The sequence below is a fragment of the Oncorhynchus keta genome, chromosome 20, assembly GCF_023373465.1.
Source record: "Oncorhynchus keta strain PuntledgeMale-10-30-2019 chromosome 20, Oket_V2, whole genome shotgun sequence".
NCBI classification, from domain to species: Eukaryota; Metazoa; Chordata; class Actinopteri; order Salmoniformes; family Salmonidae; genus Oncorhynchus; species Oncorhynchus keta.
The window spans coordinates 5224885-5513242 of NC_068440.1; the positions used below are offsets into that span (position 1 = coordinate 5224885).

Sequence of the window (288358 nt, forward strand, 5' to 3'; positions counted from 1 at the left end):
TGTTTTGACCATGGCAGGTCACAATCCAGGGTCACTCCAAGCAATTTAGTCACCTCAACTTTCTCAATTTCCACATGATTTATTACAAGATTTAGGGTTTAGTGAATGATTTGTCCCAAATACAATGCCTTTAGTTTGAAATATTTAGGACTAACTTATTCCTTGCCACCCATTCTGAAACAAACTGCAGCTCTTTGTTAAGTGTTGCAGTCATTACAGTCACTGTAGTAGCTGAGGTGTATAGTGTTGAGTCATCCGCATACATAGACACACTGGCTTTACAGGCTGATTTACTGGCTCAAATAGCCGACCAGGGGGGCTTTACTATTCTTAGGTAGCGGAATGACTTTTGCTTCCCTCCAGGCCCGAGGGCACACACTTTCTAGTAGGCTGAAATTAAAGATATGACAAATAGGAGTGGGCAATATCATCCGCAATTATCCTCAGTAATTTTCCATCCAAGCTGTCAGACCCCGGTAGCTTGTCATTGTTGATAGACAATGTGTAATGTCAGATTTTGTTTCTAATCTTGCCAATGAAAGTTTGCTAATCTTGCCAATGAAAAAAAAAAACATTAAAAGTAGTTGGCAATATCAGTTGCTTGTGATGAAAGAGCCATCCGATTCAATGAATGATAGAACGGAGTTTGCCTTCTCCCAAAATTTCATTAAAAAGGTGCTCCAAAGCTTTTTACTATCAATCCTTATGTAATTTATATTTGTTTCATAGTGTAGTTTTTTCTTTTTATTCAGTTAAGTCACATGTTTTCTCAATTTGCAGTACTTTTGCCAGGTTGTTCAGCTAGACTTATTTGCCATTCCTTTTGCCTCATCCCTCTCAACCATACAATTCTTAAATTCCTCATCAATCCATGAGGATTTAACCGTTTTTACAGTCAATTGGGTGCATGCTTGTTAGTAGCTGGGATAAGCAATTTCATAAGTGTCAAGTGCAGTGTCTGGTTGCTCCTCATTACACACCACGGACCAACAAATATTCTTTACATCAACATAGGAGTCACTACAAAACGTATTGTATGACCTCTTATATACTATATTAGGCCCAGCCTTTGGAACTTAGGTTTTCCTAGATATGGCTACTATATTGCAATCACTACATCCAATGGATACTGCTTTCAAGCACATTTCTGCAGCATTAGTAATCATTAGTGATCAATACATGTTCATGATTTCATTCCTATGCTGTTGATTTTGGACTACAGGAAATGGAGGCCCGAGCACGCCCTCATTCTCATCGACGGGGCTGTAGTGGAGCAGGTTGAGAGCTTCAAGTTCCTTGGTGTCTACATCACCCACAAGTTGTGAAGAGGGCACGACAAAGCCTATCCGCCCTCAGGAGACTGAAAAGATTTTGCATGGATCCTCAGATCCTCAAAAGGTTCTACAGCTGCACCATCGAGAGCATGGTTGCATCACTGCATCACTGCCTGGTACGGCAATGGCCCGGCCTCCGACCGCAAGGCACTAGAGGGTAGTGCGTACGGCCCAGTCCATCACCGGGGCCAAGCTTCCTGCCATCTAGGACCTCTATACTAGGCGGTGTTAGAGGAAGGCCCTAAAAATTGGCAAAGATACCAGCCACCCTAGTCATAGACTGTACTCTCTGCTACCGCACGGCAAGTGGTACCGGAGCACCAATTATAGGTCCAAGAGGCTTCTAAACCCCCAAGCCATAAGACTACTGAACAGCTAATCAAATGGCTAGCCAGACTATTTGCATTGTCCCCCCAACCTCTTTTACACGGCTGCTACTCTATTATTAGCTATGCATAACTCTACCCACATGCATATATTAACTCGACTCAATTACGCTACTGCTACTCTCTGTTCATCATATATGCATAGTCACTTTAACCATATCTACATGTACATACTACCTCAATCAGCACGACTTACCGATGCCTGTATGTAGCTTTTTTGCACGGTTGGTTAGAGCCTGTAAGTAAGCATTTCACTGTATTCGGCGCACGTGACAAAAAAACGTTGATTTGATTTAACCGGTGCCCCAGCACCAGTACGTACACCTTGTATATAGCCTTGATATTGTTATTTTACTGCTGCTCTTTAATTATTTGATACTTGTATTTCTTTTCGGCGGGGTATTTTTCTTAAAACCGCATTGTTGGTTAAGGGCTCGTAAAGTAAGCATTTCACTGTAAGATTGTATTCGGCTGTACCGGTTGTATGCAGCGCATGTGATATCTGTTGCGATCACATAAATTATCAAGCATTTCACACGTTATCCAGATACTGACTGTTAGCACTTAGTCTATAGCAGCTTCCCACAAGAATGGGCTTTAGGTGAGGCAGATGAACCGTAGTCATTTTACTTCAACAGTATTTAACATGAGATACTCTCTAATCTTTACAGGAATGTGGTTCTGAATATAAACAGCAACACCTCCACCACTGGCATTTCTGTAAAATGTTAAAACCTTGTATTGCTACCACTACATCAAAAGGTATTGAGTGAGTTTCAGCAAGTCAGAATATGAATGCCATCTATTACTAGAAAGTTATTTCATGAACCTTGTTTCTTAAGCTCTTACGTTAACGTGGGCTATTTTGAGCACTTTTCTGGGATTGATTGTTTTCATTGCTTTACTGGAAAGCTTAGCAGAAGTAGATATTCTCATATTATTTATGTTAGTGCAGGGTGAGCTGAACACAGAGGACTTCCTATTAGGTCACACCGCTTCAGTGCTAACAGCATAAATCTGGTTCATAGGGACATGATTGCCGCATACAATAACTGTAGGCTCAGCAGAGGTATTCAGGGCAGTTAGTGGGACATAAATTAGGTTACTTACATTGTGTCTACCAATGCCACTGGTATAATGTACATTTGCTAAACCATGATGACTCAACGCCAGAAATGGTAGGGATTAACTGAGCTGGGGTCATTGATAAATTATTGTCTCAACGCAGCCTTATAATCCAGTGAAAGGATCCAGAAACCAAAACGATTTGGGTGGATTACATCCTCTTTATAAAACATGTCGTTTCCAGGGCCTCCCGGGTGGCGCAGTGGTTAAGGGCGCTGTACTGCAGCGCCAGCTGTGCCATCAGAATCCCTGGGTTCGTGCCCAGGCTCTGTCGTAACCGACCGGGAGGTCCGTGGGGCGACGCACAATTGGCCTACCTTCGTCTCTCCCGAGCCCATATGGGAGTTGTAGCGATGAGACAAGATAGTAGCTACTACAACAATTGGATACCATGAAATTGGGGAGAAAAAGGGGTAAAATTCAGAAGAAAAAAAAAAAAAAAAAAAAACATGTCGTTTCCAAAAGGTATCAAAATTGTCAAAAGTTACACCCATTGAGCTGCAGTAATCATGTAGCCAGTTGTGAAGACAAAGAATCATGATAAAGTGTTCAATGCCATGATTAAGAGGACACTGGGCCAGATATGGTATTTTATTAGTGTCTAGCAGAGTCAATCAGCACTTTGAAATCCAGTTAACTGTTCAGAGCTGCCCGTAACGTCATTAAAGCCCACGTTGACTACGATAGAATCGATGTCCATGTCCTGGCATAGTACATTCGGGTGCAGCTAAGTAAGGTCATTTACTCAAGCTCCAGGATGGGCCATTGTTTTAGCACCAGGAACAGTCACATTTCTAACCATGGAACTGCCCAAAATCACAGCTGGCGAGAAGGACGAGGAAATCCGCCTACTCCCACGCTTCACAGGATGGTGCAGGCCTCCGACAGATGGAGAAGCCCCGCTCGATCCAGAGCAGGGACGGAAGGTTGCCGGCGTCGACTTCGAAAGCGAAGGGGAAGGAGTAGGCACAGCAGCTGCAGACACAGTTACCCCCGGAGAAGGTGCAGGAAGATCAGGCTCCAGGGCGGCAAAACTATTTGTTGTTTGTATCCTCTCTCTGCCTCTCACGGCTCACGACATGCGACAATCGTTGATTGCCATGCTACTGTTGCTGTGCTCCTTCGACTCCGCTATCAGAGGGGCCGGAGAAGGCTCCCCTGGCGAACAATCTCCGGGCGGTCGAATAATGGCAAACGACAAGACGGAGATGCATCCAATATGCGCGAACGCCGCCCAGCCATTGGCGTAGAAAAGGTAAACATTCCACTCTGCGTTTTCCCCCCATTAATTACGTAGACTGGCAACCTGCGTGATCAAGGAAGCCACCTCAAGTCTACAGTGTCTTGCAAAAGTATTCAACCCCCTTTGCATTTTTCCTATTTTGTTGCATTAAAACCTGTAATTTAAATTGATTTTTATTTGGATTTCATGTAATGGACATACAAAATGTGCGAAATTGGTGAAGTGCAAAAAAATTACTTGTTTCAAAAAAATTCTAAACGGAAAAGTGGTGTGTGAATATGTATTCACCCCTTTGGTGTGAAGCCCCTAAATCAAATCTGGTGCAAACAATTACCTTCAGAAGTCACATAATTAGTTAAATAAAGTATGCCCATGAGCAATCTAAGTGTCACATGATCTCAGTATATATATATATGCATGCGTGCACTTGTTTTGTCAGCCCTGCATCAAAGAACAAAAATCAGATTTTGTTCAAAAAATGTGCACAGATTCATTTACATCCATGTTAGTAAGCAATTCTTCTTTGCCAAGATAATCCATCCACCTGACAGGTGTGACATATCAAGAAGCTGATTAAACCACATGATCATTACAATCATTATTGTTGGGGACAATAAAAGGCCACTCTAAAATGTGCAATTTTGTCAGAACACAATCCCACAGATGTCTGAAGTAGAGTGAGAATGCAATTTGCACGCTGACCGCAGGAATGTCCACCAGAGCGGTTGCCAGATAATAAGCCGCCTTCAGCAACATTTTTGTGAATTTGGCAGTATGTCCAAATCGGCCTCATACCACAGACCACGTGTATGGCGTCGTGTGGGCGAGCGGTTTGCTGATGTCAACGTTGTGAACAGAGTGCCTCATGGTGGCGTTGGGGTTATGGTATGGGTAGGCATAAGCGACAAGACACAATTGCATTTTATCAATGGCAACTTGAATGCACGCAGATACTGTGACGAGATTCATTTATTTCATTTGACCGATTTCCTCATATGAACTGTAACTTAGTCAAATCTTTGAAATTGTTGCATTTATTTTATTTCAGTATGACAATAGAAAGGTTCATAATTTGTGCGAAATGTCACAGCACAGTGGAAAATAAGGCAAACAGGAATCAAAACTGGATGGTCTTCAAAGATGGGATGTACTGTGTCTGTAAAATGTATATTCTATGTATACTGGGCATTTACTCCAATTGGTGGAAGCTTTAGGGGGAAATAAGGAAAATATATAAGAATAAAAACAATATGCATATTCACCCAAAAATATATGGGGGATTGGAATTGATGGAAGCTACAATCTAACCCCCCCCCCCCAAAAAAAAATGTGAATATACACACACACTGGCCAACTCTTATACACGTACAGTGCAATCCCACATACACACAGACTCCCCATTCAACTGAGTGGAGGAGTCCCTGGAGTGACCTTGAGAAGTGGAGGCCTGAAGTGAAGAGGCTAAAGTACAAAGTCAATACTGGCCGACAGACCTGGTTAACTATTAAATGGGGTGGGGGGTCCCTGATCCAGCCGTCTGGGTAACTCGTGGAGGAGGAGCAAACAAGCAATACACAGACGTCGCCAAAACACACAGAGAGGAGACGGTTTGGAAAGTTGGGACAGATAAACTAGTTCATGATATAGAGTCCTCGGATATAGCCCATGGCATGCTATAACTAACAGCACATAAACACATGGGCAGCAGATAGGATTGTGATGAACCAAAGTATTGAATGGCTTGTAATTTGTCATTGAATAGCCCCCCTCCTGACTGTCCCAGACTCTATAGTCAGCAGCTCATAAAGCTCATTGGATAATGGATCAATGAATGGCATCTATTATTGATGCTTGCCCATGGATGGAAGTGGAACCAGTGATTCAGAATGGAAGTGATTGCAACTCTCAGAAAATTAATTGTGCGCGTGTGTGTGTGTGTGTGTCTGTGTGTCTAAGCTTTAGTGTCCAGGGCTACCAGGCACTGCCTGTGTTTAACAGCCTTCCAATATCCACTGCTCCTGCCACATTCCTTTTAGAGGCGGAAAGGTCATGATGGGAAAGGGGGGTGGGGGGCACCATGTGGAAACAGTTCCATGGACAGAATCGAGAATATATATAAATAAAAATGCCATTTACCAGGCGCTTTTATCTAGAGTGACTTAAATTATAATGAGTGCCTAGGCTACATTTTAGTATGCGTGACCCCATAGGGGAATCGAACCCACAACCCCGGCGTTGCTAGTACCACGCTCTTAGAAACTGAGCCCCACAGGACCAAGGAGAGGGTCACAGTTGATACGGTTTCCATCCCGAAGCCAAAGTGCAGTGAAATGCATCCAGGTATGCTGCAGTGTTTTCACCTTGGCACCGTTCACTCATTACCCCAAACAGCTGTTCCAACACGTGTGTGCATTCCAGCATTCTCACCATCGCTTCTAACTGTGAGAGACTCCCTGGCTGTGAACGCAGCGCACAGAGTACACACTGGCCCGGGCCAAGCCATGTCGGTGTTAACCGGGGCCAAGCCATGTCGGTGTTAACCGGGGCCAAGCCATGTCGGTGTTAACCGGGGCCAAGCCATGTCGGTGTTAACCGGGGCCAAGCCATGTCGGTGTTAACCGGGGCCAAGCCATGTCGGTGCTAACCGGGCCAAGCCATGTCGGTGCTAACCGGGCCAAGCCATGTCGGTGCTAACCGGGCCAAGCCATGTCGGTGCTAACCGGGCCAAGCCATGTCGGTGCTAACCGGGCCAAGCCATGTCGGTGCTAACCGGGCCAAGCCATGTCGGTGCTAACCGGGCCAAGCCATGTCGGTGCTAACCGGGCCAAGCCATGTCGGTGCTAACCGGGCCAAGCCATGTCGGTGCTAACCGGGCCAAGACATGGCGGTGCTAACCGGGCCAAGACATGGCGGTGCTAACCGGGCCAAGCCATGGCGGTGCTAACCGGGCCAAGCCATGTCGGTGCTAACCGGGCCAAGCCATGTCGGTGCTAACCGGGCCAAAGGAAAGGTGAGCAGTCGAGGGAGGGATGCCTGGAATCCAGATAACGGATGACACATTTCTCCAGGTGACATGAGCCAAAGACATCTCTCTGGGAGAAGAGCAGATGGCACGGGGAGATAGAGAGGAGAGGGATGACAAATGGACAAGCACTTACTTGTGAGGGTGGTGTTGCAGCATATTTGGAAATGGCGCTGTGTCATAGGGCAGTGTGTTCTGGTCTCATTGAGTTTCAGTCAGTCAATGAAAAGTTATGTTCAAGTTAGACTTCCCTTTGACCAAACTAAGCCCATAGAGCTTGTGTCCCCCAAATGGCACCCCATTCCCCATTTTGAGCATTACTTTTGGTCCGGGTCAAAACAAAGTAGTGCACTATATAGGGAATAGGGTGCCATTTGGGATGTAGTACAAGCCATGGTCCCTCTCCTGCTTTTACAAGTAACTGGAAATATTTAGTCTTCAATGGAGTACTGTGGGAGCCAATATGTCCCTTCACTAAACATTTGAACTAACATCGGGCCAGAAGTATAAGTTGAGTTCACATATCCCAAGTTTACCGAGGATTTAGAGAGATATTCAATCAGGAGGCAACTCGGCCTAAAATAAACCAGTCTCACTCTCGGCAACGCTCAGTGCAAACTTCAATGACAAAGTTTCCTACCATGGTTACAATGTGACTTGACTTACTCTGGCATCATTGCAACCAAAGACAGTTGTGGTATCCACAATCAGTGATAACACGCAAAGCACAAGCTTAGCCTACTATCAAACCTAATATGGACACTGAGGAAAATGATTGTGGATGTAGCCCTACTTGATAATAGGCTGGGCCTTATTGAATTAACAGCATTACACAAAATTATTCCAACTAAACATGATTTGGCGGTTAAGTAAGTGTTGTACTAATTCATTATAATGTGGAGTTTATAGCAGTGTGATAGCAAGGTCACACTCCCACACCACTCTTACAGTGCACATTGCTTTATGCCCTTAAAGTATAGAGCAAATAAAACGTGTCAGTGCATATCCTCGTTTGGCTGCAATATCAGTTAAATTGGTGGAGCGTGATTTATTCAAACCGGAAACGTAATTGACTGGCTGGCGAGGTTTTCGTTCACGCTAGAACAGTAAGAGAACCATATAAGCCATTTCAGTTCCCGAGAACGGCATTGTATGCCAATAAAATATGAGTTCACAATCTGCTCACAAAACACACCAGGCCGAACGCAACCGAGAACCTCAAGGAGGCGCGCGATGGTGCCTGTTTTGGAATGGTACAGAAGGACAAAGGTGACCACTTTTCTTTTACAGTGGTAATATGACCCACATAACACATTTATAACAGCTTTCATGTACAGTCCTTTTTAATCTGTCAACACGTCATAACTTACTTGTCATATTCTGCATTGTCCTTGTCGCAGCGTGCGTCCTTGTGTTTCTGCCAATCCTTGCCGTGTTTGCAGGTGGTGAGGAGCACCACGTCCTCCTGATTATGGACATGATATAAGGCATTCCTCGTGTCTGACCCTATACCTGTAAGGTATCGTTTCCCCTTAAACACGAGCATGTATTTTCTGAAAGGTGGGATGGAGTTGTACTTTAGGTACCCCCTGTCCCCTCCGGTCCTAGGGTGCTCCTTGGAGAACAGCGGGATGGACACGTCAAAGTTGGGCCTGAAATTCTCGGTACTGATGCTGGCCTTGGCCAACATGGCCTGGCCTATGTCGAAACCTAGGTCTTCCGTGTAGTCCGGCCATGTCCCAGAGTACAAGTTAAATATGAGATGGTTCCTGCCGTTGTTCCAGAGATGAAGGTTCTGGACCTTGGTTTTGAGATTGTGCACGTACTGCGGCGAGAGCGAGTCCCGGTCCAGGGTGTCCAAGCTCAGGATGAATAGACAAGCTTGTCCCGGGTCAGTGGTGTAGAACCTGGATCCCTCAACGGTCGATAAAATATTCTGGTAACTTTCTGAGATTTTCTCCCCCTTCTGCTGGGGGTAGACATACACTTTGAAATCGTTATTTTTACATGCAGAGAAATCAAAGCACGAATCCATGCGACATCTTTTGCCTTTGTACACGCTTGTATTAACGTCCCTCTTCTGCCTCGGTGATATGTGAATGTTGTACTCCTCAGTGTCCAGTTGATCCCAAGGTATGAACTGTTGTAATGGGTCAGAGAAGTGTGGCCACGGCTGGTCTGGGCGATATCCATTGTGGCTACGGTCATGCCGGTTTCTGCCCGACGCTGGAAGTTGTACCCCTCCAAAGTAGAACAGTAGAACTAGACATGCACCGGCGGAGAGCAGGAATAAATATCGTTTTTTGGCCTGCATGTGTCCTACGAATAGGGGCAAGTTTTTTTACAAATAAAATTGAAGTGTCCCGAAGTTAGGCTCTCACCACCTCCAACTACACCGCTCCGCCATCTTCCAGCCTGCAAAGATTTCAAACTCGCGTCTTCCCCCTTCTTCGTATTCCGTTCCCCAATCCAGAGATTGATCCAGCGCATGTGGGCGATTTTAAATGCGTTCTCTCTCTCTATCTAGTTTGTCCATTTCACAATATAGTGTCTCTGGGCAACAAAAATCCCCCTCGACCAAGTAAAAGCATTCATATACTCCCTTTGCCCCTCTCTCCCTCTCTCTCCTTCATTCAGCCAGTCTGTATTCAAATGTAAAACTGCGCCCGGTTAGAGATGCCCGAAGCGTTTTACCAACTCTTTCCCCTGTAGAGTAGCGGCAGGGGTTCATGTGGTTTCCTGCCTTGGCCAACACAGAAAATGTATCCCACGGTTAAGATTTGTTAACACGCTGTCTGTGGTTTAAAGCCTTCGGTGAGGTCGGCTTTTAGATCTAGATGCCTCGGGAGTATAATTCGGCGATATTTCACTCCATGGTTCAATGAACGAACGAGGAAACCGTCGTAGAACAAGAGCAGTTCATCCGTGCAACTGTAGCCTCACGAATCCCTGCATTTCTCTTATGTTTTAATCTCCCGACAGACCTCATACACGCAAAAATAATCTCATCGGAGATAGGCGTATGCCTAAACGAATAAATTGACGCAACGACCTCAAACAGTATTTCCAGTTACCATGTGACTTTGCAAATACATTGAAATTGTTATAAAAACGGGATTCCTTGATTCTAGTGTCCAATTACCAAATGCTCAAATGTTTCGATTGTTACTCTGTAACATTCCAATCCCGACACGATGGCAGCTGACGTAACGTCCCATCACTGTGCATACGCGTTTCTCATTGGTCTATTATTGGTCACCGGAAAAGGCGGTGCTTCAAATGCACCCATTCACAACCGGAGCCCTCTCAGCGAATAATTTAAAGCCCGAGTAAAATACCGAAAAATGTAGAATACCTCTGCGTAAGTATTTTATACAGATTGTATTGCACGTAATGATTATACACGGTCTTGAAATAACTCGCTTAAAGTAATTTCCTTTATTAGTAGAGGTGACACTGTGGCCAAAAACCAGAGTTGCTCTCTAAGTGTGCAAACAAAATCACAGCAACCAAAGTTGAATGCCCTACGGTAACATTTACACCGCACGAATTGATGGTTCATCAGGAGTGAGTGGAAGTTTAGGCCTATAGACTGTGTGTTACTGCATCTATTCAATTAAGATTTTCACAAATATAAAAAATAATTGATTTTAAACTATAAAGGTGGAGATCTGGAAAAGTTTGGTCTTTCACACAAACCAAAGTGAAGTGCACTGTATGACTAATGACAGAGATTAATAGCACCCACCATGCGAGAAGAAGTCCCACCATGCCTCATATAATCCACACAGCTGCCATTTTCTGCACAACGCTCAGGCTGGGTGAAGGGGCCATCCTTGTTTTTTATCGACCAATTAGTATAGGGAGGTGGGAGGGTAATTATAGATGTCCCCACTGAGAGGGACCGACTGGGAGCTGAGACAGAATGATGGGGGTTAGCCAGCCTCGCTATTACCGTTGTCACACTATCGTGCCCGAGTCTGACCTGAACCGTACCATGCTGGCTCTGATATGTTATTTGCCTGAGTCACACTATCGGGCCAACCTGAACCATACTGTGCTGGCTTGGATATTTCCTCATCTTCATTCCAGCTTGGTTCCAGCTTGGAAGTGTGGATCTGTACCTAGGCCAGGTGCGCCTGGTTCGGGTATTTGTCACATGTGCCGAATACAGGCGTAGTAGACCTTACATTGAAATGCTTACTTACAAGCCCTTAACCAACAATGCACTTTTAAGAAAATGTAGTTAAAAAAAATATTTACTAATTAAACTAAAGTGTAAAAAAAAACATTATAAAAAAGTAACAATAAAATAACAATAATGAGGCTATATACAGGGGGTACCGGTACTGAGTCAATATGTGTGGGGGTACAGGTTAGTAGAGGTCATTTGTACATGTAGGTAGGCGTAAAGTGAATACGCAAAGATAATAAACAGCGAGTAGCAGCAGTGTAAAAACAAGTGGGGAGGGGTGTCAATGCAAATAGTCCAGGTGGCCATTTGATTAATTGTCCAGCAGTCTTATGGCTTGTGGGTAGAAGCTGTTAAGGAGCCTTTTGGACCTAGACTTGGCGCTCCGGTACCACTGGCCATGCAGCAGCAGAGAGAACAGTTCATGACTTGGGGGACAGGAGTCTTTGGCAATTTTTTGGCCACTTTGTCTGACACCACACAGTATAGAGGTCCTGGATGGCAGGAAGTTTGGCACCAGTGATGTACTGGACCGTACGTACTACCCTCTGTAGCACCTTACGGTCGTATGCTGAGCAGTTGCCCTACCAGGCAGTGATGAAATCGGTCAGGATGCTCTTGATGGTGCAGCTGTAGGAACTTTTGAGGACGTGGGGACCCATGACAAATATAGTGTGAATAGGGTATTAGTGTGCTGTTGAGACAAAGCCTCCTTTAGGCCCCCAACACCAGCCACCTTTAGGTCCACAGGGACCCCGTCATTCACTTTTGAAACCAATTGTGCCCCTCATTCAGATATGTGCATAGGAGATACCTACACTGCTGTTCATGGCAATTGTTCGCTGGCAATGGCAGAGATATCCCATTTAATTTAATCACCAATTAATTGCGGTTATATTTTATACCCAATTAGACCCACTTTTCTTGCACAGTGTTACATGAGTTAAACGAACCAACTCCAAACAGGGCACCTTTGGTTGGTTGAGAATAGCTGGATTATCTGAAGGATTGCTATTGTTACCCTGTTATACAGATACACTGTGTGTGAAGCAGAACTTCCTCCCCGTGTCAGCAGGCAACCGTGATAAAGGCCACTGTAAATTCGGGCTGTGGTAAACAAATAGCCACGGCTGGGAAGGTAATCCCAGGGTTTAGAGGGTTCCTGGCAGACGGAAGACAAAACAGGCTTTGAAAGTCCTCTAGCCGCTGCAGATCGGGCACAGATAACTCCCCTTAGGATGATGTAATGATCTTGAGCGCTCCTGGAGGCTGGAGAAGCAGCTTGGCCTGGCTAAAAGATGTGTGTGTGTGTGGTGGGAGCACAGAGTGTGGGAGCACGGAGAGTCTGTGTGGGAGCACGGAGAGTCTGTGTGGGAGTACGGAGTGTGTGTGTGTGAGTACAGTGTGTGTGAGCACAGTGTGTGTGTGTGAGAACAGAGTGCGTGTGTGTGTGTGTGAGTACGGAGTGTGTGTGTGTGTGTGTGTGTGAGTACTGTGTGTGTGTGTGTGTGTGTGTGTGTGTGTGTGTGTGTGTGTGTGTGTGTGTGTGTGTGTGTGTGTGTGTGTGTGTGTGCACAGAGTATGTGTGTGTGAGCACAGAGTATGTGTGTGTGAGCACAGAGTGTGTGTGTGTGTGTGTGTGTGTGTGTGTGTGTGTGTGTGTGTGTGTGTGTGTGTGTGTGTGTGTGTGTGTGTGTGTGTGTGTGTGTGTGTGTGTGTGTGTGTGTGTGTGTGTGTGTGTGTGTGTGTGTGTGTGTGTAGGAGAAGCTCAGAGGAGAAGCCACACACACACACATAACAGGGTCGTGTAACCCAACCACAAAGCCCCAAGACACCCTCATGGGAAACCAAAACACAGCAGGCCAGCATTTGTTATGGGGTGACAATAAAGGGTTTGCAAACCTAATAGAGGTCACTTTGTACTCACAGGGAGACGGAGAGGCTCATAAAAACATGGAATTGAGTTAAATTGATGTAATCTCCTGTTCATGGTCTCCTTGGGAGTGTGTTCTACTGTACACACGTTTTATCTATGACATTGTGATGTATTTAGGATACATTACACCTGTTCAAATATTCACTCCATATCCATTGTCTTGTCACCGACGTGTTCTAATTCATTCTCAAGGATGATATCTGCAAACTCTGAGAGGTGAAACGTTTTTGGAGGATAAGTATAAAATGTATCTAATAGAATTCAAATCCTTGAGGGCTCAACATCCCAATGCAATAAACATTTGTGGTAGACTTTCCCAAAGACAAAATAAATCTGACAATGACTAAAAAGGCCATAGGTATTTACACAAGTACAGTAGTAATGTACAGGCACAAGTACAGCAGTATTGTACAGTACAGGCACAATGTGACTAATGTAGATATGGCTACTGAGTGGGAGTTAGTGTGGTCTTGGAAGTTCTGTTCTCCTACTCACACGCTCACGGAATACCCCCAGGCGAATGAATGTTAAGTTGGGGTTCCTAGCCTTTTCAAATGCTGCTCAGAGCTTGGTGTGTGGGATGCTATTGCAATCTTCCTTCCCTTATTTATTTATTTCAAATGACCTTTACACTGCAGGAGCAGGGATTGCTTTAGGCAAAGTGAGGGTTTAAATGTTCTGGGAAGTGGGAGGAGGACAGCCATTGTTTTGCAGGGCTCAAAGCGAGCTAGAGCCAAACCTCCGGATTTTCAACGAGAATTCTATTGGGATGCCAAGGCAGCAAATGAACTGGAGGTTAGATATGGTGATAGGTTTTTGTCCTCATTAAAAATCCCTGCCGCTGACTCCGGAACCACTCATTTGTATTCCACTGCAATTCATCTAAGGTGGATTTTGATTTGGTATTTGGATGATTGAAGCCGGGAGAATTTTAAAGAAAAATCAAATTCTCGCTGAGTTTCTCGTCAAAAAGCCTGCAGGAGGTACTTTACATATGGCATTGTTTTAAACTTCATGATTAAAGAAAGCATCTCTTCTGTTTGGTTGAGTGTTGTTTGGCAAAGAAGAAACAACCGACACTCAAAGAGTTTGGAGATACTTAGATGAAGAGTGTCAAATAACACCCTAAATTAGACTTACCACATGCGCAGACCAGCTGGCCGGTGTGTTTACGGACATATTCAATCAATCCCTATACCAGTCTGCTGTTCCCACATGCTTCAAGAGGGCCACCATTGTTCCTGTTCCCAAGAAAGCTAAGGTAACTGAGCTAAACGACTACCGCCCCGTAGCACTCATTTCCGTCATCATGAAGTGCTTTGAGAGACTAGTCAAGGACCATATCACCTCCACTCTACCTGACACCCTAGACATTACATTACATTTACATTTAAGTCATTTAGCAGACGCTCTTATCCAGAGCGACTAGACCCACTCCAATTTGCTTACCGCTCAAATAGGTCCACAGACATGCAATCTCAACCACACTGCACACTGCCCTAACCCATCTGGACAAGAGGAATACCTATGTGAATGCTGTTCATCGACTACAGCTCGGCATTCAACACCATAGTGCCCTCCAAGCTCGTCATCAAGCTCGAGACCCTGGGTCTCGAACCCGCCCTGTGCAACTGGGTACTGGACTTTCTGACGGGCCGCCCCCAGGTGGTGAGGGTAGGCAACAACATCTCCACCCCGCTGATCCTCAACACTGGGACCCCACATGGGTGCGTTCTGAGCCCTCTCCTGTACTCCCTGTTCACCCACGACTGGGTGGCCACGCACGCCTCCAACTCAATCATCAAGTTTGCGGACAACACAACAGTGGTAGGCTTGATTACCAACAATGACGAGACGGCCTACAGGGAGGAGGTGAGGGCCCTCGGAGTGTGGTGTCAGGAAAATAACCTCACACTCAACGTCAACAAAACTAAGGAGATGATTGTGGACTTCAGGAAACAGCAGAGGGAACACCCCCCTATCCACATCGATGGAACAGTAGTGGAGAGGGTAGCAAGTTTTAAGTTCCTCGGCATACACATCACAGACAAACTGAATCTCAGGAGGCTGAAGAAATTCGGCTTGTCACCAAAAGCACTCACAAACTTCTACAGATGCACAATCGAGAGCATCCTGGCGGGCTGTATCACCGCCTGGTACGGCAACTGCTCCGCCCACAACCGTAAGGCTCTCCAGAGGGTAGTGAGGTCTGCACAACGTATCACCGGGGGCAAACTACCTGCCCTCCAGGACACCTACACCACCCGATGTTACAGGAAGGCCATAAAGATTATCAAGGACATCAACCACCCGAGCCACTGCCTGTTCACCCCGCTATCATCCAGAAGGCGAGGTCAGTACAGGTGCATCAAAGCTGGGACCGAGAGACTGAAAAACAGCTTCTATCTCAAGGCCATCAGACTGTTAAACAGCCACCACTAACATTGAGTGGCTGCTGCCAACACACTGACACTGACTCAACTCCAGCCACTTTAATAATGGGAATTGATGGGAAATTATGTAAATATATCACTAGCCACTTTAAACAATGCCACCTTATATAATGTTACATACCCTACATTATTCATCTATAATAATAATAATAATATATGCCATTTAGCTGACGCTTTTATCAAAGCGACTTACAGTCATGTGTGCATACATTCTACGTATGGGTGGTCCTGGGGATCGAACCCACTACCCTGGCGTTACAAGCGCCATGCTCTACCAACTGAGCTAAAGAAGGACCAACAAGTGCGACCTGGCCAGGATAAAGCAAATCAGCGCAGCACAAACAACAACACATAGGTACATATGGAATAAACAAACATGCAGTCAATAATACAGTAGAAAAAATGTCTCTATACAGTGTGTGCAAATGAGGTAGTATACCGGAGGAAAGGCCATAGATTGGCCATAGTGGTAAAATAATTACAATATAGCAATTAAACACTGGAGTGATAACTGTACAGAAGATGAGTGTACAAGTAGAAATACTTTAAAGGATGCAAAAATAAATAAAATAGATAACAGTATGGGGATGAGGTAGTTGGATGGGCTATGCATACGTATATACTGTACTCTGTATCATCGACTGCATCCTTATGTAATACATGTATCACTAGCCACTTTAACTATGCCACTTTGTTTACATACTCATCTCATATGTATATACTGTACTCGATACCATCTACTGTATCTTGCCTATGCTGCTCTGTACCATCACTCATTCATATATCTTTATGTACATATTCTTTATCCCCTTACACTGTGTATAAGACAGTAGTTTTGGAATTGTTAGTTAGATTACTTGTTGGTTATTACTGCATTGTCGGAACTAGAAGTACAAGCATTTCGCTACACTCGCATTAACATCTGCTAACCACAAATAAACTTTGATTTGATTTGATTTTTAAATATGACTATCACACAAGTAACTGCAGAACTGAAACATAACAAGTGTCGGTATCATTAAAACTCTCTCTACTATTTATTAACGTGAACAACAGCATGGATTTCAGCACTTTAAAATAGGCTGATGTTGCAGAAGTGGATGGGTACTTCAGTGCATGATTATTTGATTTATGTGCATTCAAAGCAAAGTAGCTAATTCCCATTAGGGATTCCCACTGCATGCTAATCCACTTAATGTACAATTATCCACGCAAACCACACTCGTATAGAATAATAAATGGACCGTAGGAATCCTACTGATACTGGAAGGAAATCATATCGATCACAGATTATGCCTGCACACTATTCATAGTGAACGCAATGACACACACACACACACACACACACACACACACACACACACACACACACACACACACACACACACACACACACACACACACACACACACACACACACACACACACACACACACACACACACACACACACACACACACACACACACACACACACACACACACTGTATTTACCATCTACAGACACACAATCTCTACCTCTCTTTTTCTTTGAAGAGATGATGGGGCAAAGCCCTCCATTGCAGTGTGAATATTAATGCATTAACTCCACTGCCAAAGATCCGAGTGGCTTTCCTCGCCCCTTTGAACTCCCTCTTGCCCGATCCTCCATTTCCCTGTTCCAATCTGATTGGATGGGAGCAGAGAGCTGGATGCAGTCCTTACCATGATTCTTTGCTGGAGAGATGCTCCGAACATTGTGTGGGAAAAAGTCCCTCTTTCTCAGTCTCTCACCCTTTTCCTTGTTTACCCATTTGAATTGCTCCTCGTTCTAATTTTAGACTTAGCTTCAGAGAGAACAAGGTATAGTGTCAAAGAGAAGTGAGAAAGGTGGAGTCAGTGAGTAAGAGAGAATTTACATTGTGCTTTAATGCCATCAGCATATAGCAGATGCCTCAATCAACCCACAGTCAAACAGACATGGCTCAATTTCTCACCACGGTTGTAAAATTATTCAATTAATCAGAAATCCCCTTTAACAAAGCATACACAGTACATACATACATTTCCAAAACGGAGTAAGAGAACCATTTTCTCCCCAAGTCTTTGAGACTTTGTGAAACACTGCGAGGATAGATCAATGACCCACCCGTCATAGGGGAACGAGGGATGCAGGCAGCTGGCTTGATGGAGGAGAAAATGACACACACGAAAGGTCAAAATGACAAGTGAGGACATGTCAGGCCATTCACATGACTTGACAGCAGTGGGCTTAATTATGAACGTCCTATTGTGTTAGTCTTTTCGCTACACAAAGTAACAGGGACTACTGAGGACTGGGAGACGGTTATAGCACTGTGCAATATAGAGCAGTAATGCATTCTTATCCAGTGTTACTACCAGGCGTTTTACCGTGTAGGGATTTACAGTTATATGATGGTGTTGAAGTAGAAAACAGTGTTCAAAACAGTGTTCAAAATTAATTTTACTTTGTTCCACCAATCGCAACAAACCAATCTAACCACGGATAAGTTTTATATCGTGACTGAACTATAATGAATTGGTCAACAACATATCATCGAGCTACCTTGTATGGTAAAAACATAAATTGCTCTCCATATTCCATGGAGTAGAAAACACTTCAAATGACACTAGACACTCGATCCACTTTGACTGCTGTTCCCCCAAATATAATAGATTAGTCAACGAAATGACTTGTCTATCTACCTTGCATGGTAAAAACATCATCTTTTCTCAATATTCCATGTTTACCATTAATTTTGACTATTGACTGAAAGTCCCCGAGCAAACATTTACTATCTGCTGACAGCTTGTATTGTATTGACCTCTCATTCTTCAAGCTGTCTTTCTTTGCTGTCCTGGATTTACCACAGAACACTCTGTGCCTTGCTGCTCTCCTCGCATGTTGTTGCTGCTGCTGATTCATGTACATTTTTATTGTCTGGATGCTGTAATTAACTTGGTCAGGCAAACCATGCTGGAGGATGTCTTTGGAGGAACACTGTTTAGAGGTACGGACTAGAATGTAGACTGAAGACTGATGAAACAAAGCCGAAATCTCCCATCGATACAGACGTGACGTGTCGATCTATGAAGACCCGTCAATATGAATGTACATTGTTTGCCTGGTTATTTGGAACACCATGACATATGATTATGGCCAAGTGTATTTTCTGGTCATGTGGTCAGGGAAAAACTCCTGGCTTTTACCTACAGTAGGACGAAAAAAGGCCAACACATTCCGGTTCCATTTTCAGCCCTTGTTTTCTGAGACACATTTCTTGACCATTCATAGGCCTAATCTCTCTCCTACTCTTCTGCTTGTCACCTGCTGGCTCTCCCTATCCCTTCCCCTCCTCTTCCTCCCCTTCCCTCTGTTATGCCTCATCACCCATCTCTCCTCCCTCCTCATTTGCCTCCTAATTTGTGTAGTCCGGAGGAAAAAATATGGATGGAAATGAAAGTCAGCTATGCGTGGGTGCCGAGAAGGAAGTGTGGGTGGGGATGAGGCAGGCCGGGTATTTATTCTTGAAAATCAGGTTTGTTTTAAATGAGTTTGTCGGTTATGGGGAGTTTCTTTATTGGTTTTAATGTTGAAGCGGGTGTGGTGACTGAGGCAGGGACAGAATGCCGGAGGCAAACATGAAGATTATAGAACAACATTTGCTATTCTGTATGATTAGGCAAAGTCCCTTCAAAGATTTTCCAGAATGGCAAATTACTGAGTTCCCACAAGAGTTTCAGTAATTTCATACAGCTTGTTTGTTTCAGTTTGTTTTCGGATCAATACAAACCCAGTCTAAAGCAATATCTAAGTCATAAGGATATAGTGAGCTTGGATGACAGACTGAATGGACTTCAGTGTATCTGCTCTTAACATTATGACGGGTGATATGTACACCAAACGAAATATGTGTAAGCCATTAGGTTTATACGACTCTAGTGCTTCTGTCAAGGGGACCGCATTAAATCTGTTTGTTATTGTACCCCTCTAACATATATTTCTCCCCAAATGTACAGATGTACACACACACACACACACACACACACACACATACATACACTGCGTGTACAAAACAGGAACACATTTCTAATATTGCGCTGCACCCACTTTTGCCCTCAGAACAGCCTCAACTTGTCGGGACATGGACTCTACAAGGTGTCGATAGTGTTCCACAGGGATGCTGGCCCATGTTGACTCCAGTGCTTCCCACAGTTGTGTCAAGTTACCTGGATGTTCTTTGGGTGGTGGACCATTCTTGATACACACGGGAAACTGTTGGGCCTCAAAGGCACTTCAATATTTAGTCTTGTCCATTCACCCTCTGAATGGCACACATAAACAAGCCATGTCTCAAGGCTTAAAAATCCTTCTTTAACCTGTCTCCTCTCCTTCATCTACACCGATTGAAGTGGATTTAACAAGGGACATCAATAAGGGATCATAGCTTTCACCTGGATTCACCTGGTCAGTCTGTCATGGAAAGAGCAAGTGTTCCTAATGTTTTGTACACTCAGTGTACATGTGCATGCATAACCAAGCACACATATGCACGCACGCACGCACACACAAATACAAACCCTTTCATTGACAAAGACCAGTCAGGCTGGCCATCATTAGTAACACAACTGCAGATGTGTGTCATTATAGTAACACAGTATTTACACACAAAAAAGACCACAGGAGAGACCGGAACTCTCTCTCTCTCATGTCATTATGCTCTCATGAAAAGGCTCTAAAATCAGCAGTGTTGAAACGAGCATCGCCACCTCCAACTGCTTCTTCCACACCTCTACAAGAGGGGGGTCTTTGTCATAAATAACCTCTCCTAGTTATAAATCATCTCTCCTGTATCCACCCTAAACCCTGTGAAATTGGGGAATTTCTAAACCTGAACTTTTGGCTTCGCCTTGTGTCAACAACCCAGACGCTGGGAGGGAAATAGAGCAGAGGGAGAGCATCGCTCCAATGGCGCACACGGCACACCGAAGACGAAGATTCATATCCTGTAAGTCAGGCCTCACCCGGCACCGGACATGATGGGCTTGGGTGTAAACAAAGGAGGCTACCCAGGCAGAGAATGGAGAGACATGAGAGAACCAAGAGGGCCTTGGACATTGCGATAATATAGGGCCACAGTGAGTTCAGACAGGAGTTGGCAGGTTTGTACAGCCGCCGCTACACACTGAGTACACACTGAGTACACACTGACAGCTGGTTCAGAGCTTGAGAAGACACAGTTCAACGCTGACATTTCTGAGAAATACAGTCCAAGTGTCAAGACTGTGTCAGGGCCGGCTCTTGGAAAGGTGCTCTCTGTTTCTCTCTCTCTCTCTGTTTCTCTCTCTCTCTCTCTGTTTCTCTCTCTCTCTCTCTGTTTCTCTCTCTCGCTCTCTGTTTCTCTCTCTCTCTCTCTCTCTCTGTTTCTCTCTCTCTGTTTCTCTCTCTCTCTCTGTTTCTCTCTCTCTCTCTGTTTCTCTCTCTGTTTCTCTCTCTCTCTCTCTGTGTTTCTCTCTCTGTTTCTCTCTCTCTCTCTCTCTCTCTCTCTCTCTCTCTCTCTCTCTCTCTCTCTGTCTCTCTCTGTTTCTCTCTCTCTCTCTCTCTCTGTTTCTCTGGCGCTGCAACCTGTGTTTCTCTCCGTGTGTCTCTCTCTGCCGCTCATCTGTCTGTAAGATTATTTAATGGTTGTCTGCTGTATTTAAATGTGCCAATTCAGGCCAGATAAAATGTCTCTTTCTGTCTATTTCTCTCTCTCGTCTGGGATTGCCTGTACAGCTTGGAGTGTCACTATCAGACATTCCATTCACTGTACTATAGCTAAAAACCTAGAGGACTCATATAAGTATAAAATGTGGAACAAATTCTTTATCTCTGCAGAGAGAAACATCATACTGTAAAACTGCATAAGGTAAAATAGAGCCTCCAGGTGAACTGAGAGAAGTGAGGGTTAGTGTGTCCCAAGACAGTCTGGGCTGTAATCTGTATCTGCTAGTAAATAGACTATGCATAAACTTATACTATTTCACTAGGGGATGGATGGGGGAAGGTGGGTTTATCATGTGAATTGGAGGTGGTTCAGTGAACTGGACTTGCGTAATGACCCCCTAGGCACACATTTCAATGAAATTACGTTGAACCAACGTTGAATATATTGACGTCTGTGCCCAGTGGGGAGCAACCCTGGCTGAGACTTGAAGGCTTGTGCTGGGGACAAGAGAAAACATTTGCTTTGGCTTTAGCTCAGAGGGATAATGTGGGCTTGAGATGCATAGACAACCTTCACAGAATACTCCCTTCACAGAACAGCGCAAACTGGCTCTAACCAGAATAGAAAGAGGAGTGGGAGGCCCCGGTGCACAACATCAGCAGTGAAGAGGCGACTCCGGGATGCTGGCCTTCTAGGCAAAGTTGCAAAGAAAAAGCCATATCTCAGACTGGCCAATAAAAAGCAAAGATTAAGATGGGCAAAAGAACAGACACTGGACAGAGGAACTCTGCCTAGAAGGCCAGAATCCCGGAGTTGCCTCTTCACTGTTGACGTTGTCACAAATGCTGACGCTCCAGATACTCAACTAGTCTAAAGAAGGCCAGTTTTATTGCTTCTTTAATCAGGGCAACAGTTTTCAGCTGTGCTAACATAATTGCAAATGGTTTTTCTAATGATCAATTAGCCTTTTAAAATGATCAACTTGGATTAGCTAACACAATGTGCCATTGGAACACAGGAGTGATGGTTGCTGATAATGGGCCTCTGTATGCCTATGTAGATATTCCATAAAAAATCATCAGTTTCCAGCTACAATAGTCATTTACAACATTTAACAATGTCTACACTGTATTTCTGACCAATTTGATGTTATTTAAATGGACAAAAAAATGTGCTTTTCTTTCAAAAACAAGGACATTTCTAAGTGACCCCAAACTTTTGAACGATAATGTACATTTTTTTGCCAAAGTCTTTGCTTTAATTTTGGGCATATCAGGGTTCATTGTCAACACACAGTACAACCTGACCCACATGCAAGAAATAGACCACTCCAGCAACGTTACTCAGGCAATTAATCACGATGAGGCCTTACAAAGTGCTGCCATCCCACGTAGTTAGTGGGGGAAGGCATGGGCACAATTATGACAGGAGGCGGGGGGGGGGTATGGCTGCATCCCGCTCCCTTTTCAATGCATCAGCACACAGTGGGAAGATAAAGAGGCTTTGAGTGTCTGGGCCCCTCCTGTGGGCCAGATCATAAGCGCCGGGTCCGTCGGATTGAAAAGGCTTATTATGAGAGACCAGTAATTCATTCACAGACAGAGGTGTTTGTGTGTGTAGTGAATTCACAGACAGACGTGTGTGTTTGTGAATATTATTATGTGATTGCATGTGTGTGTGTGTGTGTGTGTGTGTTGTGTGTGTGTATATTTGAGTGTATGGGTGTTTCTCAATATGCATAATACCGTGCTCCTCACTCTCATGCCCCGAGTGCATTCTCCAACGGCGTTCTCTTGAGTACGAGTGTGGAGAATGCATAAAACAATACATTTGAGAAGCACTCACGCTCCCCGTACTGCATTAACTTACCTCCCCATTCACTGAACAGTCTTCCAGCCAGGACAATGGCAATAGAGACCAAACAAGATATACACAAAGCAACCATTTTACCTTATTTTATGTAGCTAACCAGATAGTTTAACAGGCACAATTACCTACAACTAATATTATGCAAGATAGATGTCCATTCCTTGTGGGTAGCTCGCCAGTTAGCCCTATTGGCTTATTATGGTCTTGCGATCTATGGTACGTAGGCAGGTAGACATGACAAAATGAACACAGCATTTATTTATTAACATATCAAGATAACATATTCAGGCAACATATGAGATGCGAATAGGCAACATTTCATTCCAAGGGACTCCCAAGTGGGGCAGTGGTCTAAGGCACATTCGCATTCAAGAATTGCCCACCGTGCTCCGTTTTGCATACTTTGATTTGGATATACTCCGACCCTTCCGTGCTCGGAGCACGGTAGTATGCATTCTGAGAAACACCCTATGTGTGCATGTATGTCTGCATGTATGTCTGTGGCAGGGCAATCACTAAAGCCATGTGATTGTGTATTTTATCTCTGCGCAAGTGGGAGTGAATGCCATGCCATATGTATGAATATCATTGCAGGTCTGTCTTTTCACCGCACACTTGGAGCACATACTTGGAGCACATACTTGGAGCTGACTGCGATCTGACCTAAGCGTTTCATTCCATACTCAAAGGGGTTTAATATTGAGGCAGTTGGAATTGTCAAAGCACATCAGAGTGATAATGCACATTTCAGTGAGGTTGGCTAGCTGGGTGGGATATTCAACCCACTTTATGAGACGCATATCTCAGTGACAGTGAAGATATCCACTTTCATGCATAGATTTGCCCATATCCGGGTATGGTCTATCAAATAAAGTGCATAATGAAACTGATCTCAGTGCGCTATGGGGCAAATCCTAACTCGACTTAAGTTGAATTTCATCTTAGTTTCCCATTGACATCAATGAATGACTAAGTGAAAAGTTGACTTTAGTGAAAATTAGGATTCACCCCTAACTTGTGACATTTTTCTAGGTGCACAGTTCAGTGAATTGCATGCAACACATTCAGTTGATCTTTATCTTTAGTCAATTCTATTTTTTGAAACCCTTTCTGCCGTAGTCTTTTGAGCTGAACAGGCAAACAGAGGGAAACCACAGTTTCTACTGTACCTGTACTTCTGCTCTTCTGCTATTGGCCCCCATGAACCCTTCCTTTCCCCTATTGGCTCTCATTGACCCCCAAATTCACTTATGCCGCCATACTATTGGCTCTCGTCAACTTTCAATGCCTCTCTTCCCCACTGACTCTTTGAGTTGGCACATGGGAGACCTGTGCCGCTGTCTTGGTTGGCACCATGGTCTCAGATGTCGCAATGCGTGGCTGTACCAAGCCGGATGCCCACGGAGCCCAGCCGAGCCAGAGGCTGCCCTCGTGCCAGCTGGCCTGCTAGGCTGAATCCCCCACCCCCAACTAACCCCCACCCTCCCCTCTCCTCCCACCACACAGATACACAGTCGATGGGCACGCGCCCCAGCCCTCACATGTTGGAGTGTCAACATCATCACACGGCCACGACATAATCCTTATCCCTCGGGTCTAGTTTGATCAATGAATCAATCCTCTTATTCAATGTAATGTCTTAAGCTGGTGAGGGGTCACGATTAATTGCACAGGGGGGAGGTGAAATAATCCTTAATTCGTGACTATTTAAATGCAGAGACAATTTAAGAACCAGGACAATTGGCTGATTTGATAGAGATACACAATTGCCCCAAACTATCCATCCCGAAGGGTGCAACAACAGATCATTGACATAACAAACATTGACAAACAAGTCATTTTTGAGAGGACTTGTTTGTCTGGGATATACAGTGAGGGAAAAAAGTATTTGATCCCCTGCTGATTTTGTATGTTTGCCGTCCACTGACAAAGAAATGATCAGTCTATAATTTTAATGGTAGGTTTATTTACATTTACATTTACATTTAAGTCATTTAGCAGACGCTCTTATCCAGAGCGACTTACAAATTGGTGCATTCACCTTATGACATCCAGTGGAACAGCCACTTTACAATAGTGCATCTAAATATTTTAGGGGGGGGGGGGTGAGAAGGATTACTTATCCTATCCTAGGTATTCCTTAAAGAGGTGGGGTTTCAGGTGTCTCCGGAAGGTGGTGATTGACTCCGCTGTCCTGGCGTCGTGAGGGAGTTTGTTCCACCATTGGGGGCCAGAGCAGCGAACAGTTTTGACTGGGCTGAGCGGGAACTGTACTTCCTCAGTGGTAGGGAGGCGAGCAGGCCAGAGGTGGATGAACGCAGTACCCTTGTTTGGGTGTAGGGCCTGATCAGAGCCTGGAGGTACTGAGGTGCCGTTCCCCTCACAGCTCCGTGGAAGCACCATGGTCTTGTAGCGGATGCGAGCTTCAACTGGAAGCCAGTGGAGAGAGCGGAGGAGCGGGGTGACGTTTGGGAAGGTTGAACACCAGACGGGCTGCTTCTGGATGAGTTGTAGGGGTTTAATGGCACAGGCAGGGAGCCCAGCCAACAGCGAGTGCAGTAATCCAGATGGGAGATGACAAGTGCCTGGATTAGGACCTGCGCCGCTTCCTGTGTGAGGCAGGGTCGTACTCTGCGGATGTTGTAGAGCATGAACCTACAGGAACGGGCCACCACCTTGATGTTAGTTGAGAACGACAGGGTGTTGTCCAGGATCACGCCAAGGTTCTTAGCGCTCTGGGAGGAGGACACAATGGAGTTGTCAACCGTGATGGTGAGATCATGGAACGGGCAGTCCTTCCCGGGAGGAAGAGCAGCTCCGTCTTGCCGAGGTTCAGCTTGAGGTGGTGATCCGTCATCCACACTGATATGTCTGCCAGACATGCAGAGATGCGATTCGCCACCTGGTCATCAGAAGGGGGAAAGGAGAAGATTAATTGTGTGTCGTCTGCATAGCAATGATAGGAGAGACCATGTGAGGTTATGACAGAGCCAAGTGACTTGGTGTATAGCGAGAATAGGAGAGGGCCTAGAACAGAGCCCTGGGGGACACCAGTGGTGAGAGCGCATGGTGAGGAGACAGATTCTCGCCACGCCACCTGGTAGGAGCGACCTGTCAGGTAGGACGCAATCCAAGCGTGGGCCGCGCCGGAGATGCCCAACTCGGAGAGGGTGGAGAGGAGGATCTGATGGTTCACAGTATCGAAGGCAGCCGATAGGTCTAGAAGGATGAGAGCAGAGGAGAGAGAGTTAGCCTTAGCAGTGCGGAGCGCCTCCGTGATGCAGAGAAGAGCAGTCTCAGTTGAATGACTAGTCTTGAAACCTGACTGATTTGGATCAAGAAGGTCATTCTGAGAGAGATAGCGGTAGAGCTGGCCAAGGACGGCACGTTCAAGAGTTTTGGAGAGAAAAGAAAGAAGGGATACTGGTCTGTAGTTGTTGACATCGGAGGGATCGAGTGTAGGTTTTTTCAGAAGGGGTGCAACTCTTGCTCTCTTGAGGACGGAAGGGACGTAGCCAGCGGTCAGGGATGAGTTGATGAGCGAGGTGAGGTAAGGGAGAAGGTCTCCGGAAATGGTCTGGAGAAGAGAGGAGGGGATAGGGTCAAGCGGGCAGGTTGTTGGGCGGCCGGCCGTCACAAGACGCGAGATTTCATCTGGAGAGAGAGGGGAGAAAGAGGTCAGAGCACAGGGTAGGGCAGTGTGAGCAGAACCAGCGGTGTCGTTTGACTTAGCAAACGAGGATCGGATGTCGTCGACCTTCTTTTCAAAATGGTTGACGAAGTCATCTGCAGAGAGGGAGGAGGGGGAGGGGGAGGAGGATTCAGGAGGGAGGAGAAGGTGGCAAAGAGCTTCCTAGGGTTAGAGGCAGATGCTTGGAATTTAGAGTGGTAGAAAGTGGCTTTAGCAGCAGAGACAGAGGAGGAAAATGTAGAGAGGAGGGAGTGAAAGGATGCCAGGTCCGCAGGGAGGCGAGTTTTCCTCCATTTCCGCTCGGCTGCCCGGAGCCCTGTTCTGTGAGCTCGCAATGAGTCGTCGAGCCACGGAGCGGGAGGGGAGGACCGAGCCGGCCTGGAGGATAGGGGACATAGAGAGTCAAAGGATGCAGAAAGGGAGGAGAGGAGGGTTGAGGAGGCAGAATCAGGAGATAGGTTGGAGAAGCTTTGAGCAGAGGGAAGAGATGATAGGATGGAAGAGGAGAGAGTAGCGGCGGAGAGAGAGCGAAGGTTGGGACGGCGCGATACCATCCGAGTAGGGGCAGTGTGGGAAGTGTTGGATGAGAGCGAGAGGGAAAAGGATACAAGGTAGTGGTCGGAGACTTGGAGGGGAGTTGCAATGGGGTTAGTGGAAGAACAGCATCTAGTAAAGATGAGGTCGAGCGTATTGCCTGCCTTGTGAGTAGGGGGGGAAGGTGAGAGGGTGAGGTCAAAAGAGGAGAGGAGTGGAAAGAAGGAGGCAGAGAGGAATGAGTCAAAGGTAGACGTGGGGAGGTTAAAGTCGCCCAGAACTGTGAGAGGTGAGCCGTCCTCAGGAAAGGAGCTTATCAAGGCATCAAGCTCATTGATGAACTCTCCGAGGAACCTGGAGGGCAATAAATGATAAGGATGTTAAGCTTGAAAGGGCTGGTAACTGTGACAGCATGGAATTCAAAGGAGGCGATAGACAGATGCGTAAGGGGAAAGAGAGAATGACCACTTGGGAGAGATGAGGATCCCGGTGCCACCACCCCACTGACCAGAAGCTCTCAGGGTGTGCGAGAACACGTGGGCGGACGAGGAGAGAGCAGTAGGAGTAGCAGTGTTATCTGTGGTGATCCATGTTTCCGTCAGTGCCAAGAAGTCGAGGGACTGGAGGGAGGCATAGGCTGAGATGAACTCTGCCTTGTTGGCCGCAGATCGGCAGTTCCAGAGGCTACCGGAGACCTGGAACTCCACGTGGGTCGTGCGCGCTGGGACCACCAGATTAGGGTGGCCGCGGCCACGCGGTGTGGAGCGTTTGTATGGTCTGTGCAGAGAGGAGAGAACAGGGATAGACAGACACATAGTTGACAGGCTACAGAAGAGGCTACGCTAATGCAAGGAGATTGGAATGACAAGTGGACTACACGTCTCGAATGTTCAGAGAGTTAAGCTTACGTAGCAAGAATCTTATTGACTAAAATGATTAAAATGATACAGTACTGCTGAAGTAGGCTAGCTGGCAGTGGCTGCGTTGTTGACACTACACTAATCAAGTCGTTCCGTTGAGTGTAATAGTTTCTACAGTGCTACTATTCGGGGGCTAGCTGGCTAGCTAGCAGTGTTGATTACGTTACGTTTGCGTTAAAATAACGACAATAGCTGGCTAGCTAACCTAGAAAATCGCTCTAGACTACACAATTATCTTTGATACAAGGACGGCTATGTAGCTAGCTATGTAGCTAGCTACGATCAAGCAAATCAAACCGTTGTGCTGTAATGAAATGAAATGAAAATGTGATACTACCTGTGGAGCGAAGCGGAATGCGACCGGGTTGTTGGCTGGCTGTTAGCTGTTAGCTGTTAGCTAGCTAGCAGTGTCTCCTACGTTAAAGACGACAAATAGCTGGCTAGCTAACCTCGGTAAATTAAGATAATCACTCTAAGACTACACACTCTAAACTACACAATTATCTTGGATACGAAGACAGCAAAGACAACTAAGTAGCTAGCTAACACTACACTAATCAAGTCGTTCAGTTGAGTGTAATAGTTTCTACGGTGCTGCTATACGGTGGACGTTAGCTATGTGGCTAGCTGCAGTAGACTACGTTAGGACGACGAAATACGATAATTACGCAATTATCTTTGATACAAAGACGGCTATGTAGATAGCTAAGAAGAAATTGCTAAGATTAGACAAATCAAACCGTTGTACTATAATGAAATGTAATGAAAAGTAATGAAAAGTAATACTACCTGCGGACCGAAGTGCGAATGCGACCGTGAGAGACAGAATAACAACAAAAAATCCAGAAAAATGCACGTCAAAAATGTTATAAATTGCAAAACATGACTTAGTACTTGGTGGCAAAACCCTTGTTGGCAATCACAGAGGTTAGACGTTTCTCGTAGTCGGCCACCAGGTTTGCACACATCTCAGGAGGGATTTTGTCCCACTCCTCTTTTGCAGTTCTTCTCCAAGTCATTAAGGTTTCGAGGCTGACGTTTGGCAACTCGAACCTTCAGCTCCCTCCACAGATTTTCCATGGGATTAAGGTCTGGAGACTGGCTAGGCCATTCCAGGACCTTAATGTGCTTCTTCTTGAGCCAGTCCTTTGTTGCCTTGGCCGTGTGATTTGGGTCATTGTCATGCTGGAATACACATCCGCGACCCATTTTCAATGCCCTGGCTGAGGGAAGGAGGTTCTCACCCAAGATTTGACGGTACATGACCCCGTCCATTGTCCCTTTGATGCGGTGAAGTTGTCCTGTCCTCTTAGCAGAAAAACACCCCCAAGGCATAATGTTTCCACCTCCATGTTTGATGGTGGGGATGGTGTTCTTGGGGTCATAGGCAGCATTCCTCCTCCTCCAAACACGGCGAGTTGAGTTGATGCCAAAGAGCTCCATTTTGGTCTCATCTGACCACAACACTTTCACCCAGTTGTCCTCTGAATCATTCAGATGTTCATAGGCAAACTTCAGACGGGCATGTATATGTGCTTTCTTGAGCAGGGGGACCTTGCGGGCGCTGCACGATTCAGTCCTTCACGGCGTAGTGTGTTACCAATTGTTTTCTTGGTGACTATGCTCCCAGCTGCCTTGCGATCATTGACAAGATCCTCCCGTGTAGTTCTGGGCTGATTCCTCACCGTTCCCATGATCATTGCAAACACACAAGGTGAGATCTTGCATGGAGCCCCAGGCCGAGGGAGATTGACAATTCTTTTGTGTTTCTTCCATTTGCAAATAATGGTGCCAACTGTTGTCACCTTCTCACCAAGCTGCTTGGCGATGGTCTTGTAGCCCATTCCAGCCTTGTGTAGGTCTACAATCTTGTCCCTGACATCCTTGGAGAGCTCATTGGTCTTGGCCATGGTGGAGAGTTTGGAATCTGATTGATTGATTGCTTCTGTGGACAGGTGTCTTTTATACAAGTAACAAACTGAGATTAGGAGAACTCCCAATAAGTGTGCTCCTAATCTCAGCTCGTTACCTGTATAAAAGACACCTTGGGGCCAGAAATCTTTCTGATTGAGAGGGGGTCAAATACTTATTTCCCTCATTAAAATGCAAATCAATTCATAACATTTCTGACATGCGTTTTTCTGGATTTTGTTTTTTGTTACGTACAAAATCAGCAGGGGATCAAATACTTTTTTCCCTCACTGTAGCATATCCTCTGAGTTTTCTGAGGTGTAGAAGAGAGGAGACAGTGAACTGTGCCCTCTCCATTGTTCAGAGGCTGTGAGAAAGGGGTAAGTGCCATTTACACGCACACACACACACACACACACACACACACACACACACACACACACACACACACACACACACACACACACACACACACACACACACACACACACACACACACACACACACACACACACACACACACACACACACGAACAAAAGATGTTAGTAACTCACCTGATCCTTGTGGTAGTACACACCTACACACCTACACTCCACACCCTTTCAAGTAAACTACAGCATAAGAAGAAGCCATGATTCACACCACTTCCTGTAAATGACATCATCACATCAGACCACTAATATGACTGTTGGTACAGGGGAAAAACCTGACTGCACAATGATCAATGGTACACTGGAAAGGTTGCACAGCAGTTAATGGAAAAGCAAGTTTGGAAAATTAAAGGCATAGAAACGTAAATGACTTCGTAACAGGAAATACATTCATTTCCATGACAGAATTAAAAAGCCATTTTGGACTGACCAATGTAGATAGTTTCAAATATATGCAACTTAAATGTTACATATCATGACATTTTGAATTGAAATCTTTCAGACATCAGAGCAACCTTGAGGGAACCTTATATTTATTGATGTATTTTATTTGATTTAACCTTTATTTAACTAGGCAAGTCAATTAAGAACAAATTCTTATTTACAATGACAGCCTACCCCGGCCAAACCCGGACGGCGCTGGGTCAATTGTGCGCCGCCCTATGGGACTCCTAATCATGGCCGGATGTGATACAGCCTGGATTTGAGTCAGAAAAGGATGTTTATGTGATAGGTAAGACAAAACAAAACCTTTCAGAGAGCATATCCAACTAACAATCTCTTAGAAAAATGTTTAACGATTGGAACCAAGATTGAAAAAGAACTGATGTTGGCACAAGATGCAGGGAAAGTTGGAGCATAAGTAACAAAATTACAGTTAACGAAAATGTACTCTTAATCAAATCAAATTATATTGGTCACACACATATTTAATAGATGTTATTGCGGGTGTAGCGAAATGCTTGTAAGAACTAGAAGCGAGGCAGCCATCTCTGTTGGCACCATCTCGCCAATCCAGTATAAACTAATGTATAGAATTTATTATACAAGAGACAAAATTCATAAATTCTACAGCACATTGGCAGTCATGTCTTAAGTGTAAAACTAATAATGATTCAATAATCCATGTTTTCTAGGAATGCAATAAAGTCCAAAAGTTTATGGACGGAGCTAGAAAGTTGGCTGTCAGTATTCCAACGTAAACTTAACTTTAATCCGTCTGTCTGCATATTTCAAGACATGGCATATGGGGATGTAGTGAGATACTCAATGGGCTGGACGATTCTCTTCTAATATCAACTCCTGTAGAAATGCCACTATCGTTATTGTGAGTAACCTAATTTATGTACCTTTAACTCTGCCTTCTAGCGAGTTTATACAAACTGTCAGCTCCTACCATTCTGATAGATTGGAGACTGTCGGAAAATGCGGTTGTAACATTAATAATTTGGTTGTTATTCCATTGGTGGAGATGTGGCCAGTGGCCTCGAGGCTGTGGCAGTGGCCCACACTCATTGAATATGGCACTTTTAAATGTTAGAGCAATCACAAGTAAAGCCTTTCTCGTGAATGACCTCATTACTGAGCAGAAAGTTGATTGCGTGTTTCTCAGTGAAACATGGCTGTCAGAGTGTAGTAATTTTGCACGCCCAATTTTTCAGTTTTTGATTTGTTAAAAAGGTTTGAAATATCCAATAAATGTTGTTCCACTTCATGATTGTGTCCCACTTGTTGTTGATTCTTCACAAAAAATACAGTTTTATATCTTTATGTTTGAAGCCTGAAATTTGGCAAAAGGTCGCAAAGTTCAAGGGGGCCGAATACTTTCGCAAGGCTCAGTTGGTAGAGCATGGCGCTTGTAACGCCAGGGTAGTGGGTTCGATTCCCGGGACCACCCATACGTAGAATGTATGCACACATGACTGTAAGTCGCTTTGGATAAAAGCGTCAGCTAAATGGCATATATTATTATTATTATTATTATGCAGACCCTTTACTCAGTACTTTGTTGAAGCATCTTCGGTAGCGATTACAGCCTCGAGTCTTCTTGGGTATGACGCTACAAGCTTGGCACACTGGTATTTGGGGAGTTTCTCCCATTCTTCTGTGCAGATCCTCTCAAGCTCAGTCAGGTTGGATGGGGAGTTTTCAGGTCTCTCCAGAGACGTTCAATCGGGTTCAAGTCCGGGCTCTGGCTGGGCCAATCAATGACATTTAAAGATTTGTCCCAAAGCCACTGCTGCGTTGTTTTGGCTGTGTGCTTAGGGTCAATGTCCTGTTGGAAAGTGAACCTTTTCCCCAGTCTGAAGTCCTGAGCAATCTGGAGCAGGTTTTCATCAATGATCTCTCTATACTTTGCTCTGTTCATCTTTGCCTCGATCCTGACTAGTCTCCCTGGGACAGCCCCTGAAAAACATCCCCACAGCATGATGTTGCCACCAACATGCTCCACCGTAGGGATAGTGCCAGGTTTCCTCCAGAAGTGATTCTTGGCATTCAGGCCAAAGAGTTCAATCTTGGTTTTATCAGACCAGAGAATCTTGTTTCTCATGGTCTGAGAGTCATTTAGGTGCCTTTTGGCAAACTTAAAGCGTGCTATGATGTGCCTTTTACTGTAGAGGCTTCCGTCTGGCCACTTTACCATAAAGGCCTGATTGGTGGAAAGGTAAAGGGAAAGGAGGATACCTAGTTATTTAACCCAACCCCTCTGAATCAGAGCGGTGCGCGGGGCTGCCTTAATCGACATCCACATCTTCGGCGCCCGGGGAACAATGGGTTAACTGCCTTGAGTGCTGCAGATCAATCAATCAAATTGATCTGCAAATTGATCCTTACATCAGCTGATGTCACAAAGTGCTGTACAGAAACCCAGCCTAAAACCCCAAACAGCAAGCAATGCAGGTGTACTTGCATGGTGGCAAGAAAGGCCAGAACCTAGGAAGAAACCTAGAGAAGAACCAGGCTTTGAGGGGTGGCCAGTCCTCTTCTGGCTGTACCGAGTGGAGATTATAACAGTACATGGTTCGTTGCTCCATTGCCTTTCCGTTCACCTTCACACTCCTGGGCCAGACTACACTCAATCATATGACCTACTGAAGAGATTAATCTTCAATAACGACTTAAAGGTTGAGACCGAGTCTGTGTCTCTCACATGGATAGGCAGACCATTCCATGAAAATGGAGCTCTATAGGAGAAAACCCTGCCTCCAGCTGTTTGCTTAGAAATTCTAGGGACAGTAAGGAGGCCTGCGTCTTGTGACCATAGTGTACGTGTAGGTATGTATGGCAGGACCACATCGGAAAGATAGGTAGGAGAAAGTCCCTGTAATATTTTGTAGGTTAGTAGTAAAACCTTGAAATCAGCCCTTGCCTTAACAGGAAGCCAGTGTAGAGAGACTAGTACTGGAGTAATATGATCACATTTTTTGGTTCTAGTCAAGATTCTAGCAGCCGTGTTTAGCACTAACTGAAGTTTATTTAATGCTTTATCCCGGTAGCTGGAAAGTAGAGCATTGCAGTAGTCTAACCTAGAAGTGACAAATGCATGGATTCATTTTTCTGCATCATTTTTGGACATAAAGTTTCTGATTTTTGAAAAGTTACATAGATGGAAAAAAGCTGTCCTTGAAAAAGTCTTGATATGTTCGTCAAAAGAGAGATCGGGGTCCAGGGTAATGCCGAGGTCTTTCACAGTTTTATTTGAGACGACTGTACAACCATCAAGATTAATTGTCAGATTCAACAGAAGATCTCTTTGTTTATTGGGACCTAAAACTAGCATCTCTGTTTTGTCCAAGTTTAAAAGTAGAAACATTTCCACCATCCACCTCCTTATGTCTGAAACACAGGCTTCCACTGGCTGTGCCGAGTGGAGATTATAACAGTTGTTCAAATGTTCATAGATGACCAGCAGGGTCAAATAATAATAGAGGGTGCATTTCCACCATCCACTTCCTTATGTCTGAAACACAGGCTTCCAGGGAGGGCAATTTTGGGGCTTCACCATGTTTCATCGAAATGTACAGCTGTGTGTCATCCGCATAGCAGTGAAAGTTAACCTTATGAGTCCGGCTGACATCACCAAGAGGTAAAATATATAGTGAAAACAATAGAGGTCCTAAAACGGAGCCTTGAGGAACACTGACATTTAAGAATGATGGATGCCACTGTGATCTTGGGGACCTTCAATGCTGCAGAAATGTTTTGCTATCCTTCCCCAGGTCTGTGCCGCAACACAATCCTGTCTCGGAGCTCTACGGACAATCCCTTCGACCTCATTGCTTGGTTTTTGCTCTGACATGCACTGTCAACTGTGGGACCTTATATAGACAGGTGTGCCCCTTTCCAAATCATGTCCAATCAATTGACTTTAGCATAGGGGACTCCAATGAAGTTGTCGAAACATCTCAAGTATGATCAATGGAAACAGGATGCACTTGAGCTCAATTTCAAGTCTTAAAGCAAAGTATCTGAATACTTATGTAAATAAGGTATTTGTTTTTTATTTGTAATACGTTTCTAAAAATCTGTTTTCGCTTTGTCATTATGGGGTATTGTGTGTAGATTGAGGAGGAACATTTTTCATTTAATCAATTTTAGAATAAGGTTGTAATGTAACATTAGGGGTCTGAATACTTTCCGAATGCACTGTATAATATATGTTACCCCTTGGCAGAGTTATCAGAAAGCACAGTATTGACTTTCACTGCTACGCAAACGATACACAACTTTGAATTCCTGTGTCACCAGAGGATTTTAGCTCCACGGATAAATGATTAAACTGTATACGTGATTTCAATACTTGGATGGCTCACAACTTCCTCCAGCTAAATCAAAACAAGATAGAGTTACTTATTGTTGGAGCCAAAACACAGAGAGAGAATGTAGCTGCACATTTGAATTAACAGGCAATGAAGACAGCACCTATTTTTTTTACCTGGTGTTTTATTTTAGATTCTGAACTCCATTTCGAATCACACATTAGGAATGTGACCAAAATAGCTTTTTTTTACCACCTGAGGATCATTGCCACGGTGTGGCCGTTCTTCTTTCAGTCTGATACAGAGAGACTCCTCCATGTAATGCTCATCCTGTAATGCTCTCCTGCTCTCCTGTTTGGTCTACCCAAGAAAGCCATTGGTCAACTGCAAAACATACAGAATGCTGCAGCGTGGGTATTGACCAAGACCAGACGAAGAGCACACATTACACCGGATTTAAAGCACTGTCTGCTTGTGAGTTTTAGAATACATTTTAAAGATTCTTCTATTGGTTTTGAAAGCAATCCATGATTGTGCACCCCAATACATGTCGGACATGCTTTTAAGTTATGTACCCAGTAGGTCCCTCAGGTTCTCTGGCACTGGCCTTTTAACTATCCCAAAGCCTAGGACCAAGAGTCATGGAGAAGCAGCCTTTAGTTATTATGCTCCCAGCCTCTGGAATAGCCTGCCAGAGAACCTGAAGGGTCCCAGGAACTGTGGACATATTTAAAATAGATATTTTTAGTTTTGATTTTCCTTGGGGTGCTTGTTAGTCATTCAGTTTGTGTCATTCTTTAGTTTAAAAAAAATGTTATGTCTGTTGTGTGGTAAATATTTCAGCTTTTATTTTCATAGTTTTTTTTGTTTGTTATTTTACCCCCGTAAAGCACATGCATTCCATGTCTGAAATGTGCTGTATCAATAAAGCTTTATTTGGTTTGATCACTTATCTTGAAAAAACCCATACTAAAAACGTGAAATCAATGAATCCACCGTCATTAACACAATGGAAAAATCAAATGATTTATTATTTATATATTGAAGTCGATACTGTGAACCATCAGATCCTCCTCTCCACCCTCTCCAAGTTGGGCATCTCCGGCGCGGCCCACGCTTGGATTGCGTCCTACCTGACAGGTCGCTCCTACCAGGTGGCGTGGCGAGAATCTGTCTCCTCAACACGCGCTCTCACCACTGTTGTCCCCTAGGGCTCTGTTCTAGGCCCTCTCCTATTCTCGCTATACACCAAGTCACTTGGCTCTGTCATAACCTCACATGGTCTCTCCTATCATTGCTATGCAGACGACACACAATTAATCTTCTCCTTTCCCCCTTCTGATGACCAGGTGGCGAATCTCATCTCTGCATGTCTGGCAGACATATCAGTGTGGATGACGGATCACCACCTCAAGCTGAACCTCGGCAAGACGGAGCTGCTCTTCCTCCCGGGGAAGGACTGCCCGTTCCATGATCTCGCCATCACGGTTGACAACTCCATTGTGTCCTCCTCCCAGAGCGCTAAGAACCTTGGCGTGATCCTGGACAACACCCTGTCGTTCTCAACTAACATCAAGGCGGTGGCCCGTTCCTGTAGGTTCATGCTCTACAACATCCGCAGAGTACGACCCTGCCTCACACAGGAAGCGGCGCAGGTCCTAATCCAGGCACTTGTCATCTCCCGTCTGGTTTACTGCAACTCGCTGTTGGCTGGGCTCCCTGCCTGTGCCATTAAACCCCTACAACTCATCCAGAACGCCGCAGCCCGTCTGGTGTTCAACCTTCCCAAGTTCTCTCACGTCACCCCGCTCCTCCGCTCTCTCCACTGGCTTCCAGTTGAAGCTCGCATCCGCTACAAGACCATGGTGCTTGCCTACGGAGCTGTGAGGGAACGGCACCTCAGTACCTCCAGGCTCTGATCAGGCTCTACACCTAAACAAGGGCACTGCGTTCATCCACCTCTGGCCTGCTCGCCTCCCTACCACTGAGGAAGTACAGTTCCCGCTCAGCCCAGTCAAAACTGTTCGCTGCTCTGGCTCCCCAATGGTGGAACACACTCCCTCACGACGCCAGGACAGCGGAGTCAATCACCACCTTCCGGAGACACCTGAAACCCCACCTCTTTAAGGAATACCTAGGATAGGATAAAGTAATCCTTCTCATCCCCCCCCCCCCCTTAAAAGATTTAGATGCACTATTGTAAAGTGGCTGTTCCACTGGATGTAATAAGGTGAATGCACCAATTTGTAAGTCGCTCTGGATAAGAGCGTCTGCTAAATGACTTAAATGTAAATGTAAATGTAAATGTTGAAATAGCATGGGTGACCGAGATAAATTGTGCCAATTTGTTTAGGGCCAAGTGGCAACCAATAATCCAGGCACTAGGGATGGGGGTGTGGTTATGTGGGTCTGGGCAAATGAGATATAGTCATTGTTTGTGTGTCTGTAAGTTGTTTTTCGTATGTGTATTTGGAGTAAAAAAAAAAAATTTAATTAAAAATAAAAAAATAAGGAAAAGCAAGCTTGTCCAATTGTACAAAATTACCAGGACCCAACATATTGCACAACAAGACGATTATGGTTTCATATTCCCCAGTTGCTTAGTGCCCAAGGGGAAGTTTTGTTGGGTGTCCTCTATTGGCCTTGGACCTGGAAGAACAAATAATGAACATGATTTTCCTGGACCAATGAAAAATTGGGGGAATTTTATCACCGGAAGAGGACTGCGAAGGTAAACGATTAATGTGGAAAAACACTGACATAAAATAACACTCATCCAGGTGGGAAATGGGACTCAAATGCAGTTTAAATTAATATTGACTCATACATAGTAGATGAAAGGGGCCATCAAAGCTCAATGTTTTGCCCCCTCAGGGTCCTGTACTTTCCAAGGGAAATGAAATGCGAGAAGATTGAGGATTACCCACCAAAGGCTACATGTTACATCATCTCACAACTCCGCCTTTACACATCATCAGGGAGTAAGTATGGCCAGTCCCCTAGTTCCCTGAACTCGACCCAGTAGTGGGAAGTGTGAGGGAAATTGAGAGCCCATTTTGTGCCAAGCTCTGTGCCTCATTAGGAGGTAGTGACAGAGACTCCAGGGTCCAGGACTCTTCACCGAGGGACGGGGGGAGAAAGTGCCGGCGGATATCATTAGGGCTGAGCATGCTCACGGCACCTCTTCATCCTCAGTGGCACCTGCAGGCTGGATGCCCCCAGGTTCCCGTTCCCCACTGTGCTGGATTTGGCCTGTTCCACTAGCTATTGAAGGTGGGGGGAGGAGAGAGGTGTTGTTGGTAGGGGGAATTATTGTTTCTGGCATACTAACAGTGGCGCGGGACACATTCACACACACACACACATACGCACACACACACACACACACATACGCGCTCACATGAACATACATGAACATACAAACACAGCCTCTGGGAAGAAAGAAAGCTTTTACCGTGCTGCTCTCTTTTTTTTCTCCCTCCTTGTCATAATTGACTCTCCCTGACACTCAAACGCAGCGGTAGGCTAATAACACTGACTCTCCCCTTGATGTCGAAAGGTGGCAGGCAGGACGCAGCTGCGAGAGACAATGGGAAAGTCGCCGGGCTTTACCGTTACACCCGTCAATCGTTCGGCTTTCAGAACGCCCCCTGAAACGGGAGGCTGACCAGAAAAACCTTTCCCGCTGCAGCGGGCGTTGAAAAAGGGCCACGCTCTGTCAGAATCCATCAGTGTGGAATCCATCAAGTCAGTCTAGGGTTTCCTATCAGAAAAGTTACTTGTAATTCCCCAGGCACAGGGAAGCCTGTCAGTGATAAAGAGAGAGCGAGAAGAGAGAGAGGCTCGACACAGTCAGTACTGATTCATTAGGAGCAATGTTGTGGTTCCTCTGAAGTGCTCACACAGGCCCTGAGCAGAGGAGATAAACACGAGAAGTGGTTTAAAGTGAGCTCAACCAGGTGAAGGGTGTGTGTGTGTGTGTGTGTGTGTGTGTGTGTGTGTGTGTGTGTGTGTGTGTGTGTGTGTGTGTGTGTGTGTGTGTGTGTGTGTGTGTGTGTGTGTGTGTGTGTGTGTGTGTGTGTGTGTGAGTGGATTGGTGCAAATTTGATCTAGATCCTGCTGTAATAACTGATGGTGGAAAGAGGCTTAACCCTTGGCTGCTGAAGTGGGTCATTTGACACACACCAACTGGAGTGATGATTGGACTGAAACTGAGACTAGCAGCCATGGATAGGATAGATATTTCTCTACCTACATGTACATATTACCTAAATTACCTCGACTAACCTCTGTACCGGTCCCCCCTGTATATAGCCAAGCTACTGTTATTTTATTGTTGCTCTTTAATTGTTATTTTTTATTTTTTTATTTAAATGTTGTATTTATGTTTTACTTCAGTTTATTTTAGTAAATACTTTTTTAAACTTATTTTTCTTAAAACTGTATTGTTGGTTAAAGGCTTGTTTCAACGGTAATACCTGTTGTATTCAGTGCATGTGACAAATTATATTTGATTTGAGATATTGTTCAACTCATTTCAATCAATTCCAATTGTATTTGTCACATGCGCTGAATAGAACAGGTGAAATGCTTACTTTACAAGCCCTCAACCAGCGCGTCCTGTAGTTCAAGAAATAGAGTTAAGGGAATATTCACTAAATAAACTGAAGTAAAAAATAAAATAACCCAAAAGCCTTATACTGGAGAGAGGGAGGCAGATGGAGAAGAGAAAGAGAGAGAGATTTTGTAAGTGTAATGTTTACTGTCCATTTTTGATTGTTTATTTCACTTGTTTAATGTCTATTTCACTTCCTTTGGCAATATAAACATATGTTTCCCCTACCGATGAAGCCTTTTGAATTGAATTGATATGGAGAGAGAAAGGGAGGGGAAAGAGAGAGAGCGGGAACATGAGAGAAAGTCCCCACATTTCAATACTAAAAAAAGAACAGTGATCTGGGAGAATTGACTGAGTACAACAAGAAAGAGAAAGTAAAAACACTTACTTGTGACATCATGAAAAACCCCCGGTTAAAACAAACATTGGGTACGGCAAAGTTCAACGCGATGAGTGACGACAGAGATAGAACAAGAGAGAACATTTCCACTGTGCTTATATACAGTGGGGCAAAAAAGTATTTAGTCAGCCACCAATTGTGCAAGTTCTCCCACTTAAAAAGATGAGAGAGGCCTGTAATTTCCATCATAGGTACACTTCAACTATGACAGACAAAATGAGAAAACAAATCCAGAAAATCACATTGTGGGATTTTTAATGAATTTATTTGCAAATTATGTTGGAAAATAAGTATTTGGTTACCTACAAACAAGCAAGATTTCTGGCTCTCACAGATCTGTAACTTCTTCTTTAAGAGGCTCCTCTGTCCTCCACTCGTTACCTGTATTAATGGTACCTGTTTGAACTTGCTATCAGTATAAAAGACACCTGTCCACAACCTCAAACAGTCACACTCCAAACTCCACTATGGCCAAGACCAAAGAGCTGTCAAAGGACACCAGAAACAAAATTGCAGACCTGCTCCAGGCTGGGAAGACTGAATCTGCAATAGGTAAGCAGCTTGGTTTGAAGAAATCAACTTTGGGAGCAATTATTAGGAAATGGAAGACATACAAGACCACTGATAATCTCCCTCGATCTGGGTCTCCACGCAAGATCTCACCCCGTGGGGTCAAAATGATCACAAGAACGGTGAGCAAAAATCCCAGAACCACACGGGGGGACCTAGTGAATGACCTGCAGAGAGCTGGGACCAAAGTAACAAAGCCTACCATCAGTAACACACTATGCCGCCAGGGACTCAAATCCTGCAGTGCCAGACTGGTTCCCCTGCTTAAGCCAGTACATGTCCAAGCCTGTCTGAAGTTTGCTATTTGGATGATCCAGAAGAAGATTGGGAGAATGTCATATGGTCAGATGAAACCAAAATAGAACTTTTTTGTAAAACCTCAACTGGTCGTGTTTGGAGGACAAGGAGTGCTGAGTTGCATCCAAAGAACACCATACCTACTGTGAAGCATGGGGGTGGAAACATCATGCTTTGGGGCTGTTTTTCTGCAAAGGGTCCAGGACGACTGATCCGTGTAAAGGAAAGAATGAATGGGGCCATGTATCGTGAGATTTTGAGTGAAAACCTCCTTCCATCAGCAAGGGCATTGAAGATTAAACGTGGCTGGGTCTTTCAGCATGACAATGATCCCAAACACACGCCCGGGCAACGAAGGAGTGGCTTCGTAAGAAGCATTTCAAGGTCCTGGAGTGGCCTAGCCAGTCTCCAGATCTCAACCCCATAGAAAATCTTTGGAAGGAGTTGAACGTCCGTGTTGCCCAGCAACAGCCCCAAAACATCACTGCTCTAGTGGAGATCTGCATGGAGGAATGGGCCAAAATACCAGCAACAGTGTGTGAAAACCTTGTGAAGACTTACAGAAAACGTTTGACCTCTGTCATTGCCAACAAAGGGTATATAACATATATAACTTTTGTTATTGACCAAATACTTATTTTCCACCATCATTTGCAAATAAATTAATTAAAAATCCTACAATGTGATTTTCTGAAATTTTTTCTCATTTTGTCTGTCATAGTTGAAGTGTACCTATGATGAAAATTACAGGCCTCTCTCATCTTTTTAAGTGGGAGAACTTGCACAATTGGTGGCTGACTAAATACTTTTTTGCCCCACTGTATATATATATATAAACTTTCACTCTCCACTGTGGCCAGAGCACCCCTGTGTTATAATGTTTAGTTTGACATGCCAAAGGGGATGAGCAGCTTAGTGTCCAACATGTTTAAATCATAGGACAGCCTGTGTGTTCAACACGCCTGAAAGAGGGGATGCAGAGAGGAGAGAGAGAGAGAGAGAGAGCAGAGATACAAAAGAGGTTGGAGGGGGAAAAGAGGTACGGTAACGAGAGAGCAAGGGTTCAATAGACCAAAGGGAAGAGATGGTAGGGGAGGGAGACAGATTAAAAAGATTGTGTCCATATTTCTATCTCGGCCCTGACTCAGAGATGTGTAGAGGGACAGCAGAAGCGATGGATATAATTGGATTGCTTGGAGAGAGAGAGAGAAAGAGAGACAGGAAAAGAGACAGAGAGAGATAGTGAGAGAGAGAAAACCGGGCAGATTTAATCTAAACAGCCTAACACGCTGAGTGTCTCCTGCATGTCTTGTGGGCCCTAGTGATTTACTGTCATCTCTCACTCCTCCCCCTTTCCGCTGCATGGCCCAGGGTAAGTGAGTTTTAGTATTGGCACCAGCGCGCTGCTCCACGGCGCTGCTTTCACCACCGGCATTTGTGTGTGAAGCTGCTCTCGTGTGTGTGTGTGTGTGTGTGTGTGTGTGTGTGTGTGTGTGTGTGTGTGTGTGTGTGTGTGTGTGTGTGTGTGTGTGTGCAGATTTGTTCTCAGTCATTTCCATTCATCCAGGACCCAGAGGAAGTACGGAGGCTGGAGCGTGATAACCAGGAGAGATTGTCTTCATGCTATAGTATTGTTTCACCACAGTACCACTGATACATCATCTATCTTCAGGATCTGTGTATTCACTCTTTATTCAGCACTGAAGAAAGGTATTCAGCCCCTGTCTGCTGTATTAGTCTACACATAACACAATACAGTGTGTAAAGAAAATGTGGTATATGTAAAAAAAAAAACAATATGCAGTGAGGTATACTCAGTAATGTACACTACAGTATACAGGTTAATAGATTTATTAAGATGTTTATAATATTTCATTGATATCCATGAAAAAAAACACCAGAAAGTAAAAAAAAAAAAAACATGCTGTCAAACTGGCCAAAAATCATACATTAGTTTTTCTCAATCGATTTCAAGCATTTTTTGGAACAATGTTGTCAATTTTCAAAACAGTGTTCACCAGACACAGAACTCCGTGGACTTTTGGAAAAGAGTCAAATGCCTTTTCAAAAATGTAGTTGCCTTCTCAAAACATAAAATACATTCATCAAAATGATATTATAGCCTACCATCAACATTGCTAATAGATTCATCAAAAGAACACCACGACCTACAGAAAGATGAACGCAACCAAACTTCTCTTTTGAGTCCGAGCAGACAAAACAGGAAGTTAGTCTGGCTTTTACAAATCCCAGTAGATCAATACTATTGATTTACAATCACAAAATCATGATGATCAAAAGTAGAAGTACAACTATCCAAAGGTGCAGAGTTATGGGCAATTCCTGTCCTTTTATGCATATTTCACCAAACAATTTCATACTCATCAAATAATCCTGATAAAAAAAAGCACTGTGTGCACACGATTCATTCATCAGTATCATCACAATCCAATTCCATGTACTCAATACAAAGGCTGGTTTGTTCATTGTTCTGTAGACTTTCCATTGGTTCACAGAAAAACCATACGCAATTAGAAATATGGTAAGGTGGAGGAACACAACTGATATGAATAGGCCGCATGATTACTTAATTATGTGCATCTCTGAATGTCTGCAATATTGTCAAAAATAATGTCATAACAACTAGACAGTCCCAACAGTCATCTAGACCTTTCCATATATTTTAGGGCTACATAATATGACACTGATGGGGTGATTTAGAATTGTGTGCAGTATACGGATTGCCGGAAACAGTGAACACAATCGCACAAAGTTCTCTCCTGATTTAAGCTTTTCGTTGCTTTGCCACCAGCGTTGCGTCACATAGCGCGTTGTTTTGAAAGCGTCTTAATTCTATTTTCCCCAAATGTACAGTTCCGTATTCATCAATTATGCCTAAGTACAATATCTTTTGTCCAGTTTTTCAGAAGTACTGATTAAGCTGTTCCTATTAGTTGTATTACGTTATTATCTGTTCTCTAATTACGGAAGTTGCTTTTGTTGACATTGTGAACGTAAAAGAACCCGTGGTGTAGTCAAAGCCATATGCAACCAAAAGCAACTTTATTTCTCATTATTTCAATTCACAAGATAGAATGAAGTCGCGCATCAGCCATCAACAATTTCACCATGGCGATTCTTGAGCTTGGGCGCTGCTGCCATTGGATGTGATGCAACACTGACAGTGAAGCAGCTTTCTTCGATTTCAAAGGAAGCCTTTTCTCAACAGACGCCCGATGGCTATAGTGTAGCAGGGCCGTAATTGTGTGATATTATGTGAACAGAACACGTAACAGTACATTTTGTAGTCACTGATGACATTTGAATGAAGCGTTTTGAAAATGGTGATCTAAGATATGACCAGAAGTTCTGTAAATGTATTTGAGCATTTCATCATTGCGGTTTTCTGCTATAGATGTTCCAACACTGACACAAAAACTGCTTGTACGTGATTGAGAAAAACTGTAAAGGGATAGGTTGTAGTCTTTGCCCTAAACTAGTTAGAGGTAGTTTCACGAGCCAATGCTAACTTCCTTTATAGTGGACTCGGAAACATAATCCCAAACTATCCCTTTAACAGTTGTATTAGTTTAAGTGTGTTAATGTGTCGGTGTCCTATGTGTGTTTGTGCGTGCATAATATAGGCATATGTATTTATATACACCTGTGAATGTAATGTCTGACTGTGTAGTCACATAATTCCTTGTAAGTCTGCTTCCATTTGCATGTATGTGTGGGTGATGTACTAAGGTTTGTCTTGTGCAATAAGAAAGTAAGGGTTTCTCTTGAGTAACAGTGCACTAGTAAAGTGCCAATGAATAAATTCCAAAAGCGTAAAAAATACATCAGGGGATTGTGGAAATAGCCAGTTCAGGCAAGTCCTCGGGCACCTTGGCAGAGCTGGCATGGTCATGTGCATTAGGCACCAAACGGGAGAAAATGGGTTCAAACATGGGACTACCTGGACTTGTCCAATAAGAAACGCTCGGTCTGGTTTTCCGTCGCAAAACTTTTGGTTCCGGTGTGCCCTAATGAACAGGACCCAGGTTCGAAATGCCCTGAAAGTCACATGGTGAGTTACCATATACAAAGTCATAATACTTCCTTTGCTAAATAACTCATTTACAGCCCAGTAATAGTTGGCAGGAAGGAGCAGCCCATGTTACAGTTCCAGGAGTTGTTTTTTTCTTTATCCAAACACCGCCGTGGGTTAATACTGTAGACTACTTCTCCCAGTTCGGCTATCGACATCCAGATGATGTGAAAAGAAGATGCCAGGTCCCCCAACTGGCAGCAGGCAGGGCAGGCAGCCCCCACTAGCCAAGAGAGATACTGACACCAGATCTCCACCGAAGCATGAAATAGCCACTTGTGTTTAGCTAAGAACGACTTCATCCCATGTGACTAAGTATCAGCATTCCTTACCTCTCCAATGTCAGGGATGGGCTATTCCAGGCCTGTAGGTCTACAGAGTCCTGAAGGTTTAATCAATACTATTAAATTTGCTACTAATGGGCCAACCACCAACTACACAGCATAAGCCAAGCTTCAATCCAAACAATGGACACTCGTAACACAAGACCCAATGTTGCAATTCAATTCAGCTAAACCAATGGCTTTCTCCAGGGTTGGAATTCCCCTACTTCCATTTATTGACAGTCATTTATTTTTGGGGGATCCCCATTTATTCCTATTCACAGAGAGGAAGTTGTTGTAATGGTGACAATAGGTCATGCTACAGTGGTAGTGATACATGGGTAATAGGAACCACGCCAGCATACTGGCTACAGGGTTTGAAAACACACATATAGTGGACGATGGCCCAAGCAATTGACGGGATTGTTGGCATGACAGTTCCAAGTGCTTCTAAGTACAGTAAAAGGCCTTTATATTAACAGTGAATGGCCATTTCACATTAACAGTTACAGCAAAGAGTTAGTTTGTCATAAAACAATGAGGGAGATAAATGCCATGTCTCTGATAGACTTGGCAGACATTGGATGGTTTGTTTTTTTGCACACGGCACATGTTTTTTTGCACACGGTACATGTTTTTTTGCACATGGTACATGCTTTTTTTTTTGCACATGGTACATGTTTTTTTGCACCTGGTACATGTTTTTTGCACATGGTACATGTTCTTTTGCACATGGTACATGTTTTTTTGCACATGGTACATGTTTTTTTGCACATGGTACATGTTTTTTTGCACATTTTCCTTTCTACACTATTTTCAATACAGCTCATATTTAAAATGGAGAGGGGGGGGGGTCTTCAGTGTGATCTTTTTCTTCTTTATGTTCTCTTCATCAGTAGAGAAGCATTTGCCTGGTTCTCTCTCAACCACATCTCTCAACCCACCAATTGTCCCATGTAGGTTATCAGTCGTTTACTTTTCACCTGGTTCTCTCTCTTCATGCCACACCTGGATGTATTCGCAGTGAAGTTCTCTCACATGGAAGGGTTCGATGAGGGAGCGACCCACAAAGTGAGGGAGGGAGAGAGTGGAGCAGGGCAGAGGACATAGATAGGACAACCCAAGACAATATTTTCACCAGGCAAAGCCCAGACACTGACAATGCACAGAATCAATGCAGACAATAGTCGGAAAAAGAGGGAGAGAGAGTGAAGGAGAAAGGGAACATATCGAAGTGCAAAATGTGTCACCCGCTCGCTGCGCCGACATAGTCAGTGATGACAGTGCGCTAGAGAAACCGAGAGAATCAAGACGGAGGGTAAGAGTGAAAGGCTGGTGTACCCAATATGTCTATAAAGTCACCATTAGAAGTCAACAGAATGTTACACACCGGCTCAGTGGTGTATCCTGGGGGTTGTATTCACATAGGACGGCCATGGAGGAATTATCATAGAAGTTTTTGTCAAGTTGATGCCATATTTGACATGTGTGTTTTATCGTTGTTCACCAGAGTCTTTGTGGTTGGATCGTCGGTTGAGGGTTGATAAGTGGTCCAGCTCTTGATGCTTGTTCTCAGAATGTCCTGGGCTACAGAAAGGGGTAGGATAGTTGGGGTGGCGTAGGGACAAATGTAGTGGGAATGCTTTGTTAAAGGCAAGAAAGTGATAGAATGTCTATGATAAGTCACCGGACAAGCCAATGAATTTACTTGTGTGAAGGTTTGAGGTTTTGGGACAAAACATGAGGTTAATCTCTGGATAAGAGCATCTGCTAAATGACTTAAATGTAAATGTAAATGTAATCGTGGAGTTAGGAAGGTTGGGGTCAGGACAGCTCTGATTGGTGGTGGGAGGGGGTCAGATGTAGGAGGTCCGAGGGAGACTAGGTCCTTTTGGCAGCTGGCGTCCTGGAACGCCCGGGCTACGGAGAACACTCCAGAGAGGCTGCAGACAAGGAGAGAGAGAGAGAGAGAGAGAGAGAGAGAGAGAGAGAGAGGGGAATAGAGAGAGAAGGAGAGAGAGAGAGGGGGAATAGAGAGAAAGGAGAGAGCGAAAGGAAGGAGAACAAAGGTGGAAGTGAGAAATGGATAAACAGAAAGAATGATGATTAGGATTTTTTTTAAAAATGAAATAAGGAGCAAAAAAGAAGGGGGAAGCCAAATGAACAGAGTTAAATGATGTACATGAGGAGGAGAGTGGAGATCAAACAGAAAAAGGAGTGTGATAAGCACAGGGCAACAGGGAGGCATAAAAATGGACCAGGGGAAAGGGAATTAACAAAAGAGGAGAGAGAAGGAGACGAGCGACAGAGAGGATAAAGGAGAAAGGGAAGAGTAAAAAGAGTGGAGACATAATTATAAAAAGGGCAGAAGCAGCAGGTGATCAATACTGTGGCGCAGCATTGCACTCCAAGGAACACAAATAGGTGGAGAGCTGGTCTGTGTCTATATGTGTGTGTGTGTGTGTGTGTGTGTGTGTGTGTGTGTGTGTGTGTGTGTGTGTGTGTGTGTGTGTGTGTGTGTGTGTGTGTGTGTGTGTGTGTGTGTGTGTGTGAGAGAAAAAGCACACGCACAAGAACGAGTCAGGCGGATCAGGGGAGACAATTGACATTTAAAGCTCGGCGACGACAGTGACACAGCACGGGTGACACATGCCAATGCCTCTTTGATGAGTCTGAACTCGTCTCTGAAAGAGTGTCACACTGTGAGTACACCATTTTCAGATTGAGACTAAAAGCAAGAGCCGACACTGTATTTACCATATAGGCTATGTGGCTGTGCATCAAACAACATAGCTCAACATAAAGTTGGGGGAGTTAATGTAAATAGTCCGGGTAAACATTTGATTAGTTTAGCTGTTCAGCGGCCTTATGGCTTGGGGGGTAGAAGCTGTTAAGGAGCCTTTTTGTTCCTGGACTTGGTACTCCGGTAATGCATCCATCCATATGAAAATCATCATTGACAAACACATCAGTCCATGTCTCCAGTAACTGTCTGTATACAAGCACGTGTCAGACCACACACACACACATACAAAAAGGAGGTTGAGGGCTGTGTGTGTGTGAGGAAGAGAGAGAGAGAGTGACAGTGGTAGTGATAGTCTGAAATTCATTACCGTCATGGATACCCTTGACGAGCAGACAGCCTGCCATAGTCTCTCTCCTAATACACGCCACACTTTATAGTGCAGACAATAGTCAAGGTTCCCCCCCCTCTTTCTCCGTTACGCATATACCACACACACACACACACGTCAAGGTGTTTTTCATACATGCACAACCACATACAGTACCTTGCGAAAGTATTCGGCCCCCTTGAACTTTGCGACCTTTTGCCACATTTCAGGCTTCAAACACAAAGATATAAAACTGTATTTTTTTGTGAAGAATCAACAACAAGTGGGACACAATCATGAAGTGGAACGACATTTATTGGATATTTCAAACTTTTTTAACAAATCAAAACTGAAAAATTGGGCGTGCAAAATTATTCAGCCCCTTTACTTTCAGTGCAGCAAACTCTCTCCAGAAGTTCTCAGAGGATCTCTGAATGATCCAATGTTGACCTAAATGACTAATGATGATAAACACAATCCACCTGTGTGTAATCAAGTCTCCGTATAAATGCACCTGCACTGTGATAGTCTCAGAGGTCCGTTAAAAGCGCAGAGAGCATCATGAAGAACAAGGAACACACCAGGCAGGTCCGAGATACTGTTGTGAAGACGTTTAAAGCCGGATTTGGATACAAAAAGATTTCCCAAGCTTTAAACATCCCAAGGAGCACTGTGCAAGCGATAATATTGAAATGGAAGGAGTATCAGACCACTGCAAATCTACCAAGACCTGGCCGTCCCTCTAAACTTTCAGCTCATACAAGGAGAAGACTGATCAGAGATGCAGTCAAGAGGCCCATGATCACTCTGGATGAACTGCAGAGATCTACAGCTGAGGTGGGAGACTCTGTCCATAGGACAACAATCAGTCATATATTGCAGAAATCTGGCCTTTATGGAAGAGTGGCAAGAAGAAAGCCATTTCTTAAAGATATCCATAAAAAGTGTCGTTTAAAGTTTGCCACAAGCCACCTGGGAGACACACCAAACATTTGGAAGAAGGTGCTCTGGTCAGATGAAACCAAAATTGAACTTTTTGGCAACAATGCAAAACGTTATGTTTGGCGTAAAAGCAACACAGCTCATAACCCTGAACACACCATACCCACTGTCAAACATGGTGGTGGCAGCATCATGGTTTGGGCCTGCTTTTCTTCAGCAGGGACAGGGAAGATGGTTAAAATTGATGGGAAGATGGATGGAGCCAAATACAGGATCATTGTGGAAGAAAACCTGATGGAGTCTGCAAAAGACCTGAGACTGGGACGGAGATTTGTCTTCCAACAAGACAATGATCCAAAACATAAAGCAAAATCTACAATGGAATGGTTCAAAAATAAACATATCCAGGTGTTAGAAAGGCCAAGTCAAAGTCCAGACCTGAATCCATTCAAGAATCTGTGGAAAGAACTGAAAACTGCTGTTCACAAATGCTCTCCATCCAACCTCACTGAGCTCGAGCTGTTTTGCAAGGAGGAATGGGAAAAAATGTCAGTCTCTCGATGTGCAAAACTGATAGAGACATACCCCACGTGACTTACAGCTGTAATCGCAGCAAAAGGTGGCGCTACAAAGTATTAACTTAAGGGGGCTGAATAATTTTGCACGCCCAATTTTTCAGTTTTTGATTTGTTAAAAAAGTTTGAAATATCCAATAAATGTCGTTCCACTTCATGATTGTGTCCCACTTGTTGTTGATTCTTCACAAAATAATACAGTTTTATATCTTTATGTTTGAAGCCTGAAATGTGGCAAAAGGTCGCAAAGTTCAAGGGGGCCGAATACTTTCACAAGACACTGTATATACACGCACAAACACAGACATTGAAAAACAGCTTCTATCTCAAGACCATCAGACTGTTAAATAGCCATCACTAGCATATAAGAGGCTGCTGCCTATATACATAGACTGGACACTTTAATAAATGGAACACTAGTCACTTTAACAATGTTACGTATCTTGCACTACTCATCTCATATGTATATACTGTATTCTATTATTCTACTGTATCTTAGTCTATGCCGCTCTGACATTGCTTGTCAATGTATTTATATATTCTTAATTCCATTCCTTTACTTAGAAGTGTTTGTATTGGGTAAATGTTGTGATATTGGTAGATATGACTGCACTGTCAGAGCTAGAAACACAAGCACTTCGCTACACCCACAATAACGCGTGTATGTGACCAATATGTATGTGATTTTATTTGACACAGCCCCCACCCCAACCCATCCCTCCACACACACATTCTTCTCTATAATATACGTACCCACGTTATAAAGCTGGTAGTAGAGAATCGAGGACAGGCCTCAAGGTTCAAGTCAATGACAAATATTGTATTTTCAATTGATGTCAATGTCAAGAATTCCCTTTTTCTTTGCCTGGAGCAGAAATCAACAGAACAAACGCACACTGCACACACAAATTGAATGCTACGACTGGTTGCCCTGTTCCCGTTGTTATATACACCTTTCGTATTATAAATCTATCAGCTATTATCTTGTTCTCAACTCTTGCCTTCTTGGCCAGGACTCACTTGAAAAAGAGCCGTCAATCTCAAAGTGACTTCCCCAGTAAAATTAATTAAGGATGATAATTAAATAAAAAAAAATCTATAAAATAAAACAAAATCCCTGATTCACAGGCAATATAAGACAGTTATTTTAACATTTTTTAGAGCCCTGCACATCATTGAAAAAATAACCTTCAAACTGCCTTAGTTAGGAGCTATAATATTAAATGGTGAATAAAAGCGAGTATAAGTCTACCGTGCCTTTTAAGAGCCCTCAGAACACCCAGTGAACTCAGATTGACTCAATTCTATTATTTTCTCGGATTACTACACTCTACCAACCAACATTAAACATTACAGGGTATGAACACAGCCATGTGAGCGTCTGTGTAGCCTAGTTTGTGTGTGCGCGAGTGATTTGTATTTGTGTACGAGTGTGTCAGTGTGCCAGTGCAGTGTGTGTGCGTATGGGTGAGTGTGTCGCCTATGTTTTGTGAGTGAATGTGTGTATGCGGCTATGCCTGTGTGCGATTAGTGTGTGCGTGTGTGTGACACAAAAAAAGAGCAATGCACCACGCCCAGTTATTAAACTAACCAATTACATGGCCCACTCCTGCCGTTCACCGCCCAAACAAAGGCTGAAGGTGTTGATTATTAATGCAGCGTTTTGCACTGTAATTTACACATACGGTAGAACCCAACGAAAGAGTGTATATTGGCCTTCTCTCCCTCTCGTCGCTTCAGTCACTCTTCTCTCAGTCCCTCTCTATCCGGTGGTGGCTCCCTTGCCACTGGGCTAAATTATTAATGTGATTCACCCAGTATTAAGATACGAGCAGCAGCCTCTGAAACAGGTACTCACAGGTCGGAATTCTCGAAAGCTCTGAATGAAGAGAGGAGGTGGGGGGGGGGCTTAATCTGTTTTCTCCGGCTCTCCATTTATCTATCTCTATGCATTAATAAATCAGGCCTCATCTCTCATTATTTAATCAGAGCACACCTCTGAGTGTCTGCATCTACCTTTGTATCTCTCTCTCTCGCGCTCCCTCTTTGTGTCTGTCGCTCTCTCCTCACCTCTGTTCTGCCTCTGTGGTACTCGGTGTGAGAAAGTGTACGCCTGGAGAGTCACACAGTACCCAGCTAATCGTCAAGCCAGCTTTGAAGTGCCTGATCTGGGCTATAGTCAAGCGTTTCTTGAGGGGTACTAAACGGGACGGGGGTTTGTGATTGGAGCATTTCGAGTTTTTGGGGGTGTGGTAGTCACAACATTTTGGTCAGCTGGTGTTTGTCAAGCAATACGGTAATTGACTGTAAACACATTTAGCATCTCCTGGCTTCCACAGTCTACAAGCCACTGATGCAGACCTTTGGAACATCTACATTTTAAATAGTCTAATAAATCCATGTAATATAGTCTACACCATTACAATAAATCCATGTAATATAGCCTACACCGTCACAATAAATCCATGTAATATAGCCTACACATTCACAATAAATCCATGTAATATAGCCTACACCATCACAATAAATCCATGTAATATAGCCTACACATTCACAATAAATCCATGTAATATAGCCTACACATTCACAATAAATCCATGTAATATAGCCTACACCATTACAAGAAATCCATTATTTTAGACAGGTCTAAAGAAACATTATATGAAGAAATGTAGTCCATTTAATTTCAGAATCACATACTCTGAGTTGTCCTTATCAGGGTTGTAACGTACTTAAGTAAACATACTTTAAAGTACTACTTAAGTTGTTTTTGGGGGTATCTGTACTTTACTATTTATATTTTGGGCAACTTTTACTTCCCTAGATTCCGAAAGAAAAATAATGTACTATTTTACTCCCAACATTTTCCATGACATCCAAACGTACATTTTAAATGCTTAACAGGACAGGAAAATTGTCCAATTCACACACTTATCAAGAGAACATCCCTGGTCATCCCTACTGCCTCTGATCTGGCGGACAAACTAGACACAAATCTTTTGTAAATTATGTCTGTGTTGGGGTGTGCCCCTGGCTATCCGTACATTTTAAAAACAAGAAAATGGTGCCGTCTGTTTTGCTTAATATAAGTAATTTGAAATTATTAATACTTTTACTTTGATACTTAAGTATATTTAGAACCAAAAACTTTTAGACTTTTACTTAAGTAGTATTTTACTGGGTGACTTCCACTTTTACTTGAGTAACTTTCTATTAAAAGGTATCTATACTTTTACTCAAGTATGACATTTGGGTACTTTTTCCACCACCGGTCCTGGCCATGCCAAATAGCTGTGGGCTACACTAGTTCATTCAGCAGAGAAGATTATCTTGGAATTCTGTGGCATTTTATATTTTATAGGATAAGAATTGAACAAGCGGAATAAAATAGAAAGTATATTTTCTTCAAACGATTTGAGGGAGTGCACACATGCAGCTATTCTGCGTTGAGCGGTGAACTAAGAAAATAGGTACTCCTGTATGCTTAATTTAGAGTTATTTATGTAACTTTCGTTTTTCTACAAATGTTGGGCTATGTTTTGATTTCGAATACATTGTAAGGCTGAATAATGTGACTATTGACTTGAAGAAAAAAAAATACAATATTCAATGATTACATTTCTCTTAAACAGGTTATAGGCTACATGTGCACCACCAAGTCAGAACAGTAGGTGAAATCAAGAGGGGAAAATGTTGGATGAACGTTCAAAACGTTTCCCCCAGAGTTCCCAGTTGTCTTGAACTCACTGAAGTCAGATTTCCCAGTTACGAGTTGAGTACAAATCATGCTTCATTGACAGCATGGCCAATGTTGAATGTGTATCCTTTTAAACTTGGAAAAGAGACCATTAAACCCAGACTTGGGACCACACAGTCACTCCACTGAATAACAGGCTAGTGATTGCTTTGCAATGCTTGCAGTTAGCCACTGTCACTGATTCCTTCCAAACCACTCATTGAATTTGCAATTTCAAACTTGTGTAATGTTTATGTCCATGAGCACCGATATGTTTTATCTATAATTTCTCAACAGATTTGCCAGTACATTGTCGACTTGATTAATGATGATGAATGCTAGCTAAGATTTTGAAAGGATGATGTTGACATGATCAGTCCAATCAAAGCTACTGTATATATAATGTGATTTGACATCATTTTATCTGTGGCCAAATACCTTGAGCCTTCTTGGACGGGCACTTCTAATGTAACTCTTTGGCAGCACCCAGGGGGCTTGAATTTTCCAGCTCTACCCTTAGACTTGGAGGTGTCCCCATGAGTGACAGAACACTGAGCCAGTCACGGCGCAACTAGAGAACATTACCAACCCTTACTCTCCATATTTTCCGCTGGCTGCCTCACCACCATAGAAAGCACTGAGCTAGGCTGAAACGCCTGCATTTTGGAGCTGCCTTACTCAAAGGAAGCAAAAATTAGACCATGTTTTGTTTGAGGCTTTATTAACTCAATGTTTTTTTTGCGTGTGTGTTTTTTTGTACATTTGGTGAAGGATCGGTGATGATCTAGGGGTGCTTCAGCAAGGCTGGAATCGGGCAGATTTGTCTCTATGAATTTATTTTCTTTACATTAGAGGTCTGACATGTTGCCCAACATGAGCTCATGGGCTCTCATGAAGTGTTTGATTAGATTTTCAATTACATTTGCATTGATGTCAGAGTGATTAGAGGTACAATAGAGTGCTGAGTACCAGACAGTTAGCAAGTTTGGTAGGCTACTAATGAACATCAGCAGTATCAGGGCTTGGAGAAGCCTAATTAACGTGACTAAACAGTCACATATAATTTGACTCTTGACCGCCGGTGTGGCGATAATATGCTCACCGCAACAGCCCTAGGTGTGGTCTCATTTGTGATTGGATGGTATCCATTTTTGTGTGTGTGTGAGATCTGGTGTTCGACTGGCTCTTTTCTCTCTGTTTCGGGTTTTATGCCATCTCAGAAGGGCTGTTGTTTTGGTGACGGACATTACGTTTACTTGGTCTATGAGACCTTCACACTTGAAGATAGTCTAACCAGGCCTGAAACGGAATGCCCTTCGTCTGATGTGCTTTAAGCAAGCAAATGATCAGTGAATGTATTTCTACTTTCTGGTTGGTCTACATACTCATTACTGCAGCAGCATTTGCTCACGCACGCACACGAAGGAGGATATTGTTTCGATACTTATAGCTCACAAATAGGGTTTTAGCAAAGCCTTGTTCCACAGTGTGCCTTCAAAATAGGTCATCCTGTTCTCGGGCTGTTCGTGAGTTCCCTTTTCCCCTGCCCCGATATCACAACATAAACAAAGACTGATGTTTTTCCCCTCTACGAAACAGAAAAACTCTTGCTCATCAGGATAACCAAGTGAGGTTAAGTAAATAAGTCTTATTTGATTTATGCGGAGGGAGTCGTTCGGTCTTTGTTATGACATGTCACACAGATTTTTTTTTGTCGCATTTCTTCCTGCAACTGCAAACCCCCACTAGTACTCAAACTGTCAATGTTTTATGCGGAGGGAGTCGTTTGGTCTTTGTTATGACATGTCACACAGGTTTTTGTTTGTCACAGTTCTTCCTGCAACTGCAAACCCCCACTAGTACTCAAACTGTCAATGTTTGTAATTAGGATTAGGAGAAAGATTTTGTTTTGGGGAATCTGGGACTGACTGGGCGTTTGGGGCGAGGGGAGGGTGTGTGCATGGCAGCAAAGTGGGATATAAACATACAGGTAACCGACAAAATAATGGAAACACGTGAGGCAAACAAGGTATATTTTTTTTATTGAATATTACCTACATATTAAACACATTTTGGCCAAGGGATCCGTGGACTAAGTTGATAGCCTGGGGTCCGCCAGAAATGATTGAATTGTGCACTGATCAAGCATCTCACAGGCAAAGCCCACACGCCTGTCTTGTATTGTGCTTGTGATTGGTTCATTAAAATAACTCATTTGACAAAGTCATGTCAATCAAATCAACGGATGCATTTCATTCATGCAAGGTCAATGTTATCTCGCTCCTTTTCATTTCTCCGGGCCTGGCTAGCAATCGTGGAAAAAGGTGCCGGGTCAAACAACAGGTGAGGAAATATTTGAAATGTTGGATAAATTCATGACCGAAGACGGATTAAGCTGGGAAATACGTGAGGCTGTATGCACCAATGATACAGCGGCGGCAATGACCAGTCGCAAGAGTCGGGTAGGCTGTCAACCCCAAGATAAAGGCTGTCAACCCCAAGATAAAGGCTGTCAACCCCAAGATAAAGGCTGTCAACCCCAAGATAAAGGCTGTCAACCCCAAGATAAAGGCTGTCAACCCCAAGATAAAGGCTGTCAACCCCAAGATAAAGGCTGTCAACCCCAAGATAAAGGCTGTCAACCCCAAGAATAAAGGCTGTCAACCCCAAGATAAAGGCTGTCAACCCCAAGATAAAGGCTGTCAACCCCAAGATAAAGGCTGTCAACCCCAAGATAAAGGCTGTCAACCCCAAGATAAAGGCTGTCAACCCCAAGATAAAGGCTGTCAACCCCAAGATAAAGGCTGTCAACCCCAAGATAAAGGCTGTCAACCCCAAGATAAAGGCTGTCAACCCCAAGATAAAGGCTGTCAACCCCAAGATAAAGGCTGTCAACCCCAAGATAAAGGCTGTCAACCCCAAGATAGTGGGCGCACACTGCATGTTACACACGACAAGCACTTGCATCCAAAGCCATGGAACAAGACTTCTGTGCTTAATAAGGTTGTGACGGGAGTTAACTTTGTGAAATCAAGGCCACCGTAGTCACATCATTGCAAAGAAATGGACGTGGAACATGACACTGGTTTCACTCCGAGCTGCGGTGGCTCTCCCGCAGAAAAGTGTTACAGCAGGTGTTTGACCTACGCACACAGATGTGCAAGTTTCTGAAAGAGGACAAACGTGCATTTTTTTCTCCAATTTAGAATGGATTGCTAAACATGCCTACCTCGCTGATTTTAACAGATTTAACTTATCCATGCAAGGGGATTATGCCTCTATTCTGGAGGTGCGAGGCAAGATCAATGCTTTCAGGAAGAACATTGAAATTTGGCCAACAAGGCTACAGAACGGGATTACTGACATATTTTTGGACACAAACATTCCATCAGTGAACATAGTGAGAGACAATCATCACGCTTCAAGGAGTGAGTATATCAATTCATACTTCACGGAGAAACACAAATGATTGGGACTGGGTCCGTGATCTGTTTGCCCTCGCCATGACATCTAAGAGCGGACATTGTGGAATGGCTGAAGAGGAGTTGGAGTTGTCCTGTAATAGGACACTGAAGATCAAATTCCAGCAAATGTCTCGTGGATTTCTGGCCTACTGTGAAAAAGAGTATCCTGAACTTACCACTTGAGGCCATGACGATTTTGCTGCCCTTTCCTGCATCTTTCTCTACATTGACAGCAATGAAGAAAGTACAGGGCTTTTGGTTGCAGGTGGAAAGTGACATTTGTCTGTCATCCATCCCACCAAGAATAAACAAGCCCTCAACTAGAGGCAGCCACACCCATCACATTTACATAGGACACTAATAGTTATTGAAGAATAAGATGCCAATACTGATATGCGGTTTGCATCTTTCCCTTTCAAGATGATTTGATACTCATCTAGATACATGTGCTCGAACACAATACAGGAACGATGCGTTTTGGTTGGAAACGATTCAGTGCGATTAGAGAACGAATCGATGAGATTCGGTTCGATACACTTACAGTTGTTGCATAAACACATTCATTTTCCATTCTAAATTCAAATCTGCTGCCGATGGAGCTCATGAGCTGGGCTTCTCTGAGATGGATTTGTCTGAGCTGACGCATGTGTTTGTGTGTGTAAATGATGTGCACTACATGACCAAAAGTATGTGGACACCTGCTTGTCGAACATCTCATTCCAAAATCATGGGCATTAATACAGACTTGGTCCCCCCTTTGCTGCTATAACAGCCTCCACTCTTCTGGGAAGAAGAGGATTTGCTGTGAGGATTTGCTTCCATTCAGCCATAAGAACATTAGTGAGGCCGGGCACGGATGCTGGGCGATTACGTCTGGTTCGCAGTCAGCGTTCCAATTCATCCCAAAGGTGTTCAATAGGGTTGAGAACGGCACTCTGTGCAGGCCAGTCAAGTTCTTCCACACCATTTTAGTATGGGGATCACTTTGTGTATGAGGGCATTGTCATGCTGAAACAGGAAAGGGCCTTCCCCAAACTGTTGACACGAAGTTGGAAGCACAGAATTGTAGCATTAAGATGTACCCTCACTGGAACTAAGGGGCCTAGCCCGAACCATGAAAAATAGCCCCAGAGCATTATTTCTCCTCCACCAAACTTTACAGTTGGCAATATGCATCGGGGCAGGTAGCGTTCTTCTGGCATCTGCCAAACCAACATTTGTCCTTCTGTTGTTGCTTGACCACGAGATACTTGCGTCCAGTCTGCATGGTTAATGGAGCACATGCAACAATGTTGACAATGATGTTTCCGCTTTGCTTCTTAATATAAATATAAAAGCGTTCTATATTTACACTATTAGCTTGTTTTTATTAAATCTGCAAACTAGTTTGTCGTGTTAGCTTCTAATACTAATCGCTAGTTAGCTGGCTAGCTAGCTAATAAATGTACTAAGTCAGAGCAAATGTAGCTAGCTATACATTGATAGTGTAGGTCTAAATCAGCATGTTTGTGCAACAGTATCTTGCAAATCAACGAGGAATAGGCAAAGCATGAATATGTAGGATACATGAGTAAACTTTTAATGGAGCCAAAGATGATAGGGTCCCCTAGGAAACACTGACCAACACTTTGGTTCCTACCCCTGTCACAATAACTCCTCCCTGGCATTTTCATTTGTTATCATGTCAAACAACACTGTATTCAAAGTGCCCACTATTATTTATATTCTGACTATTGAATTATAATAATTATCTTATTCCAACAGTTCACCTAAGTTCCCTGTAAATCATCATAGTATGATGCCATGATGCCTCCATTCTCAAATGTCTTTACTACATGTTATGGTACTCAGCAGGGGACCTAACTGAACTCACTACCAGCACTATGTTCTCTTTAGTAATGTAGAAATATTACTCTTTGCCACATAACTTCTCTAGGGCTTTCACTTAGTGATGCAACACAAAAAAAAACTAAGAACGTGTGAGTGCAGAAATGTTGAAAGTACTGTAAATGTGCCATGAGCATTACTGTAGGCGGTCCAGAAATGTTTAATGATGGTGGTGATGGCGTCACGATTCTCCACTTTCACGGAGGTTACAGTGTTATTGCGTTCATCTCAAGACCGTTTTCACATGGTTATTGTAGGTCCACCATGGGTGAATGCAAAGATATGTTGTACCTCCAAAATTGGTTCCAGGTAAGGTAGTCTATTGGTTGTAGCTAGTAGTGTATTCACCATATCTCTAGCATTGGTTCCAGCTATAATACCAGTTGTAGCTCAAGCATTAGCTGTATTCGCATTAGCTGACTGCTAAACAAGGCTGCTAAATAGTTACCCGGACTACCTAAATAGTATTGTAATCGAGTAGTTTGTAGAGATTTTCGGTTTTGGGTTACCGAGATTAGGTATACATGAGCTCTGGTAAACCTTGTTGCTATTGGTGTTTGCTGAATAATTAATTTACTTTGGGGCTCAGGTATTCTACTGCAGTTTTGGCACCACTCTTGGTTTCTTCTGCTAGTTAGGGGAGGAGAGAGTCGGGGGCTGCAGCCTTGCCCAGTCCCAGCACAGCTTTCACCTGACACTGATAAATACCTGAGGAATGGGACACACTCGAGAGCTCCGCAACGGCGTCATTAACCTTGTAAAACCGAACCCCGAGCCCATGATTAACGGCAGCCCATTATGTGCTATTAAACACCATCACGGGAGCGTCCCGTAGCCCATACCAAAACACACAACTACAGCTGACGTAGGGGCTTACTTCGTGTAGCTAACTTTTCTAAGTGTGGCTATGTAAACGAATCCCATAGGAGGAAAGCTGTTACATAAAGCCATAGGTCTCTAGTTCTTGCAGGAAGGCCAATATGCTTATGACATAATTGTATGGTAGTATATGGACCAACATGCTCTATACTCCTGCTCTGTGTCACGTTTGCAGTGTCTCTTACACGTTTCTCCTCCCCGTTTATTTAAAAGGCTGTTATTGTTTATTAAAATTGAATAGAACGCCGCGGAGTCCCCATAAGAGTCTGGGCGATAAAGCACAATACCCCAACACAGGAACAAAGTGTTTTTTTCTTTTCTTTTTTCTTTTACATATGAAAAGAAGGGTAAAGAAGAAAGAGTCGGAGAGAATGAAGCGGGGAATGAAACAGAAAGAGAGCGAAGGTGCAGGATGGGAGTCGAGAGAAAAGGAAGGCAGAGAGAGCGAGAGAGACGGGGGAGAGAAAAGGGAGGCAGAGAGTGCGAGAGACGGGGAGAGCGGGAAGGAACGAGAGAGAAGGGAGAAAGATGAAGAGTGCTATTCCCTGATGTGACTCTCGGTAGGCTATTCGCAGCTACTGTTCGGAGGATTAGTGCATTTACACTTCGGCTTAAAAATAGTCCCCGTGATAATTTATTGAGCTGGAGCGCGCCGTCCCGCATTGTGCTCCTAGAGCTCTTGCCCTGACTATGCACTGTTCCAGGCATGAGACCTTTTGCTCACTCCCTACAGAACCTCAATGTCATTTACAGTGGCAAGAAAAAAGTATGTGGACCCTTTGGAATTACCTGAACTTCTGCATAAATTGGTCATAACATTTGATCTGATCTTCATTTAAGTCACAACAATAGACATACAGTCTGCTTAAATGAATAACAATTATACGTTTTCATGTCTTTATTGAACACGTGTAAACATTCCCAGTGCAGCGTGGGGAAAGTATGTGAACCTTTGGATCTAATAACTGGTTGACAGCAATAACCTCAACCAACTGTTTTTTTCAGGAGGAATTTTGGACCATTCCTCTTTACAAAAACTGTTTCAGTTCAGAAATATTCTTGGGATGTCTGGTGTGAACCGCTCTCTTGAGGTCATTCTACAGCCTCTCAATTGGGTTGAGGTCTCTGACTGGGCCACTCCAGAAGGCGTATTTTCTTCTGTTGAAGCCATTCTGTTGTTGATGTACTTGTGTGTTTTGGGTCGTTGTCTTGTTGCACCACCCAACTTCTATTGACTGACAGATAGGCTTACATACTACTGCAAAATATGTCATGATAAACTTGAGAATTCATTTTTCCGTTGATAGCAAGCTGTCCAGGCCCCGAGGCAGCAAAGCAGCTCCAAACCATGATGCTCCCTTCACCATACTTTATAGTTGGGATGAGGTTTTGATGTTAGTGTGCTGTGCCTTTTTTTTTCTCCACACAGTGTTGCGTGTTCCTTCCTTCCAAACAACTCAACTTTAGTTTAATCTGTCCGCAGAATATTTTGGAACATCCAGATGCTATTTTGCAAACTTCAGATGTGCAGCAATGTTTTTTTTGTCTTACCGTGGACTGATGAACATCAAGGCTTTTAGATATACTTTTGTAACCCTTTCCAGCTAAATTCAAGTCAACAATTCTTAATCTTAGGTCTTCTGAGATCTCTTTTGTTCGAGGCATGGTTCACATCAGGCAATGCTTCTTGTGAATAGCAAACTCAAATGTTGTGAGTGTTTTTTTAACGGCAGGGCAGCTCTAACCACCATCTCCAATCTCATCTCAATGATTGTACTCCAGGTTAGCTGACTCCTGACTCCAATTAGCTTTTGGAGAAGTCATTAGCCTAGGGGTTCACATACCTTTTCCAAGCTACACTGTGAATGTTTAAATGATGTATTCAATATAGGCAAGAAAAATGTATTAATGTGTGTTTTTAGTTGAAAAACTTATTCGGGATCGATGTCCCTTCCACGGGACAGTTGAGCTAACGTAGGGTAATGCAATTAGCATGAGGTTGTAAGTAACAAGAACAGGACATAGACATATCTGATATTGTCAGAAAGCTTAAATTCTTGTTAATCTAACTGCACTGTCCAATGTACAGTAGCTATTACAGTGAAAGACTGCCATGCTATTGTTTGAGGACAGTGCACAGTTTTGGGCATGCAAAGTTCTTAATAAACAAATTAGGCATATTTGGGCAGTCTTGATACATAATTTTGAACAGAAATGCAATGGTTCATTTGATCAGTCTAAAACTTTGTACATACATTGCTGCCATCTAGTGGCCAGAATCCAAATTGCAGTTGGGCTGGAATAATACATGATGGACTTTCTCTTGCATTTCAAAGATGGTACAATTTTTTTTTTTTTTTAAGTGTTTTTCTTTCTTTGTATTATCTTTTACCAGATCTATTGTGTTATATTCTCCTACATTCATTTCACATTTCCACAAAGTGTTTCCTTTAAAATGGTACCAAGAATATGCATATACTTGCTTCAGGGCCTGAGCTACAGGCAGTTAGATTTGCGTATGTCATTTTAGATGAAAATTGAAAAAAAGGGGTGGATCCTTAAGAGGTTTTTAAGCAGACTGCGTTTGTCTGTTGTTGTGGTTTAGATTGAATTTTATGACCAATTTATGCAGGAATCCAGATAATTCCAAAGGTTTAGTTTGATCCAAGGAATGACAGAACAATGCAACGTGGTGAAATCAATCATGGCGTCTTGTGCTACATCAATTAGGTTTACCATGCACTGTAGCTTCAAATGCTACATTCATTGTCTTTTAAATCCAGGATATAGCTTTCACATGAAAAAAACAGTTATTTCTTTCCATTCACTGTCCTTTAAATGTCCATCAGACCGCCACGTATTCTTGGAGCATAGTCTTGAAAAGACTCCTTGAATCCTTTAGCATCCTCACCCAAACAAGGGCTCTTCGATGTCAACACAGAAGTCATTGGCAATTCAATTCAAAGTCAATATGATATGAGGGTCCTTCAAAACTCTACAGTATAAGACATGATCTTATATCGTCCAATTTTAGAAAGGGGGAAGTGTATCAATAGCTAAGGTTAAGGGGATCATCAGTCAGTGAGTCAGTCTTTCACAGCTGAAGCGAATTTCATTTTCTATAGAAATATGATGACTCGACAGAATGGACAGAAGTGATGGAGATCATTGAGAAAGACAAGGAAGTGAGTCCAGTAAGGAATCACAATGTTTGGGCCTCAGCAATTTTATGTCCAAAACAACCTTGAGCTGCGTGGTGTTTGTTTGAATAATGATGACCTCACACACTGCAGGGTTGAAAACTCCTCATATCCACGTGTTACTGTGGTAACGGGACCTTATTTCTCTCCTATTCTGCCAACTCAATGGCAGAATGTACTGAATGTTGTCTCTCGCTCGAGTGCAAAATTGGTTTCAACAAGGTCAAATGTCGAAGGAGAGAGAGAGTGAGGAAGGCAGCTGTGCAAGACAAGGCGGCAGTCTTGGCTCATGGGTTGTGTGAGGTATTGTGGAATGTTATTTTCTCTTTACACAGGTTATAACCTTTGTTTATATAGTTAGCTAGAATAAAAATAAATAAATAAAATGTATATATATATACAGTGGGGCAAAAAAGGATTTAGTCACCCACCAATTGTGTAAGTTCTCCCACTTAAAAAGATGAGAGAGGCCTGTAATTTTCATCATAGGTACATCATAGGAACTATGACAGACAAAATGAGAAAAAAAATCCAGAAAATCACATTGTAGGATTTTTTATGAATTTATTTGCAAATTATGGCGGAAAATAAGTACTTGTTCACCTACAAACAAGCAAGATTTCTGGCTCTTACAGACCTGCAACTTCTTCTTTAAGAGGCTCCTCTGTCCTGCACTCGTTACCTGTATTAATGGTACCTGTTTGAACTTGCTATCAGTATAAAAGACACCTGTCCACAACCTCAAACAGTCACACTCCAAACTCCACTATGGCCAAGACTAAAGAGCTGTCAAAGGACACCAGAAACAAAATTGTAGGCCTGCACCAGGCTGGGAAGACTGAATCTGCAATAGGTAAGCAGCTTGGTTTGAAGAAATCAACTGTGGGAGCAATTATTAGGAAATGGAAGACATACAAGACCACTGATAATCTCCCTCGATCTGGGGCTCCACGCAAGATCTCACCCCGTGGGGTCAAAATGATCACAAGAACGGTGAGCAAAAATCCCAGAACCACACGTGAGGACCTAGTGAATGACCTGCAGAGAGCTGGGACCAAAGTAACAAAGCCTACCATCAGTAACACACTACGCCGCCAGGGATTCAAATCCTGCAGTGCCAGACGTGTCCCCCTGCTGAAGCCAGTACATGTCCAGGCCCGTCTGAAGTTTGCTAGAGAGCATTTGGATGATCCAGAAGAAGATTGGGAGAATGTCATGTGGTCAGATGAAACCAAAATATTACTTTTTGGTAAAAACTCAACTCGTCGTGTTTGGAGGACAAAGAATGCTGAGTTGCATCCAAAGAATACCATACCTACTGTGAAGCATGGGGGTGGAAACATCATGCTTTGGGGCTGTTTTGCTGCAAAGGGGCCAGGAAGACTGATCCGTGTAAAGGAAAGAATGAATGGGGCCATGTATCGTGAGATTTTGAGTGAAAACCTCCTTCCATCAGTAAGGGCATTGAAGATGAAACGTGGCTGGGTCTTTCAGCATGACAATGATCCCAAACACACCGCCCGGGCAATGAAGGAGTGGCTTCGTAAGAAGCATTTCCAGGTCCTGGAGTGGCCTAGCCAGTCTCCAGATCTCAACCCCATAGAAAATCTTTGGAGGGAGTTGAAAGTCTGTGTTGCCCAGCAACAGCCCCAAAACATCACTGCTCTAGAGGAGATCTGCATGGAGAAATGGGCCAAAATACCAGCAACAGTGTGTGAAAACCTTGTGAAGACTTACAGAAAACATTTGACCTTTGTCATTGCCAACAAAGGGTATATAACAAAGTATTGAGAAACTTTTGTTATTGACCAAATACTTATTTTCCACCATAATTTGCAAATAAATTCATTAAAAATCCTACAATGTGATTTTCTGTTTTTTTTTCTCATTTTGTCTGTCATAGTTGAAGTGTACCTATGATGAAAATTACAGGCCTCTCTCATCTTTTAAGTGGGAGAACTTGCACAATTGGTGGCTGACTAAATACTTTTTTGCCCCACTGTATATATATATATATATATACATACACAGCCATATCGCTTAGCGACAGCAGTAGTTCATTTACTTTAAAACTAAATTAAACAGGATAATGCATTCATTATCCACCATGATATGTATAATATCATGTATAATATCATTAACTACTTTCTTCAAATTGCATATCTGTAGAAGTGGCAAAATCCAGTGGAATGCTTGCGTCGCCAGGCAAATCCCCCAAAATATAGATATTTCTATACATTTACTCTATGTGGAACAAGTAAACTCAACAAGTGACTTAACCCTCCCAAGTCTGGGCGGTAATTCGAGTGGTCAGGGAAGAACAGCCAGTCCTCCCACGCAATCATATCACCAATCAACAAAAATCTCATTTGGAGGCCTTCAGTCCTGAAAAACTTTGTGAAGCGATTTTATTTTGCATGAGTGGAGCAGCATTTCATGTGTAAACTAATTCTGCTGTCTCGTAAATAAATAAGAAATCACTTCAAACAATTAGTTCTGCCGGTGTGTGTGTGTGTTGGATTGACTCATTTCAGGTTGATTACTTAGAGTTATTGTTTCTTGCTTGTGTTAGGGATACGGGAAGACAGAAGAAAAAAGGGAGAAGTGGACAAGCCTGGACTTCATTACCAGATTATTGGGCAACATTTAGTCTTATGTTCCCTAAATGAAAACAGCTATCACCATTGAGACCGTGTCTGTGCCTCGACCTAGGTTGGGCAAAACTAAACATGGCGGTGTTCGCCTTAGCAATCTCACTAGGATAAAGACCACCTCCATTCCTGTCATTACTGAAAGAGATCATGATACCTCACATCTCAAAATAGGGCTACTTAATGTTAGATCCCTTACTTCAAAGGCAATTATAGTCAATGAACGAATCACTGATCATAATCTTGATGTGATTGGCCTGACTGAAACATGGCTTAAGCCTGATGAATTTACTGTTTTAAATGAGGCCTCACCTCCTGGCTACACTAGTGACCATATCCCCCGTGCATCCCGCAAAGGCGGAGGTGTTGCTAACATTTACGATAGCAAATTTCAATTTACAAAGACAAAAATGACGTTTTCGTCTTTTGAGCTTCTAGTCATGAAATCTATGCAGCCTACTCAATCACTTTTTATAGCTACTGTTTACAGGCCTCCTGGGCCATATACAGCGTTTCTCACTGAGTTCCCTGAATTCCTATCGGACCTTGTAGTCATAGCAGATAATATTCTAATCTTTGGTGACTTTAATATTCACATGGAAAAGTCCACAGACCCACTCCAAAAGGCTTTCGGAGCCATCATCGACTCAGTGGGTTTTGTCCAACATGTCTCTGGACCCACTCACTGTCACAGTCATACGCTGGACCTAGTTTTGTCCCATGGAATAAATGTTGTGGATCTTAATGTTTTTCCTCATAATCCTGGACTATCGGACCACCATTTTATTACGTTTGCAATTGCAACAAATAATCTGCTCAGACCCCAACCAAGGACCATCAAAGGTCGTGCTATAAATTCACAGACAACACAAAGATTCCTTGATGCCCTTCCAGACTCCCTCTGCCTACCCAAGGACGCCAGAGGACAAAAATCAGTTAACCACCTAACTGAGGATCTCAATTTAACCTTGCGCAATACCCTAGATGCAGTTGCACCCCTAAAAACTAAAAACATTTCTCATAAGAAACTAGCTCCCTGGTACACAGAAAATACCCGAGCTCTGAAGCAAGCTTCCAGAAAATTGGAACGGAAATGGCGCCACACCAAACTGGAAGTCTTCCGACTAGCTTGGAAAGACGGTACCGTGCAGTACCAAAGAGCCCTTCTGCTGCTCGATCATCCTATTTTTCTAACTTAATTGAGGAAAATAAGAACAATCCGAAATTCCTTTTTTGATACTGTCGCAAAGCTAACTAAAAAGCAGCATCCCCCAAGAGAGGATGACTTTCACTTTAGCAGTGATAAATTCATGAACTTCTTTGAGGAAAATATTATGATTATTAGAAAGCAAATTACGGACTCCTCTTTAAACCTGCATATTCCTCCAAACCTCAGTTGTCCTGAGTCTGCACAACTCTGCCAGGACCTAGGATCAAGAGAGACGCTCAAGTGTTTTAGTACTATATCACTTGACACAATGATGAAAATAATCATGGCCTCTAAACCTTCAAGCTGCATACTCGACCCTATTCCAACTAAACTACTGAAAGAGCTGCTTCCTGTGCTTGGCCCTCCTATGTTGAACATAATAAACGGCTCTCTATCCACTGGATGTGTACCAAACTCACTAAAAGTGGCAGTAATAAAGCCTCTCTTGAAAAAGCCAAACCTTGACCCAGAAAATATAAAAAACTATCGGCCTATATCGAATCTTCCATTCCTCTCAAAAATTGTAGAGAAGGCTGTTGCGCAGCAACTCACTGCCTTCCTGAAGAGAAACAATGTATACGAAATGCTTCAGTCTGGTTTTAGACCCCATCATAGCACTGAGACGGCACTTGTGAAGGTGGTAAATTACATTTTAATGGCATCGGACCGAGGCTCTGCATCTGTCCTCGTGCTCCTAGACCTTTGTGCTGCTTTTGATACCATTGATCACCACATTCTTTTGGAGAGATTGGAAACCCAAATTGGTCTACACGGACATGTTCTGGCCTGGTTTAGATCTTATCTGTCGGAAAGATATCAGTTTGTCTCTGTGAATGGTTTGTCCTCTGACAAATCAACTGTAAATTTCGGTGTTCCTCAAGGTTCCGTTTTAGGACCACTATTGTTTTCACTATACATTTTACCTCTTGGGGATGTTATTCGAAAACATAATGTTAACTTTCACTGCTATGCGGATGACACACAGCTGTACATTTCAATGAAACATGGTGAAGCCCCAAAATTGCCCTCGCTAGAAGCATGTGTTTCAGACATAAGGAAGTGGATGGCTGCAAACTTTCTACTATTAAACTCGGACAAAACAGAGATGCTTGTTCTAGGTCCCAAGAAACAAAGAGATCTTCTGTTGAATCTGACAATTAATCTTAATGGTTGTACAGTCGTCTCAAATAAAACTGTGAAGGACCTCGGCGTTACTCTGGACCCTGATCTCTCTTTTGAAGAACATATCAAGACCATTTCGAGGACAGCTTTTTTCCATCTACGTAATATTGCAAAAATCAGAAACTTTCTGTCCAAAAATTATGCAGAAAAATTAATCCATGCTTTTGTCACTTCTAGGTTAGACTACTGCAATGCTCTACTTTCCTGCTACCCGGATAAAGCACTAAATACATTTCAGTTAGTGCTAAATACGGCTGCTAGAATCCTGACTAGAACCCCAAAATTGTATCATATTAATCCAGTGCTAGCCTCTCTACACTGGCTTCCTGTCAAAGCAAGGGCTGATTTCAAGGTTTTACTGCTAACCTACAAAGCAGTACATGGGCTTGCTCCTACCTATCTCTCTGATTTGGTCCTGCCGTACATACCTACACGTACGCTACGGTCACAAGACGCAGGACTCCTAATTGTCCCTAGAATTTCTAAGCAAACAGCTGGAGGCAGGGCTTTCTCCTATAGAGCTCCATTTTTATGGAACGGTCTGCCTGCCCATGTCAGAGACGCAAACTTGGTCTCAAACTGAAGACTCATCTCTTCAGTGGGTCATATGATTGAGTGTAGTCTGGCCCAGGAGTGGGAAGGTGAACGGAAAGGCTCTGGAGCAACGAACCGCCCTTGCTGTCTCTGCCTGGCCGGTTCCCCTCTTCCACTGGGATTCTCTGCCTCTAACCCTATTACAGGGGCTGAGTCACTGGCTTACTGGGGCTCTCTCATGCCGTCCCTGCAGGGGGTGCGTCACCTGAATTCACTGTTGTGGTCATCCTGTCTGGGTTGGCGCCCCCCTTGGGTTGTGCCGTGGCGGAGATCTTTGTGGGCTATACTCAGCCTTGTCTCAGGATGGTAAGTTGGTGGTTGAAGATATCCCTCTAGTGGTGTGGGGGCTGTGCTTTGGCAAAGTGGGTGGGGTTATATCCTTCCTGTTTGGCCCTGTCCGGCCGGGGTGTCCTCGGATGGGGCCACATCTCAGCCTCCAGTATTTATGCTGCAGTAGTTTGTGATGAATTCTCTCCTTCTTTCTTTCTCTCTCGGAGGAGACTACCTGACATGATGACTCCTTGCTGTCCCCAGTCCACCTGGCCATGCTGCTGATCCAGTTTCAACTGACCTGAGCCCTAGGACCATGCCGTGGCAAAAACAGCTCATTGATGAGAAGTTGGAGGATGGCAAGAATCGTGTAAGCTAACAGGCGGGCCATAAACTGGCAAATAATAGCACAGTACAACAGTGGTGCTCAGAACGGCCTCCCGGTTCCTGTTGCGTCATGATGATGACAGAGTCAGGATTTGGTCTAAGCAGCATGAGTCCATGACCCCATCCTGTCTGGTGTCAACAGTACAGGATGTTGGCAGTGGTGTGGGGAATGTTTTCCTGGCACACGTTAGGTCCCTTGATACCAACTGAGCAAAGTTTCCATACTTGAAGAATTCAGGCCGTTCTGGTACCAGATGGGTACCTAATAAATGGGCCACTGAATGTATATCGACCTGTGGTAAAACGGGATATTATGTAAGTGTCAGCTATGTGTAGGTCCCGGTGGATATCGGCGGGGGCATCTGTCGGCTAACGTGGGATAAATATTCATATGTGGCGGGGAGGGGAGAGACCCCGGGGGAGTAAGTGTCACCTATCAAGGCCGTCATTGGCCATTCACCACTGCAGCATGTCCCAGCGTGCTCTCAAGTCAATGTGGCCTCGCTGCTGTAGAACACTATAGTGATGGTTCAGTGATGTGTGGTGCTACACTGTTACAGGACAGTAGCTCTGGTATAAAATATGATATACCTGTGGGTACATAATGTTGGTGGGTACATAATGGTGTTTGGTCAAGCCAAGTGACACTAAGGACACAGAGGGAGGCTGATGTCAGTATGGTATCTGCAAGCAAGTGGTATAACATGCACAGCTGGTAAATGAGACTACTGGAGGGGAAAATGGAACATGTTGACTGATACTACTACAGTACTCCTAAAAGATACTGCTATAAGTACTAAGGGATTGGATTTATATACAGTAGCACTCCAACTACACAAATACCTGTGGACAGTATGGGGTTGAACTCATCTCATCAACTGTTGGTCTATTGGATATGACAGGGAATCACTCGACAAATATCAACAATCACAGATTGAGTACTTCAACTGTATAAGCCTCAGCAGTGGAATCAGGAATGGTCTGATGGAGAAGTGAAAGAGAAAAAGGGAACAGTTTGTGCTCAAATGATGACTAATCAGCGTGGTGCTGTTCCTTCTCACGCGTTCCAGTCCAATGTGTCACCTGTTCTCACCGCCCACACGCCACTGACTAATCACAGCCCGAGACATCTAACCTGCTCCTCCCCCTACACCCCCCGCCCAATCAGGGCCCGGTATGAATGAGCAAAGCCTTTGTTTGACTACGGAGGGAGAGGATAGGCCGCACCCATCCAACCACCCGAGCAGCACGCATGCGCACACACGCACGCACGCACGCACGCACACACACACACACACACACACACCTTTGCTCCCCCTGCTAGGTGATGTTGAAATGTAAAAATTAGGCCGCATCAGCGATGGATGAGAGCATAAGATATGGGTAGAAATAAAGGACTGTAAGAGTGTGTGGACTGGTAAGTGTGTGTGGGGGGAGAGAGAGAGAGAAGACAGATGGACTACAGCAAGAAAGTAAAAGTGAGGGAGGGAGGGGAATAAACAGAGGTGGGTGAAAGAGCGGGAGAGAGAGAAGCCCGCAGGAGAGAGGGAGTAAAATTGAGCGAGAGATTAAAAAACTAGAGTGAGGGAAGAGGGTATGAGAACAGAGGACACAAGCGTGATCTGTGATCCTTGTGATCTGCAATTACACATCTTTCTCTTTATATCGCCCCCTCTGACTGTATGTTGAGAGCCTTGAATGAAGGCAGTGTAGCAGGGAGACAATTGTAAATCAATTTTCTACCTAAGCACCTATGATAATCACTCCTTCTACAGGAAATTGCTTCCCACACAATTCTATTAGGGGCAGAAAACAAAAGAGAGAATTACTGTAAGTCGCTGAATTCTTATTGTGCACAAAATGTTTAATCTAATTCAAAACCCAAAAACAAAGAAATAAACAAACCGACTCTGCATTGTGGAGAGTTCCCCCGATGAATCAGAGGTTTACCTACTAGTGCAGAATAAAGATGCAGTACCTAGCATCTAGCCTCTTTGTAAATACAGTACAATACAATGGGTTGACAATTAGTGTGTATCTAATGATTATGCATTTATAGCGGCAAATATGATCCTTAAGCCTATGCTTATTTCATGTACCCACATATTAGAAGAATGTATAGAACCGTAGGCTTTGTAGACATTTTAAGGAAGTCCCCGGAAAAACAACAACACACTTGCCTTTGTTGCATGAATACTTGCACTTGTCTCTTGTTTCTAGCGCTGAGTTTTCTGATAGCTTCTTTATTTAGGATATTTTTGCTTACTTTGACTGGTATGTGTGGTTGTCGCTCTGGATGAAAATGTCCGCTTAATTACTAATGTACATTTTTATTTGTTTTATTTAAATGAGAACAGGTTCTCATTTACAACTGCGACCTGGCCAAGGTAAAGCAAAGCAGTGTGACACAAAAAACAACACAGAGATAGATACACATTGAATGAACAAGCATACAGTCAAGAACACAATATAAAAATGTATATTCAGTGTGTGCAAATGAGGTAAGATAAGGGAGGTAAAGGCAATAAATAGGCCATAGTGGCGAAATAATTACAATTTAGCAATTAAACACTGGAGTGATAGATGTGCAGAAGATGAATGTGCAAGTAGAGTTACTGCGGTGCAAAGGAGCAAAAAAATAAATAACAGTATGGGGATGAGGTAGTTGGATGGGCTGTTTAAAGATGGGCTATGTACAGGTGCAGTGATCTGTGAGCTGCTCTGACAGCTGGTGCTTAAAGTTAGTGAGGGAGATATGAGTCTCTAGGTTCAGTGATTTTTGAAATTCGACCCAGTCATTGGCAGCAGAGAACTGGAAGGAAAGGAGGACAAAGTAGGAGTTGGCTTTGGGGGTGACCAGTGAAATATACCTGCTGGAGCATGTGCTATGGTGACCAGTGAGCTGAGATAAGGTGGGGCTTTACCTAGCAAAGACTTATAGATGACCTGGAGCCAGTGGGTTTGGCGAAGAATATGAAGCGAGGGTCAGCCAACAAGAGCATACAGGTCGCAGTAGTGGGTAGTATATGGGGCTTTGGTGACAAAACGGATGGCACTGTGATAGACTGCATCCAATTTGCTGAGTAGAGTGTTGGAGGCTATTTTGTAAATGACATCGCCGAAATGAAGGATCGGTAGGATAGTTAGTTTTACAAGGGTATGTTTGGCAGCATAGGTGAAGGATGCTTTGTTGCGAAATAGAACGCTGATTCTAGATGTAATTTAGGATTGGAGATGCTTAATGTGAGTCTGGAAGGAGAATTTACAATCTAACCAAACACCGAGGTATTTGTAGTTGTCCACATATTCTAGGTCAGAACCGTCCAAGGTAGTGATGCTGGACGGGCGGGCAGGTGCGGGCAGTGATCGGTTGAAGAGCATGCATTTAAGAGCAGTTGGAGGCCACAGAAGGAGAGTTGTATGGCATTGAAGCTCGTCTGGAGGTTAGTTAACAGTGTCCAAAGAAGGGCCAGAAGTACACAGAATGGTGTCGTCCGCGTAGAGGTGGATCAGAGAATCACCAACAACAAGAGCGACATCATTGATGTATACAGAGAAAAGAGTCGGCCCGAGAATTGAGCCCTGTGGCACCCCCATAGAGACTGCCAGAGTTCCATACAACATGCCCTCCGATTTGACACACTGAACTCTGTCTGAGAAGTAGTTGGTGAACCAGGCGAGGCAGTTATTTGAGAAACCAAGGCTGTTGAGTATGCCAATAAGAATGTGGTGATTGACAGAGTCGAATGCCTTGGCCAGGTCGATGAATACAGCTGCACAGTATTGTCTCTAATCAATGGTGGTTATAATATCGTTTAGGACCTTGAGCGTGGCTGAGGTGCACCCATGACCAGCTCAAAAACCAGATTGCATAGCGGAGAAGGTACGATGGGATTTGAAATGGTAGGTGATCTGTTTGTTAACTTGGCTTTCGAAGATCTTAGAAAGCCAGGGTAGGATAGATATAGGTCTGTAACAGTTTGGGTCTAGAGTGTCTCCCCCTTTGAAGAGCGGGATGACCGCGGCAGCTTGACAATCTCTGTGGATCTCAGACGATATGAAAGAGAGGTTGAACAGGCTAGTAATAGGGGTTGCAACATTTGCGGCGGATAATTTTAGAAAGAGAGGGTCCAGATTGTCTAGCCCAGCTGATTTGTAGGGGTCCAGATGTTGCAGCTCTTTCAGAACATCAGCTATCTGGATTTGGGTGAAGGAGAAATGGGGAGGCTTGGGCAAGTTGCTGAGGGGGGTGCAGGGCTGTTGACCGGGGTAGGGGTAGCCAGGTGGAAAATGCTTATTGAAATTCTCAATTATCATGGATTTATCGGTGGTGACAGTGTTTCCTAGTCTCAGTGCAGTGGGCAGGTGGGAGGAGGTGCTCTTATTCTCCATGGACTTTACATTGTCCCATAACTTTTTGGAGTTCGTTCTACAGGATGGACATTTCTGTTTGAAAAAGCTATCCTTTTGCTTTCCGAACTGCCTGTGTATATTGGTTCCTAACTTCCCTGAAAAGTTGCATATCGCGGGGACTATTCGATGCTAATGCAGTACGGCACAGGATGTGTTTTCTGCTGGTCAAGGGCAGTCAGGTCTGTAGTGAACCAAGGGCTATATCTGTTCCCGGGTCTACATTTTTTTTGAATGGGGCATGCTTATTTAAGATGGTGAGGACTTTCAAGAATAACCAGGCATCCTCTACTGACGGAATTAGGTCAATATCCTTCCACGATACCCGGGCCAGGTCGATTAGAAAGGCCTGCTTGCTGAGGTGTTTTAGGGAGCGTTTGACAGTGATGAGGGGTGGTCGTTTGACCGCAGACCCATTACGGACACAGGCAATGAGGCAGTGATCGCTGAGATCCTGGTTGAAGACAGCAGAGGTGTATTTGGAGGGCCGGTTGGTTAGGATGATATCTATGAGGGTGCCCGTGTTTACGGATTTGGGGTTGTACCTGGTAGGTTCATTGATAATTTGTGTGAGATTGAGGGCATCTAGTTTAGATTGTAGGATGGCCGGGGTGTTAAGCATGTCCAAGTTTAGGTCACCTAACAGTACGAGCTCTGACGATAGTTGGGGGGCAATCTGGTGTCCAGGGCACAACTGGGGGCAGAAGGTGGTCTATAGCAAGCGACAAAGGTGAGAGACTTGTTTCTGGAAAAAGTAGAATTTTTAAAAGTAGAAGCTCAAATTCTTTGGGCACAGACCTGGATAGTATGACAGAACTCTGCAGGTTATCTCTGCAGTAGATTGCAACTCCGCCCCCTTTGACAGTTCTATCTTGTCGGAAAATGTTATAGTTAGAGATGGAAATTTCAGGGTTTTTGGTGGCCTTCCTAAACCAGGTTTCAGACACGCCTAGGATATCTGAGTTGGCAGAGGGTGCTAAAGCAGTGTATAAAACAAACTTAGGGAGGAGGCTACTAGTGTTAACATGCATGAAACCAAGGCTTTTACGGTTACAGAAGTCAACAAATGAGAGCTTCTGGGAATGGGAGTGGAGCTAGGCACTGCAGGGCATGAATTAACCTCTACATCACCAGAGGAACAGAGGAGGAGTAGGATAAGGGTACGGCTAAATCCTATAAGAACTGGTTGTCTAGTGCGTTTGGAAAAGAGAGTAAAAGGAGCAGGTTTCTGGGCATGGAAGAATAGATTCAAGGCATACAGTGGAGGTAAACCTATTGTCTCTAGAGACACCATTTAAACCAGGTGAGGTCACCGAATGTGTGGGAGGTGGAACAAAAGGGTTAGCTATGGCATATTGAGCAGGGCTGGAGGCTCTACAGTGAAATAAGACAATAATCACTAATCAAAACAGCAATTGACAAGGCATATTGACATTAGGGAGAGGCATGCGTAACCAAGTGATCATGGAGTCTAGTGGGTAGCTAGGCAGGCTGGAGACACGGCAATTCAGATAGCTAGCGGGTCAGGGGTAGCAGAAGGGCCTTAGGGGGACATCGCGACGGAAGAGTCAGTTGTTGCCCCAGTCGTCAGCAGACCAGTCGTGATGGATCGGCAGGGCTCCGTGTAGTAAAATGGTACAGGCCAATTGGCAAAATAGGTATTGTAGCCCAAGAAAATGGGCTTTTGGGCCTCTTCAGCTAACAGTCCGAAGCTCTAGACAGCTAGCGGGCCGCGGATAGCAGATGGGCATTCAGGGGACGTCGTGACAGAGGAGCCTGTTGAATACACCCTTGGGTGTATTATGTCGGTAGACCAGTCGTGAAGGATTGGCGAGGCTCTGTATCGGCAGTAAAAGGGGTCCAGGTCAATTGGCAAAATAGGTATTGTAGCCAAGGAGTGGCTGATGGACCTCTTCAGCTAGCCGTGAGATGGGCCTAGCACAGGCTAGTTCCAGGCTAATTGGGGCTTGCTTCGGGAAAGAGACGTTAGCCAGGAGTAGCCACTTGGATAGCAGCTAGCTAGCTGCGATGATCCAGGTGAAAAGGTTCAGAGCTTGCGGTAGGAATCCGGAGATGTGGACAGGGTTGAATTGCGCTGTGCAGACTGGCATGAGTTGTCCGGGCTAAAGGTTAGCTGATGACCGCTAGCTGACTACTAGCTAGTAGCTAGTTAGCTGGCTAGCTTCTGTTGGAGGTTCCGGTTCTAAAGTAAAGAAAATAGCAGATCCATACATTGGGTGAGGCGGGTTGCAGGAGAGTATGTTGGAGTTGGAGGTTTAAAAAATATTTTTAAAAACATACGAAATATGTTAAAATGGTTCACTGAGAGAGACATAGAGAAATGCTTGAAGTACAACAGCACTTTCTTTGACAGTACCTTCAGTAGAGTAGATCATGTCCTGAAATCTGGCATTGAGTGAAAAATTCAAAAGTGTTAATTATTTATTTAAGTGTTAATTACTATGTATTTTTCCCCAAGAGTGCCTTGGTGCTAATTTGAAAATGCACCTAGATTTCTCAGGAACAACAATTAGTCATTAACTCAATATGAATCAGATTTTAAAGCTCCTGGGTGGAACTGACTGTACAGGATACCAACTAGGACTGGAAGACTAAAGCCATGCCCATCTCACATTGGCTCATTATCACCCTTCCTGACCAATTAGCAAGTCCACGTTTATCATTCAGTCTTGCACTAATGTCACTGACACCTAAAACCTATGTGGGAGAATATGGCTTGAAAACTTCTTAGATCCCGTTTGCGAGATTAAATTCGACAACATCCGGTGAAATGGCAGAGCTCTACATAAATAGTAATATTAAACATTCATGAAAATACAAGTGTCTCACATGGTTCAAAAGCCTAGCATCTTGGTAATCCACCTGCGTTGTCAGATTTCAAAAAAGCTTTACGACGAAAGCATACGATGCGATTATCTGAGGACAGAGCCCCATACCAAAATACTATTTCAACCAGCACAGGCGTAACAAAATCCCAAATTGCAATAAAATAAATCATTTACAGTTGAAGATCTTCCTCTGTTTGCAATCCCAAGGCTCACTGTTACACAATGAATGGTCTTTTGTTTGATAAAATCCATTTTTATAGCCTAACACAAAACATTTTGTGAACCGCTTGTGTCGTGAATTTCATCTCGTTCAACTTTCGATGAAACATTCGATGTAAATACAAACACTAAACGTGTGTTTACCCAGTCATGTTTGGTTTCATTGCAATCAACTGGAATGTGTGTAAAACAACCAAACATGAATGTTCTTTTCGCGGAACGTATTGCCCGAAAGAAACCAATTTAAAGACAACAAGTAATGACCTCATTGTGCACCAATTATATGACCGCTGTTTCGTGGATTGACTGTATTTTAACCCAATGACCACTGATCGTCTTTAAATCTAGCTGGGCAGATAGCCAATGAGCTGAGGTAAACGACAATATGTAATGTTTATGTGTTTGAAGACCAACCCATGTAGTAACCTCCGGCGTAAAGAGGTTCATTCGCCATTGACTATTCATACCGGAAGGAGCCACGCATGTTGCGCACAGCATTGTTTTGGTAAAGCGCATATTCAGCTGTTTATATATCAATCTGTATGGCGACTAAGTCAGGGAAAGCTAAATCTAAGTCTAGATATACAGATGTACACACAATTTTTGAAGAAATTGATCGAGGGCGATTCATTTCCCAAATGGAGGACTATTTTTTTAAATGAGAGGACATCGTTTTGGACTGATAAGTTCTTCTCATGCTAGTTGTTTGAAATTAATAATATAAAATATTATTTGGAGAAATGAAATAGCCTATTTGAGGCTGTTGAGGGGAGGGCAGGCCTACAACAATGGCCAAAGTGAAATGGAGACAGTAGATACAGCTGGTCTGTTGTAATATAATAAAGACAGTAGATCTAGCTGATCTGTCATAATATAATTGAGACAGTAGATCTAGCTGAAATATCATAATATAAATGAGACAGTAGATCTAGCAGGTCTATAATAATATATTCAACCTGTACTAGATATATATCTGTTTATTATACCTGTTGATACAGGGCTCATATGTGAAACTATTCTAACTGAACATTTTCTTTCACAGTGACACTGACTCCGAATGGGAGCCCCCAGTGCCAAGGTGTCCATCCCCCACTGAAGCTGGTTCATCCAGCTCCTGCCACAAGTGGTGTTCATCTGCCCAAATGTATTTCTGCAGGCATGGATGGGCCAAAAGGGCACAGCATGGAGGCGTCGCTGTGTTCTTTGCAAAATTAAGTCCCCCATCACCTGCACCACATGCTTGGTGACCCTCTGTTTTACAGCAGAAAGAGACTGCTATGGCACCTGGCATCTGCAGCACAATATTGTGTAGAGGACTGAGGGTCTTCCAAATATTGAAAGTGTGTAAATAGTTACCCTTGTTAATGTATATCTTTTTTTCATGTTTTTTCTCCATTTTTTTTTTTTTTTTGGGGGGGGTGTTAGAATACCATTTTGGTATTTTGTATACAGTTATTCCATTCAAAATTAATAACTTCACCAGTTTGGCCACTTGGGTACATTTGGGCTACTTGTGTGGGACACCTGGGTGACTTCATGATAAATGTCATGTAGCACACTCATTTTGGAAGTTATCATTCTGAAACTTTGCACAAGTACTGTTGAAATTGTCCGCATCATCCTATCTGAATGTTTGTTTTATCTTTTTCATTTTAAAGATGATACAACAAAAATAAAAAAACATATGTTTTTTTCATTGTATTATCTAAACCAGATCTATTGTGTTATATTCTCCTATGTTCAATTCACATTTACACAAACTTCAGAGTGTTTTCTTTCAAATGGTACCAAGAATATGCATATCCTTGGTTCTGTGCCTGAGCTACAGGCAGTTAGATTTGGGGATGTCTTCAGGTGGAAATTGAAAAAAGTAGGGGGTAGCTCTAAGAGGTTTTAAGGACAACAAAGTCAAGGTATTGGAGTGGCCATCACAAAGCCCTGACCTCAATCCCCTAGAACATTTGTGGGCAGAACTGAAAATGTGTGTGCGAGCAAGGAGGCCTACAAACCTGACTCGTCTGGACAACTGGTCCAAAATTCACCCAACTTATTGTGGGAAGCTTGTGGAAGGCTACCCGTAATGTTGGACCCAAAGATCAACAATTTAAAGGCAATGCTACCAAATACTAATTGAGTGTATGTAAACTTCTGACCCACTGGGAATGTGATGAAAGAAAAAAAAGCTGAAATAAAATATTCTCTCTACTATTATTCGGACATTTCACATTCGTAAAATAAACTAGTGATCCTAACTGACCTAAGACAGGGAATTTTTACCAGGATTAAATGTCAGGAATTGTGAGAAACTGAGTATAAATGTATTTGGCTAAGGTGCATGTAAACTTCTGACTTCAACTGTTTCTGGCCAAGTGCATCCAGGTATATGTCCTCACAAGAGCATGGGTATGTCAAACCAAGCACGCTAACTGACATTATTTGTTTCACTACATCTTTCAATGAATCATCACTCATTTGGAAAAAGGCACTCTAAATACCTTACATTCAAGTTCTATTGCTTTGTCCTTGTCGCCTCTATTATTTTGTGTATCCTGTTTAGTACTTTTCATTTCTCGCCTAATGTTTATTTTTATTTTTTATAGCTCTTTTATTAAAGCTTTTCTTTTAAATGGTTGCTCTCATTGTAAAGAGCTTTGAAATTAGCATCTGTAAATGAAAAGCGCTCTGCAAATGCATTGCATTATTAAAATGTACTCTGTCTACCCTTTTGATCGTAGGGAAACGAAGATAGACTGGACGAAAAACGAGGATAAACCCCGCCAGCGTAAAACAACAGGATTTCACTCTTCATTAAGTCTTGAGAGGGAGAAAATACATTTGCCGTCATGGATCAGTGGAGAGCAGGCGGGTAGTGCACCAACTGGTTCCGGAAATCACCCAAAATAACACACTCAGTAAATCAGTGAGGTGTGTGTGTGTATGAGAGTAGGACGGAACCCTAATGAGAATGACGGTGTATACCGCGCTCTCTCTCCCTCTATCTGCTTCCTAACGCCATTCTTCAGTCTACTGATTGATGGGTAAATGCAGGCGCTAATTTATAGGAAGTGGGGGAGGTAGGGCGGGTGACAATGGCAACAAAGCAAGAGGAGGGTAGAAAGGAGAGACAAGAGAGGAAGAGAGGATACACATGAAGATCCTTTGTCTGGGTTGTCTTTATCAGCGATGGCTGCCAGTTGACGGCAATGTGACGGCGGCACAATTCCTGGTTCTGACAGATACTCCACCCCGTTTTCTTTCTCTCTCCATCTCCTTGTCTTGCTTTGTTTCGCTCTCCAGCTTTCCATCTCTCCCCTCTCTCCACCCCCTCACGCTCTCCCTCCCCTGCAAGACACACCAACCTGGCTGATGGGTAATTGCTGCCTGGCTCCTGGAGATCTTACTCGAGGTGTGGGTGTGATGGAGGCGTCGGCCTAGACAAGTCACTTATGGAGAGTTTAAGACAGGAGAGTCTTTTTTGGCCCCCCCGAGGAGGAGCGACTTGACTCCATACGACTCTTTCCCTTTTTTGCCCCAACCTGCAATTACACCACGAGCCACTTCAGGGCAATTTGGGAGCTGCCATGTTAAAACAGAGCAGTTTACATCATCATCGTAACACCACCACACACACACACACACACACACACACACACACACACACACACACACACACACACACACACACACACACACACACACACACACACACACACACACACACACACACACACACACACACACACACACACACACACACACACACACACTGCTCCGAGGAAGCGAGAGAGAGAGAGACAGAGAGGGAAAGAGAGAGGGAGCGCGGGAGAGAGATGGGGAGAGCACGAGTGCACGAAAATCAGGGCTGTATGTCATCAAATCAAATGTATTTGTCACATACACATGGTTAGCAGATGTTAATGCGAGTGTAGCGAAATGCTTGTGCTTCTAGTTCCGACAATGCAGTAATAACCAACGAGTAATCTAACCTAACAATTCCAAAACTACTACCTTATACACACAAGTGTAAAGGGATAAAGAATATGTACATAAAGATATGAATGAGTGATGGTACAGAACGGCATAGGCAAGATGCAGTAGATGGTATCGAGTACAGTATATACATATGAGATGAGTAGTGTAGGGTATGTAAACAAAATGGCATAGTTTAAAGTGGCTAGTGATACACGTATTACATAAAGATGCAGTAGATGATACAGTACAGTATATACATATACATATGAGATGAATAATGTAGGGTATGTAAACATTATATTAAGTAGCATTGTTTAAAGTGGCTAGTGATATATTTTACATCAATTCCCATTATTAAAGTGGTTGGAGTTGAGTCAGTGTGTTGGCAGCAGCCACTCAATGTTAGTGGTGGCTGTTTAACAGTCTGATGGCCTTGAGATAGAAGCTGTTTTTCAGTCTCTCGGTCCCAGCTTTGATGCACCTGTACTGACCTCGCATTCTGGATGATAGCGGGGTGAACAGGCAGTGGCTCGGGTGGTTGTTGTCCTTGATGATCTTTATGGCCTTCCTGTGACATCGGGTGGTGTAGGTGTCCTGGAGGGCAGTTAGTCTGCCCCCGGTGATGCGTTGTGCAGACCTCACTACCCTCTGGAGAGCCTTACGGCAGTTGCCGTACCAGGCGGTGATACAGCCCGACAGGATGCTCTCGATTGTGCATCTGTAGAAGTTGGTTTTTGGTGACAAGCCAAATTTCTTCAGCCTCCTGAGGTTGAAGAGGCGCTGCTGCGCCTTTTTCACGATGCTGTCTGTGTGGGTGGACCAATTCAGTTTGTCTGTGATGTGTACGCCGAGGAACTTAAAACTTACTACCCTCTCCACTACTGTCCCATCGATGTGGATAGGGGGGTGCTCCCTCTGCTGTTTCCTGAAGTCCACAATCATCTCCTTAGTTTTGTTGACGTTGAGTGTGAGGTTATTTTCCTGACACCACACTCCGAGGGCCCTCACCTCCTCCCTGTAGGCCATCTCGTTGTTGTTGGTAATCAAGCCTACCACTGTAGTGTCGTCCGCAAAACTTGATGATTGAGTTGGAGGCGTGCATGGCCACACAGTCGTGGGTGAACAGGGAGTACAGGAGAGGGCTCAGAACGCACCCTTGTGGGGCCCCAGTGTTGAGGATCAGCGGGGTGGAGATGTTACCTACCCTCACCACCTGGGGGCGGCCCGTCAGGAAGTCCAGTACCCAGTTGCACAGGGCGGGGTCGAGACCCAGGGTGTTAAATGCTGAGCTGTAGTCGATGAACAGCATTCTCACATAGATATTCCTCTTGTCCAGATGGGTTAGGGCAGTGTGCAGTGTGGTTGAGATTGCATCGTCTGTGGACCTATTTGTGTGGTAAGCAAATTGGAGTGGGTCTAGGGTGTCAGGTAGGGTGGAGGTGATATGGTCTTTGACTAGTCTCTCAAAGCACTTCATGATGACGGAAGTGAGAGCTATGGGGCGGTAGTCACTCAGTTACCTTAGATTTCTTGGGAACAGGAACAATGGTGGCCCTCTTGAAGCAATGGGGAACAGCAGACTGGGATAAGGATTGATTGAATATGTCCGTAAACACACCAGCCAGCTGGTCTGCGCATGCTCTCAGGGCGCGGCTGGGGATGCTGTCTGGGCCTGCAGCCTTGCGAGGTTTAACACGTTTAAATGTTTTACTCACGTCGGCTGCAGTGAAGGAGAGTCCGCATGTTTTGGTTGCGGGCCGTGTCAGTGGCACATGTCAGTCAGAGAAATGCAGACAGGGTAAACAGAGGTTTTTATATGACCGGTTCGGGCCTTTTGATGACGCCGTAAACAATGAAAAGGATAGAGACAGGGTGTCGCTAAATTAAATCGAACCCGGTGCTAACTGTGGGTTTGGATTTACATGGCACGTCAGCAGTCGCCGGATGCAGAAAAGAAACAAACTATGATCTTCCTACGTTGTGCCTATACTATGGAAACAAGAGAACAACTCTAGTTTACTGTACATCACCTGTAAGCTATTACAGAGCACACACCCACACTCACACTAAATGATGTTTTTTACTTCACAGGCCACAGATGCCAGGATGTGTGTCGTAGTTCCAACAGTTCCAGCACAGATTGGCTGTTACTTTCCCTGTACACAGATCCTAACCCGTTCAACACTCAAACCCCTGAGACTGACTTGAATCCAGTCTGCGGTTTTTCTTCTTGTTTCGCTGTCAACAGATTTAGATTATGGTTCCCCTCTGGAGAGCGATACATGGTGCTGTGTGTGTGTGTGTGTGTGGGTGTGCGTGCGTGCGTGCGTGCATGCGCGTGTGTGTGTGTAGGGTTGCCACATATGAGTCATTGGGCTCTCACGGTAAAGTGCATTAATTAATCCAGTGACACGCCTCTCCCTCCAGACCCATGACATAGTATGTGGAATAAGTCAGTAAAAATGGCCAAGGTACCAGAGTGATTAGAATGACTGCAAACGTACACAGTACTGCACACCTACACACAGAGTACATTGGGAAGTTGCCAACAATAGGGGCGATGAAGAGCAAACGTCAAGTAAAGTTGAGCAATTTAGGCTGCCAGTGATATGCAGTCAGGAGTAACGTAGGCTAGCAAGCTTAAATACCTCTCCATTTGAACAGGGTAAACAGTTCCCTATAGGTTATTCAAAGAGGCCCCTGGGAATCTTAAAGCAGTTTTCTAACATAAACTAGTTAACTGCAGTCACTCTGGATCCAGAGAAGTCTGTGTGTGTATGTGTGTGTGTGTGTGTGCGCGCGTTTCTTTGCCAATAACTACATCAGCTCTGTGCTATAGCATGATATCCGATGATGGTAGGCTACTGGTTTCTTGTACGACTCTGTTCACATTCATTGCAGTTCCACAGATAGAAACAAGTCCGGCCACCCTAGAACATCTCTCTGTCTGAAATATAATCCTGCTGACATCTAGCTAGCAGTACTGCAGAGCAGAGCCCAGATAGAGTGGGTGTCTTCATAGTAAACATATTAACATAGTAAAGTACAGATACCCCCAAACTGCTTTAAAGTATTTTTTACACCACTGCTGTGTTTGTAAAGTATGTCTGAGTGTTAGTGTGCCCACAAGTCTGTGCCCTCTGTGTTACCTCCCTCTATGGCCTAACACAACCTAGCAACAGCAACTCTCACTCCCTACCTGTGGCTCTTCTATTGAAATGAAGACCGAGGCTTTCTGACTCACAATACCAACCACCAGTACTGCTTTCACACATTAATGACAGTGTAGAATTGGTGGTACTTGAACTAGAACTTGCCCATCTATAATGCATTAAAGTACATGTTGCCAGGCTTGACCATTGATAGAAGTCATGTTCCATTATAAATACATGGCATGGCACGTCAAACAGATCAAATATGTAAGAGTCCAAGACCTTATTTCTTCAAGGTCAAACACTCCCAACAGCCACCTCTCTATCAGCCACCGCACACCACAAAAATGCTCTCTAATAAACCTGCCAAATACCTTTCATGTATTCCTATCATTAATAGTGTGCATATAATATATTAAAGCAGAGGTGCTTAGCATTCTGTAAACACCTGCTTCCCCCCAAAATCATATTTCTCTGCAGGTCATTCGTCAGCAGTTCTGTGGAGAGGAAAAGGCTATTCAATAGAGACCTGAGAAAATGGCATTTGTATTCTGCTAATCTCTCTCTACTGGAGGAGGCTAATGAAGGTTAACAGGACTTCTACACACACTGTGCTGGGCGGCAGCTCCACACTCCTTCTGCAGAGTTTCTCTCTCTGAGGCCCAGCCCCACACCCCCTTACACACGCATGCATAAACGTATGCACGCACACTAGGGCTGCACGATAGGGAATAAAAAAAGAAGGCTTTTTCATTTTTTTAAACTAAATATTGTGATTGCAATTTGACTTGCGATATAGATCAAAACACCTGGGTGAAGTGTTGGAATTTTAGAAATAGAATGATATACAGTGCCTTCATACCCCTTGATTTATTCCACATTTTGATGTTCCAGCCTGAATTTAAAAATGGATTAAATAGATATTTTTTCCTCAACCCATCTACACACAATACTCCATAATGACAAAGTGAAGACGTTTAGAAATGTTTGCACATTTATTGAAAATAAAATACAGAAATATACCATTTGCATAAGCATTCTCACTGCGGCGTCAATACATGTCAGAATCTCTTTTGGCAGCGATTACAGCTGTGTGTCTTTCTGGGTCTAAGAGCTTTGCACATGATTCTTATTGAAAACAGGAATAAATGCTTTGCAATATTTTTTACATTTGTACAGGCTTCCTTCTCACTCTGTCATTTAGGTTAGTATTGTAGAGGAACTTCAATGTTGTTGATCCATCCTCCGTTTTCTCCCATCACAGCCATTACATTTTATTTTAAAGTCATAATTGGCCTCACGGTGAAATCCCTGAGCGGTTTCCTTCCTCTCCGTCAACTAAGTTAGGAAGGACGCCTGTATCGTTGTAGTGACTGGGTGATACCCCATCCACAGTGTAATTAATAACTTCACCATGCTCAAAAGGATATTCAATGACTGTTTTTTTCCCTCCTACCAACCGGTGCCCTTTGCGAGGAATTGGAAAACCTCCCTGGTCTTTGTGGTTGAATCTTGAAATTCACTGCAAATCCACTGCTCGACTGAGGGACCTTCCAGATAATTGTACGTGTGGGGTACAGAGATGAGGTAGTCATTCAAAAATCATGTTAAACAGCATTATTGCACACAGAATATGTCATGTCGTCGTTCAGAGAAAGTCAATGCAACTTAAGCACTTATTTAGGCTTGCCACAACAAAGGGGTTGAATACTTACTGACTTAAGACATTTAAGTTTTCCATTTTTTTTTATTTTGTAAACATTTCGAAAAACATAATTCCATTTTGACATAATGGGGTATTGTGTGCAAGCCAGTGACAAAACATCTCAGTTTAAACCATTTTAAAATCCAGTATAACGCAACAAGATTTGGGAAAAAGTCGAGGGGTGTGAATACTTTCTGAAGGCACTGTAAAAGGAGTCTTCGGGGGGTAGTGTCTTTCCTTGGAGTCTATAGTGAATAGAATGCATTTACTCTGGAGTAAGAGGCTGAACTGAGAGGCCTCGTTATCTGAGCTCTCGGCTCAGCAGGCTCCTGTCCTCTGTGGAGTCACTAGCCCCGAAAACGCCTCCGTCTCCCCCTCTTTCTCTCTCTCCCAAGACTGTAACACAACAAAATGAGGAAAAGGTCAAGGGGTGTGAACACTTTCTGAAGGCACTAAGAAACAAAGTGGAAAGCAGCATCGTTCTTGTTTGGAACAATGTGTTGACTTGCATGACCTAACAGAACAGCACGCAAACGTATAATAAATCTAACAGCGGGGACGAGGAACTGCGCTGCTCGAGTGACGGAGCGAGGCTTTTTGTGCGTGAGAAAGCCTTGAGAGGAGAGCGGGAGAGACGACAAAAACAGAGGCAACTATGGCGTTTTAAAATATTGCAAGATGGATATCGATGTGGATATTGCACGTAACTGTTAAGATTTCTATGTGAATTAGATTAATTGTGTATTCCTAATGCACGCGCGCACGCGCACACACACACACACACACACACACACACACACACACACACACACACACACACACACACACACACACACACACACACACACACACACACACACACACACACACACACACACCTGAGGTAGGGGGGCGCAGGGGGTACGTCCCCATCTACCCCCTCAGAGCAAAACATATTCATCATTTAAGCGATGTCAGAATGGTGTTAATAAGGTGATGTTCCTTCACACACACAATTTTAATTGTGTTTTTGTAGGGCAAAGGGAGCACTGTGGATCAAAGGGCTCCCTAATGTAGGCCTTATACAAAATCAGCAACACCCTCACACCACGTCCCATGATAATTCCCCTCCGTATCCAGCTGCTCTCTTTGTGTGTGTGTGAGAGAGATGGAAGGACCTATCAATTAATTCAGTACACTGTTACTATACGCATATAATCTAAAATAAGTGAACACACTGGATCTACTACGATGAAATATGTACTCTATTTGTCTCTCTCGCATCGATTCCATTTAACCTAATTGGACTTAAACCAATCATTTTGAACAGCATAAATATATCGCTCTCTTAAACATTGTGAATAAATACTATGTCGACACCCATCTATAATTCATTCTGCCTGTATAATATGTCTACACCTAGATCGTATCTTAGTATTGTGTAGTGTGCTAAAGCATTTACAGATGTAGGATCTTATTTGATCACCATGTTGTTGTGGGAATTTTCCTGCACAGCAAAAAAAATGCTAGTATAGTATATTCAAGGGTTAAAAAGGGTTAAACAGGCTTCTAAAGTTTGTCATTTCCACTTTAAAATTGCAGACTTGATTTGCCCTAACTAAAAATGTATCATCAATCCCTTCAAAAATGTCAAATAATTATAATCCAATAATTCACATTTCCTGTTGCTGCATGATTATTTTCCTGCTGGTCAAATTAAGACCCTACATCTGTATCATGTATTAGTTTGAGTTCTCGATGGTGGTAACTGTGCATATAGCGTTATAAGGCTCCGTTATACATGGAGGCTACATACTAGTTTCTGAAATCTAGGTCTATGTGGTCATCCGCACTGGTGGCAGTGGAGTCAGCGCTTTAGTCTCGCTCTCTCGTTCCTAAATTAAACATGGGAAACACTTAAAGATTCCATGTGATTTATGGACCCATTTCATTTTCATTTCCAGACTTCATAAAATAGTCGGACATCCTGCATTTTTTATTGTTATGACAGGTTTTGTCAAGTGCGGGAAGGGAGATCTGAGAAGGTTGAGGGCTGTGTGTGTGTATGTGTGTGTGTGTGAGAGAGAGAGAGATTGATCTCTCCCCTGGACTTGGTGATCCCCTTAACCCCAATAAGCACAAATAAGATTTAGATGTGGATATCCATCCCCATGAGGTCACCAATTGTAGTAGTAGTAGTAGTAGTAGTAGTAGTATACCATAGCAGTATTCTACATATACAGTATAATCTCTAGGAGTAGTGTACAACCTAACTTAAAAAACCAATCTGCAATTGGACAGATAATGACAGCAGCCCATGGTAAATTGATTAAATCCAGAGCAATGTCACGAGATAAAGGTAATTTATGGTTCAGAGTAAGGTTTGTTTTCAAAGCGTTGCGTTGACTTGAAAAGCAAGAGTATTTTAAAAAAATGTTTAAAAGGGCTAATGACACAGGGTGAAGGTGAGAATGGACAGACACAGGGTAAAGGTGAGAATGGACAGACACAGGGTGAAGGTGAGAATGGACTGACACAGGGTGAAGGTGAGAATGGACAGGCACAGGGTGAAGGTGAGAATGGACAGGCACAGGGTGAAGGTGAGAATGAACTGACACAGAGTGAAGGTGAGAATGGACAGACACAGGGTGAAGGTAAGAATGGACTGACACAGGGTGAAGGTGAGAATGGACTGACACAGGGTGAAGGTGAGAATGGACTGACACAGAGTGAAGGTGAGAATGGACAGACACAGGGTGAAGGTGAGAATGGACAGACACAGGGTGAAGGTGAGAATGGACAGACACAGGGTGAAGGTGAGAATGGACAGACACAGGGTGAAGGTGAGAATGGACAGACACAGGGTGAAGGTGAGAATGGACAGACACAGGGTGAAGGTGAGAATGGACAGACACAGGGTGAAGGTGAGAATGGACAGACACAGGGTGAAGGTGAGAATGGACAGACACAGGGTGAAGGTGAGAATGGACAGACACAGAGTGAAGGTGAGAATGGACAGACACAGAGTGAAGGTGAGAATGGACAGACACAGGGTGAAGGTGAGAATGGACAGACACAGGGTGAAGGTGAGAATGAACTGACACAGGGTGAAGATGAGAATGGACAGACACAGGGTGAAGATGAGAATGGACAGACACAGGGTGAAGGTGAGAATGGACAGACACAGGGTGAAGATGAGAATGGACAGACACAGGGTGAAGGTGAGAATGGACAGACACAGGGTGAAGGTGAGAATGGACAGACACAGGGTGAAGGTGAGAATGGACAGACACAGGGTGAAGGTGAGAATGGACAGACACAGGGTGAAGGTGAGAATGGACAGACACAGAGTGAAGGTGAGAATGGACAGACACAGGGTGAAGGTGAGAATGGACAGACAAATTCTTTGAAAATGGGTAAATGCAACATGTAATATACATAATTAAACAGGTTTGGTACACCTGCCTCTAACCACTAGGCTACCTGCCTCTAACCACTAGGCTACCTGCCTCTAACCACTAGGCTACCTGCCTCTAACCACTAGGCTACCTGCCTCTAAGCACTAGGCTACCTGCCTCTATCCACTAGGCTACCTGCCTCTAACCACTAGGCTACCTGTCTCTAACCACTAGGGTACCTGCCTCTAACCACTAGGGTACCTGCCTCTAACCACTAGGGTACCTGCCTCTAACCACTAGGGTACCTGCCTCTAACCACTAGGGTACCTGCCTCTAACCACTAGGGTACCCGCCTCTAACCACTAGGGTACCTGCAATCTAATAATCTAACAGTCTAACAGTCTACAATCCTGCATTCACTGATTCCATGTAGGGCTATATGGATAAGCCGACGCACACCTTGCCGCAATATCCTTTGCAAAAAGGTAGAAAATCACAAAATATACCTTTTTGGGACCAATACCTATGCTATAATGTCAAAAATATATCGGCGGAGTTAGAAAGTTGGCTGTCAGAAGTTTTGTAATGTAAGTTTACTTTGAATCCGTTTATCGGCATATTTCAAGACATGGCATGAGGGTGCAATGAGATACCCAATGGGTTGGAACATTATTTTCTCGATCAGTTTGAAAATGTTTACTTAAACTGGAAATCATATGGTCCTAGATCGTTAAGTGGATTAATCAAATGAATTATTATTGAAAATAAAAAAAAATAAAAAATGTGGGCTACAGATATAAATAGCGCCATTTGAAGCGATAATGGGATAAAGTATTACAAACCCTTGAAATATCCATAGGATGAAACATTTTTTATAAAAATCATATGAGAACAAACAAGATGGGTATTGATACTGTGGGAACATGTAGGTTTGGGAAAGTTTGAGGTCATTAAATGTTTGTTGAAATGTATGAATGAGCTAGTGTTTGTCTTTTTTCTTTATGTTTAAGGTTGGGCATCAAGTCCCAGCCAACGTCATGTCTAGTTTAGTGGATCCATGTCTGAAATGTTAAGTTGTCTTTTGTCTTTTGTCTAGGTCTATTGTCTAAAAAAAAACAATCTTACAAAATGTAAATAAAAATAGACCTTTCAAAAAAAGCTAGTGCAGAAACCTCTTAAAATTGATACATCCCTTGACCAGTCCCCTGCACCTCCCAAATTCTGACAGGCAGAATTTCACTGTCTTCAGTAAAAGGGGAAGGGGAAGATGCTGTCCCTCAGACAGAGCTGTACAGTAGTTGACTGCCTGGCCATAGTCTCCTGACTGTGCCTGACAGGTTGGTTGCCTTTGTATCCTGCCCTAAGCTTGTCTCTTCTAAAAATGGACAGCTCTACATTAGGTCTCAAAGTTCACCGAAGTGCTCGTCTAAGGTGGCGTGATGGGGGAAAATGGTCTTCCAAAACAGCACAGCCTGAGAGGATTAGAAGTGACTAGTGATCCAGTCAACCCCATGCTTTTCTTGCAGTATCCACAGATTTATTCTCTATTTATTCTATTCTACCTAATATCAAGGTAGCAGCCCCCAAGCAATCTCCATTTCTATTCTCGCACAATGAGTAATGAACCTAACTGAACAACATGGTCCGGCCAAACCTCCACCTGCTATCTGAGGAAGAGAGGACTCTGGAGACAGAAACTCACATTGTTATTTTCCCCGGCTGGCCCGGGCCTCCTCTTTTCAATAAGACTGTATTAATTCCATTTTTTTGGTAATTTTATATAAAACTCTTGCCTCTTGACGGCCGGTGCATCAACAGAAATGGCAAGGGATCCGCGCTCAATATCTCTGTCAGATATATTGTAATTGTGTGGGGCAGGGTGGCAGAGGCTGGTTGGTTGGGATATTGCTCGGGTATTTCCCCCGAGTCTCTGCCGCTTAAGCAGTCTGTCTCCCGCCCTCATCCTCTTTTCTCGTTCTCTGCCTCCTCTCTTTTGTCTCCCTCTCCACCTCTGTGTCTATTTCTCCATCTTTACTGTCCCTCTCCTTTCTCCTCCACTGCTCCCCCTCGTCTATCTGTCCGCCACCAGGAAAACAATAGTCATGCATTTCACTCTCAATGTCCGTGCACTAAGCTCAAGATATGATCTAGAATAGCACAACATATAAGGCGAATCTCTGCAATTCTGGGCTAGCAAAAATGAGGGATACCTTAATGCCAACTATAAAATGGCATTAAGCATGTCCAGAGAGAGGCTGGAGAGAGTGCTGGTACAGCCTGAAATCTTTTTCCTCCTCACTCTCTCCATTCCTCTTCCTCTGTTCAGTTCCACTTGGCTGGAGAGCAGTACTCTAATTCCCTCTTCCGCAGACACCAGAGTTTCTCCTGGACCGGCTGGGCTTCAGACGGCGCAGGCATATTTTTAGGCAATGGGATTAAGAGTAAAAAAGTTCAAAAGTACTGGAGTAGCCGAGAGAGAGAGACAGAGAGAGAACGAGAGAGAGATGGAGGGAGGGAGAAAAAGAAAACGCTGTTTCGCTGTGGAATGTGGAAGCGGGAGGGAAAAAAAACACACAAAAACAAAACAGACATTTCATGTTCTTTTCAGGAGGATGAAAAATGTTCTTGGGAGATGAGGAGGGAGTTGAAATACTTTCTTTCATGGCTCCCCTGCAAATCTGGAGGTGATGAATAAGTGAGGGTGCACACGTCCACTGCTACTCTGAGTAAAAGTATGCAGCTGGTGTGGATGAGCTGAAGGAATCCCCCCTCTCTTCAGGTCCAGAACATTTCAAAAAGGTCATTTGTCGACCTGCAAGTTAATACATCTCTGTCGGGGCCAGAATGTAATGCAGCTCAACTCAGGCATAAAATGTTGTCTATTACATAGATAGATTACACAGAGAGATAAGCTACCCACTATAGACTTTCTGTCTCGAATGGAGACAGTTAAAGTATGTGTTCTCTAAAAAAAAAAAACAGTTCACAATGAACTTAGAAGTAAATATCTGACGTTTCCATGAGTCTATTAACATCGTTGTGATTGCGAAAGAGGCCAATTTACTCTCTCTACTGCAGGTCTTAGACCAGGGTTTTATTCATTACTAGGGCATACTGTAGCAAAACGTTTTCCACCGGAAAGCTAGCATTTCCTATTGGACAGGTTCAGGTAGTCCCTAACTGTTTCAGTCCATTTGGTGCTTAATGACACCGATTTATAACGTTTGAATTACAATACACCGACTGTACCTGGTACCTTAAAAATAACCTTTTAAATGATCAAATAACTTAGTCCCCTACCCTCTCCCCGACTCGCATTCATTAATTACAGAAACACAGATCTATTGCAACAGGGAAACATGATCGCCGGGGACATAGTCCCTTTGCGAGAGCCCGTACAATACATAACAAACAAGACCAACTCTCTGATCTGAGCAGAACAGGGGCACGACTCACACCTAGGCGTTAGTTACCTTTGATACGGATCTAGCTATAGTAGCCGTGACTGAAGTTGGCTCTCTGAGCTTGGTAACAGTCTGGTTAGCTAACCTCAGCGCTATCTTGTGGGCCTCAACACAGAAGTGAGATGTCCATCTAGATGGGACAGACTGGCCTGGCACTACTACCGACCTTGTAAACAGATAGACTGAGTAGGACAGATATAAGAGTGGCAGAGGAAAACTGAGCGAAAACTGAGCGGGGTACAACTTGTTAACAGACAAACATGACTTGGAAAAAGAAACCGCAGGTTTCTGAGAATAGTTACAGTTGACTAATGGAAAATAATAATGCCCAGGACTGAAGCACACCGATGAGAAACATGAGCCCTCCTTACATTTCTCTATTACGATTTAATGTGTGCGCAATGAGAAATAATACCTCCCCCATTAATATCAGTGGGTAAGTTTGTGTCATATATGCCCCGAGTGTGCTCTGTAACCGGCTGTCGAGCCAAAGAAAACGGCTGGCACGACGGCCAACCTGACTCATTCCACCCCATTATGGGTTTCTCCGCGCCAGTTTTATAGTAGAGACACTAAAAAGTGTGTCATGTAATCATTCCTCATTTTCTACGAGCCAAACGCTACGGAGCCAATAGGATGGATGGATTGGGGTAGAGGACGAGAAGGGAGGAATAGGGAAAGAGAGATGAAGAGGGGTTCATTGCCAGGAGCGGAACAAATGACAATAAATTGAACTATTATAAAGAACAGAGGGCTAAAGAGGAATTCTAATTAAAGTGTAGCAACATACTTTAGTTCCCAACCCCCCCTCTGCATAGGGCTCCCGTGTGGTGCAGCGGTCTAAGGCACTGCATCTCAGTGCTTGAGGCATCACTACAGAATACTTTCCGAATGCCCTGTATAAACTGAAAAGCACCAGACCCAAAATCGAACCTTGTGGAACGCCACGTGGCATGTATTTTCTCTGCATTATATTCACCAAGGGTGACACACTGTTGACCGGTTAAATAGGTCCTAAACCAAATACAGCACTTAAATCCAAGATTACAAGGACAGAGAGCTGTTTGGCGTCTGTGTTGGCTCTTAAAAAATAATTTTGCTGTTTGAAAACCAATTTCTCAAGAATGTTGTTTAAGAGTGGAAGGTCGGAGATTGGACGAAAATTGCTAAGAGCTGAAGAAACTAGATTACTTTTCTTCAGAAAGGGGTTTCACCATAGCAGTTTTTAGTGCAGTGGGGAAAGTGCCTGTGAGCAGGGAGTGATCAACAGTAACTTGAACTTCTTCAGATATGCAATTAAAAACTGTTTTGAAGGAGGTGGTGGGGATAGGATCGAGTAGGCAGGTAGAAGGCACAAGTTGTGAAATCACTTTCCTGATCATGTCTGTGTCAACCAGGGAAAATAAATCCATAGGGCCTTTGCGTGGTAGGCTAGGGCACATATCAAACTTCTCATCGGGTCTTGCTTGACTGACACCCGGCTAATTGTCGGTTATTTTTTGTGGAAGTTCACATAGGTTTGCGGGGGTAGGATTCATCAGGCCGTCAATGGTCGAGAAGAGCACTCTCAAATGATTCTGATTAATAGTGATCGAGTTCGAAAAATGAGCCCATCTGGCATTTCTAATTGCCTTGTGACCAGTTGCTCCCTCAGAATATCATAATGGACCTGCAACTTTGACTTTCTCCACTACCGCTCTGCCTTTCTGCAATTGCTCTTTAATTGATTATGTATGATTACGTAAAAAGAGGGACCGTGTGTTCTGTTAGACTTGGGCCCCGACAGTGAATTTCAGTAACTAGGTTCCCATTCCATTGGCGCCAGATTTTCATGTGAATCTTCTCAAAATCGGCATAAAGAAAATAGGTATTTTCCCTCCAGTGGTGCGTTTCCACCAAATGGACTTGTTGTGGAGGTAAATCAGTGCGTGATGACATATTGCATTTTGTGGACACTGTTTTGCTTTTAGTGTTCAAGTACTGAATAAAAATCTAAAAGGTCAATGTGTTCCCATCGCATTTTTCAATTATACAGATAGTTTTGTCACAAAAACAGTTGTTTTGAATAGCAAATGTGCTTTACTCTGGTCTTGGCATCAGCACTCTAGCCAACAACTCACCGATACAGTGCGGGAAGGCTGTACAGGCAGGCTACACTGTACGTTTACATTTGAGTCATTTAGCAGATGCTCTTATTCAGAGTGACTTACAGTATTATAGTGAGTGCATACATTTTCATACTGGGCCCCCCCATGGGAATTGAACCCACAACCCTGCAAGCGTCATGCTCTACCAACTGTGTCTGGATATGTCTGGCAGACATATCAGTGTGGATGACGGATCACCACCTCAAGCTGAACATCGGCAAGACGGAGCTGCTCTTCCTCCCGGGGAAGGACTGCCCGTTCCATGATCTCGCCATCACGGTTGACAACTCCATTGTGTCCTCCTCCCAGAGCGCTAAGAACCTTGGCGTGATCCTGGACAACACCCTGTCGTTCTCAATTAACATCAAGGCGGTGGCCCGTTCCTGTAGGTTCATGCTCTACAACATCCGCAGAGTACGACCCTGCCTCACACAGGAAGCGGCGCAGGTCCTAATCCAGGCACTTGTCATCTCCCGTCTGGATTACTGCAACTCGCTGTTGGCTGGGCTCCCTGCCTGTGCCATTAAACCCTACAACTCATCCAGAACGCCGCAGCCCGTCTGGTGTTCAACCTTCCCAAGTTCTCTCACGTCACCCCGCTCCTCCGCTCTCTCCACTGGCTTCCAGTTGAAGCTCGCATCCGCTACAAGACCATGGTGCTTGCCTACGGAGCTGTGAGGGGAACGGCACCTCAGTACCTCCAGGCTCTGATCAGGCCCTACACCCAAACAAGGGCACTGCGTTCATCCACCTCTGGCCTGCTCGCCTCCCTACCACTGAGGAAGTACAGTTCCCACTCAGCCCAGTCAAAACTGTTCGCTGCTCTGGCTCCCCAATGGTGGAACACACTCCCTCACGACGCCAGGACAGCGGAGTCAATCACCACCTTCCGGAGACACCTGAAACCCCACCTCTTTAAGGAATACCTAGGATAGGATAAAGTAATCCTTCTCACCCCCTTAAAAGATATAGATGCACTATTGTAAAGTGGCTGTTCCACTGGATGTCATAAGGTGAATGCACCAATTTGTAAGTCAAATGACTTAAATGTAAATGTAAATGTAACTGAGGCACACGGGACTGAGTCTTACCTGAGATTATTATGAGCTAGAATATTTGTATTTGTCAAACAGCAGTCAAGCATCGATCATCATGTCACCGGAATAAGACCCTCAATATTTATTGGAAAGGAGGAGAATCAAGCTCATAACATGGACTTTCAAAAACCCTGTGAAGTTCATCATCTGTAGCCTAATAAACTGCATGGTTTCCCAAGTCGTAGTGGGAGGACCGCACACACACCATATAATCGGGTGACTCCAAGTTTGTATTTGATCTGCACATGTGCCAGCACCAGTAGAGCATTCCTCTCTCTATGCTTATGCATGAATGTAGTGAGTTCAGGGAAAAAAACGGAACGTTTGAATCTTAGAAATTATGTAAAAACTATCTGTATATGTCCGAACTCCGAATCAAATAGGCTTCCCAAAATTGACATGGTCACTGTGTTGGAACGTTTATTTTGTTTGGCAATTCTGTGCATTTATCAAAATCCTATCAGGTAGCCTGATTTCAGATGTGTAATGTAGACTAAACCAGATTAGGGAAATTGTTCTTCTTGCAACGCAATAATCATGTTCCTATTGGTCAAAACATTTGACACTGCCAGAACTTTGTCGGAGCCTACGACCGCATGTAGTGGTGCTTAAAAATCAGACCTAGTACCTGTCACACTGAACAAGCCAAGATGTCCGACAATCGTTTACGGCCTAAGAATGTGCCCACGATGTTAACATGTTGTCTGGGGAAGTCAAAATCGTGGCATAAAACAGTTCAAATCTGTGCGGGCTTTAAGAGTGACCCCATTACATGTGATTAAGACATTGGAAAACGTGGATTTCAAAATGGCTGCCATCCCATGGCAACAAATCACATCCACCATGACAGGCACTGCTGGTCGTAAAACAGAAGAAATTGTTGCACATGTTTACAGCTAGATTATATGTCTGGAAATGTCCAACCCATTAATGTCATGTTATGACTATGAATCTACACCATGTTAACATCTGTGTACTGATACCACTACAGCCAGGTGCTAGCTTAGGCTAGGCTAACCCCTCTCAGCTAACTCTGCAGCCCATCTTCAACCATCCCCCCCAATAAGACACTCGAAGACAAACATTTCTTCTTGTAAAATCCACATCTCAGCGTTGGCTGGACACACATCTCTTCTATACGGCGGTGGTGCTTGGCAGAGGCACTGAGGCAGCCCAGGTCTGTATCATCGGCAATATCTCTCTCTCTCTCCCAAGATGAGGAGTTCAGTTTGGAAGATAATCAAAGGATATAATTAAAATCAGGAGTGTCCCTCAAACATGGCGCCTGGCACGAGCAGGGCCAAAGGGGCGAGAGAAAGAGGGCCGACAGAAAGAAGGCCGACAGAGCGAGAGGTCCGAGCGAGTGTGAGAGAGTGAGAAGACTGGCATTCTTAGCTTGCATATCAAAGGGGCCAGAGTGAGATCAATCAACCGGAATGGCTAAAAGACCTTCCAATGAACCTCCTTTAAACTCAGTACAATGCTACAAACAGAGCGTCACAAAGTGGGGCCCTGGGGTTTAATAACTCCCTCTTTGAAGACCGTACATCTTTAATAGAGGGCAAGTTAAGCCTGCGGCGGCTCCGACAACGTGCACGGCGGTGCGCTTGTGCTGATCCGGATGCTTGACGACGCACAGACGACAAACATCTGACACACACAAACTGAAATATGAAGTAGCATTACAGGGGTACAGTCAGGGATGTCGTATCAAATGAGCAAGCAAACTAACGAACACAGGTGTGCGTGCACTCACGTACGTACACACGCACGTACACACGCACACGCACACACACACACACACACACACACACACACACACACACACACACACACACACACACACACACACACACACACACACACACACACACACACACACACACACACACACACACTCAAGATAGACGCAGAGAGGAAAAATGAATCAAGATAAATTTAACTTACAAATAAAAGCCTCATTTATATTTCACCCTCCTGGCAAGCCTTGCCTGTATATGTTTATAAAGTCATTCAAATGAAAGTTAGAAGTTCTCTGAAGCTCCAAGCCTTGTGAATTCATTTAGTCTCAGTTATAAAGACAAAAGGCAATTCTCTGCACTTTTCATTCAGTAAACCACGAGAGGCCAAATCTTATCAAACGGCGACACATGCTAGGGCGGCGATTCTCAACCCACATTTTTAAATATCGTTTTCCATATTGTACTTTGGCGATACTTGTTCGCAATGCGAATATTGGGTTGTGACTGAGACAACCTGGTCCAATTTGGGTCCAGAGGCAACACCAGTTGAGAACCATAGGAGGCTGGTATGTTGGTAGGATGTTGAAACTAAGTTGGGATCAACACATTTCTGACTGATACCCAGTACCTGGATATCTCTCGGAGGTAGCTGTAAAACTAAAAGAGCTTTGGCCACAACAAGATGCAAGTATCTTCCGAAATAAATGAAACACTTGAGTAAATGAGGAATAGAAAAGTATATTGAAAGCAGGTGCTTCCACACAGGGGTGGTTCCTGAGTTAATGAAGCAATTAACATCCCATCATACATAGGGTCATGTATACAAATGCTGGGCTGGACATTATTTTTGCTACAATGGCTTTGCCACGATAGGATGGCAATGCCCCCATCCACAGGTAACGTTATGGTTTGATGAGCTTGAAAACGATGTAAACTATATGCCATCTCGGTCACCAGATGAGGAAATTCTGTGACAGCGGTTTCCACCACCAACAAAACACCGAAATGTTATTTATTGTGGAAGAACGGGAGCTCTTTTGATGCCACCGTGCCTCCATCTTGGCTCTCCACCACCATTGTAAAATATATTTGGGAAGCTATAGAAATGCATTTATTAATGTCTACATTTGTTTTTTCCATGTTTATTCTATTACAGACACCCTAATTCATATTTCTAAATTATAGTATGTGAGATAAACATTTAAAAAAAAAATATATATATACTTTAAGGTTCTAACGCTACTGTCCCCACTACAACAACAAAAAAACACATGTAATTCCGTCCTTAACATTTAATAAAAACACTGCAGAATACCCTTCATTCCTATGGTAGGACTGCTTCTTCTGGGAAATGCCAATATGGCCGACCTGTGGCTTCAAAAAGCCTCTCATTGGAAATGACATACTGTAGCATCAGTAATCCAGGGTTTATATACGCAACATGCAACCATTTCAAAGATTTTACAGTTCATAAGGAAATCAGTCAATTGAAATCAATTCATTAAGCTCTAATCTATGGATTTCACATGACTGGGAATACAGATATGCGTTGGTTAGTCACTGATAGCTTTACAAAAAGTAGGGGTGTGGACCAGAAAGCCAGTCAGTATCTGGTGTGACAATAATTTGCCTCATGCAGCTTGACACATTTCCTTCACATAGAGTTGATCAGGCTGTTGATTGTGGCCTGTGGAATGTTGTCCCGCTCCTCTTCAATGGTGGTGTGAAGCTGCTGGATATTGATAGGAACTGGAACACGCTGCTGTACACGTTGATCCAGAGCATCCAAACATGCTCAATGGGTGACATGTCTGGTGTGTATGCAGGCCATGGAAAACTGGGACATACAGTTGAAGTCGGAAGTTTACATACACCTTAGCCAAATACATTTAAACTAAATTTTTCACAATTCCTGACATTTAATCTTAGTAAAAATTCCCTGTCTTATGTCAGTTTGGATCACCACTTTATTTTAAGAATGTTAAATGTCAGAATAATAGTAGAGATAAATATTTATTTAAGCTTTGATTTCTTTCACATTCTCAGTGGGTCGAAGTTTACATCCACTCAATTAGTATTTGGTAGCATTGCATTTAAATTGTTGAACTTGGGTCAAACGTTGCGGGTAGCCTTCCACAAGCTTCCCACAATAAGTTGGGTGAATTTTGGCCGTTCCTCCTGACAGTGCTGGTGTAAATGAGTCAGGTTAGTAGGCCTCCTTGCTCGCACATGCTTTTTCAGTTCTGCCCACAAATGTGCTATAGGATTGAGGTCAGGGCTTTGTGATGGCCACTCCAATGCCTTGACTTTGTCCTTAAGCCATTTTGCCACACCTTTGGAAGTATGCTTGGGATCATTGTCCATTTGCGACCAAGCTTTAACTTGAGATGAGATGTTGCTTCAATATATCCACAATTTTACTTCCTCATGATGCCATCTACTTTCTGAAGTGCACCAGTCCCTCCTGCAGCAAAGCACCCACACAACATGATGCTGCCAACCCCATGCTTCACGGTTGGGATGGTGTTCTTTGACTTGCAAGCCCCCCCCCCCTTTTCCTCCAAACATAACAATGGTAATTATGGCCAATCAGCTCTATTTTTGTTTCAGCAGACCAGAGGATATTTCACCAAAAAGTACAATCTTTGTCCCCATGTGCAGTTGCAAGCCGTAGTCTGGCTTTTTTAATGGAGGTTTTGGAGCAGTGGCTTCTTCCTTGCTGAGCGGCCTTTAAGGTTATGTCGATACGGACTCGTTTTAATGTGGATATAGATATTTTTGTACCTGTTTTCTCCAGCACCTTCACAAGGTCCTTTGCTGTTGTTCTGGGATTGATTTGCACGTTTCTCACCAAAGTACGTTATTTTCCACCATAATTTGCAAATAAATTCATTAAAAATCCTACAATGTGATTTTCTGGATTTTTTTTCTCATTTTGTCTGTCATAGTTGAAGTGCACCTATGATGAAAATTACAGGCCTCTCATCTTTTTAAGTGGGAGAACTTGCACAATTGGTGGCTGACTAAATACTTTTTTGCCCCACTGTATATGTCCCGCAGGTGTGATGTTCGGATGTACTGATCCTGTGCAGGTGTTGTTACAGGTGGTCTGCCACTGCGAGGATGATCAGCTGTCCATCCTGTCTCCTTGTAGCGCCGTCTTAGGCGTCTCACAGTACGGACATTGCAATTTATTGCCCTGGCCACATCTGCAGTCCTCAAGCCTCCTTGCAGCATGCCTAAGGCACATTCACACAGATGAGCAGGGACCCTGGACATCTTTCTTTTGGTGCTTTTCAGAGTCAGTAGAAAGGCCTCTTTAGTGTCCTAAGTTTTCATAACTGTGACCTTAATTGCCTACCGTCTGTAAGCTGTTAGTGTCTTAACGACCGTTCCACAGGTGCATGTTCATTCATTGTTTATGGTTCATAACAAGCATGGGAAACAGTGTTTTAAACCCTTTACAATGAAGATCTGTGAAGTCATTTGGATTTGACTAATTCTCTTTGAAAGAAAGTCCTGAAAAAGGGATGTTTTTTTGTTGTTGTTGCTGAGTTTAGTGTGTGTGTGTATTCTGTGTTATTATTTAGTTAGATAGTAAATAATGATGACCCAGGACTTGCATTATAGACATAAAAGTAAATTATGTACCCCCTTGATACACATAATTTCCCTCAAAATGCCCTTGCCCTCTCGCTCAGTCTTCCTCCTTTTTACGGCCATCCACATGCATCTATGGCAACATGATAATAATAATAATAATAATATGCCATTTAGCAGACGCTTTTATCCAAAGCGACTTACAGTCATGTGTGCATACATTCTACGTATGGGTGGTCCCGGGGCTAAGACGTGCCATCTGTTCCACGCCTATAAACGAACCTCTATCGATCTGAACTGAAACACCAAATACAGACAAACGCCTTGAGATTAAGATTGACCAGCTACTAACAAAGGTGCTGAGATAAAAGAGAGAGCAACTCACTCTAGCGAGAGAACTAGACATGGAGTCACAAGAACAAAATAAGCAAGACCAGTACAAGAAAAACAGGCTATGCTCCAAACTACATTAAATGATCAATGACACACAATCTACTACATTAAGGTCACCATGGCAACACATAAACCCACCAAAACCTCTAAAAATGTATAGTTGTGAGGAGGAGTGTACTGCGTCCAGAAGCTAATACACCTTTCATTTTCTGTATTCAGGCTTCACTCAAACATTGTTTTAAAGGTTTGTTTTACGATTGACAGTTACAGCTGATTTCGGGATTGTATATCGATTTGCTTTCCTTAAATATAAGTAATCTGATTTATTCGTTTCAGTCTGATTTAGTCTGTTTAATCAAACTTGTCGCACTCCGCTCTAGATAGAGAACAAATTCTACAATCGGTCTCCTGAATTAGCTTTCTATGCATGTGCCCCCAGCTGGCACACGTGCACTAGGCCTGAGCTAGTTTCCCCCGGCTAAGCTAGCGGAACTATGCTGGTTTTCGTCCTCATTGCCAAACCCTCAAATAGTGCACCCTCAACTTCAAAACTCATTTGCTAGTTATATAATCACGTAACTAAGACATTTGCTGGAAATGAACTTGAATGGCCATGACAGGTTCGAGATGACGGTGACAGCGGCGAAGGATATCATTGCTACTTAATCTCAGTTTTGAGATCCACCGGCGTCATTGGTGTAGGGTTAAGGTGGAAGTTTCTGAATGGTCTTGGAACTGTGACCATGGGCAGCCTCTCCCTGCTTGGCTCATTAGGATACGTTATGATTTTGCCAACAAAGCCAGATACTGTATGTAGACAGTCTTGTACCCGTTACCTTTTTTTTTCTCCAACTGACTATCATATGTTGTTTCAAATCTGACTTTATTAATATAATGAGTAATCCAGGAATGTCACAAGGTAATTGACATGAAAACTCTACAGATCGCAATGGCTACAACGAATGGCTAAATGGAGCTCCTACTCTTCCTCACCACTCTATAAGAGTCCTATAGCAACCCTCCATATAGGGTTGGAGCCAGCAGCCAAGGCCCAGGGATATATAATGGCTGGCCTCGGCTGGTGGTGCAACAGTAAGGCGTCCCTCTTAGGTATTGATCCAGGTTGGCTAGATCATGAGTGAATGCTGGGAAGCTGACTTCATGTGCCCGACTGCCTGGGCGGGCAGGCGTCTGGACTCCTGAGTGGCCTGTGTTGGTCGGGATGGCTGTCTACAGACTGAGTGGAACCAGCTAGGGCAGGGCGATGCCTTGTTAACACTCTTCGTTTCGCCGTAAACTGATGAATGTGGCTCAATGGGGTGAAACTTAAAACCACCATGACCAGATGATTTAAAAAAAACACAAAACAACGATCAAGCTTTTTTGCGGCTTTAAAATTGACCTTCCGGGTCATTATGTTTGCAAAGTTCAGTGCATAGATTTGCAGAGCAACAGTTTGAAAAGTTAACCTGTAATAATTATATTCTACTATGTTCACAACACTTGCCATTCCTGATGAACTCATTTTCGTATAAAGTCAATGTCCATGCTCTCTGCAAAGGTCCATTGTAGGATATGAAACTAATAAAGCCTTTGCCTCTAGAGTCTATAGCATCAGCTAACAGATCAGAATCCTAGCACTGCCTTGACAGGTAGTCTGTTTGAAATATCTCTGTGCTTCTACCAAGTTCAAAGGTCGAAGGTGATGCTGCAGAGAGCCTCACGTATGACTACAGTACCATCAGTGCCTCTGGTTATTCTACCTGTATGCCCTCTCGCTGCCCTGGGTATTGCATCTTTGAATTCTCTCCTTCAGCTTCATTAACAGATCTGCACGTGTTGTTCATGCTTCACTGCCCTACTGCTCTGACATCCTTGAGAGAGATAGAGCAGGTTAGAAGGTTTTTGTTGTATTCTTGTATTCCCTGCTTCTCCCTGGATAAAACCAAATGAAATGTGCTTTGGCAGCTAACCTTGACGTTCTTCAACTCCCTCTATGCGAGTAGGCAGGGAAACCAAAGGAGAAAGAAAATGGCCGCCACATACTCACAGTTCGGTCTGAGGCATTTGTGAGGGAGAACAGTGGCTCTAATTGGTAACCTAAGCAGGGAGTTTTTACTCCATATTGAGGGTAATTGTTGCAGGAGGTTATCAAAAGGTAGAACTATTCTTTTCAAATGCCACAGTGTTTTGTTCCAGGCTCGTTTTAAAACACCTGGGGTACATTTCCCAATCATTCCCAACCGTGGGGAGGCTGATATAGCTTCATTGCTGAGGCCCCTCTCAACACGGTGCAAATAAATGGAGTTAATGAAGTCTGGGCCTTCACAAAAGAGAGAAATAATTATTTCCTGTATTTCATAACATTTATTAGCATGTGGGCTGTGTAGCTACATTGTCTCTCACCGTGGGTAGCCGAGCTTTCAGACATTAGCGACTAATGAGCGAGGGCTCGAGGCAATTTCGCGAACAATGCGGCCACGTTACTTTGCTATATAATGACACCTAACCTTTCAAATATGAGCCACGATTGGTACCTAATATGTAGTGCCACCTAACGCAAACTTGTGTTTCAAGTTTAAAATGAGTAACCAAACTGAGGACTTCATCAAATAGTGATATTATGCCACTCAGCTTCTGTCTTATAGGTAAGAAAGGCATTTTCCTTTTTCTTCCCGTTAATCATAGCTTGCCGACGTTCCGGTGCAGATAGGGTCTCTTTGGGGGGGGGATCTCGCTGACAGGAAATAAAAAAAATAACACCTTCCAGGGAGAGCAAGTGAAAGAGGGGGAGAAAAGGGGGAGACTGAGGCATTGTCATGGCTAGTGACTCCACAGAAGACAGCAGCCTGCCAAGCAGAGCTCAGATAATGAGGCCTCTCAGTTCAGCCTCTTACTCCAGAGTAAAGACATTCTATTCACTAAAGACTCCAAGGAAAGACACTACCCACCGAAGACTCATTCCGAGTAAAGACAACTATATATTTCGCTAAAGACTCCAGAGTCAAGACTCTAAATCAGAGGTGCCAAACCTTAGAGATCCTATTAAATTAATATTATTAGCATTTTAATTTCTAATTCTGTGTCAAACATATATACCCATTCAATCCGGCCCGGAAGGTGGTTTGAGTAATATCTATATTTTATTTATCACTAAATATCACCAAGTGATGACATTCCTATGAGGCCATAGAGCAGGGAGAGATCATTCATTAAGGAGCCTGGAGCAAGAAAACTCTGCACTTTAGACTATGGTGCAAAGACTCTTCATTAGAGAAAACACTCTTGCTTAAGAATGAGAGCAGAGACTGTTTGAACCAATGACCTACAGCAAAGACAATAGGTGAAGTGGACTGAAGAATGGAGTTATTGTTGCTACTAAAGTTAAATGTTCTTCTAACATAGTAACTAAAGTGTTTCCTTGCTAGATCCATCTCCACCGATTAGTCCAATACACTTGCCGGATAACATACTCTTTGTGCTGTGTCATTCAAGTTCCTAAGACTAATGCAGTCACTTGTATCCAATGGCATGTCAATGAGGTTTGCCTCTAATAAAGAGTTACTATTGGAGTTATGCATCATTTATGGCCATGAAATTCAATACAGAGGGGACAATATTTCTTTTAACAACTAACCGCTAACTTTCCAGTCTATGGAGATTCAATACAGCCCAATGTGAACTACCCACAACTGTTTGAAAACAAATATTCAGTACAAAAGTCAAAAGTATGAACAGACCGACTCACTCAAGGGTTTTTCTTTATTTTTTACTATTTTCTACATTGCAGAATAATAGTGAAGAAATCAAAACATTGAAATAACACATGTAACAACAACAAAAAAAAGTGTTAAACAAATCAAAATATATTTTATATTTGAAATGGTTCAAAGTAGCCAAGCTTTGCACAGTCTTGGCATTCTCCCAACCAGCTTCACGATGTAGTCACCTGGAATGCATTTAAATTAAACAGGTGTGCCTTGTTAAAAGTTCATTTGTGGAATTTCTTTCATTGAGGCAATCCGTTGAGTTGTGACAAGGTAGGGGTGGTTTACAGAAGATAGCCCTATTTGGTAAAAGACCAAGTTCATATTATGGCATGAACAGCTAAACAAGCAAAGAGTAATGACAGTCCATCTTTACTTTAAGACATGAAGGTCAGTCAATACGGAAAACTTCAAAAGCTTTGAAAGTTTCTTCAAGTGCAGTCGCAAAAACAATCAATCGCTATGATGAAACTGGCTCTCATGAAGACCGCCACAGGAAAGGAAGAACCAGAGTTATCTCTGCTGCAGAAGATAAGGTCAGAGTTACCTGCCTCAGAAATTGCAGCACAAATAAATGCTTCAGAGTTCAAGTAACAAACATCAACATCAACTGTTCAGAGGAGACTGCGTGAATCAGGCCTTCATGGTCAAATTGCTGCAAAGAAACCGCTAATAATAAGAAGACTTGCTTGGGCCAAGAAACACAAGCAATGTCCATTTGATCGGTGTAAATCTGTCCTTTGGTCTGAGGAGTCCAAATTTGATATCTTTGGTTCCAACCACCGTGTTTTTGTGAGATGCAGAGTAGGTGAACAGATGATCTCCGCATATGTGGTTCCCACCGTGAAGTATGGAGGAGGAAATGGGATGGTGCTTCGCTGGTGACACGGTCTGTGATTTATTTAGAATTCAAGGCACACTTAACCAGCATGGCTACCACAGCATTCTGCAGCGATATGCCATCCCATGTTGTTTGCACTTGGTGGGACTATCATTTGTTTTTCAACAGGACAGTGACTCAACACACCTCCAGGCAGTGTAAAGGCTATTTGACCAACAAAGGGAGTAATGGAGTGCTGCATCAGATGACCTGGCCTCCACAATCACCCAACCTCAACCTAATTGAGATGGTTTGGGATGAGTTGAACCACAGAGTGGTCAGTATAAGTGGGAACTTTCAAGACTGTTGGAAAAGCATTCCAGGTGAAGCTGGTTGAGAGAATGTCAAGAGTGTGCAAAGCTGTCATCAAGGCAAAGGGTGGCTACTTTGAAGAATTTCAAATATATTTTTATTTGTTTAAAAGTTTTTTGGTCACTACATGATTCCAAGTGTTTTCATAGTTCATGTCTTCACTATTATTCTACAATGTAGAAAATATTAAAATAAACAAAAATCCAAACTTTTGACTGGTACTGTATGTATGCATATACATCTTGAATAAAAACATGAACATTGTATACTTTAGTACTATACTAAACAAAAATAAAAATGCAACACGTACAGGTATTGGTCCCAAGTGTTGGTCCCATGTTTTATGAGCTGAAATAAAAGATTACATTTGCACGAAGCAAATCGTTCAAATTTTGTGTAATTGGTTTTACCTCCCTGTTAGTGGGCATTTCTCTTATGCCAAGATAATCCTTCCACCTGACAGGTATGGCATATCAAGAAGCTGATTAAACAGCATGATCATTACACAGGTGGACCTTGTGCTGGGGACAAAATGCCACTAAAATGTGCAGTTGTCGTCACGCAACACAATGCCACAGATGTCAAGATGAGGGAGCGTGTAATTGGTCTGAGACCAGCCACCCAGACAGCTGATGAAACTGTGGGTTTGCACAACTGAAGAATTTCTGCAAAAAACTGTCAGAAACCGTCTCAGGGAAGCTCATGTGCGTGCTCGGCCTTGTCTCAGGATGGTAAGTTGGTGGTTGAAGATATCCCTCTAGTGGTGTGGGGGCTGTGCTTTGGCAAAGTGGGTGGGGTTATATACTTCCTGTTTGGCCCTGTCCGGGGGTATCATCGGATGGGGCCACAGTGTCTCCTGACCCCTCCTGTCTCAGCCTCCAGTATTTAAGCTGCAGTAGTTTATGTGTTGGGGGGCTAGGGTCAGTTTGTTATATCTGGAGTACTTCTCCTGTCTTATCCGGTGTCCTGTGTGAATTTAAGTATGCTCTCTCTAATTCTCTCTTTCTTTCTCTCTCTCGGAGGACCTGAGCCCTAGGACCATGCCTCAGGACTACCTGGCATGATGACTCCTTGCTGTCCCCAGTCCACCTGGCCATGCTGCTGCTCCAGTTTCAACCTACTGCCTGTGATTATTATTATTTGACCATGCTGGTCATTTATGAAAATTTGAACATCTTGGCCATGTTCTGTTATAATCTCCACCCGGCACAGCCAGAAGAGGACTGACCACCCCTCATAGCCTGGTTCCTCTCTAGGTTTCTTCCTAGGTTTTGCATTGCATTGCTTGCTGTTTGGGGTTTTAGGCTGGGTTTCTGTTACTCACATTGACATATCAGCTGATGTACGAAGGGCTATATAAATACAGCTGATGAAACTGTGGGTTTGTACAACTGAAGAATTTCTGCAAAAAACTGTCAGAAACCGTCTCAGGGAAACTCCATCTGCGTGCTCGTCCTCACCAGGGTCTTGACCGGACTCCAGTTTGGCGTCGTAACCGACTTCAGTGGGAAAATGCTCACCTTCGATGGCCACTGGCACGCTGGAGAAGTGCGCTCTTCACGGATTAATTCCAGTTTCAACTGTACCAGGCAGATGGCGTGTATGGCGTTGTGTGGACAAGCGGTTTGCTGATGTCAACATTGTGAACAGAGTGCCCCATGGTGACAGTGGGGTTATGGTATGGGCAGGCATAAATTACACTGCTCAAAAAAGGAAGGGAACACTAAAATAACACATCCTAGATCTGAATGAATGAAATATTCTTATGAAATACTTTTTTTTTACATAGTTGAATGTGCTGACAACAAAATCACACAAAAATGATCAATGGAAATCAAATGTATCAACCCATGGAGCTCTGAATTTGGAGTCACACTCAAAATTAAAGTGGAAAACCACACTTCAGGCTGATCCAACGTTGATGTAATGTCTTTAAAACAAGTCCAAATTTGGCTCAGTAGTGTGTGTGGCCTCCACGTGCCTGTATGACCTCCCTACAACGCCTGGGCATGCTCCTGATGAGGTGGTGGATGGTCTCCTGAGGGATCTCCTCCCAGACCTGGACTAAAGCATCCGCCAACTCCTGGACAGTCTGTGGTGCAACGTGGCGTTGGTGGATGGAGCGAGAAATGATGTCCCAGATGTGCTCAATTGGATTCAGGTCTGGGAACGGGCGGGCCAGTCCATAGCATCAATGCCTTCCTCTTGCAGGAACTGCTGACACACTCCAGCCATATGAGGTCTAGCATTGTCTTGCATTAGGAGGAACCCAGGAGGAACCCAGGGCCAACCGCACCAGCATATGGTCTCACAAGGGGTCTGAGGATCTCATCTCGGTACCTAATGGCAGTCAGGCTACCTCTGGCGAGCACATGGAGGGCTGTGCGGCACCCCAAAGAAATGCCACCCCACACCATGACTGACCCACCGCCAAACCAGTCATGTTGGAGGATGTTGCAGGCAGCAGAACGTTCTCCACGGTGTCTCCAGGCTGTCACGTCTGTCACATGTGCTCAGTGTGAACCTGCTTTCATCTGTGAAGAGCACAGGGCACCAGTGGCGAATTTGCCAATCTTGGTGTTCTCTGGCAAATGCTAAACGTCCTGCAGAGTGTTGGGCTGTAAGCACAAACCCCACCTATGGACGTCGGGCCCTCATACCACCCTCATGGAGTCTGTTTCTGACTGTTTGAGCAGACACATGCACATTTGTGGCCTGCTGGAGGTCATTTTGCAGGGCTCTGGCAGTGCTCCTCCTGCTCCTCCTTACACAAAGGCGGAGGTAGCGGTCCTGCTGCTGGGTTGTTGCCCTCCTACGGCCTCCTCCACGTCTCCTGATGTACTGGCCTGTCTCCTGGTAGCGCCTCCATGCTCTGGACACTACGCTGACAGACACAGCAAATCTTCTTGCCACAGCTCGCATTGATGTGCCATCCTAGATGAGCTGCACTACCTGAGCCACTTGTGTGGGTTGTAGACTCCGTCTCATGCTACCACTAAAGTGAAAGCACCGCCAGCATTCAAAAGTGGCCAAAACATCAGCCAGGAAGCATAGAAACTGAGAAGTGGTCTGTGGTCCCCACCTGCAGAACCACTCCTTTATTGGGGGTGTCTTGCTAAGTGCCTATAATTTCCACCGGTTGTCTATTCCATTTGCACAACAGCATGTGAAATGTATTGTCAATCAGTGGTGCTTCCTAAGTGGACAGTTTGATTTCACAGAAGTGTGATTGACTTGGAGTTACATTGTGTTGTTTAAGTGTTCCCTTTATTTCTTTGAGCAGAGTAGTTCATCCGCCACCATCTACTCATGTTTCAGCATGATAATGCACAGCCCCATCGCACAAGGATCTGTACACAATTCTTGGAAGCTGAAAATGTCATAGTTCTTCCATGGTCTGCATACTCACCAGACACCTCACCCATTGAGCATGTTTGGGATGCTCTGGTTTCATTTGACTTATTTAATTAAAAAGGAAATGTAAGTCTGTAAAATCTTTGAAATTGTTGCATGTTGTGTTTATATTTGTGTTCAGTTTAACTGTATTTTTCTTTATTGTTGCTTGTCAAGAAGGTTAACAAGCTATAATTCATTACCAAGCAACTGTCTAAGTATTTGACTTGTATCCATGGATACAGACAGACCTAGAAGAAAAGTAGAAAGTCAGTGGCGTACACTGACTTTCAGGCTAACGAATACACTCTAGCAATGCCAAAACAACAGAGTATCCAGTCACATAAGTGGAGCAGCGGTTGAAGCAACCCACCTTCCTCTTACAGTACAGTATCACTAATATGATTTGGCATTAACTGATGTAGTTGGAATTTGTGCACAACTTCCTTCATGAGATAGATGATAGTAAAGAGTTCAGGCTTGGATCCATTTTGAACATCCATGTGCCTGAAGGTGAACAAACTATGTTATGAAAGTATATGCAAATGGGACTGCCCGTTTAGGCAAACAATGACACTACCACGCTTTATTAACGTGCTCCGCAGTCTAAAAGCCGTCTTTCCCTAACTTGACTATTAGTGTTTAGCAAAAGGACAACTCTCCCTTTTTGTTGATAAAAAAAAGTAGAGAATCCTTCAGAATCATCCCTCTGGTATGGAAACGATGAAGGGAGTGAGAGATGGGAATCCATTTTCCTCCCATGGCCCACTGTGCCTTAAAGGTTAATCACTACACCAGCAATCTCCTCTCCTCATCTCTCCTTCGGTCTCTACTTTTCTCACACACAAAAAAAACATGTCACTTATCTCAACTTCCCTCACCATTAGGTCCTTTCCAGCTGTTAGCCTTCCCACACATGTATTCCAAAGGTGTCTGAAGTACACTAGCTCTCCTCTGTTTCAGGCTCTCTCCCTCTATCATCTTGTCATCCTCCTTCAGTGTTTGCTTCCCCCACAATTGACCCACCGAGCATTTTCCGCAGTATATGCACTAAAACTAGTTCTCCTCTGTCCATCTCCTTCCCTCAATCTCTTCTTTTTGCACTTCCTCCTTTCTTCACACCAATCACCATTTCTTTCTCCTTCTCTCACCTCCTCTCTTCCCTCACTGTTCTAATTCTCACTACTCCTCTCACAGCAGTATTTCTAGTAGCACAAACTTCAGCGTTCTAGAGACAGAGGAGGCCCCTCTCTACCCCTCTTGTTCGCCCTTATTTCAACTCTTTCCCAGCAGTAGCACCTACAGTGGATTTGCCCGGGGGCCCTAGTCTGTTCCAGCCTATCCACTGGTCTCTCTCTCCCCCCCTCGCTCTCTGCTCGTCAGCACTGCAAAGGGCAAAACAAGTGGCAAGAGAGAGAAGAGTGGCAATAAGAAAGGGCCATCAAAGCGAAAACACAACTCCAACTGTTTTCCTGGAATTCATGACGAGAACAGTTTCCCAGTATTTGGGTTTCGCCCCCGAGGCAAAAGCGGTCTGTGTTGACAGCAAGAGACAAGTTGATGGGGATGAGGCTGATTCCAGTTGCCAGTGGTGATGTGGGCGTGTCAGTGCGAGTGATTCTGAGGAGAGACGAATCGCTAAGAATGACTGGATGTGAGGGGGTCAGTTACTCAGTGTTGGGCTTGGACGATGATCTGATATGGGGAGACAGACTGTAGAGAGTAGGTCCCAGAAATACACACATAAATTGGCTGTAGTGCTGATTGGGGCAGGTGGCTGTCTGCCTAGAGAACAATTTAAACTGACTGAGTGTAAAGACACACGACCATGCAATCGGGTGAGTGAAATGGCCTATCATTTTTAAAGCTGGTCACTGGTCAAACAGGCTTTATCATGACCAATGACAGGGGTTTTATGAGGTGCATCCCAGATGGCACCCTTTTCATTATATTCCTACTGTTGGTCAAACGTAGTGCGCTATATAGGGAATAGGTGGCCATTTGAGACACTACCCCACACAAAATTGATTTTTTTAAATAAAATAAAAAGTCCTCAGCAATCTAAACACACACACAACTACTCCAAAATGACAAAGCTAAAACAGGAATACCGTATTTACCTAAATATTCAGGCCCTTTGCTATGACTCGAAATTGAGCTCAAATGCATCCTGTTTCCATTGATCATCCATGAGATGTTTCTAAACCTTGGAGTCCACCTGTGGTAAATTCAATTGATTGGACATGATTTGGAAAGGCACACACCTGTCTATATAAGGTTCTACAGTTGACAGTGCATGTCAGACCAAAAACCAAGCCATGCGGTCGAATGAATTGTTCATAGAGCTCCAAGCCATGATTGTGTCGAGGCACAGATCTGGGGAAGGGTACCAAAAAATGTCTGCAGCGTTGAAGGTCACCAAGAACACAATGGCCTCAATCATTCTTAAATGCAAGAAGTTTGGAACCATCGAGTCCCTTACTAGAGCTGCCCGCCCGGCCAAACTGAGCAATCAGGGGAGAAGGGCCTTGGTCAGGGAGGTGACCAAGAACCCGATGGTCACTCTGACCCGAGCTCCTCTGTGAAGATTGGAGAACCTTCCAGACGGACAACCATCTCTGCAGGACTCTACCAATCAGGCCTTTTGGTAGAGTGGCCAGACGGAAGCCACTCCTCAGTAAAAGGCACATGACAGCCTACTTGGAGTTTGCCAAAAGGAACCTAAAAGTCTCTCAGACCATGAGAAACCAAGATTGAATTCGATAGACAATGCAAAGTGTCACGTCTGGAGGAAACCTGGCACCATCCCTACGGTGAAACATGGTGGTGGCAGCATCACGTTGTGGAGATGTATTTCAGTGGCATGGACTGGGAGACTAGTCAGGATCGAGGCAAAGATGTATGGAGAAAAGTACAGAGATATCCTTGATACCTGCTCCAGAGCGCTCAGGACCTCAGACTGGGGCAAAGGTTGATCTTCCAACAGGACAACAACCCTAAGCAGTCTTTGAATGTCCTTGAGTGTCCCAGCCAGAGCCCAGATTTGAACCCGATCGAACATCTCTGGAGATACCTGAAAATAGCTGTGCAGCAATGCTCCCCATCCAACCTGACAGAGCTTGAGAGGATCTGCAGAGAGAAATGGGAGAAACACCCCAAATACAGGTGTGCCAAGCTTGTAGCGTCATACACAAGAAGACTCTAGGCTGTAATCCCTGCCAAAAGGTGTTTCAACAAAGTACTGAGTAATGGGTCTGAATACTTATGTTAAATGTGTTTTTTTTTTTTTTTTTTTACAACTTTGAAAATAAATAAATAACATGTTTTTGCTTTGTCATTATGGGGTATTGTGTGTAGATTGACGAGGGACAACATTTTTTGAACCCATTTTAGAATAAAGGCTGTAACCTAACAAAATGTGGGGAAAAACCTACGGGTCTGAATGCGATGTATACCTTGCGTGAGTAGTTGCAGGGTTCGGACTTCCTCTCTGACGCGGAGCTGCAGGACCTGCTGGAGGATGTACTGCCGTTGGCCCTCCTGCATGATGCCCATTCGCTCCAGCTTCCTGTCCGTCAATCTCATCAGAGCCCGTCCTGGATGGAAAGAGGGAGAGAGAGCGAAAGAAAAGGTTAAAACCAACCCCTCATGAGATAAGACTGATGCATCTCTCCCACCCAGAATAAACACCATAAGTAACAATGTATATTTAATGAAATTGATCAATTGTTTGGAATTGGATCACACTTCAGATCTCTGAAGCACCTCAAGGTGAACTAAAGCATAACTGACCAAAAAGGACTGTCTCTCTGAATGCTGCCTTCAACTGCATTCAACTTTGCTACATACAATAAGCAGCACAATATATACATCCATGAAATATCCCATTTACATTATGTGTAGATCTCACCAAGGGGACTAATCTCAAACCATGAATAGATCATTCTCTAGTCCAGGGTTCCCCAACTGGCAGCCAAATTTGTTTTCTGAGCAAAAAAAAAAACATATATTAATTGTTTCATGTTCAGTGCTTGACATGTACAAACACCAGGAAATCAGCTGCAAGTGATTGGAAATGTAAAATCAAAATGGAGAGACGTGATCATATACAAATGTAAGCAAGGTTTGAAATTATTGTTTTAGTCAAATATATCAGTTTGGGCTTCCTGCGGTCAATCTGCAGCCTACAAATGATTTGTAATTACGTTCCGGCCCCCCGACCATCCGCTCAAGAAAAAAAAAATGCATCTAGTTGATGATCCCTGCTCTAGTCTATCCATTCAATACATGTTATTCAATTTCTGCGCGGGTATGCTAGCAGGTAGCGTCGAGCAGCCAACGATGACCCACTGAAGAAATATCTTCATCTTGCGACATAACACACTTAACATAATTATTACTCTTCTTTCACCCATAGGCACCTCCTTCTGGGAGCTCTTGATTTTCATAATCCCTAATTTAATGTTCTTTAATATAATTTGTTTAAAAAGTGGCGGATTTGGTCCGGTAATTAAAACGCAGTGGAGAAAGTACAGTCTAATTAATTACGCTCGTTATGGAAGGCCTTTGTGGCAGTGTGCGGGATTGGGGAGCTAGATAGTAGATCATTCCCGGTGATTATCATGCATAAACCCGACCCCTGTAGAGCCACCCATCGCTCGTTGACCCTAATGACTCTGGGCTCCGGATCGCTCCTCCTGATTGGCTAGCAGCCGTGAACTTTCCCTGGTTTACGGTCTCACAGCGGGACTACGGTGGTGTGACTGTCACATGCTCTCTCTTTCACCCCCGAGCTCCTTCCTCCCATCCACTCCTTCAACAGCACTGTACTTACTGACTCTTTACGCACTGTAGATTTTCATAACGATTTGTTACTTAACGACTTTGTGCATATTTACTTTCTTTGACACGGCTCATTATTTGAGGTAACAAAAATAACAAAAAATGGTGTTTTGTGAAAGCATTGTAGGCTAGGTCATCTTCTGAAAGTCACTTTTGGTGATTTAATACAGTTTTAGGCTTTATGCAACCATGAATTACCACACAAAGCTGTGTGTTGGTGGTATAAAGCTGACAGCATTGTAGAGCTGGGACGATAAACCAAGAATTATCAACACAACACCGATCACTTATCGCAGGCCTTTTGCTGATATCGTTCATTACAATAAGTAGCCTATACTAGAGAAATGTGAAGTTGGAAATGAATAACTTTGCTAAATGGGTGTTTGTTAAAAGTGACAACTGATGGCTACCACCATCAAACTAGTAGTAGTTGTAGTTTAAAAATATAAACCCAGCAGATTAAGGTTATAAACTTATTGTTATCGCATCAGTTCAAGAAATGTATCACGATATTGGTTGCTGCCTAAATCGCCCAGCTCTACAGCATCGGAAAATCTACTCTGCCAAAACACTTTATTTGCAGATAACCATGGCAAGTGTGGCAAAAACGCTAAATGTGTATCCTGGTCTACGAGGGCCAGTAAAATGGGACGTGAGTGAGGGGGTGAGAACGAAAATATGAACGTTAAAGGATTACTTGAGGATTACTTGAGGAGTCTATAAATAACGACCAACCATCACTTGGCACCTCATCCGAAATCCGACACAAATCTGCCTTTCAACAGGGACACCTCTTTAGCTTTACCTCGTGGCTATCTGTTCTATAAACAAACAACCATACAGGATGTATGAGAGATAAAGCTTTCAGATCAATGACTAAACAACTGCTATAATAACGCATCTTTAGTCATCAACAGCTCAGAGTTAAAAGGCGATAGAACTGCACGATTGTGGACAGCTTAAGATGCGTCGAGATAAGAGCAATTCGGAGCCAAGCTGCCAGTTTTTTGGCGGCAGTGCCAACATAGCGCCTCTCCTCTCCATCCAGTAGCAGCCGGGCGAAACGCCTCTGAGGAGGTCCAGACTTCTCTCTCTCTCTCTCTCTCTCTCCACTGCGGTTCTGAGTCATTGACTCAACAATCCCACGAAGCCACAACAGGGAATGTATCAAACCACAATTAATACGTTGCTGGTTCGAGCCCAGGGAGGAGCGAGGAGAGGGACGGAAGCTATACTGTTACACTGGCAATACTAAAGTGCCTATAAGAACATCCAATAGTCAAAGGTCAATGAAATACAAATGGTGTAGAGGGTCCTAGAATTAGTCCTATTAGTCCTATACTAACTACAACCTAAACCTTCTTACCTGAGAATATTGAAGACTCGTGTTAAAAGGAACCACCAGCTTTCATATGTTCTCATGTTCTGAGCAAGGAACTGAAACGTTAGCTTCCTTACATGGCACATATTGCACTTTTACTTTCTTCTCCAACACTTTGTTTTTTCATTATTTAAACCAAATTGAACATGTTTCATTATTTACTTGAGGCTAAATAGATTTTATTGATGTATTATATTAAGTTAAAATAAGTGTTCATTCTGTATTGTTGTAATTGTCATTATTACAAATACATTTCAAAATTACATTTTTAAAAAAAATATATATATATATATTTTAAATCGGCCGATTAATTGGTATTGGCTTTTTTGGTCCTCCAATAATCGGTATCGGCATTGAAAAATCATTATCGGTCGACCTCTAGTTGAGCGGGACTGGGCGTGGATTTGAAAAAAAGAGAAGACAAAAAGTAAAAAAAGAGGAAGAGTGTAGAGAAAGAAGAGACTTGTACAGGATTGACTAGACAACTTGGGGATGAGTGGAGTGCTAAGACAAAGCACAGTGACCCCAAAATGCGGGACCACTGGGACAGTGGTGGAGTTAGAGTAGCTATTTCCTAATGGGTCACATCATGGCAGGTAACATTGTTTTATTTAGAGATTGGTTACGTTAGTATTCGAATAATATCATGTCAGTTTTTCGGATAGTAAAAATTCATATAGTAAGTAGTTTGCTCGACCGATCAGAATGACGCAAAGGTAAACAGGGGACAGGGTGCTTTTCTCAGGTAATTAGTCAGCAACAGCGACAGAGATTTTTGCCATGGCAGAAGAATTGCTATTTGAAGTGGGGGAAACAGCATACCGATGTCAGGGCAGCCTGGACAGCGAAATGCACAGCAGTAGCTCAACTCACCGTTTTATAAAAACGTTGCAAGGATTATTTCATTTAGAAGAATCGTTTTCATTGTTAAAATAGGTCTACTCCAAAAATGAACACTCACTTAAGTAATCAAATACTAACGTCCGTTCGGATATCTGGATATTCGATTAACCGTGCCCATCCCTAATGCACACGGACACACTCTGACTCAACCCCAGCTAAGGTAAGAGGGCTTCTGTTTCCATCTGAATAAGTGTAATACTTTCCTCTCCTCTAGCTCTGTCTGATGGGAACATTGCCAGACAACAAAGCTCCCTTTTTACTTCATCTCCTGTATCCACTTATCTTTGGCCAATTGACAGAGAAAATGATTTAAGCCACTTCTGTCTCTTCAGTTGCACAATATTGATTGGATTTAAATTTCACTCCCACTCTCCAGTAGCCTGTCCGCCCTTCTATATCATTACCTCTGTAGCCTGTTGGTTGGCGGTGTTAGCTCTGCCCTCTCTCACTGTCTGCCCCTCTATATCATTACCCCAAACCTGCCTGGGAATGAGGCACTGCCTCCTCCTCATCCAAATATGAGTTACTATTAAAAATGACTACTCCCCCCTATAAAGGTACAGATACTGTAATATACATTATTCAAGTCAGCATATTCATAAATCTACATATACAAACCTACAGTGCACACACACACAGAGCCCACAGACCAGGCGTTAGATTAATGGGCAGGGGGAGTGCAGACCTCCCTCAGTGTGGGGCTGCTGGCAGATTAATCTATGGCCTGGCACAGTCGACCACCGCGTTTGATGAATGGGGCTTAGAGCGCACACACACACACACACACACACACACACACACACACACACACACACACACACACACACACACACACACACACACACACACACACACACACACACACACACACACACACACACACACACACACACACACACACACACCCCTGCGGGATCTGTCCCTTTTCGAGTTTGAACCAAAAGCCATGCTAATTACTGCTCTGTGGAGCAGCAGAGGGTGAGGACAGGGGCACAAAAGCAGCAAATTAGCCTCACTTTCCCAACTCTCTCCAAATGGCTCCAGTCAGCAAACATACATGTGTTCATGTGTTTGACAGTACGAGCTGGGCTGGCTGGAGCTGGAGATAGAGGGGGAGAATGTAGATCTAGATAAAACCGTCAGACACAGCTGCATGTGTGGGTCTTCTGTGTAAGTGGGTATAGACTACTGAATGTCTCAGGAGTCTCTGGTTACCTTCCACATATGCAATAATTCCTTTCATGCAATGAGCAATGCATCCTTGTCAACGTAATATTCTATATTGGTCTAAAACTGGTGGTCTGTGAGCCAGATCCGGCCCACTAGCCGATTTAATGTGGCCCACTGTTGTCTAAGTAAATATGAGAGTCAAAATTCCCACACGCTGTGTATACCATCCTTTACTAGTACTTGGCTTACTGGCACACATTACAAATACACGGTGACCATGATGCAACTCTTAGTAACCTAGGCACGATATTGTAAAAAAAAAACTTGGCTCCCAAATGTCCATGAGATGGACTATGCTCTGAGATCGGTTCCAAATTAGATGCTACTGTTATTTCTGACTGGAGAAAAGAGGGGGCATCATTCTCAATGGGCTGCAGCCCTCTTCCTGAATGAAGCCAAGCACAGCAGCAGAGGGATAATCAGATGCACAGACTGCAACCTCAGCAGGATGCTAATGCAGAGTCACTGCCCATCTACAGTATCTGGTCGTTGTTTATTAACTAGCACAGAGGAACAATATAATACATTGTATTTGATTTGTGAGAGGAACCAAATGATCATACAATTAGGTGGCTCTCCAGATCACTCAGATCCAATCTGATCACTTACTATGCGTTCGTTCCATTGTATCACTCAATGTTTTTCTCACAATCATTGAGGATCAATTGCATCCTTCAGAATTCCACACTTAAGATCACTTGGGATCAATCTAACCTCATAATCAAGCAATCCACCCGCTTGGATCCAGACATCGTCAAGACATAATCAAGGCCCACTTAAAAATTAAAAAAATAACCTCATCAGTGGGATGACTAACTGACAATCCCCTCTGTCCCTCTACCCGACAGCTGTCCAGGTGGGTCATTTGCTAGGAGAATTAGAGGCCTTCACGGATCCATGTCTACCCAAATACCAGAGACCCGATCCAGGACCCGAGCAGGTCCAGAATTCTAAATAATGTCACAGCTTTGGGTCAGATCTCATTTAATAGTCACGGGTATGTGGCTATGTGTAATTCTAACAGACTTGTCCGAAAGGGCCCATACAGATCAGAAGGAGACTGCTGCAGTAGAGCGAGCGAGAGAAATGGTATCGTTAATAATGTGGCTCTTGCTTTTCGTGAGAGTGGAGCGTGTAGCTTGCGGTTGGCCAATCATAAGCCATCAAAGCAGCAATAGGCTACAGCCATAGAGCCTCACATCGTGAGGCAAAAATTAGAAGATATGGAATCAATGGAAGATGGAATTAAAATTACTTTTAAAGGCTAGCCTACAAACGACCAACAGCCAACAGACAGCCAGGTTGCTACTTAATATTCTGAACGGAGTTGTAGGATGAGAAAGCGCATGCACTGCAGCCTCAGTTAGCTTAGCTTAATTAGAGTCTCCCAGTTTGATGCAATGCAACACCGGTCCTGCGTAATCATATTTGATGATAAATAACCTAGCTATGGCAGCTATAGTGCGAGATGGCTTGGTTGGTTGGTTTCTGTCACTTGTCTCTCCCCTCCCATCCTCCCTGCTCCCCATGTCACTCGCTCACAGTACGACCCCTCCCCCCACCTGCTAGAGTGGCACCCCTCTCCCTCTAGTGCTTTATCAGCTCCGGTTAATAAAGTAGCTTTAAAAATTAAAAATAAACATTTTCTGCTGCTTCCCTCACTCGGATCGTACCGGGTCTGGATTCGACCAGGTCTCTATACGGAGGGGGTCTAGTTGTCCTTTGGTCCATTTGAAACGGGCCTCTATATTCATTTTTATTTATGCATATCGGTTCCGGGTGAAAGTTTTTGGACCTGTGAAGACCTCTAAGGAGAATATTCAGGTAGTATCATGTTTATTTTTCAACTTACTAAAATGGTCAACAGTGGCGTCAGTAATAAGCATGTAGCCTTTAGCCTGAATGCCTAGTCCTTGGAGAGACATTGGTGTAGTTTAGGATGGGCTAGTCCTCATTCCTCAAGTGCTGTTCAGGCCTATTGCCCAGTAGATGGGTATACATTTTCTACCCTGTGCGACACCTACCCAGGCACGTTCAAATCAGTCAGTGTAGATTATGATTTGAACGTGCTTGGGTAGGTGTCGCACAGGGTAGCAAATGTATATTTGATGAGCTGCGAGAAAGGTGAAAAACACCATTTAAATGATCCCTCTACTGGGTAACGGTCAAAGACTCCAGTCACCAAAGTCATAGACTGTTGTCTCTGCTAACACACGGCAAGCAGTACCGGAGTGCCAAGTATTGGTCCAAAAGGCTCCTTAATAGCTTCTATTAAGCCACAAGACTGCTGAACAATTCATCAAAATGGCCACCCGGACCATTTGCATTGCGTTGATTGGGTCCTAAACAGTACTCAAGGAATGAGCACCAGCCCACCATAACCTACACCGACTGTGATTTGAACATGTCTGGGTAGGTGTCTCACAGGTTGCCACTGTGTAATATGTGCCACTGTGATTTGTAAAGGGAGAGATGGACCGAGGAAAAACGAGGGGATGTTTACAGGATGGAACTTGGCTGTGTGACAAGCTTATACCTTTTACAACATTTATAAGCGGTGTGCAACATGTGCAACTGGGTTAAGCAGCAGTCAGGGTTTTTCCAATAGCACTTGGTGATACATCAAAACACTCAATATTACAATAAAAGACTACTATCCTTCTTACAGTATGCTCTTACGGAGGTGAACCACTGAATAGAACCAATGCTGTTAAAAACATCACAATTTCTCCACAGTCACTTTAGATTGTTTGATTCTTCCATTTTTGACTGCAAGTGTGTGTCCCAAATGGCACTCTATTCCCTACATTTTTTTTTAACCTTTATTTATCTAGGCAAGTCAGTTAAGAACAAATTCTTATTTACAATGACGGCCTAGTCACACTGGGTTAACACTGGGCAGAACGACAGATTTTTACCTTGTCAGCTTGGGGATTCGATCTAGCAACCTTTCGGTTACTGGCACAACGCACTAACCACTAGGCTACCTGCCACATAGTGCACGACTTCTGTCCAGTGCCATATGGGCCCCTATAGGTCAAAAGTAGCGCACTACATACGGAATAGGGTGCCATTTGGGATACACGGCCCAACTGTCTCATATCTAATCCAATTCCTTTCTTTATCTGTCTGGAGTGGGAGGCCATTGGATCACTATGTTCTAATTCATTCAATGCACCGCTCCGTGACAGGGGAGTGCGATTCAATCGACGCCAACCCCTTCACTTCCCTCTTCTGATTACATATGTTTGTGCACCTCTCCACTGATTACACTTACGGGTATCAGTAAATGTGTACTAAACTCATTTACCACACTATGCTGTTTGCTCGCTGCCACGACTCAGTCTCTGTAATTACACAAGATTAGGGGACTAATATCTAATTACACCTTAATATGCTTTAATGCATTTTAAAATGACAGCTCGGTGTTAATGTCAAACTCGGAGGTGGTCTTTCGGGAGCGTCGAGAGAGAGAGGGGGGATCTTGGCAATCGAGGTGCTCGGATGGGAAACATTGATTTTGACTTTGGCTCCACGTTGCTGGCAGGGGATGGCAACCGACAGCTGCATATTGAAGCCGTTCAAAGAAGTGAAAACGTAGTGCTGCTGCAAAGCCTTGAGATGTAAAATATCTTACACTGTCAGAGCTGGGACATAAATAAGGGACGTGTAAGAGTTATGATTTGGTTTCGGTGCCCTGTATTGATTTGCTACTTCTGAAAGGATGACCAGTGGGCCAAGACCAATGAAATTGGTAGTATTGACTTCCTACAAGAGCGTTGGGTTCTCTCTGACTGTTGAAATATTATCTTACTACTCTGTTACCATAGATACCATAGCAAAAATAAGTCCTATCAAACAAAGGGCCTTCTCCTAATCAGACCAGAAACGAACCACACACAGCATTATCATTTTGCAACTCAATTTCCTTGCCTTGGCCAGTGGGACTCAATAGGTCTTTCTAGTTGTGTTTTGTGTACACAGTACTTCTTCCTATTCTACTAGTTTGTTTACACAGTGTGGTACTCAAGCACAATACTACATTCCTCATGATTTGCTTGCTCTAGTTAAATCTAATCTAGTGAAAAAATTATGCATGATATTTCTGCATGTTTGGGATGCAAATTGCATTGTGAGCCCGATTGGTATGGCCTGCCCTGTTTTAATTGCAGTCTGTTAATTCATGCGGGTTTGGGATGACGAGGGGAATTACTAGCGTGTTTTGTGCATATCGTTATCACTAATTGGGCCGGTGGTTAACCCCTTATCCACTCCTCTGATCCCGAGACAAAAACATCTCACAACCGCAGGTCATTACACTAATTGTGCGACAACATCTTAGGTCATGTGCTTGTTTCATTATCGCCGGGCTAAATGAGGAAATGCAAACCCGTGGTGATGGTTCTCATGAGCAAAATGAGATGGATGAAACGGGCCCTTTTCTTTATTTATTACATAGTGCATCATTTGCTGTTTTATTTGTTTATGTACATGTTATTGACATGGGCTAAGTGGGATTCTTACTGTACGTCGCCAGCTCCTACTAATCTTAATGGAAAGCAGCATTTTTCAGCTAGCATTTTCTACCCCTTAATGGAACGCCGCTGCCGTGTGCTCCGGTTGAGCCCTTAACCCCAGCGACCTCGGTTTCCTCACGGCCTGAGTGCATTATGGGTGAAGTGCTCAATTTCGCCAGTCACGGCGAGCTGCAAATAAACATTCTTAATGTAATCAGTCGTGCTCCGAGAGGTTGAGTGCGTGGCAATTAGCCTTCGTCATTATGCGGCAGGCGGGTCGTTGGCGGGTGGGCGGGTGTGACCTTGGAGGGGCTCGTTAGGGGGATGATTGACATGGCGACGGTGGCAACAGTAACCGCGACGTGACAGACAGACTCAGGCTGTGGCGGGCGCACCTGTGATGTCATGCTGCTTGAAGGAGTCACTGTAGATCTGGTGCTGCTTGGGGCAGTGCTTCTTCAGCCACTTGCACACGTCCTGCTGGGTCCACAGGGCCACCGGCTTGGACAGCTTTACGTTCCCCGACTGCGTGGAGGGGAAAGACAACAGATGACTTATAGGTGCAAAATAGATGGCACATACAGTACTAACACAGACTGTACATATACAGTGCACACACAAACAAAACAATATCAACCAATGCAGATAAAAGGGCCATCTGTATAATCCGGATGGCACAGTTCCTAAGACTAGATTTGCAGGTCAGTAAAATCGACAGCAATTCACAAGAGTAGCTAGTTTATACACCATGCAGGCCTTAGGGTTAGAAATTACACAGTACATGCCAGTCTTCAGAGGATTAGAAATTACACAGTACATGCCAGTCTTCAGAGGATTAGAAATTACACAGTACATGCCAGTCTTCAGAGGGTTAGAAATTACACAGTACATGCCAGTCTTCAGAGGGTTAGAAATTACACAGTACATGCCAGTCTTCAGAGGGTTAGAAATTACACAGTACATGCCAGTCTTCAGAGGGTTAGAAATTACACAGTACATGCCAGTCTTCAGAGGGTTAGAAATTACACAGTACATGCCAGTCTTCAGAGGATTAGAAATTACACAGTACATGCCAGTCTTCAGAGGATTAGAAATTACACAGTACATGCCAGTCTTCAGAGGATTAGACATTACACAGTACATGCCAGTCTTCAGAGGATTAGAAATTACACAGTACATGCCAGTCTTCAGAGGGTTAGAAATTACACAGTACATGCCAGTCTTCAGAGGGTTAGAAATTACACAGTACATGCCAGTCTTCAGAGGGTTAGAAATTACACAGTACATGCCAGTCTTCAGAGGGTTAGAAATTACACAGTACATGCCAGTATTCGGATGGGGTTGTGTTAAATGCAGAAGACACATTTCAGTTGAATGCATTCAGTTGGACAACTGACTAGGTATCCCCCTTTCCCTTACCAATGATATAGCATTGTCTACAGATATGGTAATAAGCGGATATGCATGTTACACAAGAAGAACTAATGGGATCATTGTACAGCACTATTTACCAGACCAAATGGGACATACTATAAATCCTTTGACAGACAACACCATGCAGCCAGGTTGATAGTTCATATGTTGCCTAATCCCTCAGGCATTCAGTGTGCGTCCCGTTGAACAAGCCGCCACTGTAGCGAAAGTGCTGGCATCACTTCGTTTTGATTGAGGGGCGACTCAAATTACCCACCGAGAGAGATGGTTAAAATTTCATATCCACCCCCTTCCTCCCATTTCCCTCCCACTCCAGTCAGCAGCGGCTCGCTGTGTGGTGCAGCATAGCAATATAACATGCCTCCACCTCGGCTAGGCCAGCATAACAGTACCCACCACATTCCCCTTTATGTCACTGACTGACTGTGACTGACTGACTGACTGTGACTGACTGTGACTGACTGTGACTGACTGACTGATTGTGACTGACTGATTGTGACTGACTGACTGATTGTGACTGACTGACTGATTGTGACTGACTGACTGATTGTGACTGACTGACTGATTGTGACTGACTGACTGATTGTGACTGACTGACTGACTGTGACTGACAGAGAGAGAGAGAGAGAGAGACTGTCCTTCTCCCAGTGCCAAGTATAGTTAGAGTACAGACGACCGACGTGCCTGATTTGACAGGCCACAGAGACACCAAATCTGCAGAGACGGAAGAGACAGGAGACCTCCGCTGAGGAGAAGATGGCGTTGCAACAACAACCCACGTTAACCATTAAATACAGCTCAGCTCGCCACCAATTAACCCTGACCAGCAGCCTGGGGCATATGGTACAGTACAGTACGACGAATGAGCTAGTGTAGCTCTGGATGGCTTAGCCAGAAACACTACGATGAGCTAGTAGGGAGGAAAGGGGAGAGAAAGAAAGAAGGTGTGTGTGTGTGTTTGTGTGCGACTGATCAACAACTACAGGAAGCAGTGCAGTGAAAAAGTATTTTCCCTCATTCTAAATTCTCTACTTTCGCATATATATTTTTTTTATACTGAATGTCATATCTTCAACGCAAACCTAAAATTAGATAGAAGGGAACCGGAGTGAACAAATATCACATACGAATTTCATTTCATTTATTTCAGAAACGAAAGTTATGCAACACCAACAGTAATGCCCCAGTGTGAAAGTCATTTCCACTTTACACTCAATAACTGGTTGTGCCACCTTCAGGAAGCGTTTGGTTGGAGTCACTGCAACTGAAGGTGGCACAACCAGTTAGAGTGTAAAGTGGAAATGACTTTCACACGGGGGCATTACTGTTGGTGTGGCATAACTTTTGTTTCTGAAATTAAATGAGTATGTAATTGTTATTTGTTCACTCAGATTCCCTTTTATCTCAATTTTAGGTTTGCATTGAAGATCTGATTCAGTATATAAAAAATATATATGCAAAAGTAGAGAATTTAGAATGGGGGCAAATACTTTAAGGCAACTGACTCCAACCAAACGCTTCCTGTAGTTGTTGATCTCAAGTCGCTGTGGAGGAATTTTGACCCACTCTTTCCGTGCAGAACTGTTTTAAACGCAGCGACATTTGTGGGTTTTATCAGGCATGAACGGCTCGTTTCATGTCCTGCCACAACATCTCTATTGGGATTCGGTCTGGACTTTGACTAGGCCATTCCAAAACATCAAATGTAGACTTGATTGTCTGTTTTGGATCATTGTCTTGCTGCATGACCCCAGCTGCACTTCAGCTTCAGCTCACAGACGATTGGCCTGACATTCTCCTGTAGAATTCTCAGATAATAGAAGGAAGTCATCTCTAAGGCAAGTCATCCAGGTCCTGAGGCAGCAAAGCATCCCCAAACCATCACACTACCACACCATGCTTGACCATTGGTATAAGGTTCTTACTGTGGAACGCAATGTTTGGTTTTCGCAAAGCATAAATGGGACCTACAGTACCAGTCAAAACATTGGACACCTACTCATTCCAGGGTTTCTCTTTATTTGGACTATTTTCTACATTGTAGAATAATAGTGAAAACATCAAAACTATGAAATAACAGCTCTGGAATCATGTATTAACCTAAACCTTCTTTTTTGTAAATGACAGTTTAGCACACTCTTGGCATTCTCTCAACCAGCTTCATGAGGTAGTCACCTGGAATGCATTTCAATTAACAGGACTGCCTTGTTAAAAGTTAATTTGTGGAATTGCTTTCCTTCTTAATGCATTTGAGCCAATAAGTTGTGTTGTGACAAGGTAGAGGTGGTATACAGGTGATAGCCCTATTTGGTAAAAGACCAAGTCCATATAATGGCAAGAACAGCTCAAATAAGTAAAGAGAAATGACAGTCCATCATTACTTTAAGACAAAGGTCAGTCAATACGTAACATTTCAAGAACTTCCAAAATTTCTTCAAGTGCTGTCACAAAAACCATCAAGTGCTATGATGAAACTGGGGCTCATGAGGACTGCAACAGGAAAGGAAGACCCAGAGTTACCTCTGCTGCAGAGGATAAGTTCATTAGAGTTACCAGCCTCAGAAATTACAGTTTAAATAAATGCTTGTTCAAGTAACAGATACATCTCAACAGCAACTGAAGAAGAATTGAAGAAGAATTGAAGAAGAATTGCTGCAAAGAAACCCATACTAAAAAGGACACCAACAAGATGAAGAGACTTGCTTGGGCCAAGAAACACGAGAAATTGACATTAGAACGGTGGAAATATGTCCAAATTTGAGATTTCTGGTCCTAACCGCCGTGCCATTGTGAGACACAGAGTAGGTGACCACAGCATTCTGCAGCGATACGCCATCCCATCTGGTTTGCGCTTAGTGGGACTAGCTTTTGTCTTTCAACAGGACAATGACTCAAAATACACATCCAGGCAGTGTAAGGGCTATTTGACCAAGGAGAGAGATGGAGCGCTGCATCAGATGACATCTCCTCCACAATCACCCAACCTCAACCCAATTGAGATGGTTTGGGATGAGTTGGACTACAGAGTGAAGGGAAACAGCATATACCAAGTGCTCAGCATATGTGGGAACTCCTTCAAGACTGTTGGAAAAATCATTCCAGGTGCAGATGGTTGAGAGGATGCCAATTAGTGTGCAAAGCTGTCATCAATGCAAAAGGTGGCTACTTTGAAGGATCTAAAACATATTTTGATTTAAAAAAAACTTGTTGGGTTACTCCATGATTCCATGTGTTATTTTTCATACCTCTGATGTCTTCACTTTTATTCTACAATGTAGTAAAATAAAGAAAAACCCTTGAATGAGTAGGTGTCCAAACTTTAGACTGGTACTGTATGTCATCCAAGAGAGAGGATTTGGCTTTGCTCACTCTACTGCTCAGCAGTGAGTGTGTATAATGCTCACCGCACAGGGTGAGCTCGCTGGGGTTGGAGGGGGAACTGCAACAGTTCCTGAATCAATAGCCATCCATGTATTTCATAGTACTGTAATGCAACACAGAGCAGTGTTTCTGGGTGAGGCTGAGTGAGTGAGTGAGTGAGTGAGTGAGTGAGTGAGAGAAACAAAGGGAAATCATCCACAGAACTTCATGAGACTCTGGGCCAATTAGAGATTTGAGTGACAAGCGCCGGTGTGCAGAGCGAGAAAAAGACAGCTTTATTTCTAAGTGAGAAATTGAGAATATGTCTGCATGCACAAGCTCGAAAACACACACACACACACACACACACACACACACACACACACACACACACACACACACACACACACACACACACACACACACACACACACACACACACACACACACACACACACACACACACAAACAGTCAATCTGTCCTTGGCATAATTTAACACACTACGCAGTTCATGTATTTTACATGTTACCTTAGCAACAGAGCAAGGACAACTTCAAAACAGAAACACTTTAAGGATGTCAGTTGCCAAAGCCATGAAAATGAAACCTACAGCAATACAGACTACTACCAGGTGTAATTAATAGGATACTTAATATTGATACTGATAGCCTTACCGATCAATAGTGAATTAATTACTTACATTAATTCAAAGTAACACCATTATTACAAGAATCTAAAGGCATTCAAGGAGCTCTCGTACTGTAGTGTTAGCATAGCTCCACCACTGTGTAGCCTAGTTAGTACACTACACAGCTCTGGCATTCACAAACATACAGCGCCATCTAGCGAATACATGGCCACACTGCATCAATCCAATACCACGCTGCATCATTCCATCATTCCGATACATTTCCTCACTGTTGAGAGGGAATAGCCATTAGTGTCACACTGACTGAGTGGTCATTTGAGACGTCGAGCCCCAGTGTTGTTCTCGCCCCATCTCCGTTCGTAGCTCACTTAATTAACGAGTCCAGCGTTGCGTCAGGCGTTGCCTGGGCCTGCTGTTTCTCTCCCTTTATTCGTTCGCTCTCTCCCAAAGCTCAACGGAAAAGAAAATTAACTAATTATTCCATTACGTCGCGGGGATAAGGCAGGCTAGGCTGTCGCTATGTGGACGGCAGGCCGGGCTGGGAGGGAGAAATGACACGCTATTCTGAGTGAATTAATAACCGCTTTCTTTAAAAGACGCCTCCAGGTTGAGTAATTGGATTTACAAGCAGCGTGAAGACCGACTTCATTGGGCCACATCAAAAGAACGTGCATACACAACGCTGGCTTTTCATTCCCCTGACCTCGGAAGTCAATATGGGTCCATAACACAGCAGGGCAATAGGAGTTCATGTGTGTGTAAGACAAAGTAAGATACTGCTTTGGGAATGATATCTGTAGGGTCTCTTGATTTTCCATGATCATATATGCCGTTTAGAAGACGCTGTTATCCAATTTGACTTAGTCATGCGTGCATGTATGTTATGGGTGGGTGGTCCCAGGAATCGAACCCATTATCCTGGAGTTGAAGGCACCATGCTCTACAAAGGTCATGCTTTCAGTCGATGCCGTCGCTAAGCCACAGAGTTCCTCTATAGGCAGAACTGCGCCATACTGTGATGGCTCCGACGTTTTCTTTTCTTATTGTCCTTTCAAACATGTTCCAGCATCTAGGGGAATGTGTAGCCTGGCCAGAGCAGTACAGCCTGGCTCGAGTTGGTTTGGCTCAGTAGTGTGAAAAGGGTATCAAAGTCATGAACTCAAATGGCAGATACTGTACAATGCGCATGGTTGAAAATGCAGTTTGTGATCAAGACGTGTTGTACTTTATGCTACATGTGAAGAGTTGACTGATTCCCACCGATAAATCCATGATAATCTAAAAGTTCAACAAGCATTTCTCAACGGCTGACCATGCCTTCCTCCTGGCTACTCCAACCTCGGCCAACAGCCCCCCCATGGACCCATAAAAATCAGCTGGGCTTGACAATCTGGACCCTCTATTTCTGAAACTATCCGCCGCCATTGTCGCAACCCCTATTACCAGCCTGTTCAACCTCTCCTTCGTATCGTCTGAGATCCCCAAGGATTGGATAGCTGCCACAGTCATCCCCCTCTTCAAAGGGGGAGGCACCCTGTTACAGACCTATATCCATCCTGCCCTGCCTATCTAAGGTCTTCGAAAGCCAAGTCAACAAACAGACTATCGCGATTCCCACCGTACCTTCTCCGCTGTGCAAACTGGTTTCCGAGCCAGTCACGGGTGCACCTCAGCCACGCCATAAACGATAAAAGATCGATAAAAGACAGTACTGTGCAGCCGTCTTCATCGACCTTGCCAAGGCTTTCGACTCTGTCAATCACCATATTCTTATCGGCAGATTCAGTAGCCTCGGTTTTTCTAATGACTGCCTTGCCTGGTTCACCTACTATTTTGCAGACAGAGTTCAGTGTGTCAAATTGGAGGGCATGTTGTCCGGTCCTCTGGCAGTCTCTATGGGGGTGCCACAGGGTTCAATTCTCGGGCCAAGTCTTTTCTCTGAAAATATCAATGATGTTGCTGCGGGCGATTCCCTGATCCACCTCTACGCAGACGACACCATTCTGTATACCTCTGGCTCTTCCTTGGACACTGTGCTATCTAACCTCCAAACGAGCTTCAATGCCATACAACACTCCTTCCGTGGCCTCCAACTGCTCTTAAACGCTAGTAAAACCAAATGCATGCTTTTCAACCGTTCGCTGCCTGCACCCGCACGCCTGACTAGAATCACCACCCTGGATGGTTCCGACCTAGAATATGTGGACATCTATAAGTACCTAGGTGTCTGGCTAGACTGTAAACTCTCCTTCCAGACTCATATCAAACATATCCAATCTAAAATCAAATAGAGAGTCTGCTTTCTATTTCGCAACAAAGCCTCCTTCACTCACGCCGCCAAACTTACCCTAGTAAAACTGACTATCCTACCGATCCTCGACTTCGGCGATGTCATCTACAAAATAGCTTCCAATACTCTACTCAGCAAACTGGATGCAGTTTATCACAGTACCATCCGTTTTGTTACTAAAGCACCTTATACCACCCACCACTGCGACCTGTATGCTCTAGTCAGCTGGCCCTCGCTACATATTCGTCGCCAGACCCACTGGCTCCAGGTCATCTACAAGTCTATGGTAGGTAAGGCTCCGTCTTATCTCAGTTCACTGGTCACGATGGCAACACCCACGCGCTCCAGCATGTGTATCTCACTGATCATCCCTAAAGCCAACACCTCATTTGGCTGCCTTTCCTTCCAGTTCTCTGCTGCCTGTGACTGGAACGAATTGCAAAAATCGCTGAAGTTTTATCTCCCTCACCAACTTTAAACATCTGCTATCTGAGCAGCTAACCGATCGCTGCAGCTGTACATAGTCCATTGGTAAATAGCCCACCCAATTTACCTACCTCATTCCCATACCGTTTTTATTTATTTACTTTTCTGTTCTTTTGCACACCAGTATCTCTACCTGTACATGACCATCTGATCATTTATCACTCCAGTGTTAATCTGCTAAATTGTAATTATTCGCCAACCTCCTCATGCCTTTTGCACACAATGTATATAGACAATTTTTTTCTACTGTGTTATTGACTTGTTTATTGTTTACTCCATGTGTAACTCCATGTGTTGTTGTCTGTTCACACTGCTATGCTTTATCTTGGCCAGGTCGCAGTTGTAAATGAGAACTTGTTCTCAACTAGCCTACCTGGTTAAATAAAGGTGAAAAAAAATGGTAAGGTAAGGTAACGTCCACAGATTTTGTCTTAAAAAAAACGCTAAGGAGATGAATGTTGAGTCATGCTTATCCCGGAAGCCAGCCGCATGTGTGGAAACTCTGTTCATGTGACGACTGACATCAGCCTGCAGGCGCACGGCCCACCACAAGGAGTTGCTAGAGCGTGATGAGCCAAGTAAAGCGGAGAGTGGGTTCGTCATGTCACCTGTCACATTATGAAGCTTACCATAGTTCCCCAGAACGGTTGAGCCAGTCACGCGCTTGTTAGTAAATCGCACAACGGGAGTGTATAGATTTCTATATCTATAGTGAGTCTCTGTTGTGCGGCGCACATGAGGTGATGAAGTTACACATGTATGCAATTCACTACTAAACTGTTTGCCATCAGATATCTTATAATGGCTTTCTGCCAGAAGTCAGAGAGTTCTGGATGAGTTCTGCACAGCTGACATTTTTTCCCCTATGCTTCCTACTAGAGTTCTCTCCTCCGTGTGCACATGCTACTCTTCCATCAGTAAAGCATGCATCACAACTTTGTTCATTTGCACAATTTCTCTCGTTCACTCTTGCTCGTAAATGTCCACACTCATCGGAAATGACATTCGGTAGCTACTAGCTATGCTTGTATAACTTTATGAGCTGGATTTGCCTGTCTTTGCCATTTAGTTCATGTTCGTTTTCACTAAATCCCGGGATAAGAGAAGGATGACAATAATAAAATCTGCCCAAGCCTAGTTGTTCCTCTACATTTCAAAGGCGTAGCTACATAGGGCTTCTTGGAGGACATATTGTCTGGGTGAAAGCAGTTCCAGGCAGTCAGCTTGACAGATAATTATCTCTGTCGTTTTCTTTCTCATCTCCCTTCAGAGATAGAGGCAGAAAAAGGAGGAAATGTCAGATCTGTTGTCTCGACAGGATGCCATTTTTAGAGAGGAAATCAAATAAAATTCTCCACTGATGACAACCTTTAATCTAAACAAGTCATTCTCAGGAAACATTGATGAAGGGCTGTCAAGGGAGTTCATTTGAAAAGTTGTGTATTTACTTGACTGATCAAGCAATGGTTAGGTGCCAGAAAGTGTAGTAAGTAATTGCTGAATTCAAGATTGTCTGTTAGAATTACAGATCTGAAATTCCTTGAAAATTAGCAAGGGACGGCAAAAGATGGGACACGTTACTAATATCCCAAAATGCACCTACAAAACTATTACATACCAATGATTAATGTGAGTGGTCACCCCATCCTGACATTTGTTAGAGCAGCCTTTCTCAACCCAGTCCTCGGGTCACACCAGCCGTACCATACATTTAATGTGCTCCAACACCATGCACACCTGAAAACTAGTCAACTAATCAGTAAGCGTTTTTTTTTATATGAACCAGGTGTGCTGGATTTAGGATACGTCAAATATATGTAACGACTAGTGGATCCCGAGGACTGAGTTGATGAAGACGGCACTGAAGTCCCCGTTCTTACACGTGAGAGTTCTGACTCGGAGACGGAGCGCTGGGGCGGTGAGCGGCGCTGGTACCCGGGGCTCACGTCCTGATAGGTGGGGCTGTCGTCGTCCAGCATGGCACCCTGGTCCAGAGGCTCCTCCTCCAGGTGAGAGGTCACATCGTCCGGGCACATCTGGTGGTCCATCCCATTCTGGGTCAGGTTGCAGTGGACAGCTGCAGGGAGAGATAAGAGGGAGGGAGGGGACAAACACAAGGTTAAATAAACTATAGGACACCAATGTGTACAGTATAGATGTGTGTCTGTGAACCAACCATCATCTTGCTACTTAGTAAGTGTACAGTCGTGGCCAAACGTTTTGAGAATGACACAATTATTAATTTCCACAAAGTTTGCTGCTTCAGTGTCTTTAGATATTTTTTTGTCAGATGTCACTATGGAATACTGAAGTATAATTACAAGCATTTCACAAGTGTCAAAGGCTTTTATTGACAATTACATGAAGTTGATGCAAAGAGTCAATATTTGCAGTGTTGACCCTTCTTTTTCAAGACCTCTGCAATCCACCCTGGCATGCTGTCAATTAACTTCCTGACTGATGGCAGTCCATTCTTGCATAATCAATGCTTGGAGTTTGTCAGAATTTGCGTGTTTTTGTTTGTCCACCCGCCTCTTGAGGATTGACCACAAGTTCTCAATGGGATTATGTTCTGGGGAGTTTCCTGGCCATGTACCCAAATATCAATGTTTTGTTCCAAGGGCCACTTAGTTGTCACTTTTGCCTTACGGCAAGGTGCTCCATCATGCTGGAAAAGGCATTGTTCGTCACCAAACTGTTCCTGGATGGTTGGGAGAAGTTGCTCTCGGAGAATGTGTTGGCACCATTCTTTATTCATGGCTGTGTTCTTAGGCAAAATTGTGAGTGAGCCCACTCCCTTGGCTGGGAAGCACAACAGTAATTATCATGCAGTCACCTTGAGCGATTATCTAAGGCATAAAGTAATTCCACGAGGATTATGGATACAGAAAGCACCTTCTCTTGGTTTGAACAACCCCTTCTTCTGTGACCGATGGTGTGAGATTCTTAATAAATACTCCTTTGATTTAATGGCTCTGACCATACAAGAAGTCAGAACAATTGAGCATGATTAGAGATCAAATGATACAGCTAAATGTTGATCTAGAAAGCAAGATCACCAATAAAGGACAAAAAAAGAGAACATTGATCTACGTGAGAAAAAATGAATGACAAACTTGGAGACAAAGCCAAGCAAGCTAAATAAAATTTAAAAAAAATAAATAAACAAGCAGAAAGTGCATTTCTGGAGAGATGGCGGAGACACTCTCCCACGAGCAAGCTGGAAGGGTAAACGCCAACCCAGCCATAATCCTAGTGGCGATCAACCTCCCTTCACATCTGACTCCAGTGACCAATTAAGAGCCGGAGCGTCTTCTTTTTTGGAGAATCCCGATGGACGACATCATCGAATAGGCCGTCAATCACAACCACCGCCCACCCCGCTTTCCAAGCAAGAAATGCTGGAGAGGATAACGCAGGAAGACGGCAACACCCGAAGTCTCTCCTCCCCCCACACACACACGGAGCAAGACACAGTAATTAAATTGTCCAACAGGTCTATATCTGATACATGTTCATCATTTGTCCCAACATCACAGGCCAATGACTGATACAGTTATAGACTTTTGAGTGACTGAGCTTTTGAGTGACGCAGTTTGAGTGACTGAGTTTTGGGGTAATGGGGTTGCCCCCTATACACCTGCCAGTGTAAATCCATTGAATGAGACTAGTAACCAGACAGGAGCATGCTAATGCTCTTCCAATTGATAACCTGAATGACAATGAACTTGACTCTCGCTTTGAAGACATAAGGGAAAATGCATTTAGCAAATATTTACCACCCAAAATAAGTCCCCCTTGAAACCTATTGCTGCCTCGTTGAGACAGATACATATAACACATCTCCTGGCTAAGAAACAAGAATACAAGTTATTCCACAATATGTCCAAAGCAGGAAAATAATCCCTTATGGAACTCAATAATGATTCCTGTATGATGATAAAAACATGCTGGCAGAGGTGCAATAGTGATGTAAAAAGCTGCAAACTATGACAAGGACATTCTGAGAACGCAGTGCTGAAAATTACAAAGACAGAATATGAGTATATGACAGTTGACAACCCCCTGGTCATGTACACTCTCCCCAAATTCACAAGAGCATGATGCCACCTATACCAGGCATGCCCACTGTGAGTAGTAACGGATCTCTGAAAGAGAATATCTCTACCTTTGTAGACCATTTAGTGAAACCCCGGGTGATCGCACTCCCCACGTATACCAGAGACTTGATTTGATTAATCTCCTGAAATATGTGGGCCATATACCAGAACATTCTATTCTGTGTACTTTTGATGTTACCAGTCTATATACTAAACATCCCCCACCAGGGTGGCCCTAGAGGCCCTCAAGTTCTTCCTCAATGAATGTGCCAATTGTATTGTGGACTTGGTGGAACTGACTTTTTCTTCCAGACCAAAGGGACAGCGACGGGGGTCACTACGGCTCCTAATTATTTTAACCAATGTTTTGGGGGAAAAAAAGGTGGTGCTGAATCCAGACCTTAACCCCTTTATCCCAGCCCAGGCTCTGTCGCAGCCGGCCGCGACCGGGAGGTCCATGGGGCGACGCACAATTGGCCTAGCGTCGTCAGGGTTGGGGGGGGTTTGAGACAAGGGATATCCTTGTCTCACCGTGCACTAGCGACTCCTGTGGCGGGCCGGGCGCAGTGCAAGCTAACCAGGTCGTCCAGGCACACAGTGTTTCCTCCGACACATTGGTGCGGCTGGCTTCCGGGTTGGATGCGCGCTGTGTTAGGAAGCAGTGCGGCTTGGTTGGGTTGTGTTTCGGAGGATGCATGGCTTTCGACCTTCGTCTCTCCCGAGCCCGTACGGGAGTTGTAGCGATGAGACAAGATAGTAGCTACTAAAAATCAATTGGATACCACGAAATTGGGGAGAAAGGGGGGTAAATATTTTTTTTTTATATAAATAAATTAAACTATGAATGAGCACCATCGTTTCACCATTAACTAACGCCCTATCACAAAATCAGTTTTATGAAGGACAAAACCCTCCCTCTACAGATCTCTATAGGAAACCACCCTCAAGAGGTGACAGCTTCCAGCCACGTCCACTTATTTTAAAAGTCTCACTGTTAGTCAATTCAGCAGCATCAGAAGAATACACAGCTCTGAAGCTTCTTACCGGAAACCGAAGAGGGCTACCAACGACAAATTGGATAAAACATGCAAATGATTGTTTTGAAGGGCTAACACACTTGGAATGCCTTCAACCAATAGTAAAAGAAAAAGCAGAATACTCACCAGTGGGAAAGGCTTTTAAAAAGGACATTATCAGACAGCACTGGGACATTATGGATACTGACCCACAACTGAAACCCATCTTCACAATGGAATCTTTCTGGATCCACAGGCTCCTTTGGCCTCAACTTAAAACCGTTTTTATAGTTCCAAAATGGCCAAATGCTTTTTTTGCCCAAATTGAATAGTGTGAGAGATCACACACACACTCGCGCATACACACGACCAAAAGTATGTGGACACCTGCTCGTCAAACATCTCATTCCAGAATCATGGGCATTAATATGGAGTTGGTCTCCCATTTGCTGCTATAACAGCCTCTACTCTTCTGGGAAGGCTTTCCACTAGATGTTGAAACATTGCTGCAGGGACTTGCTTCCATTCAGCCACAAGAGCATTAGTGAGGTTGGGCACTGATGTTTGGTGATTTGGCCTGGCTCGCAGTCGGCGAGATCAGGACTCTATGCAGGTCAGTCAAGTTCTTCCACACTGATCGACAGACAATTTCTGTATGGACCTCGCTTTGTGCACGTGGGCATTGACATGCTGAAACAGGAAAGGGTCTCCTCCAAAGTTGGAAGCACAGAATTGTCTAGAATGTCATTGTATGCTGTACCATTGATATCCCTTCACTGGAACTAAGGGGCCTAGCCCGAACCATGAAAAACAGCCCCAGACCATTATTCCTCCTCCCCCAAACTTTACAGTTGGCACTAGCATTGGGGCAGTTAGCGTTCTCCTGGCATCCGCCAAACCCAGATTCATCCGTCGGAACCGCCAGATGGCGAAGTGTGTTTCATCACTCTAGAGGATGCGTTTCCATCTTTTACAGCCAACGCTTGGCAACGCTTGGCATTGTGCATGGTGAGCTTAGGCTTTTGTGCGGCTGCTCGCCCATGGAAACTCATTTCATGAAGATCCCAACAAACAGTTATTGTGCTTAAGTTGCTTCCAGAGGCAGTCTGAAACTCGGTACTGATTGCTGCAACTGAGGATAGATGATTTTTACACGCTACAGCCCTCATTGGTCCCGTTCTGTGAGCTAGTGTGGCCTACCACTTCGCGGTTGAGCCATTGTTGCTCCTAAACGCTTCTACTTTACAAAAACAGCACTTGCAGATTACCGGGGCAGCTCTAGCTGGGCAGAAAGTTGACGAACTGACTTGTTGGAAATTGCGGAATCCTATGGCCCTGGCCCACAGTGTTCTATTGTTCAGAGCCTACAGGGTGGCAGTGGAATGCTCCACACAAAACAGACAACGTTTTGGATGTCAATGAGTTCCCACCAATTCACTCCCCCTCAGTGTTTGTGTAAGTAACAGAACTGGATCACTGGGCACCTGACTAAAATCAGCCTTATATTCCTTCTGTGTATTTTTTATAGATTACATTAGGTCATGTCTATGGCCAGGAGTTTTCCATGAACACGTTACGTGACCATGACTATCTCCTAGAACTGGGGTCCAGACTGCAGTTTTGTTCCAAGATGGCGTAGCAGACAGACGTCTTTGTCCTCATCTTGTCCCGTGTATACATCTTTTATATATTTTTTCTTTGCATATTTTTTTATATTCTTCCTAAACCTCAACTTCAAAATACTCTCCTGCAACTTGCCTCATGCAATGTGGTATTGATCTGCTATTTTTTTTTAAGTATTTTTCTTTACTTTCGAACCAGAATCCCCCAACAGAAGCTAGCCCGCTAACTAGTTACTAGATAGTGGTCAGCTAACCACTGGTAGCGGTCATCAGCTAACCTCTAGCTCGGAAATCCCTCACTAGTTTGCACAACGCGATTCAAACCAGAGCATTCTGGAATTATTTTCTCTCCATATCTCCGGATTCCTACTGCAAGCTCTGAACCTTTTCACCTGGATCATTGCAGCTAGCTAGCTGCTCTCTGATTGGTTTCTCCTGGCTAATGTCTCTGTCCCGAAACAAGCACCAATTAGCCTGGAGCTAGCCCATGCTAGGCCCATCTCCCGGCTAGCTGAAGAGGTCCATCAGCCACTCCTTGGGCTACAATACCTATTTTGCCAATTAGCCGGGACCCCTTTTACTACACCAAGCCCTGCTAATCCATCACGACTGGACTACTGACGTAATCTGCCCGAGGGTTGTTTTTGCAACGAGGAGGCCCCGCACGAGGAGGCTACAACAGACTTCTTTCGTTGCGACGTACCTATAAGGCCCAGAGCCTCCAGCCCTGCTCAATATGCCTTAGCTAACCCTTCAGTTACACCTCCCACACATGCATTGACATCACCTGGTTAAAATGTTTCTAGAGACAATATCTCTCTCATCGTCACTCTATGCCTAAGTTTACCTCCACTGTATACCATAGCTTTGTCTGTAATCTATCGCGCCCAGAAACCAGCTCCCTTTACTCTCTGTTCCGAACGTACTAGACGACCAGTTCTTATAGCCTTTAGCCGTACCCTTATCCTACTCCTCCTCTGTTCCTCTGGTGATGTAGAGCTTAATCCAGGCCCAGCAGTGCCTAGCTCCACTCCCATTCCCCAGGAGCTCTCAGTTGTTGACTTCTGTTACCGTAAAAGCCTTGGTTTCATGCATGTAACATTAGAAGCCTCCCCAAGTTTGTTTTATTCACTGCCTTAGCACACTCTGGACAACCCGGATGTCCTAGCTGTGTCTGAATCCTGGCTTAGGAAGACCACCAAAAAGCCTGAAATTTCCATCCCTAACAATAACATTTTACGACAAGATAGAACCGCCGAAGGGGGCGGAGTGGCAGAGATAGCCTGCAGAGTTCTGTCATACTATCCAGGTCTGTGCCCAAACAATTCGAGCTTCTACTTTTAAAAATCCACCTTTCCAGAAACAAGTCTCTCACCATTGCCACTTGCTATAGACCACCTTCTGCCCCCAGCTGTGCCCTGGACACCATATGTGAATTTATTGCCACCCATCTATCTTCAGCGCTTGTGCTGCTAGGTGACCTAAACTGGGACATGCTTAACACCCCGGCCATCCTACAATCTAAACTTGATGCCCTCAATCTCACACAAATGATCAAATTAACCTATCAGGTACAACCCCAAATTCATAAACACGGGCACCCTCATAGATATCATCCTAACCAACTTGCCCTCCAAATACACCTCTGCTGTCTTCAACCAGGATCTCAGCGATCACTGCCTGGGACTGCGGTTAAACGACCACCCCTCATCACTGTCAAACGCTCCCTAAGCAAGCAAGCAAGCAGGCCTTTCTAACCGACCTGGCCCGGGTATCCTGGAAGGATATTGACCTCATCCCGTCAGTAGAGGATTCCTGGTTACTCTTTAAAAGGGCTTTCCTCACCATCTTAAATAAGCATGCCCCATTCAAAAAAAATGTAGACCCGGGAACAGATATAGCCCTTGGTTCACTCCAGACCTAACTGCCCTCGACCAGCAAAAAAACATTGTGGCGTACTGCATCAGCATCAAATAGCCCCCGTGATATGCAACTTTTCAGAGAAGTTAGGAACCAATATACACATCACCACATTCTTATCGGCAGACTCAACAGCCTTGGTTTCTCAAATGACTGCCTCGCCTGGTTCACCAACTACTTCTCTGATAGAGTTCAGTGTGTCAAATCAGAGGGCCTGTTGTCCAGACCTCTGGCACTCTCTATGGGGGTGCCGCAGGGTTCAATTCTCGGGCCGACTCTCTTCTCTGTATACATCAATGATGTCGCTCTTGATGCTGGTGATTCTCTGATCCACCTCTATGCAGATGACACCATTCTGTATACTTCTGGCCCTTCCTTGGACACTGTGTTAACTAAACTCCAGACAAGCTTCAATGCCATTACAACTCTCCTTCCGTGGCCTCCAACTGCTCTTAAATGCAAGTAAAACTAAAAGCATGCTCATCAACCGATCGTTGCCTGCACCCTCCAGCCCAGCATCACTACTCTGGACGGTTCTGACCTAGAATATGTGGACAACTACAAATACCTAAGTGTCTGGTTAGACTGTGTCTGATTAGACTGTAAACTCTCCTTCCAGACCCACATTAAGCATCTCCAATCAAAAATTAAATCTAGAATCGGCTATTTCAAAGCATCCTTCACAAACAAAGCATCCCTCACTCGTAAAACTGACTATCCTACCGATCCTCGACAATATCATTTACAAAATAGCCTCCGACACTCTACTCAACAAATTGGATGCAGTCTATCACAGTGCCATCCGTTTTGTCACCAAAGCCCCATATACTACCCACCACTGTGACCTGTACCCTCTCGTTGGCTGGCCCTCGCTTCATACTTGTTGCCAAACCCACTGGCTTCAGGTCATCTACAAGTCTTTGCTAGGTAAAGCCCACCTTATCTCAGCTCACTGGTCACCACAGTAGAACCCAGCCGCAGCACGCACTCCAGCACGTATATTTCACTGTTCCACCCCCAAAGCCAATTCCTCCTTTGGCCGCCTTTCCTTCCAGTTCTCTGCTGCCGATGACTGGAACGAACTGCAAAAATCGCTGACGCAGGAGACTCATATCTCCCACACTAAATTCAAGCACCAGCTGTCAGAGCAGCGCACAGATCATTGCACATGTACAGAGCCAATCTAACTACTGTATTTATTTAGCACCTTTGCACCGCAGTACATCTATCACGCCAGTGTTTAATTGCTATATCGTAATTACTTCGCCACTATGGCCTATTTTTTTATTGCCTTACCTCCCTTATATTACCTCATTTGCACACACTGTATATATATATATATACACTTTTTTTTCTCTACTGTATTATTGACTGTGTCGAACTGCTTTGCTTTATCTTGGCCAGGTCGCAGTTGTAAATGAAAACTTGTTCTCAACTAGCCTAGCTGGTTAAATAAAGGTGAAATAAAAATAAAAAATGACGGTGCCACATTGAATGCCACCAGGCTCTTCAGTAAGGCCATTCTACTGCCAATGTTTGTCTATGGGATTGCATGGCTGTGTGCCCAAATTTACACACTGGTCAGCAATGGGTGTGGCTGAAATAGCCAAATCCACCTACTTTTGTGTGATATATCTATTAAAAAAAACTGTAAATATTGATCACATTCCTTGTGTATGGTCATATACTTTTATACTGTGAACCTGTTATACATTTGTACCTCCTGTTTCAGGAAGTGATTGCACAGAGTACTGCCCATACATGCATACGACCTTCCACCCACACCTGGGAAAATGGATGCCTGATGAAGACCTGGGAGCATGAGCAGCAGTGTGCAGCGTTGTCCTTCTTCAACTCCAGCACCTGCAAAAAGGTACCTGGATGTGCGCATGTTCTTCAGCTTTTGGAAAGCAGACCACCAGGTTTTTGCCTGTGCTTAGCTCTATTTAGTTCAATTTTATCCCCACCAAAAAATACAACTCTAGTCCTTGCCGATGACAAGCATAACCATACTTGAAAATATGAAGAGTGGTACTCAGTGATGTGTTGGATTTGCCCCAAACATAGCGTTTTGTGTTAAGGACAAAGTTTTACTTTAGTGCTTTACTGCAAAAAGGATGCATGTTTCGGAATATTTTTATTCTGTACAGGCCTCCTTCTCACTCGATCATTTAGATTAGCATTGTGGAGTAACTACAATGTTTTTGAGTCATCCTCAGAGTTTAAAATAGGGAGAACTGTTTTAAAGTCACCAATGGCCGCATGGTGAAATCCCTGAGGGGTTTCCTTCCTCTCCGGCAACTGCGTTAGGAAGGACACCTGTATCTTTGTAGTGACTGTGTATTGATACACCATCCAAATTGTTATTAATAACTTCAGATAGTCAATGTCAACCTCCCTGGTCTTTGTGGTTGAATCTGTGTTTGAAACTCACTGCTCGACTGAGGGACTTAAAGATAATTGTGTGTGTGTGGGGTACAGAGATGAGATAGAGTTGTCATTCAAAAATCATGCTAAACACTTAGTGTAGTCCATGCGACTTATTACTTAACTTGCCTTAGTGCCTTGTGTGCATTGCTGCACTTATGTGATGAAATATTCCATTAACATTTTTAAGCTAAATGATCTGATCAGTTGCATCAGACTCATTGCTTTTTAATGTGTTTTTTTTTTTAGCCTAGGCCTACTGGTTGTATGAATTTGGGATCTATCGTCCCAGAGTTTGTTTGGGGAAAAGCCATTTCTTTCTCGACAGGCTGACCAATAGAATATGTCAACTCTTCCACTATGGGGGTAGTAGATTGACATGGGCCAGTGATTTTGCTATTCTTTACTCATCTTGTTGGCTGAGGCAAAGTAAACGTGTACAGTTATTCTAACACCTTCAAAGTGCGCATCAGAATTCGGTAAGGACAGCAGATCGTTGCATCCGCGACTTGCATGTTCTGTTGAATCGCCATAATCTAAATGTGATTTCTTGGTGCATGTTGTTCTATTAGAATATCACTAGAGGGCGGCAGATAACATCCTTTGGTAGAGTGGCTAACGTGATCTTACTTTGAGGACATTCAACATTGAGGTCCAAAGCTTTTTATAACACTGACATTCATTACATAAATCACACATATTGATCGAATGTAGATTGCGGGCCCTATTTGAAGTCTAATCAGAAAACAGACAGTACTCTTTCTGTCAGGCCTTACCATGGAATCGTTTTGAGAATCCAAACTTTCCATCACCTCAAAAGGCTTGCAAAATGATCCAAAATAAAAAAATGGAACACATAAATAAAATGCACTCTTATGCTCAAGGTCATAGATGAAACCTGTTTCCTTGGCTGTAATCTCTAAAAACACATTCACTCTAATCCAGTCTAACCCCATACTACACGAGCTGCATAATAATTAGATTATTTTCATACATTTCCACGACAGGCAAATTTGTGTCGTGGGGAGATATAAAATAAAAAAAGACACGTCCATAAATCTGATGTAAGTCATGTTGGAACGATGCCAGGTGGGGGAGAGCTGCCAAATCCTGTTCTGGGCCACTGTCATCGAGAGATTACAGCAAACCCAACAAGGAAACCCAACAATTTTTTGTTTTACAAAATAAGTGTTTCCTTATAACAGAGTAAGGAGGCAAGGCGCCCATCTGAACCTGATGCAGTAGCTCTACCACTTCAGTCCACGACTACGTAAAGCAGAGGACACCACAATGGGTTACTGGACAAAGTCCTGCCGGATTTGATTGTGACAATTATAGGCTACAAGACTATATATACTGAACAAAAATATAAAAACACAACATACAACAATGAAAGATTTGACTGTGTTACAGTTCATAAGGAAATTGGTCAATTTAAAATACATTCAGCAGGCCATTATCTATGGTTTTCACATGACTGGGAACACAGATATGCATAGGTTTGTCGTCACAGATACCATTTTTTTATTTTATTTTTATTTGAAATAAGAAGGGACGTGGATCAGAAAACCAGTCAGTATCTGGTATGACCATTTGCCTCATGTAGCTTGACACATCTCCTTCACATTGTCTTCAATGGCTGTGTGAAGTTACTGGATATTGGCGGGAACTGGAACACCCTATCGTACAAGTCGATCTAGAGCATTCCAAACATGGTTAATGTGTGACATTGTCAAGTGAGTGTGCAGGCCATGAAAAAAAAAAAACTGGGACATTTTCAGCTTCCAGGAATGGTGTACAGATCCTCGCGACACGGGGCTGTGCATCATCATGCTGAAACATGAGGGGATGGTGGCGGATGAATGGCACGACAATGGGCCTCAAGATCTCGTCACAGTATCTCTGCATTCAAATTGCAATTGTATTCGTTGTCCGCAGCCTGCCCATACCATAACCCCCACCGCAACCAATGGGGCACTCTGTTCACAACGTTGGCGTCAGCAAACCGCTTGCCCACACGACGCCATACAAGTGGTATGTGGCCGGTTGGACTTACTGCCAAATTCTCTGGCGGATATTCTTACAGTCAGCATGCCAATTGCATGCTCCCTCCAAACATCTGTCGCATTGTGATGTGTGACAAAACTGCACATTTGCCTTTTATTATCCCCAGCACAAGGTGCACCTGTGTAATGATCATGCCGTTTAATCAGCTTCTTGATATGCCACACCTGTCAGCTGGATGTATTATCTTGGCAAAGGAGAAATGCTCATCAACAGGGACGTAAACAAATGTATGCACAGAATTTGAGCGAAATCAGCTTTTTGGGTGTATGGAAAATGTCAGTGATCTTTTATTCCAGCTCATGAAACATGGGACCAACTCTTAACATGTTGCGTTTATGTTGTTTAGTGTATTATCAACAAATAAATAATTAAATGTGAGAGAAGTGTTTCAAATCTGAGCTGATAGAAACAAAATGTAAATTAGACAACGAGACATAAACCCCTGAGAGTTTCAAATCCAAGCAATAGTAAACACGCAATGGCAGCAAAACATGAACTCCACTGAACCCTTACAACGCCACCTCATTATCACCATTTTTTAATCAGCATACTGACTTGTTTGACAAGGCTAGGTGATTACCAGATACATCTGGTGCCGTTTCAGTTTCACGCTCTGAGTCGTCTCCCTCGGCAGACGAGTTGCATCCCACAATGTAAAACAATATTCCGGTATTCACCTTAGCTCTGGGACTTCCAAGATTGAGAGGAACTAGGCAGAAACCATGATGCATTCTCCTTCAAATAGAAAGGGCAATATACATGAGTGGGCCATGTTTTAAACAAAGGCAACTTAGGATACAGGGCACGGAGCCATCCTCCTGCTCTCCCCCTCTTTCTCCCTCTCCATATCGTTACTCATTGCATGACTGGTGTTCAACCATTCTGGAGCAGCAATTCATTATGCATTCTCTGTTAAGTGTGTCTGTACAACTACAGCAATGCTGAGATAGAAAGAGAGAGGGATAGAGGGCGAGGGATGGAAGGAGAGGTGAGGGACGGAGATGTGAAGAAAGGATGGAGGGAGAGTTGCCTGGTCTGTGTCCTGTTGGAGGGGGGCTTAGTGGAGTAGGTGAGGGTTGAGGAAAAAGGATGCTTTTTTTTCTCCCTGCAACAGTTACTATATATAGCCCAGAACATTCACCCCCCCTTCCCTTTCCTCTCTGACATGCGCTGTGCGTACATCGTGAGGCAGAGTCAATGAGGGGGAAAGAGAGAGAAAGAGCTGAATGGAAATACACAGAACCACCATCTTGGCAGTTGGCAGTACTGTATCAATGGTCTTTGGAAGGACAAAGGTTGGTCATGAATTCAAAGGTCGTACGAGTGTTACCACATACCAGCCCTGGAATAGCTCATCCCAATGTCCTTGTGTTTTATCACCTGTATAAAAGGACTCATATCACGCTGTCGTAATCGTATAGTTTCAGACAACAATCTTGTCAAATCAAATTTTATTTGTCACATGCGCCAAATACAACAAGTATTCAATAGACCTTAGTGAAATGTGTACTTACAAGCCCTTAACCAACAATGCAGCTGAACAAATAAATACAAATGAAAAAAAAATACAAATAATTAAAGAGCAACAATAAATAACAGTAACGAGGTGACGAGTTCATATTTCTAAACTTTTAATATGATTAATCATTAGTTATGCTAGAGACATGAGGGGTGCCATAGTCTAGGGTCTACACCAGCAGTTAATGTGTATCTGTAGGAGGAATGTATATGATCAGTGCAATTAAGCTTGGAATGTGCCAAGTGTAGGGAAGATGATCAGGTGGCAGCACTGATAAGGGGAGAGAGCCATGGATTAGTGACGAAGGGGGTCGAGGTCAGGTCACATTGAGGGAGAAGGAACAGTTTATTGCCCGTATCACTTAACTTCCTGCCTAGCAATAAAGATGCAATGTTTAGCGAGAAGGAGGAGACTCCACCCCAAATTGGGGTGAGTATATATACACACACACACACACACACACACACACACACACACACACCACTGGTAGCACCATGTCATCGTCTGTTCAGCTGTTCGATCCTTTGGGATGAATAAACTTGGTTTAAGCTGTCATAGTGTCCGTCGAGTTCTTACTCTGATATTTAGAACCTAACAGAGGCTATATACAAGGGGTACTGGTACAGAGTAAATGTGCAGGGAGTCCAGGGTGGCTGGAGGGTGGCTGGAGTCTGATCATTTTTTGGGCCTTCCTCTGACACTGCCTGGTATAGAGGTCCTGGATGGTAGGAAGCTTGGCTCCAGTCATGTACTCCGCCGTACACACTACCCTCTGTAGTGCCTTGTGGTCTGAGGCCGAGCAGTTGCCATACCAGACGGTTGCTCTCGATGGTGCAGCTGTAGTACTTTGAGGATCTGATGACTCGTGCCAAATCTTTTCAGTCTCCTGAGGGGGAATAGGCATTGTTGTGATCTCTTCACAACTGTCTCTGTGTGTTTGGACCTTGTCAGTTTGTTGGTGATGTGGACACCAAGTGACTTGAAGCTCTCAACCTGCTCCACTACAGCCCCGTCGATGAGAATGGGGCGTGCTCGGCCCTCCTTTTCCTGTAGTCCACGATCATCTCCTTTGTCTTGATCACGTTGAGGGAGAGGTTGTTATCATGGCACCACACTGCCAGGTCTCTGACCTCCCTCATTGTTGTCAGTGATCATGCCTACCACTGTTCGTCATGCCTACCACTGTTTTCTGACCACTGTGTCATCAGCAAACTTAATGATGGTGTTAAGTCGTGCTTGGCCATGCAGTCATGGGTGAACAGAGAGTAAAGGAGGGGACTGAGCACGTACCCCTGAGGGGCCCCGGTGTTGAGGATCAGCGTGGCAGATGTGATTGAATCGTGTATAGTACTAGAAGCGAGCTAAGGATAAGTATGAGATGAGCATAGACCCCGATTTTAAGTCATATACTTCGATCTCAATTTTGACTTAAGGCTATACAATGATGAGCACTACAGACTTTCCCCCCAGATATTTGTTAAGTCAGGCTGCATAAAGCCCCCATATCAGCATCAACAACATCAACGTTTGGATTGGAGATAGCAATATAGAAGGGTGAAACAAGGTGGTTAAGGTTGTGGAAGCACAAGTAGGCTATTTAAAGTCAATCTGTACTACAAATACAGGTGATATGTTCCCTACAGGTATCCGGAGTCATATTTGAACCCACAGATCTAAAGAGAAGCCAGTATAATCAGAAGTGAAGTTTGCTCAATGTGAGCTGGTCCCCGGGCGCTCTGGCTTCGCTGTCAAAGTAGAGCAGAGTGAATTGTTTGTGCACACACTGCATGACCCAGAAACCAGGCCTGGAGAAAGAGGCCAACTGACTGTAGCCCTGTACAGCACAGATGGGGCCTCAGCAGCCAACTCCCGGGACATTTTCCAAAGGTGAAGCTAATTAGTGATCCGCTAGAGGGCGTACAGGGGAAACGGGGGTGAGCGCTCTCTCTCTCCCCATTCGTACCAGGGGAGACCCTCAGGGGGGCTTGAAGAAGAGTCAGGGATTGACTGGGCTCCAGTGAAATGACAATTCATAGGCTCTGCTGCCAGCCCTGCAGCTGCTCTTTTAAATACTAACAGTAGCGTCGGGCACTAACTACAAATAAGCCTTTTCAGAAGCTGCAGAAAAATCATCTTTACTTCTCTATAGATGCTCTGAACGCAAACAACTTTTGTGATTTATGGACTGAGGAAGTCTGAATAATGTTTTTTTTTTCATGGAGTCTAACTTCTTCCATCTGCAGTTCACTCGGTCATCTCTCTTCATAGCCCATCCAAATACTAACAGTCCTAGGCCCACTGCCCAAATTTCATCGACAAAAATGACACAGGGCAACACTGATTCTCCCTTTCTACTGTAAGCAAAAGTCTCTGCAAGCACAGTCAGAGAAGCCTGCTAAATCTCTCCAAAAGGGTAAGAGTGTGTGTGTGTGTGTGTGTCTCCAACTGACTACCCTAAGGACTTTCAAGAGCACATTTTCTATCAGCAGGGGGAAGGCACAGTCAGATCCTCGTTACACGCTTGCTTAAAGTACTAATTAGAACTTCTTTGAAGAGGGAAAGAGGAGCTCATTGTCCCATATGGGGATCTTCACCTCGTGTGCCTCTTACTAAGCCAGTGAGTGGATGGGGTTGAGAGGAACTTTGTCATCTATCTATCTATAATGTCATGGCTAGCTCAGCTTTGAGATTGATAGGTCATCTCAGCCAATGGGGCATTGACATGCATGGGTCAACTTAGTCACAAGAGCATTGGGTGAGTAGGTGATCTCAGTTGAATCGGAGTTACTAAAAACATAACCCCACTAAACAGATGAGTCAATATTGTTACTACATGGGTCACATATTTGGTCACATATTTTCCTAACACATAAAGGGCCCGTACACAAAGCCTGTGGCAAAAAGTAGATACTACTATATACAACTATGCATGGTTAAATCCATTTGAATTCAATCACTTTCTGACAGCTTCCCTTTTGATTTACACAAAACTTCCCGCGCATGTTTGACCATGGAAGAATTGGACAGAAAGTGACTTTTTGGACATGAAAGCCAAAACATTCGAGATAGAAAAAGGAGCTCAAACTTGACCCATTTTCCACAGCCCACCATACCATGTTATTCAGGTCTTCATCGCTGAAAAAGATAAACAGTTGAGTTCGATATTTAAAATCTTATAAAACAGGGGTTTCAAACTGTTTGATAATTTGTGGGTGTCATTTCAATCATAGAACGGACTCATCCCTTCTGACCACTGCAATTTAGAGGTTACACCATTGACAGTTTAACTTCAGCTTATTACCACAAAGATGGCCGCCTGTCCACCCACCTTCAAACTTAAAATGCTCATGTATATTCTATTATCGCAATAGATTTCCTATGGAATATTGCCAGTATAATTTAAAACATATTCCCAAGACAATATTCTCTGACCTCTGACCTCCAACCATTTTGTGGTACCATTTGACACCTCAGATGTAAAAATACGAGCTAATCTATGCAAATATGAAGGAAGAAAGACAAAAAAGAGTTTACGCATTTTTAGGTAATGGACGTTTAAGGTCAAAATAATGATTTAAGAACATTATCAAATAGTTTGACAAACCTGTTTGTAAGCTTTGAAATGATATCAAATCTCAACTGTTCATCTTCTCCAGTGATGAAGACACAGATGGCGGGGTATGCAAAATAGGTCAAATTTGAGCACCTTGATTTTGGCATTCAGATCCAAATTTTATTTGTATTTATTTATTTATTTATTTTACTTTCTGAATTCTACAACGGGCAAAAATGGATGGAATGTTTCATTCAAACCACAAGCGGTGTTGTCAAAATGTGATTGAATTCAAATGGATTTACCCTCGTACCGATACCAGCTACTCTACTTTGGTCACCCCAGGATGCTCTGGCATAGTTCTTTGCCATAGGCTGTTTTGTACAAGGCCTCAAAATGTATAGGTCAACTATGCTACTTGAATTGAGATGCATTTTAGCCATCGCAGCTAACAGGGCCTTGGCATGCATGGGTCAGCTTTGTCACTACAGGATTGACAGGTCAAAGTTCATTACTGTTACTGCATGGGTTATTATCACATTAAGATTCACAGGTCAACTCTGTCTACATGGTTCATCTACAACCTTGGGATGCATGAGTAAACTCCAACATTAGAATATACAGTATTAGAGTACGCACAAACCTTTGATGCCACTAACCATGTGCCTGACAGTACCGCCAAAGACCTGATCTAGGCCTACAGGAAGTGTTTGGGCAGAGCAGGCTTGATGAGTTCATTTCCTGGCTATACATGGGAACTTTCAGACTGACTGAAGTTTGCCACACATCACAATTCTCTCCCTAATTCACCCTGAAATCATATAAAAATGTAAGTGTTCGAACCTTGCCCGGCTCCACCATGGCCCCCAGGCTGGCCTCTGATAGGCTGTCCGATGTGAGCCAGAAACTGATGCATTCTCCGAATACAACATTTAACTCTAGCTGAGGCAGTAAGCTACAGTATTTGAGCTGGGCATCAAACACAGAGTCAAATACAAAAATACGCTCGATTTGGAGCATAAGGAAAGTGTTTAATATTTCAGCAGAAGGCACAAAGGCAAAGAACAAAGAAAACTAAGTGCCTAGAATAATCATGACTGAAAAATAAGCTTTTTGAGGGTTTCTGTACTTTTTCGACTTCAGCAGCTGTGGATTTTAAATCTTGGTCCAACCCATGGGTATGAGGAGCCTCATGGGTATTTTATGCAACCCCTAAAACATTCATCCTTCTATATGGTGAGTACAGTAGGCAAGGCAGGTGCCCTCCTGTCACGATCGTTGAAATGAGCGGACCAAGGAGCAGTGTTTATTAAAATGAAACTCACCAACAAAAACAATAAACAGCAAACGAGACGTAACGACTGGAGTGCTCACAGGCACTACACAAAAACAAGATCCCACAAACTAAAGGTGGAAAAAAGGCTGCCTAAGTATGATCCCCAATCAGAGACAACTATTGACAGCTGCCTCTGATTGGGAACCACCAGCCAACAAAGAAATAGAAAAACTAGAATGCCCACCGAAATCACACTCCGACCTAACCAAATAGAGAAATAAAAAGGCTCTCCGAGGTCAGGGCGTGACACCTCCTGAATGACTGTGTTAGGGGAAGCCTCTACGGACTTCCTCTGACAGAGTCCCTCCTCTGTGCCCACATTTATATCAATGACTCTGAAATTGTCTCACTTCAGCCATTTCAAACCACGCAGCAGAATGGGGCTCGGCAAACTTCATGGTCATCCGAAGTTACAAAGCGGAGTACACAGCAGGGTGCACCATGACTCAATTCTGCGTCCCAAATGGCACCCTGCTCCTATTATAGTGTACTACCTTTGACCAGGGTGCAGATCAAAACTAGTGCACTGTAAAGGGAATAGGGTGCCATTTTGTCCGCACCCTTTATTCAAAAGGAGATGGGAATCATATTTCTAACTAAGAGAGGAGTTTCTAAAAAGGTAATTGGCATGTCCAAGACATTCCTACTTTAAGTTGTTTTTCCTCCCTAGTATTTTCTTAGGGCGTTTTCACGCACTTTTGAGCTCTAGTTCGAATCAGAGTTTGACTACATGTTACATTGTATTTATTTATTTTCTTTCATTTGGTCCGAGTGGTTTCACATTGACAAAATGTCAAACATACAAACACTCCTGAACACAACCATGTGTCCATGCAATCCATTTCAGATTATCATGAAGCATCACTTTTGTCCCCAATCTCCATATTACCTTTCAACAACATGCATGAGGAAACAGCACGATAGCCCCTCTAACTGCTGTGTGAATAGGCTATATTCAGTAGTCTATATCCCAGCATAGCCTCCCCATCTCCCCTAATCTGCATGGGATGCGCTCATAAATGCCCTGCTACTCACAGAATGTTTCAGCGATATCAAGATATGATACTGTATTTGTTTCATCAAATGTTCGCAGGCAAGCAACCAATAATATTGCGCGGCTCTGGTTCTTTTCCTGTGTTTGGTCCGGACTGGATTTTTCACCTGCAGCAACCCGCACAATGATACGAAATATACCGGACCGAGACCACCCTTTTACAGCGCCCCCCCCGCCCCCCCGAGTGCAAACAAACCAAACTAAGGGGTTAACATGTAGTGTTCGGGAAAAACTGCACCCAACCAATTTGGCGTGAAAGCCCCTTTTAAAAAGGTAATTCACGCCGTTGACTGAGTGAATTGATTCTTCTGACAGACTGTAAATCCACAGGAGTTGATGTTACAGTACACAGCGGGGAGACATCGGCAGGTACGTGCTCTCAGTGCCTTGCGTCAATTGCATATTCATCAGGTCTAAAATTAGGCTGTTTTACCTCATCCCTGTAGCTCTGCGTGCGACTCTGCCTCAGTATATAAATTCAGTGTGAGTCTGTGTAAAAAAAAAGTTAAAAAGGACGCCTTCCAATTGACATCTTATCCACTTCAGTAAATTGGCAGTTACACAAGCTCAGTGGGAAGAATGGGAGGCTATCTAATCAGTGACTGACAAAATATAGGCTGCTCTGTGAATATGAAGACAATTTGTGGGTATTTTGAAACCATAACGACTCTGGCACAATATATTTTCCATCCTAACCGCTTTTATTGACGAGAATATGGCCAAAAGATACTACTGAGGTTGTAATGTACTACATAAGGCTACTGAATGACTAGAACACAGAAGAAATAGCTGGAAAACATTCATATTCTTGTGTATCACCGACAACCACAGCTTTGAGGTTAATTAAGTATGATATATCACGTAGGTGCTGATAAAAGTGTTTTCTCCCTATACTGTGGGTGCTTCCGCAAAGCCCCGAGTAAACGAAGTGAAAGAGGCCAGTGTTGAGGTGCAACAATGAGCCTGTCAGGTTCCTTGGGAAGTGTAGCCAGCATCTTCCCCTGGGCTGAGAGGCCTCGCTGACGGCCAGGGCTCTGGGCCGGCGAAACTGAGGGATTCGATTTAGGCTTCTGAATGGACGCACAGGGAGGAGGTTGTCGGGGTAGGATGCATTAGAGAGGCTGAGCAGAGAGTTGCCAGACTGAAGGGAATGGACAGGCTCGGCCAAAAGGGTAAACACTGTTTTTAAATCAAGGGTTAAGCAACTGCAAGCAAGCTAGCGAATTTGCCATAAATGTTTAATGCTTTTCGACCTGGCCTCAAATCTATATAATTGGTTCAGAGTTTGTTTTGATATTTCAACCTGCTTGTCGTAATCGCGTTTGGTGTGGGGGGGGGACAAAATCAATTTGCGCACGATGGCGGACGGCCGGTTTGGGCATGGTGTTAAGCAATGTTCTGTAACAGTTCCCTGGATCCCTCAGCTACAAAGCCGCGTACAGTGTCCCAAGTAATATGCAACAGATGACATAGGCAGTCATAACAACTTATGTCAGTAGGTGCAAGATAAGCTTTCACTGTCATACAGCAGATCATGCAGTGGGACATTATGTCACGACTGTTCGTAATCACTTGTCATGACGCAACACCAGTTCTGACATCACGGACAACTTTATGAGCATTACGTCCTCTACATGTCGTTTTCACAGCAGTATTAAGTTAGGCTTCATCGCATAGAGTCACCGTCAAGTAGAACAGCACATTTGTAACAGCACTGGTCTTTAATCAAGGGTATGTGTGTGAAGATATGAGGGAGGCACGGTGTTTGCCCATAGGCAGTCTCACAATTTTGACATAATGGAAAAATATAAAACGCAACAATTTCAAAGATTTTACTTAGTTACAGTTCATAAGGACATCAGTCAATTAAAAATGAATTAATTAGGCAATAACCTGTGTATTTCACATGACTGGGCAGGGGGGAAGCCATGGGGTAGTCCCACCCACTTGCGAGCCCAGCCAATCAGAATGCGTTTTTCCCCCACAAAGGGCTTTATTACAGACAGAAATACACTGCCAAATTCTCTAAAACAACTTTGGAGGCAGCTTATGGTAGAGAAATTAACATTAAATTCTCTGGCAACAGCTCTTGTAAAGATTCCTGCAGTCAGCATGTCAACTGCAGGCTCCCGCAAAACTTGAGACAACTGTGGCGTTGTGTTGTGTGACAGAACTGCACATTTTAAAGTGGCATTTTATTGTCCCCAGCACACGGTACACCTGTGTAATGACCATGCTTGCTTAATGTGACACACCTGTCAGGTGGATGGAAAATCTTGGCAAATGAGAAATAATAACAGGGTTGTAAACAAATTTGTGCACAACATTTTAGAGAAATAAGCTTTTTGTGCACACTTAACATGTTGCACATATTTTTGTTCAGTATATTTTCTGTGAAGGAAATCTATAGATGCACGTCCCCGATCACTCTATTGAAGCAACAAAACAAAAAAAAAATCACTTGACTTTTAATATAAAACACAACCTGTCAATATGCCGCCTCATAAGACTACGACGGTATGAATATCATTTTACCGCCCCAACCATAATGGACATACACAAATAAATACATACCATATCATACTAAATGGAGTGTCCCGGATCTATGTTTACTATGTTGTCTAACCCTGAATCCAGGTTGTTGAAACCCAGCATAGAAAGGACTCAATCACAGAACAGCCTACACAGATTTCTATTCGTTACAGGACTTTCTTGCAGGTTAGATAGTAGGATCAAGGTAGATTTTGTCTCTCTGTGCGTAGGCCGTATGAGTTAAATATCTAGATATGGGGGCATCCTTATTAAACGTGTGGAAAAGCTGCATATTCTGCATAAGACAAAATAAATATCCAAATACAATCTCCAGTGCAGTACAAGGATGTTTGGGGAGCTTCAGCAGAATAAAACCTGACCTTGGGCGAGATTAGAAATCCCTCTGACGTGCCGTGCCGTTCACATATCTACACACAATCTCTGCAAAGCAAGAGATTATTGCGGCGTCAAAAAATCATTTCTGCAGATAAAGGCATACTTTATCTGCAAATATAGCCAAGTGTACCACAGTGGAGTTTGGTCGTTGAGAAAATGTTAAAATGGTATAACAAGATTTAGATCAAGGACATGTTGAATAGACCCGAGTCTGCAGTCTGGTCATGTGGGCTACATAGGAGTTTAAGACTTCTTTCCTCACCAGTCCTAAATCATAAAAAATCCCAGGAGATGCAGGGGTGACGCCGGGACAACACATGAATGATGCACACATGATGATCACACGGTTCAGCTTGAACAAATGTTGCATTTCAAATGAGTGGTGGTAGGTGTTGATTACACCAAAACACGTTACATTTTTTACTGGAGAAGTGAAACAGAGAGACCGTTTGGGATCGAAAAGTGATAGCATCAGTACATGGCAACACTTAAAGATCATAAGATAGGCAACCTGTCCACAATAATTCTCGTCACCACCTGACACAGAGAAAGAAGGGTTTCATTATAAGTATACTCCCATAGGTTATGAACCCACCAAACATACCTCTCATTGGATTCTGGATCCACAAGATACCTCCAATAAGGTGAGGTGACTGGCCGAGCATCGCGGAACTGCACACTATGGCGATCTATTCCTCTTGTCTTCTTCACAGATGGTCCACAAACGTCGCCTTACGAAACTAAAGGCTAATTATCACTGGTCTGAACAAAGCCGTTCGCTTGCCTTACATGGCATAATTGCTGAACTAGACCTTACTGTAAATACTCTGCAGAAATAACGCGCTCTCTAGTTAATGCAAATGAAAGGCTTTAAAATGTCAAAAAGTGATGATTCCTACGCAGATGGAGCACTCACCACGGGCTTTCAGCATGTTAGTGAACAGGTGCAGACCTCAAGCACCGCACGGTAACAGCGCGCGTCACACATTTAGACTAATTATTCAAACGGTTGCTCTAAATGTACCCACACCGGCATAGACTGTAAATCATTATTGAAGACAAAGACCTATTCTCTCGTATTTTCATCACAGCTCTTTCGAAGCAACGCTACACAGGGTTTCAAATACCGACTGACGCCTGCGTATTAATACTGATCTGTATATCATGTGAATGGCCTGCTTTCCCTCTTTGCAAACACCATTGTGGTACACATATCAACTGCACTGTAGGAATAGATGACCGATGACCAGGCCAAAAATTATATAGAGCGCGGCAACTGCAATATCGTCCAATCACAGGCTTTCACATTTTAGCGCAGGTAACCAATGATAGTCTATTATAGTGACAAGATATTCGAGTGACCGCTCCAACAATAGAAATGCATGTCCTCAAAGATGGAAGGCAGGAGGGAGGGACCATTCTAGCTAATGAGAGGGCAAGATGTGAACAACATGCCATAGAGATAGATAGAGGGCTAATCTTGGTATCAGAGCTATTATAACGTCTGTGACTGCATGGGCAGCGCTACTGATCTCCAGCGCTGCCCATCTCCATTTTAAAGAAGTACATTTTCTTCATTGGCTGATTACTCCCGACTCATAAGAATCCCCACCCAGTTGGCTACTTTAAAATGGTGATGAGTCCTCTATCTAGCTCTTTGATCACAGGAACCGCTCCAATATAAAGTCGTTTTGGGATAAATTGCCAAAATGTGTGTCCACTTATATCAGTGCATTTGTAACAACCGAACCATTACTTCTAATTTAATCAAATATACCTCATGTAGCAAATTAGTAATTGCAATTGTTTTTGACTAAATTCGACACTCATTGACCTCCATGCAGAAATGACTCACCTCATGGGCTTATTTTTGTGGACAGATATTGGGCAGAGTAAAACTTCTCCAGTTTTCAGCAAAAAAAAGGAAGCTAGGTTGAATTAGCTGTATCCCTTAAAACCGGATGCATCTGGTTGTTAGCAACTCCATTAAGCCTACCGTTCACGAAACAAATGTGCATGAAACCCATCACTGAGGGAATTCTATTAACCTTAGCCAAGGTGCACCGGTCAATGGCCCGTGACATGAACGCAGTGAGGGAGGAGAGCCCTTCTCAAATGAAACCGTAATCTGTGGCTCGGTCATGTTGTCAACAAGGCAGCATGGTGCATCGTCCAGAAACAGACATCTCTTTTCCATAAAATCTGTTTTGAAGGCATATCATTTTTAAAAAAATCAAAAGCATTAATTTTTGCATGTGAAAAGTAAACACAGGATCGTACTTAGCTGAGGATAATTCATGTTTGTTTTGAGCTGACCCTGGCTTTGAATAGGGCACCTGGCTCACACCCAGGAGTCAGCCCAGTTTCAAAACGAATGAAATCACTGAGGGTTCGATTAATCTCGCACAGGCGTCCGTGTAGGTGTGTTTTGCCCCGGCTGAAAGTTGATCGCATTCGAGCGAAGTTGGCTTAAAACAAAAGTGATGTATTTAAGCACATCTATTTATTAGTAGGATTTGGATAAAAATGCTTTACCTGCCTTCGCAATGAAAACTAGTTAGAAAATGTGAACTTTTATTTGACGGAAAAGAGATGTATGTTTCTGGATGATTACCCATGCTGCCTTGCTGACAAAATGACAGAGTGGTGCAGATTACTGTTCCATTTGAGAAGGGCGCTCGTCCCTTCCAGCTTTCGCCCAATGAGGTGATGGGCCTTTGCCCGGTTCAACCCGGGCCTGCTTCAAATAACTTCCTCACTTTTCACCCAGTACAAAATCCTCCCAACGAGGTAACCCGGGCCAGATAATTGAATCCCCTCACTGCCTATATCGGGTTGATTCATCCATAGACAGTGATATCATGCCTCGTCTCACTGCTGAAACAAAATAAACAACCAATTTTAATAAACAACATTGAGTTATCTTACCTTCGACAGCCATTCTGCTACTCTATACATTCGGGAATCATTCATACAGTAGTAGAATGTAGAACTCGATATGCTTTGATTGTACATCGGCGTTTTGGTTATCACTTGCTGCTGGAAAACTGGGGTGCACAGCAACTGCCCCTCAAAGAATTGTGGGGAGTGTAGGCAATTTCCCGATTTTAGGAAGTGTTTCATTTGGAACACCAATTAGCAAGTTATATTTAAGATTTCCTTAATTTCCTTTTCTGAAACTGTAAGTGCCAGGGGATTGAAGAAAAAAAATGGATAAACCTAACAAAAAGAGGAGATCAATGACCTGGCAGTGTGGTGCCAGGACAACAACCTCTCTTTCAACGTGGACAAGACAAAGAAGCTTATTGTGTACCACAGGAAACGGAGGGTCGAACACACCCACATTCACATCGACTGGGCTGTAGAGGAGCAGGTCGAGAGGTTCAAGTTCCTCTGTGTCCACGTCACTAAGGACCTATCATGGTCCAAACACACCAACACAGTCGTGAAGAGGGCACGACAACGCCTCTTTCCCCCTCAGGAGGCTGAAAAGATTTGGGATGGACCCTCAGATCCTCAAAAACTTCTACAACTGCACCATTGAGAGCATCTTGACTGGCTGCATCACTGCTTGGAATGGCAACTGCTCTGCATCTGACCGCAAGGTGCTACAGGGGGTAGTGCATATGGCCCAGTACATCACTGGGAACAAACTCCCTGCCACCTAGGTCCTCTATACCAGGCGGTGTCAAAGGAAGGCCCTAAAAGTTGGCAAAGACACCAGCTACCCAAGTCATAGACTCTTCTCTCTGCTACCGCATATTTATTTATCTGAATTGTTTTACACAGACTCCCTTGCACTTTCTCTATGCACACTCACTACACACATTCACAGATACTACACTGACATTCCAACACACACACACACACACACACACACACACACACACACACACACACACACACACACACACACACACACACACACACACACACACACACAGAGACACTTTCACACTTCACATACGCTGCTGCCACTCTGTTTATTATACTGTATATCCTGATTGCTTAGTTACTTTTACCCCTACCCACATGTAAATACAATATTACCTCAATTACCACAACTACCTCGTACCCCTGCACATTGACTCGTACTGGAGCACCTTCCTAATATTGAGTTGCACCCCCACTGTCACGCCCTGACCGTAGAGAGCTTTTTATGTCTCTATTTTGGGGTTGGTCAGGGTGTGATTTGGGTGGGCATTCTATGTTCTTTTTCTATGTGTTTCTATTTCTGTGTGTTTGGCCGGGTGTGGTTCTCAATCAGAGTTAGCTGTCTATCGTTGTCTCTGATTAAGAACCATACTTAAGTAGCTCTTGCCCACATGGGTTTTGTGGGTAGTTGTTTTCTGTTTTGTGTCTTTCTGTTTGTTTTGTTAATCCGTGTTCAGTTCAAATAAAAAAGATGAACACGTACCACACTGCACCTTGGTCCTCCACTCCTTCCAACAGCTGTTACACCCGCCCCCCCTTTTGCCATCAGAACAACCTCAATTCATCAGGGAATGGAATCTACAAGGTGTGGAAAGCGTTCCAAAGGGATGATGGACTCCAATACTTCCCACAGTTGTGTCAAGTTGGCTGGATATCCTTTGGTTGGTGGACCATTCTTGATACACACGGGAAATTGTTGAGTGTGTAAAACCCAGCAGCGTTGCAGTTCTTGACACAAATCAGTGCGCCTGGCACCTACTACCATACCCCGTTCAAAGGCACCTAAATGTTTTGTTTTGTCATTCACCCTCTGAATGGCACACGTACATAATCCATGTCTCAATAGTCTCAAGCCTTAAAAATCCTTCTTCAACCTGTCTCCTCCCCTTCATCTACACTGATTGAAGTGTATTTAAGTGATATCAAAAAGGGATCATGGCTTTCACCTGGTCAGTCTACGTCATGGAAAGAGCAGGTGTTCCTAATGTTTAGTATACTCAGTGAATAGCTTCGTTATTGTTTGTATTTACAGTCGAGAGGAGTGAAGAGCTTCAAGTTCCTCGCTATCCACATCACTAAGTATGGCAACTGCACCGCCCTCGACCGGAGGGCCCTACAGATGGCGGTGCTGACAGCCCAGAGCATCACTGGAGGTGAGAGCCCAGATCCCAGGACTACATGTCAGGCGGTGTCAGAGAAAGGCCTGAAAAATTGCCAAAGGCTCCAGTCACCCGAGACATGGACTGTTCTCCATGATCCTCTCTGGCAGGCGGTACTGGTGCATCAAGGCTAAGACCATTAGACTTCTAAACAGCTTTTATTCCTTGGCCATAATCAAGTTAAATGGCTAACAACTACTGCCACCCACACATCTATGCTGCTGCTAAAAGTATTATTGCTTAAATGTATTACTACCACTACGCTGCTGTTCATTGATTATTGATTGCCAATACCATTTAGTATCTATCTATTTATCCTGCTACTGGTCACTATTACGCCTATTTACATGTATATATTACCATTAGTATATTATCATAAGTATTTATGTATTCCTGCTACCAGTCACTTTTCAGCCCTGTTTACATGTATGTCCACCTATCACGCCTACACTGACACTCTTACACACACACACACACACACACACACACACACACACACACACACACACACACACACACACACACACACACACACACACACACACACACACACACACACACACACTTACATACACACACACACACTGCCGTGCACAGACTTACCCACCACTTATGCTGCTGCCATACTGTTTACTATTATTATTATTATTTACCCTGCTACCAGTCACTTTCTCCCAATCTCTGTACATACAGGGATTTAATAAAAGTGGCTCCCAAGTGGTGCAGTGGTGTAATACTCTACATCTCTGTGCTATAGGCGTCACTACAGACAACCTGGTTCGAATCCAGACTGTACCCCAACCGGCTGTGATTGGGAGTCCCATAGAGCGGTGCACAATTGGCCCAGCGTCGTCCAAGTTTTGCCGGTGTAGGCCGTCATTGTAAATAATAATTTGTTCTTAAAACTTATTATGGCTGGAGGCAGTATTGAGTAGCATGAATGAATAAGGTGCCCAGAGTAAACTGCCTGCTACTCAGTCCCAGTTGCTAATATATGCATATTACTAGTATATATGGATAGAAAACACTCTGAAGTTTCTAAAACTGTTTGAATGATGTCTGAGTATAACAGAACTCATATGGCAGGCAAAAACCTGAGCGAAAATCTAACCAGGAAGTGGGAAATCTGAGGTTGGTCGATTTTCAACTCATTCACTATTGAAGATACATTGGTCATGTTGCACTTCCAAAGGCTTCCACTAGATGTCAACCGTCTTTAGAAACTTGTTTGAAGCTTCTACTGTAAAGGAGGGGCTCATAAGGGCTCTTTGAGTCAGTGGTCTGGCAGAGTGCCACAAACTCGTGACGCTCGTTCACGTGAGAGGTAGCTCCCATTCCATTGCTTTTCCACAGACAAAGGAATTCTCTGGTTGGAACATTATTGAAGATTTATGTTAAAAACATCCTAAAGATTGATTCTATACATCGTTTGACATGTTTCTACGGACTGTAATGGAACTTACAGCTATTTGGACATAAATGACGGACATTATCGAACAAAACAAACATTTATTGTGGAACTGGGATTCCTGGGAGTGCATTCTGATGAAGATCATCAAAGGTAAGTGAATATTTCTAATGTTATTTCTGACTTCTGTAGACTGCACAATATGACGGATATCTTTTTGGCTTGTTGGGTCTCTGAGCGCCGTACTCAGATTATTTCATGGTTTGCTTTTTCCGTAAAGCTTTTTTGAAATGTGACACAGCGGTTGCATTAAGGAGAAGTTTATCTAAAGTTCCATGTATAACCCTTGTATTTTCATCAACATTTATAACGAGTATTTCTGTAAATTGATGTGGCTCTCTGCAAAATCACAGGATGTTTTTGGAACTACTGAACATAATGCGCCAATGTATACTGAGATTTTTTTAAATTTAAATATGAACTTTATCGAACAAAACATACATGTATTGTGTAACATGAAGTCCTATGAGTGTCATCTGATGAAGATCATCAAAGGTTAGTCATTCATTCTATCTCTATTTCTGATTTTTTTGACTCCACTCTTTGGCTGGAAAAAGGGCTGTGTTTTTCTGTGACTTGGCTCTGACCTAACATAATCGTTTGTGGTGCTTTCCTCGTAAAGCCTATTTGAAATCGGAAACTGTGGTGGGATTAACAACACGATTACCTTTAAAATGGTATGAGATACTTGTATGTTTGAGGAATTCTAATTGAGATTTCTGTTGTTTGAATTTGTCACCCTGCACTTTCACTGGCCGTTGTCATATCGATCCCATTAACGAGATCTCAGCCCTAAGAAGTTTTTAACTGACCATGCCTAGTTAAATAATAATAATACAAATCTAGTTAGAGCATTCTGGATTTCCTGCTTATTCCCCCTTGATTTTGATTATCTTCCAACCAGGAGTTCTAGAAAACCTGAGAAGTTTGGGAAAGTTACAGGAAAAAGTTACCACACTTTAGCAACCTTTTACCATTTTTTCCATTACTCAAGGGTAAAAACTTCGGGAGTTGTTGGAAATTGAGCATTATTGTTGTGTTTCCGCCATTTGTCCTTTGTTAGCGATTACAGATAGAGTGCCTTCGGAAAGTCTTCAGACCCCTTGACTTTTTCCACATTTTGTGACATTTACAGCCTTATTGTAAAATGTATTAAATTGTTATTTGTCCAACACTGCAAGACTAATACGTTTTGTCCCTCAGAGTACTACTATTCATTGTATTATCTTACCAGCCCTCTCTTATCAAATCTCTGTGAAGCAAGTGGTGCTGTTATCTTTATATCCAGTAGGTCTGCAATCTGATTGAAAGTTAACTCAACAGCTATTGGTTTTCAACACGGATTTTAAATTCAAACAGCCAGATGCTATAAAATGGTCTCGATTCAGTTTCACCGCTATGGATTCCAACTATAACCAATGCATTCTTACATTGTTCTTACAGTACAAAACATTATTTACTAGTATTCCCATTATGAATTACTATTATTAACTATATTCTTGCTATGTAACCACCGTGTCAAAAAATAAAGTGCCATGTATTTCAAATGTGTGTAGAATTTACAAAAATGAAAAAGCTGTAAAAACACAGTTATTTTTATCCTCCGAAGATGGGCGGTAGTGGATGGGCCAATATAAAATTCAATAATAATAAATACTATCCCCGCTTAATGATAAGAGCAATATTCAAATAATAAAAATAACTCTATACTCACAGATAAAGTGTGCATATAAAACCCGTTTAGAGGTAGGAGTCAGTGAAGGAGCCAGCAGCGGGTGTGAAAGAAGGCTGTCAGTGCATCAGTGTTTGATGTGAGAAGTACCGCGCTGTTCTGGCGTCTCTCCCAATGCTGTAGTCAAAGCCAAGGTGCTCCTATAATTATACCCACTGCAGCTGACATCTTTTAATGTCTATTCCTACCAGCATCAGCTTTGGCTTCCAGTCAAAGATGTGCCTGAGGAACAAGGAAGCCATAGGCTACTGTAGCTGTGGGCGGTGTTATGCTCCTTGCCACTGACATTTATATTTAACTGGGTGGGTTACATTTAGTGGTATTACCAGTCTGGCATGGTGAGGTAGGAAAAATCAGTTCCTCATAGATGGGTTTAATCGTCAGAACATGCCTCAGAGCACAAAGGACATTTGTTTGTGTGTGCACAACCTGTGTCTATCACATTTCAACTTTAAACTTCAGAGCGAAAAAAAAGGAAGATAAATAAAGACAAGTCAACCAAAGACTGGCAGGAAAAAAAAGAGAATTCATTGTTTGCCACAATATACATTATGTACTGAATACACTGGAACAAGGAACCCTTAGAAAAATGATGTTCCTGTTTTACGAATTAGCAAAGTCGGGTGTATTCCGCATTCATGAAGGGCAAATCTCTACGTTTAAATATTTTGTATTCCTTAAGTAAATATACATTTTTAAACACAATACAACCACACGAGGATACAGTATAATGCAATTCAAATCATAAAGGACGACATGAAAAAGTTACAATTATTTCCATTGTGGTCCTCTTGAAAATCTATGAAAACAAAATATACACACTCGGGCTTCCGAGTAGCACAGCGGTCTAAGCCACTGCATCTCAGTGTAAGAGGCATCACTACAGTCCCTGGTTCAAATCCAGGCTGTATCACATATGGCTGTGATTGGGAGTCCCATTGTCATTGTGAATAAAAATGTCTTCTTAACTGACTTGCCTAGTTAAATAAAGTTAAATGGTCAAATAAATGTCACCAAAAGGGAGAAACATTCAGTACATAGTGTAACTAATGTTACAGGTAGGCCATGCATTTTCAGTCAGCAGAACATTATTTCCAGTTAAAGACATGATCATGATTCCTTATCAACTCAATAGATATTAGATCATTTAATTAATTGTTCTTTCTCCCAAGAACACCAAAAGTTTAGCAAATTGCTTGATGTCTCGATTAGGTATGTTGTCCAACACAATACGACCATGTCACGGCCATCGAAAGAACTAGACCAAAGCGCAGCGTGGTGAGCGTACATATTCCTTTTATTTAGGATGACGCCGACAAAAACAATAAACAATTACAAAACAACTGTGACGCTTGAGGGCTATGTGCCACAAACAAAGTTAACTTCCCACACTGAAAGGAGGGAAAGGGCTACCTAAGTATGGTTCCCAATCAGAGACAACGATAGACAGCTGTCTCTGATTGAGAACCATACCCGGCCAAAACATAGAAATACAAAATCATACAAAAACAAAACATAGAATGCCCACCCCACATCACACCCTGACCTAACCAAATAGAGAAATAAAACGGTTCTCTAAGGTCAGGACGTGACAGACCAGTTCACATAGATTATGTCCTGTATTATTTGAGAGGAAAGCATGCAATGTTAGGTGAACTTTACTTGTCTAACACTGTTGTTAGGTTTGGGCTATGGTTATTAAGAGTTCACTAATCAACAAAGTCCCAGTAACTCCATAACAATGACATTCAAATTAGTAGATTGACAAAGAGAAAGTATGGTTATTCAAATAAAAGTGGACAATACATATCAGAGACTAAACTGAGACCAGGTTTAGCCAATAAATAAATAGTTGATTAATACAGTATCAAGGTTATTTTAAATGTAGGATGTCAAACATGGTCACAAGGGCTGCGTTCACACAGGCATCAAAATTCAGATATTTTTTCCACTAAGTGGTCTTTTGACCAATCCACATCAGATCTTTTTCAGATCTGATTAGAGGTTAATTTTTTTATTTTTTTTAAGATCAGATTTGGGCTGCCCGTCTATACGCAGCCAATGTGCCCACATCTGAGTTCAGTTGGGTTCATGTCCCCAATTCAAGCTTAATGGACAGATTTCCAGTTGATACAGACCTGAAAATGCTCCGGTCATCATGCTGTGTCTGGCACACAAAGACATGGAACTGTAGCCTTTGTGTATCTCCTGAACCTGTTAATCATGAAACTCAATCCCTGTTTAAATTACACATTGTTCCTCAAGTCAAAGATATTTATGTAATCCAATGGCAATCAATCAGGTTGAAGCATTACCTCTGGTGACCATAACAAACAAATGCACTACAGCGCGAAGCAACAAAATAACATACAATATTGAGTTAGTTAGTGATGTTAAGTCTTCTTTACACCATAGCAGCAAATTGTCTAAATTCCTATCCAGCAGTGCATAGCCATTCAATGTTGAAAAGGACTTACAGTGCATTCAGAAAGTATTCAGACCCCTTGACTTTTTCCACATTTTGTTACGTTACAGCCTTATCCTAAAATGGATTAAATCGTTTTTTTCCCTCATCAATCTACAAACAATACCCCATAATGACAAAGTAAAAACAGGTTTTTAGATTTGTTTGCAAATGTATAAAACAAAAAAAACTGAAATATCACATATACATAAGTATTCAGACCCTTTACTCAGTACTTTGTTGAAGCACCTTTGGCAGCAATTACAGCCTCGAGTCTTCTTGGGTATGACGCTACAAGCTTGGCACACCTGTATTTGGGGAATTTCTCTCATTCTTCTCTGCAGATCCTCTCGAGCGGGCTGCTATGTGCTTTTAGCTGAGGAGTGGCTTCCGTCTGGCCACTACCATAAAGGCCTGATTGGTGGAGTGCTGCAGAGATGGTTGTCCTTCTGGAAGATTCTCCCATCTCCACAGAGGAACTCTAGAACTCTGTCAACTCCCTGACCAAGTCCCTTCTCCCACGATTGCTCAGTTTGGCAGGGCGGCCAGCTCTAGGAAGAGTCTTGGTGGTTCCAAACTTCTTCCATTTTTTGGGTACCCTTCCCGAGAATTGTGTCTTGACACAATCCTGTCTGGGAGCTCTACGGGCAATTCCTTCGACCTCAAGGCTTGGTTTTTGCTCTGACATGCACTATCATCTGTGGAACCTTAAATAGACAGGTGTGTGCTTTTTCAAATGATGTCCAATCGATTCAATTTACCACAGGTAAATTTGCAAAAATTTCTTAAAACCTTTTTTTTGCTTTGTGATTATGGGATATTGTGTATAGATTGATGAGGGAAAAAATTATTTCATCCATTTTAGAATAAGGTAATAGCTGTAATGTAACAAAATGTGGAAAAAGGGAATGGGTCTGAATACTTTCCGAATACACTTGGTTCCACAAGAGAAGAAGTCACACCGACAGGGTGATGATAACACCATCATCCTGCCCTTGCCACAGCATCTCCCCCTCGAACGCCACCTTCCCATGCCTCTTGACTCTCAGAAGAATCCCCACCACCTTGTCAGAGACACGTACGTATCTATCAAACAGTTCTCTGAATGTGACGTGGGTCTTGCCGTCCGGATCTGGGTCGTTCATGGTCCTGATCACATAGCACATGTCGGCTATCTCACCATGGCACGTTCGGCTGTTTGTTTTGGTGTCCTCCTTGGGGCGTCCGTAACCCTCCTCGCCTTTGTGGAGGCGTAGGGACATGGAGTATTCATAGTCAAAGTCCTCACTGAAGGGGTTGAGCTTCTGGTTGACGGTGTTCGTCGAGGACCAGTTCTGCCAGCGGCTTTTCAGATTGCCCACGGCACTGTACTTCTTTGAGAGAGCGTTGATCCTGTTGGCGTCATCCAACTCCTTTGTGCTCCTGTGAAGAACAATCACCCAAATATTTAACAAAAAAATGAGACAATCATCAATCATTGCAACGTTCATTTCCATTGTAAAGTTCTGAACAAGTGTAGCATTAAACTGTTTTATTTGAGCAACAAATGTGCTATATCAAGTTATTTAGGTGTATTTACAGTATCCCTTACATACTTAGGGGAACGTTTAATGAGGGACCGTCATGCACCATCGCTTGTACATGAATGTTAATACAGTCACCATACTGATGCAAAGAACATTGAACTCACACTGAGCTGGTCTTTTGACCCTCACCCATGACTCAACTTCCCCTTTAGGTGAGATGCCGTCACTATCCCTCTGCATGGCCTCCCCGGATGACCCAGTGCTGTCTGTCTGTCCAGGTTTAGAGATGTCTGTCCAGGTTTAGAGATGACTGTCCAGGTTTAGAGATGACTGTCCAGGTTTAGAGATGACTGTCTGTCCAGGTTTAGAGATGTCTGTCCAGGTTTAGAGATGACTGTCCAGGTTTAGAGATGACTGTCCAGGTTTAGAGATGTCTATCCAGGTTTAGAGATGACTGTCCAGGTTTAGAGATGACTGTCTGTCCAGGTTTAGAGATGTCTGTCCAGGTTTAGAGATGACTGTCCAGGTTCAGAGATGACTGTCTGTCCAGGTTTAGAGATGTCTGTCTGTCCAGGTTTAGAGATGACTGTCCAGGTTTAGAGATGACTGTCTGTCCAGGTTTAGAGATGTCTGTCTGTCCAGGTTTAGAGATGTCTGTCTGTCCAGGTTTAGAGTTGTCTGTCTGTCCAGGTTTATCTTGGCTGCCCTCCGCCTCAAGGGTCCTTTTCTCCACCTCAGAGTACCCACTTTCCTCTGTGTCCACGTGTGCCCATCTCCAAATTCTCGTTACATTCCGCTCCTTCTCCTGCTTCCAGCTGCGGGTCAGTTTCGATACTTTGGAGCACTTTCTGTGGAGTGCGAGCGACCCCCTCTTACTCAGTCCTGTCTATCTCCTCCCCTGGCGGTGGAGTCTCCATACAAATTAGCTCGGTCAGAAATGTAGTTCCCACATTCCTCTCCTGAACGCCGCTTGTCACAGTCTTCACCACCTACTTGGTCTTGATCCGGGACTCCCATATAGAGGCACTAGAGGGGTCTTAATTTTACCCTCCAATTGGGAAGGAGGAGAATTGCCTTGAGACTCCTGCTTGGTAGCTGAAGTGTTGTTCTGAGCAGCAGGTGTGTGGTGGCCAGCAGTGGGATCCTGACAGGGACAAACCTTCTTCTGACAGGTTCCTAATTTAGTGGTGCTTGGTGTCTTTGGTGGTTCGCCCCAAAGCTCTCTTAGGGGGTCAGGAGCCCAGCTGATAGGCTCCTTGGCCAGCTTGTCTTTGATCTCGGACACCCACTTCTGCCAGCTCTGGGTAAGGTTGGACACCATACAGATGGGCCTCCATACAGTCGTGGCCAAAAGTTTTGAGAATGACACAAATATACATTTTCACAAAGTTTGCTGCTTCAGTGTCTTTAGATATTTTTTTCAGATGTTACTATGGAATACTGAAGTATAATTACAAGCATTTCATAAGTGTCAAAGGCTTTTATTGACAATTACATGAAGTTGATGCAAAGAGTCAATATTTGCAGTGTTGACCCTTCTTTTTCAAGACCTTTGCAATCCGCCCTGGCATGCTGTCAATTAACTTCTGGGCCACATCCTGACTGATGGCAGCCCATTCTTGCATAATCAATGCATGGAGTTTGTCAGAATTTGCGTGTTTCTGTTTGTCCCTCCGCCTCTTGAGGATTGACCACAAGTTCTCAATGGGATTAAGGTCTGGGGAGTTTCCTGACCATGGACCCAAAATATTGATGTTTTGTTCCCCGAGCCACTTAGTTATCACTTTTGCCTTATGGCAAGGTGCTCCATCATGCTGGAAAAGGCATTGTTCGTTACCAAACTGTTCCTGGACGGTTGGGAGAAGTTGCTCTCGGAGGATGTGTTGGTACCATTCTTTATTCATGGCTGTGTTCTTAGGTAAAATAGTGAGCCCACTCCCACACATGAATGGTCTCAGGATGCTTTACTGTTGGCATGACACAGGACTGATGGTAGAGCTCACCTTGTCTTCTCCAGACAAGCTTTTTTCCTGATGCCCCAAACAATCGCAAAGGGGATTCATCAGAGAAAATTACTTTACCCCAGTCCTCAGCATCCAATCCCTGTACCTTTTGCAGAATATCAGTCTTTCCCTGATGTTTTTCCTGGAGAGAAGTGGCTTCTTTGCTGCCCTTCTTGACACCAGGCCATCCTCCAAACAAAAGTCTTTGCCTGACTGTGCGTGCAGATGCACTCACACCTGCCTGCTACCATTCCTGAGCAAGCTCTATACTGGTGGTGCCCTGATCCCGCAGCTGAATCAACGTTTGGAGACAGTCTTGGCGCTTCCTGGACTTTCTTGGGTGCCCTGAAGCCTTCTTCACAACAATTGAACCGCTCTCCTTGAAGTTCTTGATGATCCGATAAATGGTTGATTTAGGTGCAATCTTACTGGCAGCAATATCCTTACCTGTGAAGCCATTTTTGTGCAAAGCAATGATGACGGCACGTGTTTCCTTGCAGGTAACCATGATTGACAGAGGAAGAACAATGATTCCAAGCACCACCCTACTTTTGAAGCTTCCAGTCTGTTATTCGAACTCAATCAGCATGACAGAGTGATCTCCAGCCTTGTCCTCGTCAACACTCACAACTGTGTTAACGAGAGAATCACTGACATGATGTCAGCTGGTCCTTTTGTGGCAGGGCTGAAATGCAGTGGAAATGTTTTTTGGGATTCTGTTAATTTGCATGGCAAATAGGGACTTTGCAATTCATTGCAATTCATCTGATCACTCTTCATGACATTCTGGAGTATTTGCAAATTGCCATCAAACAAACTGAGGTAGCAGACTTGATGAAAATTCATATTTGTGTCATTCTCAAAACTTTTGGCCACGACTGTACAAACAGGTTGAATCAACGTGGTTTCCACGTCATAAAAAAAAAACTGATTGGATTGACAAAAAGTCCTCAATATAAAGAAATTTGGTCATTTTTTCACCCAACTTTTAAGCTAAATTCAATGACGTGACATTTTGTTTTGATTTCACGTTGAATTCATGTTACTTGATAACTCAATCAAATGTAAATCAAAACGTGATGTTGAAATTATGTCTGTGCCCAGTGGGCAATCAATCAAGTCAAGCTCAGCCTCAAAACAGGAGGACAGTGACAGACAGAAAGACAGTGAGGGTTGGTGCAATACAGTAGGGCGTAATTTGATTCAAAAGCATCTGTTAAAGAGATCATCTGGTCAACCGGTCTCTGCCTGGCCGGTTCCCCTCTCTCCACTGGGATTAACTGCCTCTAACCATATTACAGAGTCCCTGGCTTACTGCTGCTCTTCCATGCCGTCCCTTGGATGGGTGTGTCACTTGAGTGGGTTGAGTCACTGATGTGATCTTCCTGTCTGGGTTGGCGCCCCCCCTTGGGTTGTGCCGTGGGGGAGATCTTTGTGGGCTATACTCGGCCTTGTCTCAGGATGGTAAATTGGTGGTTGAAGATATCCCTCTAGTAGTGTGGGGGTTGTGCTTTGGCAAAGTGGATGGGGTCATATACTGCCTGTGTGGCCCTGTCCGGGGGTATCATCGGATGGGGCCACAGTGTCTCCTGACTCCTCCTGTCTCAGCCTCCAGTATTTATGCTGCAGTAGTTTGTGTCAGGGGCTAGGGTCAGTCTGTTATGTCTGGAGTACTTCTCCTGTCTTATCTGGTGTCCTGTGTGAATTTAAGTCTGCTCTCTCTAATTCTCTCTTTCTTTCTTTCTTTCTTTCTCTCTCTCAGAGGACCTGAGCCCTAGGACCATGCCCCAGGACTACCTGGCATGATGACTCCTTGCTGTCCCCAGTCCACCTGGCCGTGCTGCTGCTCCAGTTTCAACTGTTCTGCCAGCGGCTATGGAACCCTGACCTGTTCAACGGACGTGCTACCTGTCCCAGACCTGCTGTTTTCAACTCTCTATAGACAGCAGGAGCGGTAGAGATACTCTTAATGATTGGCTATGAAAAGCCAACTGACATTTACTCCTGAGGTGCTGAGTTGTTGCACCCTCGACAACTACTGTGATTATTATTATTTGACCATGCTGGTCATTTATAAACATTTGAACATCTTGGCCATGTTCATGTTCCACCCCTCATGTTCCACCCCTCATAACCTGGTTGCTCTCTAGGTTTCTTCCTAGGTTTTGGCCTTTCTAGGGAGCTTTTCCTAGCCACCATGGTTCTACACCTGCATTGCTTGCTGCACTTTGAGATATCAGCTGATGTAAGAAGGGCTATATAAATACATTGAATTTGATTTTTTTTATTTAACCTTTATTTAACCAGGCAAGTCAGTTAAGAACACATTCTTATTTTCAATGACAGCCTGGGAACAGTGCCTGTCCAGGGGCAGAACAACAGATTTGTACCTTGTCAGCTCGGGGATTTGAACTCGCAACCTTCCGGTTTCTAGTCCAACGCTCTAACCACTAGGCTACGCTGCCGCCCCAAATTTGATGATCACCTATAGCACAAACACACACAAGAAAAATATTAGCTTACAGCACATGTCAAATTCTGCTCTAACTTGCATGTTTGCTGCAAGGTTCTATTTTCATAAACACAAAGACTTACTGCATTGCCACTTGTACAGATACATGACATCCACACTGTGCATGCAAATATACTATGTGGAGTGTGCTGAGGCAAGAAGCTTGGAGCAGCTACAGCTGCACAGGAGTTATTTTGTGGTTCACAGGAACCAGAGGGCTTGTCAAAGACAGAAAAAGACATTTGATCCGGGGACCGAAGGCACACGGACTTTAACCAGGAAATAATGTGATACCTGGGGAAAACAAGGAGCTCCTGCTTACACATGTAGGGTTTAGTCTTGCAATGGACCTGGTAGAGAGATCAGAGTTTACAAACAGGAAGCACTGGCTCTTTTATTGCACCCAGTGCTACAAGACTTTTTATGAGTTTTAGATGCATACATGTGTATGTATTCAGCTCTCTAGGCATAGCCTAATATGATAGTGTACGTGTGTGTGGATGTTTATGTGAATCTCTCTCTCTGTGTGTGTGTGTGTGTGTGTGTGTGTGTGTGTGTGTGTGTGTGTGTGTGTGTGTGTGTGTGTGTTAGTCTTGTTGTTTGTATGGGTTCAATTAGAGGGGAGGGATATTTTAATAGAATCTGACCCAAGCATACACAGGCCAGCAGACTGGTGAAAGGCAGCTGTTGGCAATCAGTCACACGGTGTGGATGCGTGAAAGTGAACATTAACAGAGGACTCCTGTATAACTCTCAGGTCATTCCGGATACCAGATAACCTCATAGGCAGGTTAGAGCTCTACCTTATGGACAAATATGTTAATTACCTCTGACTCACATTTATGGGGTATAGTCGATTTATGGGTACGACAGGCCTAAAATAAATGACATAATTCATTTTTGTATTATTTTGGACTTCTAAATAGGTGTCATATTTCAATCACAGGGGGAATAATCCTTATATTTTATTTTGTAAATAAAAAATATTCTGCTCAATTGGATAGAAAGTTTTTACACTTTTTGGGGAGGTTTTTGGCACTTTAGGGCTGGGACTTGTTTTAGGGAAAACTTCTATAGAAAATATACTGTATATTGGTCGTCAGATTAGGTTGTAGATGAACTTCCACAGACATCTAACAAATGTTTATGTAAAGCTGACACCTTCAAGAAGCCTTATCAAGACAGTTTAGAGTTAACTAAATTATATTTTTGCGAAAATTGTCTAAAAACATACATTTCAATAAATGAGAACACACCATCCAACAGTATTACTACTGACATCTAGTGACAAAAGTAGGAATGTTTTTTTTGCAAATACTTGACAAAATCCCCAACTATCACCAACTGTATAAAATGCAACAAGCAACAATTTCAAAGATTTTACTGAGCTACTGATCTAAGGAAATCAGTCAATTTAAATAAATGTTTTAGGCCATACTTTATGGATTTCACATGATGGGAATACAGATCTGTTGGTCATAGATATCTTTTTTTTTAAAGTAGGGGTGAGAATCAGAAAACCTGTCAGTAATCTCAAATAAAATGTTATTGGTCGCATACACATATTTAGCAGATATATTGAGGATGTAGAAAAATGCTTGTTGTCCTAGCTCAAACAATGCAGTAATAAACAGAAAATCTAAAACGCAAAATAATATAAGAAATATATGAAGAAATATCTAAATATTAGTATGAGCAATGTCGGAGTCCAGAGTATAAATATATACACTACCGTTCAGGGGTTTGGGGTCACTTAGAAATGTCCTTGTTTTTGAAAGAAAAGCACATTTTTTGTCTATAAAAACAACATCAAATTGATCAGTGTAGACATGGTTAATGTTATAAATGACTATTGTAGCGGCTGGAATATCTACATAGACGTATGGAGGGCTATTATCAGCAACCATCGCTCCTGTGTTCCAATGGCATGTTGTGTTAGCTAAACCAAGTTTATCATTTTAAAAGGCTAATTGATCGTTAGAAACCCTTTTTGCAATTATGTTAGCACAGCTGAAAACTATTGTTCTAATTGAAGAAGCAATAAAATTGGCCTTCTTTAGACTAGTTGAGTCTCTGGAGCATCATCATTTGTGCGTTCGATTACAGGCTCAAAATGGCCAGAAACAAAGCACTTCCTTCTGAAACTCAGCAGTCTATTCTTGTTCTGAGAAATGAAAACTATCCCATGCGAGAAATTGCCAAGAAACTGAAGGCCAGTTTTAACAGTTTTCAGCTGTGCTAACATAATTGCAAAAGGGGTTTCTAACAATCAATTAGCCTTTTAAAATTATAAACTTGGTTTAGCTAACACAACATGCCATTGGAACACAGGAGCGATGGTTGCTGATAATGGGCCTCTGTACACCTATGTAGATATTCCATAAAAAATCATCAGTTTCCAGCTACAATAGTCATTTACAACATTAACAATGTCTACACTTTATTTCTGATCAATTTGATGTTATTTTAATGGACAAAAAGTGATTTTCTTTCAAAAACAAGGACATTTCTAAGTGACCTCAAACTTTTGAAAGGTAGAGTATATCTATATCTATATATATCTATCATGAAGCTGGTTGAGATAATGCCAAGAGTGTGCAAAGTGTGACTATTTTGAAGAATCTCAAATATAACATATTTTGATTTGTTTAACACTTGTATGGTTACTACATGATTCCATATGTGTTATTTCATAGTTTTGATGTCTTCACAATTATTCTACAATGTAGAAAATAGTACAAATAAAGGAAAACCCTTGAATGAGTAGGTGTGTCTAAACTTTTGACTGGTACTGCATGTATGTATGTATGTATGTATGTATGTATGTATGTATGTATGGATGGATGTATGGATGTATGTATGATGGGATGTATGTTTGGATGTATAGACGATATGGATAGAATATGTAGTATAACTGATGAATATTATATGTACAGCAATAGTTAAATAGGATAGGCTTTGACTAGAATACAGTAAATACATATGAAGTGTGTAAAATAATATGTAAACATTATTAAAGTGACCAGTGTTCCATGACTATGTACATAGGGCATCAGCCTCTAAGGTGCATGGTAGCGTAACCGGGAGGTAGCCGGCTAGTGACAATGACTAAAGTTCAGGGCATGGTACTAGGGCGGGGCCCGGTTAGTGGTGAGTATTTACCAGTACAATGACCTTGAAATGTAAGCTGTTTTTCAGTATCTCAGTCCCAGCTTTGATGCACCTGTACTGACCTCACCTTCTAGATGGTAGCGGGGTGAACAGGCCGTGGCTTGGGTGGTTGAGGTCCTTGATGATCATTTTGGCCTTCCTGTTACACTGGGTGCTGTAGATGTCCTGGAGGGCAGGCAGTGTGCCCCCGGTGATGCGATGAGCAGACCACACCACCCTCTGGTGAGCCCTGCGGTGACAGCCCGACAGGATGTTGTCAATGGTGCATCAGTAAAAGTTTGTGAGGGTGGAGCCTTCTGCAGGTAGCCGAGTGGTTAGAATGTTGGGCCAGTAACCGAAAGGTTGCTGGAGAATCCCCGAGCTGACAAGGTAAAATTCTGCCCCTGAGCAAGGCTGAAGACATGGATGTCGATTATGGCAGCAATCTCTGATTCATAGGGGTTTGGTTAAGTGCGGAAGACACATTTCAGTTGAAGGCATTCAGTTGTACAACTGACTATTGCCCTTTTCACCACACTGTCTTTGTGGTTGGTCCATTTCAGATTGTCCGTGATGTTTACGCTGAGGAACTTGAATCATTTCACCTTCTCCAATGCGGCCTGTCGCTGTGGATGGGGGCATGCTTCCTCTGCTGTCTCCTGAAGATGGGGGCATGCTCCTTTATTTAGCTGACATTGAGAGAGATGTTGTTTTCCTGGCACCACTCCACCAGGCCCCTCATATCCTCCCTGTAGTCTGTCTCGTCGTCCACACAGTCATGGGTGAACAGGGATTACGGAAGGGGGCTGAGCATGCACCCTTGTGGGGCCCCCGTGTTGAGGATAAGCGTAATGGAGGTGTTGTTGCCTACAGTACCTTCAGAACCTGGGGGCGGCCCATCAGGAAGTCCAGGACCCAGTTGCACAGGGCGGGGTTCAGACCCAGGGCTCGAAGCTTAATGATGAGCTTGGAGGGTACTATGGTGTTGAAGGCTGAGCTGTAGTCAATGAACAACATTATTACATAGGTATTCCTCTTGTCCAGGGGATAGGGCAGTGTGGGGTGCGACAGCTGTGGATCTATTGGGGCGGTGGAGGTGACATGATCCTTAACTAGCCTCTCAAAGCACTTTGTGATGACAGAAGTGAGTGCTATGGGTCGATAGTCATTTATTTAAGTTATTTTCGCTTTCTGGGGTACAGGAACAATCGTGAACATCTTAAAGCAAGTGGGTACAACTGACTAGGATAGAGAGAGATTGAATATGTCTGTTAACACTCCAGCCAGCTGGTCTGCGCATGCTCTGAGGATGCGGCTATGGATGCCGGCAGCCTTGCGAGGGTTAACGCGCTTAAATGTCTTGCTCACGCAGGCCGAGGTGGCTGCTTCGGCGGCACTGTATTTCCCTCGAAGTGTGGTGTGACCACCACTTGCCTCCACACATCTCCTTAACATAGAGTTGATCAGGCTGTTGATTGTGAAATCTTGTCCCACTCCTCTTCATTGGCGTTGCGAAGTTGCTAGATATTGGCTGGAACTAGGGTTGGGCGATATGGCGAACATATCAAGGTATTTTTCAAATTTTGGCAGTATATATATTAATATATTTTATATTTTTGAGTAATACAAATTCAAAATTTTCTTTGAGTAGTGTGTGAACCTAGGGGGCAACACATTCATTCCAAGTGATTTCAATGGGTCTTTCTCCATTCAGATTGTTTATTCTATTCAATTAAACTTCAACCCAAAATAATTTGCTGCATTTTAATCCATTTCTGCATTTCCTGCACTTATTTGAGATCATTTTCACACTGCCATGTAGAGCTGCACGATATTTGCGAACAATCATGATAAAAAATGTTTACCCCCTTTTCTCCCCAATTTCATGGTATCCAATTGTTAGTAGTTACTATCATGTCTCATCGCTGCAACTCCCGTACGGGCTCGGGAGAGACGAAGATCCAAAGCCATGCGTCCCCCGAAACACAACCCAACCAAGCTGCATTGCTTCTTAACACAGCGCGCATCCAACCCGGAAGCCAGCCGCACCAATGTGTCGGAGGAAACACCGTGCACCTGACGACCTGGTTAGCGTGCATTGCACCCAGCCCACCACAGGGGTCACTTGTGCGCGATGAGACAAGGATATCCCTACCGGCCAAGCCCTCCCTAACCCGGATGACGCTAGGCCAATTGTGCGTCGCCCCATGGGGCCTCCCGGTCGCGGCCGGCTGGGATAGAGCCTGGGCTCGAACCCAGAGTCTCTGGTGGCACAGCTAGCACTGAATAGAATGATTATTATAATTCTGTATTTAGAATATAATAGTGGGCACTATGATTACAGTATTGTTTGACATGACAACAAATGAAATTGCCAGGGAGGAGTTATTGTGACAGGGTAGGAACCAAAGTGTTGGTGAGTGTTTCCTAGGGGACCCTATAATCTTTGGCCACATTAATGTAGTTAACATATTCATGATTTGGTTTAGAAGTTACTGTTGCAGATACAACATGCTAATTTAGGCCTACACCATTACTGGTATCAGGCTGTATAGCTAGCTACATTTGTTCTGACTCATTACATTTATTAGCTAGCTAGACAGCTAACTAGCATTAGCAGCTAACATGATTTAGTGACTTGCTAAGAAAAGACAAGCTAACTTTTTTCAGATATAAGAAACACAAACTAATAGTGGAATTATAGAGTGCTTGTGGATATATATGCAAAGTGGAAACAGCATCGTTGTCATCAACATGGCTGCCTGTGCTGCATTGACCATGCAGACCGAACGCAAGTGTCCCCAGGTTGACCATCAACAAATGCACTCCTTTAGTGACAGAGGGATCTGTTTAACAAACCAAACATTCAAATACCATTATAGAAGGTAAAAACCCAAACCAGTCCATGCATCATTACCAATATATAGTAAAACAAGGTATACCGCCCAGTCCTAGTGGGAACTCGGAACACGCTGTTGTACGTGTCGATCTAGAGAATCCCAAACATGCTCAATGGGTGACATGTCTGGTGAGTACGCAGGCCATGGAAGAATTGGGACATTTTCAGCTTCCCGGAATTGTTTACAGATCCTTGTGGCATGGGACTGTGCTTTATCATGCTGAAACATGGGAACGACAATGGCACGACAATGGGCATCAGGATTTCGTTACGGTATGTATGTGCATTCAAATTGCCACCCATAAAATGCCATTTTATTTGTTGTCCGTATGCCTGCCCATACCATAACCCCACTGCTCTGTTCACAACGGGGACATCAGCAAACCGCCTGCCCATATTACGCCATACACACTGTCTGCCATCTGTCTGGTACAGCTGAAACCGGGATTTATCTGTGAAGAGCACACTTCTCCAGCATGCCAGTGGTCATCAAATGTGAGCATTTGCCCACTGAAGTCGGGTACGACCCACAATTGCAGTAAGGGCAAGACCCTGGTGAGGACGACCAGCATGCAGATGAGCTTCCGTTAGACAGTTTCTGACAGTTTGTGCAGAAATTCTTCAGTTGTGCAAACACACAATTTTGTCAGCTCTCCGGGGAGTTGGTCTCAGACGACCCCCCCAGGTGAAGAAGCCAGATGTTGAGGTCCTGGGCTGGCGTGGTTGCACGTCTGCTGTTGTGAGGCCGGTTGGACGTAGTGCCAAAAACAACATTGGAGGCGGCATGCGGTAGAGAAATTCTCTGGCAACATTCCTGCAGTCAACTTGCCAATTGCATGCTCTGTGGCATTGTGTTCTGTGACAAACTGCACATTTTAGAGTTGCATTTTATTGTCCCCCATCACAAGGTGCACCTGTGTAATGATCATGCTGTTTAATCAGGTTCTTGATTTGCCACACCTGGATTATCTTGGCAAAGGATAAATGCTCACTAACAGGGATGTAAACACATTTGTACCAACATTTTAGAGAAACACGCTTCTTGTGCTTACAGAACATTTCTGGGATTTTTTTATTTTAGCTCATTAAACATAGGATCAACACTTTACAATTTGTGTTTATATTTTTGTTCAGTATATATTCATCACACCAAGCAGCAGTTGTTAAGTACTGTAAGTTCAGTAAAACACCTCCAGAGGTCCCCACAAGGTCAGTGTTGAGTCTATACAGCTCTGTGGCGCCAGTGGTCAAATAGCCTACAGGAGATTGAATGGGTGAGTGAGGCATGTTGAACTAGAGCTGTAGTTACCTAGCCTGGTCCACCATCGTCTTCTCGCAAGCTTACATTGTTTCAGAAAGGTGGATCAGGTTAGTGGTTGCCATGTATGTACTCAGACCGGACGCAACCCATCATGCTGCCTGTGCTGTATTATCGCAGACTAATACATTTCACCTCACCACTAGTGCCCCAGCTTCCCATCCATCAGAGTGTGGTAGCCCATAACCAGTGTGGACGAGGGAAACGAGATGGTTTTCATTCTGGCTTCACTCCATAAACTGGAGTTCCAGGTGTAAGTACTATACATTTCTTATTGAAAGTCCATTCCGGTCTGGTCTTTTAAGCCACCTGGACTGGTGGTCCAGACACTGCATCCAGGAAAGCGGAAAGGGGCAGAACAGAGTGAGTGCACCTGCGTTTCCTGGTGCGTATCAAAACTAGAGCTGTTAGTCCTCTGTCTTATTTGCCTTTTATTCCTTAGCGTCGGCAGCTATTCGGTGGGGTTGTTTTGGTTGGCAATCGAGATTAATTGTGCGGTATGAGGATCAAAGTTGGTGGTGAAGCGACCTCTCAGGCACTCTGTGACCCCTGCCGGTGATGCAGATTTTTTGGGGTGCTTCTAGTGGGCTGCGTATGGATAATACAATGTTCTGTTGTTCTAATCTGCCTCTGAATAACATGACCGTTAACTCAGAGCACTGATAAAACATAACATGGCTAAAAGCATCTATTTTGATCGCCTTGGAATCTTGTGTGCTGTCCTAGATCAAAGTGAGGTGGGCTGTTTTGGGGAATACAGTATAACTAGATGAGCATACAGGATCTGCCTAAGCCAGAATCAGAGGATATTATCAGTCTTTCTTCTCTTGGATGGTACTTTTTTCCTACTCAGGATTTATTTGACGAATGAGGTGTCATTTCCAATGCAGACTGCAACACTCACAACATTCAAACATTTTCTGTTGACAAAGTGTCTTTGTAAGTAAGCTTGAGTAGTAAACTTGGCATTCATTTCTCCTCATGTTTTTTTTGATACAACCACACAGCATCCTCTCCTATCTCAACAGTGACCCCAAAGACACAGCCAGACAGCTCCACAAATCTGCCTTGGCCCAGGGACATAAATGATGTCGGCAAGTCTCTTAAAAAAAACCACTCTGTAATCCACTAATACTTCCCAAAGACAGAGGCAAAGTGCATTATTCATTGTGTTTGGCCGTCTCGAACGGCCCTCATAAATAAACAGACAGGACATTAAGTTAGCTGTAGTACAGGCCTGGGGTCAGCGTGGGCCGTCCAGGAAGAGGAGGATATCACATATTCCCCTGCACGGAGACTCACAGGATGAATGAGTGCGCTCGTGTAGCCAGATCGCATTAAGGGGCTGGAGCAGAGCTAAGGCTCCCTAATTTGAATTTATTGGACATGTCCGTGATAGATTCCCAATTTTAGGGAGGGTGAATAAAGAAAAGGAGCAAGAAGAAAGACATAGAGTTTAAAGAAACATGAGGGTTCAGTGTTTTGAAGAGGCAAAATGATGTTAGATGTTAGGAGGGCCTTCTCAGTAAGGAGTAGCTATAAAAACAAGATAACATTTTGTAATCATTTTTCTTCACACCACGGGGAGGTTTCCAGGACAGAGTTTCATTTAAATCAGGACTAGTCTAATTCTGCTTAAATGAATCCAGATTTAAAAAATAGCTTTCTGAGCTTTTCTGTTGCTTAATTTCAGATGAATTAGTTCTAGACTAGGGTGTCCCAGACTAAGGTAAATAAGGACTAACCAGTTAATCTTTGTGATGCCTAATTAGATTAAAGATGTGCACTTGGTGCTGACCTGAGGATACTTCAAAAACCAGGGATGGGACACATTTGGAGCGAGGCACCTACACCAAATAATGGATGGAGGTAAAATACAATTTTCAAAGAATTTCAGTAGCTAGGTTTTCATCTAATTGCTGACAGATTTTCAGATTTTCATGCGAATATATTCTGCTACCGTCCGGCAAACGGTACAAAGCATCGGTTCTTGGACCAACAGGCTCAGAGAAAGCTTCTACCCCAAACCATAAGACTGCTAAAATAACATTTGTACATTTGTACATTTAATCAGCCTGGTCTCATAGACTAAACATAACATAGTAAATGTAAATCTTGGACACTCAAATTATCTCCATTCTTGTGTATTTTATTTGAATCCTTGTGTTAGTATTTTATTTATATTTTTTAAACTCTGCATTGTTGGGAAGGGCTCGTAAGCAAGCATTTCACGGTAAAGTCTACACCTGTTGTATTGGGCGCATGTGACAAATACTGTACGATTTTATTTATATTATGGGCTACCTGCTGCAGCAATGTCCGACTGTCTCTCTCTCCTTGAGCAATGGCCCCCTTGTCTTGTACACATTCAGGTGATGCGCGCAAACACAGACGTGCTAAAGTGTCATTTTGATCCTGGCTGATATGTTGATTTCTATTTGATTGATAAAATATTTAAACTCACCAAAGGCAGCTTGAAAGTAGATCAATTTGTCTCTAGCCTCTTTTAACCAATAACATTTGTCGGAGGGGTCTGAAAACTCTCAAAATATAGCGACAAAGTTGGCAGCAGATTTTCATCCTGCATCGGAAAAATATGCAAATTCTACCACCCAACGTAACCCAAAGCCCGGCAGATGGTGATATCGAGTCGTTTAATCTTGCCATCCAAAGGGAATGTATGCAGCAGACTATACACATGTATCCTCCATGGACGGTTCATACATAAAACATTCTCGAGAAAGTCCTTCTGTAGCTCAGTTGGTAGAGCATGGCGCTTGTAACGCCAGGGTAATGGGTTCGATTCCCGGGACCACCCATACGTGGAATGTATGCACACATGACTGTAAGTCGCTTTGGATAAAAGCGTCTGCTAAATGGCATATATTATATTATTATAAAGTGGGAAAGAAATGGGGAAAAAAGGCTTACTTTCTTAATGAACATTTTTTCACCATAATGCTACAGTGGCTAATAGTGCTGAGCGATTAGTGCTTTTTGAGGTCTCATGATGGGAGTGCCCATTACTGTTTATCCCTTATTCACATTACTTTATTTTAATAAAACATTTCCGTTGCAAGGTATATTACTTTTGTTTTATTTGATGACTTTATTATTTCATTCCAAGTCATCATCTAATCTAGACAGCTGCCTATGCTGTCAGACAAAATCACAATTTGAGTAGTTCTTCAAAGTAAATAAGACATACTTTTATGACTGCTGAATACCAAATGTCAATCACTGAGATCATGTATTTTTCGGTAAAGATGCCTCGCAAAGTAACTGCTCTCTATCCCTGCTCTCTTCTCTCCCTCTCCTTGTCTGCCCCACACCAGACAAGTAGGTGTGCAATGGAATGTGGTCAGTGTAGTTATTTACCTGCATGAAACTATGTAGAATATTGGCCTGTTGGAAACTATAAATCCCTACTACGTTGCACAGTTCAGGATTGATCTGATTTGTCGCTAGAGAAACTGCACATTGAGCTCACAGATAACAAACCGAACTAAATGGAATTCAAAGACTGCAACCAATGTTGGTCAATTAGTTGTAATCACTCAACACTAGTGACTAATGCTAATCCCAGATGCTGCATATAGCATTCAGCATTGTGGTGGAAAATGGTGTTTCATAAAGAAAGTAAGCATATTTTCCCTGTTTTACATTTACATTACATTTAAGTCATTTAGCAGACGCTCTTATCCAGAGCGACTTACAAATTGGTGCATTCACCTTATGACATCCAGTGGAACAGCCACTTTACAATAGTGCATCTAAATCTTTTAAGGGGGCGGGGGGTGAGAAGGATTACTTTATCCTATCCTAGGTATTCCTTAAAGAGGTGGGGTTTCAGGTGTCTCCGGAAGGTGGTGATTGACTCCGCTGTCCCGGCGTCGTGAGGGAGTTTGTTCCACCATTGGGGGGCCAGAGCAGCGAACAGTTTTGACTGGGCTGAGCGGGAACTGTACTTCCTCAATGGTAGGGAGGCGAGCAGGCCAGAGGTGGATGAACGCAGTGCCCTTGTTTGGGTGTAGGGCCTGATCAGAGCACCATGGTCTTGTAGCGGATGCGAGCTTCAACTGGAAGCCAGTGGAGAGAGCGGAGGAGCGGGGTGACGTGAGAGAACTTGGGAAGGTTGAACACCAGACGGGCTGCGGCGTTCTGGATGAGTTGTAGGGGTTTAATGGCACAGGCAGGGAGCCCAGCCAACAGCGAGTTGCAGTAATCCAGACGGGAGATGACAAGTGCCTGGATTAGGACCTGCGCCGCTTCCTGTGTGAGGCAGGGTCGTACTCTGCGGATGTTGTAGAGCATGAACCTACAGGAACGGGCCACCGCCTTGATGTTAGTTGAGAACGACAGGGTGTTGTCCAGGATCACGCCAAGGTTCTTAGCGCTCTGGGAGGAGGACACAATGGAGTTGTCAACCGTGATGGCGAGATCATGGAACGGGCAGTCCTTCCCCGGGAGGAAGAGCAGCTCCGTCTTGCCGAGGTTCAGCTTGAGGTGGTGATCCGTCATCCACACTGATATGTCTGCCAGACATGCAGAGATGCGATTCGCCACCTGGTCATCAGAAGGGGGAAAGGAGAAGATTAATTGTTTAATAACAACAATAATAGTTTTAATAACATAACGTAGCAGGCATAGAAATAAAATGTCTGAGCGGAGTTCGTACTTTCGTTTTTTTAATGGAAACGGAAGTTAAGTTGACAATAGAAACACGTCATCGGTTCTAACAGTCATCTCGCACCGAACTAGGCCTGTGCAGGCTGTCAAAGGCACTCCATTTGATTAAAAAAACAATTTGCTGACAAAAATGAAACTACTTAAGACATTGGCTTGAATTCTTTTTTTATTGTTGAATTTTACCTCTTTTTCGTGGTATCCAATTGTTAGTAGCTACTATCTTGTCTCATCGCTACAACTCCCATACGGGCTTGGGAGAGATGAAGGTTGAAAGCCATGCGTCCTCCGATACACAACCCAACCAAGCTGCACTGCTTCTTAACACAGCGCGCATCCAACCCGGAAGCCAGCAGCACCAATGTGTCGAAGGAAACACACCTGGAAACCTTGGTTAGCGCGCACTGCCCCTGGCCCGCCACAGGAGTCGCTGGTGCGCGATGAGACAAGGATATCCCTACAGGCCAAACCCTCCCTAACCCGGACAACGCTAGGCCAATTGTGCATCGCCCCACAGACCTCCCGGTCACCGCAGGTTATGACAGAGCCTGGGCGCAAATCCAGAGTCTCTGGTGGCACAGCTGGCGCTGCAGTACAGCACCCTTAACCACTGCGCCACCCATGAGGCCCTGGCTTGAATTCTTGTTAGGTTGTTATGCATTTAGATTTCAAGAAAATGAACAACTAAGGAATAATTGTTTACTTCTCTCATTGACTTCTTAAACCTCGGCCTGATCTGTTTGGTGTGTCTTGCAAGCGTTCCCGGAAATCTCGCGATGTTGTGCCTCTGGGTTTAGAAACTTTGTGCTAGGGAGATACTCAGATCTAGACTCATTCCGGAGAAGAAACTAACATCCATGGTCCATGGGCATGGCGTAGCGCTTGGCCGGCGCAATAAATGTGGGTATCATTCAAATGATAGCCCACCCTCTATTTATTTGAAATTTGCATGAAGCTCATCACTGTGCACATAACCACAATAAGTTATTAAATAAATTATGAAGTTCATCCTAACTCATTGTGGTTGTGGATGTATTGGTTGTATTAGGCTACAACATTATTGTCTGACTCCAACTTTACTGCGACATGATGGTTTTTCTATGAATATTTGCGCATAAAAGCATGTCTATTGCAATTGTCACAATCAATTTTACAGACAAAAAATATATCCCACCTTATCTAGCATATTTTGTTTTGTCGACAAAAGCTAGATTTCCAACCAAATGGATGACAGATTTACATATTCTAAAATCCGCATAACTACAATATATGCACATTTTACATATTGTTTGCGTATTGTTGCAGATAAAAGTCACTGCGTAATGACAGTGCACATAAAATAAATACTTCTGCAGTTCAATTCACATTGAATAACAAATACAAGTTAAAGATGCACATCAATTTCCTGGTTGCAAAAATGTCAGTTTATGTGACAAAACAAGCAAGCAAGAAAATAATTGTACCATCTTAACCGTGAAATATCTTTTCCATAACCACAAATATTGTATTTTCAGCTGTTTGAATATGGTGTACAAAACCAAAAGTAAAAGAAGCAAAAAATGACACACGTTGTCACACCCTGGCCTTCGTATTCTGTGTCTTCTTTATTATGTTGGTTAGGCCAGGGTGTGACAGTTGAGTGTTCTAGGTAAATCTATGGTTGCCTGGAGTGGTTCTCAATCAGAGGCAGGTGTTTATCGTTGTCTCTGATTGGGAACCATATTTAGGCAGCCATATTCTTTAGGTATTTTGTGGGTGATTGTTCCTATCTCTGTGTTTTGCATCAATGTTTTCTTATTTTGTATAGTGTTCACATTTTCATCTTTCATTAATGATGTTTATAAATAACCACGCTGCATTTTGGTCCTCCTCTCCTTCCCATGGAAGAAAACCGTTACAGAATCACCCAATCCCCTATGGAGATTGCATGGTTGTGAGCTCAATTTTATACACCTGTCAGCAACGGGTGTGGCTAAAAAAACAATTCCATTAATTTGAAGGGGTGTCCACATACATTTGTGTATATAGTATATAAGAAAGTTCAGGAAGTATTGGTTAATTATACTGTATATATTTTTACATGTATTTAACCTCTTATTTTTTTGCACTCAACAGTTTCTATATACACAGTACCAGTCCAAAGTTTGGACACACCTACTCAATCAAGGGTTTTTCTTTATTTTTACTATTTTCTACATTGTAGAATAAAAGTGAATGCATCAAAACTATTAAATAACACATATGGAATCATGTAGTAACCAAAAAAGAGTTAAACAAATCTAAATATATTTTATAGTTGAGATTCTTCAAAGTAGTCACCCTTTGCCTTGACAGCTTTGCACACTCTTGGCATTCTCTCAGCCAGTTTCACCTGGAAGGCTTTTCCAGCAGTCTTGAAAGAGTTCCCACATATGCTGAGCATTCTGCGGTTCAACTCATCCCAAACCATCTCATTTGGGTTGAGGTCGGGTGTTGTGGAGGCTAGGTCATCTGATGGAGCATTCCATCACTCTTCTTCTTGGTCAAATAGCCCTTACACAGCCTGGGGGTGTGTTCGGTCATTGTGCTGTTGAAAAACAAATGATAGTCCCACTAAGCGCAAACCAGATGGAATGGCGTATAGCTGAAGAATGCTGTGGTAGCTATCCTGGTTAAGTGTGCTTTGAATTCTAAATAAATCACTGACAGTGTCACCAGCAAAGCACCCCCACACCATCACACCTCCTCCTCCATGCTTCACGGTGGCAACCACACTTGAAGAGATCATCCGTTCCCCTACTCTGTGTCTCACAAAGACACAGCGGTTGGAACCAAATTTCTCAAATTTGTACATCAGACCAAAGTACAGATTTGAAACCAGTCAAATGTCCATTGCTTGTGTTTCTTGGCCCAAGCAAGTCTCTTCTTATTATTGGTGTCCTTTAGTAGTGGTTTCTTTGCAGCAATTTGACCACGAATTCCTGATTCACATTGTCTCCTCTGAACAGTTGATGTTGAGATGTGTCTGTTACTTGAGCATTTATTTGGGCTGCAATCTGAGGCTGGTAACGCCAATGAACTTACCCTCTGCAGCAGTGGTAACTCTGGGTCTTCCTTTCCTGTGGTGGTCCTCATGATAGCCAGTTTCATCATAGTGCTTGATGGTTTTTGCGACTGCACTTGAAGAAACTGTGTAAATATTTGTATGGACATAACAAGATTCAACAATTGAGAGATAAACTGAACAAGTTTCACAGACATGTGACTAACACATATTGAATAATGTGTCCCTGAACAAAGGGGGGTCAAAATCAAAAGTAACAGTCAGTATCTGGTGTGGCCACCAGCTGCATTAAGTACTGCAGTGTATCTCCTCCTCGTGGACTGCACCAGATTGGCCAGTTCTTGCTGTGAGATGTTACCCCAGTATGGGTTTGTGCCCATACTCAACATGGTTGCCGGTGATGTCTGGTGAGGACCTGCCTTACAACAGGACTATAAGCCCTCAGTCCAGCCTCTCTCAGCCTGTCGCGGACAGTCTGTGCACTGATGGAGGGATTGTGCGTTCCTGGTGTAACTCGGGCAGTTGTTGTTGCCATCCTGTACAGTGTTTAAACCCTTTACAATTAAGTTCTGTGAAGTTATTTGGATTTTTACTAATTATCTTTGAAAGACAGGGTCTGAAACATTTACATTTTTTTTCTGAGTTTCCGTCCTGGATGGCAGGAAGCTTGGCCCCAGTGGGGGCCATACGTACAACTCTCTGTAGTGCCTTATGTTCAGATGGTCAGATGCCAAGCAGTTGCCATACCAGTCGGTGATGCAACCGGTCAGGATGCTCTCGATGGTGCAGCTGTAAAACTTTTTGAGGATCTGGTGACCCATGCCAAATCATTGTTCCTTGGCTGAGATGGGAGAATAGTATCTACAGCACTTCACCAATCTGGGCTTTATGGGAGAGTGGACAGGGAGAGAGCTAGACAGAAGCCACTCCTGAAATAAAGGCAGATGAAAGCATGCCTGGAATTAGCAAAAGGTCACGGGAAATACTCTGAGATCATAAGGCAAAAGATTGTCTGATGAGACAAAAACTGAACATTGTGTCCTGAATGCAAAGTGCTATGTTTGCAGAAAACCAGGAAAAGCTCATTGCCCGTTTAACACCATCTCTACTGTGAAGGGTGGTGGTGGCAGCATCACGCAATGGGTATGCTTTTCAGCAGGACTGGGAGACTGTTAAGGATAGAGAGAACAATGAATGGAGCCAAATACAGGCAAATCCTTGATTAGAACCTGATTCAAAGTGCCAACAACCTTAGACTGGGGCAAAGATTTACGTTCCAACAGGAGAATGAATTCCATTTCTATGTTTGTCTATGGCTACTTCCGGCGCCGACAGAGATGGCCGCCTCTCTTCGCGTTCCTAGGAAACTATGCAGTATTTCGTTTTTTTTACGTGTTATTTCTTACATTGGTAGCCCAGGTAATCGTAGGTTTCATTACATACAGTCGGGAGGAACTACTCAATATAAGAGCAACGTCAACTCACCATCATTAAGACCAGGAATATGACTTTCGCGAAGCGGATCCTGTGTTCTGCCTTCCACCCAGAACAACGGATCGGATCCCAGCCAGCGACCCAAAACAACGACGTCGTAAAAGAGGCAAACGAAGCGGTCTTCTGGTCAGGCTCTGGAGACGGGCACATCGCGCGCCACTCCCTAGTATACTACTCGCCAATGTCCAGTCTCTTGACAACAAGGTTGATGAAAAACGAGCAAGGGTAGCATTCCAGAGAGACATCAGAGACTGTAACGTTCTTTGCTTCAACATGGCTCACTCGAGAGATGCTAATGGATTTGGTGCAGCCAGCTGGTTTCTTCACGCATCGCGCAGACAGAAACAACCATCTTTCTGGTAAGAAGAGGGGCGGGGGGGTATGCCTTATGATTAACGAGACATGGTGTGATCATAACAACATACAGGAACTCAAGGTCTTCTGTTCACCTGACTTAGAATTCCTCACAATCAAATGTCGAGGGAAGGGAATTCTCTTCAATTATAATCACAGCCGTATATATTCCCCCCCCAAGCAAACACATCGATGGCCCTGAACGAACTTTATTTGACTCTATGCAAAGTGGAACCACATATCCTGAGGCTGCATTCATTGTAGCTGGGGATTTTAATGAGGCTAATCTGAAAACAAGACTCCCTAAATTGTATCAGCATATCGATTGTGCAACCAGACCTGGTAAAACCATGGATCAATGTTCTTCTAACTTCCGCGACACATATAAGGCCCTCCCCCGCCCTCCTTTTGTAAAAGCTGACCACGACTCCATTTTGTTGCTCCCTGCCTAAAGACCGAAACTAAAACAAGAAGCTCCTGCGCTCAGGTCTGTTCAACGCTGGTCCAACCAATCTGATTCCAGACTTCAAGACTGCTTCGATCACGTGGCTTGGGATATGTTCCAAATTGCTTCCAACAACAACATTGACGAATACGCTGATTCGGTGAGCGAGTTCATTAGAAAGTTCATTGACGATGTCGTACCCATACAATTCCAGAAACCGTGGATTGATGGGAGCATTCGTGTGAAACTGAAAGCGCGAACCACTGCTTTTAACCAGGGCAAGGTGACCGGAAACACGACCTAATACAAACAGTGTAGCTATTCCCTCCGCAAGGCAATCAAACAAGCTAAGCGTCAGTATAGAGACAAAGTAGAGTCACAATTCAACGGCTCAGCACGAGGTATGTGGCAGGGTCTACAGTCAATCACAGATTACAAAAAGAAAACCAGCCCCGTCGGGGACCAGGATGTCTTGCTCCCAGACAGATTAATAACTTTTTTTTGCCCGCTTTGAGGACAATACAGTGCTACTGACACGGCCCGCAACCAAAACCTGCGGACTCTCCTTCACTGCAGCCAATGTGAGTAAAACATTTAAACGTGTTAACCCTCGCAAGGCTGCAGGCCCAGACGGCATCCCGAGCCTCCTGGTGTGTTTACGGACATATTCAATCAATCCTTATCCCAGTCTGCTGTTCCCACATGCTTCAAGAGGGCCACCATTGTCCCTGTTCCCAAGAAAGCTAAGGTAACTGAGCTAAACAACTACTGCCCCGTAGTTCCGTCATCATGAAGTGCTTTGAGAGACTAGTCAAGGACCATATCACCTCCACTCTACCTGACACCCTAGACCCACTCCAATTTGCTTACCGCCCTAATAGGTCCACAGACGACGCAATCGCAACCACACTGCCCTAACCCATCTGGACAAGAGCAATACCTATGTGAGAATGCTGTTCATCGACTACAGCTCAGCATTTAACACCCTGGGTCTCGACCCCGCCCTGTGCAACTGGGTACTGGACATCCTGACGGGCCGGCCCCAGGTGGTGAGGGTAGGTAACACCATCTCCACCCCGCTGATCCTCTACACTGGGGCCCCACAAGGGTGCGTTATGAGCCCTCTCCTGTACTCCCTGTTCACCCACGACTGCGTGGCCATGCACGCCTCCAACTCAGACTAAGTTTGAGTTTGAGACGGCCTACAGGGAGGAGCTGAGGGCCCTCGGAGTGTGGTGTCAGGAAAATAACCTCACACTCAACGTCAACAAAACAAAGAAGATGATTGTGGACTTCAGGAAACAGCAGAGGGAGCACCCCCCTATCCATATTGACGGGACATGTTACTGACCGAACCCTGACTCTACGTACCAATCTCTCGTGACCCCATTTTCAAATCAGGCAACCCCACATGGTTTCGTGATCCCAAGTTTGGGAAACCGTGTCCTAAAGTATCTAAAATCGATTGTGAAGCTCAACAAAGTCACAGATGATTTGGACATGATACGGCGTAAAATGCTAATATAGGTACCATGACTTGAATGGGATTTGTGCCACAAATGCCTAGGAAAACAAATGCCTAGGTGAACTATCCCCTTTAAGCCTTGGTTTTGTTCAAATCAAATCAAATCAAATATTTTACACCTGCATTGTTTGCTGTTTGGGGTTTTAGGCTGGGTTTCTGTACAGCACTTTGAGATATCAGCTGATGTACGAAGGGCTATATAAATAAATTTGATTTGATTTGGTTTTGTTCAATCAGCATTGGTTGAAAACTAATATTATTCCATGTTCTGAAGAGTAAATTATACATCGAGAGACCCTTGCACTTGCAATCCACCATTTGCAAAGCATTGCATCTCTGCCAAGAGCAACCAGCCAGAGTCGCAAAGCAGAGATAATGGTGGAATCTTCTATACCGTAACATTTCCTATTGCTTTCTATACCATCTCTGACATGGTGTCTTTCATTTTGGTGACATTCACAATAAAGTAGGGATGCTTTTCTCAATTTCTCAACTCAATTTACACCTACTACACGACTATTGTCTCTATCCTCTTTACTGTACACAGTAGACTGTCATTTACTGGGTGAATTTTGGATTGTGCTATTTTTGTTCTATCCTAATGTCACATCTGAGATTTTTTTAAATTAAAAATCTATGAGAAAATGTGGGCTTTTATGAAAACTACAAATCTCTAGATAACTGATTTAAAATATGGCCAATACAATCAGAAATCATTGTGTTTGATTTATATGCTGAAAATGGTTTTTCTATGTACAATTTGCTCAAGTGAACTTGAACTTTTCCAATGTAATACTTCAATCAATAAAATGTATTTATTAAGCCCTTTTGTATTTATTAATCCCTAGAAAGGCAGGAACCTAGGAAGAAACCTAGAGAGGAACCAGGTCTGAGGGGTGGCCAGTCCTCTTCTGACTGAGATTATAACATGGCCAAGATGTTCAAATGTTCATAGATGACCAGCAGGGTCAGATAATAATAATAATAATAATCACAGTGGTTGTAGAGGGTGTAACAGGTCAGCACCCCAGGACTAAATGTCAGTTGGATTTTCATAGTTGATCAGTTAGACTTAGAGAGAGAGAGAGAGAGCTTAAATTCACACAGGACACCAGTGTATGGGTACTGTATGACACCTGATAAAGGGCCCTGGGCCCCTGTCTGCTACGTTATTAAGCCTTATGTGCCTCAAGGTACGAAGAGGATGAAGTAATTAAGCCTTGCTGTACTGGTTCTCATCACTACGGATACACTCAAGCAGTTGTCGTCCCCCAAGTTCTAAGGATAGATATAATTGGAAAGTAATGGTCAACTGAAAAAGGCTCTGTTTCAGTCATTTGTTTGTCCGGAGGTGGGAAAGGAATGGTTTGCATGTGGTTGTAAGGCTTTGGCAGCCTCGCTCCTTTAGTGCGTCAGTCCCGGGTCTTGTTGGTTGTCCTCTGTGAGTTTATTCCCGTGGTAGTGTTCTGTGCTCGACAGCCTAATCCGTTTTTAATTGGGGCATGAGGTTGTCTTTGGATGAGGGGCTTCTCCTTTGTAATATGGGGTCTTGTAAAGAGGTGTTGCTCTGGGCATGTGATTCTTTGTCAACCATCACACCTCGTTATCTGCGGCCACGCCAGGGTCTCTGTCAGGTCCAGAGCATTTCATAATCAGCCTGCTTGCTTTTCATCCTTCATGTCCACACGTGCAGCACATATATTATTTTTTATTGAGTTGGAGAGAGCCATATGATTCAAAACACAATCCAATAGTTTTATATCTACATCGATGTGTAATAGATTTTGAAACGTACAGAGTCACTTGAAAGTTTTCACCTAGCAACACTTACATTTTCATTGTTTCACGTTTCACCCATCACATTCAGTGAACCCCCCCCCAAAAAACAGTCATAACATCCCCCCCATACCAGTTTGGTGTTTGGTATTTTATTAGGATCCCCATTAGCTGTTGCAAAAGCAGGAGCTACTCTTCCTGGGGTCCACACAAAACATGGAACGTGACATAATCATTAATAGACAAGAACAGCTCAAAGACAGAACTACACCAACATTTTTTTTTTAAAGGCACACGTAGCCTATGTAGTTTTCATAACTGTGACCTTATTTGCCTACTGTCTGTAAGCTGTTAGTGTCTTAACGACCGTTCCACAGGTGCATGTTCATTAATTGTTCATTGAGCAAGGATGGGAAACAGTGTTTAAACCCTTTACAATTAAGTTCTGTGAAGTTTTTTGGATTTTTACAAATTATCTTTGAAAGACAGGGTCTGAAAAATGAACATTTTTTTCTGAGTTTCCGTCCTGGATGGCAGGAAGCTTGGCCCCAGTGAAGTACTGGGCCATACGTACTACTCTCTGTAGTGCCTTATGTTCAGATGGTCAGATGCCAAGCAGTTGCCATACCAGTCGGTGATATCAATACACACACACAAACGACCTAGGTCAAATAAGGGAGAGGCATTGTGAGGCGTTGCTTTGTCTTCAGGTTTCAAACCAGTTCATTTATGCTTTGCAATGTAAAGAATGTCTTGGACATAAAAACAAATAAAAAAAGTAGAAATGTTATCATGTAATTAAGCAAATAAAGGAACAGGCCATTCCCAAATAAAACCCAGCAATGTGTCACAGCGGAGCCCTAAAACATGACTCAGGGTCAGTATAGAGGGGCTACCCAGGGTCTGATTTAGCCTTCTCTGACATTGGAAAGAGCAGCCCTCGCCTTGCCTCACCTCGCTCTAGCGCCATTCTAAACCAACTGTCGTTTCCACTACCACAAACCATCTGTCATGATGAACACCTATTGAGTTCTTCAAGACGGAGAGGGGCTTCCGTAACCTCACCTCGTGTTTATACTCTTGTTCCTTTCTATTTATTTTGCTTAAACCAAACAGGAGTTTCTACTCAAAGCCGACGCAACCCAACGTTGCTCTAGCACAACATTCTTGTGGGTTTTCTCCCCATAGCCGGACAGGAATATCTATTACTCTAAAAACCAATAGGGTGTGCCAATAGCGACCACTTTATTAGCAAAAGTCAAGAATGTTAGATTGAGGATCGGTGGTGACCTTTTGATGTTATCAGAGCAGTTTACAGGCAGACATTGGAGTCGCAATAGGATCTTGGATTTTTTTTAAGGACATTGTTTATTTCATGAGAGGTGCAGATTTATCTTACACATGGTACAGGTCCAGCACAAGTGTAACAAATCTCTGAAGTACATCAACTTGATATGGTTCGTGTTTCTGATCAAATGAAAAAAGAAAAATGTCTTTGCACATTTCGAGGAAAACAATGATTCTTTCATTTTCTAAGAGCCATTAACCAAAAATGCATGACCTAACACCTAATCTTTACAATTCTACAGAGACCACTGAGAAGGTTTTGGATTTCAGAGTCTGCTGCAATGAACAAGGGAATGACTTTTTGTGTGTGTTGATGTCAATACTTGATGTAACGGTTTTCAGTAGACTTGCATGTTATGAATTTTATGAGACAGACTTTGTTTCAAGTGCTCGGTTAACCCTTGTCAAACCTGCAACTGATTCATTCTGGGATATCTGTTTTGATAGTCCCGTCGAAGAACCTCGGAGAAGGAGATGAAGGACTGTGGCTTTGCCATGGAAAGCTGTCCTCAAAAAGACTGAAGAACGGAAGCAGTGGCGCTCTCTTGTCTAAGCCTTGTGTCCCACATAGGGACGAAGAGGATTAAATACGTTTTGATAGTCGGTTAAACTATATCGGCTGTATAGTTTGCGTCCAACCATCTTACACTGTATCTGTGCTAGAGGACGATCAGAAGCTTCTTCATTGACTCTGTTGTGTTTTGTATTGTAATATGTTACTGTACCTCAGTGCAGCTACAGACATCAAGTCAGTCATTCAGGAGTTAGAGTGTAGGATCAGCATCATGCGCATCTTGTGGCACAGACTCCAAGCATTGGAATGCCTTACAGACAGATGCCACAATCTCAAACAAATCTAGTAATGCTATTTGTTAAAAGTTTCCCTTATTTAAGGACCCCAGGGGAGGATCCTAGACATTGTTATGCAGTAGTTGTTATTGAATCTGAATTTCTGGACAGACGTTGGACGCACACAGTGCTGAACAAGCTGCTTTTCATTGTCTACAAATAAGGTGGACTAATATTTGACAGATGACCATTTCCCTCTGTGGTAAACAGCTGCCATTGGTTAAGTAAATGTAATCTATTGATGTAACTAAATTAGCCGCCTTCGGTAAATCAGATAACGCTGCAGCGATGCAACTGCCTCTGCGCGTAAGCATGGATAGACGAGGCCCCCATTCATTGTTTAAAGCTAAATTACACTGAACAAACATTTAAACGCAACATGTAAAGTGTTGGTCCCATGTTTCATGAGCTGAAATAAAATATTGCAGAAATGTTCCATACGCACAAAAAAATCTGGTGCACAGATTTGCTTACATCCCTGTTAGTGAGCATTTTATGTGTCAAGATTATACATCTACCTGACATACGTTTCATAACAACAGTGCACCTTGTGCTGGGGACAATAAAAGGCCTCTCTAAAATGTTCAGTTTTGTCACACAACACAATGCCACAGATGTATCAAGATTTGATGGCTTTGAGAAGTCAATGTTCATTTCTCTACCAAAAGCCACCTCCAACGCCAGCCCAGGACCTCCACATCCGTCTCACTCTGATTGGCTGAGCCTGGCTCCCCAGAAGGTGGACCTATGCCCTTCAAGGCCTGCCCATGTCTGAGCCCCGGCCAAGCCATTCGAAATCCATAGATTAGGACCTAATACATTTATTTCAATTGACTGATTTCCTTATATGAACTGTAACTCAGCAACATTTTTGTAATTGTTAAGTGTTGCGTTTAGTTTTTTGTTCAGTATAGATTTCCCCCAAGAAAGTAAATACATCATTTTTATTCACACCTTTCAAACACGAAGGCACACAACTGTTGTATCCAACTGGCTGGAACCCTTAAAGTACCTGAAACCAAAAAGGGTTTTCACCTTGAACCAAAAAGGTTCTTCTCCAGGTAAAATCGTATAAAGAAACTGGCGAACACATCATATAGGCTATTCATAAGCATGTAACAGCAAAGTCCTCTAAACTTCTGTAGCTATCAAAAATAAATTCATTTTTTTCCCCAAAACCCAGTCATTCTGAGTTTTAATACCAGTGGTTCTTAGTATTCTGAACATCAGAACTTTTCAGTTTTTTTCCTTCAATGACATACCCATTCTAATAATGTTTGAAATCTAAGTCGGAAGTTAGCAGGAATTTTGACTTCTAAAAAGTTAATGAGGGGGCCAACGGACACATTTTGTTTTCATCAGGGGTGAAAGTAGATTTAATTTATTCCCAGTATTGGACCTCCTGTATTTTAATCATTAGAATTCCATACAGAACCTCTATTAATTCAATGGGATTTGTCCGTTAACTTTAAAAATGTATGATCTTTTTGTGGCGTAAACACAAACAGTCATGATGTTTTTCTGTGATTGTCAAACAGTCACTTCAAAGGGCTCCTTTGTGCACATTCATCCACTCGCAAATTATTTCCAGCCTCCAAACAGTGGTCAATGGGAAAGAGACATTTTTTTTTACACAGAAAAGGGTAATGACATTTGGCGATCGTCATTAGGCCAAAATTTATGCGTCCACTGCTGTCCACGTGTGTCTCGGTGTCGGCCACTCATCTCTGCCTTGGCAAAATGTCAGTGTTCTCATCTAACCACATCACATTGTGGAGCGTAGGCTAGACAATCCGTTTTCAAGTCCATTTGCACATGTTTTCATTCGTCTGACATGCGGTTATAGCCCACAGTTTTCTTGACATTTTGTTTTAATTATTGGGATAGGCTCATACCCACACTATTTATTTTGTCGGAACGCCGTACCAGACCACCTTACTTTCACCCCTGGTTTTCATACAGACGTCTCAATTTCCGTTTTCCCTTAATTTTTCATATTCTTCATGTGAGTAGGTGGTCTCATGGGGTTGAGATGCCTCTCTGTGTTCACACTGCAGGTACTGTCTTCCCTCTTATCTAATCTGGTCTGGGCCCAGCACTGTCTGCAGCCCAGGCACAGCAACCTCCCCATCGGCGCCAAACTCCCTCGGCCGCCCTTAGAAAACAGGAAATGATCCGTCTTCAGCACAGCTAACAGCCTGTGGAGGCAGGAGGTGGGGACCGTTAAGAAGGGGGGCCAAGGGTCAGACTACACTTCACCTAACATCCTGAAGATGTGAGCCCCTAGTTGGAATTCTTTCTACTTCTGTCTACTTCTGAAGGCATCAAAATCCTCTTTTTGAAGAAAACGTCCATGCCTCCTGCACAGTGGAATGATTCCCCATCCTTCATCGTCCATCCTGTATCCTGCACTTCTATAGGGGAGGGAGCCGACCTCATCGCTCCTGTTCATTGTGTGTCTGGACCCTTCCTCACCCCCACCCTAGCCCCTGTATGGATTCCACTAAGGGTGTCAGGTCAGCCCAGGAGCTAAGGGATAAGCAGCTGTTTGCAGGCAGACGTAATTTGTTCAACCTCTGATTAGGCCCCAGAAATGTCAACTACGAAGAGACACCAACGGTCTCGGCAGCATCATTTGACACCTCTGCAATCTGTCACGGCAGAGAGCAGCAGTGTATTAAGGGGCCGAGTTGAGGTGGAGACAAAGGCAGCTGACCCGTGTGCACACGGGTCCTCATAATCTCAGCACCATTTGCCTAATAGGAGGACTCACTCGTGTGTCATCCCTCTGTGTTTCTCCTCTATTTGACTTGGTGTGAAAGACAAGGTATTGTCATAAGAGAGAGTGGCGAATTGCCTCTGTTTGGTAGAAATGTAGAACCCCACTGGGCACACACTGGTTGAATCAACGTTGTTTCAAAGTAACTTGTCAGTGTATTGTGACGTGGAATTAACATGGAAAATACATTGGATTTAAAAAAAAATAAAGTTGTCATGTTTTCATCTCATTTCAACCAGCGTTGTAAACATTGAAATTAGGGCAAAACTTTAATTGAAATACATTGACTTAACCTGACTAACAGGTTGTTACATCAATCTAATTTCCACATAATCATAAGAACTATGTATACATTGAATTTGTGTGGAAAATTCCACGTAAAAAAAAAATCTATATTTTAAATTGTGTTGAATTTCATGTTTAATTAGACATGTTTTATTTGACCATGTTTCAATGTTGATAATAAAATGGTATGTTTGAATCAATGTCATTGTTTCCACGTAATGCTATCAACCTAAATAAAGAGGTATATTGAGATAAAATTCCATGTCACAGTACGCTGACAAATTATGTTGAAACAACGTTGATTCAACCAGGGTGTGCCCATTGGGACCTGAGTGTGTATGTGTCAAAGGATGTTGTGGTGAGAGAGACTTGTGAGCGAATACATTGTAATGTGACACCAAAATCGGTCTGTTTCAAAATCAGCACATCTTACATTTTTAAAAAAACGCCCAATGTATACCCAGATTGAAAACATTAGTGCATCACATGCTTTTTATTTAGTTTAACAACTTGACATTTCGACCACTTGTTACAAAAAAAAAGAGTCAAATCTATAGTTTAACGAGGTAAAAGCAGAGTCATTTAAGGCACGTTTCTCAGCTCTTGTTAATATTACTTCTAAGGTTTAAGCTCAACTTCAGAACACCACTGTGGTTCTGGAGGAATAAAAACAAAATGGAGTGGCTTTCCTCAGGAAAGTTATTTTACATATACACTTAAATTATACACTTTTAGTATGTTAATAAACATGTAATTTCATAGTTTCACAAGTTCCATGTGTCTTTCCTCAACATGTAGCCCACCTTCAGTAACATTGTATATTAAACCGTGCATTCGTTCTTGTTGTTTCATGCTGGTAGTAATGCAATACAAGTACACACAGTACACTTAAAGGACTCCTCCATTTTATGCCTCAGCCAAAACAACAGTTTCTAAGCTGCAATGATGAAAGAGAAAAACCTGTCTGGATCTGGGGTTCAGTGCGGTTGTATGTCTAAGCAAAGACACATTCGAGGGACGTTGTGGGGTGTTTCCAATAAAATGGGACTTATCTTTTGGTCAGTGGTTAGAGTTTCAAAATATGGACAGACCACATTTCTGTCAAGACCCTGTAGCCACCTCCGGTCATAAAAAAGGTGATTATTCATAACATAACCTCATAACATAACCTCTTTTTTTGTAAAACACCATTGCAAAAGCAAAGCAAACTGAGGAGTACCATTTGAAAGGAACATTTATGAAGCTATGATCCAAGCGGACACAATGGTTAGGTAGTTTTTTTTTTTTAAATGTGGTTCGGAATTGTTCAAATCATCTACACTTTGCTGTACCCAAATACTATATACTGTACAGTGTTTTCAAATGAAAAATCACCATCTGATGTTCAAAGGGTTCCAAAACTCTCAGAAAATGTATAATAACACCATCCATTTCTTTAACGCTTTCGGGGGGTAGATGTATAGCAATACTTGAGATGGAAAACTTACCATATTCGTACAACATCTAGAGATAAATAGTGCATAATGTGCACTACCTTCAATTGGTTTGGTGTCACAAATAATGTTGTCCTTCTTATACACAGTTTTACTAGTTACGGTATGGCAATGCTTTAATATTATATATATATATATATATATATATATATATATATATATATATATATATATATATATATATATCTGTATTCGTTACAGTATATTATTTTTAATATTTAAATGAGGAAAGAAGATCACCACATTTTTAGCCTTGGCAGCCATTGGTTGTCAGCCAATACCAACTGCAGATAAATCTCTGTCAGTTGCCAAATCCAATAATAACGTGGCATTTTGAACTTTGAAAATAATCAGCGCACTCTGGCAGGACAACAACTGTATAAGTGGCAGCAAAACCATTGACTGAGCCAGGCTTGTTCTCAGAACTGCCTTTGGAGTCTGCAGTACATATAAGACCAAAACATTTTATACTGATGGTGACCTTGTGACTTTTCCTCTCCAGAAACGATCCAGAGTGACTTATGTAAAAACAACATCACGTCATGCCAAATTTATTAGGCTATATAGGAATAAAAAGCATGAAATATAAAACATTGTTCAATGTCCCAATGTCTTGGTGCAACACCTCTATAAAAATGCCTTTTTCTCCCATATGGTTGTGAGAACATTCCAGATGCGCATAGGGAGTCGTGTAGTCTGAAGGCAGCCTGTCATGTAGTCTATGGGTAGTCGTGTGGTCTGTCATATAGTCTTCATATGCAGACGAAGTTGCAATGTTGCAGTCAGTTCCCAAAAAGGAGAGAAGTCTACCCCAATAGTCCACAGGCCTGGGGTGAGAGTCCACAAGCCTGGGGTGAGAGTCCACAGGCCTGGGGTGAGAGTCCACAGGCCTGGGGTGAGAGCTGAACTCTACTTGAGTTCATGCGTCAAATATTTAAAAAAGAGCGAAGCAGTTTGTCCTCCGACTTCGCAAGGAGTTCATCACTCACAGTGTAGCTCTATGATAAGACGAGACCCCTCTCTCGTTCCACAAGCCCTCTTCCCTCCAACCACACTTCCAGGCTGACTCTGAAGTAACATTAACCAAGCAAGAGCCAGGTGGTGTAGAGTTCCCATCCGGACAAACTCCAAAGTCGTTATGGTGAGACGATAGTAACAGGGTGAAGCAGGAAGCGTTCCTCCTAATATAGTTGTCCCATTGGCCTTACAGAGAGTGTAGGGGAGAAACTCTAACGTCGCGTCTGAAATGGCATCCTATTCCCTATTAAAGTATTGCACAATATGGGGAATAGGGTGCCATTCTGGACGCACTCGGTGTCTATGAGAAGTCCAGCGGACGAATCATCATGGTTGTTGCTCGTAGCGAGTAGCTGGGACCCTTAAAGTAGTGCCACTTGATGCCATTTAGCTTCCCGACGTGTTGCCCTTTGGTGAAGTACATTCCGTTGAGGTTGGACGGGCCGCAGGCGTCGAACCACCAACCTGGGCAGAGCAAAGAACAGACGGAGAGAATTAGATCATTTTATAAGCCCCTATGACAAAAAGTTGATAACAACCAAAGACAGACCTTAGTGTGTATGAAACGCCATTGCTTAAAGCTACATTGTAAACTTTGAGTTTCTCTATTCTGGTTCTGCAATGTTGAACCTTGACAGAATGCCACAGTGAACTCCCAACAGCAGCAATGGAGCAGTTGTTTAGACATAATTGCAAAGGTATTTAAGCATGTTAACTCTCGCAAGGCTGACGGCATCCTAGCCGCGTCCTCAGAGCTTCCGCAGACCGGCTGGCTGGAGCGTTTGGAAACATATTCAATCTCTCCCTATCTCAGTCTGCCGTCCCCACTTGCTTCAAGATGTCCACCGTTGTTCCTGTACCCCAGAAAGGAAAGGTAACTGAACTAAATGACTATCGCCCTGTAGCACTCACTTCTGTCATCATGAATTGCTTTGAGAGGTTAGTTTTAAGGACCTGTTAACTCTCAGTGGTATTTAGAGAAAGAGTAGATGTGCATGGGCTCAAATAAGTATCTGTTGGGATTGGCATTCAGAAGACATAAATTCCCTGCATATAATGCTGTTGTATGCACTTTTTTATCCTCTTGCTAATTTCTCCCTCAAAGGTAATGTATTGCTGTACCCCTAGCACCAAAGACCACATGAAAATGAGCAAGACAAATATTTATATTTTCAGGTTGGCACACTGTGGCTGGTGTGGCATGTGTCAATCGATGGGTGATATCTGGTGGGGCACAGCCTTTCCCCTCAGGTCTAAATACCAGTGCCAGTGTGAGCTGTGACATTTCACAGAAGACCTAATACTGAGTCCCACAGTTCGTACTGTTCGTTCTTGTCTTGGCATGGGGTAAGGGTGGCAAAGATTTTCCCATTGGTTCTTTGTGACTAAATCCATGATGATTTATTTCCGATTTGATCAGTATCCTCTGTGTTTTCCAGTGCTGGGCGTTTACTCTCTTGTAAAAACAGTTGACCCTGCTAGAAACACTTGGTGATCTGTTTCCAGACCGGATAGTCTTTTGACATTGTCACCTCAGTACACTAGTGAACATACAGTAGGACTGGGTTAGGTCTGTTCAGTATGACTGAGCTTGTGTGTTACAGCGGCCTTCAGAAAGTATTCACACCTCCTGACTTTTCCCACATGTTGTTGTTTTAAATGAATTGAAAAAGATTACTTTTGGATCAAATTTCAATTTGGTGCCACTGATTTATGCACAATACCCCTTGTGTCAAAGTGGAATTATTTGCAAATTCGTTAAAAAAAATCGGAGCTGAAATGTCTTGAGTCGATAACTATTCAACCGTTTTTGTCAGGAGTAAAAATGTGCTTAACAATGTCACATAATAAGTGGCATGGACTAACTCTGTGTACAATAATGGTGTTAAACGTGATTTCTAAATGACTACCCCATCTCTGTACCCCAAACACAATTATCTCTAAGGTCATTTGTAATTCCAGTGAATTTCATGCACAGATTAAACCACAGACCAGGGAAGTTTTCCAATGGTTCGCAAAAGGCACCTATAATATATATATATATATATTAAAATACATTAAATATCCCTTTGAGCGTGGTGCAGTTATTAATTACACTAAGTCACTAGTATGATACAGGTACCCTTCTTAACTCCGTTGCAGGAAGTGTCACTCCTGCTCTCCCTCTCTGGCTAAACACACTGCTGGATTGTGAGACTGGCTTGTTGAATTAGGGGAAATACGCAGTCCTTAGATTTGGTTGGACAGAATTCCCCGATCCCCGATATTGTCTTCTCTTGCCATTGACCATAAACGGTTTACAAGCCCAGTCCTCCACTGGGGAACTGTCATACAGTGAGTAGGGTCACCTTGCTCCACTTACACAGCCAGAGAATTAGAGTCATGTTGAATCTCCCTGACACTTGGTACCCGGGCCATGGACATTTTATGGTGCTAATTTGAAACCCCAAATGTGCTGTAGTGGGAGTGCAGAAGTTAGGAGATGCAGTAAGCTCCACACACGCCTCATTACTCTGTACTGTGGTACAATGCCACATGCACAGGTCCATGTTAAAATGACACAACCCAGTCTCAAGGTTTGAGCTAGGAGGAGTCAGGCTAGTCTTGTAGTGGAACCAAGTTCTCTAGACAATTGACCAGGATGCAGCCTTTTGCACACAATGTATATAGACTCCACTTTTTTTCTTCTTCCTATTGTGTTATTGACTTGTTAATTGTTTACTCCATGTGTAACTCTGTGTTGTCTGCTCACACTGCTATGCTTTATCTTGGCCAGGTCGCAGTTGCAAATGAGAACTTGTTCTCAACTAGCCTACCTGGTTAAATAAAGGTGAAATATTTTTTTTTTTTTAAATTACAAAGATACATCTTCCTTTCTGCCATGATGTAGTGGTTTGTGGGGACTCTTCCCTTTGTGGGGACTCTTCTCCCCTACCACACCAAATGTTTCATGAGCTGAAATAAAAGATCCTAGAGCTTGTTTCTCTCAAGTGTTGTGCACAAATGTGTTTACTTCCCTTTTAGTGAGCATTTCTCCTTTGCCAAGATAATCCAAACACCTGACAGGTGTGGCATATCAAGAAGTTGATTAAACACCATGATCATAACACATGGTGTAATACACTCTTCAAATGTACAGTTTTGTCACACAACACAATGCCACAGATGTCTCATGTTTTGAGGGAGTGCACAACTGGCATGCCGACTGCAGGAATGTCCACCATTTCTCTACCATAAGCTGCCTCCAACATCGTTTAAGAGAATTTGGCAGTATATCCAACTGGCCTCACAACCGCAGACCATGTGTAACCACGTCAGCCCAGCACCTCCACATCTGGCTTCTTCACCTGTGGGATTAACTGAGACCAGCCACCTGGACAGCTGATGAAACTGAGGAGTATTTCTGTCTGTTTTAAAGCCCAGTGGGTGGGCCTGGCTCCCAAGTAGATGGGCCTATGTCCCCCCAGGCCCACCCATGGCTGCACACCTGCCCTGTCATGTGAAATACATAGATTAGGGCCTAATTAATTAATTTCCTTATATGAACTCTATTTCAGTAAAATATTTAAAATAGTTGCAAGTTGCATTTAGATCTTTGTTCAGTATAGTTCAACTAGTAATTTAACTACATTTAACTACATGCAGTAGCTTGGTGGTAGTTGAACTCAATTCAAATCTTGGTAGTGTTTTCAGTAATTAAAAATGTTTTGCCATGTAGCAGTGTAGCTAACTACTGGAACTATACACACTTATCATTTTGCCAAAAATAAAATAAAATATGCAAGAATATTTTTTTATTTCAGCATCAGACCTGCCTAAATGACACATTCTGTTAACATATGACCTCCGAGTGATACGGTCTTGCAATTTGAGGTCTGACATTCAGATATAGATATGATAATATATCACTAAGTATTTTGTAGTTAAATTTTCAATGTAACTTTACGGTTAGCTTAACTTCTTCCATTGTGAAGTCATTGGTAGCTTGGTAAACTATATATCTCAACTATGCAGTGTGGTGCATTATGGGGACACCCTGGTACTTACCCCCTGTGAGCATGAGGGCACACTTGCAGATGCAGTTGTCGTTGTCCATGTCTTTGGTGCTGAAGTCTGCCCCGTGGATCACCAGACTGCTCTGCCTGCCTGCTGTCCCACTGTGACTCTTCAGGAACAGTCTGAGAGGAGGAGGTAGAGGACGACAAGAAAAAGTGGACAAAATAGATGAGGGCGATTATAGAGAGAAGAAGACATAACACACTGTAAGAGACCTCCCGGGAAAGTTACATTTTCAGCAGTGATTGCCTGTGCAAATCTGTTCTGCAAACAGTCTCTCCGCCTGGGTCAACATGAATGAAATAAAGAGAGAGAAGTGTAGACAAAGTTGTCTGGGAAGCACCTGCAAGCCTCAGAGCAGCGATCTACAGTATAGGAGCAGAGAGACCCACCACCAGGTCGTTAAGGGCTGACCCAGGTACAGCCCAATGAGGCACCGTCATGTAGGCTACATAACCCCTCCAACTGGTCCTAGTCCTCAGATACACAGTGTCCCTCCTTGTGTGTATGCAATGCACTATGCCCACTGTCTTCCCTCCTGTGGTCATACAGTATGGTGTGATACACTCTTCTCTGTCGGAATAATCAGAGGCCTGTTGCGCTCACTATGGCAGGCCTTTTGGTGGAGATAAAGCATATTAACCCAAAGACGTTGTACGTTACAGTATTGCAGGCTTGCTGCCTGCAGGGCTGCTCAGTCTAACCTACACATGTGGTACCTGTAAATCAACCAAGGCCCCAGCTGTACTGGTGAAAGACATAGTGAACCAGCGGGCACATACAGGAAGGGCAGGGTGGACCAGTATCATGGAACCCCTGTCTAGGGGCACTGTGGCTGGGGTGGGTTGAGATGGATGTCTCTGGAAGGTTGGTTGGGTGGACGGGTAACGTAATGTTGATTTCTCACGCCGTGTCGCTAGAATAGTGTGTTTTGTGGATTTCTATTTTTAGGTTGAGTGACTGGTATTGCAAGGTCACAAGACATTGTCTATTGACGAGGTGATTTGGCAAGTGTAATCTCACTTCTCAATGTCATTAGGAGGCTTGACATCAACTAATGTTGGAAGCTGGTTGAATATTTATTCCATGATCAAAAAGAGTCAATGACTCCAAACCATACGCCTTGGTGTCTTCCTCATCGATCCGCCCACTCCATGACTACCTTTCTCAGATCCAATCATCACTATCTTTCTCACCACTCAACCCCTAACAATTCTCCCGAACTGGGATTTGAATAGGGTCTAAGAGAGTCAAAGGGTGGGTACTTTGAAGAACCTCAAATATAAAATACATTTTGATTTGTTTAACACTTTTTTGTTTACTACATGATTCCGTATGTGTTATTTCATAGTTTTGATGTCTTCACTATTATTCTACAATGTAGAAAATAGTTTTAAAAAATGCGTAGGTGTGCCTAAACACACTTGAGTGTGTCATTGTGAATTGTGAAATCACTCTTGGTAAGAGAGCAGAAATGCTGTAGTGTCAATCCTCTCTTTCCTGCTGTGACCTGCATCATTAGGAGCTCATTCTGTGGCCTGCCTTTCTCTAACCCACATTATCACACGCCTAAGAGTTTTCTCTCACCAAAGATGGACTCTCAGAGCCAAGAAACTCTGTCAGAAACTCTGTCAGACCATGCCAATGTGTCTGCTCTGCGCTCTGAAACATGTTCTGTTAAGCAAAATCATTTCCTGAAACACATTACCGTCAATCAGAATGGACAGGGGAGTAGGCGGTTAACGAGTCTTAGTCAAGTTGTGTTTTTTCCTATGAGAAAGGTTGGAAAGGCTTTTAAAAATAGATATTTATATAAAGTACCAGTCAAAACACCTACTCATTTAATGTTTTTTTCTTTATTTGTACTATTTTCTACATGGTAGAATAATAGTGAAGACATCAAAACTATGAAATAACACATATGGAATCATGTAGTAACCAAAAAAGTGTTAAACAAATCAAAATATATTTTATATTTGATTTTATATTTGCATTGAGGACAGCGTTGCAAACCCTTGGCATTCTCTCAACCAGCTTCATGAGGTAGCCACCTGGAATGAATTTCCCATTGCCCATTGAAAGTGAGGGGGGTGAAGTGTAGCCTACAAAACATGTGTACAATTAATTAATGCAAAGATATTACATTCTGATGTCCCTCAAACTGTAATTGACTGACACATCTGCTTGTTGCTGTGTGGTTTCAGGTTAGATTCATGAAGTGGAGACACTGGTCAGTGGTGTGTATTCATGGAGCAAGTCTTTTAACATGAACATGACTCCTGTATTTAGACAGCTGTGTAAATGGATGATTTGTACGGAGCGAAAGAGGAAAGAAGTGACTATATCACTGTTGGGAATTCAACTAAGCCACTAAACCAATACTGTATTATGTAGTGGAGAGTCATAGCTCTAATCATAATGGTTTTATCTGAATCAAAGGTGGGTTGGATGAATAGAACATGCTGAAATTAGACATGGTAGTGGGGTGATGAAATACTGTAGGGAGTTGCGTGTGTGTGTGTGTGTGTGTGTGTGTGTGTGTGTGTGTGTGTGTGTGTGTGTGTGTGTGTGCGTGCACTTGTTTTCCTACATTATCTGGACCCCAATATCGTAACATTTCACCTTCATGTCCTGAAAAGTGATGGAAAACAATAAAAACATTTTTTTACATTTCAGGTCCTGAATTTGTTCAAATGTATTTTAAGCTTAAGGGTTAGGGTTTTGGGGTTAAGGTTTAGGGTTAGGTTTAGGGTTTTTAGGGTTAGGGAAAATATGATTAAAAAAAAATGTACACTCCAAAAAGTCCTGAAATTTCACGAAAACACAGCTGTGTGTGTGTGTGTGTGTGTGTGTGTGTGTGTGTGTGTGTGTGTGTGTGTGTGTGTGTGTGTGTGGGTGTGTGGGTAGTGGAAGGGTGGGGGTAGTGAGTCTTCATCTGTGACACGTGCTGAAGAACGACTCTGACCCTTTAAGACTACAGAAGTTCTTGCAGATACTCTATTGTAAGTCCCACACCTCTCATATCACAAAACACAGCTTGAGTTCCTGGCAGTTTAACTTCTGTTAATTCCTGACCCACACAGTCCAGGATGTAGCCTGCTACTGCTCCGATAAAGAACAGACACAGGCTGTGTATTTAGAAGACATTTACACAGCCTTTCGAACGCACAGAGAAACATCGCCAAGACACGTCATAAAGAGGGATTCTCCGCATGACACTCATCCGACCTTAAAATAGTTTTTGTCTGTATTTACTGGGTGTGTTGTGTATTTACCAGACAATTTACCTCAGATAATCCACCTCAATTGACATCTGCATCCTGTCATGTCAAGTCCATTATGTGCTTAACTGATAAGTAGGGTGATCCGAGGCAGCAGTCTTCAAGAGGAAAAGACGTTTTTTTCTCCCTGCGTGAGTACAGTTGTTCTGCTGTCTCTGTTTCTCGGCAGAAACGTTTAGCGTGTCATGTAACGGGCTGTATTTCATCTCCAGGGTCAAACATCTGCGCAACCGATGCGGGCCCTTACAGACTTTGAAGGCCAACTGTGCCGATCTGATTGGCTCTTGTTGGAATAACTCGAGCAAATTAGATTGGCCAAGGCTCATTAATAAACACAATGTTGGATTGTGGGGGATTGTTTTGAGCTTTCTCAATGACAGCCTGAAGGAAGAAGTGTTGGTGTCCTGCCATGTCATTCTGCTAATATCCAAAGGGGATGCTGGTTTGTTATAGTGCTCTTTCTTTGCCGGATGATGGATATATAAAACATTTATACAAATGCTAATAGTATTAATACTACGCATCATTATTACTGCTTTGTTGTAGATTTGATTTCAATCGCAATAAGGACAGGACTCTGGAGTATTGCAGAGTACAAGAGGGAAATGACCAAAATTGGGATCAGTCGAGTATCATTGTTTTATGATAATACATGATCATTTGAAACTTGAACAATTGTCAAGCTTTCCCAAAATATATCCTTGGCAAACGAATTAAATGACATCTATTTTCAAATAGAGGATTCTATTGGGCTAAACTACACGGTATGTGTCGACTAGTCCACTGCAGTCTTTAACAGCCCACTCCAATATGCATGAGGGAATGCATGAGGGCATCACTATCATTAGCGCAAAGCCTGCAAACTTACAACACCACTTACAACACAGTGACGGTCGGCGCTGTTTAAGATTAGGGAAGACATCTTTTTTTTTTTGGCCCTTGACCTTATTTATATTAATCAATCAAATGTATTTATAAAGCCCTTTTTACATCGGCCGATGTCACAAAGTGCTTATTCAGAAACCCAGCCAAAAACCCCAAACAGCCAACAATGCAGATGTAGAAGCACAGGGGCTATGACAACTCTGTAGAAAGAAAGGAACCTAGGAAGATACCTAGAGAGGAACCAGGCTCTGATGAGTGGGCAGTCCTCTTCTGGCTGTGCCAGGTGGGGATTATATGGGTACATGGCCATTAAGGTCAGATTGTTCCTCAAGAGGTTCAAACGATCATAGATGATCAGCAGGGTCAAATAATGGTCACAGTGGTTGTAGAGGGTGCAACAGGTCAGTACCTCAGGAGTAAATGTCAGTTGGCACATAGCCAAGCATTCAGAGGTCGAGGCAGCAGATGTGTGTGTGTGTGTGTGTGTGGGGGGGGTTGAGTCAAAAACAGCAGGTACGGTACAAGTTAGCACGTCCAGTGAACATCAGGTTTCCATAGCCGCAGGCAGAACAATTGAAACTGGAGGTGGACTGGGAACAGTAGGCAAAATTAAGAGGGGAAAATAGACCAAACTATTAGGGTGAGGCACATGGGCTACTAACAGCTTATTACACAACATACACTTAGTATTACTTTCTTAGCTACAGTATAATACCTCCTTGGCATATTACATAATTTATGCAGCAGCATACAAGACATTTTTGGACTCACCTTGCTGTGCTGTGCTCACTTGAACAGGAAGGTGGTGCGGCTGGCCTTTGTGGGCAAATTTTGTCATCAAAGTCTGGCATTCTCTGGATTTATGGTGCTTTCTAAACAACTGGGTACTCGAAAAAAAAGGTCAAATCCTGACGACGTCATTGATCTTCAGGTCGGAGCTCTAGAAAGAGGCCAGATTTACAATTCTGAGTTGGATGACGGTTCAAAACGTGTTTTCCCAGTCGGAGCTTGTTTATTCCCAACTTCCCAGTTGTCTTGAACTCACTGAAGTCAAGTTCTCTCATTTCTGAGTTAACAGTTGTTTTGAGCATGGCCCAAATCATGATTCATTGACAGCATGGCCAATGTTGAATGTTTATCATTTTAAACTTGGAAGAGAGCTTAATCCCATATTTGGGACCACACAGCCACTCCACTGACTAGCAGGCTAGTGATTGCTTTGCAATGCTTGCAGTTAGTCACTGATTCCAAACCACTTATTGTTGAATTTGTGATTTCCAACTTGTTGTGTAATGTTTATGTCCAATGGCCAATGAGCACCAATTCGTTTTCTCTACAATTTCTCTTCATTATTTCTCTTCATATGACAAGGATTAAAAAGGATTTGCCAGTAGATTGTCGACTTTATTTATTAAACCGTTATTTAACTAGGCAAGTCGGTTAAGAACAAATTCTTATTTGTGTCACGGTTTTCATAAGGTGAAGGAGAGTCGGACCAAACTGCAGCGTGTATATTGCGATCCATGTTTAATCACACAACGTAACACGAATCCAAAAAACAAACTCTACAAAACAATAAACGTAGTGAAAACCGAAACAGCCTTAACTGGTGCAAACTAACACAGACTAAGGACATAAAGACACTCAGGACAATCACCCACAATACAACCAAAGAATATGGCTGCCTAAATATGGTTCCCAATCAGAGACAACGATAAGCACCTGCCTCTGATTGAGAACCACTCCAGACAGCCATAGACTTTGCTAGATAACCCCACTAGCTACAATCCCAAATACATACACACCAAAACCCCAAGACAAAACACACCACAATACAAAAACTCCATGCCACACCCTGGCCTGACCCAATACATGAAGAAAAACACAAAATCAGGGCGTGACAATTTGCAATGACGGCCTACCAAAAGGCAAAAGGCCTCCTGCAGGGGACGGGGGCCTGGGATTAAAAATGAAAAATGAAAAACAAAAATATAGGACAACACACACATCACGACAAGAGAGACAACACTACATAAAGAGAGACCTAAGACAACAACATGGCAAGGCAGCAACACATGACAACACACCATGGTAGCTACACAACATACAGTGGTTTGCTGCTTTACAACCTGGAACTAATGTGGGGGTTTGTATCATTTGATTTATACAACATGCCTACCACTTTGAAGATGCAAAATATTTTTTTATTGTGAAACAAACAAGAAATAAGACAAAAAAACTGAAAACTTGAGCTTGCATTCACCCCCCAAAACAATACTTTGTAGAGCTACCTTTCTCAGCAATTACAGCTGCATGTTTCTTGGGGTATGCCTCAATAAGCTTGGCACATGTAGCCACTGGGATTGTTGCCCATTCTTCAAGACAAAACTGCTCCAGCTCCTTCGGGTTGGATAGGTTCTGCAGGTATACAGCAATCTTTAAGTTATATCACATATTCTCAATTGGATTGAGGTCTGGGCTTTGACTAGGCAATTCCAAGACATTTAAATGTTTCGCCTTAAACCACTCGACTTTTGCTTTAGCAGTATGCTTAGGGTCATTGTCCTGCTGGAAGGTGAACCTCCGTCCCAGTCTCAAATCTCTGGAAGACTGAAACAGGTTTCCCTCAAGGATTTCCCTGTATTTAGCGCCATCCATAATTTATTCATTTCTGACCAGTTTCAGAGTCTCTGCCGATGAAAAACATTACATTTACATTTACATTTAAGTCATTTAGCAGACGCTCTTATCCAGAGCGACTTACAAATTGGTGCATTCACCTTATGACATCCAGTGGAACAGCCACTTTACAATAGTGCATCTAAATATTTTAAGGGGGGTGAGAAGGATTACTTTATCCTATCCTAGGTATTCCTTAAAGAGGTGGGGTTTCAGGTGTCTCCGGAAGGTGGTGATTGACTCCGCTGTCCTGGCGTCGTGGGGAGTTTGTTCCACCATTGGGGGCCAGAGCAGCGAACAGTTTTGACTGGGCTGAGCGGGAACTGTACTTCCTCAGTGGTAGGGAGGCGAGCAGGCCAGAGGTGGATGAACGCAGTGCCCTTGTTTGGGTGTAGGGCCTGATCAGAGCCTGGAGGTACTGAGGTGCCGTTCCCCTCACAGCTCCGTAGGCAAGCACCATGGTCTTGTAGCGGATGCGAGCTTCAACTGGAAGCCAGTGGAGAGAGCGGAGGAGCGGGGTGACGTGAGAGAACTTGGGAAGGTTGAACATCAGACAGGCTGCGGCGTTCTGGATGAGTTGTAGGGGTTTAATGGCACAGGCAGGGAGCCCAGCCAACAGCGAGTTGCAGTAATCCAGACGGGAGATGACAAGTGCCTGGATTAGGACCTGCGCCGCTTCCTGTGTGAGGCAGGGTCGTACTCTGCGGATGTTGTAGAGCATGAACCTACAGGAACGGGCCACCGCCTTGCTTCACTGTGGGGATGGTTTCTTGGGGTGATGAGAGGTGTTGGCCTTGATGGCCAAAAAGCTCAATTTTACTCTCATCTGACAAGAGTACCTTCTTCCATATGTTTGGGGAGTCTCCCACATGTCTTTTGGCAAACACCAAACGGGTTTGCTTATTCTTTTCTTTAAGCAATGACTTTTTTTCTGGCCACTCTTCCGCAAAGCTCAGCTCTGTGTACGGCTTAAAGTGGTCCTATGGACAGATATTCCAATCTCCGCTGTGGAGCTTTGCAGCTCCCTAAGGGTTATCTTTGGCCTCTTTGTTGCCTCGCTGATTAATGCCCTCCTTGCCTGGTTCATGAGTTTTGTTGGGTGGCCCTCTCATGGCAGGTTTGTTGTGGTGCCATATTCTTTCATTTTTTTTATAATGGATTTAATGGTGCTCCGTGGGATGTTCAAAGTTTCTGATATTTTTTTATAACCCAAACCTGATCTGTACTTCTCCACAACTTTGTCCCTGACCTGTTTGGAGAGCTCCTTGGTCTTCATGGTGCCACTTGCTTAAGGGTGTTGCAGACTCTTGGGGCCTTTCAGAACAGGTATATATATACTGAGATCATGCGAGATTTAGATTGCACAGAGGTGGACTTTATTTAAGTAATTATGTGACTTCTGAAGGTAATTGGTTGCACCAGATCTTATTTAGGTGCTTCATAGCAAAGGGGGCGAATACATACGCACGCACCACTTTTCCGTTGATTTATTATTATTATTATTAAGTCATTTTTTTCATTTCACTTCACCAATTTGAACTATTTTGTGTATGTCCATTACATGACATCCAAATCAAAATCAATTTAAATTACAGGTTGTAATGCAACAAAATAGGAAAAATGCGAAGGGGGATGAATACCTTTGCAAGGCACTGTAACAACCTCATGGTAGCAACACAACATGGTAGCAGCACAAAACATGATACAAACATTATTGGACACAGACAACAGCGCAAAGTGCAAGAAGGTTAGAGACAACAATACATCACACAAAGCAGCCACAATTGTCAGCAAGAGTGTCCATGATTGAGTCTTTGAATGAAGAGATTGAGATACAACTGTCCAGTTTGAGTGTTTGTTGGAGCTCATTCCAGTCGCTAGCAGCAGCGAACTGAAAAAAGGAGCGACCCAAGGATATGTGCGCTTTGGGGACCTTTTAACAGAATGTGACTGGAAGAATGGGTGTTGTATGTGGAGGATGAGGGCTGCAGTAGATATCTCAGATAGGGGGGAGTGAGGCCTAAGAGGGTTTTATAAATAAGCATCAACCAGTGGGTCTTGCGATGGGTATACAGAGATGACCAGAGTATAGAGTGCACTGGTGTCTCCTATAAGGAGCATTGGTGGCAAATCTGATGGCAGAATGGTAAAAACATCTAGCCGCTCGAGAGCACCCTTACCTGCTGCTCTAGAAATGATGTATCCATAATCTAACATGGGTAGGATGGTCATCTAAATCAGTGTTAGTTTGGCAGCTGGAGTGAAAGAGGACCGATTACGATAGAAGAAACCAAGTGTAGATTGATCTTTAGCCTGCAGTTTTGATATGTGCTGAGAGAAGAACAGTGCACCATCTAGCCATACTCCCAAGTACTTGTATGAGGTGACTACCTCAAGCTCAAAACCCCTAGAGGTAGAAATAACACATGTGGGAGGAGGGGCATTCTTCGTACCAAACCACATGACCTTTGTTTTGGAGCTGTTCAAAACAAGGTTAAGGGAAAGCTTGTTGGACACTAAGAATGCTTTGTTGCATTCAACACAAAATCCGGGGAGGGGCCAGCTGAGTATAAGACTGTATCAACTGCATATAAATGGATGAGAGAGCTTCCTACTGCCTGAGCTATGTTGTTGATGTAAATTGAGAGGAGCGTGGGGCCTAGGTTCGAGCCTTGGGGTACTCCCTTGGTGACAGGCAGTGGCTGAGACAGCAGAGTTTCTGACTTTATGCACTGCACTCTTTGAGAGAGGTAGTTAGCAAACCAGCCCAAAGTCCCCTTAGAGACACCAATACTCCTTAGCCGGTCCACAAGAAGGAATGGTCTACCGTATCAAAAGCTTTGACCAAGTCAATAAAAATAATCAGCACAATATTGCTTAGAATCAAGGGCAATGGTGACATAATGAGGACCTTTAAGGTTTCGGTGACACATCCATAACCTGAGCGGAAACCAGATTGCATACCCGAGAGAATACTATAGACACCAATAAAGCCAGTCAGTTGATTATTGACAAGTTGTTCCAACACTTTTGATAAACAGGGTAAAATAGAAATAGGCCTTTAACAGTTAGGATCAGCTTGTTCTCCCCCTTTAAATAAAGGATGAACCGTGGCTACTTTCCAAGCAATGGGAACCTCCCCATAAGGGAGAGGCAGGTTAAAACGGTTGGATATTGGCTTGGCAATTATAGGGGCAGCAACCTTAATGAAGAAAGGGTCTAAACCATCTGACCAAGATGGGTTTTTTTTGTCAAGTTTAATAAGGAGCTCCTTTAGCCCCTCGGACTCAGTGACTGTCTGCAGGGAGAAACTTTGCAGCGGGGCAGGGGAAAAGAGGGAGAGGCATCGGGGATAGTCGCATTAGAAGGGGTGGGAGATGAGGAAATGTTGGACGGACAAGGAGGCATGGCTGAGTCAAGTAGGAATCCTGACTTAAATGAAGTGGTGATTAAAGAGCTCAGCCATGTGCTTCTTGTCAGTAACAACCACATTATCAACATTAAGGGAAATTAGCAGCTGTGAGGAGAAGGGTTTATTCTCCAGGTCTTTAACCAGTAAATGTCATGATGATGACTGCTAGCTAAGATTTTGAAAGTATGATATTGACATGAATACAATCAGTCCAATCAAAGTTACTATACATGTAACGTGATTTGACGTCATTTTATCTGTGGCCAATGACCTTGAGCCTTCTTGGACGGGCACTTCTAATGTAATTCTATGGCAGCACCCAAGGGGCTAGAATTTTCTAGCTCTACCCTTAGACTTGGTGGTGACATAGTGTCCCTATGAGTGACAGAACACTGAGCCAGTCACGGCGTAACACTCTGTATTCTCTGCTGGCTTGCCCCACCACAGAAAGCACTGAGCTAGGCTGAAACACCTGCATTTTGGAGCTGCCTTACTCAACGAAACAAAAAAGAGACCATGTTTGTATGCGGCTTTATTAACTCAATGATATATATTTTGTTTTACATTGTTTGCAAACTGATATGTGACACGTATTAACTTCTTGGTGACAGGGGGCAGTATTTTCACGTCCGGATGAAATGCATGCCCAAATTCAACTGCCTGCCACTCATCCCCAAAAGATAAGATATGCATATAATTAGTAGATGTGGATAGAAAACACTCTGAAGTTTCTGAAACTGTTTGAATCATGTCTGTGAGTATAACAGGACTTATGTAGCAGGCGAAACCCAGAGGAAAAACCATTCAGATCTTTTTTTTTGAGGTCACTCGCTTTTCAATGGGTTTTCATTGGGAAAAGGGACCTTCTTGCAGTTCCTACCGCTTCCACTGGATGTCACCAGTCTTTACAAATTGGTTGAGGTTATTCCTTTGTGTAATGAAGAAGTAGCCCTGTTAAAAAAGAGGGTCACTTCATGTGTACTGTTAGAGGCGCATGACCAGAAAGGTACCGTCAGTTTGTTTTCTTCCTGTATTGAACACAGATCATTCCGTTTTGAATTTCATCGATTATTTACTTTAAAAAATACATAAAGTTGTATTACAAAAGTAGTTTGAAATGTTTTGGCAAAGTTTACAGGTAACTTTTGAGATATTTCGTAGTGACGTTGAGCAAGTTGGAACCAGTGTTTTCTGGATCAAACGAGCCAAATAAATTGACATTTTGGATATGTATCGACGGAATTAATCGAACAAAAGGACCATTTGTGATGTTTATGGGACATATTGGAGTGCCAACAGAAGAAGCTCGTCAAAGGTAAGGCATGATTTATATTTTTATTTCTACGTTTTGTGTCGCGCCTGCAGGGTTGAAATATGTTTTCTCTCTTTTGTTTACGGAGGTGCTATCCTCAGATAATAGCATTGTTTGCTTTCGCCGAAAAGCCTTTTTGAAATCTGACATGTTGGCTGTATTCACAACACGTGAAGCTTTAATTTGGTATCTTACATGTGTGATTTCATGAAAGTTTAATTTTTATAGTAATTTATTTGAATTTGGCGCTCTGCATTTTCTCTGGCTTTTGGCCAGGTGGGACGCTTATCCCAGATTAATGCCAAAATAACATGCAAAACAGGCAAGCCCCCAAAAAATGTTGGGCTCAAAATATGAGCCTTTTGCCTTCATAGTCAACATAGCTACTAGAAGTAACACATTAGTAAACCCGCTACAATCACGTAGTACAGTGGTACAGTGTACAGTAAGTAATTTAGCAGTTACAACGGCAGGCCCCGGTGACAATAAATTAATTTAAAAAAAGCTTACATTGACTTGGAAGAGTTCCAGTGCTGGATAGCCTCTGTTTGAGCCGGGTGTTTGATTAGGCTACATTAGCTAGCCGCATTAGCTGGCTAAGTAAGTAAAAGTGATTTCTCTTTCTCTTTCTTTCTGCTACTTCTCCTACATGTTTTAATACATGAATTTGATCAGAACTAATATCTTTCTCTCTCTTGGAGTCAATTACTCACCACATTTTATGCACTGCAGTGCTAGCTATCTTTAGCTTATGCTTTCAGTACTAGATTAATTCTCTGATCCTTTGATTGGGTGGACAAGATGTCAGTTCATGCTGCAAAAGCTCTGATAGGTTGGAGGACGTCCTCCGGAAGTAGTAATAATTACAATGTATGTCTATGGAAGGGGGTGAGAACCATAAGCCTTTTGTAGTTAAGTCAATGTACCCGGAGGAGGATGGAAATGTAGACCTTCATTGCAAAACAGTGTGTTTTAATCAGCTATATGGTGACGTGAATATATTTACTATAGTTTTATCTAAAAAGGACAACTTTTTTTAATATAAAATCAAATTTATCGAGTAGGATGAGGAGCCTCCACTGTCAATAACACTTTACAGCTAGGCTGCGGGGCTATATTGGTCATACACACTATGTAGAGGTTGCTCATTCCAGGCTGAATTACATCATGATGTAGTATCAAGATAGAATTCCATCAATCTCACTTCTCTTTTGTTTAAACCACTTGAGTTAGGCCTACCTAATACCTGCATGTATGCAACATCAAACAACATAGTAATTGAGTTCCTGTATCTGTAAGGCTGTATCAAACCACCCAGGCTCAGCCAGCGACAGTTAAAGTTAACAGAGACCTCCACTCCCCAAAGTACTATAAGTCCTGTGTGCTATAGGGGTCCATACATCAGGGGTTCTCAGTGAAGGTGGCATTCATCCCTAAACACTGCAAAATAAAGAAAATCATAAATATGTCTCTCTCCTCCGCACCAGTGAGATGTATCAGACTGTGGCTAAACACACTGTGGAATGGCCCCCACTGACCCTTCCACAGCCCGTCTGTTATCTGCTTGCCATGTCCCATTTCAAAAGGCCCCGTGTTATCCCAAATGGGGGATATTGCTGTTTTACTTCATTGTATGTACTGACATTCTGAAGGGATTCCCCCAGAGTTGTTTTAAGCACATTGTAACATGTAACCTACAGGTGTACGTTTGTTATATACAGTATGTCTGCCTGTACAAACGTTTATTTTCTATGTGTGTGGCATAGAAAGAATTGTGTCAGTCTTTCAAATGGACTTCTTTTCTCTCTTGACTGACACAGTTCAACCTAGCATGCTGGCTTCATTCCTTTTATCCCAGTCTGAGACGACCAAACCTGCTGAGGTCCAGGCAGCACATGCTGTCGCACACCTGGCAGTCATTAGCCTGCTGAACTGCAGCCTAATTGGCTCAAAGCAGAGGTTAATTACCATGCCCAATGGACCACGTCCTACCCAGAGGTGTCTGGCTGTAGCCCATTCGCTCGCCTGCCGCTGGGTGTCATCACAGAGACAGACGAACATATGGACACACACACACACACACACACACACACACACACACACACACACACACACACACACACACACACACACACACACACACACACACACACACACACACACACACACACACACACACACACACACACACACACACACACACACGTATGTGCACACACACTCACCATTTTTTACTTTACAAGTTGCCAATGATTATCATCACTGAGGTAGATCATACTGTATGCATCCCTGTTAATTTCTTTAAACTAAAACCTTAAACCGCAACCCAACAAAAGGTGAATAAAATCTCAGAATAATACTACCGGCTCTCACCTAAATCATCTTTAGATGTTAGATTCACAACATAACGTTGTACTCAGATACCTTATTTACAGACAGACATTCAGCGTTGCTGCCTCCCCACTGTACTGTGGTTATCAGTCAGAATGCAGTGCGGATGAGTGTTGGATGAGTAAACCGAGCTTCACGAGTTAGGGGTATCAGGGATCCCATCTCAGTGTAAGGCTAGGACAGAGGGGTTACAGCCAAGCTAGAGAATCCCTCCTTTGCCAAGTCTTTCTCCAAATCCCCACGTCAAATACATCTGAGGGTACTGTCTGATTCCACCAGGGAGATTTCCATTACCATATGGAGAAATCCCATGATTTAGGGAACTTGGCTTGACGAGGAAGGATATTTAATAAAGATTTAACAGTCAGTTGAAGAGTAAACATAATCCTCTCCGTTGGAGAAAGGCCCTATTTCGGCATACATGCGGAGGAGAGCGTTGAGCTGTAAACCTCACTCGTGTCCGTGCATATGTTCAGTAACTCCCACACTGCTTTTTAACATAGTTCCATTTCAAAATGGAGATGATGGTTTTATTCAATTCTTAAATCCTCACATGCAACGTTAAAGCACAACTGCAATAAAATACACACATTTACAGACCCAAAAACAGCTTGGTGCATGCAAGCAGAGACTAACATGAAATTTGAATCCTTGCAAAGATTCTATTCATAATGTAGTAAAGCAAATAATCATAACTTATACTGAAGTTAGTACACCTAAGGGCATTTGAAAGTTAAGAAAACTCTAAATAGCTTATAAAGGATTAGCAAGTAGACTTGTTACATAATTCAACACTTCAATATGAATTGTTAATATGTCAAATGATCCCCCTGGACCACTGTGGTACAGGGCCACTACTCAGATCCGTGTTGAAAAGGATGTAAGCCATTGGTCAAAGCCCTTCTGTAGTCTGTGTCATATAATCAACTCTGACCCCTGACTGATGGCTCTGACCCCTGAGAAATAACATGTATCTGGCACTATCTCATGCCTGGCCGACCCCCGGAAACACTCTCCCTGACCACCCAGGCCACCACGCACGCACACACACACACACACACACGCACGCACGCACACACACACACACACACACACACACACACACACACACACACACACACACACACACACACACACACACACACGCACACGCACACGCACACGCACACGCACACGCACACACACACACAGAGTTCTGGAAACAAAAGTCCCCATCCGTTTGTAAGTTAAACTTTGCAACAACACTGATGTTTTGCTTCACAGCAAACCTTCGAAGCAACTTACAACCATAACTATCGTTTTCCTCGCCCTCTTCGATCCTTCAAAAGTGATCTTATTAAATAAGATTAGACACAAATCTATTATGAATAAGATCTGTCCACAGATTGGCAGTGTGAATGGTTGTTCCATTCCCCCTCCCTCCCCCCTCTGCAGTAGGAATGTATTTATTCCCATATTTCTGATTCACTCTCCCTCTTTTGCTCTTTCTTTCAGTCTGTATGTTTTTCCCCTGCTCGTTCCTCCCGCCATCTTTCTCTAATAAGACTCCTAACAGGGTCGAAGGCCTCATTTTGAGGCCCATACTGTAAGTGTTGATAAATTAGTGTTATCGATCGAATGTGTTGATGGACATCGTTATCAATTCGCAGGTCATGCCATTCGCAGGTCATGACTAAATCACTGTACAGCCCATTATTTCAGTTGCAACCCACTATTTCAGCAAGCTAACAATTTCAGTCCATTTTATAGACTGTTCCTTTGTATTTGTTTACAGAGAGACATAGGTTATAGCAATTGCAGAAACGTGATTCACAATGGAGCGAACCCCCCCCCCCAAAAAAAATAATTTTACAAGCTTGTTCAAGCATGGTTCAGTGGGAGCTGTGTAGTTATGAGTTACAAGGTCAGCCCGTAAATACTCTTTCAGCAATTTCAACGGTATTTGTAAAGTATAAGTTGAGTAGCATTGTTGATGCCAGTTTAAAGTATATTGTAATATGGGCATGGTGGGCATTGTCCTTTTGGGGTAAAATAAGGTATTACATAATGGGAAAATACAGGGGGAGAAAAAGCTTAGGGAACAAGAAAGTTAGCTGCACACACAGACTCATATTTAAAAGACAGAACAAGTGAAGATATTTCCACAAACACTGTATTCCCTTGCTGTAAAATTGATACTAAGATGCTTTTTTCATGTTTATATGGATGCAGGCTATTGCCAGTACAAACATCCTTAAGCACGGCTTCAACACAAAAAAAAGGGAAGAGTAGCACAGACTCTCCAAGACTTCTGCGTCAATCCCATAATACCGTGTCATCTGGAAATGACTATTGCCGCATTCAGATGCTAGTCGGAACTAGGAAACTCTCAACTTTCTGACTTGCTGATTCGTTGAAAGCTGCATGTGTATAACTATAACCAGTTTGCAGTTCGGAAATTTCAGAGTTTCCTTGTTCTGACTAGCACTTGAACGCGGCATTAGTCACACCATGAGAGGAGAACCAGGCCAATTTACTTACTTCTCCAACTACTTACTCACAAATATGTTTTGAATAACCCAAGATCTACATTGCGATGGATTGATTTAATAGCTTTATTATATTGTATTTATTATGCTGTCTGGATACTAAATAAAATAGTGTTGGTGAGTATTACTCAGCCTCTGTGCTTTGGAAATCATTCAAATAGGGATGGGACAGTAATAAATGTGACAATTAGTCCATGCTGTATATGATTTAGATCAAGGATTAGAATCCTATATTTCTCTGGGCAATAATTTCCGTCTGGCTTTATATTTAGACGCAACCAAGGAGCTGGCAGTAAAGCAAACATTTCCTAGCAAAGCTCGACATTGTTTATAATAAATGGGCACACTTGTGCATCGGTGGACTATAGCTTTAAATTACCATCTGCGGTATCCAATGGGTGCGTGTGGGCATGTGTGTGTGTGTGTGTGTGTAAGTGAAGTTGCATGACCGTGCTACTTTCGTTTACGTGTCATAACAAACGTGTCTGTCTGCGTCAGTGGAGATTGTACTATTCCAGTAAGGCCCCCACCACCGATGCCCAAAATAATCCAAAACCAAACCAAAACGTCATGCTATCTTTTGCTACAATCTGTTGCTTCTCAGTACAATAAATACAAGTTGAAGAACATGTCGCAGATTGTTTGGGATTCTGAAGTGGAGGTGCCAGAGCAGAGGAGAACAGAACATAGATGGCAGCTTTGTTTGTGGCCTGGTTGGTTTTGGCCAATGTTCTTGAGAAGCAATCACACAACTATTTGAGAGAACAAATATATTTATAGTGAACAGCAGGCCGATTAGATTTCTCCACTCCGAGCGCCAACGAGCCTTCCTTCCCTTAACTAAAGCCCACTGTAGGCTCAAAGATGCCTCTTCCTGCCCTGAAGAAACGAACAACCACTGTTTCCCCCATCGAAATAGCAAGAGGTTACAGTATGTGTGCGTGAGGGAGAGAGAGAGAGAGGAAGAGAGGGAAACAGTGAAAGAGAGAGAGGGAGGGAGAATCTTTTGAGTGCAAATAAATCACTATCCCTGTTCAAGTGTCCTTTTACATACAGTGTAGATAAACATACCTGCATTATCCCCCCTTGAACCGTATCCTACATGGTCCTTCTCTGCACTTAACAAATCTTTCCTTGTCAAATACTGCCTATAGGGAGAAGGAAGTCAGTGCCTGTGCGGTCAGTATTAAACTCTGAGAGATAAAAAGGGATGGAGTTATCCAATCTTCACAATGGGACATATAAACCCGGATTTAGTCTCAGCACATAACAAAAGAAATCGGTTGACCTCTCCCTATAGCTTTACCGTAAAATCAATTTCTGTAGCCTACAGAGAAAACCTGGAGAGTGTGCACCTGACACTTTAAGAGGCAGACTTCTTAAAGTAAATCCTGTCGTCACATAATCCAAGATGTTTCCACAAATTAGATATGACAATCGCCTCACTCTCAACCCGACCACACCAGTTTGTCCAAACATCTGAACGCTGCGAAACACCCTTCCCGGCAGCATAAATGGCTGCAACGTCTTGGGAAAACAAACAGAAATCCATCTGAAGTTGACAAAAATAACATTTAGAAACTGAAGTAGCTTCTTATCAGAAGGGGCTACAAATCTGACGAATCACCTCAATTGGAATTGTCAGACCATCTCCTCTCAGAGACCTTTGATTGCACGAAACTTTCTGGAATGTTCCAGTAGTTTTCCAAATCTAACGAATCCAAACGTCTGCATATTTAGTGCTCTTGAAGAAGCAAAACGTTTAACCCCTTATTCAAGGACCAAGTATCAGTTGCGGGAACACTTTACTGTATGTGAATATCTGTTATGACATGATACAGTTAAATGAGAATGAATTTCCAAATCTAACGAATCCAAGCATCTGCCACAGTTTGAAACACATTTAGCGCTCTGGAAGAAGCAAAAAGTTAAACTCCTTATTCAAGGACCAAGTATCAGTTGTGGGAACATTTTACTGTATGTAAAATATCTGTTATGACATGATACCATCAAAAGAGAAGGAATTTGGACTGCATAATGTCAGCAATGTCTCCATTTTAGATATCAGTCAGTAGTGGCAACATGAATTCGAGGCTTATCAAGACACATACATACAGCTCTTTAATAGTACCTGTAGTTGCGTTTCTCACTATCGATGTGAAAGCGGTCGTACAGGGAGAAGGCCTGGTGTCCGTCCCAGTCGGTGAGCTCCACACGGAGGGCATACTGCCTCTGGCTGGTCAGCAGGTATACAAACTCATTCCCCAGCCAGTGCTCTGCAGAAACTGTCCCAAAGCCCTGCAACAGAAGAAGAAGAGCAAGAGGAGGCCAGAGTCATCACTGAGGCCCATAGGGAATCTTACTGTCAATTCCGGGATACAGGATAGAAGGCATTCCCGATCCCTTCCAAGGTCTTCCTGGAAAAGATGCAATCTCTCCACCATGGAATTTTTTTTAATAACATTTTTGTGATGTCATCATCAATGACTGCTTCAGGATTGACGCCTACACAAAGCATGAAACCGCACAGGAATAGCCCTCCCTGTTTATGAGAGCATAAATTGGGACCAGCTGAAAAAAGGCACACAAAGCACCTTTTCCACCCCTTCCTCTTCCCACCCAAACCAAACACGTAATAAACCCTCTTTATTACACAGTCCATGAGAATGACAACAGATGCACACAACGCCACGTACGCCTTCTCAACAATTACAACGTTTAGGTAGGAGCACAATGACTCCCATTGTAGATAAAGTGCTTTTGACGGCAGCAGTAGTAACAAACCTGCAATGGGGAGAATTAGAAACTAGGATGACATGATGGCTCATAGAGACTGGTCTGGAGCTCTGGACTGTTCCATTAATGATTTGCGGAAGGGGTGGGTTGAAGGGGGAGATGTGCCGAGAGCCTTTCGATGATTAGGAGAATGGAAGGAGGAAAGTAAACACGGGGCATTCCTCCAGCCTGAGACATGTCCTGCTGTGTGGGTGGAAGGAGAAAGTGGCTGGGCCACGTCCCTGACTCAATCTGACTTCCGACTGATCTGCCTTTTAGCGCTGTCCAAGGCCTCCCCTTGTGATTCCGTTTCACCTCTGCAAACCTGGCTTGTGGTTGGGATGGTTGGACTCAAACAGTAGTGGTTCCCCCTTAATGTTCCACCTCAGAGGGTTCATTCACACGCAAACTTGGATGAATGCGTCTACCAGGAATTTCAGAGAGGTTTGAAGTATTGCTGGGTAGAGAAGTAAACGTTTTCTTAAAACGATAAAGATTGATAGAAAGTGTTCTTTCATAAAGTTTGCCATACATGCTGACAAATACTAACTTAGACATTAATATTTACTTAATACGGTATTGCAAATTGTCAAATTGATTTGTGTCTCATACCGGTTAAAGAACACATTCGTTATCCTGCTACATATACTCTATCTAGTACTGCTAATGTATTTATAAACATTACGGTGATAAGATCACATACTTGACGACTAATTGTAGGGGTCACTGCCAGAGTGCTCTCCATCCTCCCACAAAATAGGAATAGCCCAATAAAGTTCGCCCAAAAGATTTATGAATCCTTCAAGTGTTTTGAATTTACGTGCAAAAGCCCACAGAGACCAACAGCAGTGAATTGAATCACACAATAAAACAATATCAATCACTTAACAGACTCTTCAAGGAAGGGCCTCTGAGGGAGCCAAAGGACCACACCGATGGTGTGCCAGTATTCGGTGGCGGTGCTAGGGTCCGTGCTGATTCCATTGCCACTTGTATTCCACGCTCTCCATGCTTGGCTAGGGGTGCCATGGCTCCCTCACTGCTTCTAACCAGCTGGACTTTCTGTCCGTACCTCTTTGACCTTTCCCTTTTCACCCTTGTCAAATCTATATTTACCCTCTGCAGATCACCTGTTACCATGTGCTCAGATTGGTCATTAAAACACCCTCCATATTGAATCTGGTCTCCAGCTGCTGTTGTGCCTACGTTATGTTAGTATACGCTACAGCTAATTGGAATGGCAATGGGGTAGCTCATCGCTCCTAAAAGCAAAACAGAGCTTAGCCTCTTAGTGCACCAGTCGATATCTATTCCCGTATCGAATGGACGATGATGATCACAACACCTTGCGCTGTTACGTGAGACTAAACAAATGTATCGTTTTCCGACAACTGCTGTCCTGTTTTCAAATGAATAACAACAGTGTGTCAGGCCCAGGGTTGGGTTGGATTTCGTGCCAGCCTCCGACACCCAAGCTAGAGTCTCTAATACGAGGGCTGAGGAATCCCTCCCTGTGTACAGATGTACCAGAGATACAGCTGGTGTTGCTGGGTAGGACAGATTTTGTAGGAGTGTTCCACACGGGCCTGGCCACTCTTGAGAATACAAGGGAATCCTACCTCACTCTTTATCAACATGTTAAATCCAAGAGAGAGAGGCGAGAGTACGCCCATTTGTTATAATTTACTGTAGCAGAGGTGTTGGAAACAGACCCCTCATTCATGCATGGCTTTATCTTGTGCGTGTGGTGCTTTCGAGTTGGGCTGTTTGTTATTCTTCTCGTCTCACCGTCTTGTACTCCTTCCACGTTTTCTGGAAGTCCAGGCCGCCGTCCTCTCTTCGCTGGATGGTCGTCCATCCGCCGCCAGCGGTCTCCATGTTACAATGCACCTGTAAACACACATTCCCCGTTGGTCATTAAGTTCTCAGGCTGCCTACAGACACAATCCACATGCTCTTATCTTACAATTTAGAGCACAAGTATAGACATGATAGGTTAAATTGGCCTAACTAGTGATTCCTTTCTATGAATCATCGGTTCCAGGACACAGTCCTTCTCATGTATCATCAGGGCGATGTATTGTGAGTCCTACTCAAATGTAATCAATGTGTCCTGATCCTCCAACAACTCCCAGGAGGTGACCCCAATCACAGGCCTGGTGCAGACATAAGCGGACGGGGCCAGTGGAGCAGGACACATACCACTGGACACCTGGATGGAACATGACCCTTAACCCTTGGCCGCTGTGTAAGCTGATAACAGGGGTATCTATCTGCTGTGGTGCTATTTGTTTGAGTAGTGGAGAAGGTCTGGAGGAGGTCTATCACCTCGGACAAGACCCCAGCTGAATACACAGTGCCCGGTCTGGGTATAATTAAGTAGGTATAGCCCCTGACAGAATTATTCTCAGAAACCAGACACGAGGCTTTCTACTTTCTCCTTTCTCTCCCCCTCATCCCTCACTCCTCCGCCAACCTCCCCCCTCGTACCTCCCTGCCATCCGTCTGAGGCCTGGCAGCACCCTGTGGAGGTGGTGAACACCTGTTTCACCCCCTCCCCCGCCACCCTCTTGTAAACCCTGGCCCTCATCAGGCTGCCAAGGGTATATTTTGAGCCTTCGATTATTCCTGAAGCACTGAAGCAGCCAATAACTACCATAGCCCCACTTCACTTGCTGCTCTCAAGTGGGTCAATGTCTTTGGCTTTCTTGGACAGAGTTGAAGCTCACTCTAGTAACAAAAAACACCCTAAACACTTATCAAAGAGCTGCTTAAAGTGATGAAATGGTAGATATTTTCTCTATATGAAGTTCTGACTGGCTGCCCACCTTTTTGGTCTCCTGGGCATTAATATGTATGGTGTAGACCCCATTCTTGTAGAAACCAGCCTGGTACAGATCGGCACAGTCCCGAAACTTCTTCTCTTCGTCCACCCGCTTCGTGCTGTTTGGGACTACTGAGGAAACACGAGGTACATATTTGGCATCACAACTTCATGCTGTGGAAATTCAGGTTCTAGAAAGACTTCAGAAAATAGTACTTTTAAGCTAAAAAGCTTAAAAGAGGTGGTGTTTGAATGTTAAACTGCCACAGTTGTATTGCCTTCAGAGTGTCAAACAATCTACCAACAAGTGTCAACAAGCAACTTCCATATGTCTTTATTTTCAAATTATATATTTGACTGACAGGTGTCAATGAGGTTATTAAAATCCCTGTGCTCTGCACTTGGGCGCTATCCATTACCAAAATACACAGAGTATTCCAAACATTAGGAACACCTTTCTAATATTGAGTTTCACCCCCCCTCCCCCGGCCTCAGAACAGCCTCAATTCGTCAGGTGTCGAAACCGTTCCACAGGGATGCTGGCCCACTCCAATGCTTCTTATCGTTGTGTCAAGTTGGCTGCATTTACAGTACATCCCTGTTAGTGAGCATTTCTCCTTTACCAAGACAATGCATCCACCTGACAGGTGTGGCATATCAAGAAGCAGATTAAACAGCATGATCAGACACAGGTGTACCTTGTGCTGGGGACAAACAAAAAGGCCACTCTAAAATATGCAGTTTTGTCACACAACAAAATACGACAGATGTCTTTTACTTCAGCTCATGAAACATGGCACAGCACTTTACAGTTGACATATTTTTTGTTCAGTGTATATACAAATATGTACATCTTGATCCCGCTATTTAAATAAATAATTGACTACCTTAGGTTTCATGTCACATATGAGCCATCAAGCAGTGGGGTTTTTGTAATATCAAAACCGGCAGTGTACATTCATCATGATTACCATCTTTACATTCCAGAAAATGAATATGTAAGTAAAGTGACACAGAAGCCGAACTACAAGTTCTCTGTGTGGATATCATTATAGCTCATGATAAAATTAGAGGGTGACTGGATGGCTTATTAGCAAGATAAAAGCAGTTTATCAAGTGGATGATCTCCCGCCCAGAGAGAGGGCATCTGACTTTGACAGGCCTGTTCGAACAGGCAGCTGGGTCTATTTCCATCTGTATATAATTATGGCGGCAATATTTTTGAACCCAAGCAAGGGGCCTAGGACAAAATACTACAAGCTATACATTTCAAGTTCCTGTTATAACAAGTGGTTTATATTTACCCTCCAAGTCCTTGTTATATCGATGGAAATTACAATTCCAAAACGAGGGGGCGAATCTCAGTTTTCACACCATTGTTTTTACCATTGGGATTGTTTACGCAAAGGGGATGTCACTGGAAAGCGAAACGTGTCAGTGATCCTTAGACTCCACTTTGATCCCCCTTCCTCAGCTGAACAGTCAGTCGAGACACAGGCTGTAGGTTAGGCATATTATTTAGGCCATTTTGATGAAGTATTGAGTGTCAGCGACAAGAATATCCCACCGTGACAGGTTGATAGAGTAGGACCTTGCTCTGCGGAGTCTAACACAACTAAAGGCCGGCCCTGTCGTGACGCCATTTACTTCATACGGGGAGATGGCAGGACGCATTAGAGAGGTGGGAGAGATCGGTGTCAAAGGGGAACCTTCTGACTCACAGTATGTCACAGTGAGGACAAATTTCCCAATAAACGGTGCAGTCAAAGTCAACCAGAGACGGGTGACTCCCTGCTATAGGAGAGGCACACTTGAAGAGCTTGCAGCCTGGCTCTGAAAATATGAGGTATTTCCCAATATTTATTTACAGACAAATATTTTGTGATTCAGTGGGGACTTGTATTCAGCAGGGGGTTCATGTGAAAAGGATAGCAGGGCTGGGTGTTTGCATAAATCAGTACCCTTGCCAAATGAGCCCAAATGGACCCCGAGAGGCTGTGACGCAGATCTAAAAAGACTCTCATGAACCTACATGGACCCAAGCAGCCCCGAGAGGCCCCTCAAAGACCCCTGGGGATTGAAAAGGTCCCTTTATACATCTCACTGTGGACCCAGAAGGCACCCCATGGAGTCAAATGGACACACGTGGAAACAAAGGAACCAAAATGGACTGCGACAGATCTAGCAGACTCAATTAAATCTGAAAGGATGCTAAAAAACAAATAAAATTGACTCAAAACCACAAAGAAATATCTGAGGGAAAGACAAGCAAACCAAAATAGGGTCAATAGAAGTCTGGAATAAGTCCATGATAGATGGTGCCAATACACACCTCATGGATAATCTCTCTACTTGCTCCAGAGTATCTTTGCAGCGTCAGGTGTCACTTCAAGACAAATGAGTATGCTTAAACATGAGCATAGTTAAATCATAAAAGGCCTTAGTAGAAAACATCTAATGATTTACTGTGCACTATGTACAATCAACGCGGTAAATGCCATTTTGAAGCATTTCATAGAACTCTGAGCTAAATGCGGATAATTAAAATAAGATCATATTCCCTCCAGACATGGCTTTCCCGGCTGTAAAAATGATTGATGGCATTCATTAGGTGGGATGATAGAATACTGTAAAAAGAAAATCATATTTAGCGCCCAGAGATTCTGAAGAGCGTTCCAACACTTGAGGTCAATTACCACTACTAACGGTATTTGGCTCAATGCTCTCTTCGAAAGATTTAGGTAATAATGACGACCCAAACGTGAGCTCAGTGGCATCTGGCTGCACCAGAGATGGTTGGATTAGAGTTCAGAGCATAATACAGTGGAAAAGGTACTGAAGAGTATTTCTGTCTGTAATAAAACATTCTCATTCTGACTGACTGGGACTGGCTCCCCAGTGGGTGGGTTGCATCACTGCCCAGTCATGTGAGATCCATAGATTAGGGCCTAATGAATTTATTTCAATTGACTGAACTGAAACTCAGTCAAATCATTGAAATTGTTGCGTGTTGCATTTATAAGCCTAAATATTGAGAAGTATGTTTCTTGACCAACTTCTCTAACAATGTTTATGGGCATATGTTTAGCATCTAAACTCCCTTTTTAAAATGTTCCCCATAGTAACTGTCAGTGATGATTTGAATCTGAGCATTAAAGGAAATGCTAGGGGTCAGTTTTCAAAACAGAGCCTAACTCGAATAGACGCCATCCAATGGCACAAAAAGCTGACCCTCCCCGAACAAAAACACAAATCTGTTTGGTAAACAAACAAATCCTCCCCCTGAAAATCCTCCCCTGTAACGGAGCATCATCACATCTAGATTTAGACACTGTGGGGAACGGAAGTGTTGCAACCTCCCCTAGGAGCCATTATAGGTTGAATTATTCGGCAGGGGTGAAGAGGTGACCCCAGCGCCCGGTTAGCCCTCAGTGCCACCGTGGAGGAGGATGGGACCAACCACAGAGCCAGGGTGTCCATTGTTTAATTTCACCTCTCCTCTTGTTAAAGAAACCACCAATCAAATTGGGAGGCTTGGATGCCCCAGTGACCCAAAGAAACACCCCGAGCTGACAGGGAGATTACATGGCTGACTAGGTGACAAAGTTGCAGAGGTGTTTACTAAATGGATTACTGGCAACTAATGGAACATGGCAAACGTGGACGTCTTTCCATGTCAGTTAATTACTTGTTTTTCATTTGGCAAACAGTTTTAGAGACTTAAGAAACCCTAATAACATATTTGGGTCACAATATGGCACGGCACAGGGATTAGTTAATACACAGGGATTAGTTAATATGACCCATTCAGTAGACAGCTTAAACCACACTCAAAGGACCATCTGCCATAAAGTGTTCCTACTGTCAGAGCTATGAAATTAAGCCGCTAGGGAGTCTTTTTGCATAGAACAATAAAGCTATGAAGTAGCACGAGATAATCATGTCATGCACATATCCACTCTCCGTGTCTTAGATATCTATTCATGCCTGCTCATTTCCTGTTCATACGGGCGAACAGCCACAGGAAGCAGTGTGGGGTCTTGGGCCGTCACAGCAGGAAGTAGGGAACATGAACATAGTGCAAGGTTTCTCGCTAGACACTCCACCAATCCCAGCACACACATTTACTTGAAATCTCCTGTGACTGAATGTGATCGAGGGAAGCGTGGGATCAAGTGGGTTTGGGATTGTGCTGTTGTGTTGAGTTGGAGGGGGTGCAATGAGTTCACTGCATTGACTAAACATGAGGCTCATGTTGCTGTCAGGGTCAAGAGGTGGACCGAAGGGTCCCTTATTATCGCCACGGGGAGACACGAACGAAGAAAAAGAGTTGATTACTCAAAATGGTGGCTGTTTGACATTTCACTCAAGCGGTAACCACAGCCTAGGCTGTCACGGTGAAGCGTGATAAACCATTACCGTAACGAGAGCACCACACAGAGCAACTAGAGTGATGAGTGACCACTTTGGCTTCCCCCTTGAGCAGAGGTTAAGGGCATCACTGTGCCTCTCTGTATGGAACCATGTTTATCGTATTAGCATCATGGCAGCTCCTTCCTCTCTCTCATCTTTGGGAGCCCAAACAGTTTCCATGCACCTTCTTTTAAATAACATATCAATTTTTTAAATATCTTGCACCTGTAATAACACACATGCACATGTTTTGACTTTTCTCTTCGGGGTGTAGCTCCCAACTAGGCATCTTCTTGGAGGACAATACAGTGTGAAGTCTGTCAACACGAGACCCTTAGCTACTATACCTCCGTCCTTGTTGCAGAGGCTGATGAGGTTGTGCACTGTGTCCATCATTTCCTGCTGCTGCCTCTGCATGGCGGTGCTGTTGCCCGTGGCCCTGGTGAGCTGGGTCTCCAGCTCACGGATCACCCCACTCTGTTTCCCCACCAGAGCCTGCAGGCTTCCCTTCTCCTCCCGCAGCGTCCCCAGCTCCTCCCGGTGACGAGACTCCATCTCCTGCATCTTCTGCTCCATGAACCTTGGGAGACGGAAGGAAGGTTTGTTAGACCTATAGCTTTAGTTTATAGATGACTGTAAACTGAAGCTATAACCAACTTTCGGATTAGTCCTCTGTTCGTGATTTGCTGCTTACATAGTTGTATGGTAGTTACATAACAGTTACCAAATAATTACAGGTATTTCTTTGTGCTTGTCAAAAACAGTAGAATTCCATCACTTTCTAAGTTATTTTCTACCTGCCTTCTTTTGATGGATCAAGCAAGTGAATTATCAGACCAAATCCGCTTCCGGCATATCCCCTTCTCCCGACCCTAAAACATGTGCTGAACTGTAGCCGTGGCAACATGTGTTATGGAAACCCAACTATATACATTACGCCCAGACATAATAGCAATGCAATTCTTTATGTCAGCGCATTCAGTCACCATGAGTTGCACACAGACAATGAACACATATACAAACATTTCATCAGAAACTTTGCAGACTAATTTAAGCTCTAACCGTATCCTATGGTCTTCCATTAGATAAATAATGTCTGAAAAATGATATAGTCTGAAAGATTATATCGTCTGAAAGATGATACAGGCTGACGTCATATTGATGAACAAATTCAGAACTACTCCGCTTGCATTACATTGATGAATAAAATAAAATGTTTAAATGGGAGGTGATTTCATAATTGCGCAATCTTTGAAAATTGCTCCCAGTAAAGGAATCCTCTGTGGAGGCTACTCTTGGAGGACGGCTCATAATAATGGCTGGAACGGAGGCAATTACCAGCCATTACCACGAGCCCATCCTCCCCAATTAAGGCGCCACCAACCTCATGTGGAACCCACATCTATAAACCTTGAGCGCAGCTCTCAAATATAGGAATCAGTATATATATATTTTTATGAATGGAAGAATTCAGTACAGCTGTGTTACTGTATTTACAGTAAACACTGGGGATGGGAGGGAGCTTTTAAGCAGACGATGAGAGACAAACTGGACAAACTGGACTCTGAAAAGCCATCCAAAAGCCACATTCGATTACTCCCATTGCAACATCATTAAAGTGCAGATTTCAAAGACCATCTAGGAAAATATGGACTCATAGACTCATGGACTTCATACTGTTATACTTCACGGGATTGGGTGTCTTGTTGCACATTGAGTTGATCTGTCTATACATGCGTTTGTGTCTGGAGTCATGAAGGGCATGATGTCTTTAAATGATGTTTCACATTGTGTTAGTGGCCTGTGAGTTTACCCGTTCTTGTCGTGGAGCTTTCTGATCTCGTTGGTCTGCACCATGAGCTGCTTCTCCAGCTTGTTGGTGGACAGGGAGTTCTCAAGCAGTTGAATCTCTAGTCTGGAGGTTTGGTTCAGAACCTGCCCCAAGGCAGAAATAGGTTAGCGGTACCCTGCCTTCTAGAGATGTTCAAGCAAAACAAAATGTAGGTAAGATGTAAATCATCAGCTCCTCTTTAGGAAGAGGTAATAAAGTATAGGTTTTGCATGAAGAGAGGTTGTTCTGACACATGGTAATACTCAGTGATTTTGCTTATCAAAACCTACCCCCACAAGTACCACTTTTGTCCCCTTCCTTCTTAAGCTCCCCAAGTATCACGAGAAGTTGAAACCTAAACATAGGCGCCAGTGGCGGTCAGTGCCGTTTAAGATGAGGGAGGATGATTCTTTTTTTCATGAGCATGGCCTTATTTATATTACAACATGTCGGATAACTGTCATTCATATTCCATTCTCCCAGTTCAATGTATCTGCGTCGGGTTTAGGCTACTACATGATACTCAAATTTTTCCTTCTACCCATCATGAGGTTTGCTACAACGGACACAGGTTGAGAGACACATTTGAGGTGACAGACAGTGACACAAACAATAGTTTCTATTCTATTTTTCAACAGAAACGGGAAAATGCATAAACCCTTTGATCACGCGTAAACACACAGCCACGTCGTGTTTCTCTCTTGCTTCTCGTTCATTTTGGAAGAAATGCATTTGTTCAAAACTGTTCAACTATTGTCTTTCTCTCTCTTTGAGTCAACTACTCACCACATTGTATGCACTGCAGTGCTAGCTAGCTGTAGCTTATGCTTATTCAGTACTGTAATAATAATTTGATAACTTTGGGTGGAAGTCAATGTACCCAGAGGAGGACAGAAGCTAGCTGTCCTCCGGCTACAGTACACCATGGCGCTACCCTACAAAGGGCTGTTGAGGCTACTGCAAAATAGTGTGTTTTAATCAATTATTTGGTGACGTGATTATATTTAGTATAGTTTTATCTAAAATTGATAACTTTTTAAATGTTTTACCATTTTTATGAAGAGAGCATAGGTATTTACATGTCATCCATATTTTCTTTGGCCAGTTCCCCCTTTTGCTTTTTTTGGGGGTGGTTTAATGTGGAATAGCTGAGTCTATGGTGCGTGAGATTGTTCCCGGCAGGAGTGCGAGGAGCTTAGGGGATATAGTACCTGCGTCTCTACATCCGTTAGCTTGCGGGTCTGCTCGGCCGTCTGGGACAAGAGGTTGGTGCCCATCTCCAACATGGCGGCCGTGTGGTTGTGAACGGCACTCTGCTGCAACTGGGCCATCTCTGTCTTCATGCTCTCCTTTATGTCGTTTTCAATCTGAAGATAGATTATGAGAGGATGGATGAGACACAGAGCATGAAACAGACTACAACAGACGGCCCATAATGCAGACTCAACAAAACTGGGGTATGTTGAAAAAGGAAAGTGGTAGAGGATAAACAGACGCTGTAAATCATGCAGACACAACAAAATAGGAGATACGTTTGAAAACAGTGACAGTTGAGAGACGACATTCAATCACTTTACAGTTGAAAGAGAGAACATGCCTGACAAATGGCTCCTATCCACATTGATCAAGCTTCAAATCTCATACATTCTCTAATCATTGTAACATTCCCCTCACTCACATGGACATTTCTAAGGCCTTCTCATCAGTATCTCCGTGTCATAGATCAACTGAGTTGATTCTGTCGTTCCACCACATTATTCTAACACAAAACCTCTTCTTTGGGGAATCACAAAGTGAAGAATGAGCTTCAGGATATAGGTGGATCCAGATGTAGGTCATTAGCCAGGGAAGGAAGAGACAGAGATGGCCAGATACTCACTGGTGCTTATCTTGAGAGCACGCTTTCATCCCCCATAAGTGAACGGGCGGGGACAGGGTTTCAATCAACGTCAGTTCATGCACCTGCGGTGATGTTCGGCCTGTTACGTTTCACCATCTGCACTGACACTTTTGAAAACATTCATGAATAATCTAGATGGCCTGTTTGATTTGGTCAATCTGACAGTGGCCTTTCGGAGCTCACTATCTAGTAGGGTATTTTCAGAAACGCACCAGCCAGTTTTACAAACATTGCAGTGTCGCATGCACTGATGTCCTTACTCGGCAACTGTTCCGGGGACACATACACTTCGTTGAACGAGAAGAACAGCACACACGGAGGCGTCACCGGCCAAACTCCACTACTCACTCGAGTGTGAAGGATTTATGTTGTTGCTGTGAGACTCTTAAAGAAAGCATTTGGGACATCAAAGTCTCTCGCTTCATTTTTCCATCACTCGGAAAACACAGATTGTTTCTTTTTTCAGATTAGCCGTGATGTCCGATGATACCCTATGACGACATGGTTAAAGGAACCTTAAATGTGTGGCCTCCAGGGGCCTGAATGACTCACGTTAAAAGGCCCTTAGTCCTATTCTAGAAAACACGGGCACTGGGATAGTCTAGACTTTCATGCTCAGACCTTATGTTGGCTTCCATGCCCATTACAGCTAGTGCGTGAGTGAGAGTTTAAACTTTGAAGACCGTAGAAGTTTCGTCATTAACCCTTTACCCGTTGTGGGAATGAACATCTATGGATACATTTCAATGCTTCGTGAAGAAGAAACATGAAATGCATATGTACACGCATGGTAGCAATTTGAAAGGGAACCATTTGGAGATTGTGGAAACAGTTCACCTCGGCACGAGACTGAATCCAAACGTTACACTGTTGATTTTATGTTCATTCGACATCTACTGTACGCTTCGCTTGCGTTTGTTGATAGCGCAACCTGAAAACACTCTCGATACCGTCCGTAACATGATGCGAACATTCCTGGAACGTGTGAGGTGAGGTGCTACACAACACGTGAAAGGACTATCTGGTGTCTCCAAGCGGCCACATGACACACCTCTCCAAAGTGGGCACAAAGTCATTTCAATGCGCTTTTATGACTCAAAGAAGAATCTTAAATCATACGTTTTTTTTTTTTTTTTTTTATAGCTCTCCTAGCTGTGGCATTGAGAAACTAGAGCAAGCACACTTGTAGTAGTTTTTTTCTCTCTCGGAACACAACCCCGTATCTCCGCCATCACACAATAACTGTTGTTTTCACGCGATCTAAAAACGGCCGATTATAAATCGCAATCTGGGTCAGGTGGGCATCATCTGAGGGATTTGTTCTATTGCCAAAATGACTAGCTAAGTTATAAAATATCATCGTACAGTAGTAGGCATTCACAGGGCAATTCAGAGAAACGCATCGTCATGTTTGGTACGCATAGAAAAAGGAGTCATGCGTGCATCCAGGTGAGTGTTCCTGCGGCACATTTTTACAATAGACAAAACATGGGCTCGTTCTGTTCAGAACAACCCGTGTCGTCTCGTAACTGTACATCAAAAATAGTGATCATAAACATGGACACTGTATATGACATGAGTTTTATGATATGGAAATGTGAACATTTGCACATTTGGACTTCCTTGTATGACATCAAAGTGGTATTTATTATAATCGTCAACGTCTCGTCTTTCAAAATACATCGAGTTCTCTTCATTTACAGCATTTCCCTCACTGAGACAACGCAACATGTGCAAAGGTTGTGCAATTAGAGGGGGCAATTCTTGTCCCATGCGGTGCTCAAATTCAGAATGGCTTTCAGTCAAAGACCATAAAGCCCTGTAAAGCTCAGAGCCTGAGCGCTGACATAATTTATAGAGTATTACTGTACAGGCTCTTATCAGTGCCCAAATCTGCCATTTTCAACCCATATACAGGTACAGTATGTTTGTGAAGGGCTATAAACTGTAGAAGTTTCAACTTTAAAGACTGTAAGGTATAAAAGAGTATTATGTGTGTCTCAATTATGGTTTGTAATGTGCACAAAACGAACATATTTGAATTCCCACAGTTAAATTCCCACAGAATTCCCACAGAATTCCCACAGTTAAATTACTATAGCGGCGCCAATGGCCTTGTTTTTCCAACAGTAATATCTGTGTCAATAGTGCAAAATGTACTTGCTAACAATCTGTTGCTAGCAAGTACATGGGTTGTCATGGGTTGTCATGTTGTCTAGGTGCAGATATTTATAGGCTATACATTGCCTTGTTTTCCTATTATTTGACAGCTTAGCTGTCGTGTTAGGGTAGTAAATGCCTCTTCAGCGGAGCTCATATGATGAGTTGGATATTTAAGCAATAAGGCACGAGTGGGGGGGTGTTATATGGCCAATGTACGACGGCTAAGGGCTGTTCTCAGTGCCTGGACACAGCCCTTAGCCGTGATATATTGGCCATATGCCACAAACCCCCTTGGTGCCTTATTGCTATTATAAACTGGTTACCAATGTAATTAGAGCAGTAAAAATACATGTTTTGTCATACCCGTATACGGTCTGATATATCACGGCTGTCAGCCGATCAGCATTCAGGGCTCGAACCACCCAGTTTCTAATTGTTTACATAACCAGCTAACAAGTTGCTTGTTCTATCCTGTTTCTACCAATGCAATTCATTTGGAATCTGTCCCAGCTTCGTAACTAATCAGCTAACATTGGCGAACTCTGTAGTTAGTCTGTCGGGCAAGAAAGCAAGAGTTGATTGGAGAGAGAGAGAGAGAGAGAGAGAGAGAGAGAGAGAGAGAGAGAGAGAGAGAGAGGGAGAGAGAGAGGAGAGAGAGAGAGAGAGAGAGAGAGAGAGAGAGAGAGAGAGAGAGAGAGAGAGAGAGAGAGAGAGAGAGAAGTGAATTTATTATGGAAACTCCTTATTAGGAAGAGAGTATGTGTATAGTTGAAAAACAGAAAGAGAGGGAGGAAGAGAGAGGCAGTGTGAGGGGAAAGAGAAAGTTTATGTTCCTGACCACAATTGTATCCTATTTGTTGCTCCTCTCCTCTCCCTCTGTTCCTCTGTTCCTCAAGGTCAGTGAAAGCGAAGGAAGTGATGTGGAGAGTCAGGGCTCTGGAGCAAAAGGCAGGGACGAATAGGAGTTAGAGAAGAGTGGAGGGAGAGAGATGTGGAGCAAGGAGGGGAGTGAGAGAAGAGTGGAGGGAGAGAGATGTGGAGCAAGGAGGGGAGTGAGAGAAGAGTGGAGGGAGAGAGATGTGGAGCAAGGAGGGGAGTGAGAGAAGAGTGGAGGGAGAGAGATGTGGAGCAAAGAGGGGAGTGAGAGAAGAGTGGAGGGAGAGAGATGTGGAGCAAGGAGGGAATGAGAGAAGAGTGGAGGGAGAGAGATGTGGAGCAAGGAGGGGAATGAGAGAAGAGTGGAGGGAGAGAGATGTGGAGCAAGGAGGGGAATGAGAGAAGAGTGGAGGGAGAGAGATGTGGAGCAAGGAGGGGAGTGAGAGAAGAGTGGAGGGAGAGAGATGTGGAGCAAGGAGGGGAGTGAGAGAAGAGTGGAGGGAGAGAGATGTGGAGCAAGGAGGGGAGTGAGAGAAGAGTGGAGGGAGAGAGATGTGGAGCAAGGAGGGGAATGAGAGAAGAATGGAGAGAGAGAGCGAGAGGTGGGAGAGAGATGTGGAGCAAGGAGGGGAGTGAGAGAAGAGTGGAGGGAGAGAGATGTGGAGCAAGGAGGGGAGTGAGAGAAGAGTGGAGGGAGAGAGATGTGGAGCAAGGAGGGGTGAGAGAAGAGTGGAGGGAGAGAGCGAGAGGAGGGAGAGAGGAAGGGAGAGTGAAGGAGAGGAGAGTGGAGGGAGAGAGATGTGGAGCAAGGAGGGGAATGAGAGAAGAGTGGAGGGAGAGAGCGAGAGGAGGGAGAGGAAGGGAGAGTGAAGGAGAGGAGAGTGGAGGGAGAGAGATGTGGAGCAAGGAGGGGAGTGAGAGAAGAGTGGAGGGAGAGAGCGAGAGGAGGGAGAGAGGAAGGGAGAGTGAAGGAGAGGAGAGTGGAGGGAGAGAGATGTGGAGCAAGGAGGGGAGTGAGAGAAGAGTGGAGGGAGAGAGATGTGGAGCAAGGAGGGGAGTGAGAGAAGAGTGGAGGGAGAGAGATGTGGAGCAAGGAGGGGAGTGAGAGAAGAGTGGAGGGAGAGAGCGAGAGGAGGGAGAGTGAAGGAGAGAAGATTGGAGGGAGAGTGGAATAGGAGAGTGAAGAAGAGGGAGAAATGAGTGGAGTGGGAGGGAGAGGAGGAGGAAAAATAGGAGGGAGAGGACAAAGCCGAGCGAGAGGAGGAAGAAGAGGGAGGGGAAGAGGGAGAACACATCCGAGAGGGAAGCCTTCCATGGCGTGTGTCTGCCCCACCATTCACCATAGTACCACACAGCCTGGGCCTAAAGTAAAAGTGGTAAGGGTTTTGGAGGTGTGAGGAACAGAGCTTGTAATGGATTACAACAAGAAAATAGGTGGGGTTGACAATGTTGACCAATTTAGGAGCTATTACAATGTTGGACGCACCAGGCAGAAAATAGTGGAAGTATGTGTTTCGGGGGATGCTCAACATTGTCACCGTAAATGCATATATTGTGTGGGGGAACCTGCAAAGGCCCCTTCCCAGAAACCGCAGGCACTGGTCCCTGAAGGCATTCAAAATGCAGTTTGTCCATTCACTTTGTGATATGGCTACAGTGGCAGGAAGAGGGGAGCCAAGACTGTGGCACCAGGGCGTGTGGACTGAGTTGTAACTCATTTGAAAGCAGGTGAAGTTTGAAGGGCGCCTGGGGGGGTGTTTGGTGTGCATCCGGAGTGGACGCAGGGCAAAGAGTGGGAGATGTGTAGAAACCTCCTTTGGGTGCTCTACGTGTTCTGTGCCGCTTTGCAGGATGGGGCAGTACTTCCAGAAGTTCCATGACATGTTGTAGGCTAAATGCAACCACTAAAGTGACAGTGTGAAATATGAATTTGTCCTACAAATCTCGGAACAGTTGTTGTGTTTTGTAGTGTCTCTCTTTGTCTGTCTCTATCTAATACTGCATTCACTGAATTGTTGTCAAAGTAGGCTACTATTTCTACATTTTGTGTCAGGCCTGGTCTGTACTAAATCTTATTGAGAGAGGTTACATATATTTTTGAAATGGTCTCTGAATAGTTGTTTGAATTTTTACATTGTTGCAGAAGTAAGAAATGTTGTCATTCCACTAGCCTACTTTGTGTGGGTTTTGAAATACTTTCTGAATATCGTCCTCTGGTCGTAGTTTAGATATGTAAATAATATTTATAAGTATTATATATTATACTTGGTACATTTTAAGTGAGTAATTTAGTCAAATTTACTACAATTTTAAATACTTTTTGTTGTTGTGTTCAGTGTTAATGTTTTTTTGATAGTGAGTGTCTTTGTCACCAACTGGCCATAGAGGCTTTTATTCTCTATTTTGGTTAGGCCAGGGTGTGACTAGGGTGGGCATTCTAGTTTCTTTATTGCTATGTTTTCTATTTCTTTGTTTTTGGCCGAGTGTGGTTCCCACTCAGAGGCAGCTGTCTATCGTTGTCTCTGATTGGGAATCATACTTAGGTAGCCTTTTTCCCACCTGTGTTTTGTGGGTCGTTGTTTTCTGTATAGTTTATTTGCCTTAGAGAACTGTTTCGTTTTTTCACTTTGTTTTTTTGTTCGAGTGTTTTGATCAATAAATATCATGAACACTTACCACGCTGCGCTTTGGTCCATGCCTTCCGACGAGAGACGTAACAGTCTTTACACAATGGAAGACAAAATTACTGTTATTGCTATTGACACTAATGTGGTGTCATATTAAAGAAGAGGCTGTGCTCTTTAAAACTAAGTTAACTTGTAATTGTCATTTGTACTTTGTTTTTGAGCGACTTTATGTCTGTTTATTTGAAATGTGTGAGAAAATTAGCTTTATTATGAAAATTCCCAGTAATCTACAGTAGCATTCTAGAATTATCTTGGGGTATAAAGGGCTGAAGCTGGGAGAGAGAAATCACTTTAATGTGTATAACATATTCAAAAGATTGGCATATATAAAAGATACTCAACTGTCATATTGCTTGCCTATATAAAGGATGGATTTCAACGTTTCGTGAACATACAGTGTGACATCTTTCTACCCATCAGCCATCAGCAAATGTCTGCCACGTGGAAATAGTCGTTCAGTGCAATATCCCTGTCTCGGCATTCATATAAAAGCTAAGTGTAGCGTTGTTTCAGGCCCACTTTCAGATACAACGGAGCTCCCTTTGGCTGTGAAGTACAACAGACTGATTTAAGTGTCACACTAGGGTACAGGAGTTTGGAAAGTACATGACGAGTCTGGAACCTACATGGTTCGGAAACACCGATATTATAACGTATTGAAACAGTCTGAATCGATAACCTCAGGCTCGTGGCACGACTTGGATGGCAAGTATTTCTCTTTGGAGACCTGTGCCTTTTAATGGTGATACACTGTAGTACTCTTCAAATGCTTCACAAGCAGCTTGTACTTTTTATAGCAGTTTGCCAATCCCTTAAAACGAATCGGTGTAAATAGTTGTCTGACATGCCTTGCTTGCACCCTGCGTAAGTCACCTTGAGAGACCCCGGTGGAAGTGACGCCGGTGGCCCTCCAGAAACTTAAGCTCAGCGCTCATCGACATATGGCCAGTCTCCCAGGGAATGTGCCTGACCCAGGACTCAATCTGGCGAGGGTCATAAAACGGAAAGTACCAAGGAGAAACAAGATTACACAAACACGGCCCATCATGTAAAAATACCACATGGGAAGAAGCAAAGTAGCCCAATGTGGGTGTTAAGTTATTCCCCTGTGCTTTTCCAGACAGTGAGCAGCAGAGGATTAGAAATCAGGAGAAAGCAAATAGTGTCCTTCAGTGGTAGAAAGTGAGTAGAGAGGCATACCCTTGAGGGGAATTGGGAAAGCGATGATGAAATACATTGAAGTGCATGCTATGCATGCAGTGCTGGTGTGCTCCACTCTCATGTGGGTTGGTTAAATGCCAAAGTCAGATTTTCATGACATCTGACCAGACACAAAAACACAAGTCATCCGAAAAAATGCACTCAAATTCAATCTGAAACAATGCAATGTCATTTGAATGGAAACAAACAAAAAAAAATTTGAATATATGTTCCATCTAAATACAGCGGACAAATACAAATAGCTTTAGGCCAATGAATCACTCTGTTTCTTTGATCGAAATTCACGTTTGTTAGAGAGGAATATGGGCTATTATCTGAGTCAGGGGAACCAGTTCAGCTTGGCTTAGCAGCAGCTGGAGGACTTGGTTAAACTCCACACGCAGCCCATTGGCTGAGGGTCACTCCAAATCCATCAAGGTTAACCATAACTGTGGTGTCAGGTTTAACCTCTTACCTGGACTGCGGATCATTATCAGAGCCATGAGTAGAAAGGTGGTAAAGGTTGTGTGATTGATTTACGCATCGCTTGTTGCTTACTTATACCATGGCATTGTTGAATACTCCTTTCTGATTGGCTTGAAGGGCATTCTAGAGTGTGCATGATTTCCCTTTATAAACTGGGTGGCTTGAGCCCTGAATGCTGATTGGCTGACAGCCGTGGTATATTTACGCAATAAGGTTCGAGGGGTTGTGGTATAAGCCCAATAAACCACGTCTAAGGGTGCTGTTCTTATGCATGACGCAACGCGGAGTGCCTGGATACAGCCCTTACCACAAACCCCTGAGGTATACCACAAACCCCCGAGGTGCCTTATTGCGACTATAAACTGCTTACCAACGTAATTAGAGCAGTAAAAACAAATGTTTTGTCATACCCGTGGTATACGGTCTGTTACACAACGGCTGTCAGCCAATCAGCATTTAGGGCTCAAACCACCCAGTTTATAACATACCGTTTGTGCTCTGTTGTAGCCTAGCTTATCTCTGGATAATGGGTGTCTGGGTTGCATTTCCCAATGACGGGCCCCAACCATCTGAGAAGCCTCAAGTGGATACGGTAAAGGAGCTATTACTGTCGATTAGCACCTCACACTACAGCACAGGGCACCTTGAGAATGATGCCAGCAAATGTGCTAACGCCTTCTTATCGCCAAAGGACAGTGAAGGGGGGATTTAATACGTTCTCTGAAACCTGTGGTTATAATTCACTCAATGCCCAGGACTTTAATGGGTTGCTTAAATTGAGGTTGCATATAATTCTTTACAAACAGCATACATATAGAATATAACTCATTGTCTCATTGCCCCAGCTTCAGCCAAAATGTAGTGGGTTGTTTGTATATAAGTCACTTTGAGACAGTGAGTGAGACCAAGAGAGGATACGAATTAGGAGAGCAACTCAGGCTGAAATCAAAGTTACCTTCTACAACCTCTACCCTGACAGCTCTCTCTCTCTCTCTCTCTCTCTCTCTCTCTCTCTCTCTCTCTCTCTCTCTCTCTCTCTCTCTCTCTCTCTCTCTCTCTCTCTCTCTCTCTCTCTCTCTCTCAACGTGGCAGAATGGGGATCGATCAATAGGCCCCTGGCCGGCTGGAATGGAGGTCCAGTGCTATGACTCATTATTGAAGCCCGGCTGGGTGCTGATTCCAGGGCTTAACTGGTCCATGGACAGAGTGTGACTGCCATGTACCAAAACGAAATTGCTCCCTATTCCCTATATACTGTAGTGCACTACTTTTGACCAGAGTCCAATGGGAATCACACTCTAATCCAACCAGTCCACTGCCAGGACCCAAAGCTGTCCTCTCTGTTTCTGTCAGAGTGCTGTTGTGTTGATTTCATTCTGTTATCCTTTTCCAAGGACATAGTTAGTCTTGTGTACACAACCTGAAACCAAACCAACCATCTCCAACCCAAATCATTGCATATAAAACCAGTGCCCAAAATCATTTGGCAAGTAGAGCCAATACACCACTTTCTGTCCATCAAAAGCTCCTAGGCTCAACAAATTGACAAAAGTGAGAAGAGTGCCCACTGGTGAAAACTCTAAAGACTTGGCGTTTTCTTTTGTTTCCAAAACTCCCTAAAATCTATCTGATTTAGAGTATTGTGCAGTAAGGAAAATAAGGACTTCCAAATTCCAACTGGCTCCTATTTTTATGCTTTTGGGCAAATGCAGATCTTCCAATTTAATTGACTTCTCTCTCTCTCTCTCTCTCATCCTCTCTCATCCTCTCTCTCGTCCTCTGCCTTAACGTGACAGAAGGAGGATCGATAAATGGGTCAGCTGGGATAGAGGTCCGGTGCTTTGACTCATCACTGAAGCCTTGTTAGGAAAGAGGTAAATATTTGAAATGGTCGGCTGAAATGGAGGTCCGGTGCTTTGACTCATCACTGAAGCCTTGTAAGGAAAGAGGTAAATTATAGTCAATTAACTAACTAATCACTGATCATAATCTTGATGTGATTGGCCTGACTGACCATATCCCCCGTGCATCCAGTAAAGGCGTAGGTGTTGCTAAAATTTACGATAGCAAATTTCAATTTACAAAAACAAAAATATTTTTTTCGGGTTTTGAGCTTCTAGTCATGAAATCTATGCAGCCTACTCCCTAATCACTTTTTATAGCTACTGTTTACAGGCCTCCTGCGCAATGTACAGCATTCCTCATTGAGTTCCCTGAATTCCTATCGGACCTTGTAGTCATAGCAGATAATATTCTAATCTTTGGTGACTTTAATATTCACATGGAAAAGTCCACAGACCCACTCCAAAAGGCCTTCGGAGCCATCATCGACTCAGTGGGTTTTGTCCAACATGTCTCTGGACCCACTCACTGTCACAGTCATACTCTGGAAGGGCTATACAAATACATTTGATTTGATTTGATTTGATTCACATATTTGAAATGGTCGGCTGAAATGGACGATGCTTGGACAGTAATATTTTGCATAACTTGACATTTAGATTAAAGATTCAAAAGTTTGTAAAGACAAGTTTGTAAAGACAAAAGGTCAAATGTTTATAAATGGGAAAAAGCCTGAGAAAAGTAAAACTATATCTAAACATGACTGCCAACAGTTTTCTGTTCTTTATGGGAAATTCGATCTTACTTCATCCATCAGATACATTAATTCTTATGTGATTGGAATCATTTATCTGGTTGGAATACTTTGCCTATCCATCTACTATACATGTATTATTAATTAACCAATGTCAGAGAGATCTCACACATCAATTCAAGGGCTTCAACAATATCATGTATTAAACGAAACACAATCCTCGGCAACCAAGGTAACACGCTACTAAAAATGTACAGACAATGACAGACAGGTAAAAAGTTTAAGATAGGAGCCAATTTCACAAGAAAGCCCAAAATAAGTTAACATAACCAAGAAGCAATTAATTTTTGATATCCTGTCTTGTAAACATGAACTTACTCGAAATATGACAAGAGGGACGGAGAAAGTGTTTGCTTTGAATTTCAGCTCTCCTCTCCGAACGGCCGCAGGGATCTCGTCCAACAGAAATGTTTACATTTCTCTTTCAGATTCGGGTGCTGTGATGTGGAAGGCTTGCTTGTTATTACAATCAAGATTCTGCAAATGATTTCTTAGAGTTGGTCTAGACCAGGATTATTTGGCTATCTTATATGACCATATTCCAGTAGCAACACCCTGATGAATCTCCAAAATCCTTTACTACTGAGTTTTCTATACTTGCCCCATGTATAGTATAATACATTAGTATTTTCACCCGGTCTGAAAAACTCGATAAGGAACAGTAGTATTCTATTAATTACTCATCATATAATTCAATTATATGATATTATAGTAATAACCATATATTGCTGTTTTCCTTCCTTCTGTTGAGCTCAGGTCACTTAGCATCAGTCATGTGAATTCATCAAGAGAGCAAATAAATATTTTGCAGCCTTGATTGTGTGTGGATGTCTATTTTCGCAAATCCTTGAAATTAATTACCCCAATTAATGATGTGTATCTGGACGTATGGGAGAGGAAACATATGCATTCATCCAAGACATGGGAATGAAACCAAAACAACAAAACAAACTCAACAAATTCAACTGCCCTCGTACTGGACCCCTAGTTCTCTAGTTTTCCGAGGAATCGAGCTTGTCATTCTCTCAAACATGGGAAAGTTTCCACTGGGCTTCATCCAAGTAGGAACGTGGCCGCTAATGGCTGAGTAAACCCTTCGGCACTGCTGTCTCAATCTTCCTAGCCGTAGAACACACAGGAATATCAACCCACGGGACATGGGTGATTCGATCCAAACATTTGGGGTATCTTTATCTCTGCCAGCACATTTCAGACATAGATGGAATTAGTTTGCCTCATGATAAAGTTGGTATGTGTGCAATCTCAAAGTTTGTGAATATGGTAAGCCTTTCTCATCACAAAATAATAACCACTATGTTCCCTCACTGCCAGTGTCACATCTATCAGCTTAGCTTGTTTAATAGCCCCCCTTCCCGCTATGGAGGGAATAGCTGCATTGTTTATATTCGGACATGTTACCAGACACCTTGCCCTGATTAAAAGCAGTGGTTCGCGCTTTCAGTTTCACGCGAATGCTGCCATCAATCCACGGTTTCTGGTTAGGGAATGTTTTTAGCGTTGCTATGGGAACGACATCTTCGACTTTTTTCTCTAATCTGCACGTTCTACTTTCATGAACTCATATGCCCCACACCAGAATCAGCGTATTCGTCAATATTTTTTATCTGACGAAATGCTTGTGCCTCTAACAATACAACAAGAAAACATGTCCCAGTCCACGTGATGGAAGCAGTCTTGGAGTGTGGAGTCAGCTTGGTCGGACCAGCGTTGGACAGACCTCAGCGTGGGAGCCTCTTGTTTGAGTTTCTGCCTGTAGGCAGGGATCAGCAAAATGGAGTCGTGGTCAGCTTTTCCGAAAGGGGGGCGGGGCAGGGCCTTATATGCGTCGCGGAAGTTAGAGTAACAATGATCCAAGGTTTTACCACCCCTAGTTGCGCAATCGATATGCTGATAAAATTTAGGGAGTCTTGTTTTCAGATTAGCTTTTTTTAAATCCCCAGCTACAACGAATGCAGCCTCCGGATAAATGGTTTCCAGTTTCCAGCTCTGACTCCTCAGAGGGCCCCCGAGCGGAGCAGCAGAGGACCAGAGCATACGCAGCACAATGTCGCCTTATCCCGAGGCTTTCATCTGGCTGGACCTCTGTTTATTTTTGCTTTCTCAGACTGAAGTGCAAAAAGAAGTGTGTATACACACAGTGACAAGCAGGGGAGAGATCAAATGATCGAAACCAGCGCACCCCAAAGACCATCATCCCCCGGCTGAGCTGAAGTATAAGGGACGCTTAGGGATCCTCAAATCCTAAACCCCTAAGGATCCTTAGGGATCCTTTCCCCTAAACTATGGTTACCATATTATAGTATGCTATAGAATACTCCAAAATCATTATGTAATATTTGAAAGCACAATTGTTTTTATTGATTCCTCTTACATTGGAAAATGTGACTACCAGTAGTCACCTACAATATAGCATTATTGAAATGTCCAGAATAGGTCAAAAAATGTAACAAGGTAAAGTAAAGTCAAAAGAAAACGCTACATTAGTATGCAGATTGACACTATGACATACAATACTACACATTAAGAAGTTTGAGAACCTAATTCATACTGTTTCAAGCTCAAGGAATGAGTTCTGGGGGCCTACAGAGGCAGATCCCACCTGACCATCTACGGACCACCATTAGTCAGACTGAATCTCATCCCCTGCTCCTCCAGTCCATCCAAACACAACCCCTCCAGACCTTCTGAGGATTAACCCCCGCAACCCCAGCCTGCAGCTCCCCCGGCAGTAAAGTCCACTCAAACAAACATCTGCACCCATTTATGAGTAAACAGGCGTAAAGCTCCATTCGTTTTCCAGCTACAGGCATGTGTTCTGGGGCTGTCTTGTTGAGTGATTCTCTGGTCGTGGTCCGCATCAGTCTGGTAGTGACTGAATTTCTACCCTCGACAACAGTTACACCTCTTGTTGAAACGATCCCTTTATCCCTGCAATTTACTAGAAACACTTACAGTATCATAGTACAAGAGGTCGGTCTTATCCTGACCCAACAAAGCTTGCTAGGGCTCTATCATAAGGGTAATTGAGGCTACATTTAGTACAGTTATTCTCTAAAAGGTCAGGGTGTAAGGTGGATTGACCTTTGACTCCTATTTTAAGCAGAGGTCGAAAATGATGTGACAGGGAAGAAAAGGGGAAGGGGGGCAAGCACACTATCGACATCTTCACCAGTCATCTCCAGTTGGCTCTGCCAGCCACAGCCCTGGTATTGTGTGGAATGTGAGAAACCTGGCTTGGGTCCCAGACAAGGCAAACACAGTGCTGGACAGGGTTAAGATATTCTCCAGAGCTGTTCCTATGTTGGGTCTGTGTATGTGTGTGTGTGTGTGTGTGTGAGGGGTGTGGATGAGGTGCCACGCCGATCACAGCTCTAAACCGTTAACCTGGGAATCAAACACGTCCCACACACAAGACAAAACCACCCACCGCACTGGGAGGAGTCGTGAGTGGCCGACCATGTTGTGCAGTTCCAGACCGTATGTTAATATATCATGAGTTGTGGACTACAAAGAATTATTCACCAAGCAACTTTTCCCTACGCCTCACCAACACCAAAGACAGAACAAAGAAATGACTGAGGTTATTGCAAAGTGTGACATGAAGCCTGATGTGCGATTGGCCCAGATCACAACAAGAACAGAGTAAGAGAAGGAAAGCTCGCCTAATCTTCATTTACTGATCCAACTCCGGCTGTGAGGGAGTCAAACTGCTTATCTGTTACCCAATATCTCCCACACTCTTTCCCTCTCTCCCCACCCCCATTTAGATGCACTATTGTAAAGTGGCTGTTCCACTGGATGTCATAAGGTGAATGCACCAATTTGTAAGTCGCTCTGGATAAGAGCGTCTGCTAAATGACTTAAATGCAATGTAATGTAAATGCTTCTCTTCATTTTGTTTCCCCACACGGCGGGTGCTTTCATGACCTGTTATTTATCCGCTGTTCTGTTTGTTTATTCGAAGCCTCTCACTTTGACAGAAACTATTCCATTGCTCGCGTTCATCACCAATGTTGTGATGTTTTGATATGTAATCATGGAAAAGTTGAAGAAGCTGAACTCTCAAACGAGGTGAAATGGTGTCCTTTGGAACTTTGGCAAGTGGCCCCAGTGCTGACAGACAAAAGCAACCGCTCACAATGCAACATCTGTAGGACACAACCTCGAAGGGGAGTAAAGGGCTTAATGGCAGTGTTTTGGGATGCTTCAGGAATTCCCCCGAACTCCACGCAGTCAGCCTTATCTCTCAGATGAATAATTGTCAGATGGAACAGGATCCCGATGGGGAATTTGTAGAGGATAAATGCTACACACCGAACTTGAAGATTGGCTGGACCCGAAAAAGAAAGAAATAGCGGCAATACATTACTGTGCGTTCCTTCCATTCCCGCCAACCTGCCAGTAAACAGAAGTGGAAAGCGTAGGCCCGCATATCTTTCCTCTGCTCGCTGTCCCTGGAAGAAAACACAGCTGTAGAATTTGAAGGTACACATTTATATAAAGACAGAGTCTTGTAGGGCCTCGTGGAATTTTACAGGGCTGAAATGAACCCAAACGGGCTCCCCGATGGACAGTGCAGAGAAATATGACAGAAACTTAACAAGCCGGAGAAATTTGGACATGACTTATAGTCTATGTCTTGTGTAAATAATAGAGAGCAGTGATGTACCATCGGGTGCTTTCAAATCACAGCTGGATTTCAACGATATGTTGTAGTACACTGTGATAGCAGCATTTATTGGACCACTGACCGAACAATCTGTTTTTATAGTGTTGTATAATATTCCACAATTGGCTACTATCTTATATTTGGGTCAGAATCACTCACCCATACAGGCTTCGCACTGTATGCTGTACGTTTGGCAATGCTTGCGAGCTACAACTTCTAAAGACAAGCGCGACGACTGAGACGTTATAGCAGACACTCTTATCGAGCGGCACTTACAGGAGCAATGGCGGTTAAATTGCCTTGCTCAAGGGCACATCGGCAAATGTTTTACCTAGTCGGCTCAGGGATTTGAACCAGCGGGCCTTTCAATCACTGGTCCTACGCTCTTAACCGCAAGGCTACCTGCCACCCGAGGTAATGTTAATTCCTTATACAGGCACGCCATACCATACTGAACCATTACTCAAAACAAGGTCAAAGGTCGGAAGTACGAGAACGGAAGTATCCAAATATCAGTTCCCCTGACATACAGTAATAGGCCGATGGTAAAGCTCTCTATATCACCTGAGTGACATGCTGCAGCACACTCTCTCTTATTTATAATACCTGTGGTAAATCCCAGGAAGGAAAGTGTGTTCCATTGAAGAAGTGAACATACTCGGAAACCCAAACATAATACAGGACGATCTCAAATGATTTCACTCATATACGGGGGAGTGCAGAGCAGTAAGTAAAATGTCTTTGAGCGGGTGTGTGTATAGCAAATGACTGGCACTCCGAAGCAAATACAAAAATAACATTGCAATTAAAGCTCGGTAGATCCTGTACCGAGAGCCCACTGGAGGTTAATTCATTGAAATGAATGATGGGAGTTTAACCGCGTGTACACGCGATGCCTCAGAGAGACTCAAGAGAAACTGGAGAGACGCTCAAGGCCGCGGGCATTAAAAACCTCCCCTATTCACTTTTCGTTGCGTTGCATAACCATGGTGTAAAGTTAAAAATACTTTTCTGCCCAAAAAGTTCCAACAGGTTCGAAGCTAACGACCACAATGAAATACGATTTCTGGGAAAAGAGTTTGATACTAAGTGAGCTGCCATATTGACCGTGACAAACATACTAAATGCCCATTTCCTGAAAATAACAATAACCATGTCGGCCTCAATGTTCACATCCATGTGGGAATACTGTGACATTGTAATGGACTTCCTTATCTATCCCCTTGACATGCTGTAAAGAAGCTCTGTTCTCTTTTCCACCTTCTCTGCTAGTGCAAGTGAGGCAAAGATTCATCTATGGAAGCAGTAGCAGAGTACAACAGCCCCTTCTGCTATTTTCCTGGTCTTGCAACTTCTGCAAGGGACAGGAAGGAATCGCTTCTCAGTCTGTTGTGCGTCCAGTAGCTCGCTGCATCGTCCGATTTGTTCGTTTTGGCCCGCATTATTTGCAAAAAGAAGCTTTGATACAGAGGAAGTCACCCCTAAAATAGCTTAGTCTTTCCTTGGCTCTTAAGGCAGGCTGTGTGGCCTTCTGATAGCGTTAAGAAATATTCCCCCTTTTTGCTGCATTAACCCCAAGGGGTGAAGGGAAACTAGGAACTACCCATGTTGTGCATCCTGATTACACTAACAGGCAGAGAAATGGGAAATTCACAGCGATAGCACTGTGAACACGGATATCATCTCTCCTCTTTTAACTTCAACAGCTTATTCTGGCAATGCCTCCCTCTGAAGAAACATTGGTTTGAAACATTTTCTACGCTCGGCACTAAAGTGAACGTGTGAAGATCTATCACTTTCACTCCTGGGGAGCAGGATTTCTTTTTGGCTCCTTGAAATGGACCTTGGTCCAAGTTTCAATGACTTGAGTTGTCCTTGAATTATTGAGGAAGTGGAAAGGGGATCTTGAGTGTATCTCTCCCGTAGCTGATTTATATCATTCAAACGTTGAATGCATCTGGAAGTGATCGGCTGAGTGATACGAAACATCTCACCCGATGTTATTTTAACTTTGATTTCATGTTTTTTGTTTGTCGTTAAAAGGCAAACTCGATGATCTCTCTTCTACAACTGAACATGTACACTTTCACAAACCAGGCAGTGATGGAATGGAGTGGGGATGCATTAATTGGCTACTTTCCAGCAACAAATACCCAAAGATCACAGGCAATCTGGTCCAATTCCCCCTTCTTTACAGGCCTGCCGGGGAAGTAATCCTTGGACTAACAGAAGCCACCTTTGACTGCGCAGGAATGTTATCAGTGCCTGCTCTTCCCTGGGCCGACCAGACTTCCACGGAGGGGAAAGATTGGGACGGCCGAATAATTCCCGAACAGCTGCTTGCTGCATCTACCCCCCAACAAGTTAAGGCGCCCATGCATCGAGGAGTGTGTGGTATCCTTTGTGGATTCTTTCATCAGTGGTGGCTGGAGTAGCATTAGGTACAGCTCTCCTCTTGACAAGCAGCCAAGGCTTACGTGATTAAGATAGATCGACTGGCTGGGACACTTCATCCTCTGTTTGATGAGAAATGTTAACTGCATCCTGATGTTTCCGCACCTCCGTAATTGGGCTGAATTATCACTGTGTGCTGCCTCTTAAAACGTCTCCCCTAATTCTTATTACGTTGGTGTCCACTGGTTACTGTCACTTTCTATTGTCAATCAACTGTTGACAAGGTTATTGCATATTGTTCATTCAGAATATTGAAGACGTGGTGGATGCAGGATTTTTTGGTTTCCCCCTTTGTTTTTTTTACCCCTTAAGATGAAAAGAATGTCAGAGGTCTGCAGAGAATGCAAATGTGTCGGGGAAGAAACAGGATGGTATTAGTGGTGATGGCAGATGAGTAAAAAAAGTTATTCCAACGGTCTCATTAAGTCTAGAATTCAGTCTACAATTGCTACTTGGACTGTTTATATAGTACCATCATGGACTGTCAAAGTACCTATATCAATATGATTCAATGTCCATGTGATTTCATCTCAGACTCCTTTTTACTCAGGGTAAACATTACATTACTAATGCTTACATTAGTTAACACTGTTAAAAAAAAAGACAACTTGCTTTATCAGCCTTATTCCGCGAGTTGATTGGACTTCAAAAAGGACAAGAATTTGCTCTGCTCAAAGTTGGTTCAGCTATAAGGCTAAATGTGCCCAAATGTTGAGCAAACTCACAATCCTAATGCAGCTGGTTGACTTATAATTGCACATTGAATTAACTTCAATGTTATTTTGTTGAGCAAACTCACAATCCTATTGCAACTGCTTGCGTTACAATTGTACATTGAATCAACATTGTTTTTTTTTTTACAATGTATAGTCACGGTCCTCATTATGTGATATAATTTTTCTCCACGGAACAATCTTTTGCATGCCAATAGTTTTTCTTAATTTATATAGGTCATCATTCCCACAACCATTTACAGCCCACAGCTTATCTCAAGTGTTCGAGCAGTTTTTACCACTGAAATTCCTCTTCCCAGATACCGAGTGATGTATAGTGATGTGTGTAGTTTCTGACCAAAAGCCAACCAATTTATTTGGGAGTTGATATGTGCATACCTCTATGTTTGTGCTTTACTAGTGTGATATACAACATACAGTAAGAAGCAATAACATCTCTCCTACTTTCCTAACTACAAACTCAACCAACAGTTCATTGGAATGAAATGTTGGGTCATTTATAAAGAACGACCATTTCTCACAACCAGAGGACTGGAAAGAATACATTTCGGAGGTAGATGAAAAGCTGTAATACCGTTGAGAAACTTGCCCCCAATAGCTTTTAAGATGGTTCTCCAATTACTAGTGAGCAGAGACCCCAGCACGCTAACGGGTATTGATGATGCTCAGTTAAATTAACCCCACAATTCCAGAGAAAACCATCAAATCTATTGTGCATTACGTGCAATTATTTGTTCACTTTGTGCCAACATTTTACAGACAAAAATAAACGATTGTGTGTTTAAGCAATTCATCATAGATTGGCCCTCCTAATCTCCTTGCAAAGTCACATTATTGTGAAAAGTACAGCAGAGCTGCTTTTCCGAATGTAGAGTTTGTTTATTTGACTCGTGTATTCATTTCAGAGAGATAGTTTATCTTTTCAACGATAAGGAGTCTAAGATTAACAATTCAGTTGCCAAGTGGTATCAGTGATGACTTCACAATTCATTAACGTCACAGTGAATCCATATTCCTGGTCATAAACACCTGAGTGGCTTTACAAGTTGGAGGAAAAGGATGTGAGGACTCGTATGCGCCACAGGCATCTGTCTCTTAAACCCCTGATAGAGAGTACATTTGCTTAGTTCCCTTGCCTACAATTCTTGGCAAGCCTATCGACAAGTATATTTGTTGGTTGATTGCATTCCCAGTTGAATTCAATGAGCACTGCATTGCAAAATCATTATTTATGTTTCCCGCAATAGTGTAGCTTACCCAATTGTAAATCTGCCCTTGCCTGTTGAAAATCCAATTCGAAGGTTACCCATGAAAAATGTACAGAGCTTTGAAATAAGGATGTTTACACAATTTTGCAAGGCAAAATATATAGATCAGAAAATGGAAGATCTATTCCCTTTAACTAATCTATTCCCAATAATCAGTACGTTTTCACATATATTTTTATTTTTATGTCTTTCACGTTAGTAAATCCTTTACTTATATAAAATATCTGATGATTCCATGAACTTGCTTTCTTTATATTCTAAAGCTAGAGTGTGGACTAATGGAAAGTCCTGGGTGGCGGTACATAGAGGGAGCATTCTTCCGTCGTACTCGAGCAGTGGTCCTTACAGGCTTCCTGTCATTAAAGAGACAGCACACTGGAGAACTCTGGAGGACTGACATATTACGACCACGCATCGTGACGGATGCAGCGTGGAACGCAACTTGACATCTGTGGAACTGTGCTCAGGGAGCACAGAGTTTTTCGGAGAAGTACCAAACACGGATCTTACGCAAATAGATCAGTGGTTAATATATACAGTTACGTAACAAAACAGCTTTGTGGATGTAAATTGTTTATGGGATGTTGGTTATTTTGTCGGTATGGGACAAAGGCTTTTAACTAGATTCCTCATGAGATTTGTTCACAGTTTTACATTTGTCATAATAATCATTCATCAATTCAAGACCCTCTCCAAGATCTTAAACCATGAATACCAGAGTCGTGGCACACAGCTCCAGCCATAGAGCGCACAGATGTATCCCTGACAATACTGTAAGAACTTTCATTAAGACAACCACGAGGAAGCTCCAATTGAAAGCCGGAGAACATCACTCTCAAACGCACATACATTTAAAGGGGTCACAAAAAAAACCCCATCAGAGCCAGACACAACAACACAGCCCTTGCGTAAACACAGACCAGCTTCAATGCATACTCACAAAGTAAACATAAAAGGACACCTGCACAAGCTTTCGACTATGACTCGCGTTGCCTTGCTTATGACAGTGTGACCACTTCTCCCTTACCTTCTGCAGCCACTGAGTGTAGTTCTCCATGACGTGCTCCAGGTGTTGGATCTTCTGGGAAGCGAAGTCCTGTTCCAGGGGTGGAGCGTCTCTCTGCAGCGCATTGGCGCTGTTAAACTGTGTCGCTGCTTTCCCTTGTCGGCACGAATTCCCTCCGCTGCTGTCGCCCTCAGGTAGGATAAAGGTGTAGGTGCACTGCCCATGCTGGACTCTGTGGTACCTCCGGTTACTGCTGCTGCTACTTTCACTACTACTACCGCTGCTGCTGCTGCTGCTACCCGTGCTGCCACCTGTGCTGCCCTGTCCTGCGCCGCTGGCACTGCCATCTGTCCCTTTTCTATGCTCCCCCCCACTGCAGCCCACTGCCACCAGTAGGGCTGCCAACGAAAGCAAGTGGCAGGCAAACTTGTTCCACAACATCATTCCAGCCTGGAGGAAAGGTTAAAAAAGTAAAGTCCTTTTATCCTTGGCTTCTGGATGACTTTTCGTCTGTTCAGCGGTCGGTCTTGGGCCAGTATTTCTTTTAGTGGATCAGAAGGCTGTACGGATCCCAGTCGATGTAGAACACGTGTCATCCATCCCCGTGCTGGACCTCCTACTGTGAGAAGGTCTTGAGGGCATCTCCGGTGTGCTCACACACACGTACACACACACTTACACACACACTCTTGTAATGGGCTGCTGGAGCGCTATGTGTCCGGTCAGAAGTCAGCCAGAAGTCCAGTCGTCCAGGGCTCGCCGCATACACGTGTTGCGCCGTGACAGCTTGTGTGTTTATATAGATGGTCCTTTTTACACTGTATCAATGCAGTGTATCAATGCACTGTGTCAATGTCTACATGTGTTAAATACAAGGGTCAGTGCATACGGATAGTGTCGTCAGACCTCCTCTTGTGTGACTGCTTTGCTCTTCCTCCTCCGTCTCTACTCTGGTTTCCCTGTGTGACTAAACGACTGGAGCGAGGCTCACTAAAGAACAGCACCAGGCTTCCAGCACACTCTGAGCCTGCCCCTCACAGAGACTGCAGAGGAATGTGTGTTTATGGACGAGTCGCTCTCTCTCTCTCTCCCTCGTGTGTGTGTGTGTGTGTGTGTGTGTGTGTGTGTGTGTGTGTGTGTGTGTGTGTGTGTGTGTGTGTGTGTGTGTGTGTGTGTGTGTGTGTGTGTGTGTGTGTGTGTGTGTGTGTGTGTGTGTGTGTGTGTGTGTGTGTGTGTGTGTGTGTGTGTGTAAGGCAGAGAGGGACCCCAAGCACAGAGGATGTGCTCAGACTGCGAGGATTGGTTTACACGCTCTCTGACCTGAGGCTTGTGTGGTAGCCCTGCCCCTGTACACACTCAGTCTGTTCCCGTCTCCCCTGCACTACAGTACACAGCAGATGCCACAGGATTCTCACTGTCCACCACTCAACTATATAACACTCAACGATATAACACAGGGGTTCACAATGCTGTGTTGTATTTCCATGTTTTTTAGTAAATCGAGTTTTATCCCATGTAGGTGGTAAGAGAATTCAATGTTTACATACTTTATCATATTGAGTGAAGTGATATATCATATCTAATGTAATTCTTCTCCTCTCACCAAAAATAGCCACAACATGGTGCGAAACTCTGCGAAAGCTGTCAAAATACCAATCCGGGAGAGCTCTCCGTGTTTTAAGGAAAACAAAACCGAAATCCAAAAGTAGACAGAGGAATGTCTTCATCGGCAGCCAGCAAGGGAAGCCGAGGGAATAGTGTGGTGAAAGGCCCAGGGTCAAAGGTCAAGTCCCTATTATGGACAGTGTCCTGACATCCTTATGATTCAGGGAAGGCTATCAACAGATAGAGATGACCAGGCCCTCATCACTTCACTGTGGTCCAAACCACCCTGATGTGTGTGTGATAAAGTGTGTGTATTCTGTGATAGTGGATACAACCTAATGTTGGGCTCACAGCGTGGGAGAAGGAGGGGTGTGTGAGTTAATGCATGGAGGAGACCCAAGATAACAAACCCGGGCTACTCAAGACACGAAGCATGTGCAAACATTTCTGGGAAAACTGGGTACAGTTGATGAACTTCGCTGGTGTCCTAAAACATGGGTGTCCAGTTACAAAGTCCAAATGAACCAGGGAGTTCTTGAGTGTATTAAATCAAAACTACTAGCATTGCCATAAACATAAGCTTAAATGCCATGCTGTCAAATAAGATATACTATCAAACAGTCCACAGCCCAGGGTTGGGCTCAATTCGAATGGAAGGAAGTCAATTAAAGGAAGTAGACTTCCAATTCAATTATTGAAAAAAGGTTCATCTATTTTCAATGACTTCTCAATAAACTGAAAAGGAGAAACTATATATCTCGAAAGTTACAAAATGTAGGAATTTTCACAATTTTCACTCTCAAATCAAATGTATTTGTCACATCTCATAAACAGCAGGTGTAGACTAACAGTGAAAGGCTTTCTTCTAACAGTTCATAAACAACAGGTGAAGACTAACAGTGAAAGGCTTTCTTCTAACAGTTCATAAACAACAGGTGTAGACTAACAGTGAAAGGCTTTCTTCTAACAGTTCATAAACAACAGGTGAAGACTAACAGTGAAAGGCTTTCTTCTAACAGTTCATAAACAACAGGTGAAGACTAACAGTGAAAGGCTTTCTTCTAACAGTTCATAAACAACAGGTGTAGACTAACAGTGAAAGGCTTTCTTCTAACAGTTCATAAACAACAGGTGAAGACTAACAGTGAAAGGCTTTCTTCTAACAGTTCATAAACAACAGGTGAAGACTAACAGTGAAAGGCTTTCTTCTAACAGTTCATAAACAACAGGTGAAGACTAACAGTGAAAGGCTTTCTTCTAACAGTTCATAAACAACAGGTGAAGACTAACAGTGAAAGGCTTTCTTCTAACAGTTCATAAACAACAGGTGTAGACTAACAGTGAAAGGCTTTCTTCTAACAGTTCATAAACAACAGGTGAAGACTAACAGTGAAAGGCTTTCTTCTAACAGTTCATAAACAACAGGTGAAGACTAACAGTGAAAGGCTTTCTTCTAACAGTTCATAAACAACAGGTGAAGACTAACAGTGAAAGGCTTTCTTCTAACAGTTCATAAACAACAGGTGTAGACTAACAGTGAAAGGCTTTCTTCTAACAGTTCATAAACAACAGGTGAAGACTAACAGTGAAAGGCTTTCTTCTAACAGTTCATAAACAACAGGTGTAGACTAACAGTGAAAGGCTTTCTTCTAACAGTTAATAAACAACAGGTGAAGACTAACAGTGAAAGGCTTTCTTCTAACAGTTCATAAACAACAGGTGAAGACTAACAGTGAAAGGCTTTCTTCTAACAGTTCATAAACAACAGGTGAAGACTAACAGTGAAAGGCTTTCTTCTAACAGTTCATAAACAACAGGTGAAGACTAACAGTGAAAGGCTTTCTTCTAACAGTTCATAAACAACAGGTGAAGACTAACAGTGAAAGGCTTTCTTCTAACAGTTCATAAACAACAGGTGAAGACTAACAGTGAAAGGCTTTCTTCTAACAGTTAATAAACAACAAGTGTAGACTAACAGTGAAATGCTTACTTGTCAAAGTTCATAAACAACAGGTGTAGACTAACAGTGAAATGCTTTCTTCTAACAGTTCATAAACAACAGGTGAAGACTAACAGTGAAAGGCTTTCTTCTAACAGTTCATAAACAACAGGTGAAGACTAACAGTGAAAGGCTTTCTTCTAACAGTTCATAAACAACAGGTGTAGACTAACAGTGAAATGCTTTCTTCTAACAGTTCATAAACAACAGGTGAAGACTAACAGTGAAAGGCTTTCTTCTAACAGTTCATAAACAACAGGTGAAGACTAACAGTGAAAGGCTTTCTTCTAACAGTTCATAAACAACAGGTGAAGACTAACAGTGAAAGGCTTTCTTCTAACAGTTCATAAACAACAGGTGAAGACTAACAGTGAAAGGCTTTCTTCTAACAGTTCATAAACAACAGGTGAAGACTAACAGTGAAAGGCTTTCTTCTAACAGTTCATAAACAACAGGTGAAGACTAACAGTGAAAGGCTTTCTTCTAACAGTTCATAAACAACAGGTGAAGACTAACAGTGAAAGGCTTTCTTCTAACAGTTCATAAACAACAGGTGAAGACTAACAGTGAAAGGCTTTCTTCTAACAGTTAATAAACAACAGGTGAAGACTAACAGTGAAAGGCTTTCTTCTAACAGTTAATAAACAACAAGTGTAGACTAACAGTGAAATGCTTACTTGTCACATCTCATAAACAGCAGGTGTAGACTAACAGTGAAAGGCTTTCTTCTAACAGTTCATAAACAACAGGTGAAGACTAACAGTGAAAGGCTTTCTTCTAACAGTTCATAAACAACAGGTGTAGACTAACAGTGAAAGGCTTTCTTCTAACAGTTCATAAACAACAGGTGTAGACTAACAGTGAAAGGCTTTCTTCTAACAGTTCATAAACAACAGGTGTAGACTAACAGTGAAAGGCTTTCTTCTAACAGTTCATAAACAACAGGTGAAGACTAACAGTGAAAGGCTTTCTTCTAACAGTTCATAAACAACAGGTGTAGACTAACAGTGAAAGGCTTTCTTCTAACAGTTCATAAACAACAGGTGAAGACTAACAGTGAAAGGCTTTCTTCTAACAGTTAATAAACAACAAGTGTAGACTAACAGTGAAAGGCTTTCTTCTAACAGTTCATAAACAACAGGTGAAGACTAACAGTGAAAGGCTTTCTTCTAACAGTTAATAAACAACAAGTGTAGACTAACAGTGAAATGCTTACTTGTCAAAGTTCATAAACAACAGGTGTAGACTAACAGTGAAATGCTTCCTTAATGGCCCTTCCCAACAACGCAGATAGAAAAAAAGAGAAATCATAGACAAATAATAACATGAGTTATAAATACACAATGAGTAACGATAACTTAGCTATATACACAGGGTACCAGCACCGAGTCAATGTGCAGGGGTACGAGGTGATTGAGGTAGATATGTACATATACAATAGGTAGGGATAAAGTGACCAGGCAACAGGATAGATAATAAACAGTAGCAGCAGCGTACGTGATGACTCAAAAGACAGTCCCAGTAGCTATTTGGTTGAACTATTCAACTAACTATTTAGCAGTCTTGTGTCTTGGGAGTAGGTCCTGTTGGTTCCAGACTGGTGGATGAGTACCACTTTCTATGTGGTAGCAGAGAGAACAGTCTATGACTTGGGTGACAATTGTTAGGGCCTTCCTCTGACACCGCCTGTCATATAGGTTCTGCATGGCAGGGAGCTCGGCCCCAGTGATGTACTGGGCAGTAAGCAATACTCTCTATAGCGCCTTGGGGTCAGATGCTAAGCAATTGCCATACCAAGCAGTGATGCAGCACGTTAAGATGCTCTCAATGTTGCAGCTGTATAACTTTTTGAGGATCTGAGGGCCCATGCTGAATCTTTTTAGCCTCCTGAGGGGGAAGAGGCATTGCCGTGCCTTCTTCGCCACTGTGATGGTGTGTGGGGACCATGATAATTCCTTAGTGATGTGGACACCGAGGAACTTGAAGATCTCAAACCTCTCCACTACAGCCCTGCCAATGTGGATGGGGGCGTGCTCAGCCCTCCGTATCCTGTAGTCCACGGTCAGCTCCTTTGTCTTGCTGACATTGAGGGAGAGGTTGTTGTCGTGGCGCCACACTGCCAGGTCACTGACCTCTTCCCTATAGGCTGTCTCATCGTCGTTGGTGATCTGGCCAACCACCGTCGTGTCATCAGCAAACTTAAAGGTGCTACACATTTTGCGTTGTCAGAAAGTGTACATAATATATCAGCCGCTAATTGTGGAATGATAATGTTTCATAGTGTTACTTACCCAGCAGTGTTGGGATTGGGTGTGATATTCGCCTAATGGTTTCTCCCACCGGATAGTCATCTGTTGTCAAAATGGGAAACTGTTCTGACTTTGTCTTGGTCCACCAACCTTAAGCCAATGGTTTTGGTCCAGCAACTTCAAACAGCTGTAAAAATAGAACGTTTTGTTATTGAAAATGTATTTACAACGATTTAGATGGTACAATGATTCCCTACAATATTCAGTGCTTCTTTTCTCACATAAACTGAAACCGTGGCGAATTTTTGCAACCAGGAACTTACACAGCAATTTCCACTAGATAACACAGCCACATTTTGACAACAGGTTCCACCCCGGCAGGAGAAATCAGTGGTTGAATAAGTAGCAATACAGTAATACTGTGAAACAATATCATTCCACTATAACAGCAGATTTATTTATAGACATTTTCTGAAATTACAATGCGCAAAAATAGAAATAAATCCTGTGGAGCAACTTTAATGATGGTGTTGGAGTTGTGCGCAGCCATGCAGTCATTGGCCCAAGTGCCAATACATGTCTACTCTATAAAATTACGAAGTAGAAATGGTCATATCACAAACAACTTCCTTTTCTCCCCGCTTGTATTGGCATCATCTGCCTTTCCATAACACACAAGCTGTTTGTATTTACATCATCTTAATTGAGTTGTGTAATCTCAGATCTTAATTCTCATAGGAATGTAAACATTACTGAGAAAACAAACGCGGTTTCAAAGCTACTACTGTCATTTTTCTAACTGTTGAGGTCCCAAGTTGGTCTTTCGCCATAACACTTTCTTTGACAAAATGGCTAACTTATGGCAATGAAGCACAGAATGGATTGTGTCAGTTTCTCAAGGCCCGAATACAGCTGTTCTAAATCAGTATCTGGCTCATGTTGTGCTTTTGGAAAAGAAATGAGCAACATTTATTTGGTTGTCTGGTGATTTTATCAATGTATGTGTACACATACAAGACAAATATACAGTTGAACATACACTAAGGTTGGCGTCATTAAAACTTGTTTTTCAACCACTCCACAAATTTCAGAAGTTTACATACACTTAGTTGACTGTGCCTTTAAACAGCTTGGAAAATTCCAGAAAATGATGTCATGGCTTTAGAAGCTTCTGATAGGCTAATTGACATCATTTGAGTCAATTGGAGGTGTACCTGTGGATGTATTTCAAGGCCTACCTACAAACTCAGTGCCTCTTTGCTTGACATCATGAGAAAATCAAAAGAAATCAAGACCTCAGAGAGAAAATTGTAGACCTCCACAAGTCTGGTTCATCCTTGGGAGCAATTTCCAAACGCTTGAAGGTACCACGTTCATCTGTACAAACAATAGTACGCAAGTATAAACACCATGGGACCACGCAGCCGTCATACCGCTCGGGAAGGAGACGTGTTCTGTCTCCTAGAGATGAACGTACTTTGGTGCGAAAAGTGCAAATCAATCTCAGAACAACAGCAAAGGACCCTGTGAAGATGCTGGAGGATGTTCGGAGGAAAAAGGGGGAGACTTGCAAGCCGAAGAACACCATCCCAACCGTGAAGCACGGGGGTGGCAGCATCATGTTGTGGGGGTGCTTTGCTGCAGGAGGGACTGGATCACTTCACAAAATAGATGGCATCATGAGGAAGCAAAATTATGTGGATATAATGAAGCAACATCTCAAGATATCAGTCAGGAAGTGAAAGCTTGGTCGCAAATAGGTCTTCCAAATGGACAATGACCCCAAGCATACTTCCAAAATGGCAAAATGGCTTAAGGACAACAAAATCAAGGTATTGGAGTGGCCATCACAAAGCTCTGACCTCAATCCCATAGAATATTTGTGGGCAGAACTGAAAAAGCGTGTGGGAGCAAGGAGGCCTACAAACCTGACTCAATTACACCAGCACTGTCAGGAGGAATGGGCCAAAATTCGCCCAACTTGTTGTGGGAAGCTTGTGGAAGGTTACCCGAAACGTTTGACCCAAGTTAAACCATTTAAAGGCAATGCTACCAAATACTAATTGGGTGTATGTAAACTTCTGACCCACCGGGAATGTGATGAAAGAAATAAAAGCTGAAATAAATCATTCTCTCTATTATTCTGACATTTCACATTCTTAAAATAAAGAGGTGATCCTAACAGACCTAAAACAGAGAATTTCTACTAGGATTAAATGTCGGGAATTGTGAAAAAACTGAGTTTAAATGTAGTTGGATAAGGTGTATGTAAACATCCGACTTCAACTGTAAATGCAAGACAATTCAAATCGAGACTACTGAATAACTACTGAATAAAAAAATAAATAAACTACTGAATCTATAAATATTAAGATTTAAAAAGATAAAAATGTCATTAAAAAAGTATTGTTATACCTGAAAGACAAGTTTCAATTGCCATGAAGGTATTACATTGTCTTCACATTGGCCTCCTACATCAATAGCAAATTGTTTTTTTTTACATTATGGAAGAAAGAAAACTGTTACAAAATGCACAAAGTGAGTTGAACTTAACTCAGGGTTATCTCCCAATAGAGGCTTAAGCAACTAATTCGTACCCACTTCAATAGCTTACGACCCTTCGTACTTACCTGCTCCTTTAACGAGGCACATTTGAATGAATTACATAGTTGTGCAATCCAGTCAGAGTTCCACCGTGGTGCTGACACTATGAGGACAGAGAAGAGGCTTTAGCCCCTAATCCTCAGGTTTGTCATGGCAACGCTGAACCTGCGCCAGCGCCCATACCATTCATTGCAAGTGCTAATGCGGGCCATAACAGTGTATTATTCTCCTGTTTGGATTTCTGAGGCCAGGGCAGACCTGTGAGCTCTACATATTCTCCTACTGAAATGCCCACAGTCAAGTCCCTCCGTGGTCTCAGGAGGCCGTAAAAGCAAATCACACAATGGCTTGCTGTGTTGACAGGACTCAGCGTGCAGACTTCACTTTTCACACTTGACGGTTGTGAGGTGAGAATTAGGGAATGAGGATGTGTGTGTGTTTGTCTTGGTGTGAATGTGAGTAGCTATGTGTTTGAGTAAATAATAACAATAATAATAATATTTAGGTGTCCATGACGGAAATTGGTACAGGTTGAGAATTTTAGCCAGGACAATGGGGTTAATAGCCCTATACTCTTGCGATAAAGTGCCATGAGATTTTTAATGACAGAGAGTCAGGACACCCGTTTAACATCCCATCTTGAAGACGGCACCCTGCGCAGGGCAATTTCCACTTCACTGCCCTGGGGCATTGGGATTCAATTTTAAGACCAGAGGGAAGAGGGACCCCTATTGGACCCCCAACACCACTTCCAGCAGTGTCTGGTCTCCCATTCAGGGACCAACCCTTCTTAGCTTTAGAGGCAAGCAACCAGTGGTATGCAGGGTGGTGTGCTGAGAGAGGAGAGCTGTTCAACTACAACTAAATCCATAAGGGTACTTCAACAAGGCCTACAGTACAATGAGCTCACAATGTAAGCTCAAAATCCTCGAGGCAACAAATGAAGCGCCTCAATCTCTCGTGGATTTACTTGCAAGGGAATGCATATGAACGACTTAAGGATAGAAGTCGTTTACTCAACACAGGAGAAAGAAAAGAACAGCCGAGAGACAAAGCGGGCATCTTGTCACAGGTTGGGCCTGGACCGTGGATAACATGTCTCTGGATGAGAGTGACAAACAGACAGACAGACATGTTTAGTCTGCCTCATAGAACCTTGGACTAATGACTTGATTGATTCTTTAAACAGCCCAACGTGGCACTTGCCTGGAGGGATGATGTCATCAGGGTGAGACGACCCGACGAGTGACTCCCCCAAGCCATTAACTCGAACGTGCTGCCATTCCTAGTTATCCCCTCCACTCTTGAGCCCGAACTCAACACCGGCACTGGGCTCTGTCCCCTGTCAAAGCAGCCGGATCTCCCCTATCCTCCTCGGATGGCAAAGTTCAGGTCAAGTTTACGGAAAGGTAAAAAGTCCCTGCCTGTCAATTTTCACGAAGCGCTCTTTTATTCTAATTCTTGATTGAGACCTGAGTTCCTCTCGTTGTCATTGGTGGTGCCCAGATGTGGCAGTGTCACAGGAGGAATGTAAGGTATGAGAGAATAACAGTCAACGGGGAAAACCACCCATAGCTCCATTAGCTGCGGCTTAGCCCCATGGTAGCATTTCAAAATAGAAAACAAAACATTCATAAACCAGGAAACTGACCAAATGAAAGAGCAAGAGAGTGATCAGACAGCAAAAATGACAAATGTGTTTGACACATACAGTACCAGTGAATAGTTTAGACACAGCTACTCATTCAAGGGTTTTTGTTAATTTTTACAATTTCTACATTGTAGAATAATAGTAATGACATCAAAACTATGAAATAATGCATATGGAATCATGTACTAACCAAAAAAGTGTTAAACAAATCAAAATATATTTTAGATTTTAGATTCTTCAAAGTAGCCACCCTTTGCCTTTTGCTTTGCACATACTTAGCATTCTCTCAACCAGCTTCACCTGGAATGTGTTTCCAACAGTCTTGAAGGAATTCCCACATATGCTGAGCAGTTATTGGCTGCTTTTCCTTCACTCTGTGGTCCGACTCATCCCAAACCATCTCAATTGGGTTGAGTTTTGGTGATTGTGGAGGCCAGGTCATCTGATGCAGCACTCCATCACTCTCCTTGGTCAAATAGCCCTTACACAGCCTGGAGGTGTGTTGGGTCATTGGGCCTGTTGAAAAACAAATGATAGTCCCACTAAGCGCAAACCAGATGGGATGGCGTATCGCTGCAGAATGCTGTGGTAGGCCTGCTGGTTAAGTGTGCCTTGAATTCTATATAAATCACTGACAGTGTCACCAGAAAAGCACCCCCACACCATCACACCTCCTCCTCCATGCTTCACGGTGGGATCTACACATCCGTTCACCTACTCTGCGTCTCACATAGACACAGCAGTTGGAACCAAACTTGGACTCAAAGGACGGATTTCCACCGGTCTAATGCCCATTACTCGTGTTTCTTGGCCCAAGCAAGTCTCTTCTTATTATTGGTGTCCTTTAGTAGTGGTTTCTTTGCAGCAATTTGACCATGAAGGCCTGATTCACTCTGAACAGTTGATGTTTACATTTACATTTACATTACATTTAAGTCATTTAGCAGACGCTCTTATCCAGAGCGACTTACAAATTGGTGCATTCACCTTATGACATCCAGTGGAACATCCACTTTACAATAGTGCATCTAAATCGGGGTGAGAAGGATTACTTTATCCTATCCTAGGTATTCCTTAAAGAGGTGGGGTTTCAGGTGTCTCCGGAAGGTGGTGATTGACTCCGCTGTCCTGGCGTCGTGAGGGAGTGTGTTCCACCATTGGGGAGCCAGAGCAGCGAACAGTTTTGACTGGGCTGAGCGGGAACTGTACTTCCTCAGTGGTAGGGAGGCGAGCAGGCCAGAGGTGGATGAACGCAGTGCCCTTGTTTGGGTGTAGGGCCTGATCAGAGCCTGGAGGTACTGAGGTGCCGTTCCCCTCACAACTCCGTAGGCAAGCACCATGGTCTTGTAGCGGATGCGAGCTTCAACTGGAAGCCAGTGGAGAGAGCGGAGGAGCGGGGTGACGTGAGAGAACTTGGGAAGGTTGAACACCAGACGGGCTGCGGCGTTCTGGATGAGTTGTAGGGTTTAATGGCACAGGCAGGGAGCCCAGCCAACAGCGAGTTGCAGTAATCCAGACGGGAGATGACAAGTGCCTGGATTAGGACCTGCGCCGCTTCCTGTGTGAGGCAGGGTCGTACTCTGCGGATGTTGTAGAGCATGAACCTACAGGAACGGGCCACCGCCTTGATGTTAGTTGAGAACGACAGGGTGTTGTCCAGGATCACGCCAAGGTTCTTAGCGCTCTGGGAAGAGGACACAATGGAGTTGTCAACCGTGATGGCGAGATCATGGAACGGGCAGTCCTTCCCGGGAGGAAGAGCAGCTCCGTCTTGCCGAGGTTCAGCTTGAGGTGGTGATCCGTCATCCACGCTGATATGTCTGCCAGACATGCAGAGATGCGATTCACCACCTGGTCATCAGAAGGAGGAAAGGAGAAGATTAATTGTGTGTCGTCTGCATAGCAATGATAGGAGAGACCATGTGAGGTTATGACAGAGCCAAGTGACTTGGTGTATAGCGAGAATAGGAGAGGGCCTAGAACAGAGCCCTGGGGGACACCAGTGGTGAGAGCGCGTGGTGAGGAGACAGATTCTCGCCACGCCACCTGGTAGGAGCGACCTGTCAGGTAGGACGCAATCAAGCGTGGGCCGTGCCGGAGATGCCCAACTCGGAGAGGGTGGAGAGGAGGATCTGATGGTTCACAGTATCGAAGGCAGCCGATAGGTCTAGAAGGATGAGAGCAGAGGAGAGAGAGTTAGCTTTAGCGGTGCGGAGCGCCTCCGTGATACAGAGAAGAGCAGTCTCAGTTGAATGACTAGTCTTGAAACCTGACTGATTTGGATCAAGAAGGTCATTCTGAGAGAGATAGCGGGAGAGCTGGCCAAGGACGGCACGTTCAAGAGTTTTGGAGAGAAAAGAAAGAAGGGATACTGGTCTGTAGTTGTTGACATCGGAGGGATCGAGTGTAGGTTTTTTCAGAAGGGGTGCAACTCTCGCTCTCTTGAAGACGGAAGGGACGTAGCCAGCGGTCAGGGATGAGTTGATGAGCGAGGTGAGGTAAGGGAGAAGGTCTCCGGAAATGGTCTGGAGAAGAGAGGAGGGGATAGGGTCGAGCGGGCAGGTTGTTGGGCGGCCGGCCGTCACAAGACGCGAGATTTCATCTGGAGAGAGAGGGGAGAAAGAGGTCAGAGCACCGGGTAGGGCAGTGTGAGCAGAACCAGCGGTGTCGTTTGACTTAGCAAACGAGGATCGGATGTCGTCGACCTTCTTTTCAAAATGGTTGACAAAGTAATCTGCAGAGAGGGAGGAGGGGGAGCGGGAGGAGGATTGAGGAGGGAGGAGAAGGTGGCAAAGAGCTTCCTAGGGTTAGAGGCAGATGCTTGGAATTTAGAGTGGTAGAAAGTGGCTTTAGCAGCAGAGACAGAGGAGGAAAATGTAGGGAGGAGGGAGCGAAAGGATGCCAGGTCCGCAGGGAGGCGAGTTTTCCTCCATTTCCGCTCGGCTGCCCGGAGCCCTGTTCTGTGAGCTCGCAATGAGTCGTCGAGCCACGGAGCGGGAGGGGAGGACCGAGCCGGCCTGGAAGATAGGGGACATAGAGAGTCAAAGGATGCAGAAAGGGAGGAGAGGAGGGTTGAGGAGGCAGAATCAGGAGATAGGTTGGAGAAGGTTTGAGCAGAGGGAAGAGATGATAGGATGGAAGAGGAGAGAGAGCGAAGGTTGGGACGGCGCGATACCATCCGAGTAGGGGCAGTGTGGGAAGTGTTAGATGAGAGCGAGAGGGAAAAGGATACAAGATAGTGGTCGGAGACTTGGAGGGGAGTTGCAATGAGGTTAGTGGAAGAACAGCATCTAGTAAAGATGAGGTCGAGCGTATTGCCTGCCTTGTGAGTAGGGGGGGAAGGTGAGAGGGTGAGGTCAAAAGAGGAAAGGAGTGGAAAGAAGGAGGCAGAGAGGAATGAGTCAAAGGTAGATGTGGGGAGGTTAAAGTCGCCCAGAACTGTGAGAGGTGAGCCGTCCTCAGGAAAGGAGCTTATCAAGACATCAAGCTCATTGATGAACTCTCCGAGGGGACCTGGAGGGCGATAAATGATAAGGATGTTAAGCTTGAAAGGGCTGGTAACTGTGACAGCATGAAATTCAAAGGAGGCGATAGACAGATGGGTAAGGGGAGAAAGAGAGAATGACCACTTGGGAGAGATGAGGATCCCGGTGCCACCACCCCGCTGACCAGAAGCTCTCGGGGTGTGCGAGAACACGTGGGCGGACGAAGAGAGTGCAGTAGGAGTAGCAGTGTTATCTGTGGTGATCCATGTTTCCGTCAGTGCCAAGAAGTCGAGGACTGGAGGGAGACATAGGCTGAGATGAACTCTGCCTTGTTGGCCGCAGATCGGCAGTTCCAGAGGCTACCGGAGACCTGGAACTCCACGTGGGTCGTGCGCGCTGGGACCACCAGATTAGGGTGGCCGCGGCCACGCGGTGTGGAGCGTTTGTATGGTATGTGCAGACAGGAGATAACAGGGATAGACAGACACATAGTTGACAGGCTACAGAAGAGGCTACGCTAATGCAAGGAGATTGGAATGACAAGTGGACTACACGTCTCGAATGTCGAATGATGTTGAGATGTGTCTGTTACTTGAACTCTGTGAAGCATTCATTTGGGCTATAGTTAACTCCAATGAACTTACCCTCTGCAGCAGTGGTAACTCTGGGTCTTCCTTTCCTGTGGCGTTCCTCATGAAAGCCAGTTTCAACATAGTGCTTGATGGTTTTTGCGACTGCACTTGAAGAAACTTTAAACGTTTTTGACATTTTCAGAATTGACTGACCTTCATCTCGTTTCTCTTTGCTTATTTGTTCTGTTCTTGCCATAATATGGATTTGGTCTTTTACCAAATAGGGCTACCCTCTGTATACCATCCCTACCATGTCACAACATAACTGATTGGCTCAAACACATTTTTTGTACATTTTTCTTAACTCTTCCTTGAACTGTGTTGTTGGTTAAGGGCTTTTAAGTAAGGATTTCATGGTAAGGTCTACTACACCTGCTCTATTTGGCACATGTGACAAATAAAGTTTGATTGGATTTTGATTAGAAATGAACCTTTAACAAGGCACACCTGCTAATTGAAATGCAATCCAGGTGACTACCTCATGAAGCTGGTTTAGAGAATGCCTAGAGTGTGAAAAGCAATGTAGCCACCATTCAAGGCAAATGGTGGCTACTTTGAGGAATCTGAAATATAAAAATATTTAGATTTGTTTAACACTTTTTTGGTTAGTACATGATTCCATATGTGCTATTTAATGGTTATGATGTCTTCACTATTATTCTAAAATGTAGAACATAGTAAAAATAAAGAAAAACCATGGAATGAGTAGGTGTGTCCAAACGTTTGACTGGTACTGTGTATAATTGTGCGGCCTCAAAAAAGCTTATGTGATTTAGACCTCACGAGTACTTCCCCCTACGGCTCACCAGTTTAGCACTGTAGCTAAAGCAAACTGAAAGTTCAAGTAGTCATTCATCTTCAGGACTAAGAAGTTACAAAAGTCTACAGTATTTTGCATGCTAACGCTGACATGTCAATTCAGCTATAATTCTGCAAATGCCCTGTTACAGCACCTGTACACATAACACAAACATGTGCTCTGTAGCCTCACAATACAAAGCAGGTACACACTGTAGCGCACTAAAGCCCGACTGTGAATACTTAGACTTCTGCAGCATGCATGGGACTCTTTACGAATCAGTTTGATCAGGATTGTCACATAGCAGTTTACATGATGTAACACGAGCCTAGCTTTTCATTTGCAATCAACAGGTTGACTGACCCTGTGCGCAAACAAACGCGTAAACAAAGAATATGATCTCCGCTGCTTGTTTGCGAGGCAAGCGGAATTTGGCGCTACTTCGAGATATCTGCCATGTCATGCAGCTACTCTTTCCTCCATAATTTGAAAAGCAGAGTCAACACTTAACAATGTTTGTCTGCAGGTTAGCCTGGCCGGAGAAGGTTCCAGGTGGTTCACTGAAGTGTGGACAATCACTGCATTTCCAGGGTGATTGGGTTTCCAGAGCAAACTTGTTTAGATCCCCCCCCAATAGCCGTTAGCTTCTGTAATCTGCTTGATCTGGCTTGTATATTTTAACAAGTGGACAGTGCTGCAATGCTGTTATCTCGGCAAAGGGTGGAGGGACCCTTCAGAAGTGTTTACAGAAGATCATACTCCTCCATTCTCCCTAACAAGGCAACTAATGTCCCCCTAGATTTTACTTCCAGTTCCACCCACTGGGCAAAAACTGGTTGAATCGACGTTGTTTCCACGTCATTTTAACAGAGAAATGTAATGTGATGACGTTGAATCACTGGTTGGATTTGCAAAAAGTCGTCAACTTAAGGGAATGTCGTTTGTTTTTCACCCAACTTTCTGACAGGGGTGATTTTTTTTGGGGGATTTCGTGTTGAATTCACGTTAACTGACAACTCAACCAAATGTAAATCAAAACTAGATGTTGAACTGACGTCTGTGCCCAGTGGGCAGGGCCTAAACCAATGCCGACCTACCTACCGACATAAAGACGATCTCTAGAGATTACACTTCAATAGTCTAGGTCTGCTTCAAGAGGACCCCACCTCATACCTCTGCATTGAGTTAATGTCCCATTTAAGTGACATTTTGGGAAAAACATCTCCAAGATTATAGCAATGGACTGACTGCATGCTTGAAGTACAACTGGCACCTGATGAAAGCTGATACCTGTTGATATCAGACTTCCTTTACCTGTAACAAAAAATAATTCTAACAAAGAAATCTTAATTGTAGCCCCTTAATTTGAGTATTTCATTCAGTGCCCCTTCAACATCAATGATTTTCCCTGAATAAATACCTCATCCACTTAATCAATACACTGAGATTATTCTGTGTGATTGTCTATATAGCCTACTACTCTTTGTCCCTAGTGTTTGTCAGCCTTCCACAACATTATCAACCCTGCAACCTGATCCACTATGGGGAATAGATAGCAATGCAGCTGTAATTACCCTCATTTAGCTGGCTTCTTGGACCACTGTTTGACACAAGTCCTGATGTGTGTGCCCCAAAGTCACTGTCATGATGTGTGTGGCCCAAAGTCACTGTCATGATGTGTGTGCCCCAAAAGCTTTTTGTCATTGTCAGCCTCTGATGCAATGGCCAACGTGTTCATCAGACGGATGTAACAAGCCCAGGTATCTTTCTCCTTACTCTCCTAATTTCCCCATTGGCAAGCTGTGTTTGCACGCTTCATTTTGAATGCAGCCAACACGCTGCCATTTGTCATGTTGTATTTTCTTCTGCAGTCATGGGACTGGTCGTTCTAACATGGGAAAAGAGCATGAGATGGTGAGAGCATCAAATGGTTATTTTCTGGACTCACACTACCTAATGGAACAACAAAAACACACGTCAAGTCAAAGAGTGTGTGTGAGGGTGGATGAGATCACCTACGCGAGCGCAATTAAATGTGTCCGCCAATAGCACTTTGCCTTTCGTCTATATTCAATCAGTATCCAACTGTTCCTGACTCAAATGTAGTTCCCTCTCAGGTTCACTTACTGGGATATAAAAGCACTGAAGCGGTGCTGAAACACGGAAGTGGCACACAGTTAGCCACAGATAGAGTTCATGTGCGTGTTCATCCTCTTCTAGTTCTCCCAAGCCTCCGTTTTCTTGGCAGAGCATGCCTGTGTTTCCCTAACACACTCAGAGAGGCAGGATGATACATGGTGGTCTGTCAACCCCCTGAGATCAATAGGAATAGGGATGGGTAAATCTCAGGTTTTACTTACAGTGAGTGCACTTCTCTTCTCTGGCTTCCAACAGAGGAATGATGGCGGTAGAAAATCTGATAAGGCCTTGTCTGTTTCTCAGTCTGTTTCTCAGTCTGTTTCTCAGTCTGTTTCTCAGTCTGTTTCTCAGTCTGTTTCTCAGTCTGTTCCTCAGTCTGTTTCTCAGTCTGTTTCTCAGTCTGTTTCTCAGTCTGTTTCTCAGTCTGTTTCTCAGTCTGTCTCTCAGTCTGTCTCTCAGTCTGTCTCTCAGTCTGTCTCTCAGTCTGTTTCTCAGTCTGTTTCTCAGTCTGTTTCTCAGTCTGTTTCTCAGTCTGTTTCTCAGTCTGTTTCTCAGTCTGTTTCTCAGTCTGTCTCTCAGTCTGTTTCTCAGTCTGTTTCTCAGTCTGTTTCTCAGTCTGTTTCTCAGTCTGTTTCTCAGTCTGTTTCTCAGTCTGTTTCTCAGTCTGTTTCTCAGTCTGTTTCTCAGTCTGTTTCTCAGTCTGTTTCTCAGTCTGTTTCTCAGTCTGTTTCTCAGTCTGTTTCTCAGTCTGTTTCTCAGTCTGTTTCTCAGTCTGTTTCTCAGTCTGTTTCTCAGTCTGTTTCTCAGTCTGTTTCTCAGTCTGTTTCTCAGTCTGTTTCTCAGTCTGTTTCTCAGTCTGTTTCTCAGTCTGTCTCTCAGTCTGTTTCTCAGTCTGTTTCTCAGTCTGTTTCTCAGTCTGTTTCTCAGTCTGTTTCTCAGTCTGTTTCTCAGTCTGTTTCTCAGTCTGTTTCTCAGTCTGTTTCTCAGTCTGTTTCTCAGTCTGTTTCTCAGTCTGTTTCTCAGTCTGTTTCTCAGTCTGTTTCTCAGTCTGTTTCTCAGTCTGTTTCTCAGTCTGTCTCTCAGTCTGTCTCTCAGTCTGTTTCTCAGTCTGTTTCTCAGTCTGTTTCTCAGTCTGTCTCTCAGTCTGTCTCTCAGTCTGTTTCTCAGTCTGTTTCTCAGTCTGTCTCTCAGTCTGTTTCTCAGTCTGTTTCTCAGTCTGTTTCTCAGTCTGCTTCTCAGTCTGTTTCTCAGTCTGTTTCTCAGTCTGTTTCTCAGTCTGTTTCTCAGTCTGTTTCTCAGTCTGTTTCTCAGTCTGTTTCTCAGTCTGTTTCTCAGTCTGTTTCTCAGTCTGTCTCTCAGTCTGTTTCTCAGTCTGTTTCTCAGTCTGTTTCTCAGTCTGTTTCTCAGTCTGTTTCTCAGTCTGTTTCTCAGTCTGTTTCTCAGTCTGTTTCTCAGTCTGTTTCTCAGTCTGTTTCTCAGTCTGTTTCTCAGTCTGTTTCTCAGTCTGTTTCTCAGTCTGTTTCTCAGTCTGTTTCTCAGTCTGTCTCTCAGTCTGTTTCTCAGTCTGTTTCTCAGTCTGTTTCTCAGTCTGTTTCTCAGTCTGTTTCTCAGTCTGTTTCTCAGTCTGTTTCTCAGTCTGTCTGTCTGTTTCTCAGTCTGTTTCTCAGTCTGTTTCTCAGTCTGTTTCTCAGTCTGTTTCTCAGTCTGTTTCTCAGTCTGTTTCTCAGTCTGTTTCTCAGTCTGTTTCTCAGTCTGTTTCTCAGTCTGTCTCTCAGTCTGTTTCTCAGTCTGTTTCTCAGTCTGTCTCTCAGTCTGTTTCTCAGTCTGTTTCTCAGTCTGTTTCTCAGTCTGTTTCTCAGTCTGTTTCTCAGTCTGTTTCTCAGTCTGTTTCTCAGTCTGTTTCTCAGTCTGTTTCTCAGTCTGTTTCTCAGTCTGTTTCTCAGTCTGTCTCTCAGTCTGTCTCTCAGTCTGTTTCTCAGTCTGTTTCTCAGTCTGTTTCTCAGTCTGCTCCAGCCATCACCTAGTATGGGTTGTTTGCAGATATCATGAGGTATGTTGCAGCCAACACCAGACAGAGCATGTTTTTTTTTTCTCAATTCTGTCACCATGGTAATCCTTTAATGGAGGGATTGGGAGTCCAAAAATGTTCACAATGTAATTAGCTTGTCGGGAAACGTACAATATGAGGACTCATGTACAACAGACGCATCTTACGTACTGTGGTTGATGTAACAACTATACAGGTTATGTTGCTGTAGATCTGTTTAGATCTGATCAAAACATATCTGCCACTTAGATAATGTCCTTCTTGTAGCAAGGCCAAAAGTTATCAAGTTAATATGGAAGATGTTGCAGCCTTGTTCTTCTCATGTGATTAAATGTTTCTAAAGGGCTATGATAATCATCCTATCCATCTTCTGGGGTTATGTTGTTCATCAATAAACGTTTATTTGAAAAGTCGTGAGTTAAGGCTTCCTAAAACATCCTTCATTTACAAAGCCCCTCATTTATGAATACATACAGTGGCTAGAAAAAGTATGTGAACCTTTTGGAATTACCTGAATTTCTGCATAAATTTGTCATAAAATGTTATCTGATCTTCAACTAAGTCCCAACAATAGACAAACATAATTTACTTAATCTAATAACACAAACAATTCTACATTTTCATGTCTTGGTTGAACACACCGTGTAAACATTCACAGTGCAGGATGGAAAAAGTATGTAAAACCCGTGGATTTAATAACTGGTTGTCCTTTGGCAGCAATACCCTCAACCAAATGTTTTCTGTAGTTGTAGATGTCTGGTGTGAATTGCTCTCTTGAGATCCTGCCACAGCATCTCAATCGGGTTGAGGTCAGGACTCTGACTGGGCCACTCCAGAAGGCGTATTTTCTTCTGTTGAAAGCCATTCTGTTGTTGATTTACTTCTGTGTATAGGGTCGTTGTCCTGTTGCATCACCCAACTTCTGTTGAGCTTCAGATGGTGGACACAAAAGGGGAAATGGCTACCTAAATATAATCCCCAATCAGAGACAACGATAAACAGCTGCCTCTGAATGGGAAGCATATCAGGCCACCATAGACATACAAATACCTAGACCTACAAAAACCCTAGACAATACAAAAACTAGCATACCCACCCCTTTCACACCCTGGCCTAACCAAAATATAAAGAAAACAGAGATATCTTAGGTCAGAGCGTGACAGGTTGGATGGGGAGCGTTGTTTCACAGCAATTATCCTGGTCTCTCCAGAGATGTTTGATCTGGTTCAAGTCCAGGCTTTGGCTGGGTCACTCAAGGACATTCAGAGACTTGTCCTGAAGCCACTCCTGCGTTGTCTTGGCTGTGTGCTTAGGGTTGTTGTCCTGTTGGAAGATGAACCGTTGCCCCAGTCTGAGGTCCTGAGCACTCTGGAGCAGGTTTTCATCAAGGATCTCTCTGTAGTTTGTGCCGTTCATCTTTCCCTCGAGTCTCCCAGTCCCTGCCGCTGAAACACATCCCCACAGCATGACGCTGCCACCGCTATGCTTCACCATAGGTTTGGTGCCAGGTTTCCGGTTCTTGGTCCCCTCCCTGACCAAGGCCCTTCTCCCCCGATTGCTCAGTTTGGCCGGGCAGCCAGCTCTAGCAAGAGTCTTGGTGGTTCCAAACTTCTTCCATTCAGGAATTATGGAGGCCATTGTGTTCTTAGGGACCTTAAATGCTGCAGAAATGTTTTGGTACCCTTCCACAGATCTGTGCCTCGACACAATCCTGTCTTGGAGCTCTACAGACAATTCCTTCGACCTCATGGCTTGGTTTTCGCTCTGACAAAACAAATGGAATCAATTTTAGAATAAGGCTGTAATGAAGCAAAATGTGGAAAAAGCCAAGGTGTCTGAATACTTTCTGAATGCACTGTATGGCAACCAAGCCAGCCTGTCTTTCATGTTTTCAGACACAAACAGTGGGATGATGAAACATTTGTGAATCCTGTATCCATGTACAGTTGGCTTACTGGACTGTATAAGGCCTCAGTAGTATTGAGACACACCAACTGCATTAGAATGGCTCACTGTAGAACATTTTAAAAAGTGGATACATTGTTGAGGGTTTTGAGGGAAATTAGAGGGACATACAGTCACATATGTAACTTGTTTCAGGAAACTAGGCGTATGTCGCATGCTACCAATTCACAGGAGGGACATTTGAACGTACATTTTTTATCAAAATGCGTTTTGTGGCAGAAATGCCTTCTGGAACATGTGAACTTTCATGTGCCTTAATAACAAACTTGTATTCCATCCATAAATATGAATAAAATTGTCGAATTACTAGCCTAGTTGGTTTATCCATGGAAAGACGGGAACCGTCTCCCCTTAGCCACGATTGAAAGAGATAATCCAGGTATCATGTAAAAAGAGAAATTAGACTGTAATTACCTTGTACCTGCCTCTGTAATTACCTTGTACTTGCCTCTGTAATTACCTTGTACCTGCCTCTGTAATTACCTTGTACCTGCCTCTGTAATTACCTTGTACCTGCCTCTGTAATTACCTTGTACCTGCCTCTGTAATTACCTTGTACCTGCCTCTGTAATTACCTTGTACCTGCCTCTGTAATTACCTTGTACCTGCCTCTGTAATTACCTTGTACCTGCCTCTGTAATTACCTTGTACCTGCCTCTGTAATTACCTTGTACCTGCCTCTGTAATTACATTGTACTTGCCTCTGTAATTACATTGTACCTGCCTCTGTAATTACATTGTACCTGCCTCTGTAATTACCTTGTACTTGCCTCTGTAATTACCTTGTACTTGCCTCTGTAATTACCTTGAATAAGGAACACTTATTCAGTGGTGTAAAGTACTTAATAAGTAAAAATACTTCAAAGTACTTCTTAAGTAGTTTTTTGGTTATCTGTATTTTACATAAATATTTATATTTATATATTATTTAACTTTTACTTCACCACATTCCTAAAGAAAACAATGTACTTTTTACGCCATACGTTTTACCTGACACACAAGTACATTACATTTTGAATACTTAGCAGGACAAAATGGTCCAATTCACACACTTATCAAGACAACACATGGTCATCCCTTCTGCTTCTGATCTGGCGGACTCACTAAACACAAAATGCATCTTTTGTAAATTATGTCTTAGTGTTGGAGCGTGCCCCTGGCTATCCATACATTTTAAAAACAAGAAAATGGTGCCGCCTGCTTTGCTTAATAGGAATTTGAAATGATTCATACTTTTACTTTTGATACTTAAGTATATTTAGAACCAAATACTTTTAGACTGTTACTTAAGTAGTATTTTACTGGGTGACTTTTACTTTTACTTGAGTAACTTTCTATTAAGGTATCTATACTTTTACACAAGTATGACCATTGGGTACTTTTTCCACCACTGCACTTATTCTAAGGTGGAACCCATTGTTATACTATCAAAAGTAGTTGCTATAACTTACACATTAGCTATTTAAAATTGGCCTCACTAAAGGAAGGAAACATATTGGGCTTGGGCTCACATCCGCTCACACTCACACCGCCACAATAAAGAAGCCCCCGGCTCTATTACTATACTTTTGGTTATGAAATGCACCAATGACTTATTCATAAGTTTTCATGAAAAATGGACGAGTTGAGAACATGTGCAAGAAGTGACATCATAACATGTCCATGTAACTACCAAGACATAATCACCACAATAGTCTATTTTGTTGTGTCTCTTCCCGTATCTCCATGTAAATCCATAGAAGCAAACGCAGATGTTGTGGCCGTGCACTCTCCTGTTCTCCCTGACCTGACCTTAGCCATTCACTGTCACCAGACCTGCGAATTCCTATGTGATAGTAGAGATAGCTACTGGTATAAAAATAATACCCAGTTAGATAGCCATGTACAGGGGGACAGGTGGAGTAGGCACTAAAAGTGCTGACTGGCTGACACGTCAGATAGTTTCAATGACAGGCCTTTCTTGGTGCCTGTAGCAGGCAATGATTAGTGTCACACTCAACCTACACCTGTGTGTGTGTGTGTGTGTGTGTGTGTGTGTGTGTGTGTGTGTGTGTGTGTGTGTGTGTGTGTGTGTGTGTGTGTGTGTGTGTGTGTGTGTGGTGTGTGTGTGTGTGTGTGTGTGTGTGTGTGTGTGTGTGTGTGCGTGTGTGTGTGTGTGTGTGTGTGTATGCGTGCATGTGTGTGTGTGTGCAAGAACTACTGTTATCATCCCAGGTTCATTAAGGGCCTGGCTGAGTTTACCACCTACAGGTAGTGAATTACAATGGTTTTATTTATGGGTGTAGAATTTTGATCTGCATTGGCTGTGTTTGTGGTCGATGTAACATTGAATCAATCTCCAAGTGTAACCCGACAAACATGAACCGGTCAATGTGAGCTATAATTGACACTCCCTCACTCTGTTTTGACATCTCCTCCACATCTCTTCAATGCTATTGTGCATTCTTGCAGTAACTCGGAGTGATTCAATTGTTTTGCTTGTGTTTTCTCTCTCCCTTCACCAGATCGATGACCCTTTCTGTAATAGACCTGCCCATGTTTCGCGAAAGGAAATCATTTTAGCTGTCTGTTTTTGCCAAATAAGCAATTTATTGGTCTCTCTCTGTGTTGGGCCCTTGGATAGATGTTTGGGAAGCTCAGGTACAGCCAATGTATTTCTATGCCTAACCTTTTGACCATGTTGAGTAGGTAAGGGATAGCTCCGAACTACAATGTCTTGAGGGCCACAGGTTTTGTATTGAACCTAGAACACAGCCATATCGAAGAGGAACTGCAGAAAGATTGTTCTGAAATCTAAAGCTACGGTATTACAATGGATACAACCCTTGCTCTGACCCTCAAGCTGCTCAAAGCACACTTGAACTGGATATGTACGGGCAAAAGCTGATCGGCCTCAAAAAAGGATATTTACTTCTTAGAAAAACACACAAAGCATCTAAAAGCAACCCAAGACAGGAATATTAAATTGCTCAGATAAGTTGCATACAGCAAAATCCAAATGAAGCTCTCTTGCACCGAATTATCTTCTTGTACGCATGTGAAGTGGTGACCACCCATTGAAGCTCTGATAGTACAACACTGATGAGAAGCTCTGCCACGCTTGGGCCAACCTGTAAGGTTTTCAAATGCATTTAGGAGAACTACAGCATGAGCTTATTCTTATGATAAGACCTCCGTGAAAAAAGCCTAGACACAGGATGACCACATCCCTACGTGTACTCGTAAAGCTCTTTGACAAGAAGCCAAGGTAATTATTTTTGTCTCTCGTTGCGAGGACACCTTTAGACTTCTTTAACATTGTGTGTGTGGTGTGTAGAGTCAAAGCGATGCAAATGAATACTGTAACACACTGACGACAGCAGCAGGTTGACAAGACTTTTGGATTACGGGAGGCATTTATGGAACCAAACTAAAATAATGAGAACAAGATGGCGGACATTGAGCCCAGGCGTACCATAAGTACAGTATTTCCACATAGGGAAGTCAGAGCTGCTTTCTCTTATTCCCTGACTGTGGAAAGGGTCTGTAAAGGCTCATTGCGTCATGGTTGGCGGCACTTGCTTCACTGATCTGCAACCCGGTGAGGTAAGGGATGTGAGTGACAGAGTTTAAAGAGGACCTTAAACACCTTGCAGAAGTAGGGCCATTAGCTGCATATTAAAAAGGCAACTAATAAAACAGCCAGCTTGACGTGTCTTCAGCCAACAGAAAGTTATCCTCTGTGTGATTTGTGGGGATCAGCAACGGCCATCACCTTTCATGAACACTCACAGTGGTACAAACCAGACCTCGCTATACTCCTCCACGCTTTCCTTTACGATGTGAAGTAACTGTAGTAAATGGGAAAATTGCCATTTTGTGGGGTTAGATTCTTCACATACTGACTAAAGGTTTATACACCAATTTCACCATCAAAGTCAATTTATGGTTGCCTTTAATCTACGTAATTTCTGTTTACATGGCTGCTAATTTGCCCTAATCAATTTCATGTCAAGTCATTAGGGTGGAAGGTGAAGGAAAAGAATAAGCTTGGCCACGCTATGTATATGTTTACCGTGAGACTGTCACATCAAATTTGGCCAGAAGTGCTCCAATGGTTTACATCACGTCACTTTGTTGTAGGGCTCAGGAGGCCAACAATAAACACAATCAATGGAGCTCCCTCTCTCTCTGTGCCTCAGGATAGGCGAGTAAAGGCCTTCAGCAGTTCTTTGAGTGTATGTCTATGTACTTGTCACGCACTGAAGTCTACTATTAGCTCGTACAAATAAATGAGAACTCATTTCCATGAAGGGGAGTGAAAGCACCAGCACATGGTGTGCGACCTTTCTGACCCAGGATTTGACCAGCTTGCCGACTGCGGTGGTTCTGTTTGTTGATCCTAATTTTCTAACAGTTTACAGAACTGGCGACCGGTTATGCAGTGTCGTTTCCCCGTTTTCACAGATGGGCAGACGGCGGGCACGGCGAGCGCACATTCTCTAGTTGTTCAACCGTGCCTCAGTGACAGCCACCCGGCGCTCTGTACTGAGTGAAGCCCATGTGTAGTTTAGCAAGGAAAACAGCTGACAAAGCTTGAAATGTGGATTCCAACTCGAATATGTTCTTTAGGAGTAATCACCCTGGGTTATTGTAATAAGTCTGTTATAATGATCTTATCCCTGCTTTGTTGAAAACGAAGACAGCTATCCGTTAATCATATATTCAGTGACACGTTACAACTGCCATTCTATTCCCACGTGAAGTCAATTTCACGATCCTTTTTAGTTTAAGGAATATAGCAGTAGGCAACATATGGTTGTGTGGATTTGTGAATATTGATGATGCAGTACAAGCAAATGCAGGTGAGTTGTAGTAATAAGTAACGTTATTAAAACATTTCCAAACAGATCCTTTCCATTCACCATATACTTTCTCTTGACTTTGGTCGGACTTCCTTTTCAAGGATATGGTTAGAAGCCAGAAAACTTGATGTAAAACGTGTAAATCGGGTTTCAGGGGGGAAATAAGATGATTGAGAAGGAAATACTGAATTAGAAATGCAGCCAGAGACTGAGTGTGGTTTTGTGGACAATGTTTTGTCTTTTTTTTCTGCTGAAGGCTTTGGCATGCCAAACCTCAGGTTGTGGGAAGGCAGAAAAATATAGCATTAGCAGTATTATGATGAATAAAAACTAATAGAGGATTTCATAAAGTCGGCCAAAAACAGAATCTGGCTGTGTCTGTTACCATTACAAACATATGTCTCCATGTAGGAAACAGTCTTCTCCTATGTGTAAAGGTGGTGTTGTTGTGCCCTTAAAGGAAATGTAACTGGTGAACTGAAACAACTTTTACTTGTAGACATTGTTGTCATGGAATATGACTCACCATGATGGAACATGGCAGCCATTTTGTTTTCACTAACAACAGACTGGGGTCATGTTTTGGGGAAGAGGATTGAGCCATGTCAGAGATAGTTAGATCAGGTGGATGCTGAAATGGAGGACTAAGGATGTCAACGTTATGAAATAAAGGAACAGTTGATACGTTAACTGCAACAAGAGGTCATCTCAAACCTCCAACTTCCTTTCTTTTTTTTTTTTACCCCCCTTTCCTCCCCAATTTTGATCTTGTCTCATTTCTGCAACTCCCCAACGGGCTCAGGTCGAGTCATACATCCACCGAAACATGACCCGCCAAACCATGCTTCTTAACACCCACCCGTCGCACCAATGTGTCATAGGAAACACTGTTCAACTGACGACCAAGGTCAGCCTGCAGGCGTCCGGCCCGCCACATGGAGTCGCTAGAGCGCGATGAGCCAAGTAAATCCCCCCTGGCCAAACCCTCCCCCAACATGGACGACGCTGGGCCAATTGTGCACCACTCTATGGGATTCCTGATCACGGCTGGTTGTGATACAGCCCAGGATCGAACACCTCTAGCACTGTGATGCAGTGCCTTAGACCGCTGCGCCACTCGGGAGGCTCTCCTTGTTTGTTTTGAAAAAATAAGAGAAGTTGTTGTGCTGAAACTGAGTTATAGCCTGTCGGGCCACAGGTAATGTCTCCCAATATACAATGACCATCAAAGGGTTGAAAGGTCATCACTACTGAGTTTGTCTGTGTATCACTTCCAAGCTTGAGTTGGGTTTAAAACCACTAAGTTGTCTTTGGTGTGGAATTAACATTCCACTTCTCATGGAATGTAGAAAATGCTACTGAATGTCCATGGTTCGTGCAGCAAGGGGACAGTATTGAGAAGGTTGAAGATAATGTCGAAGCTCACTCGGTGCCAAGTTTGTTGGTCTTGTCTGTTAAAATAACATACTTGCACACATTGTTACCAACTATATGAACCAAGACTATTTTGTGAACCCATCACAAGCTGTTGAAACGATGATATTTGAGGAAATGTGTGATTTACTCATCAAGGTCCATATCTTTTTTTGAATTTATCCAACCACACAACGCAACACTTATCATGCTTCTTTCTAATGATGCAATGGGGTTCCAGAGATACTATTTTGTGCCAGAGATATTATTGCCCAAATTGAATATGTATGCATCCGGACCCTCCAAACTGATAATGAACAGCGGATGTGCCCAAAATGAAAACGTGTATATCATCTATAGCTTGTCTATCACACCACACTATATTGAGCATGTCATATTCTGTTGGACACTCGCCAGCCTTTCAACATAACATCCAACTCCTGCTGACTCTTAACATGCTAGCTCACTCTTTCTTCCTGTCCTGCCACTGTGAGGGAGAGTGGGAGAGGTCTCGTGCTAAGCACCTTCATATGCTGTGTGCCCGTTGCCAAGAAAGCTCTCAACACAAGGAGAATAGCCTGGAGCGATGAGCTCCTCTGGACCAGGGTCCGGGTTCGTCTGTCACTGCCACTTTGTCGGGTGACGCACCTTCCCCCTGTTAGCACTGAAGAAGAGGATGATGGGTGAAGGCACAGAGCCACACCTGGGAGTATGACAGAGAGGCTCCATAGAGGTCTCCGTATGACACGTACTGCGCTCAGCAGGCGGCGAGACGGGCAGGTGGATCAACAGACTCCGAAAGTAAGCTGACCCTCTCCTTGGCAATGCAACGTAGGGGACATCACAGGAGATGATAAATCTGCCGTCCTTTGACCCCCGTCCTTCCCGCCAAAGCGATATGTTTTTGATTACAGTAATAAAGTACTCTTGAGGGGATTGCAACACTAAACAGCCATAAATCCAGGTCAGAACAAACTGTCAGCGGTATCTAAAAGGGTCTTAATGGCCGACTTAATCTCTACGTCAGGGGTAGGCAACACTGGTCATGGAGTACCGCAGGCACTTCACGTTTTTGATTGAACTGACCTGGAAGACCAGTTGGTCAGGTGGGAACCGACTCTGACACTTACATTGGATTCTACTTTGTTGGCTGATCACCAACATGGCTTTTGACCTTTGTATTGAGAACATGGCCATGATAAGGGATTGGATAGCGCCAAAATTAAAATATGTGGCAAACAAAAAGGAAAGCCTTCCTCATCTCAGATTCCAGGTCTTGCATTATGAATCCACATTCATTAGTGGGAAATTGGCATGCTTGGTCGGAATTGTGCAAGTTGAACATCTATCTGTACAAATTACTTAAGAATACAAGTGGAAGGTTAAGCATACAGTTGACAGAAAGAGGTGAAAAGCTAAGAATTGTGCAAAGCCGTTTTAAATCATATCTGCATGTTATTTGTCAGCTTTCATTGAACGTGTGCAGTATTTAAAACTCTCTCCGGTGGTTATTTGGATTTCTGACAGTTGGTTATGTTTGAGCATCGGGTCCAACCATTAACTTCAGTTTAACCTTATGGATGTGTTATCACGTCTTCCATGCTGTGCTCACTGGCATTTCCTTGGAGACTTCATAGAGAATCACTCTTCATCATGCCACACATAACTAGTGATTGCCACATGCAGAAGAACAATGTTGACTCATTGATGCCTGCACTCAAACATGAATATCTAAAGAGCTAAAATAAACCTTTCAGGTACATTTAAAAAAAAGTTTATGTCGGGGGCGGGAAGTTCAATGGAACTTATGGAAGTTGGAATTGTTTTTAGATGGTCATATTATGGGCCACTTAGTTATTTGATTTAGAATTATAGGACTCCTTTAGGTATCAGAATATATACAGCAATTATTTGATCAGATATAGAATTTGACCTTTACTACTGTAGCCCAAGAAAGATACTGAATAACACATTCATTAATGGCAAAAAAATACATAATACATAATAAGAAATAAGGTTTTGAAGTGTTTGTCCAATATCTAGGAGATACAAGAAAGCTCAGGAAAAATATACTGTATATATATTTTTTTTACAGATATTTAACCCCTTTTTTGGGGTAGGCACACAACTACCTTTATACTTGTTTTAGACCAGCGCAGGTTACCTTCAGATGAGTCCCGTGACACTTGTCTCCCCTTTCCATAAAGGGGCCATAATAGTAGATCAAACCATTCGGACGCTACAGACGTTTTCGTAAGATTACTGATTTTCGGGATGTCTCATGGTCTGACAAATACCGTTCAAGCTCTGCCACCTTTCACCTTTCACCTTTCACCTTTCACCGCCACCGCCACCGCCACCGCCACCGCCACCTTTCACCTTTCACCGCCACCGCCACCACCACCTTTCACCTTTCACCACCACCGCCACCGCCACCTTTCACCTTTCACCGCCACCGCCACCGCCACCGCCACCTTTCACCTTTCACCGCCACCACCACCACCACCTTTCACCTTTCACCGCCACCGCCACCGCCACCGCCACCTTTCACCGGCAGATGGAAAGTGGAAAAACAGATATCTCTAGCATAAATTTGACGGATTTTGATGAGGATTTAAAAAATAATTTTACTACATTGGTGCGGCAATCGACTATAGGCGCATCTAATAGATCTAAGGTACATCTAATAGATCTGTAAAAGAGCAGTTATAGATCTAGGACACCAGTGTGCTAATCGTGGCATGACACTGCATTATGAGACCTTAGATGAAAGCTTTAATTCACTTTCTTTATACTACAGTAGTGAGTAAAATTGGCCAACGGACCCATGGGAGAAAAGGTTAAAGGGCAAACAGATAAAGTGCAATAAGGAGGATGGGGCTGATGAAAGCAGCACCAATATCTAAAAAGGCTAGCCAAAGGCCACAGCCCTAATAATAACCCTGACAACAAGATTACCAGCTGTGAGGGTGTGAGAGAGAAAGGGAACAGCCGGGCCAGGTGTGTGTGCTAATTTAATCAAGTGTGAAATATAACCACAGGTTCGCCAAGAGTAGGTCAGGCTGAGCAATGGAGAGACTCTATTTATATGATAATAGAAATAGAATGCTACATCTAATTCATTCGGAATTCTAATTCTATGATTGTGATTCAAACCCATTCAATATATTTCACAGTTAGAATGCCTTTCCTTGCCACACTTGGCTGATTCCCCAGATGCAAATACATCAAAGGAGAGAAGAGTGACTGATAGTAAGTATAGTGGCAATTATTAGAGGATTAGAGACCTATACGTATTTTGGTACTGTAATTACTCAATTATAGTACCAAATACATATAGGTCTCTAATCCTGTAATAATGTATAATTTAATCCTGTGAAAAGAATTTATTATGGTAAATTATCTCTCTCGATCTTGTAGCCAAGAGTGGAGATGTGGGATTTGGATAAGATGGAGGAGTGGAGGATGCACTGTATGCGGATGAAAGGATGAGGACATTTCAGATGGAAGAGAGGAACGTGTTAAACAGAAAAGAGACTGAGATCAAAATCAAAGACTTCCAAACTGGATTGGACACAGCAGGGGAAGAGAAGGAGTAGGTCCGATCAGGGACGACGGACAGAGGAGACGAAAGACAAGGAGAAGACGTGGCTGTCTGCGGCGGAGCGAATGCCAGAGGAGGAGGTGTGGAAGCGACAGACGAGAGAGGAGTTGAGAATGGAGTCTGCGGGAATTCAGGCAGGGGTGGAGGAGAGAGAAAGCAAAGTGAGCAAGAAAGAAGGAAAATTGGAAGCATAAAAGAGGGAGGTGGCAGAACTCGTAAAATAGCTGGACACACACAGGAAGTGTTTTTTTGGAGGATAGAGAGAAATTCATTGAGGAAGAGAGGAGGAGAAAAACTGGAGAACCTCGATAAGACGATGGAGAGAGGGAGAACAGAGAGAGAGGGAGGAGATGAGGAAGGAGACAGTGAGGGGGATTCGAGGCAGAACTGAGAAGAGATATGAACCTGGACACAACTGAGACCTTACCTTATTTTCACCTGGGGGGCAGGAATAGAGTGAGGATGAAGAAAATAGCATGCCGGAAAGAGCGGGAGAGGGATGGAGAGGAGGAAAATGGAGGAAAGAGTGAGAGAGGAGAATAGGGGGAATGGAGAGATGGAGGAAAAAAGGCTGAGGGGAGAATAGGGGGAATGGAGAGATGGAGGAAAAGAGGCTGAGGGGAGAATAGGGGGAATGGAGAGATGGAGGAAAAGAGGCTGAGGGGAGAATAGGGGGAATGGAGAGATGGAGGAAAAGAGGCTGAGGGGAGAATAGGGGGAATGGAGAGATGGAGGAAAAGAGGCTGAGGGGAGAATAGGGGGAATGGAGAGATGGAGGAAAAGAGGCTGAGGGGAGAATAGGGGGAATGGAGAGATGGAGGAAAAGAGGCTGAGGGGAGAATAGGGGGAATGGAGAGATGGAGGAAAAGAGGCTGAGGGGAGAATAGGGGGAATGGAGAGATGGAGGAAAAGAGGCTGAGGGGAGAATAGGGGAATGGAGAGATGGGGGAAAAGAGGCTGAGGGGAGAATAGGGGAATGGAGAGATGGAGGAAAAGAGGCTGAGAATAGGGGAATGGAGAGATGGAGGGAAAGAGGCTGAGGGGAGAATAGGGGGAATGGAGAGATGGAGGGAAAGAGGCTGATGGGAGAATAGGGGGAATGGAGAGATGGAGAAAAAGAGGCTGAGGGGAGAATAGGGTGAATGGAGAGATGGGGGAAAAGAGGCTGAGGGGAGAGGTGGGCAGTGGGTGATAAAGTGCAGGAGAAAGAGAAAAACACCAGTAAAGACAGTAACTCTGCCCCCGAGGTCTCCATCATGCTGTCCAGTGTTGAGATGGAAAGCAAGGGAAAGAAAGGAAGTGTGTTCACCAGGTGGTTCTCCAAGAAGTAGGAAGAGAAACAAAAGGACAGCAGTGATCAGGAGAAAAAGACAAAAAATATATATATATATATTATATGAAAAAAATATTATTCCATGCATCATTTTGATTTCATTACGTTCAATTGTTCATTACTAAAATAAGAAAGAGTGGCAAGAAAAAGTATGTGAACCCATTGTAAATACCTGGATTAAAAATGTTATCCTCTTCACCGAGGTCACAACAATAGACAAACAAAGTCTGCTTCAACAAATAACACACAAACCAATTATACGTTTTCATGTCTTTGTTGAAAAGACTGTGTAAACATTCACAGTGCAGGGTGGGAAAAGTATTGGATGAACCCTCCTTCGGCTGCAATAACCTCCACCAAATGTTTTTTTGTAGTTGTGGATCAGATTTTTGGACTATTCGTCTTTACAAAACTGTTTCAGTTCATCAATATTCTTGGGATGTCTGGTGTGAACTGCTCTCTTGAGGTCATGCCTCAGCATCTCAATCGGGTGGAGGTCAGTGACTGGGCCACTCCAGAAGACACTGACTGGGCCACTCCAGAAGGCGTCATTTCTGCTGTTGAAGCCATTCTGTTGTTGATTTACTTCTGTGTTTTGGGTTGTTGTCCTGTTGCATCACCCAAATTCTGTCTAGTTTTAATTGGTGGACATATAGCCATCTATTCTCCTGCTAAATGTATTAATACACTTGGGAATTAATTTTTCCGTCGATAATAGCAAGCTGTCCAGTCCCCGAGGCAGCAAAGCAGCCCCAAACCATGATGCGCCCTCTACCATACTTTACAGTTGGGATGAGGTTTTGATGTTGGTGTGCTGTGCCTTTTTTCTCCACACAAAGTGTTGTGTGTTCCTTCCAAACAACTAAAATATAGTTTAATCTGTCCAAGGAATATTTTGCCAGTAGCGCTGTGGAACATCTAGGTGCACTTCTGCAAACTTCAGACGTGCAGCAATGTTTTTTTTGGACAGCAGTGGTGTCTTCCGTGGTATCCTCCCATGAACACCATTCTTGTTTAGTGTTTTACGTATTGTAGACTCGTCAATAGAGATCTTAGCATGTTCCAGAGATTTCTATAAGTCTTTAGCTGACACTCTAGGATTCTTTTTAACCGCATTGAGCATTCTGCGCTGTGCTCTTGCAGTCATCTTTGCAGGACGGCCACTCCTAGGGAGAGTAGCAACAGTGCTGAACTTTCTCCATTT

At 43.4% G+C, this 288358-nt stretch overlaps 4 protein-coding genes and 1 long non-coding RNA gene across 10 annotated transcripts in view; 1 reads left to right on the top strand and 4 right to left on the bottom strand.

The window, feature by feature from the left end:
* Positions 1–10319, bottom strand: part of LOC118398931 (exostosin-1b-like) — a 115227-nt gene extending 104908 nt beyond the window's left edge. The window contains exon 1 of the mRNA XM_052471921.1: positions 8481–10319. Coding sequence (XP_052327881.1) covers positions 8481–9424 — 944 coding nt within the window. The 5' untranslated portion in view covers positions 9425–10319. The remainder of the gene's footprint in view (positions 1–8480) is intronic.
* A 32916-nt stretch (positions 10320–43235) lies between these two features.
* samd12 (sterile alpha motif domain containing 12) lies at positions 43236–163562 on the bottom strand. 5 transcript variants are annotated; one of them, XR_008072464.1, is made up of 6 exons: positions 155625–156323; positions 133359–133555; positions 123654–123783; positions 113841–113981; positions 46549–47759; positions 43236–46507 (listed from the first exon to the last, which is right to left on the bottom strand). XR_008072464.1 is itself a non-coding variant. In XM_035795094.2 (5 exons), the coding sequence occupies exons 1-5, from the start codon at positions 155683–155685 to the stop codon at positions 47737–47739; spliced, it is 552 nt and encodes a 183-aa protein (XP_035650987.1). In that variant the 5' UTR covers positions 155686–156323; the 3' UTR covers positions 43236–47736. The 5 variants fall into 5 exon arrangements, 4 of the variants coding, with proteins under 4 accessions (XP_035650987.1, XP_035650988.1, XP_035650984.1 ...); XM_035795094.2 differs by having other exon boundaries at positions 43236–47759; XM_035795095.2 differs by lacking the exons at positions 43236–46507; positions 46549–47759; positions 155625–156323 and adding exons at positions 85487–86058; positions 163296–163562.
* Positions 86636–89998, top strand: LOC127909833 (uncharacterized). Its single transcript, XR_008072465.1, has 3 exons — positions 86636–88738; positions 88874–89278; positions 89414–89998. It is a non-coding gene; the product is annotated as an uncharacterized LOC127909833 (long non-coding RNA).
* A 3171-nt stretch (positions 163563–166733) lies between the features above and the next one.
* abrab (actin binding Rho activating protein b) lies at positions 166734–168624 on the bottom strand. The gene is made up of 3 exons (XM_052471831.1): positions 168378–168624; positions 167470–167593; positions 166734–167199 (listed from the first exon to the last, which is right to left on the bottom strand). Exons 1-3 carry the CDS (start codon positions 168622–168624, stop codon positions 166734–166736), a joined length of 837 nt encoding a protein of 278 aa, XP_052327791.1.
* A 30829-nt stretch (positions 168625–199453) lies between these two features.
* On the bottom strand, positions 199454–255898 carry LOC118399206 (angiopoietin-1-like). Of its 2 annotated transcripts, none has more exons than XM_035795097.2 (9): positions 254807–255898; positions 233877–234032; positions 232648–232769; positions 231182–231414; positions 226426–226550; positions 225386–225487; positions 222954–223120; positions 204326–204456; positions 199454–200743 (listed from the first exon to the last, which is right to left on the bottom strand). In XM_035795097.2, exons 1-9 carry the CDS (start codon positions 255227–255229, stop codon positions 200580–200582), a joined length of 1623 nt encoding a protein of 540 aa, XP_035650990.1. In that variant the 5' UTR covers positions 255230–255898; the 3' UTR covers positions 199454–200579. The 2 variants fall into 2 exon arrangements, with proteins under 2 accessions (XP_035650990.1, XP_035650989.1); XM_035795096.2 differs by having other exon boundaries at positions 226426–226553; positions 254807–255895.
* Positions 255899–288358: the final 32460 nt, after the last annotated feature.

Coding starts and splice junctions, on each gene's coding strand:
- samd12 (XM_035795091.2), bottom strand. CDS start 155,685: ATGCTCGGCCAGTCACCTCACCTTATTGGAGGTATCTTGTGGATCCAG. Junction 133,556..155,624: donor GATCCAGAATCCAATGAGAG/GTATGTTTGGTG, acceptor CTCTCCCTGCAG/CTGTCCACTGCAACCTGACC. Junction 86,059..113,840: donor CCTGCAACTACTCACGCAAG/GTATACATCGCA, acceptor ATTATCTGGAAG/GTCCCTCAGTCGAGCAGTGG.
- abrab (XM_052471831.1), bottom strand. CDS start 168,624: ATGGTGTCCAACCTTACCCAGAGCTGGCAGAAGTGGGTGTCCGAGATC. Junction 167,594..168,377: donor TACCAAGCAGGAGTCTCAAG/GCAATTCTCCTC, acceptor AAACCTGGACAG/ACATCTCTAAACCTGGACAG. Junction 167,200..167,469: donor AGGGTCAAAAGACCAGCTCA/GTGTGAGTTCAA, acceptor TGTTCTTCACAG/GAGCACAAAGGAGTTGGATG.
- LOC118399206 (XM_035795096.2), bottom strand. CDS start 255,229: ATGATGTTGTGGAACAAGTTTGCCTGCCACTTGCTTTCGTTGGCAGCC. Junction 231,415..232,647: donor AAGCTCCACGACAAGAACGG/GTAAACTCACAG, acceptor CCGTCTCCCAAG/GTTCATGGAGCAGAAGATGC. Junction 204,457..222,953: donor AGTGAGAAACGCAACTACAG/GTACTATTAAAG, acceptor TCCTCCTCTCAG/ACTGTTCCTGAAGAGTCACA.